The sequence below is a fragment of the Canis lupus genome, chromosome 13 (genome assembly GCF_011100685.1).
Source record: "Canis lupus familiaris isolate Mischka breed German Shepherd chromosome 13, alternate assembly UU_Cfam_GSD_1.0, whole genome shotgun sequence".
Classification (NCBI taxonomy): Eukaryota; Metazoa; Chordata; class Mammalia; order Carnivora; family Canidae; genus Canis; species Canis lupus.
In genome coordinates this window covers 42,991,189-43,279,546 of record NC_049234.1, presented here as the reverse complement: position 1 = coordinate 43,279,546, position 288,358 = coordinate 42,991,189, and the positions used below count along the sequence as shown (strand labels likewise).

The 288,358-nt window shown below is 38.3% G+C and overlaps 1 protein-coding gene and 3 long non-coding RNA genes across 23 annotated transcripts; 1 reads left to right on the top strand and 3 right to left on the bottom strand.

Annotated features, from left to right (window-relative positions):
• Window positions 1-36,964: 36,964 nt before the first annotated feature.
• LOC111098609 lies at window positions 36,965-56,798 on the bottom strand. 2 transcript variants are annotated; one of them, XR_005368991.1, is made up of 4 exons: window positions 56,654-56,798; window positions 42,851-43,181; window positions 42,228-42,344; window positions 36,965-39,020 (listed from the first exon to the last, which is right to left on the bottom strand). It is a non-coding gene; the product is annotated as an uncharacterized LOC111098609 (long non-coding RNA). The 2 variants fall into 2 exon arrangements; XR_005368990.1 differs by lacking the exon at window positions 42,228-42,344.
• Window positions 56,799-84,692: 27,894 nt separating this feature from the next.
• On the bottom strand, window positions 84,693-94,854 carry LOC119864645. Of its 2 annotated transcripts, none has more exons than XR_005368992.1 (3): window positions 94,678-94,854; window positions 92,291-92,385; window positions 84,693-84,948 (listed from the first exon to the last, which is right to left on the bottom strand). It is a non-coding gene; the product is annotated as an uncharacterized LOC119864645 (long non-coding RNA). The 2 variants fall into 2 exon arrangements; XR_005368993.1 differs by lacking the exon at window positions 94,678-94,854 and adding an exon at window positions 92,577-92,649.
• GABRA2 (gamma-aminobutyric acid type A receptor subunit alpha2) lies at window positions 92,687-271,918 on the top strand. Of its 18 annotated transcripts, XR_005368986.1 has the most exons (13): window positions 94,674-94,894; window positions 97,522-97,637; window positions 143,991-144,058; window positions 163,830-164,050; window positions 166,405-166,487; window positions 171,166-171,309; window positions 172,558-172,710; window positions 201,328-201,530; window positions 207,178-207,357; window positions 212,873-213,052; window positions 213,958-214,084; window positions 214,923-215,037; window positions 271,900-271,918. XR_005368986.1 is itself a non-coding variant. In XM_038555991.1 (11 exons), the coding sequence occupies exons 2-11, from the start codon at window positions 94,824-94,826 to the stop codon at window positions 213,167-213,169; spliced, it is 1,536 nt and encodes a 511-aa protein (XP_038411919.1). In that variant the 5' UTR covers window positions 92,687-92,729; window positions 94,817-94,823; the 3' UTR covers window positions 213,170-213,938. The 18 variants fall into 18 exon arrangements, 13 of the variants coding, with proteins under 13 accessions (XP_038411919.1, XP_038411918.1, XP_038411921.1 ...); XR_005368985.1 differs by lacking the exon at window positions 271,900-271,918 and having other exon boundaries at window positions 214,923-217,150; XM_038555991.1 differs by lacking the exons at window positions 213,958-214,084; window positions 214,923-215,037; window positions 271,900-271,918 and adding an exon at window positions 92,687-92,729 and having other exon boundaries at window positions 94,817-94,894; window positions 212,873-213,938.
• Window positions 260,366-264,431, bottom strand: LOC119864646. The gene is made up of 3 exons (XR_005368994.1): window positions 264,285-264,431; window positions 261,409-261,590; window positions 260,366-260,483 (listed from the first exon to the last, which is right to left on the bottom strand). It is a non-coding gene; the product is annotated as an uncharacterized LOC119864646 (long non-coding RNA).
• Window positions 271,919-288,358: the final 16,440 nt, after the last annotated feature.

Here is a 288,358-nt window from a genome sequence, read left to right as displayed (position 1 = left end):
TTGTTACTGGAACCATGCTTTCTCCCCGTATATTTCACTAGTGCAGTATCAATGTAAAGAAACACAGAATCAGCTTGCATGTATTGGTGGCAAGCAAGGAAAAACAGCCTTAGGCAAATTAAATGAAAAGATGACTTATTAGGAGTCTGTGAGATACCAAAAGCTAAAAATCTGGCTTTAGAATTAAAAAAAAAAAAAAAAAAAAAGGACCGACCCCAGTGATCTAAGCAGGCAGTGGAGACAATCACTTCAGAGCACCCCATTTGAACTGAAGGGGCTCCATCCATGTGCTGTCTGTTATGCCATCATAAAACAATTATGCCAATGCTTAGTAGCTTAAAACAACCATTTTATCATGCTTATGGAGTCTGCATGTCAGAAATCCAGACAGGGCCCATCATATTGAGACCTTAGCTAGAAAGACTCAACAATAGGTTAAGGCACTGTATTGCTGGATGCTGAAATTATTTCCAGGCATCTTCTTCTTCTTCTTTTTTTTTTTTTTTTAAGATTTTATTTATTTACTCATGAGAGACACAGAGAGAGCCAGAGACACAGGCAGAGGGAGAAGCAGGCTCCATGCAGGGAGCCTGATGTGGGACTCGATCTCAGGACCCTGGGATCATGACCTGATCCAAAGGCAGATGATCAACCACTGAGCCATCCAGGTGTCTCTCCAGGCATCTTCATTCTCAGTTGACAGTTGATGCTAGCTGTAAGTTAGGGCCCTCAACTGGAGCATTTTCACAAAGTCTCTCCATATACTGTGGACTTCTTCATAACATAGTGGCCTCAGGGTAGTCAGAAATTTTATGTGGTCACTCCAGGTACTATAAAAAAAATGTCCCAAATACAAGGCAAAATTTTCAAGCTTTTGGGGACCTACTTTTAGAAGTCATATACTGTCATTCAGCCATATTCTATTGGTTGAGTTAGTCATAAGCCAATTCAGATTCAAGTGGGAAGGATAGACACTTTGCAAAGGGAGTGTGGTAACTTTCCTGACTAATGTAGAAGACCATGCAGGCGGGGGGACGTTGTGGTCACCTTTGGAAAATATCATGTCATTGCCTCTTTCCTATTTAGACATAAGGACACGTTTGATTTCAGTGAGCATCTGAATGGACAGGTTTATGCCTATATTTCTGTCTAGAATCTCACCTCCTTTACCAGGAAGAACTTTGTGGAGAAGATGATCATCTGATATATTTTTATTTTTATTTTTATTTTTTTTTGCAGGTTATTAATTGTTCTTTTTTAATAATAAATTTATTTTTTATTGGTGTTCAATTTGCCAACATACAGAATAACACCCAGTGCTCATCCCGTCAAGTGCCCCCCTCAGTTCCCATCACCCATTCACCACCACCCTCTGCCCTCCTCCCCTTCTACCACCCCTAGTTCATTTCCCAGAGTTAGGAGTCTTCATGTTCTGTCTCCCTTTCTGATATTTCCTACCCATTTCTTCTCCCTTCCCTTCTATTCCCTTTCACTATTATTTATATTCCCCAAATGAATGAGACCATATAATGTTTGTCCTTCTCTGATTGACTAACTTCACTCAGCCTAATACCTTCCAGTTCCATCCATGTCGAAGCAAATGGTGGGTATTTGTCGTTTCAAATGGGTGAGTAATATTCCATCGTATACATATCTTCTTTATCCATTCATCTTTCGATGGACACCGAGGCTCCTTCCACAGTTTGGCTATTGTGGACATTGCTGATCATCCGATTTAGAGAAAGGGAACTATTGGAGGGAAATGGAGGCTGGAGGAAATATCCAAGAGGAGATTTAGAGTCCAGTGTGCCTTTTGGTATCATAAATGTCACAGCAGCATGCAAAATACACCAAGGGCAATGACTCTATGAACTTCATAAGGTTTCTTAAAACTTTGAATTTCCTTGTGTTTGTCTGTTTCTTCAAAGAGATTTGAAGTGAAAACCTTCATACCAAAAAAAGCATGTATTTGTCTTCGAGCGTACCAATAAAATGTTGAGCTGAAGTAAAGATAAACCTCTACGGGGGCAAATGTGAGCAAGGAAGGAGCCCCAGGAGAAAGAGTGTGTAGCGTTAACAGTTAAAGAGGAAGGAAAAGCAGGCTGGGCCCGTGGGGATTACACAGGAAAAAAGAAAACAACAGGAAACTGGCCTTCACCTTAAACATAACCCTTGGGATTTTGCAATCTGAAATTCCTGGAAAGGTGATACAGTGGCTTACAGCAAGTCTGAAGTTAACTCTGCCGGCTATGTCAAACTAGATCCAAAAAACATAAAACAAACAAACAAACAAAAACTTAAACATGATAAACATCTGGATGTCAGCCAGGAGCTGTGTGCAATGGCTAATGCAGAAGGATGATTCTTTTATCTTAGGCCCTTCCATTGATTCTACCTATTTTCTCCTTTTTTCCTCTCTCTTTTCTGTACTTCCCACTATTTTTTGTTTATCTGTAAGTCATGTTTAGTGTTGGCTCTCCTTTTACAATTAGTGAAGGCAGGAGGAGAAATGAAAGTATTAAAAATCATCTAATTCAACAGTCTCGTTTTAACAAGAAGGCAGCCTCAGAGAAGTAGTGCCGTGCTCAGAGTCAGCGTGGATGCTTGGTACTAGCAGAGTTGCCAATGAATGTTGCTTCCACGTGTTTCCTGGTATATGAACCTGCCTTTCCAGCCTTGCTTGAGGCTGAAGTCCCAGACAAGGAAGATGATAAAACTATCAGAAGGTCCTATGCCAATTTGAGCTCTCTGGGAAGGTGATGGCATGAGTAGGAAAGGCATGAGATTTGGGGGGTAAGGTACCTATGAAGAATAAAGAAGAAAAAAAGAGCTTTCAGATCACAATGCTAGTCTGACACTGTGAAGGAGGAGGGAAAGGAAGGAAGAGACCCTAATTCCTATATTGTTCTGAGACAATGTAAGCAAGGCTGTTGGAATGTCCAGAGTGAAGATTGATCGTCAGAGGATCCCACATTGGGCAGCAATATCTCAGCTCTAAAATCACTTGTCACTGTTCAGCCGTTGGCTGAGAGCAGCCTGGAGGTGATGAGAACACTGCAGTTGATCCCAAGTGTGCAAGCTGCAGACTTCGGTTATGCTCCTTGCAGCAGATTCTCTCTTGAAGCCATTCTGAGTCACAGCTTGCAATGACTGCTCGGTTGGCTCCCGTGTAACCTACGTCACATGGGTCTGTGTATTAAAGTGGGCAAGTGGATCAGTTATCTTCTGCTGTGTAACAAATTACCACAGACATAGTGGCTTGAAACAGCATAGAGGTATTATCTCACAGCTTCTATAGCTTAAGTCTGAGCACAGTTTCTCTGGGTCATCCACGAGGCTACAGTTCAAGTGCCTGCCAGGGCTGGGTTCTCATCTGAGGCTCAACTGGAGAAGGAGATGATTCTCCAAGCTCAGATGGTCATTGGCAGAGTCCAAGTCCTCACAGATTGTCCAATTTCAAGCTTCATTTGCTTTTTGCCTGTTGACCAGAGACCATCCTCGGTTCCTTGCTATGTGGCTTTCTCAGGTAGGCAACTTACCTTTCCAGAGCCAGCAAGGAGGAGATTCTTCCGGTAAGATGGGCTTTATAATCTTAGGTAATGTAATCCTGTACATGTAATCGTGTTTATCCCATCATTTTTGTTGTATTCTGTTGGTCAGAAGCACGTCACAGGTCCCACCCATACTCACTCAAGGGGAGGCGACTACAGAAGGGCATGAGTACCAGGAGGTGTGGACGATTGGGGCCATCTTAGACTTCTGCTTTAGAGAGCCTGTATTTATTGGGCCCACGGGGTGACTGAGCTTTTGTATATGCGAGCATTTGAGTTCTCCCCTTTAAGACTAAACCTTGAGAGATTCAAATATAGGGGTGTTCATTATCTCAAATTATTTTGAATATTCACAAGTAGAACAAGTTTATTCACTTGCTGTAAGTTATATACATCATCAGAATGGGTTTGATAGTGAAAGTTGGGAGACACTAACTATGTAAGTGTCCTAATGACTGAATATATTTCCCCCTGCCCACTCCATTGAATTCCACGCTGCCAAAATACCCTTTCACTTAGATTCATCCAAACTGGATTAAGTCACTTAATATTCTTGAGCATCAGTTTCCATACTCCTTAGTCTCCTGATCCCATCTTAGGAACCTTAAGTGCCTGAAGTTATCCCCTCAAGTATGAATGCTCTCCCCAGACTTTGCAATCACCTCCTATAGGTCTTTGTTGAAAAGCCATTTTCTCAGTGAAATGTATCCCACCACTTTATTTTAAATTGCAACCTACCCCTTGCTTCAGTGCTCTTGATTCTTTTTACCCTCCTTGACTTTTATTCTTTCTCACAGTATTTATGGCTTTCAAGTACACCATATATTATTACTCATTTATGAGATTTCTTTTTTATTGTCTGTCTGTGCCTTTCAGAATATAAGTTTTATGAAAGCAGGGATATTCACCACCTTTGTTCATTCACCTAGCTCAGGTATTTAGAGAAATAATGTAGATAGTAGGAACTCAACAACAAAAAATACTAATAGAATGAATTAATGTCTGAAAACAACTCTCTGGGATACATATTATTATTACCTTCAGGTTACAAATGAGCAAACAGATGCACAAATAGGTAAGCAACTTTCTCTGGTTGTTCAAATGATAATTGACAGAGTCTAGAGTCAAATTCAGGTCGTGTGATGATGGAGACTGAGCTCAAGACACCAGGCAATATTGCTTTGCATGGAAAGAAAGAAAAAAACATGCAGACCTGAAACTTTCATGTTGCCCATAAAAACAGATAACCCTTCTTAACAATTTTGCTTCTCTGTCCTATTACTATGTCTCTAGAAGTTGAAGCACACATTTTCATAATTTTCAGAAAAATACAACAATAAACAAGTCCATCACACAGATGCATATTTTACATTTAAGTATCGTTACATTTTCCCCTCCAATAGTACACACAGTATTCTCTCTCCTAGAATTCTAACATTTTCCTTAGCAAGTAAATCTCAATAGTAGAAAGGAAACAAATACTATTAATAGAGTTCCTTTTTATCTTTCTAGATGAATTCATCTTTCTAGATGAATCCTTAGCAAGGAGAATAGCTGAGTAGATTTAAATTAATGACTGTTTGGAGGTTGTCAAGCACTTTATAGATCTCAGTATTTGGTCTAGTTCATTATTCTTCGTGGATCTCACTCTCACTAAAATACATCTTTACAGTCAAGTTTCACATCAAATCTGGGTCAAAATTATCTAAGCTTGACCTTGAAGGAAACTATGAAAATAAGACGATAATTGCATGATCTAATCAGGGGATTCTTGAGCAAATTCATTGCCATTATGAATGCTTTTAATAAAAATCTTTCACAGATAGTTTTCCTAATTGCCAACTACATTGCAAGGATCGTAACAGAAGAGTGTTGGGTAAGGAGGCAGGAGACCCAAGGTCCTAACCCTAGTGTTATCGTTGTAGTACAGTGTGGCCTCATGTAAATAATTTTTTCTCTTTCAATTTCAAACATTTCATCAATTGGGGAGAGTCACCTTGTGGCTTCTGCTGTGACTTCCTGCCCTAATAAGACCTTTGAATCCATGAGAAGTGAGAAATCCCTCTTTAATAGTAAGGTTACATGAAACAGACTTTCTACTCTGAGACTATGATTTAAAGCCTGCTGAACTAAAATCTAGGATCTGAGTATATATCTAAGGAACTGGTGAACAGATGGCCCCCAGTTGTCTACTGGCTTCATTTATTTTATATTAATGATGGAAGGAACCTCAAGAAGGATGATTGTTGTACACTTTCCTTGGATCCTATATCAGTCAGCTATTATCAATAATAAAACCCATAACAAATCACTGCAAAGTTGCTTGCAACAATAAATATTTATTCATATCCTCACAGGCCAGAAGGTTGAATGGCTTGTTGATCTAAGCTCTATTGGGCAGTCTACACACCTGGGTAGCTGGTTCAGCATCCAACTCTTGGTTTCAGCTCAAGTCATGCTCTCAGGCTTTCTATAAGCTAAGTCTGGCTCTGGGTTATCATTTGGGTTCCGGGCTCATATATACTTGATGTTGTTTGTTCTAGGGACCAAGTTGATGGGACATCAGCTATTACAAAAAAAATGGTCATGGCATATTTCTGAACCACAAGAAATAAGCCAAACCACGCGAGGCTTTTACTTCTGTTACATATGCCAATATCACATTGGCCAAGGCAAGTCATGTGGGCAAGTCTAATATCAAGGAGTAAGAAAGTATCCTTTCTTGAGGTATAGCATGGTTGTAGATTTAGGGTAGTGAAGAGTTACCAATAATACTTCAATCTATCACAAAGGCAAGGTGAAGGGAAACATGTGTTCCTGAAGCTAGCTTCATGGACTGGTTTGAACCCTATCAAAGGAAAAAACAAATTCTCAATTTTGACACATCTTACAGGCTTTATCAGAATTCAGTCCCTAGTAGGGACTGGAGGAACATAGTGCTGTTCTGTTTGTGGGAGATCATGACAGTATTTTATTTAGGGTGAAGATGTCTGAGTTGCATTACTATGGGCTGGGAAGCAGTGCCATGTGGAGCAACAGTAGCATCAGTAAAACTAGTGGTTTGTGACTTCCAAGTGCTTCTTTGAGTGGTAGCCCTCACTGAAGAATATGAGGACTTGAGCAGATTTTTTCATAAATGGTCGTCTCATTTTCCTGGGTCTATCTCAAAATTAAATGGAGAAAAATAACAGGTGTTAGGACTAAAACATGTATCCTGAAAATTCTTATATTGAGTCCTAACCTCCAGTACACCCTAAGATGTGACTTGCTTAGAGATAGAGCCTTTAAAGAAGCAATTAGGTTGAATTAAATCATAAGATGAGGCCTAATCCAATAAGTCTGGTGTCCTTATGAGAAGGAGAAAAGACATCAGGGATGGACATGCACAGAGAAAGACCATGTGAGGACACAGCAAGATGGTGCTGTCTCTAAGCCAAGAAGAGAAGCTTCAAGAGAAACCAAACCTGCTGACACCTTGATCTTGGACTTCCAACCTCCAGAACTCTGACAAAATAAACTTCTATTGTTTAAGCAACCCAGTCTGGTGACTGGTATTTTGTTAACACAGCCCTAGCAAAATAATGCAGATTTTGGTATTAAAAAGAAGGGATCTACTATACCAAATACCTACAAATGTGGAAGTGACTTTGTGGAAGTGGGATGGGGAAAGGCTCGAAGAGCTTTAAGGTGCATGTTAGAAAAGTGCAAATTGCCTTGAAGAGACTTTTGGTAGAAGTATGAATATTAAAGGTAATGAGGCTCATGAGGTCTCAGTTGGAAATGAAGAATGTTATTAGAAACTGGAGGAAAGTGATCCTTGTTATAAAGTGGCAAAGCACTTGGTTGAATTGTGCTTAGTGTTCTTTTGGAAAGTGGAACTTGTTTGTGATGAATATAAATATTTAACTGAGGAGATTTCTAAGAAAAAATGTCAAAGGTGCAATCTGGGTTCTCCTTACTATTTGTAGTACACTGCAGAGCACAGGGACGATTTTAATAAGGAATTGTTAAACAAAAAGGAAACAGACCTTGAATATTCTGAAAATTTTCAGCCTAACCACACTGAAAAAAGCATGTTCTGAAGAGAACACCAAGGATTGTTGGTTGGAAGCATACTTTGGTAAAGACATTATTGGTGTGACTCTTGGCCAGCAAGCTAGGAAAGAGTAATGCTGAGATTTGAGCCAGGGATCCAGTTCTAGAGTTTGAGTTTTTACGTTCAAGTCTCCCAACTATTACATTTTGTTACAGAGCTATCTATCTACCTATCCTGTATACTAGGTGTGTATATATATTATATACATTCATTACATGAGATACACATGTGGTAATTTCTTCATCCCCCTATGGAAAAGATTTTAAAAGACAGGACATGTGAAGCTTAAGAGGAGCGAAAGTACTATAAAAATCATAGTACCATATGATTTTGCTTTTATGTGGAATCTGAAAAACAAATCGAACAAAAGCCAAACAGAGAGACTCTTAAATAGAATAAACTGGTGGTTGCCAAAGGGGAGGTGAGTAGTATGATGGGAAAAATAGATAAAGGAGATTAAGAGGTACAAACTTTCAGTTACAAAATAAATCACAGAAATGAAAAGTACTGCATAGAGGGATCCCTGGGTGGTGCAGCGGTTTGGCGCCTGCCTTTGGCCCGGGGCGTGATCCTGGAGACCCGGGATCGAATCCCACGTCGGGCTCCCTGCATGGGGCCTGCTTCTCCCTCTGCCTGTGTCTCTGCCTCTCTGTCTCTCTCTGTGTGACTATCATGAATAAATAAATAAAATCTTTAAAAAAAAAAGAAAGAAAGAAAAGTACTGCATAGGGAATATAATCAGTAATATTGTAATAATGTGGCATGGCGACAGATGGTGACTATGTTTATCATGGTAAGCATCAAGTAATGTACAGTATTATCAAACACTGTATTGTACACCTGAAACTAATATAACATATATTAACCATACTTCAATGAAAAATTTAAAATTAAAAAAGAAAACTACCAGTGCTGAGGGTGATTGGAAAGTGAAGAGGACATTTTTCAGCATGAGAATTTGTGTCCATCAACATGATGTGGAAATGTTTGGGACAAACCTGTGTTTTCTGGAGTGAGTGGAAAAGTAACTTACATTTACTAGAAAGGGTGTGTGAGGGTCTCCACATCTTATTGTCAATATCTCATGAGGATTTTAATATATGAGGATTAGTTATCATTGAAAAATGCTGCAGGTGTCCGAAATTAATTGAAAACTGGGAAGAAACATTTTGTCTGTAGTAAGCTCATTGACAGCTTCTAAGAAACGCATTTATTTCAGTTGAAGGATAAGAAAGTTCCAGCTTACTGGACTCTTGTCAGATTTTCTTTCTTTCTTTCTTTCTTGCTTTCTTGCTTTCTTGCTTTCTTGCTTTCTTTCTTTTTTTTTTTTTAATGTGTTTTGTGGGACACCTGGGTGGCTGGTTCAGCATCCGACTCTTGGTTTCAGCTCAGGTCATGATCTCAGGGTTGTGAGATCAAGCCTTAGGTGGGGCTCCTCACTCAGCGAGGAGTCTGCTTGGGATTCCATTCCTCTTCCTCTCCCTCCACCTGTGCATGTGCATGCACACACATGGGTGACCCCTCCCTAAAATAAATAAATAAAGCAAAATCTTTGAAAAAATGTGTTTGTTTTTGAGATTATATACATCTGGATTTTTATGTAAAATTGCCATTTTTAAATGTTGGGAAGTAGTTAAAATTAAGTATGGTGAAGGCAATGAAAAGTGTCTATGTGCTGAACAGAGACCCAAGGGCTCATTTGTCATTTCTGGCCTGCCCAGTCAGAGTGATGAAAAAAGAAAAGAATAAGCAAGTCTCATTGCAGACCAGGTAAGTCTGGATAACAAAAACGTATAGTGCAGTCAGTAGGCTTGGCCACAATTACTGGTGTGGGGTTGAGGAAGGGAAATAGGTCTACCTAACATAGAAGTTTTGTTATGTGGGTCTGGCAGGTGATCTACAGACAGAAAGGAATCTATATGTGAAGGGAGGGGCATTCAGGAACCTATGATTGGCAAGCTGAAATAATTTGGAGATGCACTCTTTTCTCTTGCAAGGATAAGTTTATAGAAAGAATAAATAATAGGCAAATTATCAGAGACACCAAAATGAGACAAATGAGGCCCCTAGGGTACTGAATTTAAGAAGGTACTTACTTGCAAGGTCATGAAGATCAGGGCTTGCACAGACCTGGGAGTGAATGCGTCCTGAACATCGTGTGCCCTGGATGTATCAATTGCCTCACTGTAGTGCTGGTTTTGGTGCTTATATTATGTCCAAAACAATGATCTATTCCTTTTTCATCTGATATGGCTATATTTCTGTTTGGGAGTAGCAAATCTCAATGAAAAGTAGTAATGAAAGAGTATTGAAAAGAAAAAAAAAAAGATCTGGACACTAATGGCCTATTTTGTGATGACAAATTTACAACCATTTGCCCAAGCAAATCAATTTTTATTTTATACTTATAGATTTTCAATTATACCTCCAAAGTCTGCTATAATTTCACTTTCCTGGTTTGCATATTTATTCATTTCAAGGTATTTATTGAGTTCTTACCTAATGTGTCATAGTGCTAGGCAATCGATTATACATTGGTGAATAAAACAGAAAAGGGGGCTGCCCTTTGGAGTTGATGACAAATGAGAGAGAAAGAGACATTTAACATGTACATTAACTAAGTTAACAAGGACTTATCGTTGTGCTAAGGACAATAAAAGAAAGAGCTGACCATTATTGGTTCATATCAGATACAACAGTCAAGGATCACCTCCAAGACCTAAAGATCAGCCATCTATAAAAACTTTGGGGATGCAGTGTGATTGAGAAAAATTCCTGCCAGAAGTCCTGAGACATCTGAGAAAGTAAACTATATAACATCTTTTTTTAAATATTAAAGATAAAACTGAAACAATTCATGCATACTTTAAAAAATAGGAAGATATTTTTTTTCAAGTACGTAGAATAAAAGCAAAACACATTTGGTTATACCACGAAGATGCTGCTATTAAAGTTATTTTTTTATTTCTCTTTAGTTTTGTCTCATGCCACACTTTAATAAAATTCGTATTGCTCCTTGAACACTCTTCTGCTCTTCTCTTTCTTCTTTCTTTTCCTTCTCCTACTCTTCCTTTTTTATTCTTAGACATTTAAGATTGATTTAATTTTAATTTTAATTTTAATTCCCATTTAAATTGAGAGCCACAGTGGCTCAGTCCAACTCTTGGTTTTGGTTCAGGTCATGGTCTTTTGGGTCCTGGGATTGAGCCCCATGTTGGGCTCTGTGCTCAACAGGGAGTCTGCTCGAGGATTCTCTACTTCTGCTCACCCCCTCCCTACTCATTCTCTCTCTCTCTCTCTCTAAAATAAATAAATAAATCTTTTAAAAATAAAATTGTTTTGGGGTATTTTAAGTTTTTTGTTGCTGTTGTGAATGAGGTCTGGTGTCTATGTTTTCTTTTCATAATTTTCATAATCTATACAGTCTAAATGTTTCACTGTACAGAAATTTTAAGAATAGAAAAAATTCTAAAGAAGAAAGAAAATCACCCACAAATGTGTTATTTGGTTAATGTTTGCAGCATAATCTTTCAGGTGTATGTTTATACTTATAAAACAGAGCATCTTTGTTAGTCATATGTAATGATTATGTTTTGTAATTATCATTTACTTATATACAAGAGAGTATTGAATTTTTCTATATATAGCATGCATATGCCATTATCCCATTGTACCTAATTACTAAGACTTTTAATCAAATGCTTTATCTTCATCTATTGAAGTAATCGTTATTTTCATATTTCACCAATTGATGAATAACAGACTAGATTTATAGATTTTTTTGGAATAGTAATGACCTTGCGTTCCTGGCATAAAATTTATTCATGGTATGTTATTTCCATTTATTTTGTATGAATTTCCATAAATACTATACGAAATTTACTATAATTACTCATTCCACATATCAAAAGTTTTCTTCTTATGCGAGAATCTTCTGATAGGACTTAATACTTCCTCTATTTTCATCACTTTCCTCCAAACACTGTTATTTCTTTGACCTTGCCATAGCTCACTCTGAAGTCCACTTATATGACATTAAAACATAATCTAATACTTTAGCCATTTTAATAGTGGAATTCTATTACAAAGAGAAGTGTGCTAGAAAATGTTTATCTCTTGACTCTTTAGGAAAAAAAAAGATCATAATTTGTAACATTTGTTTGTTGCCTTGGTGCAGATATTCCCACAAGCTACCAATGTGACATCACTGAACATGGATTTGAGACTTTCAGTAACTTCTAGAATCTGGCTCTAGCACCCTACTGAAACTGATGGTGCAGGAATTAGTCATTAAGATAGCTGAATATAAGAAAAGTCTTAATAGTCCTAATATCTATAAATGGAAATGGCCTTATGCAATAAGATAGGATTGTCCATATTTCATATGAATAATTCAAGAAGCTTTTGAAGGCTTGCCATTCGATATATTGCAGTACAAAAGTACCGGAACTGGAGCAGAGACCTAGACATCAATTTGAGCTTTACCACTGACTGGTAGTTAAATACTTGAGCAAATAACATAAATTTTCTAGTTTCTATATTAGAGGGAACAGGGGAGAGAGAGGGGGACTGTGTGTGTGTGTGTGTGTGTGTAAACATATATAGATATATATTTAACTCCAAGTTAAAGGAAATTTCAGTGAGTGAGACATAAACCAACACATTCCTTCATAAACTGTACAAATTAACCATTTCCCAGCTGCCATAAAGATTATAACTGCCTCTCAAGATCATGCTCAGGTCCCTAAGTCCTTAAGCCTTTTCTGACTATATTAAATTTTCATCCTTATTCATTTTCTTCTTTCAATTCCTATGTTCATTTTCCCTATTTCACAATGTAACATGCATATTTGTATCATTTGTCTTATTCACAGATTCGATACATCCTGATTTTTCCTTTTCAGATAGATTTAAACCCCTGAATGTTTGGAGTCATAAAGCCCCCAAATATTTATCAGATTGCCATGTGTATAGCAGCTGTCCAATTAATGACTGTACACTAAATATGAAAATAGAATCTAACTCTAAACTTGAAAGAACAATAAAATAAAGACAATTCTTGTGCAATGTTAACTTAGACCCATGATGGTATATTTGAACTTGAATTTTTGCCATTTTTATTGTTGATTGCCTAATGTAAGTGTCTGACAAATTATAATGCTTATCATTTGTTAAAGGCTTCCTACATTGCCAAGAACCCTACCAGGAGCTTTTACCATCTTTTTCATTGTTACAATACTTCCAATAAGATAGGTCATTTCATCCCTTAGTTTTGAAACAAGGAAATTGTGCCTTAGAGATATTAACCTGTCCAAGGTTATAAAACTTAAATGATTGATCCAGGAATTAAATTTAGTTGTGCCTGTCTCCAAAGCTCAAGTCTGAAAGTATGGCATCACAAGTGCCAAAAGGATGTTCCAGAAGTTCACATTGAAATTAAGAATATATTCAAATTTATGGAAAGAAGAGACGAAATGCTCTGGGTCTAAATAATACTAATGGTTGGCCATATAGAAAATCGTAAGAGAGCTACTTGAATTTAACCTTACCCTAGAAAGAACTCTAATTCTAGCCAGCAAAACTGAATCAGCCATTAATAATGCAAGGTGACGTGCAGAGAAAGACGCTTAGCCCATAAAAGTGATTCATGCACCCTCTTTCCGGAAACAACATTCCATTGGGGCAAATCAAAGCCACAAGCTGCAACTAAGGACACTATCTACATGAGCCAAAAATCACTGAGGTTCACTTTTATTTTTTGATTGTGATTCTAAAAGGTACTTGGCAAATGTTGCAGGATGTTCTGTACAAGAAGGCAAATGGTAATAATTGGGGAAAATTGGGTATTGTACATGAATGGACTTCTGGAGGATCTCTGGCATTAATTTTCCTTTTATTCCCTTTTATAAGTTTTAATTGAGAGTTAGCAATAAAACAATTTTATGTAAAAAAAAGTCATGTTGCTTTAAATTCTAACCAAAAATACCTGGAAGTAAGATAAATATTGTAATAAGATAGATACGTTAAAAAAAAAAAAGCTTCGACCCCCTAGGATTACATTAATGCTTATTTTTATAAACAAAGGTTTCTGTTACACTTAAAATTAGCATTGAGGTTTAATGGTACCCAGTTTTTGATACCTTGAGCTAACAGAAAAGATGGAACTAGGTTCACATTTTAAATTGCTTAACTTGTCCATACATTGAGTCATTCAAGAAGTATTTATTAAATGAATAAAAACTCTGTGAATACATGCATGTGTGCATATGTACATGTATGTGGGTACATATATACATATTTCTAGGGTTTTTACACAGGAAAAGTTATAAATACATATTTACAGTCAGATACATATGTGTGTGAATTATTGAAACATAGGGCCTGAGTAAGGAATATTCTCAATCCCTGGCCATCCTGTACCTTGTGTTATAGGAGAATAATAGATTTTAGAAGCAAAGCACTTGGCTTTGAACCCTGGTTCTACCAATAACCACTCTCTAACCTGAGCAATCTCTCGGATGTTTCTGAGTCCCAGATGTCATCTGTTAGTTCACAATAATGTTACTTTTTCAGATCTTTCAGATGTGTTGGGATAAGGATTTCAGATATGAAATATAAAAGAATCCAGATGACTCCAACATTTTAGTGTTATGTGGTCTTAAGTTCTGTATTCACTCTGAAATATTTAGTATTTCAACATAGCTATGTGGGACTTCAGTTCCCTTGTAGGCTGCATCTTTTAAGAAGGATGTGATGTTTGTGATTCTTCCTATAATGACATTTTTTATAATGACATTTTTAATGCAATAGGTACATGATTATGAGAAGAAAAAGGCAAATACTGAAACTATGGACTAGTATAGCTGAATTATCTTCACTTCAGAATTTTAACATCAATTATCATCTTAGGGGCTGGATTTATATTGTTTGTCTTAAAATACATAAGCTCACATGCTTGGTTCTTTGGTTAGCATACAACCTAGTAAGTTCAGATGCCATTTCCTTTTTTTTTTTTTTTTAATATTCATGGACTAATTAAGTTGTTTTCCTGATAGAGAGTAGGCTGTTTTTATTTTATTTTATAATAGAGTGTGATTCCAGACATTTTATCAGATTAAGTAGAGTTGGAGAGAAACCAAATATATAATTCAATGAGAAAACAAATCTTTACAAAAATCTAATAAGTTCTTAGAATTTAACAAATAAGTAGCAGAAGTTTGAAACCAATAAGCACATACATGATTCCACATTTATGGAAAATTGGAAATAATATGATTGAAAAAGTGACTCACCATGAGTGGACATGATAATTATAATTTTTAATTAGATAATAATTTGAATCCGGTGATGCTTTCCTTAATTAATCTTTTATTTTGTGTAAAGGTGGCATTGACAAAGCTCTAGTTCTCATATTTAATGAATCACCTCAAGGTGTATGTATAATTTTCTTAATATTTCTAATTCCAAAATAATATACTACATTCATACTTTGTCTCCTCCATATCCATCAAAGTCAGAAACAGTAGAACCATTATTAAAATAAATGAGTATATATCATTCTAGAAAATAAGAAAGGGAACTAACAACAAATAAGAAACCGAAATGAATTCCCCCACTAAAAAAAAAGGAAAGTAGGAGGGAACTAGCACTTGTAGTTCATGTCTACCGTTAGAAATAGAGCTCACACTGGTAGCTGAGGTCACCCAGTGAGGCCCGCGGCTGCTTCAGGAAGCTGCGGTTCAAGAACACTGTAGGCAGTGCTGCAAATATGTGTAAACTTAATCAGCGTATACGTAAGAAAATCCAAGCTCATGAAAGGCTAACAAACTCAACAAATAGAATTTGCACAAAGAAACATAGTAGAGCACTTGGATCCTGTCTGTACAATAAGTATATTTAGTGTGTCAGAGAAATAAACAAAGGACTTAAACCCTTTGAAATAAAAACAGGAGACTGTGAAAGAGAGAAAGGCGATGCTGGAAAAGATGGAAAGGTGATGCCGGGAAAGAAGTCAATTCAATGTGTGTGTAATTGTTGAAATGTACTTTTTGTCATTTTGAAGGTGATGTCAGAGAAAATGGTAGTTACCAGGTTTCGTTCTTCTCTTCCTTCTTCTCCTTCCTCTTCCCTTCTTTTAAATTCCAAGTTCCTTGTTTAATTTTTCTTTTTTCTTTCTTTTTTTTTTGTTGCTTGTTTTTTTAAGTTTTGTGGACACCTGGGTGGCTGGTTCAGCATCCGACTCTTGGTTTCAGCTCAGGTCATGATCTCAGGGTTGTGAGATCAAGCCTTAGGTGGGGCTCTCACTCACGAGGAGTCTGCTTGGGATTCATTCCTCTTCCCTCCCTCCACCTGTGCTTGTGCATGCACACACATGGGTGACCCCTCCCTAAAATATAAATAAGCAAAATCTTTGAAAAAATGTTTTTTTTTGAATAATATACATCTGGATTTTTTATGTAAAATTGCCATTTTTAAATGTTGGAAGTAGTTAAAATTAAGTATGGTGAGGCAATGAAAAGTGTCTATGTGCTGAACAGAGACCCAGGGCTCATTTGTCATTTCTGGCCTGCCCAGTCGAGTGATGAAAAAAGAAAAGAATAAGCAAGTCTCATTGCAGACCAGGTAAGTCTGGATAACAAAACTATAGTGCAGTCAGTAGCTTGGCCACAATTACTGGTGTGGGGTTGAGGAGGGAAATAGGTCTACCTAACATAGATTTTGTTATGTGGGGTCTGGCAGTGATCTACAGACAGAGGAATCTATATGTGAAGGAGGGGGCATTCAGGAACCTATGATTGGCAAGCTGAAATAATTTGAGATGCACTCTTTTCTCTTGCAAGGATAAGTTTATAGAAAGAATAAATAATAGGCAAATTATCAGAGACACCAAAATGAGACAATGGGGCCCCTAGGGTACGAATTTAAGAAGGCATTACTTGCAAGGTCATGAAGATCAGGCTTGCACAGACCTGGGAGTGAATGCGTCCTGACATCGTGTGCCCTGGATGTATCAATTGCCTCACTGTAGTGCTGGTTTTGGTGCTTATATTATGTCCAAACAATGATCTATTCCTTTTCATCTGATATGGCTATATTTCTGTTGGGAGTAGCAAATCTCAATGAAAAGTAGTTGAAAGAGTATTGAAAAGAAAAAAAAAAGATCTGGACACTAATGCCTATTTTGTGATGACAAATTTACAACCATTTGCCCAAGCAAATCAATTTTTATTTTATACTTATATTTTTCAATTATACCTCCAAAGTCTGCTATATTCACTTTCCTGGTTTGCATATTTATTCATTTCAGGTATTTATTGAGTTCTTACCTAATGTGTCAGTGCTAGGCAATCGATTATACATTGGTGAATAAAACAGAAAAGGGGGCTGCCCTTTGGGTTGATGACAATGAGAGAGAAAGAGACTTTAACATGTACTTAATAATTTACAAGGACTTATCGTTGTGCTAAGGACAATAAAAGAAGAGCTGACCATTATGGTTCATATCAGATACAACAGTCAAGGATCACCTCCAAGACCTAAGATCAGCCATCTATAAAACTTTGGGATGCAGTGTGATTGAGAAAATTCCTGCCAGAAGTCCTGAGACATCTGAGAAAGTAAACTATATACATCTTTTTTTAAATATTAAAGATAAAACTGAAACAATTCATGCATACTTTAAAAAATAGGAAGATATTTTTTTTCAAGTACGTAGAATAAAAGCAAAACACATTTGGTTATACCACGAAGATGCTGCTATTAAAGTTATTTTTTATTTCTCTTTAGTTTTGTCTCATGCCACACTTTAATAAATTCGTATTGCTCCTTAACACTCTTCTGCTCTTCTCTTTCTTCTTTCTTTTCCTTCTCCTACTCTTCCTTTTTTATTCTAGACATTTAAGATTGATTTAATTTTAATTTTATTTTAATTCCCATTTAAATTGAGAGCCACAGTGGCTCATTCCAACTCTTGGTTTTGGTTCAGGTCATGTCTTTTGGTCCTGGGATTGGCCCCATGTTGGGCTCTGTGCTCAACAGGGAGTCTGCTCGAGGATTCTCTACTTCTGCTCACCCCCTCCCTACTCATTCTCTCTCTCTCTCTCTCTAAATAAATAAATAATCTTTTAAAAATAAAATTGTTTTGGGGTATTTTAAGTTTTTGTTTGCTGTTGTGAATGAGGTCTGGTGTCTATGTTTTCTTTTCATAATTTTCATAATCTATACAGTCTAAATGTTTCACTGTACAGAAATTTTAAGAATAGAAAAAATTCTAAAGGAAAGAAATCACCCACAAATGTGTTATTTGGTTAATGTTTGCAGCATAATCTTTCAGGTTGTATGTTATACTTATAAAACAGAGCATCTTTGTTAGTCATATTAATGATTATGTTTTGTAATTATCATTTACTTATATACAAGAGTATTGAATTTTTCTATATAGACTTGCATATGCCATTATCCCATTGTACCTAATTACTAAGACTTAATCAAATGCTTTATCTTCATCTATTGAAGTAATCGTTATTTTCATATTTCACCAATTGATGAATACCGACTAGATTTATGATTTTTTGGAATGTAATGACCTTGCGTTCCTGGCATAAATTTATTCATGGTATGTTATTTCCATTTATTTTGTATGAATTTCCATAAATACTATACGAAATTTCTATATTACTCATTCCACATATCAAAAGTTTTCTTCTTATGCGAGAATCTTCTGATAGGACTTAATACTTCCTCTATTTTCATCACTTTCCTCCAACACTGTTATTTCTTTGACTTGCCATAGCTCACTCTGAGTCACTTATATGACATTAAAACATAATCTAATACTTTAGCCATTTTAATGGAATTCTATTACAAGAGAAGTGTGCTAGAAAATGTTTATCTCTTGACTCTTAGGAAAAAAAAAGTCATAATTTGTAACATTTGTTTGTTGCCTTGGTGCAGATATTCCCACAAGCTACCAATGTACATCACTGAACATGGATTTGAGACTTTCAGTAACTTCTAGAATCTGGCTCTAGCACCCTACTGAAACTGATGGTGCAGGAATTAGTCATTAAGATGCTGAATATAAGAAAAGTCTTAATAGTCCTAATATCATAAATGGAAATGGCCTTAGCAATAAGATAGGTTGTCCATATTCATATGAATAATTCAAGAAGCTTTTGAAGGCTTGCCATTCGATATATTGCAGTACAAAAGTACCGGAACTGGAGCAGAGACCTAGACATCAATTTGAGCTTTACCACTGACTGGTGTAAATACTTGAGCAAATAAACTAAATTTTCTAGTTTCTATATTAGAGGGAACAGGGGAGAGAGGGGGGGATGCTGTGTGGGTGTGTGTGTGTGTGTGTAACATATAGATATATATTTAACTCCAATTAAGGAAATTTCAGTGAGTGAGACATAAACCAACACATTCCTTCATAAACTGTACAAATTAACCATTTCCCAGCTGCCATAAAGAATAACTGCCTCTCAAGATCAGCTCAGGTCCCTAAGTCCTTAAGCCTTTTCTGACTATATTAAATTTTCATCCTATCATTTTCTTCTTTCTAATTCCTATGTTCATTTTCCCTATTTCACAATGTAACATGCATATTTGTATCATTTGTCTTATTCACATTCGATACATCCTGATTTTTCCTTTTCAGATAGATTTAAACCCCTGAATGTTGGGAGTCATAAAGCCCCCAAATATTATCAGATTGCCATGTGTATGCAGCTGTCCAATTAATGACTGTACACTAAATATGAAAATAGAATCTAACTCTAAACTTGAAAGAACATAAAATAAAGACAATTCTTGTGCAATGTTAACTTAGACCCATGATGGTATATTTGAACTTGAATTTTTGCCATTTTTATTGTTGATTGCCTAATGTAAGTGTCTGACAAATTATAATGCTTATCATTTGTTAAAGGCTTCCTACATTGCCAAACCCTACCAGGAGCTTTTACCATCTTTTTCATTGTTACAATACTTCCAATAGATAGGTCATTTCATCCCTTAGTTTTGAAACAAGGAAATTGTGGCCTTAGAGATATTAACCTGTCCAAGGTTATAAAACTTAAATGATTGTTCCAGGATTAATTTAGTTGTGCCTGTCTCCAAGCTCAAGTCGGAAAGTATGGCATCACAAGTGCCAAAAGGATGTTCCAGAATTCACATTGAAATTAAGAATATATTCAAATTTATGGAAGAAGAGACGAAATGCTCTGGGTCTAAATAATACTAATGGTTGGCCATATAGAAAATCGTAAGAGAGCTACTTGATTTAACCTTACCCTAGAAAGAACTCTAATTCTAGCCAGCAAAACTGAATCAGCCATTATAATGCAGGTGACGTGCAGAGAAAGACGCTTAGCCCATAAAAGTGATTCATGCACCCTCTTTCCGGAAACAACATTCCATTGGGGCAAATCAAGCCACAAGCTGTTTTTCTTTCTTTCTTTCTTCTTTCTTTCTTTCTTTCTTTCTTTCTTTCTTTCTTTCTTTCTTCTTTCTTTCTTTTCTTTGTTTTCTTTCTTTCTCTCTTTCTTCTTTTTCTGTCTTTTGTCCTGGCTAGGACCACCAATATGATGTTGATTAGGAACAGGGAGAGAAGAACACTTGCTTTGATCCTGACACAAGTAGGGAAGCATTTACTCATTTATCATGAAGCGGGATTTAGCTGTAGTTTTGTTATTGTTTTGTTTTTGCTTTTATAGATGTGCCTCATCAGGTTGAAAATGATTCCTTCTATTCTTAGTTTGTGAAGATATTTTTGTCACAAAGGAATTGTTGAATTATATCATAGGTATTGTTTGTTTCTACTGAGGTGGCTATATGTTTTTCTTATTCGGTTTATTAAATGGCAAATTAAATTGGTTTTCATAGGTGAAAATGCATTCCTGCATTCCCAAGATAATGCCCACTTGTCATGCATTATGTTTTATACATTTCTGAATTTGATTTGCAGTATTTGTTGAGGCTTTTTATGACTATAATCATGAGGGGTGTTGCTGTGGTTTTCTCTTCTTGTAATATTTTTGTCCAGTTTTTGTATTAGTGAATCCTGGACTTGTTAAGTGCACTGGGGAGGGTTTTTACCTTCTACCTTCTGGAGGAGTCTATACTGCTGATGTTATCTTCTTTAAATGTTTGGTAAAATTCATTAATGATGTATCTGGGCCTAAGATTGCTTTCGCTTTTAGTTGTTGGTGGTAGAAAGTTATTAACTTAAAATTCAAAGTCTTTAATAAGTATATAATTATAATAAATGCATTATAAATATAGAATTATATTCTATGTATAGAAATATATGCTTCTAGTAACATATGTCTTCTTGAGGAATCTTTGGTACATTGTGTCCTTTGAGAAATTTGTCCATTTTATCAAAATTATATGGTTTCACTCATACGGGGAATATAAGAAATAGTGAAAGGAATTATAGGGAAAGGAGGAAAATAAGTGGGAAAAATGAGAGAGGGAGACAAACCATGAGAGACTACTAACTCTGGGAAATGAACAAAGGGTAGTGGAAGGGGAGGTGGTGGGGGGATGGGGTAACTGGGTGATGGGCTGAGGGGGGAACGTGAGGGGATGAGCACTGGGTGTTATACTATATGTCGGCAAATCAAACTTCAATAAAAATAATTAAAATTTTAGAATTTATGGATATCAAGTGGTTTATAATATTCCCTCATTAGACTATTAATATTAGGGTGACCTGCTGGTGTGTCCTCTTTTTTCTTGCTAATATTATTTATCTTTACATTCTTTTTTCTTAAGCAATATTGCTAAAGTTTAGTGATTATATTGATGTTTTATAATAGTCAGCATTTGGTTTCATTTATTTTATTGGTTGTTTTCTGTTTACAAGTTCATTTCTACTTTTGTTTTATTATTTCTTCCTTTTGTTTGACTTGAGTTTCATTTGCTCATCTCATTCTAGTTTCTTAAGATGAAAATTAATATAATTGTTCTAAGACATATTTTAATATCATCATTTAACAGTATTTTTTCCTGTTTATTAGCCACATCACAGAAATTTTCTTTTTTAAAGATTTTATTTATTTATTTGAGAGAGAGAGAGAGCATGAGCAGGAGGGAGGGATAGAGGGAGATGGAGAAGCAGACTCTCCCCTGAGCAAGGAGCCAGACATGGAGCTAGATCCCAGGACCCTGGGATCATGACCTGAGCCAAAGGCAGATGCTTAACTGAGTCACGCAGGTACCCTACATTATTTTCATTTTCAATAAAATATTAAAAATATTTTCTGATGCTCCTTGTGACTTCTACTTCAACCCATGGGTTATTTAGAACTGTGCTGTTTAGTTTTAGGTCTACTGATGAGCTGAAGGCATATGCTCTTGTTCTTTATTGCCAAGTTCTTCTATTTCTATCATTTTCATTTAATTCCTTTCTATAGTTTCTAATGCTCTGCAAAAACTCCTCATATATTCATTCTTGATATATATCTTTCTCATTATAACCTCTAACATATAGCTATTTTGAATTTTCTACCTGATAGTTCCAACATCTGGTCATCTCTGAGTCCTTTCCTATTGATTCATTTGCCTCTTGACAATGGATTGTTATTCTTCCCCCCCCACCCCCTTTGGCTTGCATGTCTTGTAATTTTTCTTATACAGTATACAATATCTTTTGTAGAAAACTGGTAAAAACTGTCAGGGTCAACTTTTTTAGATCTCTGCCAGTAGCACCCAGTGAAATGTTTAATCAAAACCCAGCTGAATCCCAGTGAAGAATAGTGAGCTTCAGGGTATTTAAACATACTCTGGTCCCATCTCCTGCTTTCTAACTCATAAGTGTCTTTAAAAAAGAAACCAAACAAGTCTACAGGTACTAGAAGGAGTAAAATGAACCTTATTTGCAAAGAAATGTGGTTGGGTTATTTGTTTGTTTGTTTGTTTGTTTGTTTGTTTGTTTATTTACCTGTCTAGTGGCTTCCTGTAGGACCATTACAAAAGGCTTGCCTTTAACTCACCTACCTCACAATTCCCCTAGTGTTGAGGCAGCCCCTGCAGAGACATTTGTTTAAAATTTCTACAGGCAATTATGTTAGTTGCTGTTGCCTTGGGAAATGGATGACAGTTGGAGCAAACAATAGACTTAACTAAAAGTTTGGAAGGAAAGGCTGGGTATTGAGATGCATAAGGCCTTGGTAAGCTCTGACATATTCCTGGAATTCTAGAAGGCGATGCACATACCCATGGCAATGCTATTTATGATTGGAGTGACAATTGTTCACTGGTGGAGGGTTTCTCTCAGTTTGTGTTCCGCTCTCGGTTTTAGCCATCCTGGATACCCGTGCTACAGTGGTGTTCTATTAAGCCATTCTTGTTTTTCCCCAAGGTTGGCTTGTACTTGGTACTTGTCTCGTGTGGTAGAGTTCTTCAAGGCTTAGGCAAGCTCAGTGTGGCCTGAGATACAGGTTTCTGGCAATGTACCTGCTCCCCCTTCCCATGGTAGGCAGCCAAACTGTGACTTGTGTTTGTGGTGGGCATAGAAGACATCCCTATTGGTATCAGTGTAGAGTGATACGCTCAGAGCTGTTAGCTGCCCCCTTCCCTGGGGGTTGAAGGCTTTTGCTTGTGTCTGGAAGTTGTCTGCTGCTGCTTCAGAGACATAGGATGGATTTTGAGAGGAAAGGATGGAAACCTGTGACTTTCCTAGGAGGGATCCAAGACCTTCCTGCATGCCCACCAATTAAAAAGGAGACCCTCTCTTGTATCTCCATCTGTCCTCAGTCTTTCTTATGAGCACCCGATGGAAGTCTGGATGGATATAAGTCTAACTGTGGATACAAATTTCCTTGTTTTGATGGTTCCAGGGGTTCTATGTAGTCATTTCAATCTATACCCATCCTTCATAAATGTATGAAAAACTTGGCTAATTTCTTCTCACTTGCTTGTGTGGTGGCACTATCTGTTCTCATACTCTGCCCTTCTGTAATAAGCCAGTCCTGTTTTTCTTGGGAGAATCTGTCTCTCCTTAGATTTCAGGTTTTTTGTCTGATTTAGGAATTCAGCTCCATTATGTGCTAAGAAAGAGTTATTTTTGTGGTTTATCCATGTGGCTGTTACTCATTATTATCAGGAGAGTGGCAACACCTTCTCCAGAACTCTACATCCTAGACATACAGGGAACCTCCAGTAAATTTTTGAATCCTAAAAATATATGAAACATTAAAATGAAGGAACGGTAAGCTAAGTCTTCTATGTCATGGTTTCTGTTCCCTGACTGTGGAAATTTATGGAATAAGTTATAATACGTTTTTCTAGAATATTCTTCACGAATAAGACATTTATGACACAGTCATTTCTTTCATGTGACTCAAGTCACTGCTATAAAGTGATTAAAATGTAGTTACCGGACAGCCAGGTGGCTCAGCGGTTTAGCACCACCTTCAGCCCAGGGCATGATCCTGGGGGCCTGGGATCGAGTCCCACATCAGGCTCCCTGCATGGAGCCTGCTTCTTGCTCTGCCTGTGTCTCTCCCTCTCTCTCTCTCTCTCTCTCTCTCTCTCTCTCTCTCTCTCTTTCTCTCTGCGTCTCTCATGAATAAATAAATAAAATCTTTTTAAAAATGTAGTTACCCTTTAGCAAAAGGATATTTTTATTTTTATTATTTTATGAAATTGCAATACTTAAGAGTTTTTCTTAAAATGTTTGTCACATGCTGACAAAAGACATTTGAAGAGTAGAGGGAGGACTTGTGTCACTGTACAGATTTTGTTGTACATGTTTTTAATATAAAACTACTAAAATTTTTAAATAATAGACTTTCACACACTGAATTTATTTGTTTTTTGTTTGTTGCATTCCTCTCACTTGATGGTTTTGTACAATTTCCACCCCCAACCTCCAACCAACTAGAAATATTTTTTTATCATGAAACAGAAAGGCTTTTCAAAATTTATGTCACACTATGTGTGGATACTCATATTATCACCATCAATTACTTTCCTATTATTATGTTATCATTATTAATTATTTCATGATTCATGTCTTTTACTGGCTCCATCTAAGCATTTGTTTGAATATTCACCTTTACAGAAGGGTACCTTCTACCTTATCCAGTCTAAAATAATAACTATCCTCCCCAATATCACCATCTATTTGGCTACATTGTTTTTCAGTTTTCCTCAAAGAAAATTAGAACATGACATTATATATTTTTTCATCAAGGAATATGGAGCCTTTATTTTTAACATAATTACTGTATGTTAGAAATATGAGAGTATTTTTTTTAACAAATGTAAATGATTACTAGAAGAAACAATGACAAAAACAACTGGTATTTTATGTGAACCCATAAGAGCTTAAGTTTCAACATCAGCCAAAAAATTTGCATTTTAGTTTCACATCTGACTGTTTTGAGATCTTTCTTTGATTTTTAATGATGCCCTAACAGGCATTGTGATAGCAGACAACATGAGCTAAGAAAGCATTCTCAAACATTGTTATTTTGCCAGTCTCCAGTTCATCAAGGTACTTGTTTATAACAGCATGGATGATAGCCACTTGTTCATCACCAGCCATGAGAGCACTGTCCTTGTTTCAAGAACTCAGTCAGACACACACTAGGACTCAGGAATTGTCAGTGGCAGCATTGAGGTCAGAACTGAACTGGAAAAAAAAAGTAGTGACCTTAGGATAATGTGGCAATTCATCATAACTGCGACCTTGTTTATAGCCCTGGTTTGGATAATAAACCCAACGTGTAGAATGGACAAACCAACATCAATGAAAGGTAATACCTTTGAAGAATAATTCTACCTTACTCACGGGAATGAACTTGCAAGAGGGCTGGGATTTGTTGTGCACGTTGGCATACCTCAATGCTGCAAGAGTGCCGGGTAGACAGGCAGATTTTGTGAATGAATGCAATGGAAGTATTCATTGGATGAATGAGTGAATGAATGTACAAATTTTTAGCCAAATTCATTCTTTTTTGTGTATCCTGATATGAAAACGCCCGAGAGGCATCACATCATCCCGTATTTCCAACCAAATTTTAAAGTATAAGAAACTGGAGAAGCAAAATCTGGCTACAAAGTGTGTACTAGTAGATGAGAAGAGAAGATATGGGTTGTAGAGGTTGTAGACATAACATAATTAGAACAGATATATATTTCAGAGATACAAAGAAGGTAGATATCAGGCTACCAGATAGCAGCAAGGATAAACTGAGTGAGCAGAGAGCTCTAGAATTAAGAGGAAGTGAGAAATCTGGAACAAACAGTTACTAAAGGATCAGGTAATATTAATAATGTTGGAGGGGGCAGGAATAAGGTTTTAGCCACCCTGTAACTTACATCAGGATGCCTAACTTCCATGTGCATATTACTATTTTAAATGTTAAACATTTGCATTAAAACCTATTTACACTCTTAATTTACCTTGCAGAGTCTCCACCATATGTGTATACAGCGGAAAACTTATTACTCTTACACATTTCAGATGATGATGTCTCAAATGAATGAAGGAAAGGAAATGTTAATTCTTCTAACGAAGCCCTATTCTTTCCATATCAATTCAGGCCTCCTTATCACATCCTGGCCTCCAGTGACACAGAGAAGACGTCTCTGTTTCTTCCAAGGTGATACTAATAAGAGCTAACATTTGTTGAAAGTTGACTCTACATCAGGCACAATTTCTCATCTCTTTGAGATGAGAAGCTAAAGCAAAGAAAAATTAAGTCATTTGCCTAGAATTGTTCAGCCAGGATGCAATCCAAGAAGTTTGGTTTTACAGCCTGTGAGTTGACCACTATGCAAAATGGTTTTCCCAGTGATAACAGTTCTTTTGAAAACAGGAACAGAGCAATGGTTGCAAGCCTGAATATGCTGCTATCATGGTGGGTTGAAGTTCATCACTATCATCTTTATGAAAGTCTTGTTTTCCAAGTCAGACCTGAGTCAATGGCCAGCCTGTTCACAGGGCCTCCAGGATTCTTGGCATACATAACATTCCCCAGAGTCTGTAAGCCAGACTCTCTTCTCTATGTATGACACATTGTGAAATTGAGCCCCAGAGTGGGCTCCACACTGGGCATGGAGCCCGCTTAAGACTTTTTTTTTCTCTCCCTCTTCCTTCGCCCTTTCAACCCCCTCTAAAAAAACCCAAACCCAAACCCAAACCAAACAAAACAAAACCAATTCTTAAAATCTATCTTACAGGATTGTGTGGGGAGGCAGTTTTCTATGTCATTAAATGGCAAGAAGTATCATGGGTGGTATTCTTGAGAAGGTTGTAAATGGCTCATTGTCCAAAATCATCTCTCTCACTAACATGACCAAACATTATTACTTCTACAGTGTTCTCTCTTTTCTAACCTCATATAAGCCCATATAGAGACCAAAGGATTTAAAGGCACATCTGCTTACTTTACAGCTTTATCTAGGCCTGACTTTAATAATCACGATGAAATTTTCTTTACTCAAACAATAAAGGACTCAAAATTGTCAATTATGTCACCTTTGGTAGTCTCACAGCACCTTGGGAATGGTGAAGGGTAGAGTCTAATTTCCCCAGTTTACAAATGGAACCCTGAATAAGGTTATTAGTTTTCAGAGTCCCATTATAGAGTGAAGGCCAGACAGGTACTAGGACAACTATCTGCCAGTGTTTTAGTGACTGTTGTTAGGACTTCCCCATACCACTAACATCTCCATAATAAAAAAAAAAAAAGAAAACCAGGCTTATAAAAAATGCATAAAATCAAGAGAATCGTGGTCACATGGCCATGTCTGTGCTTAAAAAACTGGGTACCAACCTATTACATACACCCTTTGTTACATATATAATTCTTATAAAGTTGTTACTTTGGAAACTCCTTTTGGTGGACTAGCTTTCCTTAGGAAGGGTCAGCAGGCTGGTCATATATTTTTACTGTAATTTTAGTAATTGGTCCTAAGTGCTCTATTACCTGCATAAGAATGCATCAGCAACACTGTGAAGATTCAGACCCACTAAATTAAGGAGTTACAGATTGTTTAGAGAGATGATATTAACATACGTGAAATAAGATCAGAATGTCTAAAATAAACCTACAAAATGTGGTGACTCTTACCACTAGTACTCCAGGAATTCATAAAAGAAGCAAATTAGTGAGCCCTAGAGAAGACAAAGAAGAGTGCACCAAAGAGCTGCTCTGAAGGAGCAGACCCAGGGTCTGATTCAGAACTCACTTTCCATCCAGGGTGGCAGGCCTCATAACTTCCCTTTAGCAATTTTTGAACATTACTGTTGACCCATCACTGCCATATGCTGCCTATTTTTTTTGCCTTATCAAATGTGAATATTGTTTTTATGTCCCTGTATTACCATAGGGTATGTGTTGGGAATATAATTTGTTTTTTTAGTTCATAAATACATAAATCAAGAGGAACCATAGCCTGATCTGATATAGAGAATATCATAAGATTAGAGTGTTGGCCTTACGTGTTGAGTTGTCTTTCTTGAGGAGGGAGTGAGTATATTTTGTGGGCAGGAAAGAAGAGAGTAAATATTTGTGACAAAGAGAGTAAACCATAGTAGACTTTATACGTTTTCAAAATAGTAGCTGCTCCTTTTTATGGAAGTATTATACACCCCAGTTCTATTGACATCGGGTGTGGCCATGGGATTTTCTGTGCCTCCTCATGTGAAAAGATGTCCTTTTCATGTTGTAATGTGCACACATCAATACCCTTCAACTGTACACCGCTTTGCGGACATCAAGCATCTCCAAGTGACTTGCTTTGTCTAGAGAAATGTGAACATATGTGAAATGTTTAATGACCCCTATCATTTGTGTGTGTGTGTCCTCCACAAGAAAAATGTCATTGTCCCAGGTGAGACTGCGCTATCACTTTGAGACTAGCATAGAGATTGTGTAAAGAGAAGCACAGAGCAATTGGGATGATTAGCACAGCATGCGTGAGAATTTCCTTCCGTTGTAAACCACTAAGAACTAGGAATTGTTTATTATCACAGTGTAGCTTCTCCCAGCTGACTGAGACAGAGAGGTAGCGTTCATATTAGCGGTAGGAAAGACATATCCTCGTAGGACAGTAGCAGACATGAGTCAAGAACGTTGCACAGTGTTTTTGAGGAGTGATAGAGAGGTGAACCTGAAGAGAACAGAAGTGCTGCAAAGAAGTGAGGTATGAACATTTGCATGTATGTCTTTTTTTAGGCCTGAAAACCAGGCACCAGAGTTTGGACTTGATATGGTAACACTGCTAAGCATTTAGGTTTTTAGCGAGGGGCTCACACGATGAAAACCCATGTAATGATAACTAATTTGGCTATTAATTATAATCAGAAAAATTGGATGAGAAGGCAACAGAAATTCTGGAAAAGCTAAAGAAAGGGCTGATATTATTACCTGATCATGGTTGAAATGTAGCCCATACCAGAGGAGCTAGGAAGAAAGTGAGGAACAGAACAATTCTTTATGAGTAAAACTATGGAGTTCTCTTTATTTACAGAACATCGAGAATAAAGAAGAGGATGAGTCAAAGGTAAACCTTATAGTTTCAAATCTAAGGAGCTGGGACAATGGAAACATGATGAACAGTGACAGGTAAATTAGTAGAAAGGGCTAATTTTGATTGAACACTTTGGAGTAAATATTTTATTTTTTATTTTTATTTTTTTTGAATTTATTTATTCATGAGAGACAGAGAGAGAGAGAGAGAGGCAGAGACACAGGCAGAGGGAGAAGCAGGCTCCACGCAGGGAGCCCGACGTGGGACTCGATCCCGGGTCTCCAGGATCATGCCCTGGGCCGAAGGCAGACGCCAAACCACTGAGCAACCCAGGGATCCCCAATTTTTTATTTTTTAAGATAAACCATTCAGTGAAAAATTGGAGAGCCTTCTAACCCGGATCAGCTATCAGGTCCCATGATAGAAATTTTTGAATCATCTTTGTAGAGATTATCACTAAAGCTAAGTAAATGAATGAGTCTCCCCAAATAAAACAGCCAAAATACAAGAAAATTTAGGTTGGGGATTGGAAGGAGGCAGAGAAGTTATAGCATCAAGAAGTAGGATATGCATTTCTACTACATAGAAGTATTATCACAGAATTAACTTTTTTCCCCAAAGTTGGCTTATTTTGGCTTCTCTGTAAGGTCACTATTGGCTTTTCTTGTTTCACAAATGACATAAACTAAAGGGGGTGGGTGGGGAGGAGTTAATTTTGTTAGCGCTGCACTGATGGACATTGGCAGAACTGGAGCTCAAGCCAGAACAATCCTTTCATCCCAAACTTGGTGCTCTTTCCACTTTGCTAATGGATTTTTCTACCAAGCACCCATTCTTTTGAAAATAACAACATCTATACACACTTAGCATTTGAGAAGTCCTCTAAGTTTCTCTAATCATTCCTGAAGAAGGCATGACACAAGACTCAGAGCAATCTAACTCTCCAAGAGACGTGCCTCCACTCTGGACTCATGACTTGTTGATTTACCCATTCTCCGCACAGAGTCCACTCACCATATCGAACCCAGAAATGCTGCCAGCTTGTTCACAGGGAATGCTTCAGACTTATTTCTCTATTACTTTTGAGAACCAGTTCCCTGAGGCAGTAACAAAGCTCCTGAGCAGCCCTTTCATCATCCCATCCAAAATATAAAGCATCTTTTAGCTTTGAAATTGAGCATCGCGAGGGCTGGAAGGGCATAATTTATCCCATGTTCCTATGAGTCACATATTTTAACAAAGCCCAACTTGTAATCTTTTGTCACAATGTTGTAAAAGCTTTTCTTCAGTATTATTCCTGTTCTTGCTTAGATTATTAGGAATAATTTAAGCTATAATTAAAAATAACATTTTAGCTCCCATTCTTCTAGTAGGCATTTTACAAATTATTTTTTTGTTTGCTTCAATCCAGCACTGTGAAATTACCAGCAAATGTTTGGATTTTGGTCCAAACATATGCATTATTTATCGAGTACAAAATAAAGAAAAGTGAAATTCATTGCCATTGCTCTTAGTTGTTTTCTTTTCCCTAAGATTACCTAAATAATTTAGCTTCATAAACTACCACACTTCACTTTGGAAAAGCAGGCCTAAAGACTTTGTTGAGTTGGACCTAGATGTTCAGGTTTTCTGATTGAAGATGCATAGAAAGTGAGCAGCCCTAAGCAGATGTTGGGTGGTATCTTGTGCAGAGGTCTCTACGCTGATAGCTCAGTTCTCCGGGCTCCAGCTCGCCTCCTAGGAGATTGCAGACGAGACTCCAGCAGTTTCCTATTGACCCAGTTGATTGGAACTAAAAACTCTCCATACATGCGTAGCATAGCCCCTGGGAGAATAAAATAATCTAAGCAGAGCTGGATTTGAGAAGCGCTCAAAAAGCCTGGAATTTTCTCAGCGTGCCTAGCACCAGCTGTGATCAGAAGATGTGGTGTGTGTGGTTCTTAGGCTTCTGGATCAATAACTTGGCAGTATGCAGGAAGATGAACCATTTCACTTCTGCTGCAAGGTAAGAGATATTTCCATCCCCAAATAGCTCCTTTCACTTAAATAGCAAAGTCATACCAACCGAATCTCCTTTTCCAGCTTCATTTGGATCAGTAGATCATCTTTTAAAATGCAGATATCCTGGACCACTTACGGGGTATTTAATACTAGAGTGGAAAGATCCTTCAGATTCCTTCTTTTCCCTAACATTGAATAAAACCCATTCACTCTGAGGACAGTTAAAGACCAGACTTCTGAGGATCTTGAAAGCCAAGAATCCTCTATATTGGTTGTGTTAGGCAATGCTGAACTTTCTTGCACTTCTGCAAGAATGAAAAAAATATGGTTTAAAAAAAATTAGCCCACAATTTCTTGGGTGTGGATTAGATCATTACAAAATGATAGACAAAAAAAAAAAATGATAGACAAGCGCAACCTCAGACCGATGAGTCAGTGGACATTCCTTATTTCCTGCTCTGTCACAAACCTACTATGTGATCATGGACAGTTCATCTTAGTTTCAGTTTTGTCACTTCTAAAATGAGAATGTTGGAGGAAAAAAGGCAGGAACAGACCCATAGATAAAGAGAACAAATGGATTGATGATTGTCAAAGGGAAGAGAGGTGGAGGGATGGGCAAAATGGGTGAAGGGGAGTGGGAGGTACGGGCCTCTAAGTATAGAATAAATCCCAGGGATGAGAGCTACAGCACAGTCAGTAGTACTGTAATAGTGTGCACAGTGACAGGTAGTGACTACACTTGTGGTGAGCAGAGCACAATGCATAGAGCTGTCAAGTCACTATGTTGTGCACCTGAAATTAATGGAGCATTGTGTGTCACTTCAATGCTCACTTGACACTTCAATAAAACACAACACACTTCCATTAAAAAAATAACAATCCTGTCACTTACCTGAAAATCACTGATTAAATCACATTTCACAAGAAAAATAAATAAATAAAAATTTAAAAAATGAGTGTGATGTTAGTTTTTTGTAAATTTGTATATATGCTTTATTTTTTGTATATATGCTTTAATTAGTTTATTGAGATAGAACTGACATGAAATTTTATTAGGTTCAGATGTACAACATATTATTTGATAATATGTATTAATAACTTATATTACGAAGTGATCATCGCAGTAAGACTAGTTAACATCCATCACCACACAGTTACACATTTTTTTCTTGTGATGAGATCTCTAAAGATTTATTCTCTTAGTAACTTTCAAACATGCAATACATTGTTTGTTTATTTAATGATTTTATTTACTTATTCATGAGAGACAGAGAGAGGCAGAGAGAGAGGCAGAGGGAGAGGCAAGCTCCATGCAGGGAGCCTGATGTGGGACTGGATCCCTGGACTCCAGGATCACACCCTGAGCCAAAGGAAGACACTCAACCACACAGGCGTCCCGACATTATTAACTATAGTTACAATAATTATTAACTGTAGTCACACATTCCAGACAACAAGATATCACCTCCCACTTATTAGAATGGCTATTATAAAAAAGACAATAAATAACAAGTGTTGGCAAGGATGTGGAGAAAAGTTAGATTATTTTGAGATTCCTTCTAGCCCAGATTTAAAATGAAAGCAATCATCACCATAGAATCATAAAACCACGGTGCTTAAAGTTGGAACATACCTCGGCAATCACTCTACCTCCCATCCAATTCAGGAATTCTTCTGTAGCATCATTGATTAAATAATAATCTATAGCTGAAGACTAACTCTGAGATGAAGCTCTTCATCGTATAAAGCAGATTCTTCCAAGAAATAGGTGGAACAGCCAACAGCACGGTTGACTGCTGGAACTCTAGGATTATCCCTTTCTGAGTTTGAAGGGGGTCACTAGCTGAGTGACCTTGGGAAGGTTAACCTCTGTAAGCTTCAATGTCATCATTTGTTTAAAAAGATGATATATTACCATCATTAGTACTACTATTATCAACGAAGACTTTCTTTCTTTTTTAAATTCTTTTTTAATTTTTTTAAAGATTTAATTTTTATTTATTCATGATAGACATAGGGAGAGAGAGAGACAGAGGCACAGGCAGAGGGAGAAGCAGGCTCCATGCCAGGAGCCAGATGTGGGACTCGATCCCGGGACTCCAGGATCAAGTCCTGGGCCAAAGGCAGGTGCCAAACCGCTGAGCCACCCAGGGATCCCCAAGAATCCCCCTTTCTTAATGTCTCCTTTTAGTAATTCCCATCCACTGACCCTGTCATCCTACTTCTTGGCTATAAATCCCCAACCGACTTCGTTGTATTTAAAGTTCAATACACCCTTTTCAATAGTCTTGATGAAAGCCTTCCTTGCCATTTTAACGAGCATCAGGATGATTTCTATTTAACATTAATTATTAGAAAGTTCTCCTTCATGTTGAGCCTGAGAGCATATCTAGTATCACTTCCTCCCCACTCATCCCAGGAAAGTGCTGGATGCATAAATAACATTTCTATTCCTTCTTTCACAGGAAAATCTTTCAAACACACAAAGAAAGAGATCACATATATCAAATCTTCTTTATTTCAGGTTAAACACTCCCATTTTCTTCAGAGTCCCAGATCATTATCATTTGGGGCCCTCTTCTGTGAACATACTTGAATAGGTCATGTGGCAATCATAACACTTCAAAAGTGAGCATACAATCTGAGAACACAATGACAACATTGTCTTTCTTGGTCTAGGCCCTGCAGTTCTATGAAGTTGACCTGAGATAGCGTTCATAGACGCATTAAACATTGGCAGCTGCATCACACCTTGGCACACAAGTACTGATATGATTCTGGGTTTTCCCTAACTTTGAATCTTAGCAGTTGATTTTTTTTCTTTTAAAACTAAGTATAGGATTTAAAAATAGGGTGGAATTATTCAGGACAGACTTCCTCAAAAAAGGCATTTCTAGTCATCTCATGAAACAATGATGGACATGTGTCTTGTGAACTGAGACTTGAAAAAGATGATGGACCCTAATGATGAAGTGTGAATATTTTCTAACGGTAGGATGGAATACAGAAAGGCATGGAGAAGGGAATTAAAGAAAGTAATATCTCAGCTAAAAGCTGATTTATCATTACTCACTGCTTTGCTTCCTCCATTACCCACATGCCATTTGCTAATTCTGATCTCCATGCCTTGCACCCCTTTCTTAACACTGGGGGATTTGTCTCCAAAGCACCTTAGAGCTGGTTATGTCAGTTTTCCAACTGGATTTTTTCAGTATGTATTATTTTTTTTCTTTGTTTTTTTTCCTTTTTTTTTCAGTATGTATTATTATTCTCCTGGAACAAAAAAGCAACTTAGTAGAGAAAGTTTTGAAAGTATAGAAAAACATCTTTGATCTGAATTATATATATAGCTATTGATAGGTGTATGGTATATATACATATTATATATATATTATAAAAAATATATATATATATATACTTATACTTATGCCAGTATATATATAATAAAAATGTCTCTTCTTCCCTACAGATTCCACTTCCCAGAGGTAACCCCTGCAATTTACTTGTCTGGGTCCATCCTCCTTTTAAGCTGCAGATTCTTTGAATATGTAAACTGAATTTATTCAATGGTTTTAAGCCCATGATCAAAGATAAAGTCTTTATAAAGATGAGATCCATAAAGTATTGACTCCTCCCAGACAAAATTTCAATACGTGGCCAGTATTGCATATGACATATTACTTAAAAATAATACATAAGGGTGAAAAGGAGAATTCACTACCCTGTAACACAATTACCCGGTAAGTGAGCAAATGTTTTTGTCTGAAAAAAAACTTGGCACAAACTAAGCATTCTTGATGCCATTTAGACCTTTAGAAATTACTCTGGGAAATAAGCTTAAGTTGCACCCAGATAGAGGAATTTTGCCCAAAGACACAGGGTTGTTAGCCTTTTGTGCATCTCAGCAGCATCCAGCAGCACTAAAAATGAAAATTGGATTTAACTATAGCAACAAACATTGTCACATAGGGTAGACGAAACAAAAGTAACCAGGAGAACAAGCGTTAGAGATGATAAAAGCTCAGTATCTTGGCAACCTTTTGTGTTGCGTTATTTTTAAAAAATGGATAATATTGTGCTCTATTTCTAATTTATTCAGCCACTTGCTGAGTGATAGCAACGTTATAACTACAAAAACTGTATGTCATCTTGACATTATGAGTTTTTCTTAAATACAGTAATACTTGTCTCATTTTTTTCTTGTTTAGTTTTGTTGTGGTGGGAAGAAAACCCGAAAAGAGGTACTTACTGGACTCACCTTGGCTGCCTGGCTGACAAGTCACTGTTTTGTCTATTTTTTTTTTTTTAATTTTGAGAAATATATTTCTTAATGTTTCTTTTAGGGAAAGATTAGAGAAAATATGATTTCAGTCTCCTCTTTTTAGAGTGGAAAGAACGTATTAGTCTGGGCATGTGAAATACATTTCATATGAAACGTGAAATACATTTACAAAGTGTATGGTAAAGGCATAAGTGAACAGGGTCATTGAAAGACAAACAGGTACTTAATAAAGTTCCACAAGTACTAAATGCCATTTCTTTTTTTTCTTATTTTTTTTATTTTTATTTTTATTTATTTTTTCTAAATGTCATTTCTTTTTTCTTTTCTTTTTTCTTTTTATTTTTTTCTTTCTTTATTTTTTTCTAAATGCCATTTCTGCGCAGGACACTGTACTGGGTGCTAGCGACGTGGGTACAGGTTAAATATGAAAAAGCCCGTGCCCTCGTGTCTTTCGTAGACCAGCAGCTAATAATAGTCTCTTATAATTTTCATGATTTATATCTTTCAAAGATCTTTTACAGCTAACATGAGGTAAATAGCTTAAAATTTATTTATGCATCATTCATAACTAGCTGGCCTCTTAGTTATTGTTCAGAAGGAGTGCGAACCATTATTAAATTCAGCATCTCTGCTCCTCCTCTTCCATCAAGGCTATGAAGGGGGGGGTGATGTTCAAAGCAGCTCAAAGGCAAATCAAAAAACCTCTGTGAAGTGCGCCTCCCTCCCTGCTCCCCAAGTGCACTTGCAGGTTGAGTCCGACCAACTGAAACCTCTCAAATTTGTGAAGATCAGACCAGCAATTTTACAAGAGGCTGTGTCACAATATGTCATGCCCTAAGGTGTTTCTCCTCCTCCTTCTCCTCCTCCTCCTCCACTTCCTCCTCCTCCTTCTTCTTCCAAGGCATGAACACCTTCTCTTTTTTCAAAGTAAACTTTATCCCCAGTATTGGACTTAAACTGAAGACCCTGAGATCAAGAGTCACAGGTTCTATCGACGGAACCGGCCAGGAGTCCCCCAAATTTCTGGATATAGATTCGTACCTCCTGTGATCACCATCCGGCATATCGTAATTCAGTTAATGCCAACAAGCGGGTGTGGTGCTCTTAATCTCTTTTTCTATGTAATTTCTCCCCCCCCCCATTAGTTCTTCTGACGGTTTCGCTATGCCCAGCCCAGTCAACACTTGTCAAATCTATGAGTGAATGAATGAATGAACAACACTTGACCCTTTCTGGGATCCCCTGGAGAGCACTGCCCACCTGTGTTTGCTATGGGTGCTGTTCTGCTTGGACAAGGCCCTAACACTACTGTGATTGCAGCTGCGTCACTCCCCCCACCCCCAACCCACCCCCAACCTGTAAAGGAGTGTCTCCAAAAGACATGTCATCTGTGGCTGTGTCTCCTTTCATTTCTCATGCTTGGGACAGGCTTTCTCTGTTTTTGCTTTTGTGTCTTGTGAAACCCTCCACGTCCCAGTGATCTCTAGGAGCTGCCTGGCAATGCGTGTAAAGCTTTCAACTTTAACTTCTTCAGGATGGTTTTATTATTTCAGTGGTGTCTTCCCATCCCCCCCTTCTGAGTCTTTAGATTTTCAAATTCCACTTCCACTAAAATCCACCAGCCCATTTGCATAATGTTACCCCATTTAATTCTCACTGCAACTTCAGGCTGCAAACATAAGAAAACGGAGACTCCCGCGGGGTGAGTCAGTGGCCCAGCCCTGCAGCTGAGATGGTAAAGCCTGATGTCAGAGGGGCTCGGTGCCTGCCAAAGCGGATGCTTCTCGGCCGTGCTCTGCATCATCATCATCTGGCCCAGTTTTTGCCACCTTCTGCCTTCGTGTCTTTGAAAGATAAAAACCCTGACTGCTGATTCTTTGACATGGATCATCCTCTCATGAGAAATCTGAAACCTCCTGTTAAGTTTTCTGGGCCCTGTTGTGCTAGGAGGACCTTGAAAGGACTCCTTCATGAAGGAGCTGCGTGCAGGGGTGGGAGCTGTGATGTGCAAACACGCATTGGCCCTGGCAATGCTTAATTATACAGATCCTGCTTCCAAATCATGTTCAAATCCCCTCTGTTTATTTTCATCTTCTGTTCTCTTATTTCCATTGCACGAATGCCATTTTGCGCCTTCTTCCTCTCCGAAGCAAGTCAGGCATTGCCAGTGGCCTGGCCTGCACGTTGAGATTTTCAATATCACCTCCCTCTGTCTCCTTTGAGAGCACTGTGCCTCTTGCTTCAGCTTTCCTGGAGTGCCCTTTGTAGATCTGAAATATTTTCATCTTTGGTTTGTCCACTATTGTCAAAATGATGCCATCTGCATAAGGCACCTAGGCTTATTAACTAACCTCCGATAGCATCTCTCTTTTTAATCATTTCCATTTGTCTTCTCTCCGATTTGTTATTTATCTCTTCTTGAGAGGGTCTACAGAGCACACATGAAAATAGAGGACTGTGTGGGTAGACCTGCCTCACTCTCCTCGTCACATTAATTTATTTCTCCCCCCACCCATTGAGCATTAGAATGTGGGTCACTTTGATATATAACATCCTAGCCTATTTTAGCAGCTTATCTGGCAAACGCTATTTTGGATCCAGATTTAAAGAAAGAATTATTATAGTTAATCATCAAAGCCATATTTTTGAGTAAGCTAATTAATAATTTTCCCACCTCTCTATTTTGGCCTGTTTCAGATCTCCTCTGAAATTCACAATCAGCTATTTTTGGATCTCTGGCATATCATTTGCCCTGCGTGTCATGCCTTCTGCTAAGCCTGCCAACCTCTGCAGCGACATGTCTACGAAGCCTGGTGATCAGTGCTCAGTTATGTTTCGTGGCACACATCACTTCTGTTTTATGTGACTTATCATTTTCTCTCTGAAAGAACATTTCCTTGATTTCTAATTTCCCTTTCCGTACCGTCTTATTGTCTATTTTTAACATGTCAAAATGAACCCTAATTTCCTCTTCTTTGCATACTCCATATTTTCTGTCTGATATTTTATTCTTGTCTGACATTTTCTTTATACTTTCTACCTCTATGATATACACAGATTCTCTCACCTGTATTTAGAGTTTTGCTATGTTAGCTTTCACTTATTTCCTCTTCTTTGCTGTTCTGTTCTTGCCCTTTCCATCAAATGCTTCCTCAGTCTTATAGAATATTGACTTTCTTCTTGAATGCCTTGTCTTTACTCAGCCTCTTTCAAAAATCATTCTTCATATACTGGCAACTTTTTCACATACTCCCTGACATCTGATAAGGGCCATCTAAGCTGCACTCTCGTAATCAGTCCTCCTAGAAATTCTTCCTACCCTAAGAACTCATCCTCTGTTGACTGAAGGTTAACTCCTTTAGCTCTAAAACTATCCTACAAAAACCTTTGTAGGCTTTTTTCAAGGATGAGGTTGTCTGCTATTGAGCATCAGGAAAGGCAAGGGACTGAGGTAGAGATGCAGGTTTCCCATGAAATCAGCCTGGAGTGGTTCTGCGTGGCAAGGTGGTGGCCCAGTCAGGCACTTTTTGTCAGGCACTAACGAATGGGGCTTTGGAAGGGGAATCAGACTTCACTTCTTTAGACAGACCTGTAAGAGAAGAGCAGGGCCCACAGCTCTAGCATCCTGACTTCATTATCTTAAGTCTTTTTTTTTTTTTTAAAGATTTATTTATTTATTCATGAGAAACACAGAGAGAGAGAAAGAGAGAGGCAGAGACACAGGTAGAGGGAGGAGCAGGCTCCATACAAGGAGCCCGATGTGCGACTCGATCCCAGGTCCCCAGGATCACAGCCTGGGCTGTAGGCAGCACTAAACCGCCGCGCCACCGGGGCTGCCCTCATTATCTTAAGTCTTTGGGCTCATCTTCATCATCCTTCCCTATCAGCTCTAGTGAACTGGACTTCATTTCTCAAATGAACCAGATCTTATTGTCCCTCGCCTTAGGCCCTCATGCTGTTCCCTCTTCCTGGAACAGGTTGGCCTCCCATCCCAACATCCAGTCTTTACCCTTTAGTCTTGGATGGGGTCTTTTCTGTTCTCATTCCTCGGGTTAGATACATCTCATATGTGTTCTCATAACACCTTAAATATACCCCAATGTAGCTTTTGTCATGCTTATAACTATTCGGGCCAGTCTCTAAGTTCTCTGAGAGCAGCACATGCTCCTCTCAAAGGCGTCCTTCAACAATGTGGCTGGAGGGACAGACTGGAGTCATGCTACCTATGACACTTACTGGTTGATGGACTTGAGAGGGTTGCTCTCCTCTCTGTGCCTCATTTCCTTACCTATAAATCAGGGATGTTATACTTGTCACTTTTTGTTTCTGATAATCAAGTGTTTAAAAAAATTCCCAGCCTGACTCCTAGTAAGTGCTCTGTGAAGTGGCTATAAAGTTTATTACAATAATAGTTCTTAGTAATTATTATATATAGTTATATTACATAGTATTGTATATAATATATAATATGTATTGTTATATTATATTATTTTATTTTACTAGTCACAGACACAGTCCCAGGATATCTAGCACACTATTTGCCATAGAAGAGTGCTAAATCAATGCTTGTTGAATAAATGAACAAATGAAAGAATGAACAATATTAAAAATAACGCATTCAGGTAAACAACCGAGGAACACAAGACAATGTATATAACCTAGAACATGTGAGAATGGGAACCTCCCACAGGCTATACTGGGCTCTTTTTCCTTGTGATTGGCAGATAGATCTAGAAAGGAGCAGACCTTCTGGGGGAAACTTCATCTAAAAATAACTGGGCACTGATAATTAGTATGTGCTTTAGCGATATCCTTTGTTATCTCAGGAAACTTCCTTCCTGGCCTCTTTCCAAATTACACTTCTGCCAAATTTCTCAGCTTTATGAGAAATCTCTGCTTTTCCTATGGCATTATAAGAAGAGGGAACCTCTTTCATATGTTACAAGCTACATTCCTTCTTATGCACTAATCCTACCAACTCTTTCACATCCCCCTTTTCACTGACTTTGTTTTCTCTTTGACAGAGAGTTAGCTGGGGCATGCAAATAAACATCCCACAATCCTATGCTCTTCCAAGTTTCTAGCTATTTTTTGTATAGACTATTTGTTGTTGCTGTTACTCCTTCCGTTCTTATCGCCTTTATGGATAAGCAACCAACGTCTTCTCAATTGGTTGTATGCATAAAAAAGCAGGGTGTTTGTACATTCCTCATTCTTCCTTTTTCCTTTTGAGATATATAGACATTCACATGTCTAATCCCATATCAAATTTTCCTTGATATTGCTGCATCCAAATCTTAATTTTCCATAACCCGCTTTAAAAAAAAATTCATTTATTTATTTTAGAGAGAGAGGGAGTGGGTAAGTGCACCTGAGCAGGGGAAGGACAGAGGGAGAGAGAGAGAATCTCAGGTAGACTCCGTGCTGAGTGTGGAGCTGACATGGAACTCCTCTCACCTTCCTGAGATTATGACCTGAGCCGAAATCAAGAGTCAGATGCTTAATCAACTGAGCCACTCAAGTGCCCCTTCCACAATCCACTTTTGCATTTTGCACTCATTGACTTGATAGCTATTGAAAACTTACAGTGTGGTGTAAGGAAGGTAAAAGCCATAGGTCTTTTAAGGAAGTGCATTGTCTTTTATAACATTAATTTTGTGGTGTTTTGCATATAGTAATAGTAAATGATAATAGTAATAAAAATTCTAGTAAAAATATAACATTTATTCAGCCTTTCCTATGTATCAAGCATTGTTCAAAGCAGTTTACATAAAAAACTCACCTAATTTTCACAAAAAGCCTATGAGTACTATTTGTATCCCTACTTTGTAAATGAGGAAACTGAGTAACAGATCCTAACAATTGCTTGTTATTAAACATACGTTGAACAGAAAGATGTAAATTTTTTAAAAAAATTAAACAGCCTATTATTGTTAATCTAATGAGATTAAAAATTGTTAATTTTTGATATGGTAGATTATACAAGCTCCAAGGAGGGAAAATTATGATATGTGATGTCCTGAAGTAAGTTTTGAATTATGGTTAGTTTGGTCATTGGAGGATAGAGAATATGTGGAGCATAAGAAGAGAAAGAATAAAAATGCAAAATCAACTAAGTGTGGACTTTGACATGGTCTAAATATTTTATACTTTTTATCTAATGTAGACCTCAAATTATTCACATGAGATAGTTCCTATTATTACCTCCATTTTATAGAAAAGAAAATCGAGGTTCAGAGAGCGTCAATATGTGGTCAAGGTCACAGACCTACAAACTGAAAAAGGAAATTCAAGAGACCAATAGCAAACATGAAAAAAATTCAAACTTACTAGTTAAGAAATGCAAACTAGTATAAAGAAATACCATTTTCACTATCAAATCAAGCAAGATCTTAAAAACAATATTGAACTAATGATAATAAAATGGTTGTAGAATGTATATAGGCAATGAGAGTTTTAAATGTCACAAACTGCATGATGAATAAATTGGGAATATATACACAGTGGTCCTTAAACTATTCACTACTTGATCTCAATGATTACATTTTTAAAATTCATAAATAAATGAAATTAAAATACAGGTTTCCCCTGCTACCTGAGAGTGGAACATGCCTGTGAAAACTTTTGTAAACCCAAACAGCATAAACTGAAAGAGCAATTACCACTAATTTACATGGAAAAAAATTTGAACATTCTGAGATCCCACAAATAATCTCTCTGAGGCTTTTCTGATACCTTAGGATACCCCTTGCTCACAGATGCACAAAATAAATCGAGATAAAGCACAGATGCTCACAGACAGAGTTCAAAGCTATGGCAGCTTGCTGCTGAGAGGCTGAGCGTAGTGCCCAGGGAAGGAGCTTAGTGGGGCCCCTCTTGCTAGTGGGGTATGCGCTGTCTCCATAACAGCTCCCTACAAAACAAATGGTGAACATTATTTTCACTTTTTGCCTTGCATCCTAAAAGCAAAAATCCTCTCCAGATCTAATTTGGTCAGCAAAAACAGGAAATAATGCAGGTCTTTTGTGAAAGTGAAGTGGTGTGAAACAAACTTTTAAAAAGCGGGAGGTATCAAAGGGTGCCTGGGTGACACAGTCAGTTAAGTGTCCGACTCTTGGTTTCAGCTCAAGTCATGATCTCAGGGTCTTGAGATCAAGCCCTGTGTCTGTGTCAGGCTCCTGGCTCAGCGGAGAGTCTACTTAGGACTCTCTCTCCCTCTTCCTCTGAGCTTCCCCCACCCCCCTGAGTTTTCTCCCCCCCTCAAATAAATAAGTAAATAAATCTTTTAAAAAACGGGGGTCAGTATGAATATTTACTTAAAGTCTTTTCACTGTGGCTGAATTTATGTTGGGAAAAAATTGGAGAATAACTCAAGTCTGAAAACTAATTAGATGGTTGGTTATATGTAATGCAGCGTACCTTTATACAACGAAATGTCGCATTGCTGGTGCTTTCAAAGACGATCTTTCAGAATGTGTTAGTAAAGGCTGAAGTCAAACAGAAACAACCCTGGATTATTCGGATTAAGTTCTGCTAAAGTAACAAATATCAGCAGTGTAGAGGCTTAAAACATAAAGATTCATTCCTCATTGGTGCAGCATCTGCGGTGGGTTCGGCAGTGCCCCGGGGCAAATGGAGATGAGGCCTCAGTTGGCTTCCAAAGGGTAGATCAGCCTGAGATTTTGGGGTTCACTTCTAATCTTCAGCGCCTCAATCCAGTAACCTCAACTAGCCTTGCGGTTCTTGGTACCTGCAAAGAGGTGGGAAACGTATTCCTTTCACCTGCCATAGATTGCAAAAATTAGTGAGATAAAATTTTCTAAAACAGGTGTATATTATTGATCTCAATTTTTTATTGTTTATAACATCATTTAGATACAGATATAGTTATAGATAGAGACAGAGATACATACCTATGCGTCTAAACCAAGGATCAGGGCAAAGGGCCCTTGTCAGATCTGGCTAGCTGCTTGTTTTTATATAACCAACCAGCTAAGAATGGTCTTTAATGTAATGAAAAGGTTGGATAATATTTGGTGACACATGAAAATTATCTGGAATTCAAATTTCAGTGTCTTTAAATAAAATTTTATTGGAAACACAGTCATAAACCTTCATTTGTCTTTGACTGATTTCAGATTCAGCAGAGGAGTTGAGTAGGCACTACAGAGATTCACATGACCCACAAAGCCTAAAATATTTACTATTTAGGCCTTTTCGGAGTTTGCTGATTCACTGCCCTAAATACTTAGGAAAAGTAGGTTTGAAAACAAAATTGTCATAGTACTTACTTGAATGTTCGGGATTTAAGATTTTTTTTAAATTTTTAATATTTCTATTTTCTAAGATTTCTACAATGAATAGATATTATGGCCATGTTTGGGGAAAATTAGAAAATTAATAAAAATAAAAGTAACTCATATGTAGAATCACTACGAATATTCTTTACATGAGTAGTTGCAAATAACTGCCTTCTCTCTAGAGGCCTCCAGCCTACACAGGAGAGGAGGGAATCATTGCTGAAGGGCTGAATTCCTTTCCAGTCTCTTGTCCCAACCCTCTCCCCCTCATTCCAGGCTCCAGCCACACTCCCTTTCTTTCTCTGCAAATAAACTCAACTCATTCTGTCATCGTGGCCTCTACACTTGCGTCTCCCTGGAGAGCCCTTCCTTTAGATTTTCACGGGGCTGACAACTTTGTCATTCAGATCTTAGCACAAATGTCACCTCGTGAGGGATCTCTCCTGACTCCTCTGTGTAATGCTGTACAAAATCTCAGTCAGTCTCTATCACATTTTCCTGTTTTTTTTTTCTCTATGCACATATCACTATCTGCTTTGTTTCGTTCATCTATTTATATTCTTATTGTCTGTGAGAACTAAAACTCCAGGAACACAGACTCCTTATCAGTCATCTGTCACTGCCCTATCCTAGAACATTGGACACTGAATACCAAAGGACTCTATAGAGAAACTGAATGAGTAATAATTGTTTCAATTATAACGCTAAAGGGTAATGTTACACACACATTGACATCCTGAAGAAGCCAGTGGGAAGCCAAATCCCTCCTGGGGAAAGTCTCTGTAGTCAGCAAAATCCCTACCTTGTCTTAGTTACCTACTGACAATTGAATTTTGAATTTAACTGTGCCAGTGGTGAAAAGAGTCAGTGGTTCTTACATCTGACATGATAGTATTGCTGATTGAAGGAAAACATGCAACTGTAAGCAAATTTAGTGACAAATAATTCAGAAGAATGTCTTTGAAAAGTCATGACTTATGGGTCCACTAATAGTGCTTTATTTTTCCACCACATGTGGATGACGGGACAAAATGTATGAATGTGTACCTAACCAACATCAACGTTTATTGGATATCTGGCTTTAAAAAAAGATGAATAAAAGATATTTCTATTTTTAAGAAACAAAGAAAATGAGGGAGAGAGATCTGTGTAATCAGGTTGTAAAGATGAAATATTATAAAGATAAAGTGCATCATCAATATAAATTTAAGATAATATAATAGCCAAGTCTATGTTATGAGCTTCATATCCCAAGTCTTAACTGCTGATGGGAGAAAGTTAGATATTCTTGGAGGTCAAAATGAAACTAAGCTTTGGCATCTTAACCATTTGCCTATGGGATTTCTGAACTTTCTTTACTGTTAGAGGAGGACAGATAAGACTCAGGGCTTAACCAAAAAAGAAGTTTCTTACAGTCCATTATTCTTAAGGGCTAAGACTTGATCCTCTTCTTCATGTTATAGTCTTGGGAATGCTGTCTCTGTTTTGATTTTTTTTCTATAATATGTATTCATATAATATCTTTTAAAATATATAAAACCAGTTATTGTCAAACATGAGTTTACTGGATTTAGGCATTCAGAAAAATAAAAATGTGTGGGAGGAAGCAAACTCCATAGATGTAGGGCAGCTAAAGAATCTTGCCCTTCCTCTGAATGTCTTTATCTGTCACATGCCCTTACATTTCTTTCAACTCGTAATTCTCATCAATTTTGTTTTTGTTTTTGTTTTTGTTTTGCATACATCCACTTGGATTCAACATCAATCTTCTCTTTTAAGGGGTCCATTATTAAGGATAAACATTTAGTATTAGTGTCAATTAAATGACGTTCCTATGAAATGCAACGGGTGAAGGAGCAGAAAATACCTAATGTCCAGAAGCAGAAAATATCTAATCTGGAGACAGGTAGCAACTGTGACCTGCTCTCCTTGGAAAATGTTTGGATGCTTGGTGCAATGCAAACCACCTTGATCTGTTATATGGCAAAAGACAAATCCCACAAGCTGTTATTTATCACCCTAAGATACATTAAAGACCAACATGGTGGTCCCAGAAAGATATTTAAAGTCCCATCACTACTGCTTTGACAGATAAGATGTTTTGTCTATGTTATTTGGAATATCTCTCAAAAACAGCATTTACAGTACAATTTACCGTAATGACTTTTATAAACCAGGTGTTGCAGTTTCTCTTCCAACACTGTCACAAAGTCAGCTATGTCCATTAAAATCTATTTCCTATTCTTCCTGTGGATAAAATGAGCAACTCTACTGTAATGCTCGTCTCCATTGTAGTCAGCTGGAGCTGTAGGACTGTGCCTCTCAATGTGAGGTGAATAAATATTATGGGAACCACTTCTAGGCCTGGACCATACACCTTCATCCCTCTGAATGCCAACAGAATGTCAACCCATGCTGAAGAAGGCTTAGCTCTCTTGGATGCATTGCTCCCAAACTATCCAGTCTGTGAATGAGATGTGCAGCAAGGTGGTCCCCATCACTCCCACTGCCCATAAAGTTCACCTGATGGTAAGAAATGAACTGCTCTTCCCACACAAAAATTTTATGGAGTGTTTTATCTTAGTGACTAATTGCAGTAAAGAATACAGAAGTCCAACAATAGGTCTAATAGCTCTCCTTCATGACCATAGTGAAGTCTCTTAATTCCTTTAGCCATTTGCACAAATGAACTTTGAGCCTATTTAGGGAAGAAAGAATATCTGTTCATCTCTTCTGTAAGTATTCAGTGAGTATGTCCCTCATGCTAACCACGTGTCTACTGGACCCACAAGGGTGAACTGTGTAGTGCTGGTGTGTATTGTAGCTGCGGTTGGGTGGTTCCAGAGCCACTAGTCATAGGATCAGTTTGCTAACTCCACAGGCAGCACATCTATGGTGTTGAAGCAGCTCCTCTGGCTTCTCTTTCTATAGCATCTTTGGGAATTGTTCTGACTGAAACATATTTCTTTTGACCTCCCAGTGAGTCTGCAAACCATTCAATAATTCTCTGCACTGAATGGTTTTCTGCTTCAGCTAGCTTCAGTGGATTCGGCTCTCTGAAACGGAAACCTGGACCCCAAGTATTAAGCATTCCAAGACTATATCTTCAGATGTCTCAGTCTTTGAACTCCAGTTTGAGAAACATTGCAGTTAATGTTAACCGTAATTATTTTAGGGTTTGGGTTGATAAATAACAGGTGACTGCTTATCCAAATTATAAAACAAGAATGGAAATTTATCACTGTCCAATTATAAGAGGGTCACTCAGATAATTTGGAGTAAGTTCATTTTTTTATTAACAGAATGAAATAGTTAATAAAAAAAATCGTTCTGTGTAAATTTGCAGACACCCAGGGAAAAATCCTAGTTTATGGCATATGGTGACACAGTGCTTGGCACAGTCATGAAAAAGCGCTCCATCAATTCTTCACAATTTTTTTTAAAGATTTTATTTATTGATTCATGAGAGACAGAGAGAGAGGCAGAGACACAGGCAGAGGGAGAAGCAGGCTCCATGCAGGGAGCCCGATGTGGGACTCGATCCCGGGACCCCAGGATCACGCCCCGGGCCAAAGCCAGGCGCTAAACCGCTGAGCCACCCAGGGATCCCAATTCTTCAACAATTTTAAACATAATGTTATTGCTAAATGCCAAATGAGATATGATGTGGAAGTGCTCTCTGAAATGGTAAAGTGCTGTACCCATTGTTGAGAGTATCATCTACATAAATGCCTCACATTTCCTTGGTACCATAGGGACAATAGTCCAGTGTCACATTATTGTAACTGAAGGATAATCCTCCGTATATTTTATCTATTGGAGGCATAAATAGAAATTACATAAAGCACCCTTCACTCCACAGACAAGATTCCAGTTAAGTAGCATTAGTATAAACAAGAGGAGTCCAATAATTGAACGCCCGTAGTGATTCTCTAGGTCAAGATAGAAGTCTACGCGTAGAACAGTTTAAATTACTGCTTCTCATGTTCTACTTCACTTTGGGGATCTCCAGCTGCCATTATAACACCTTTCACTAGACTGAACTTGCAATTGAAAATAAATCAATCTTGAGGTGATTGAAATTACTATTGCCTGACTTCTCTTACTTTGTCATTCCACAGGAAACTAGCATCACAAGTGGATAGAGAATGAGCTGACATTTTTTTCTTTCATTTGGTGGCATCACAGGCTTCGAGAAAAGTTAATCATAATGTTATTTTTTTTCTCTGAACACTAACACATGAATTATAAGTTTCAGCATCTGTTTTCCATATTTATTTCAGATATATTATCATCCTCAGTTCATATGTCCTCTGAACTCGATATTAAAATCTCCTCTTAGTTCCAGATCTTACAATTCAAAAATTAAAAAAATCCCTGATATAATATTTCTCTGTATATATCAATATATAATACCCCATGGATGACCTAAATTGTGTAGATCATTTTCTTGATTAATTTCCTAGGTAACAATATTCCATTTTCTTTGAATTCATTAATTCTACTTTTATTGCTCATGACATTTGCATAGTCACTCACAGAACTTCATTTTTGCCCCCACTGACTTCTTCAAGCCCTTTCTGCCTGAAAGACAATAAAGAGAAAAAGCTAGTAGATCACTTCTACTAACTCATAGCTGTTTTGTTCATTCCTTTATAGTCAAGCAACCAATATGTTTTCATTTACCTCATTGTTGTTCAGATTTCACCTCTACTTACTGCCTCTCCACCACGCAGGTCTCATCCTACCTCGCACCTGCAGTCAGGTTTTAGCCACCCTGCCAATTTCCTGATGCGATTCCCCTTTCCCCTCTTCACCTCCACACATTTCTTTGACCTGGTCCCAGCCTCTGAAGGTTATTTATGAGGCTACGAAATTGTTCAAGTATCTATACTCATTCCCCTCTGTCTCTTGCAAATGTTACCAAACCCCAATATTGTAAGACTTATGAAAAAGAGTTCAGGCATGAAAGTGAACAAATGTAAAGATGTTTCTTTGCTACTCAACACCATAGAAACTACAGTATGCTCATCCTCACATTAAATTGCCAGGAGGGCATAGAATAGAGAGGGTATTGAGCAATTCCCATATAGAATGTGTTATGAATTTGGAGGGGAAGGGAGAGAACATTAATATCCAACGGAATGCCAGTGTTTTCCAAAACACCATTAAAGGAAAGCTAATCTGTGAAAATCATTTTGGAAAAGCCTGTTGTTAAAATCTGAACATCAACTCACCCATTTTTAAAATCTCAACAATCGTCATGAGCCATAATCTAGGTGGTCTTGTGACACAGTCTACACAAGGCTTGTTCATTTCTACTTCTGTGGAATCGTTTCCACTTTGTGTGTCAGACGTTCCCAGCTAAGATCATCTTCCTTTTCCTCCTCACTAATGATTGCCAGACTGCTATGATTTAGGTCAAAATCCCCCATCCCCCCCCAAAAGCCTTCCTTAATGATCTCCATTTTAGGCTCTTATGCTTTGTGTTAGAGCCATAGTAGATATGCAGATTTTTACTCTTCCATCTAAGGATTACATCCCCATAGATATCAACCTTGTCTTTCTGATTGCAGTGTAAACTTCTTTTCAAAGTGTGAAATTTTGAATTATTTTCTTAATCCTTACTGTGTATGCCTCTAAAATGAGTCACACATAATTTTTTAATGTGATAACTTCCTCATATAAATTGTTGTTTGTATCTACAAATGTAAAATATCCTCCGGCTGCTATACTGAGGAAGCACCCTGCCAATATCCCTGGATACATTTTAAAAGGAAGGTAGCCTCATGGTGAGTGAACAGCTGACAGTGACAGACATTCAGGACTTTCATGTAAGTGAACACTATCCCTGACAGCTTATGCATGACCCAAGAAAACATCTTGCAATATACTATAAAAGAAGGAACTAAATGGTTTTCAGTAGAGACTTCATCTATAGTGTTTTATAAGAGACAATATATGTATATATCCTACATCTATAATACAAATTATGTAAATGTAAGTATCAAGGGATTAATGCATTTAGGAATGAAATATATTAAAATTTTAGCACTTTTTAATTCTGAGTGATGGATGCGTGAAGGACGATTGTGTTCTTTGTAACTTTCCATGGATTCATATTTCTTCTAAAAATGAAGATAGCAAACCATTCTGCATAATTAACAAGATTTTTTTTTCTGGAGAACGCTTTATACCTTGATGTCACTTGATTTGAATCCTATAGATCATTTTGTATTGAGTCTCTATGTGGCAGACTTTTTGAGTATAATTGCCTCCGTTAGTGACCCAAGTGTACTGCTTTGCATGAGTTAACAGTTTTAATTTTAATTACTACTTTAGAATTTTGTTATATAAATTGCACAACGTGGTGATTAAGAGTGTTGACCCCCCTGATGCAGTCAAAATCTGCATATAACTTTTGACTCCCCCAAACCTTAACTACTAATAGCCTACCGTTGACCAGAAGCCTTACCAATGACACCGCGATTAGTACTTACTTTATATGGTGTATGTATCATATTCTAAATGCTTCCAATAAAATATGGTAGAGAAAGGAAAATGTTAAGAAAATAACAAGGAAAAAGAAAGTACATTTACAGTACTGGACCGTATTGAAAAAAGTCTGCATATGAGTGGATCCAGACAGTTCAAACTGAGATGTTCGAGGGTCTACTGCACCTCATTTTCGGTACACGTGGGTCTGCTCCAGACAGATACATCCACACTTGACTTACTGAAAAACTGTCCAGCTTCCTGAGTCTGTTAGGATGAGAGTCAGACTGTAAAGCAGGGTTTCTCAAAGTGTGGTCAATGGGCCACCTAGAAGAATCATCTGGACAAGGGCTTGGCTTTGAAGTGAATGGGAGCCTTCACGCATGAATCCCAGGCACCTGTGTCTATGTTCTCACGCACACGAGGGAAGAACATTCTTTCTAGACTGTTGAGCATAAGGCTTTTGCTAGTTTTCTTACTACAGGTATCAGGCTTCTCTTGGTAACACTTCAATCTTAGCAAATAATTTTTTATTGCAACTACATTAAAACTTACTATTCCATGGACACACTCATGCAAAATGTCCTGTACAACTTATTATCAAATATTAAAAATAGAAAACTCTTCTGAAGAGTGGAATTCAGTAATTATAAATTTATTTTAAAAATTTTATGGGGGAAAATATGACTCCTTATGATACTTGTAGTCTAATAATTTCTTTATAATTTTTATGCTTAAGCAATACTCTGCTCACTGTATAAAATCTATTCTATGTTAGTGTGTCACCTCATTAAAATTATAGAGACAGAGTTGACTTTTTTTTTTAAAGGAAAGAAGACAATGAGACAATAGCCTAAGGATTAAAACATATATGACTTTGTCTCAATGCCTTGGACTTCACATATTTATCCAGACATTGTTTTAAATTTGGCTCTTCCTTGAAAATATATTGGCACTTCATAAAATTTAAAAAATATTTTAAAGCGATATTATTCAAGGTATGTTCTGTGGAGAGTGAGTGACCTCTGTACACTCTGAAAGAGAATATTTAAGATTTCATTTTGACTAACATGTGAGTACCAATTAGCAGTGCTCCTTGTTCTCAGTGTCTTGTCTCCTGGATGCTCTGTGCCAAAAGGGCAGCAGAGGAAAAAAGCTACGATGGAAACTCTTCTCAGAAATATTCGACTACTGTCCCTGTATATACACTCTTCTCCTGCTGAAAGGTAAACCTTAATTAATTTTAAGTAGAATAGAAATCTAGGAAGTTTATTTTTATAAAGATAATAAATGAGGTAAATTTTACCAAAGCAGAATGTAGATCATGGATGTCTGGCTTTAAAAATCTCCTCATAGGGGGGCACTTGATGGGATGGGCACTGGGTGTTATTCTATATGTTGGCAAATTGAACACCAATAAAAAATAAATTTATATAAAAAAATCTCCTCATAGGGATGCCTGGGGGGACTCAGGGGTTGAGTGTCTGCCTTTGGCTCAGGTCATGATCCTGGGGTCTCGGGATTGAGTCCCACATGGGGCTCCTTGCAGAGAGCCTGCTTCTCCCTCTGGCTGTGTCTCTGCCTCTCTCTCTGTGTCTCATGAATAAATAAAATCTTAAAAAAAATCTCCTCATAAAGATATGAAATAGCATCATTATTATATTTTACGTAAAATGCATTCTCTTTTGGTTCAAAATAGTCTTAACTCAGTGCCCACACTGCTCTGACTGCCATGATATCTTGCTTTCTCCCTTATAAATAATTAAATTCCACTAAAACTGATGACTTAGGTCCTTAAAAGAAAGGACTTCCAGTCTTAAAGTCATGTTAGAATTTTAAAGCATTTTACATAAGCAGAAAATCTATTTTGTGATGAAATCAACACATTTGACTCTGTAGTTTCAAGTCTGTGATTAGGAGACATCATTTTTTTGACTCAGTAAAATTGATGTACACCATTGTCCCGAGGAGGCCGAAATCGAGGGTTGCATGTCTGTCTTCCATGCACGCTGCTTGTGGGAAAGGTGGAAGGCTTCTGTCCAGCCTGAGGAAGTTGCAGAACTGAAAGAGGATCCTGATTTGCATGCCCTGTGTCACTCCCCCACCCCGGGACAACTAGATTGGCAGCTAGCAGTCGCTGGGTAAGGAAAGGGACCATAGAAACTCTATAAACACATGCATTTACTATCTTTACTCACATGTGCTTGTGCAATGCTATGTATTTTCCTTGGTGCCTGTAGACAAGACCAATGCCCTCTTGGCTGTGATTGCTCCCTGCTTCTCCCTCTCCCTCTCCCTCCCCAGTTTCTCAGGAGCAGATGTGTCTTTAATCCCAGGGCCCCTGCACAGCATCCCCTCTGCTCCTACACTCCTCCGTCCCAGATCCCCATCTACTTCCTTCTCTCCCTTTCCAGAAGTACCTGCTACAATGCATTTGGTATATTTTCCCGACTACAGGAGGTGAGCAAGATTTATTTTCATTTTTTTAAACTCTAATCTTATTAAAGAGTTAGACAAATGAATGGCTACGTCAAAACAGATCATTTATTTGACCATTTTGACAGAACTAACCAGTTGTTAACAGGCAGTTCAGCATTTACCAAGGTCTTTCCTTTTTTTTTTTAAAGATTTAATTAATTAATTAATTTTTATTTATTTGAGACACAGAGAGAGGCAGAGACACGGCAGAGGGAGAAGCAGGCTCCCTGCTGGGAGCTCGATGAGGGACTCGATCCCAGGACTCTGGGATCACGATCTGAGCCACCCAGGTGCCCCTACCAAGGTCTTACCCAAGGAAATGCAGGAGCCTTCATGTGCTGAGAACCTTCCAGGCCATGTTTTCTGCTTCTTCCAGAAATTTTCTCGTTTAATTTTCACAATAATTATAATTCACTTTGATAGGCCACATATGAGGCATGAGAAAACTGAAGCCCAGGGTGGCTAAGAGACTTTTTCTGATTTAAAATAGGAAAAAGCTGTGGTAGTGCTGGATAGTCTCATGATAATAAATCATTTCTGAATGAATGAAATAATGCCCGCGTGCATGAGTAAATGAATTAATGTGACACATCCTGCCTCTAATTAGCTTATATATACCATCTGGGGAATATTTACTATCTGAGAAAGGAAGAACAATTGGGATACAGTTGGGAAATTGAAATCTGACTAATGATAAAGACCACATGTACTATTTCGATAAATTGGACTATATGACATCAGAGGAGGTGAGATCAAAGTAAACCATTTGTAGGTCACAAACATACACACAGTTGTGAATTTGTGACTGAAACCTTCAAGGCTGGGTGAGAAGAGCCCAGAAAATATTAGAGAAAAGTAAAATGCCGTTTTCTTGTTTGCTTTTATGCTTTGTTCCATGTGCACAAAGCAAATATCTGCTTATTGAAGCTCACTTATGCTTAAGTCAATAAAAAGGATGGCAGGAGAGCAAGCAAAGCCTTTATGGTTCACGATGCCAATTTCATAATCGATAGCAGTGGCAAAAGCTGCAGTCACTAATATTGACTATTAAGATGCACAGAAATGAAGCATGGAGGTTGTTTTTCTACCCTTTACCTTATTTTTTCTCCCTCACATAGCTGTGTCTTCATGAAGTAGGTTCATTCACTATTGGTCTGATTGGGTTTGACCTTTATTAACCACCCAATTTTCAAAAATTTCTCTGAAGTGATTTACAAAGACAAAAATATGTGCACTCAGCTCTGTTATGGATAAAATTTAATCCATTTATAAACTTTCCAACAACAAGCTTCCTACACAACTTCTGTACATTACTATGTTTGTATGAGCCTTTGTGTAAAAAATAAAATGATAATATTGGTTTTGCTACATTAGAGTTAAGTGAATTACTTGGGCAATTTATATAAAGTGGGAATATCCAGTGATTAAAGTGTGATTCTATAAATCTGTGATTATTTATATATTAACCTTCACATACATGTTTCAGCCCCTGCAGACATGTGTTTGTTCCGTTCCTCTCACCTGTACTTTAATTTTTATTAATGGCCCTGTTGGGATGGGAATTTTTTTCCTCTACCCTTAGAGATTCTTCTGGTTGATCTAAGAATCAAATTGACATGAGACAGATTAACAGAAGAAAATGAGATTTAATTACATTATATATGCACAGGGAATCCATATAAACATGTGAGCTTCCAAAGATAGTCAGAAAAAAATGAGATATATATGTCATCCTGAACCCAGGAGAAGAGATAGAGGCCTGGTACTTCATTGGGAAGGAAAACAATCCATAGGAAGAAGAAAAAGAGTAAATGTTTGGTTACAACTGTTTGCTGAGTCATGAGGAAACACTCAGACACAGAGAGGAATTTTAACAAACTTTGCTGAATCCCTCCCTGTTGATTGTTCCTTGTTCATATTATACTGTGGGTGTCTCTGATGGTAGTTCCCATCCTGGAGCAGGTGCTGTATCTAAATTATCTTACGGAGTTAGGGGGACTTGCACAGATTCTTCCTGAGTCTTTCAGACCTTGCTTGTTTTAAGCTCAAAAAATCTGCATGTCACAATCAGACATTTTGGGGCCACTGATTTTGAACGCCTGACTTTTGTTAAATTGAAATAATTCTTTCTTAGACATGCTGAAGAGTGCACTAGTTTAGAGAAGAAATCTGGCACCAGACAAACCTGGGACTGAATCTTGACTATTCCATTTTTCTAGCTTTGTGTAATATGCTATATTATTTTGTTTTTTTACCTGAGACAAACAAACAAAAAAAGAAGGATAAAAAAAAAGTTCATATGTATTTCTTTTAGGCTTGAAAGAGCTAATGCATGTAAAGTCACTTACCACAGTACCCGGCATAAGGAAACATTCAAAAATGATAGCTTTAAAGTTGTCTGTATTATTTTTCTTCTTCGTCGTCGTCTTTTTTTTTTTTTTTTAACTAGAACCTGCCTCATTCACAACTAATAATCAAATCACAATTTACAAAGAGATGTTTGAATATGAAACAAACTATCTGGACAATTCAGATTTTACAATTTGGATATGAAATACAATGAAATTGAAGTACTGACCAAAAAGTCAATGATCTATTTCAATTTACTGCCTGAGACATGACCTAACTTTGTTAAAAGGTAGTCAGACAGACAGACGAAATATATGCATTTATAGAACAGTTATCACTTTGGTTTTGCATTATTCATTGTCTCTCATTTGTTCTCTAGTACTTGACATGCCTTCAATGCATTTTTAGTTTGGGCATTTTATTAATTGAAATTTCAATTAATCTAAAGTTATCCAGGAAGATTGGAAGCTGCCAAATTTGTTTTTTTTTCTTTGAAAACTTCATTGTGCAGTAATATTCATAGCTACACCCACTCTCCAGCAATTTTGAGTTGTGTGGAATGAGTCATGCAGACATATGCATGTGTATTTTTATCTGGCTAGAAAATGTCATGCCCATCGAATTCTCAGTCTTCCAAATACATGCACTTCTGGGCTTCAAACCTCTTTCTCACTTGCATAGAATGCAAGATAGGGAATGCTGTTCTATAATGTATGTAAGTTGTTTCTTAAATCACCCAGTGGAAACTATTTGGTGCTTTGAAATGTTCTTTTAATGAGAACTACTATTGTGTATATGATTTTTTAATAAACCATTTTTATAAAACCTAAGAGAAAAATAACACAGGTCATTATCTGGAATACAAAATGTGAGGTTGCCTAATAATTAATAGATATATTTTGTTATTTTTGTTTGTTATCACATACTGTATGAAATAACACAAAATGTGCTACGATGGATATCTTATGTTTGAATATTTCTAAGAAAGTTGAACAAACACATGATGAGATTGATCAAAAATATTTTTGAATGATAAGAATTTAAGTTAAATTTCCACATTGATTGATGAAGTATCCGTTATTACTTACTATTATATTAAGTACCCCATAACAATTTGATTTGGCTATCTTACTCCATCAAAACAACTACTTCTACTTATTACTTTCATCTTTCAAAAATAATTTTATGTTATTAGCCTTGTTTAAAGTTCTTTTGACATTTCCCTCACCCTGATACTTCTTACAATCTTGAGAAAATCAAATACTTTGGCTCAAGAATGTCTTACCGTCCACATTAACCATTGAATTATTTGAAGAAACCTAATCTTACTGATCTTGCTATATGTTCTAATTTCCTTCAATGTGATGATGCAAACCAAAAATAAACAAAGATAGCTTTTCTTTAGATACAATACCACCAAAACATTGCAAAAAAGTGACGGTGCCCCTCAACACACGCAGACACCACCTATCCACCCCACCTCCACCAAATGTCAAACTTATTTGAGTCCAGGCCAGAAGTCAGATTTATTTGCAACTCTGCGTTCTGGCCGTAATCACCTTTCCAGCTTAGTCTCTACCATACTGCAGGCATGACTCACCCTTTTGTCAAGTACTCAACACTTCCCAGCTTCTGCACAGGCTTGGTCTTCTAAGGAAGATCGACATTGTGTGCTGGCTGAGGACTGGTCATATGGCTAGAAATGGGGGAAGATAGGGCTGGAGAGGTGAACTGGATCCAAAGTATGAAAGGTTTTGACCCTTTGGATATATATTCTGAGTTGCTTTTATTAGGCAATAGAAATATATTTATGATCTCATAGTAAGAAAGTACTGGAGAAGGATCAACAGTCTGGAAGTTTAAAAGATGTAAAAAAGTGATAAAATAGTGAATGAGGAGAATGCAGCTACATGGGAAGGAGATGGACTTCAGCATACTGGTAAGAGCATAAATTCAAATTCTCGCTGCCCTCCTTACCAGCTGCAGAGATTTGGACACATTACTCAATTGCTCTGATCTCATCAATGAGGACAATATAGCCTCTCCTTATGGATTTGTATGAGGATGAGGATTGAACAGAACAATACAAAGTATTTAGCATAGAGCCTAGCTCAGAGGGAGTCCTCAAGAGATATTGCCTATTTCATTATTAATATTGTTAAGTCAAACGACTTTGGTGGCATATTGGCTCTGAGTGCCAAGATGAAAGAAAGAATAAAAAATCATCCTAAGATTTCTAGCTTGAGTGCCTAGAATGAGAATAACATCAACAGAATTTGAGAAAACAGGAGGCAAAAGAGCTAATGAAGAGAAGCCAATAACTGAATTTTTTGTCTTATCTTTTATTTGAAGGGTTGGCGGGGTGTCCAGGTGGAATTTATTCCGTAGGCAATTAGAACCCGAGGCCCTTGTGGTTACAAATGAGCTGCCAACTCACCATGTGGTAAAAAGTTAGGCTATGACAAGAGCCAAACAGATAACTGTATTTTTCATTGTGCTTTTGATTTTTATCCAGTGAATTAGATTTCATTAAACTGATCATCATGATCATACAGGAATCTAAGTCTGTGTTGAATGAAATCTAATCAAAGACATAAATCATTTCACAATCAAGGCTTATAGTCTAGTCTCATGGATACTGACTCTGAGTCATTTCCTACACTTACATAATTGTATTGTATGTTTTTTTTTTTTCAGAAGAAGAATGCAGGCATAATTTTGTGCATTTTCATCTACAAAAAAAAAAATGTTTCTATTGCCTCACAAACACCAAAGATGACTCAGGGAATCTCCCCATAATCAATTCAGGGAATTTTCTCAATGTTGATGACTCCAAGAATTGAACTGTGCTGTTTGGCCTTAGCTGGGTTCTCAATGAAAATAACATTATTCATATCCTGGTGATTTGCCAACACGTTCACTGGAGCAATTATTCTAAAATGTCCTTGGTTTTCTTCACCTGCCCACTCCATTCCTTTACCTGTCTCTTTCAGATTCTCACATTTCCTCTTTCTTTTGAAAATCAAGTTTGATTTCTCAATCTCATCTATTTTGTATAGAAAAATTGCTATGTTCTCTCTCATTGTTTCCAATCTCTACCTTGCTTCAAGATGCTCACGTTATGGGGCACCTGTGTGGCTCAGTTGGTTAAACATCCAACTCTTGATTTCAGCTCAGGTCATGATCTCGGAGTTGTGAGATTGAGCCTCATGTTGGGCTCCCTGCCAGGCATGGAGCTTGCTTGAGATTCTCTCTCTCTCCTTCTCCCTCTCCCTTTTCCCCCCATACCCACACTCCTGCTCTCACTCTTTCTCTCTCTAAAGAAGAAAAAAAAAGGAGAGAGATACTCACTTTATGATTTTTCTCTACTGCTGATATATAAGGTACATGTTTTGAAAATGTGACCTTCCAGAACAGCTCCAAGATCTGACCCCCTAGTTGTCTTTTCATTTTAGTGTCTTCGACCTCACGGCCTCTGCCCTTAAACATATCTGGTCTATAGTTTCTGAATCATTGCACAGTGAATGTGTATCTCATAATAGAAAATAGTAAAATCATTTCCACCCAAAGATTGAAATGCCCAGAATAACTTCAATAATGAATGCAAATAAGAAGTTATTCACATTATCTTTATTCCCACTCATAGGAAAAAAATGTTTCTTCTCCCTGCTTAGCATCTTTAGTCCCTATTTTCTGCATGCCTCATAAGATGCTGGTCCTGCAATGCCTTATGTTGGACTTAGTTCTACGCTCTCTGTCTTGCTACATAGCAAGCACCTTGTAGCCTAACTTAATTTTTCATATATTTTTATATGAGTATTGATCATAATATAATGATTGAAGAAAATTTATTTGAAGCCAAGTTACATTAAGATCCTTATTTTAAAAGAAAACATAAAGATGAAGGCTATACATAGGGGAAATAGCTGGTATTTTATATGAACAAAGAACACAGTAACTCCCATCATCTTGGTATTTTCAGGCATGCTTGGGGAGGAAAAGGCAAATAACTATATTGCATTCATTATTCTTATTGAGTCCTATCACCTGATTAAACATGCCATCTGATTTATTTATTCCATAAACACATGATGATAGGGCTGAGAACTTGCCCTTCCTTCCTATCTCCTTCATAGACTGAATTTGTATCATTGAAAATACTGTCTTTCTGACGGGAAAGGAAGATGAGGGAATTGCTGTTCAATGGATATAGAGTTTCCCCAGATGGAAAAATTTTAGAGAATGTTGTACAACACTAGGCTTATATTTAGCAATATTGGGCTGTACACTTAAACATTTGTTGAGAGAATAGATCTCATGTTATGTGTTCTTTGCTACAATAAAAAATAATAACGTCTCTGAAATATGTAGTCCTTCCAGTGTTCACCTAAAGTTCAGTCTTCACCAAGTCACCTATAAAATGCAAATGTCCCCAGAAAATCATACGTTACATCTCCAGTGTTCTACAATAGTGCTGTGCGAGGTGTGGTCCAATGACTGGGGCTGGTCTGTGAACTATTGTTACTGATCTGTAATAGGTCTAAAAAATTGAGAGCATGAATACAGAAATTTTTACAGAAATTTAACATTGCTGCATTTTAAATGTTTATTTTTCAACAGTGTGTCTTTATAACAGATTCAAGGGAAATAGAAAGGAAAGAAAGGTTTTTCTTCACAGATAATTTGCTTCTCACTGGGGACCTGTTCCCAAGATCCCGTGATGCTAGATCTTATGGATATAGCTTAATGCTTGAAGGATTTTTAGTGCAGGAAAGTGGAAATAATTACTTTCTATAATGGAGAGTACCCTTGTGGAATTCAGTGTCCCAGAAGATACCACAAGCTGAAAGCCTACATCGATATCTTAGATACATAAATAAATTTAAGGGTGGTAGTAAATTATACTATGTCCACAGTTATGGTAAAGAACAGCCCAGGATTTTCATTAATTTCTGAAGCAAATTTTGAGGGATCATAAACTCCTTTGAGAATCTGATGAAAAACACTGTTCACTGTTCTTGAGAAAGAAAAAGTTTCAAAGGTGCATAGGGACAAATACTTGCATAAAATTTTGGGATATTTGCAGTTTGAGTTGAAGGTAATCTGGTTATAAACATTATACAGTAGAAGAGGAAATCTTAAAAGTTCTCATCACAAGTAAAGAAACCATAACTAGGTAGGATGATGGATGTTAACTGGACTTGTCATGGTGATCATTTCTCAATATATACAAACATCAAACCATTATGTTGTAAACCTGAAACCAATATAATGTCACTTATACCTCAATGAAAAAAAAAAGAGGGGATTCCTGGGTGGCTCAGTGGTTTAGCTCCTGCCTTTGGCCCAGGGCGCGATCCTGGAGTCCCAGGATCGAGTCCTGTGTTGGGCTCCCGGTGTGGAGCCTGCTTCTCCCTCTGCCTGTGTCTCTGCCTCTCTCTCTTTCTCTCTATCTTGAATAAATAAATAAAATATTAAAAAAAGGAAATACACAGGAAGACTATGGGCATTCAGGTGTCTACCCAATGGGAGTTTAGTTTAACTTTGATCCAGAATGCTTTCTCACCACGTAGTCAACATAATGAAACATGCTTTGGTGACCCCCACATGGTAAGACACAGAAGTCGGTGCTTGGGATACAGGAATCACTAAGATAAGGAAGCAACAAGCTTCCAACTGAGAGAAAATGCTGCTGCAACAAAAATTCATTATTAACAGATGTCATAGAGAGAACTAACTGCCTTTATAAGCTCTGCTCTTAATATTCCCCATCCCCACCCTCAGTTAGACCCTCTCTTTTATCTCCCTTCCTTACTGCTTCGTTTCTTGGATGACCCTTACTCATTTTTCATGACTCAGAATACTAATGATGATAATGGTAACACGGTCACAATAATGATAATAATTGTTAACATTCATTGAATTTTTTAGGTAGTAGTCATACACATACACATACGCATACACACACATCACAGGTATATGAAATTTGCTCTTTATAATAGCCCAATAAAGGAGATACCATTTTACAGATAAAGTATTGCACAGACGGATTAATTAATTTGTTCAAGATAACATAGCTATTAAGTGATAGAAGTAGACTAGAGATCTCATTTTTGCGGAGAATATTTCTGGGGTAGGTTTATTTCCCTTCTTGTGTGCTCTCAGGTAGCCTGTGTTGATCACATTATAAACCATATAAGAGTTACAGTTTATCACAGCTCAGAGTTCATGGGATACTTCCCTAACTAGATTGGATTCCAGTCTTGTTCATGTTTTTAAGTATCGTTAGTAATGAGCACAGTATCGCTAGCACAGAACACGCAATCAATAACTTTTTGTTGGATATGAGTATAAGCAGATGAATAAGTGCTTGGACAAATGAATAAATGCTTGGATGAATAAATGAACCTAATAATTAAAGAATGATTAACCCAAGGCTGAATGAATGGATCTCATAATTAAGGACCGTAATTAGTAACAAAAATCCTGTCAGGAAGAAGTGACATCCTTGTTTTCCAACTTGGTTGATGAAGGTTATTTCTGTTGGTTCTGGAACAATGGAGCTGCATTTCCCTTGACTACTCGGGGCCGATCCTACAACCAAAAAATTAACAGCAACAATGGAATGAGGGACCATATGCCATCGATCTGCATTTCTCTCTTTGTATCAGCTGGAGACTCCCACATTGACCATGAAGCGCTACCACAGTAATGATAGTTTCCAAAAGAGAAAAATCAATCAATATCTTGTTTATTAATCTACATGGTATCAAACCCCTGCCACAGGTTTTCTTCTTTTCGTGAATTGTCAATCTCAAGTCAATGTAGTCTATTTAGGGCACCTGGGTGGCTCTGAAGGTTATGCATCTGCCTTTGGCTCAGGTCATGATGCCAGGGTCCTGAGGTCGAGTTCCGCATCAGTCTCTCTGCTCAGCGGGGAGTCTGCTTCTCCCTTTACCCCTCCCCCTCCCTGTTCAGGCTCTCTCTTATACTCTTTCTCTCAAATAAATAAATAAATAAAAATCTTTTTAAAAAATGTAGTTCTACTCAGTGACAACTCGAGTAAATGATATGAATTCTGAGTATAGCCTTTTCTCTAGAGACTTTTGCAATGGCCTGTTCTCTGCATCCTGCTACTATCTCTTTCCTTCCAGTCCTTCGCACAAATACCAGATTTTTCTTTCAGGGAGATTGTTTTCACCATTGTACTTCTCTGCTCAAAATCTTCAATTATTTCTCAGCTACAGTATCAAAATCGGACTTCTTAGCCTGATGTTCAAGGCTTCTAGAGTTTCTCCAAACTTGTATGCAACTCTTATGTTTGGCTCTTTTCTTGCATCATCCTGTTTTACATTCTTCTGAACATACCTTGCTCCAGCAACATGTTCCTGTTGCCAAGTGGACTGGGGAGATCCCGGGCCCTGGGGCCCTGACATGGCCAGAGGGAGTCCCTGCAGGTTGTTGGTCTGATTGTGAGAATTCAAGGACAGACATGCAGCACAGTGGATGAGTAACACAAGTGGGAAAATTTGCTAACGTGGAAAGTGCACTCTGGAGACCTGAGAGCCAGTGAGCTAGAGAGAGAGAAAGAGAGAATGAGAGAGAGAGAGCTACAACCCCTGGGGGTTGGGTTTCTCTGTTTTATTGACACTTGTGAACTAGGAGGTGGACTATTTATTACTTGGGGCAGGGATGCAGGGCTTTGCATTTTTTCTTGCTAATTTGGTCAGGGGGTTTCTTTCTGTCCTGGTGTGTGCCAGCCTGGGCCTTTCTGGTTTAATCCAGCTTCTTGCGGAATGCTGCCCGGACAGGGTCCTGCCCTTCCCGCTAGCTGGCCATGACTTCCTCCAGGCCTGGCCTCCAGGTAGGGTTAGAACCTCACTAACTGCCCACTCTAATGGTCCCACGCAACTGAAAAATCTTTTCCCTTCTTTTCTGAATCTCCCTATTCTGCTTGTCTAATAGGCCTGCTAAAAACTCCATCATTGCTGCTGAGGGCTAAAGACCATACTTATTTTTTTTCTCTTTTAATTCTGTGGGATTTATTTTTGACACCATTTATTGGGCATTTGGTTTTACACTATCTGCGATCTATGTCCATTCATGCTTTCTTCTCCTACCTTGATGGTCAGCATCATAAGGGCAGAGATCATGCCTTAGACTTTGGCCACCTTCTATATGATCTCGAGTTTCAGTAAGGAGTATCTGCTGAATGCATGGACTTAGGCTCCTGGTGTAAATGCGTCATGAGAGGTGTTCAGAGCAGCACAGAATTCCAGACAGGAAACTTGCCAGGCTGAGTCATTCAGTAACTACAACATGTTTGCAATGTATTTCCTTATCTGGGTGTGCGAATTAGGAATAAAGGAATCTCAGTTTCAAGCGTAGTGAATAAACCTGGGTTTGATTGATTGATGATTGATTGACTTTAGAGCTAGAGAGAGAGAATGAGGAGGTGGTGTTAGGAACAGGGGGAGAGGGACAGACTCTGTGCTAAGCAGGGAGCCCCATGTGGGGCTGGATTTCCCAGGACACTGAGATCATGACCTGAGCTTGAAATCAAGAGTCAGAAGCTTAACTGATCCATCCAAGGCACCCTGCCTCCTTATAATTTAATCATTCATCTTAAAAACTATTGCTGCACATGATCCTTCCCTTGGATTTTATACAGATAAAGTGGTTTTGGCTGCAAGTAACAAAAACGGATTCCATAATAAGGAAACAATTATACCAAAATGGAAAAAAAAAAAAAAAGAAAAAGTTCAAGTAGAACAGTTTCAGATTTGGTTGATTTTGCAAGTCAGTGATGTCATGGGGGCAAGGTATTTTTTCATCTTTCTGTGCTCAAGCCTCCTACTAGTGTAATCCCCTCAGGCTGAGCTTCTTTTTAATTGCAAAATGGATGTTATGGATTCATCCCTTTGTTGAAAATGCCACAGCATTCAGTGGGAGAAACAGAAATCATTTCTTCTTTGGTCTTTCTATATAGGGAGGGAGGAGAAGCCTCTTCCTGTAGCCCCTAGCAGATTTCATAGGTCTGATGAGTTGAAACTGGATTAGGTGCTCAATTCTACACCAATAGATGGCAAGAAGAATACTACTACTACGTTTGCCTCAGCTTTGGAAGAATTCTGGTCTCATGAAGGGAGCAGATGGGTATTCGAACAAAAGTGAGGCTGGGCGGTGTGTTGGAAGTGGAAATGTCTGCTAGTAAGACAGCCAACTGTGGGGCTGAAATTCCAAAGTGCTGGTAGCCAAGGATCCCTCTCAAAAAGGTGAATACTGCTCTTCCCCCTCTGGTTTGTTCTCAAAGGACTGATTAGGCCAAAGCGTATCCTGACGCAGGGGGACACCAGCCCACGGATCAGTGGTTGGCATCCTCTGCTGGGACATTTATGACCACACAATACCAAATTTATGACCAAATTTATGACCAAAAATATATTGTTTGCATTAAATATTGGCTATGACTAAGCTTAAGGTTCTTCTAGGCACCTTTTTAAAGAATAAATTTTAGACTAGATGACTTCCTAAGCCAAGGTCTAACTTAGGGAGATCTTAGACTCAGTGATCCCCACCTCTCCTTCCATTTCTTTCTTTCTCTTAACTGGGTATTTTCAAACCTTTCTCCAGAGGCCCAAAGCTATGTCAAAATCTTTTTATTGGACGTTTTCTAGTGCTGGTCAGTTTTGCTGGAGGGTGGATTTGAACATAAGTGCCTACACCTCGATTATGTGAATTAAAAATTAATCTTTCATGGGTTTGGGTTTCACATGCCCAAATTGTAGATATCAGCTAAAAGAGTGTGCACAAGAATTTAAGAGATTTCATGAGTTTTCCAGTACTCCAAGCTACTCAGTAGAAGTCAAAGCTTGTTGAAAATATATTTCAATTAACCAGATAAAATCTATGCGGGTGTGTGCATGTGTGTGTATATGTTGGAAGTGGAACTGAGCAAACAGTTTTGAGATGCATGCTTTATATTGTGATGCTAATTAGGTTCATGTATACTGTCTCCATCAGTTTATAGAAATGCTACTTTAAATGCATAAACAAAGTAATTAAGTTGAGTATATAGGAAAAGAAATATATATATACACACATGTATTATGGTGAAATATATATATATAATATATATGTATATATTATATATATATGTTATGGTGTTTTCAAACCACTTGGAAATAATTTTGTTTTTTCTGACCAACTGCTTCTAAAGAAATACTTTCTCAAAGATTATAAAAAAGGAATATCATCGGGATCTCTGGGTGGCTCAGCAGTTGAGCATCTGCCTTTGGCTCAGGGTGTGATCCTGGAGTCCTGGGATCGAGTCCCACATTGGGCTCCCTGAATGGAGCCTGCTTCTCCCTCTGCCTGTGTCTCTACTTCTCTCTCTCTGTGTCTCTCATGAATAAATAAATAAAATCTTTTAAAAAAGTGATGTCATTAGATATTTTCACTTTTCATTTCTTTCTTTTTAAAGTCTGTTTCTGCTTAATTGAACTGAATGCTATGCATACAACTCCCAAAGTCACCAAAGTGTTCAGAATTGTTTAGTGAATTTTATGTAAACATTTAAAAAAGAACAAAAACTTAAACTCTGATGATGTAAGATTTCTGACCTGTGCTCAGAAATCTTTTATGAGATTCTTCTATAAAAATTTTTCTATATTTTTTCTATATTTTCTATTTTTTCTATATTTCCTGTGGATAGATTGATAAGAAAACTGTCTCTCATTTGTCAAGGAGAAGGAATACTAATTGGAATATAGTTTTCAATAGGATAAATTATAATTTCTAAGAATAAATTATGATTTCTTCATCAAGTCAACTTATAAGAAATTAAAAGACATATATTATATACAGGGTTTTAGCTAAATGATTAATTTGGAACAAGAATCCTTTGTGAAGTCGCAGTTCTATCTAGCACAGTACGAGCCCTTCCCAAATTAGACCCCACAGAGTATTTACAGAGTCCAGACTTCTATTCTACTTACCGAGTGCGCTATATTTATTTCTGTGTTTTTCTCAACCTCAAACCTTTGGAACTCAGGGAAGATTTCTAAATAATCTCTGAGTTCCCAGTACTTAGCCACATATCCAGCTCACCCTGGGTGCTCAATGCCCACTGGAAATGTGTCACTCACATTTGGCTCCTTACTTTGGATCACTCAGGATACACGGTTAGAGTTGGAGTTATGTCGGGCCCTGCATATGAGGGGATCCCAATGAGCAGTCAAGGCCATCTTGCTCATGGTTTTTCCTTTTTGTAATCTGAGGCAATATTACTATACTTTTCTATTTTGCCTTTTCTTATCTATGGATTCATTCACTTATTCAAATTATATTTATTAGTGTCTAGTATATGCAGCTACTACTTCAGGTTCTGGGATCCACCTGCAAATGAGACATACAAAATCCTGCTCTCATGAGGCTTACATTCAACTTGGGAAGAGTGCAGTAAGGAAATCATCAAATGGCCATGTAACATAACGTCAGGTAGTACTGATAAACGTCATGAAGAGAAGTATGGGAGATAAAGGGACAGAAAGTTTCAAGAGATACCATCTTTAGATAGAGTGGTCAGGTCAACTTTCTGAGGTGATAATAGTTGATCAGAGATGGTGAATATCTGAGGGAGAATTTTTTAGGATTTATTTATTTATTTATTTTAGAGAGAGAGAGAGAGAGCATGTGTGTTCTAGTGGTGGAAGGGGAGGAGGGGGTGGAGAGAATCTCAAGCAGACTCCCGACCTGAGCGTGGAGCCCAATGTGGCGGGGGGGGGGGGGGGGAGGGCTTGGTCTCACAAATCTTGATATCACAACCTGAGCCAAAATCAAGAGTTGGATGCTTAATTGACTGAGCCGCCAATGTTTCCCATCTGGAGAAGAATATTCTAAGTAGAGATTAGACAAGCAAGGACCAGAGGCAGAGCCAGTGTGGTATGGCTGACACATAGCAAGAAGAATCTTGTGACTTTAGAATAGTAGGTGGAAAAAGAATGGTAGGAAGTGAGGTCAGAAGTCCTGAACATCTGACATTTTAGGATTGAAGGTAAAGGTAAGGATATTATTTTGGTCTATACACACATATCCTTATATTAATTATTATTAATTATATGTTAATTATTTTAATATAGTATGGGAAACCATTGATGGTTTTAAATAGAAGGTTATGATTCATTTTTGAAAGGGTTATTCTGACTTCTCTGTGAATGATAAACTGGAGGAAGACAAGAGAAAACAGACAGATTAATTAGAAGGCAGATTTGCCATAATCCAGGCATGGCGTGGAATGACCCCAACTGGACTAGGAGAGTAATAGTACAATGAATGAGACATGGTTAGATTCATTTTGAAGGTGAGCCAAGGGGAAATGTGGATGGATTTGATCAAGGCTGAGAAAAAAGAGGAGGCAAAGAGTGGCTAGATGGGTTTTGGCTTGAGTAATTGGGAGAATAACAGTGTTATTTAGTAAGATAGGACAGACACACTGTGAAATAAGCAGGAGGAAGGCAGAGAGGAGCTGGTTTTGAAGCAGAGCAGAAATCATCAATGTACCCTGGGATGCAGAGTCTATGATGATTACTAGACACCCAAATGCACTGTCCTGGATTTCAGAGAAGTGGGCAAAGCTGGAAGTTTAAATTTGGGAGTTATTAGTGCCTTTGATGCATAGATTCAGATGAATTCACCTAGGATTAAGTGTAGAAGAAGAGATGTAGGAGAGCAGAGATGAGAGGTGCTCCAGTGTTTATAGATCATGAAGAAGAATCTAGCAAAGGAGACTGAGGAGAAGCAGCTGTTGAAGGAAACCGGGAGAATGTGGGTCAGAGAACTAGGAAAGAAGGAAAAGAAGACAAAAGGAAAGGGGGAACAAAGAGAAGGGGCAAAAAAGGAAAGGAAAGGAAAGGAAAGGAAAGGAAAGGAACAAAAATAGCAGTTTATAGTGAGTATCTACTTTCCTTTTTGTTTTGAATGTTTCTTCCTATTTTCTATAAACCCCCCAAAAGTGAGATTGATCTTGTGACCTAACCTATGTGTTAGAAATATTCAGTATGGGACTAACACATTCCATCTCCCCAGCTTGTGAAATGATGTCTACATGGTCCATTGTAGGATGTGCTGTTCTTGCGACCATCAAAGAGTCACCTGACTTAGCTTGCACTTAGCTCCTCACTTTGCAACATCGCTCAGGAGCTGTCCAGTAAATGGTCCAGAGGTTGGGACTATGTCTATTAAATTTATTCAGACTCAGGTCTGAAGGATATTTTATCTATTAAGATCAGATTTGCTATAGTTTATAAATACTTTGAAAATAACTATATCAAATGTCTTCTTATCGGGTGTCCCAACAACTGGCCCCAGTGATTCCCATTGTCTACTTATAATGCACTGACTGATAACGTTAGTCACCAGTTGCTCCCAGCCACAGGCTTCTTCTCCTCAATGTCTGTGCCCTTCTACTTCCTCTTGGATTAGGATGTTTCTCCAGATTGCATTTGTTGCCAATTTGTATATGGCAATTGTATTTATCAGGGCAAATCCTAACTTGATGGGATATTTATAAATTGATATCACATGAAAACAAAATTTGCTCCATTGTTAGATATTGATGAACGTGGGTTGCTAAAGCAAGTCTGAGGCTTTGGGTTGGAGAGATAACTAAAAACTAAGATGAAATTATACAGATTAAGGAAGGATTGTAGCTGAGTCCTGGATTGTAATCAAGTTTTGAAAGCAGATTGCTTCACCTGCCTCTTCTAACTCTCATTAAACTGGAGGAGGGGAGGGAGGAGAGCAAAAAGGAGGAATGGAAGGATGTAAAAAGAAATCAATAAAGAAAAACAATAAAGAGAAATAAGCAAAAAAAAAACAAAAACAAATTGGAACTAAAAAGATGTATTTTGGATGTGATTCATGTAAGAGAGGCAATGCAAAACTTTAATTCAATCCAAAGAAAATGCCACATCTCTGCATCGCCATATCAAATATTCACAAATAAATGCACGTGCATGTTTTCAAAGTTAAAACTAAAATGTTTAAGAAATGTCTGTCTCATTTTTACCAGATGCACTGTAAAACTAACTTTTATACCTACCACTGACTTTCTTATTAGATTGGTATTTATGTGTATGTATTTATTTCTGGCTTAGAATAACTGATAAGTTTTTCTAAGTAGGCTCTATGTCCTCCATGGGACTTAAACTCATGACCCTGAGATCGAGAGTTGCACACTCTACTGACTGAGCCAGAAACACTCCCTAATGATTGATTAGTTTCATTTTAAGGGGGCCAATGTGTTGCTGTAAAACAACCCAAGAAAAAATAGCTTATTATGATGAAAGAATTTAAGAATCAATTGAACTGTCTCTTTGAACCTTTCATCCTATTCTTGTCATTATATATGCATTTATTCTTGTCATTACATATTCATTTAAATAAAGCTCAAAATTAAATTTAAAAAACATAAAGTACACTTTGCAAATTTGGCTTGAACAGTATACAGTTACCAAAATTTATCTGTTTCACATTTGTTAATTTTGAAAAATGTAACATAAATAATGTAACTGAATATACTTATTTGGAAAACACAAGATGAAACAGCTGAGTCTTCTAAAAAAAAAAAAAGGAGAGAAAATTGATTCAAAAGAAGAAAGAAATGGCGGAAAGAACTACAAAGGAAAAACGTTTCCTGTGTCAATTTAAAAATTCTCAGAATAGAATGCGTTCGTGTCTAGTTGGGTAGAGAATTGTGCAGACTTTTATGATGTTTTTAAATCTGAAAGTCTGTGTTAACCAACTTTTATGTGATTTAGTAAAGAAAGAATAGCCCAGCTCCAAGCTTAGATTTACTGGGAGTTCCCTGTGCGATAGTTCCCATTTTCGAGTATCTACTCCAAGCCAGGCGCTATGCTATCCCATTTAACCCTTTGAACAATCCTTCCAGATGAGTATTGTCATCCTCATTTTCTATATGAGAATTAGAGGCGTAAAAAGAGGCGAAACACACAGTCAATGGCCAAATAGGGGTGTGAGCTAACCTCTGCCTCGTAACCAAAGCTGCGTGTTTCACTACCCCCCAAACTGTCTCAGTTCATCTGTTCCTGTCCCAGTGTATTCTGCAAATTGTGGGTAAAATCACCTGCCTTCCCTAGGCTAGGTCAGACGAAATGAAAAGTGAAACAGTTCCTGGTGTGTTGCAAATGTCAGGTCGTGTTTCTGATTATGATGATCTCTCAAAGAAAGTTCGAAAACCGTTGGAGAACAACAGAGTAGAGGAGCTTGTCTTAGAGAAATGGTGCTGCCCATCTGTCCCGTCTTGTCACCCCCATGCTCCCAGCAGGGGCTCTGTCAGGCTGGACACCTAGTCCTGCATTTTTCTGAAGCTTATCAGTGGCTCAGGGAATTGTCAGATGAACTTCCCAGAGAACTGCCTTTCATAATAAGGAGGAACCAGAGATTGTGGAAGTCCTGCTTCTCCTTTTAACAGGAGCCAGTGACCAGCTATCAGCAAGGATGGTTGCTCCCGATAAAAGGAAAATGATAAAATGGACACTGCAGAGAATTATTTTCTTGTCTATTATGTAAAAAGTGGGAATATTATTTTGTGAATACATTGGAACACATGCCTGATTTTGTTAAAGTGTGGCCTCAATGATGAGACCTGTGAAATATGCCTAAAAACAAAAACAGGATGACCCACCCCAGATTTATTTAGGAAACAAACAAAAAAATCCCGAGGGAGAGATAACAAAAATGTAGTGTCTTTTTCAATAGAGTTTAATAAGTCAGTTTTTAAATTTGTCACTGAACTAAATGGGTCTTGATTATATCAGAAAAAAAAAAAAAAGCCAAGACTACAGGTTAAAATGGATGGCGGCCACATAGAAGTGGCTTGGGGGTAATTATAATTGACATTTTACTGAACAGGATTGAAGATAATGTACCTCATGAGTGAGTTTTAGGGCAGTCAGTGTGAACAATAATAGTATTTAAGTGATAGTATCGAGTAATAATATTTGTCAGGAGCATGTCCTGCCAGAAACTCACTAATAGAGTGAATCTTTATAATCATTTTTCCTGAACATAATGTGTTAGCTTTGACTTGATACCGCAGGGAGCAGAGGGAGTAGAAGAGGGTGAAGGGAGGGTTAAGATACATATTAATTAAATAATAAGAAACCAAAAAGCAACTGTTCAAATTCCCATCCTGGGGGGCCTGGTTTCCTGGTGTCAGCAGATGGTGCTTCTTCTAGTTTCCCACAGTGTCCTAAATGAGAAAGTTTTCCAAAATACGTAGCTAAAAAAAATCAGAGTTTTCAATCTGAAATTCAAGTTAAATCGCCCAAGAAAACAGAAACAATACCTTACAGGTGAACTTTTCTTATGTGCCTGACTCGTGAGAGGACTGTGATAGGATCTCGAAAGAAAATGCTCTACTCATCAAATTCTCAAATGGCACTGACCTACTGGATTTTAGTGGGAGGGCATGCTGGTGATCACAGAAGTTTGGGAATTTGTATTTTTGTTTTCTTTGGGAAAAAGAAAGGCACAGGAAGGCACAGGGCACAGGAAGTTATGCTGTAAAGAAGTCAGTCTAGCTTTGTGCTGTGCTCCTCTGAACACTCTATGCTACCGCCCAGCCAAACAATCATCGGTATTGTTGAGGCAGAGTTGTTGGTGGAAGAGCGCCTTCTTTCTGAAGGCACAGAAATAAGTATCGTGAAGTTGATAATGGCAATTTTAGTGATGAAAAGAATAATATCATCATCCATTCTTAGTGCTTTATAGTCGATAACGTATTTTCTTATAGGGCTCATTTGATCTTCATAATAACCATACGTGGTATACAATTAAATAAATATTTTTGTCCCAAATCTTCTTATCCCGTTTAGAAGAGGAGAATGAGGACTCGAGCAGGAAGGTCTTCAGGAGGGAAAGAAAGAAGTGAAGAGAGAGAGTCTCAGTAGGATTACTGACATCACGAGTGTTTGAAAAAACATCTGAGGATATAGCCAAGAAAGTGCGAGATAATTAAAACTTAGGGAGAAATAAAATACCGTGAAAGAAAGAAAACAGAATAAGAATTACCCTACTTGGCTCTCTGGGGCAAAATATTTACCTAGCCATAATCATGTATGAACTATTTATTCATTCAACTAGAAATAGTGATAAAACCAAATAGGGCCTATGAGATAGAGAGGTGGGGTTGAGTTGGAAGAGACCTAAATCCTCATAGCAGGAGCTCTGGATAATATCGGAATCAAATAATCAGAAAATATCAGTCTGTGCATGTTGTCTGAACACAGAGCAATAACCACTAGAGAAAACAGTGGGAAGGGGTAAAAGGTTGTTGTCTCTGAGGTGATGCAACTTAGAGGTGGAATTCAGGGTTTAGATTTTCAGTACACATCTCTGTAATATGGGGGGTTTTAATCCCCTGTATATGTCATTTTAATTAGAAGTAGCATTTATTTCAAATAACTTTAAAAAAAAACGAGAAATGCTTAACACTAGTCAGAATGATCTATTTATAGGCTTGGTGTCCTGTCCTTATCAGCTGAGGGCAACCCCTGAGAACAGGTTGTAGGGTTAGCTGGGATCCCATATGGCTGGGGCTGGAAGTGGAAGCACCTCTTACACAGAGATGCGGGTGTGTATGCAACAGGCCATAGAAAGGAGAAAACAGATGCAGGGGGAACATTCGGCAGTCATTTTCATAGTCTAAGTAATAGAGTTTGAGTCTGGACTAAAGAGTAGAGTCAGTGAGTGTGGGAAGGATTCTAGAAGTTTTGAAGGCAGAAACAATGGGTTGGATGTTGACTGTGAGAAAAAGAGGGGAATCAACAGGGCTTGACAGCTTGGATCTGGACAATATAAAGAATGAAATTGCCATTTATGAGAAGACTGTGTGAGGAACATATTTGGGGGATTGAAGCCAGGAGTTTAGTATTGGACTTGATAAACTGGCTGTGCCTATTAAACTCCTGGGTGGAAATGTCAAGTAAGTAGATATACGAGTCTAGAATTCTGGAATAGTTTTAAGAGAGAGATATAGACTTGAGAGTCCGTGGATAGATTGTATTTAAAGCCACGAATGAATGAGGTCACCTAAGGAGTGGAGCATAAAGAGTGAAGAAATACAATCTGAAGGTGGAACCTTAGTCACTCCGAGGTTCGCAGGTAGGGATAAGAAGGATCTGACATAGGAGGGAGACAAAGAGGCAATGGCCAGAAAAGTAGGAGGATAAGTAGGCAGGGTGGTGGCCAAGTAGCCAAGAGAAGAGAGTATTTCAAGGAGATGGGAATAAGCGATTGTTTCACATGCTGTTGAGGAATCAAGTGAATCCTGAGGAGTAAGCGATCCTTGCACATGGCAACACGCAGGCCACTGGAGGCCTCAGCATGAGCTCCCTTGGTAATGTGATTGGGGCCAAAATGAGTCCCAGAAAAAAAATGGGAATACAGATAGTGGGAACTTTGGGTATAGACCTCTTTTCCTGAGTACGGCTGAAAGAGAAGCAAATCTGTTAGGCCGTAGCTATGGGCACATGTAGGGTCAAGAGAAGGTTCTTGGTTCTCGTTTATTTTTTAATGAAGTGTGTTATAGTTTGCCTGCTGATGGGGATGGGACTATAGTCAGGGAAGTGTTCATGCTGTAAAGCAAATGGGGAAAATGAGTGGAGTTAGGCCTTTGAGTAGACAAGAGGGAGCAGGGCCTTGTGCACAGGAAGAAGACATGGGGATGGGTGCAGGATTTCCGGTTTGGTGGCGGGCGTGTGGGGGCAGGTGAAAGCTCCCTCTGACTTGTTTTTGCTTCTATTGTCCCTGGGGAATGAGAAGTAAAATAATCCACAGAGGGTGAGGCAGAGGAATTGTGGAAATTTGAGGACGGGTAAAAAGATAGGAAGTCACCATGTAGCAGATGAGGAGAGAGAAAGCCACCTGAGGAAATGCAGGAGCGTCCTAGAGCACCAGGGGCTGCCTGGGGGATCCTGGTCAGGACGTTGTGTGTGTCTGTCTAGCCACATGCAGCTGCTCAGGGGCCTGAACATGAGACCTAATAGGTCAAGAGTTGGCTTCAACTAACACTGAGTTTTTCCCAAAGTAGTTCAACAACAGAAGAGGGGAGAGAGAAGGGGTCTACACCGGGGAGCGGTTGTGTGGGTGCATCCTGGCCTCAGGTGAGAAAGACCAGAGCACGGTGGATAAGGGGGCTGTGAGCTCAGTGGGTCTCACATACTGGTGGAATTGCAGGAAATGAGGTATGAAAAAAAAGGAGAATGGGAGGTAGGGAGATGGAGGCAGCAAGGAGGGGTAAGAGGCTGGGTATTTTGAAGACATTGGCTTCAAAGGAGCTGAGGTGTTGAGGGAAGATAGGGGTCTGGATGGTGCAATGAACAGCACATGGGAGGCTCATCCACCTCAAGGCTGAGTGCACATGGGACGTAACAGGAAAGAGGGCCCAGTGTACGGGCACTCGGGGCAATTTAGCCTTCCCTGTGGATACAGATTTCAGGCTGCCTGACAGGGAAAGAACGCCAAGGTAGCCTAGTATTTATTTATTTATTTATTTAGAATTTCAATTTTTAATTTTTAATTTTCTTTTTAGTTTTTTTAAAGATTTTATCCATTTATTCATGAGAGGAACACAGAAACAGAGGCAGAGACATAGGCTGAGGGAGAAGCAGGCTCCCTGCAGGGATCCCGATGCGGGACTCGATCTGGAGACTCCAGGATCACGCCCTGGGCCAAAGACAGATGCTCAACCACTGAGCCACCCGGTGCCCCTTATTTTTTAGAATTTTTACAGTGTGCTATACTCTCTCTCTCTTTCTCTTTCTCCCTCTCTCTCTATACACACATAGAGAATATATACATATACATATATATTCTAGAAATAAACATTTTAAATATTTTTCTAATAATATATCGCAAAGCAGAAAAAAGGTGTAGTATCCATACCTATGCATTTATTCTCTTCTATTATTGGATGAGAACGAAAGGAAAACAAAACTTGTTTCAAGAAACAGTAACATAACGCGCTCCAATTACTTGATTGTCAAGCTACTTTCTCTGCATTTTGCTAACTTAAATCTTACACATTAGCACAAGTTTAAAATATTCCTTTTGTGGCTTAAATATTCGCCACTCAGCGTTTTGCAAATGACTTCATAGTATTTTGTTAGCAATAACTTCCTTTGGCTCCTTTGCCAAGTAGTTGATATCCAGATGCTCGTAAGCACAATAATGTGTTGGCATAAACTAATTATCTGCCATGTGCAACTATTTATACATCCTCACTACATTAGTAAGATATGAAAGCGATTTACAATTCCCTTTAAATAGCCACATGCACCTGCAGGCAGTTTTGGTTCAATAACACAGAAATGAGTGATAAAGATAGGTTAGGCATCTTTGTTCTTTCTGGCTTTAAGAGTTCAAATGATGATGAACAAAACAGTTCCTTTCGCTTTGCAGCATTGCAAACACTGTGACAACTTTCTCTGTAAATTCCTGAATTAATTCTGGAGCTTTGTATCTTGGAAGCAAAGAAACCAGAGTTCTATAAACTCATGGAATTCAGGCAGATAAGGCAGTTATGTTATTATTGTTATTATTATTAATTATTTGGGAGAAGTAGATAAAAAATGTGAGATTGGTGATTTGATGTTCAAATGAGAGAAGTGAGCGGAAGAACATAGTTCTGAATTCACTTCATAGGGATTGAGTTTGAATCCTGTGTCTATACCACCAACATAACTCTTAGGCACTGTAAGTGTGGTACTTGGGCCCACAGGTTTTTTTTTTTTTTTTTTTTTAGGAGACTTTTTTTTTTTTTAAGATTTATTTATTAATCTGAGAGAGAGTGAGAGAGAGCGCAGAGGGAGGGGCAGAGGGAGAGGGAGAAGAGTCTTAAGCAAACTCCCCGCTCACGCTGAGCAAGGAGTCCTATGTGGGGCTTGATCTCAGGACCCTGAGATCACGACCTGAGCTAAAGCCCAGTTGGTCACTTAACTGACTGTGCCACCCAGGCGCCCCAAAGACTCAGAAAATATTTTAGTTTTAGTTTCTCTTAAAATCAGAAAGAAACTATTGAATTTAATAATAATGAATATTTAATAGTGAGCCTAGGCTGGATAATAATTGTCTTTATAGTTAGGCAATTAACAAAATACTGCTTTCATTTTATTGTCATCGTTGTTGTTGTTGTTGTTATTATTATTATTAATAGAGGAAGGGTTCCACAAAGGCAAAAAACAGCCTGGGGTTTATGAAGTTATCATACAGGGTGAATGGCTGTGTCATGTTGGATGAATAACTTGGAATAACGTAACCGGGTTGAACTTTATTTATTCTCCTAATCTTTATTTTTTTCTTTTTAAAAAAAATTGTGTTTATTTATTTGAGAGAGTGAGAGCAAGCAGGAGGGAGAGCACGGGGAGGAGGCAACAAAAGGAGAGGGAGAAGCAGGCTCCTCACTGAACAGGGAGCCCAACACAGGGCTCGATCCCAGGACCCCAGGTCACAACCTGAGCCAAAGGTAGATGCTTAACCCTTGAGCCACCCAAGTGCCTCTCTCCTAATTTTTAAAGCAGGGCTAATGGCTGAGAGGGCTGTTATAAGAGCCTGGAGAGATGCTATATATATAAAGTTCTTTGCATAGTGTCACGCACAGTCAATAAATGTGGTTTAGTATTGTTTTACTAAAAATGGAGAATCTTGCTTCCATAGTAAAATGGCTTAGGAGCTCCATCTTTCTGTCTCTGTCTCTCTCCTTTAACACTGCCTGGTATATTGTTACCGGAGGAAGCTGAGAGGTTTGGCAATAGAATTAGAAAAATTCTAATTAAATTCTAATTAAAAAATTATATTGTAATGATAAGGGTGCCTGGGTGGCTCAGTAGGTTAAGCGTCTGCCTTCTGCTCAGGTCATGGTCCCAGGGTCCTGGGATCGAGCCCTGCGTGGGTCTCTCTGCTCAGTGGGGAGTCTGCTTCTCCCTCTCCCTTTATGCTCTCTCTCTCTCTCTCTCTCACAAATAAATAAATAAAACCTTTTAAAAAAAGGCAACTAATGGCTTTATAAGTTAACTGCTGGTTTTTAACTACCCAGTCAACTAGATTCCTTAGTATATGCAGAGCCCGTGTACTATGGGACCATGTGTCCATTTACATTTATTTTTTTATTTTGATGATTTGTAAATGAATGAAAAACTAAGTCTCTGACCAAACTCCTAAAAAATATATGACTATAGACAATCTGTTTCAATTTGATAAAGGGATTGTGCATAAACTCTACTTCTACCAGAGGAAATATGGTAGACTTCTTATGAAAAGTAATTGATGAAAATAAAGTCATAGTATCTTTCCTTCCCTGGCATCCAGGTATGGAAGCCAGAATTCCAGCCAAATAGAAAAAAACAGAAACATTCCTAATTTTATTTGCTGCTTTTTTGATTAAAAAAAAAAAAAAAAAGATGATGGAGAGTGAAGAGAAAGAGGGACCTGAACGTTCATCTTCTCCAAATAGCCTCTGGTGTAAATGTCAATCTGCACATGGGGACAATGAAGACCTTCCCAAGGTCAGATGGTGTAAAACTCTGCTTGGTTCCCTGTTCCTGCCGTGTTCCAACCTTCCCAATCCTGGTTATTAACTCATTAATCATGCCCTCCCCCAGGTAGGGAAGCTAACAGTATCTAATGATTTCTTGGCCAGTAGCTCAGACTCGCTACCTTTTCATTTTTCTTGAACTCCAATCTGTGGCTATAAATCTGTTGTCTTTCAGTTTCAATCCCCCTCATGCTAGCATGCGCCATGGTGAGCCTTCTTTGGGGAAAGATACTAAGACTTAAAATATCTTTGGCTCTGACTTATGTACCAACAACCGTGTTCAAGAGTTGCTTTCCATTTTATCTGCAAGTGTTCTAGAAATAAAACACCTTTTCTGCCCCAAACTCTCTTATCTATGCTGTAAGTGTCTTTTCTCAGGGAGACCCTGTCCAAGTTTAAGAGCCTAGACTCAGACGTGAGTAAGCCTTCCCTTTCTGCACCCACTCCAGCCAACTTGTGTCACTATTGCTACCTTTAGCCCTATGCCAACTAGAAAGCCCTGGCAACATTTTCTTAAACACCAGCTGCTCACTCCTTGTTTTCTCATTTTCAAACTCTACAGTTCCTTTGAACAGTTCCAAATTACTCAAGTGTGCCAAAACCAATTCGGTCCTTTAGTGAATGTCAGGTTTTCTTGGTAAACATCAGTAACCACCTCTGGTTAGAGGCAATCCTCACCCTGCAACCTCTCTAGCAGATGTTAAGTCACAGTGAAAACAAATCTTAAGCCAACATCTGCCACATAGAATACATTTATTAACAGGCAGGCATAATCACTGAACTTCTTAAGCTTAATTAAGAAGGGTTTATTCTTTCAGCCTCAGGGTCACAGATGAGCACCATCCATGAAAAGCACTCACTCTGAGTGAGGCGCAAGAGGTTCTAATGGCAGGATCTGCAGCCTGTGTAACTGGAACCAGTAGCAAAATGTCTCCAGGTAAAAGGTCCTAGGAATGGAGTGTTGCACTCAGGGCATTGGTTGTTGTCAAGTGTGGTCTTCTCATACTTCAATCATGCAAGGGTCTTTCTTAAACTCCCCTTTACTTTTCACATATCCCCAATCCCATTACTATCCCCAACAAAAGGTTATTTCCTATAGGTCTAATGTAAATTAATTAACCCAAAGGGGCTGATTGATCGTGAGACATTTCCTAGGCTAATTAACTTTCTCTAGAGTGTTAGTTAAATTTAATATGTCCATACACATATCTCATACTACTTACACTGAATTGTTTACAGTTAGTTACGCCCAGAAAATATAACAAGCAAACTAGCTGGTGGGATGGTGGTGGTGAAAGGATCCTTCAATAATGTCCTAGATGACTTAATAAAGTCAAGTGAATAAATAAAGTGAAGTTATTCAGGATTATAAATCAGGCACACTCTAGGTAGAAGTGGATGATAGGATAGGTATAGAGGGCACTTAAGGTCTTGTAACACTTGAGTCTATAGTTTCCTTTTTTTTTATAGATTTTTTTTAAATTTTCATTTATTTATGATAGTCACAGAGAGAGAGAGAGAGGCAGAGACACAGGCAGAGGGAGAAGCAGGCTCCATGCACCAGGAGCCTGATGTGGGATTCGATCCCGGGTCTCCAGGATCGCGCCCTGGGCCAAAGGCAGGCGCCAAACCGCTGCGCCACCCAGGGATCCCAAGTCTATAGTTTTCTAAAGTCAGTGTTCTTCTTTATCCATCAGGCTTTGTTAGCCTTTGCTAGGATTGCACTATTTTATAGGCCAGAACCTTTCTCACTGTTAGATAAAATGCTAGGAAAAGGCAAAAGAAGAAAATAAACAACAATAACAACAACAAAAAGACAGAGCCAGGGGGACACAGAGTCAGGGGGCCTCTGTGATTTGAGGCCCCCAGAGGACTAGGAAGACCAAAATAATAATTGATTCTTTAGAGAAGGGATATTAAAGAGGGAGCCAAAGCAGGAATCAGGTGTGAAAGTATAAAGTGGGATCCTACTTCACCAGAACTAAGTATTGGCTGGGAATTAATCTCAACTGAAGAACTCTATTACTTACTACAACTAAGAGGACAGATCAAAATGGAACCCCAAGAAGGTTGACTTGAAGTCTGGTCATCAAATTCTGGTTCTAGGACATTCCACATTATTTAGCTCTACTTATTTTCAGAGTTTAAGGTGGGATCCATACTTGGGAGCAGTTAAATGACCTACAAAAATTTTATAGGAACAAAAAGCATCTCCTTGCTTTTTTTCCCAATGTTTTCCTAGTGTTAAGAATAGTTAGGTAATCTCTCACTCTCTCCATAGCTTATGTAGATATCCATAATTTCTACCAAATAATAGAAAAGTGAAAGCCCAAGAGTCCATGTTATCTGTAGAGAGATCAACATATTAGAATTTGATTTGGAAAAACATCAATTACTTGACAATTGTCAGGCAATGATAACTAAGAATTCAATCTATTCTTCTTTAGTTTTATTTCTGCTTTTAGATACTTTGATAAAACTTCAATTGATGTGAATTGTTGTTGTTTAGTTGGTTGCATTTTGTGAGTTAAATAGTAGAAATATTTTAGGACAATCCTCTGACAAAAGACAACCTGTGCTAAAACACCAGGGAATTCCTGCATTGAGTATATAGGTAACGATGGGTAGGTGACATCGACATGAGTATTTACAGAATTATCAGGTGGGAGGATGTTTATCTGCACAAAACATATTTTTTCACCTGTCATGTCAACTTGTTTCATGATTTTATGACCGATGGCTGGTATAATCATGCAGAATATCAATGTTCATTTGACCGAGTCAAATCCATCCATATATCCATTTATCCATTCTTTCAACAAATTTGTATTGTGAAAGGGACACAGAAATAAATAAATCATTAGCTTCCATCCTCAAAGAGTTCACATCCCACCTGGGGAGACAGGTGAACATATTTTGGCAACCTAGTGTGAGCAGAAGATGATACGTAATGGGGGCCTGAGGGAAGGGCACAGGTGAAGGGCATGCACCAATACAGACGATGCACACTGACCTTTTACTTTAGTTTTTGGTACAAATCACAAATTATTTCATCAAACTGTTTCTTGAAGAGGTGGTGAATCTGTTTGTTTGCTGTGGGAATGCAAACTGGTGCAACCACTCTGGAAAACAGCACAGAGCTTTCTCAGAAAGTTGAAAATAGAGCTACCCTATGACCCAGCAATTGCACTACTAGGGATTTACCCCAAAGATACAAATGTAGTGATTCGAAGGGGCACTTGCACCCCAATGTTTATAGCAGCAATGTCCACAATAGCCAATCTGTGTAAAGAGCCCAGATGTCCATCAACAGATGAATGGATAAAGAAGATGTGTTACACACACACACACACACGCATGCACACACTGGAATACTACTCAGCCATCAAAAAGAATGAAATCTTGCCATCTGCAACAATGTGGATGGAACTAGAGGGTATTATGTTAAGTGAAATAAGTTAATCAGAGAAAGACAATTATCATATGATCTCACTCATAGGTGGAATTTAAGAAACAAAACGGAGGATCACAGGGGGAGACAGGAAAAAATAAAATAAGATGAAATCAGGGAGGGAGACAAACCATAAGAGACCCTTAATCATAGGAAACAAACTGAGGGTTGCTGGAGGGGAAAGGTAAGGGGATGAGGTAACTGGGTGATGGGCATGAGGGAGGCCATGTGATGAGCACTGGGTGTTAAACAAGACTCATGAATCACTGACCTCTACTTCTGGAACCAATAATACATTATATTTTAATAAATTGAATTTAAATAAAAATATGTAAAAAAATAAAAATTAAAAAGAAATAAAATAAGGCCGACCTATAGTTGGCTTTACATTTTATAAATTGAATATATAAATGTTTCTAATTCTTCTCTTGGAGAAACAAAGGTAACTAATTTTCTAAGTCACTTTTTGGGTACCGATCAGACAATATTCCCCCAGGAGCTAGAAAGGAGCCTTCCAAATAGTAATTGTTGAAAGAAGGTATAAAAGAACCACCTTGTTACGGAGCTTAACATGAAACTCTTTTAGTGAGTTCAGAGATTGGCAAACTTTTTGTCTTAAAGGATCAGACAGAAATGTTTCGGGCTTTATGGGCCACATGGACTCTGTCACAAAGACTCAGTCATTGTAGCACAGATGAGCTAAATACATAAATGAATGTGCATGGCTATGACCCAATAAACTTTCATATACAAAAGCAGGTGGTGGAACAGATTTGTGGAACAGCTATTTACTGACTCCTGAGTCTTAATTGACTAGTTCGGATCATGTTATAAATATATGTATATACAAATGTGCAAATATTCATTTAATTATATATTAATGCTAGGTAAAATACATGTCTCTTAACTTACACTTGGATTTATAAGGATATAGAAGAGACGAACAGTTAGGATTTAGTAAAAATTGGTACAAAAAGATAATTATCATTTGTAATAGAATTCCTAGAGAAATTAGATAGGATAATTTTTTTATAAGATAAGAATAGGTAAGTAATAGAAGGTATGGTTTGTCCACTACAACTCCTTCATGACAAAGATCTTACCAAAGACTTGTTGAACTTGCATCCACATGGTTCCTGTGGGGGGCTGCAAATTAGTCCTGCAATCTAGCTAAATAAGGATAGGTCACCCCATCTAAGCAGAAAATACTAAGGCGAGATCTATTGGAATGCTCAATTCTTGAACCCTGGAAAACACATGTACTTGGTTTAACCCTTTGAGGTCAAGAATCTGTTGAGCTCCACCTTTACCATATAACACCGGATGAGCAGAAAACAGTCTTCCTCTTTTTGAACTGTGCAGGGTTATCTTTCTTATTATTTCCTTTTGCTGGTCTACCTTGATTGAGTTACCTTCCACCCACTTGGCATCAACAAGGTGTGCCCTCTTCTCATTTCTCATGACGTGGTCTTCAGCCATGAGTTCTCCATAGACTCTACAAATGTGGCAACAATCCAAGTTTCTGAACTGCAGTATTTATTTTTAGGGATATGAGATGCTAGTTTTGAAAGTGACATTAGACATCTTATCCTGTGTTGGTTATAGGTTCATTTATTCCTTCATTCCCCCCTGCCCTCCACAACAACTGTTTATTGAGTGCTTACTCTGTGTCAGGCAAGCAACTAATTGCTGGGGATACAATGTTATGTAAAAAGAAGCATAGCATCCAAACTCCTGGAACATGTACTATAGTTGAGTAACATGTTAATAAAATAATCACACCCAATAACCAAAAAGAAAAAAACAAAACAAAAAAGTACTGAGACACATTCTCTAGGAGAAAGCACATATAACAGAGGAATCCAATAGAGACTTGTGGGTAGGGGCTAAGTCAGGGTACCTTATGGAGGAAGTGCTTCCTAACTTTTTAATATGAAAGCTGAACAGGTGCGTAATGGGGGCAGGAGCTTTCTGGCAGAGAGCACACGTACTACAACACCTCATGGCAGGAGGAGAAATGGCAGTAGGACACCAGGCACATTCCAGGACCTGAAATGCTGCTGTTTATGGAGTAAGAGAAACAACGGTTCAAGGGCAGGCAGGAGAGAAGGCATCCAGGATGACGGGCATGATGGGGATCTCGATCCTTTACAAGAAATAGGAAATTATCTGAAGGATTTTAAGTTCCACGGTAACATGAACAGATCTGTATTTTGGAAAGAGCACTCAGACCGCTGCACGGAGGCCAGGCTAGAAAGGTCAAGATGGATAAGGCGAGAACAACTTCGATGAGCTCTTTGACACATCTGTGCATTAATTTATTAATTTATTAATTTATTTATTCACTCATTTATTCTTTTTTAAATTTTTTTTATGATAGTCACAGAGAGAGAGAGAGAGCGAGAGAGAGAGGCAGAGACACAGGCAGAGGGAGAAGCAGGCTCCATGCACCGGGAGCCCGACGTGGGATTCGATCCTGGGTCTCCAGGATCGCGCCCTGGGCCAAAGGCAGGCGCCAAACCGCTGCGCCACCCAGGGATCCCTCACTCATTTATTCTTGATGAGCTCTTTGACACATCTGTGCATTAATTTATTAATTTACTCATTTATTTATTGACTCATTTATTCTTCCTCCTGTTAACACTTATTGAGCACCTACAATATGAAAAGCACGATAAAGGATCAAAAGAGAGACAAATCATAGTTTCTGGTCCCTTGAGAGCTTATTAAAAACTTATGTATTTTTCTCCTCACAATTTGAATGTGAAATTGTTGCAATGGTTTGTGTTTGAATGATGTTGATTGACTGGCTAAGAGCAGCTGGAACCTAGAAATTTTTGCTCCAGTGACTTGTGTAATGACAACAACATAATTCGTATTAAAATCCATGACTAACTGGCCTTTTCTACCTTGCTGAAAATCTCTGAAAATGCCTTTAAAATTCGCACACTCTATCTTTAGGTCAGAGACAATTTCTTTTATTTCTCTTTATGTCGTAGACAGAGGGAGATAAATCCCTGACGTGACTTTCTATTCGGAACCTGTCCTTGTAACCATCTCGCTTCCGCTTTCACATCTGGCACATGCTTTCTCAGGTCTCTTTTCTCACCCCTTCTCTTTTTATCATTTTTTTCCATTTTATTTCTGGAATCTACTGGATGTTTCGGCAATGGGAGTTTCTGCTGGAATTCAGTGAATACCATCCTGTCTACACCGCACCCCCTTACTATTACTTTCAGTGTCTGTACTCAATAGAGATTTGGAACTGTTTGTCAGAAACAACCCCAGACAATCCCTCTGGATGCTTAGGTGCAGAAAAAAAACAAAGGACCATTAAGGGATGGAAACAAAGCGCAGATATGACCAAAGACCAATTGGTTCAGACTTAGGCAAGCAATTATTTGTATGTTGTGACTTCACGATCTTTAAGAAAGCCTTCCCTGCAAAAAAAATATTTTCTGTGCCTCTCCATCCCAGAGTTGGTATTAAGAAAGGACACACAACAAAACTTCCTTTTCACCCTTCAGAAGTCAAAATAGACCAAGTTATTTTATGATTAAATACCACCCCGAATTTTAGAGATTTAAAACAAATATTTACTTCTAGTTCATGCCGCATGTCCAGGGCAGGTCAGCTGGGCACTCTGATCTTCGTTGTCCTCACTCAAGGTCCCACTGAGTGATCGCCATGTGGGGCTGTCACTGGCCACAAGCAGACAGCGAGGAAGGAGAAAGCTTGGTGCATCGGACACTTGCTCATTCAGCCTCCATCTCGAAATGGCCCGGGTCTCTTTTGCTCACCTCTCAATGCTCAGAAGTTTCATTGTCACCTGTAATTTCAATGAGAATAAGGAAATTCAATCTGTTCACACATCCAGGCTGGAAACTGGCAATATTTGCTGGATGGATCTCTTGTCTGTCATAAGTCTTTTTGAAAATGTCTCTCTTCAAAAAGAAAAAGAAACAAAGAAATAAAACAAACAAAAAAACCCCAAAACATCCTTGAAGGATAATTTGTTATCTCCTAACTCATAATGGAGAGTCTTGTTATATTTTGTTTCCAAAGCAGTAGCATAAGGATACTGGATACCTGGAAGTCACACACAGAAAAAAAAATAAATAAAGGAAAAGTGACTTATAACCATATTTTAATCTAGGGTATGCCTGGGAAGATAGCTGGAAGCTTCAATGTGGATTACTGACTTTGGCTCTCTGCATATTACAGATGCGGATCTCTTTTAAACAGAAGACTCAACGCACAGCAATTTCTTTGTCGCAGGCAAACCAGTTGCCAATTCAAAAGAGAAAGTCATTTGACTTTTCCATTCAGTTCATGTAATGAATCAATAAAATACACTTGAGTGGATTTGAGAGCACGACTTATAGAGAGACCTAACACAGAAGCACAGGCAGGGATGCCCAGGCCTCTGCAGTGCTGGCACTCACATTTGTCAGAAACAACACGCCTAAGTAGACACTCTCTTACCCATATCTACTCTTCTAACCGATTTTCTTCGTACAACAGAGGACAAGTGCACAGACAGATGCAGACTTACGCTGTATATGAATATTATTGAGAGACAGAGAGGAGAAGGGAACAATAGAAAACTAACAAAAGGTGGAAATGCAGGCCAAGCTGGAATAAAAAGGAAGGGCATGACACACTAAAAAGAGGACATAAAAAAAAAAAAAGGCAGGAAAGAGAGAGAAAGAGAGAGAAGAGAAAGAGCAAGGGAACGAATGAGGGAAGCAATGTATTCATGGGGGGGAAAAAAGACACCGTAAGAGAATGTGGGTTCATGTGGGGGGTTCTGACCAATTGTCCTGCAAAGGTGGGAATGTGAATGCTGATGGGAAAGAGTGGATGGGATGGGGACATGTTGAAAAAGAGGAGTCAAAAGACTCAATAAATGTAATGGCAAGGAGCGTAACTCATGTCATCTACTAAATGTCGAGGCACGTGAACTAACAGCTTTCAGCTACTTCAGTGGTATCAGCAAGCTCCGTGTGGTACTACGATCCAGGTGTCACCTGTACACAAGTTATCAATTCGCAGAATGCTCACGAAGATCACGCGAGGTGGATTCCTAGTTATCCTCACTCTAAACAGGTGAGAACACTAGGGGTAGCAAAGCTAAGGGATTAATCTAGGGTTGCATAGCGAATGAATAGTAGAACTAGGGTTAGGACCTGGGTTTAGCACCAGAGTCTGAGTGCTTATTGCATCTCATTTCCTTGGCAGGAAGAAAGTACTGTGGTCCTCATGGACATACGAAAGTACAGATGCCCAAGTGTTCTCTCATTCATTTATTAAGTTGTTCATCCATTCATCGATTCTTTCTTTCCTTCATTCAATCCTCCAGAATTTCTTGAGGTTATATATGACTGGTTCGGTGCGAGGCATTTGGTAGGTAAAGATGGTTTAGATGAAGCTCATTGCTTTCAAAGGGCTCGCAGGTTATAGGGTAAGATACAAAAGTTAGCACCTAAGTTCAACTGGCGGGTCTTTAGGTTTTGTGTTAAATGCCCGTGCTGTGTTCAGCAGGAGTACAAGGGGTGGTGTGGACAATTTCATCTGGAAAGGTAAGAACTAGTTTATAGGGCTGAGGCTTGACGTGTTACCAGGTAGACGATATGAAAGTGGCATTCTAATTGAAGGGGGCAGTAAAAGCCCAATGCATGGAGGCCAGAAATATTTGGTTGTTGAGAGGAACATAAATATTTTCATTCGTAAAGGCGAGGGGGACAGGATGATGTTGAAAAATTAATGCTGATAATGGAGGATGTATGTGTGCATATGCATGTGCACATGCGTGTGAACAGAGGGGTGGCTCAGTTGGGTAAAAATCTGACTCTTGAAGGGGATCCCTGGGTGGCTCAGTGGTTTAGCACCTGCCTTTGGCCCAGGGTGCGATCCTGGAGTCCCAGGATCGAGTCCCACGTCGGGCTCCCTGCATGGAGCCTGCCTCTCCCTCTGCCTGTGTCTTTGCTTCTCTCTCTCTCTCTCATAAATAAATAAATCTTAAAAAAAAAAAAAAAAGAATCTGACTCTTGATTTTGGCTCAGGCCATGACCTCGGGGTAGTGAGATCAAGCCAAAGTTCAGGTTCCACACAGGGCCTGGAGCCTGCTTACGATCCTCTCCCTCTGCCTCTGCCCCTCCCCATCCTTTCTCTCCCCTTCTCTCTCTCTCTAAGAAAATAAATAAATAAATAATATGTGTGCAGAAAGAGCCCAGTTGAGGCTGGCAATATAATAAACAGTGGTCAACGGTGCTATGCAAAAGAGTGCACACCCTGTATTTTTATCAAGAAAGGATTGGGGATGATTGAATGACGCTATCAAATTGGTCTTGGGGAGACTCATGTTGGCCGTGGAAAACAAACTGCAGAAAGCAGAACTTGGAGGCAGAGCGACTGGTTAGTAGGCTACTGCTTATTGGGAACGCAGAAGTCCCCGTGAGGACAGAGCTGAGGCCGTGGAGTCGGTAATGGAGAGAGTGGAGAGAATGGATCAGAGACAGCGGAGAGCTGTCTTCATCTTCTCAGCAACAGAAATGTGTGGTGGTGGTGGTGGTGGTGTCGAGAAAAAGAGCCTAGAAGGACTCCCAGTTTTCAGGATTTTGGTGGGGGGATGATGGTAAGTTTGAGAACACCAGAGGAGATATTCTTTGAGGAAAAAAAAGTCTACTGGTGAGCGTTTGAGACAGAGAGCTTTGAGGCTTTCCAGTGGATATGAAAGCTGAGACTGCCCAAGGTCATGCCATTTTTAACTCTGGTACCAAGGCTCCCAATTTGTATTCCAAAGTGCTTAACTCTACAAAGAAATCAGCAATTATTTATTGTGCAACTATGAGCAAGTTCCTTTGGCAAATACAAAGAGGTCTCTAGTAAGGAGAAATGATCTACCTATTATTATTTAAAATCATTTGATATCCATAATTAATTTGCCATGGCATTATTCGCTTTTTCTTAGAAATAATTGGTTTCTATTTTCTCTTTCATGTCTCTTTGACCACGAAACACTCATAGCCTGGTTATATTTTTCATTTATTTCTTCACAATATGTATACTCTCTCTTCCTCTCAAGATGGAACAGTTTTGATGCCAAAAATAATGGTATTGAAATAATTCTTCACTTGGGACTAATCTTAGCCCAATTGAAATGTATGTAAATGGACCTAAATTAGGTCCTGGATTTCCTCTATTTTCTGATGTTGTCGCTCTTTATTGTTATTGGCTTCTCCTGCATAATTTTACCTAATAAGGTGTTGTTAGTCAGAAAGTACCCATAGAAACTAGAAATATCGTTTATTCTGGACATAAACTTTTCCTGGTCCTGGGAGTTCTTAAGTGGCTTTTTGTGTCATAGAAAGTGCTTAATTACGTGCTTACTAATAATCCATTTACTAATTGGCATATGGAAACAGCTAGATCTGTGAACTCTTAATTAAATGTAAAGCTCCCCATGTCGCCTTCTTTTTCTTTAAGCTGCATGTTACTCCTTAGTAAAGCTGGTATTGTCTTGGAAACATTGAAAAGTTTTTAGAGTATACACATACGTCTAAGCCTTGGCTATTAATTTATTTGCAGTGAACAAAGTATGTTACTTCATGCTTTCCAATTTTCTCATAGTCTCTCTGAAGGCCATGACCATACCGTCATCATCCTTCCATCCAGAGGGGTCTTGTAAATTGGAGACACTTAGTAGGACTTGTTGAATGAATATATGGCTGTTATTTACACTACCCATTAATAGTTAAGTATCTCATCCAAAGCCCCAATGGGTAGACTGCACCCAAGAAGTCAGAATTTTGGCTCATGGAGTAACGCAGAGGCAATATGGCATAGTAGTTCAGCCCGGAGGCCATGGGGCCATACTGCTGGGCTCTATCCTGGCTCTACAGGTAGGAGACTAGACTGAGCTGTCTGTGCCTCAAATTTCTCACCAGTGAAAACAGGAATAATAAAAGCCTAATCCTTACCTGTTTAAATTAATCCATGCAAAATATCTGGAATGGGATCTATTGTGTTGTACAAGTGAAGACACTGCACGGTGATTTTTATTATTTGCATTACTATGATTATTATTTGCAAAATATGCCTCAGAGGCAAAAGCTGCCAATCAGGTAGCCTCACGAAATGCACAGCATACTTCTGTTTTGCGTTACCGGAATGTTTTCTTTGCTTTGGGACGTAGTTCAATAACTGGAAAATGCATTTAATCTATAATTTCATGAAAAGAAGGCAAAAGGATTTCCTTTCAAATTACTCTTTGTGACTGTTTGATGTGAGTCGCTTTTAAAATCTCAGAAACCACCAGGATATCCTGAATGCATGATATATTTGATTTGCAAGTTAGATAAGGATTTGCAAAATTACTTTATAAACAGAGTTACTCTGTTTGAGGAAGGTAATATGCAGAGTTCATCCAATCTGGTATACGTGATACTTAGTCATTAGAAAATGAAATGTGACCTAAATACATTAATGTAACAGAGTAGTTTTGGAATTGTTTATAAGGCCAGTTACTCCCACTTTCCAGCTGTTTCTTCTTTCAGAAGCTTGGAGCCTAGTGGACATATTAGAACCATCCATCTCAATTAAACTTCCAGGGAAAAATGGAGCTTGGCCAGGCCACGGTTTTGACCTAAGAATTACCAGATGGGTACTTGCTCTAGTTTTTGTTTGTTTGTTTGTTTGTTTTGTTTTTAATGATAATTTGGTGAATATAGAACAGACTTGCCATCCAAGTAAACATTGAAATTAGTGAAGCATTCTGGGGAAAAGTACAGGATAGCACTTAGTTCTGTGAAAACAAGAAAATTTATGCTTTAGTTCTTAATTTTTCACAGATTTATATACTCATTCGAGCGGATGACTCAGATGGGAAGGTGTAGTTAAAGTGTATATATGTTTATTATATAGAATACATGGCAATATTTTAACATTTGTAAATACAGTGAGAGGCTATTGTTGAATTCTGGTACTTCTCTTCAAAGTAGGTAAAAATCGGCATGATTAAATTATGTTGTGAGACCAAATGCATCTTGTAGAAACGTATTATCCATATGCTATTCTCATTAACATCCTTATGCCTCTTTTTATTAGTTCAGATTCTCTTTCTATCAATAAGTATCTGTATATTTGTATGAGTTAGTGTATATAATACAGAAAAATGCACATATTACCATATAGAACTTTAAGATTTATGAGTTCCCCAGGGCATACAGAAAAGTAGTTCCCCACAACAGTAATGCCAAGTCTATATGGCTGGGCCCTAAAAAGGAAGCTCTCCAAAATATCTGTTCAAAAAACACAAACAGTCTTATAATAAATTTTTTAAATGTGCAATATTGTAAGATATGGGGAAAGAAAAATCAGACAAAACCAATTTTGTCCCCCCCCCGCCCCCGCCAATTCCTTGTCTTTCATTCTTGTTCCTCATGTGGAAATCTTAGAGACTAGAGTATGAAGGATAAGGAATCTCTAAGGAGTGACCCCCCAATCCCATTTGTGGGAGAGTAATTCAAACAGAAGGTTCTGCGTTGCCCTAGCCTGGGCAGAAACAAATTTAGATTTACTGGCAACCAATTAGTTGTCAATTCTTCTGCAGGATTGGCTGCCTTAGGACATGCTCCAAAAGGAGTGGGTAGGAAGAGCTTAGTCACGACCTCCCCAGGCTGGCTCTCAAATCACAGGCAGTGCACTGAGCTCCATCACAGAGAGAAGAAAGAAATCAGACTGGATCTGTCAGGTACCTGCGGAAGCTGGACGATCCCTGAAGATCCCCGGCAGTGAAATACCAGCATAGATGCAGCGAGACAAGGAGAGGTCCACTGCCTGCAATCAGCTTTTCTGATTTCCAGTTCCCTTCATGTGCTTGGAAATCAAATCACAGCTACCCACTTCAGCAACGTTGCAAAACATTTTGTGGGGAATAAGTAAAAATTGTGGTTTATAATGAATTTTCGGAATCTGGTTTTTATTGAAGTCTGCCTCAAGTAAGTGCACACCCAAATCTATAGGCTGTTCTAACATAGAGTTTTTTAAAAAATGGTGAAAATCATCCCAAAGAGCTTTCAGCTTTGTGAAGTTCCATATAAATGGGTCATATGGCAATGGGATTGCAAACCTATTAAGGGTGCCAATGGGAAAGCCTAATTATTTTTTAGAAATCATTCAAAATAGATGCAAATTTTAAAGCAAAACAAACCGAAGCATCTATAATGCAGCATTAGAATCCAGAAGTTAAAAAAAAAAAAACTACACTGGCAAATATGAAAATAATCTATGAAGATATTTACAAAAACTGTGACATTCCGAAAAGAGACATTTTGTTGGAGCATAGCAGTTACCGTGGGGACGCAACCACGAGGTGTTCAACTTCCATCATCAAAACGTAAACAGTTTAGCAGTCGTCTAAGTGGAAAAGTGATAGAGATCTTAATGAAGATGGACCGCCAGAAAAGGAAGACAGGAAAATACAGTAGGGAGTGAAGGGTTCACACCAAGGAGAAGAGGGTTAGATCCCCTCCTTGCAAGGTCTTGAACGGCAGCTTTTTATCTTTGGGAATTTCAATTAGCCTCTGCCATGGGCCAGTCGGGAAGGGAATATTCATGAGGCTGGAGGCTGGGTGGTGAGGAGGCTGGATGGTTGGTGGGGAGGCTGGATGGTTAGTGGGGAGCTGGGTGGTTGGTGGGGAGCTGGGTGGTTGGTGGGGAGGCTGGGTGGTGGGGAGCTGGGTGGTTGGTGGGGAGCTGGGTGGTTGGTGGGGAGCTGGGTGGTTGTTGGGGAGGCTGGGTGGTGGGGAGCTGGCTGGTTGGTGGGGAGGCTGGGTGGTTGGTGGGGAGGCTGGGTGGTGGGGAGCAGGGTGGTTGGTGGGGAGGCTGGATGGTTAGTGGGGAGCTGGGTGGTTGTTGGGGAGGCTGGGTGGTGGGGAGCTAGGTGGTTGGTGGGGAGGCTGGATGGGTGGTGGGGAGGCTGGGTGGGTGGTGGGCGGGCTGGGTGGGTGGTGGGGAGGCCGGGTGGGTGGTGGGGAGGCTGGGTGGTGGGCCCTCCTCCGGGAGCCAGCATAGGAGGGGAGCAAATGTCGGCTTGGGCTGGAGCCCACGCAGTGCTTGTTCAGAAAGTGGTGATTAACAGGTTAAAAAGAACAGCTTGAAATATTTACCATGTAAAGGTCTTACTCTCCTCCCGTCATCTTGGAAGCAAAGCTGAAATTTACTGTTAGGTTAGCGGTGTCTGTGGCCAGGAAAACTGCACCATCTAGGGAAAAAAAAAGTCTGGATTTTTGGTTCGTAACTAACGAAATTGAAGGGTTTGGCACATATGGACTCCACATGTAATAAGAGAAAAGCAAATCGGCATATTCCCCCCCCCCCTTAAAAGTGTCTGACGTGTGTAACAACTTCTCCAAGAGCTAACCCCTCGGTGGGCTGCCTAACATTCGGCCTTACGTGCAGCACAACAGGGAGAACGTCTCTCGCTCTTTTTTTTTTTTCTGTTCAAGTTGCACGTTTTGGATTTTAATGCCTGCGATAAAACGGGAGAGCAGGGAGACGGATCACACACGGCGCTGAAGGCGCGCTCCGGGGATGGCATCCCAACAGGTGCCCCTCCCGGCGGGGAGCCCCGCGCCCAGAATTGAGCCGGGTCCGCGCGGCCGGTGCCTCTGCGCGGGGTGCGGGGTGCAGGGGCGGGGTGCGTGGGGCGGGGTGTGGGTGCAGGGGTGCAGGGGCGGGGTGCGGGGTGCGGGTGCAGGGGTGCAGGGGGCGGGGTGCGGGTGCAGGGGCGGGGTGCAGGGGCGGGGTGCAGGTGCACCCGGCGGGTGCAGGGGTGCAGGGGGTGGGGCGCAGGGGGCGGGTGCAGGGGTGCAGGGGGCGGCAGGTAAACTTTTGTAGATCTTTGTTGGCCAGTCCGACCATCACGCGAGGAAGACGCCGCAGGGGAAGCGCGGCTGAGGGCGCCCCAGGGCGGGGGGGGGGCGGTGGCACGCGGTCTGCGAACCGGCTCGCGGGGCCGCCAGGGGGGCGTCGGCAGCCCTGGGGCTCGGCGGGGCCCCGGTCCCGGTGGCGGCAGGAGTGTGGAGGACCGAGCGGCGCACCCAACGGGGCTCGGGAAACCCAAGAAACTTCCCGCTGCTTCCACGCAGCGCGCGGGGGACTCGGTCCCGCGTGGACGCGCCCGGTGACCCGGGGCGGGGGAGGGGGCTGCCCGGGTCCCGCCCTCCTGCCCTCCCTCCAGCGGGGGTGGCCCCTCCCTTGGAGCCAGGGCAGGTGCAGCGCGGGGGAGCGAGGCCGTACGGGTGTCCGCGTTCCCGACTGCGCAGCGGCCCCCACCCGGGCCCCCGCACCCTGGAGGCCTCGGGGCGCCCCGCGGGGGTTGGGGGGCGGGCAGCAGCGCTCGGGGCGCCCCGGGGAGCCGCCGCAGGTGCAGGTGCGGGGAGCAGCGGGCGGTTCCCCGCGGCGGGGGGGGCGGGGGGGGTCCCTGCGCCGCGGGGGAGCTCGGCGGCCCTGCCCGCGGCCTGGCTCCGCCCCTCCAGGCGTGGGGCTCGTGCCCGCTCGGCCCGCGCGCCCCGCCCCCCCCCGCCCGCCACTACGGCCGCCCCCGCCTCCCTCCGCCGCCGCCTCCCTCCGCCCGCCGCCCGCCGCCCGCCGCTCCCGCTCCGGCTCCCGCTCCCGCTCGCTCGGCTGCTGCAGTCGCCGGCTCGCTCCCCGCTCCCGCTCCCGCTCCGGCTCCCGCTCCCGCTCGCGCTCAAGTTTCCCTTCCGCTCGGACCGGGGCCGGGCAGCAGAGCGCCGAGCCCGCCTGCCGCCGCAGGTAAGGTCGCCGCGCCGGTCCCCGCAGGGACCCCACCCCCACCCCCCACCCCGGCGGGGTCCGGTCCCCGCCGCGTCCCCAGCTCATTGCAAAAAAAAAAAAAAAGCCCCAGAACCCAAGCCCACTCGGGTAGTCCTGGCCCGGAGCGGATCTGCAAGTACGGGCAGGCTCTTGTGCAGTGCTCAACTTTGCACCCCGGGCTGGCGCTCCCCGCGGCTCGCGCTCCGCGGCTCGGGGGCGGCTGTCACGCGCGTGGATCCGGAGCCGGGGCCTCGGGCAGGGGGGGCGCTGCTGGAGGCGGGGGAGCGGGCAGGCGGGCCGCGGGGCCCCAGGGACAGCGCAGCCCGACCAGGGGGCTGGTTGCGGGGGGCGCCCGGGGACCCCCCTGCGCGCGCCTCCCCCCTGCGCTCCCGCCGGGTCCCCTCTGCGGCCCCCACGTCCGCTCGCGGTCCCGCGTGTCGCCCTCGCGCGTGTGCCAGCTCGACAGTCCGCCCACCACGGACCGGGCTGGGGCCAGTGCGAAGTCGGAGCATTTGGTCATCCTGCCGTCAGGACAGAAAAAAAAAAAAAAGACAAAAAAAAAGGGAAAAAAGAAAAAAGAACAAAAAGGAACAAAAAAGAAAAAAGAAGAAGAAAAAGAAAGGAAGAGAAGGGCAGACCAGACCCCCTCCCCCGCCCCGCACCTGCTCCTCCCTCCCTCCCTCCCTCCTCCATCCCCCCCCCCCCCCCATCCTCACACCTTACGCTGTTCCGAGGGAATAATTCTGCAGCTTTCACTCCGATTCTCAATTGAACCGACATCCTCTGGGGGCTCCCCGGCTGCGGGAACGGGATGTAATCTTAAGTGTATTTTTCCCCCCTTGCATGGCTTTGCGAAGAGCGGCAATGAAGGCGAAATCCGACACCTACAACATGCGGCTGCTGCTGCTGGTTGTCCTGCTGTGGGACCCGGCCAGGTGAGACGTCTGTTCCTTGGGTTGGACTTTTTAAATTCAGGGTAAAGGGTGTGTATTTTTTTTTTCTTTTTGTTTTGTTTTGTTTTTCTTTTTTTTTTTTCTTTCTTTCTTTTTTTTTTTTTTTTTTTTTTTGGAATGCGGTTCCAGGCTGGGGCGGCCTTTGAGAAGCTGAAGTATTTTGTAGAGTCCGTTCTAGGTGAAGAAAGGTTGTATCAGAAAATTGAACTGTGAAGTCGCAGAGGCTATAAAAAAGTTCACCGCTTCGTGTCTTTTTGGTGATAAAATGCCAAAGCGATCGGAAACGTTTTCTTGGAAAGAAAGGAAAATCACCTAAGAAAAGAATATCCTTTGAATGGCATTTTTTTTTTTTTTACAATGGATTGAAGTGGTTAAGTTATATGCGTTTATAATAACACCAAAATTCAGTAAAATAGCCAGCAGGTTTTTTTTTTTTAAAGCCAAACATATAAGCACAAGCTAAAAGGATTTGATTAACTTATTTTTTTTTTCTTCCTTCCTCCTTTCTTTCTTTCTTTTTCTTTATTTTAGTGGTTTTGGCTCTTTGAGTCCACATAGAGAACCCAAAGGATGTGTGAGTCTTTAACCTCTAGGTGGAGGTAGTATACAACTTCATAATCACAAACAATAAAACAAAAGCCTGATTTATTAATCAACTTTTCGTATTATTGAGTTAGAGCTCTTTTATTCCTAAAATGGTGACTGTCATGAATAGTGCTTATTTTAAAGTGTAACTACTTTTGTTTTGCCTGTGTTCTACAAACATGCAATTAATTTTTATTGCTTTCAATAACACCATCTTATTTGTAGTCTTTTCTGATTTGTAGCATCAGTGGGCATTTTTATTATCTAAATTTTGATACGATTTTCAAAATATCAGAGGACTTCAAATACAAGAGATACAAGGATGTTCATGTAACCATTCATTATAAAATTATGTCTTTACTATTTTCATTTCCCTTTTCATTTTTCATTTTCCTGTCCGAGGAATTGTCAGACTATGAAGATACTTTCTAGAATTCAGAATGAATCTCTTCGTTAGGGCTTGTTTTTAATTGAAAATTGGCTCCTCATTTAACATCTTAATATTGGATTTAGAAAAATAGAGTATGACACGTGACTAAAGAACACTTTTCAGTGAAAACCTCTATGTGGAACTTTATGATTATCATAGTGATTGGTTTTAAGATTAGCCGAAGGTAATATAGAAACTTTTGGTGCTGGGGTTTTGATGAACTGATTTGCTTACATAATTTTTAAATGTTTACCTTTATATCAGTGGTTTAATATTTTCTCTGCCCTGAAGACAACATTCCTTTGAAGTTGGTTACCCATTTTTTAAATGTATCATGACTATTTTTAGTTACTGTGTAGTCATTTAAATGCAAATGGACTCTATCAATGATATTGTATCCAATACACCTTGATCAGAATGCAGTTATGCATGATCTTTGATTTTAAGGGACTGAACACCCCATGGTCAATTAATAACCATGGAGGATCCTCAGTGCTAAACCCTATTTTGCTCTACTAGTTTTCTGTTCTATATTTGACCAGTAATGCTCATGCCAGTATTTTATTCTATTATATAAATGATTCTTTTTTTGGGCCAGTAATTTAAATCTCTGAATCATTCTAGGGGAAAAAAAAATGGCAGTGAAAAGGGACATTCTGTTTTATGCATCCAGTTGCTTCTGCACCAAATTGCTGGATGTCACAAAATCAGGTCTCTGGCTTTCTGATGGAGAAATAATGGAGAAAATCACTGTTTCTAACCCTCTTCTGGCGATATTTTAAGACCAGTTGTTCTTTTTGCAAATTTATCACGTACACACCAAAGTAGTTAGGCATTTTAATCTTTAGGCAACCCCCGTGGCTCTCCTCAGAGGCCGGTCAGGAGGGGGACTCCTCCCAGGCTCCCTGCAGCTGTGTGTGCGCCACTGCTCCTTCCAGAGCCCACCTCCACTGCCTGGCTTCAGTGGAGCCTGGAAGACAGCCAGTGGAGTTTCCCCGATGTCTATATTGCACTTGGCCATTGGGTGGAGGTATACCCTAAGTAAGGAAATAATCGTGCTTTAAAAAGAGAAAAATGACATAAAGAAAAAAAGAAAGGCACTTAAAAGGAAGATAGGGAAATCTTCTGCCTCCAAGGAGCCAGTTTATTTTCCAGTTAATATTCAGGCTGCCCAGGTGTTACTCCAGGAGTCGTTTGGGTTATTGTACCTTTCTTGATGCAGAACAACATTACTAGTAGTGTCTGTGTCTGATCATCTACAATCATAGTATATAGTCGAGGGGATGGCTTTTCGAAAAAATGAATACTCCACACTGAATGCTAAATGGTAGAAAACCTGACATTTTAACATCAGACTTTCTGATAATCTGGTATTTAGTGTCCATTTTCAACGGCTTGTTTATCTCCTCCCTAGACATGCTGGCATTTGTAGAAGTGATAAAAAAAGAAAAATGGGTGGCCCCTAATAGTTTAGAGAGACTTTAAATTCAAACCAAGGAAGAAGAGTATGTTGGCACTTGTGCAACACACAGATGTATGTGTATACGTATGTGAATATATATAAATATATCAGCTTGTAAAATTATCTGTTTAGGTTGGTGCTGGCTAACATCCAAGAAGATGAGGCTAAAAATAACATTACCATCTTTACAAGGATTCTAGACAGACTTCTGGATGGTTACGATAATCGGCTTAGACCAGGACTGGGAGGTAAAAGTAGTTTTACTTTTTTTAAGCTCTGATGAAATATAATGCTTTTAAAAGTTAAGAGTAATATTCATATGTTCATACATTTTATAGTTGGATGCATGTATTAAAAAAAACGTAGATAATAGAGAGTGAGGTATAATCCCAAATAATGAAATAAACATTATTTGGGATTCCGTTTACGCACACACAATGTATTTAACATGTTTTTTTAAGAATGCCTGAAGTCACACAGAGCCCAGACTTTCTGCATGAAGAGTTCTTAATTTATTTATGATGGCTAAGTTTTTCAAACTTAAATGATATTAAAATGAAACATTGCTGGGCAGCTATGCTTGTGTAGTAGCTTCACATTTATAGGTGCCTATTTCACCGCAGTACAGATATGAAGAATTGAGACACGTTAAAAAAAAAGTATCTGGGTTGTATTTCAACAAATACAAAGTCTAGGCTTCTATGATGATATTTCTTTTCACATGCACATGATATTTCTAAAATGTAGCCCAGGTTCGGCATTCTTGAAACTTTCAAAACGTCTTAGCTATGCATTAGCTGTAGGCCTAAATGTATTGGACTGTGGCACAGTTTGATTTCAAATTTAAATGTTAATTTTCAACTCAGAAAAACAAAACTATCTTTATCCACAAAGATAAAGGAAATTAGGCTTGGCTAAAAAGTTAATTTTTTTACTATGTTAAATTTTAACTATCCTCTAATTATCCTTAGGTAGGTGATACTAAGGAGTTTAGGTGAAGGTAAAGTAGGTGTATAATTCCTAAAGGATTCTGAATCAGCATAGTTACTCATGATACTACGATGATCTACTACATGATACTAATCAAAGATTTATGTAGTTAGCCAGGTTGTTACTAGGCTGGCAACTTTGTAATGTGAAATTTCTTGTAAAGATGTGTATGCAAATACTAGATATTTATGCAAATACTTTCTTTGAAAAATATAGGTGGTGGTTAATTCTATGTATATTTTCCAGTGTGTGGTTTGGATTGTCCAGGAGTCAGAAAAAGTAAGAAAAGACCCAACTTGTTGTTAAATAATCTGCCGTTTAATGCTGTTAGTTTTTACTGGAATCCCTGAGACGTATCTCTCATTTTAAGAGAAGTCCGGGGTGGGATGGTGGAGGGGGGGTGGATAATATTCAGAAATATGTCTCCTTGTATCATTCAGAGCAGATTCAATTGCTTAATATACACTTAGTTTTCTAAAAGGAAAAACTAAATGGAATATAATATTTCTTTAGTAATGAATATGTCTAATGAGCATGAATATGAGGAATCACTCTCCACGTTAGCATATGACAATGAACTATTGCCAAGCTTCTACTGTAGAAGCAAGAGTCTGTCATAATTCATGATGGTGGTTTAAGAGGTAGATTGCACTGAGGCAGATATTTTTCCTAAGTCATAGATTCTATTTTTTAATAAAATAAGGTCTTTATATCTGAGCTAGGCCTTGGGTTTTGTGTCTGAGTTTTTAGGGGAAATATCTGTACCTGAGGGTATGTGGCAGGAGAGTAGAAACTACCTATTTCAAGACGTGGGTCTTGCCATTTAGCTCTTCATATTTATTTTGTAATATCTCTTACATTCTTTTTTACTTCCATTGTCACTACTCAAATATGGGTCCTCGTCACTATGTTATTTGGGTTAATGCAGTAAACTAAGTGGCTTTTCTTGTCTAGTGTCTTCCTTCCCCAGTCCTTCTCTGATATTGGACATATGCTAATATTTCCCAATCAGATCAGTTTTCTTTTATTCTTACGATGCTTTCCATATGCTTGTCTCTCTCTCTCTCTCTCTCTCTTTTTTTTTTTTTTGATCATATATCTTCATTGGCTCCCCAGGAATAGGGGATAGATATACCCAGGAATAGGGGATATCTTCATTGGCTCCCAGGGGGCAGGAATAGAAAAAGGTAGTAGAAGGGATATAGATCCAGGTGAGCTTCTGTTCCATCCACTCACAAAGCTGTGTCTTGGCCAGATAATTTCTGTTTCCTTTCATTTAAAATGGTCATTGGGATCCCTGGGTGGCTCAGTGGTTGAGCGTCTGCCTTTGGCTCAGGGCGTGATCCTGGAGTCCCGGGATCGAGTCCCACGTCGGGCTCCCTGCATGGAGTCTACTTCTCCCTCTGCCTGTGTCTCTGCATCTCTCTCTCTCTGTGTGTGTGTGTGTCTCATGATTAAATAAAATAAAACAAAATTCACAAAAAACATAAAACGGTCATGATATACCTACCTTTCTGCCTTATAGGATTGTTGAGAGAATTATATAAACAAAAAGTGTATACAAAGCTGGTGCTACGTAGTAGCAATTCAACAAATATCTAGTTCTTTCCTCCTCCCTTAGATTCCTCATTTGCCAGTTAAGGTTTTCTATTTTATACTTCTCAGGCTTCATTTTGATTTTTCCTCCCGTTCATTTTGTATTGCAAACACGTTTGTTTGTTTTCTCTTGATAATCCATCATATCTGCTTCCTTGGCCTTTGATTGTATTATTTCCTCTCCCTGGAAGTACTATTCTCATCCTCTCTGATGACTGAAACCCTTCCTTTTCTATAAAGACCACCTCAACCCTGGTCCTCTAGTAAAGATCTTTCTTGATTGTGTTGAAACACGTAGATTCAGTCTTCTCTCTGTTGGATTTCTTCAGTGGTTGTGGGCTCTGTCTCTCATTCAGAACCTAGTATGTGCTATCTTGGATTATTTATCACCTTTTTGCGTGTGTCTCTTGTTCGCTTAACAAGATTGTAAGCTCGTGGAGGCAAGATATTGTATCATAAATTCTCTGTGCTCTCAGGGACTCAATATTGATTTGCATATTGTAGCCACCAAATAAGTGTTGCTTGCTTGATTAACTTTTAACCAGTTGATCATCCATAAAATGGGGCTCCTCATATTTAGCTGACATTTTAATTGGAAATGTTGATGTTAGGCATCATGCTGCAGGAAGTGAGCGGCGTAGTGAAGACCTACCGAACTTCAGGTTGTGGGGATTTTGGTAAAATCCCAGCTCTGGTACTGAGCAGTCCTGTGACCTTTAAAGACTCAGCCTGTCTAGGTCCACATCTGTCATCCTAAAGTATGATTACTCATACTATTCTTGAAGTGTTCCTTGAATATTAAAGACAGTGATATATGCAAAGAATTGAGCACAGTGACTGGCATATGGTAGAGAATAAGGAACAATACCTAAAAGACTTTCAAAAACTTTCTAAATGTACTCTTGTAAGTTAAATGATTATTACTTCTGCATCCAATATTCTTAGCCTACATGTTCATACGTCATTTCAAATAGAAAGTCCAAGGAGATTACTTGCAGCGGTATGTCCCAGAAATTAATAAGGACAAAATGGGTTTGATTCAAATGTAATATATCAAACTGAGTATGTCTGTTGATGACAAACCTGGATAATAATCTTAATTATTATTTTCTTTTCTTTATAACCTTTATGTAAATGAGTCTATAGGAAAGCGCAATCAGGCTTGAACTACAAGTCAGAAAAATGGTTCTTTTCACCCGGCTCTACCCCTTACTAGATTTTACCCTAGCCAGATTACATAGGCACTCTGACTCTTGGTGTTTTCTTGGGGAAAATGGCAATAATAGTATTTTATCCTGAAAGGAGGAGGGTAAATAATAGTATTTTATCCTGAAAAAAGGAGGGTAAGTTCACATATATGATAAAGATGGTACAATACATTGAGTGATAGAATTTCAAGATATTTTATGATTAATAATAAAGTCTCTTTAAAATTTGAGTTACATCATGCCACTGAACTGCTCAAAATTCTGCAATTATTTCTACTTGGTTCAGAATAAAAATCAGATTCCTTATGGTGGTCTCCAAGGCCCTGCATGATCTGTCCCCTTATTCTTTCTCTGACCTCACCTCACACAGCCCACCTTCTTACTAACACAGCTGCGGTCACATTGGCTTCCTTTCTGTTCTTTGAACACACCAGGATACTCCTTAGAGCTTTTTCCCTGGCTCTTCCCTCTTCCCTGGATATCCTTTGATCTCATCTCAATGAGGCCTACCCTTCCCAACCAAATAAATACTATAACCTAATCCACCTTCTTAATAATTCTGATCCCACTTGCTCAGCTTCATTTTTTTCTTTTTTTTCCTTAGTACTTGTTACCTTTTCGTATTTAAGATAATTTACGTCTCTATCACTATTTTGTCAAATGCTTATTTTTGTCCCTTCTGCTAGAATTGTAGGCTCATTGAAGTCAGGGATTTGTGTCTGTTTTGTGGCTCGATTCATTGATGCATCATCTGTCTTAAGCCTCTAGGACAGTACCTGGCGTATAGTAAGCCCTCAAATATTTCTTGAATGAATCTGAATTTTATTCCATTATTTTATTTTATTTTTACTTTATTTTATTTTTACTGTGCTATCATGAAAGGAATTGACGATAGAACTTACCTTATCCTTGAATCAGAGGAGCCGTTGTCGTTTAATTAACACGCTGGCCTTCCACTATTAGCATCAGCATATTTTAGGCTGACATCTTGGTGAATTAGAGCTGTCATTATACCGGTTCCTCAGATCCTGACAATGTTAGTCGTGATTCTGTCTTGAACTGTGTGATTTGGGGTGATTCATTTATCCCATCTGTGACTTAATTTACTCATCTGTGAAATGGCGGGAGAGGATCTACTTATTCTATTTATATCTCCCAAGGATATGATGCGGTTCAAGTAAATTAAAATTCTTGAGCAAGCATAATGTGACACACAGTTGATGAGTGTTATGATTGTCAGGAACATGAAGAGAATTCTTCCAGAAGAACATCTCAGGAGGTAGTGTCTTTGAGAACACGCCGAGAAAATACGGGTAGGTCTTGTGCACTTGGTAGGCTTTACTTCTTTGTGAGCCTGGAGACCTGCGATGGGCTTGCCTTGATATCTTATCAACCAAGACCATATGTTTAGATTAGCTAGAACTAATCACTGAATTCATGTTTCTTCTTCATTTTAGCCATCAGAGCTAACAACTAGGAGTATCACACGTGGATTTTTACATTCCATAAGAGGCTTTCAAATTGTTAACTGAATAAAAAGAGCAGCTTTTGTTTTTGGGACCAATTTTATGGGGTCATTGGAAAAATGAATGTGTAGACAGGCCTCGTACACTTGTGACAGCTAACATCCACAATGCTCAACAGTGACAACTATTAGAAATGACAAGGCTTGGTATCTAAATTATAGATTCAGTCTGGAAAATCTAGATTGAGAACCATGCTTAACTGCATTTTGAAAAGCTGTTTTGAGGAGGTCATCCAGATACATTTTTTTTTCCTTCCATGCTCTAGTTTTATACTCTGAAACCTTGAAGAAACTTTATGCTTAAAGCCATTAAAAAAATCCGATGTCAGATCATAGGCTTAGGGTCTGAGGGTCAGTTTCCAACTTCACTCTTGGATATTTGCCTTCTGGCTGTAAAGAGATGGATGACGACACGTTTCTATGAATTTTAACTACTCTCAAATTTATAAAAATAAAATATAGGCTGTTTAGTGGGAAAAACTAACAGGGAGAAATCTGAGCTCCTCCAGAACCTACGAGGGATTCTGACCTCAAAATAGCATCCTATTGCTTTATAAATTAATGCTTGAGATCGGTGCCTCTGGATACCAGCACCTTCGGGTTTGAATTCTGTTGCTGCTGTATGATAACCGCCGTACTTTCAGCATCTACTCAATCTCTCCTTGCTTTGGTTTCTTTATTTGTAATATGGGAGTAAAAATGTGTGACTTCCTGGTTTGTTGGGGATTCAATTTTTTGTTTTCTTGACATCCAAAAGTCGGTGTATGGCAAGCAGAGTAGGAACTCAATCCATATAAGTGTTATTGCTGCTGCTGTTGCAACAGAATGCAATAGCGCGTGTCACCTGGTGTTCCACTTAACGTATAAAAGCTCTGACTTCTTTAAAAATGATGACTTTGTAGTAGGCCTAACCCAGTTTTATTTTATCTTTTTAAAAGATTTATGTATTTATTTTAGAGAGAGCGAGAGAGTGAGTGGGAGCATAGGGGGAGGAGGAAAGGGAGAGGGAGAGAGAAACTGAAGCAGACTCCGTGTTGAGCGGGAAACCGATCTCATGGCCCTGAGATGACGACCCGAGCTGAAACCAAGAGTCGGACGCATAACCAATGCTTTACCCGGGGGCCCCCCGTAACCCAGTTCTAAAGAAGGGGGAGGTTGTGCATTTCTTATGCAATCAGTTTCCTTTTTGCAGACACGTGTTCAGATATGTACAGGATCCCTGGAACCAAAGCTGGTCACAAAAGAAGTACGACCTATGTCTTGCTCTTTATGATCCGTGACACGTAATGAGTCAGCGTCATCAGTTCACGGTAATAAGTTCGCCTGTGGGAGAAAAGATGTATTCACGGCCTGACACCTTACTATAGGACGTTGGTGATGATGTTAGGGACGCAAAACCGAAAGCGCGTCCATCAGTCTGAAACCTGGGGTCGCACTCGGCCCTTGAATGGTGACAGCTCTGGGCTTTGCAGCCACCGGGCCCGTGCCTGATGCTTGACGGCACCTGGGAAGGGGACACGCGGTGGAGGCCTCGGGCCTCAACGAACCCACGAGGAACAGTGGGAAGCCTCCACGTGGACCTCGAAGTGGGGAGGAGAGAAGTGGGGTGCAAGGGCATCAGAAAAAGGGAGATGGGGTTGACGAGGTGTGGTGTCCGAGGAAGCGGGGTGGACTCGGGGCCGGGGCCTGGCCTCCAGCTCCTTCCCCGCCAGGGGTGGGGGTAAGGGGTGGGGGGCTGTGTTTCCAGGGAGGCCCGGGGCCCCTGAGAACGTCGTGTCCCCCCTCTGTGCCTCGGCCATCTGGGGTCCCTGCGTGTCGGAGCCGAAGGGGCTCTCAGGGCCTGTGGGGCCTGGGCCGCCACCCTCCCCCCCCCCCCGCCCCGGGCTCCCCCAAGGGCACCGGGAGCAGCGCGTTCCATGGGCTCGCGAGGGAGAGGCTGGGAGTGAGTCGGGGAGATGCCACGCGAGCGTGCGAAGGGCTCGGGTGAGGGCACAAGTGACGTCGCGGCCTGGGGTTCCTGTGTGCCTGGGACCATGTTGCGGGAGGCCGCGGCCTGGAGCCTGGACGTCCCGAGCCCACTGGGACGTCGGCGGGTCTCTGGGTCCCTTGCCGTATCTGGAGGTGACGCCCGGGGATCTTGGCCGGGTCGCCTGTGCCCCCGGCGGCCGAGAAGGGAGCCAAGACAGGCTCCCTGAGGAGGGGCAGCCTGACGTGGCTCCGCAGAGTGTTTGCTCCGCGTGGGGTTTGAACAGCGCAGCTCGGGATGTGTTCTCCGGGGAAGACGGGCTGACACAGGGCAGCGAGCGCCGCCTCCCCCGGGGCCGCCCTCCAGCAGCATCGGGGGACGCAGAGAAACGCGCGGCCCAGGGGATGCCACTCGCGGTCCATAAACCCCTGCTGAGGCTCTCTTTTCACCTTAAACCATGCTCGCGTAGCAGGCTTTTCTCTCAACCATCGGTGCTAGAAGAGCATCGTCATCAGTCATAATCTTGAGGCGTTATTGCTCTTGCTGTTGGAGGCACACGCAGGTCTTTTTGGGTCTTGCTGGTCTTTATGGTCTTGCCGTTGGAGACACCGGCAGGTCTTTACGGTCTTGCCGTTGAAGGCGCAGGCAGGTCTTTATGGGTCTTGATGGTGTTTATGGTCTTGCTGTTGGAGACACAGGCAGGTCTTTATGGTCTTGCCGTTGGAGGCGCAGGCAGGTCTTTTTGGGTCTTGCTGGTCTTTGTGGGTTTTGCCATTGGAGACACAAGCGGGTCTTTATGGTCTCGCCGTTGGAGACACAGGCAGGTCTTTATGGGTCTTACCGTTGGAGATGCAGGCAGGTCTTTATGGTCTTGCTGTTGGAGAACAGGCAGGTCTTTTTGGGTCTTGCTGTTGGAGGCGCACGCAGGTCTTTATGGGTCTTGATGGTCTTTATGGTCTTGCCGTTGGAGACACAGGTTTTTATGGTCTTGCCGTTGGAGGCGCAGGCAGGTCTTTATGGGTCTTGCCGTTGGAGGCGCACACAGGCCTCGCTGCCTGTGTCTTCTTGCTAGCGTCCAAGCTCAGGTGCCACCAGCATTTCTCTTTTCACCATTTTTAACACCCTGGATAGATTGGACCATACGCATGACCGATGCATGTGTTTCAGGGTTATTTTTTGATTGCTGCAGCTCAATCATATTGTAGGAATCTCTATCGGTAGTGGAGGTGGCCAAGTGAACAGCTTGGCCAGTCCGCAATTCATTACGTTTCAGTGTGTTAACATGGGAAGAGTCAAATTAAATTATTCTAGTATTCTGTTTCTCGACACATGTCTACTGAAGGCTTAGGATGTGCCAGACATTCCTCAGAGGCTAAAGATGTCCAGGCAGTGGGATTGGCCCCTGGTGGTTGACGTCCCTCGGAGGATAGATAAGAAGGTACAGTACGATGCTCAAAATGACTTGAAATATTACAACGTATGTTCCATTATAAGAACATGCTAATGAGGTTTAGAGGAGAATTCATTTCTCCTGTACCCTATAACTGGAGTTGGCCAAGTTCTGTGTCTCTAATCATTGTTCATGCTTTCAACTGTTTCTTACTAAGGGCTGAGTATTGGCTGGGTCTTACTTTAAATGCTGGAGATATTTTGATGAATAAGACCCAGACTTTGCAGAAATTCATATCACACCATTATTTTGGTTCCTTCTGCCTTTGGAGTATCCTGGGCGTTGGTTTCTTCTTTCCCTCCTTAATTAAAAATACCATATGACCACCCTATTTACTTTATTGAACATTATTGCTTGTCTTCTCTCATCATGGGAAGAGTGATTTTTGGTATATTTACTGCCAGGCTGAGAATTTTATCTGTAGAGGACTATGACATCTAGAGAGCATGTCTTTTTGGGTCTGTGGCAGAGGTGTTGAGGGTATTTATGTTAAGAGTAGCATTCTCAGAGGTAGTAAGGTAAGTGGTAATTCCAGTTGAAACTTCTGGGCGCTTCTCAGTTCTCTCTTTTTTTTTTAAATGTTTATTTATTTATTTATGATAGTCACAGAGAGAGAGAGAGAGAGAGAGAGAGGCAGAGACACAGGCAGAGGGAGAAGCAGGCTCCGTGCACCAGGAGCCCGACGTGGGATTCGATCCCGGGTCTCCAGGATCGCACCCTGGGCCAAAGGCAGGCGCTAAACTGCTGCGCCACCCAGGGATCCCTTCTCAGTTCTCTTTTTAAAGAAAACTCTAGGGATCCCTGGGTAGCACAGCGGTTTGGCGTCTGCCTTTGGCCCAGGGTGCGATCCTGGAGACCCGGGATTGAATCCCACATCGGGCTCCCTGCATGGAGCCTGCTTCTCCCTCTGCCTATGTCTCTGCCTCTCTCTCTCTGTGTGACTATCATGAATAAATAAATAAAATCTTTAAAAAAAAAACTCTAAAATTCTTTGTGTGTGTGCCTTATTTTAACTTCTTTTGAGCTAGAGAGGAGTTAGATAATAACGAGACATCCTTTTGAAATAAAATAAATAAATTACATGATATGTCATGTAAGGAGTATTAAGTTTATTTCTTTTACATTTTTAATGATCCTGACACCACACAGAGTTCTGGAAACTTGTTTTTGACTTGAAATACCCTCGTCCCTTGAGGTACAGATCTTGTCATTTAAAAGTAATGTATAAGAATAAAATTAATGACTAAATCTAAAAATATTTCATGTGGAGGTTCATCATACTAGGGATATTAGGATGAGATGTAGATCTCTCAAATTCTCCGTTGTTTTTCTTTCTTTCCTTTTTTTTGCATTTTAAGTAACTTTGACGAAGTAGTAGTTTTGATATCTTTGTCTGTTTTTTTATACCTTTTCAAAAAATGCAAAAACTAATACATAGAAAACATGAGCCCATCTCCATCTTCGTTTGATGTAAATTGTGATGTCGATTTTTGTCATCTTGAAGTAAGGTCCTTCTTATTTCAATATTTAAAACATGGAAAAACAAAAGTTTTCACATTATTAAAAAGTACAGTAGTATGAGCCCCATTTAAAAAATATCTTTATCAGCATTTGGGATGTTGGTTTTCTTTTAGGGGAAGGAATGCAAATTGTAGCACGAGGATTGTTCCAGGAACATGTGTGGTGACATTCCTTCTGCATAAAAGTATTTCACTATTCTCAGAGGATATGTTCAGTTAAGGCATCGTGTTAATTTGACTTAAAATACAATAAAAGAGAAGGTGTGACTCTTTCCTGATGTAGTACCCACAGGAAAAATCCACGTCAAAACAAAGGTAATGCCATTGCAACTATTTTGAGGAGATGGTTAGTAAATTGTAACAGCTTTGGGGGGATATTTCAGGAATAGGATATAATGAGTAAGTAGCACAGTTGGATTTTGTGTCCGAATAGAAGAGCAATGTCACAGGATTAAAGAAGATTGAAGAGAGGATAAAACTTGTGTCTTTTCATAGCATTCCCAGACCTGTATTTAGACTGTGTTTTGTGGGGATGCCGATGGTATTTTAGCAAGAATTATTAGAGAGACATTTGACTTGTATTAAGAAGGGAGAAGGTTCGGGTGCTTTTAGAATGGCATGTCTTAAAAGCTTTCCAAGGACAGAGAAGATCCCCAGACTTGAGACGGAGGAGTGGTTTGGGGAGGACGAGGAATGTTATGGGGGATTCTTAGAAAAGGATGAAAAAAATAAATAAATAAAAAAGAGAGAGAGGTCCACTTTACCTCTACTTCCTCAGAAGATTTTAGCTTTTGAGGCAGAGGATGCTGAGCTCTCCTCCTCAGTTACTTGAGTCGGAGAGTCCAAATATATTCAATTATATGACTTCTTTAGAAGTCTTTGCAGTAGAAGTTAAGCAAATCAGCCATCGTCAGAAAATTAGGGTAGATGGAACAAATTCGTTTCTGTTCCCACGATTACATAAACTCTCCAGTTTCTCAAGAGAGGAAACAGTGGGCTAAAATGCCAGCCAGGTTTACATGGAAGATTAAAGTTTGCATACCGAGAGAGAGGAAGGCTTAATTAAGAGAAAATGGGATCGCAAGCCTGGTGTTCAGGTCGGCTAGAGGGAACTATGGGAGGGCAGATTTAATTAGTTATCTAGGGCATGTGAGAGGATGATCATTGAAGCAAAAACTGTTAGGCTGATGATCGTGCTTTGTAGAGCAGCATAGAGTCACCCAACAGGTAGCAGAGGAAGGGAGCTTCCGACTCTCAGGATGGTGAGTGGGGTGGCTGCAGGGATCGGGGATGTAGGACGGAATAGGGCTGAGTGTGGGGCCGTGTGAAGGTCATCACTGGAGCATTCCTGGGAGGACGGTAAGTCCCTTGAAAACTAAAAATGAAAACTAAGTGTCCTTTCTACTGGTCTTGAGAAGCTTCTGTCTTAATGTTGATACCAGAATTGCAGGGTTGGAGATAACTCACAGGACATCCCTGGACAGAAGCGTGGGATCCGAAGTGCTCAGAGGGCAGCACGCCAGCATGTAAGAGGGGTGAGGTCTTTTCAAAACTGCCTCATTATTCGTAAAACACACAGCATCCAGTAATAGTGCCTGGATTCTTAGAGAAGGGAGATAAAGTTAGGGAGGAGAGTATTTCTGGAATTCTTTTTCGACTCCTGCTTCTTTCAAGGTTCCCAGATTATCCGAGGGGCTCTTGGAGGTGATTCTGGTTGTGCCACCAAGCTGATGGTATGACCCCTGACTTCAGGAGGCAGGAGGGGCCATTTGGGATTGACGTTGTCATCTGTGAAATAGGGGGCTGATGAAAAGTCCCGGGGGACCCGGCTGCTGACCCCGGGGTACAGACATCTAGGTGCAGGGCTGTGGGTCACACTGGGGGTTGCGTGCGTCTGTCGCTCCCCTTTGACCACAGCCACTCCTGGTCTAGACTTTGTCATTTCTGGTGGCGGCTTCCAATGCAGGCATCTTACTCTCAGACCTCCGACGGCCACCAGGTGCAGGGAGCAGCTGCCCTTCCTGCCGCTGTTGCTGCCGCCTTGGAACACTGGGAGGTCAAGCAGAACCTCGCCTCGGATGAAGTCAGCAGGTGCATGTGTGTGTGAGTGGATAGGAAAGTGGGTGGGAGTGAGAAGCACACGTGTCTTCAAACCCTTTTCCTTTTAGGGACCTGTCTTGTCACCTGTCATTTCTATAATTTTGCCCACCTGGTTGGAGAGGGTGGTGTGACCCTTTACCCACTTGTGTTGAAAGATGTTAGGAGAGGATGTGGTCATCAGTCCCAAGTGCCTTCTTCTAGTGCAGCTTTAACTAACGCCAGTGAGAAATAAAGGAGGGAGCAAGCATCGGAACAAAACAAGAAAATGTAGGTGAAAGGATATTATCATAGGCTTTATCAGTTAGGGACGTGTTTGTCGGAGACTAACAGAACGATCTGCCTGCAGTGACCTCAGTCGGGGTCCTTTTTTTCTGGCAAAGAAAAGGTCTGTAGGTGGGTGGTTTCAAGTGCAGACTGAGCCCGAAGTGATGGCATCAAAAGCTTGAGGAACCCAGACTGTTTTTATTTTTCCACTTCCTCTTCCTTGGTGTTGGTCTCTGTCCTAATGCCGTGTCACCTCATGATCCCAAGACGGCTGCTGCAGCTCCAGCTCTTGTGTCCACGGCAAAGGCTGGCGTAAAAGGAAGGGATGGCACTAGTAGCTCTGTTAGTTCCTTTCATTAGAAAAATAGACCTTCCCAGCTCTTGCAGCTGATTTCCACATTTATCTCCTGGCTATTTCAAGCCATGAGAGCATCTGGGAAAATTGGAGATCTATTAGAAAGAAGGAAGATGCGTTTGATATTCAGTCGGCTTCTAGCAATGCCTGTCACATCTACTGATGCTTAATAGAAAAATTACTTGATGTCTTTGTGCCTCAATTTCCTGCTCTGTAAAAATGGAAAATAGGTATTAGTTCCAGTGGTTAGTTGATTTATCTGAAGGGCTTAAAACTTTAATCTGCAGATGAATAACCTGGATAGTGATTGTCAAAAGGCAGATTTCGATTCTGACGGTGACTGTGGAGCTCAAGATGCTGCCTTTGTAACAAGCCCCCGGGTGATGCCGTGCAGCTGGTCCTGGGCCGAAGTGTGCTTCGAGTGGCCAGGAAGTACTCAGCTGAGGCCCCACGTGGTATGACCTTCGGGGGCATCCATACAGCGTAAAATGCAATGCGGAGGTTTCTTGAGGCCTCACTAAACACCGTTGTTGGGGCGGTGATTATTATCATTACTACTGCTGTCGGTTTAGGGTTTACTCTGACAATTGGGAATCCCTGATTTCTATTTCTAAAGGTTCTGGTGATAAACCTTATTTTTATCAGAATATGATCATAGACAAATTCATTGCTTATGATCTGCCTTTGCAACATCGCTGGTAAATAGATTGATCATTAATTCCTGTGGATATGGTGCATAATATTAAATACACTTTCTTTATTTAGTTGTCAGCACACTTTAAATTCTGCTCTGTAAATAAGAACATATCCCTATAACATCGAAAAATCAGCACTAGTCTCCGACAATGCCATGGTGGCCTTTGAACTATGCTTCATTAAAATGTGTTGGATTTTGCAGCTCTTACTAGTTACTATATATAAAACTATATATATAGTTAAAGATTTTTATTTTTATTTATTCATGAGAGACAGAGAGAGAGAGAGAGGTGGAGACCCAGGCAGAGGGAGAAGCAGGCTCCATGCAGGGAGCCCGACGCGGGACTCAATCCCAGGACCCCGGGGTCACGCCCTGAAGGTAGACGCTCAACCGCTGAGCCCCGCAGGCGTCCCTATAATTCTATATATTGACATGAAGGACGTCAACTAAACTAGTATAAATAATTGATCATAAGAAACTAGTTCAATCCGTAATATAGTATCGTGGCGAATAAACTTTCGCCACGTGTGTAATCCCCAGGGTAGAGAAATGATAGCGCTCTCTCTTTGTGTGTTCTATTTAAGATGCTTCAAAATTTTCTTTTTTGGACAGATGAAAAAAAAAAAGTGATCTCCTTTAAAACATATTATACATACTGTGTATTCAAGAGGCTGCCAGAGACCAGATTATAAACCTGGAGGATCCTAAATTCCTAAGAAACCGATTCTATTTTAAATGTAAAGACTCAGAGGGAAAGTGCCTTCTCTGCGATCAGAAGAGGCTGTGACGCTAAAAAAAAAAAAAAAAAAAAAAAAAAAAAAAAAGGCTGTGACGGCCACAGAGTGTATAAAAGCCTAAAACCCCCTGTCCATATGCGGGGAACCCCTCGTCCCTCTACGAGCCCCGTGACCTGAGCAGGCCAGGGAGCAGCCGGCGCCTCAGTTTCTACACCACGAAGAGCAGGGGACCGTCGCTAAGACCTGCGGTGTCCCTGCCATCTAAAATGTGTCTCCTCTTGCGTGGCTTGTTTCAAGGCAAATAGAGTAGAAAATAAGGTTCTTGGAACGGGGACCCAAGGCCAGTTTTTCCTTCCCCGCGGTGGGAGGGAGCACGGCATGGGTGTGCAGAGCACGGGGCCGGGAGCACCTGGGCCGCGTCCACGCGGGGCTCCGCATCCTGCGGTGTGACACGGAGGGGCGACATCCCGCGGGGCTTGCCCGTGACCCCTGGGCTCTGGCTGCGGCTGCAGGCCCGCCCCCTCCTGGACCTTGCTGTCCTTCCCCCTTCTCCCCAGTCTCCCCCTTTGGCTTCCCTTGATCTTCGTGCTCCCCAAGGGGCTGGGGAACCTTCAGCGGTTACTGCTCATCTCTTTAATGGTTTTCTCAGAATAATCTCCTTTGATTGCATATCCCCAGGTATTGAGCCATCGGGAGGCCATCTGTGGCCCAGAAGCTGCTCTCTGATGTGGACTTGCGGGTCCTTGTCCCCATGAGGTCCCTTCTATGACCACCTGCCACTCTCAGGAGCAGGTCCAGAGCCCTTAGGTCCTCTCTCCAGACTCTGGCCTCTGATCCCTCCTTTTCTGTCCTCACTTTTCACCTACTGTCACTACCTACCTCTGCTTTAGGGTGACTGCCCTTGTTTCAGTGTTTACAATATATTTGACTTTGTCTAGCCTTTACACAGGCTCTTGCATCTGTTGGGGACATCCATGTTTCTTTCTCCGAGTTCTAGCTTAGATGTCACTACTTTCTAGCTGTGTTACGTGACTGTCACCCCCCCATACACACACACACACACACACACACACACACACAATCACCCACTACTATATTTGGCCTAGCTTAATGGAGCGTTGTGTAACTCTGCGTCCCATCTACTGCAATCCGAGATCTCTACAGGTAGAGACTTGGACCTCCTCCTCTCTTGTCCTAGCCCCAGTACCACGTGTAGGAGGTGGGTGATGGCCATACTGCTTGTTGGATAGACGACAGACTAATGATGCACTGTATACTTCCATACATGAGTTCTGTAAGATTCTTCAAACTCATCATTTTGTCACCGAGGATTGCTTTTCGTCTTGTGGTTCTGAGTAGAGTCCGTATTTGTCCACCTACAAGTGCTAAAGATCTTTCGAGAGCCATTTTTCAAATTCTCTTTACTCCTTTGCAGTCCTCCTGACTCCAATTCTGCTGTCCTCTAATGCACAGATAACAACCAACTGATTGGCTTTTTTTTTTAATTTAATTAGCTTAAAGCATTTAGAAATCAGGACATTTCCAATCAAAATGTGGATTTCGGGATTCCTGGGTGGTGCAGCGGTTTGGCGCCTGCCTTTGGCCCAGGGCGCGATCCTGGAGATCTGGGATCGAATCCCATGTCAGGCTCCCAGTGCATGGAGCCTGCTTGTGTCTCTGCCTCTCTCTCTCTCTCATTGTGTGCCTATCATAAATAAATAAAAAAATTAAAAAAAAAAAAAGAAAAAACAAAATGTGGGTTTCTATTTTTTTTTGTTTTTGTTTTTTTTTTAAACCACAGATCTGGTGAACCCAGGCTGAAATTCCTGATGACAGAAACTGAAGTAGAAAGTGAATTGATGATAGCGATTGAAACTTAAGTAACAGTTTGCTAAATGGAGGAGGTATGTCCTTCCCATTTAGCCAGAGATCTCATTTAGTTCTTGTCACTCAGCCAGGTTGCCTGCTTGGCCAGTAAATGATGTGCTGTCCCCCCACCCCCCAAACACTTGAGTATGTAGACCCCTATCCTATTTTCTGTATGGCCAGATTTTAATTTTTTACTTAAATTTGATTATGTAATTCTTTTGCTCAACATTCTTCAGTGGTTTTCCTTCTTCTCGCTTTCCAGAGCACCATCTCCAATCTGTATAACAGAAATCAGAGTAAGGGGACCCAAACTCTATTTCTCCCTTGGGCAGGTCGATAAAAGAGTGAGTTGACATGGAGACAAGACCTGAGCACATGCCTGCCTTGTAGAAGGTGGCTGAGGTTTAGCTGATTATGGCCATAAGTGCTTGAGATAAGAGTTGCCAAATATTCCAGTTATTTTTCACAAGTAGAAACACCCATTTTTACGGGAAGTTTCTTAATTTTTAAGGGCCAGCCGATTCTAATTCAAATCAAAACAAACGTCCCGAACAAAACACACCTGAGTATTACTAGTTTGCAGCCTCGGGCCCCAAACCAGGATTTTTTTAAAAATTTTATTTTTATAAGGGTTATGAAGGAATCATTTGGGGAATTTGCTAAACACAAATTTAACCAAGCCTTGGAAATTTGGTCCGTTTTGGTTTGGGCCCAGGACTCTGCATTTCATCAAATGTTCTTGATTCCGATGCCAGTTTGGATTCACTGGATGGAATCCTGTGTCTTCAAGTTTCTGTTTGAAAATGATGATATCTTCTTCCGTCCTCCTATAGTACTTCATTTGTATGCTTTCAGTTAAAAGTGAGAAGTCAATGCATGTGTAGTAAGGTCAGCCTGTTACCAGATGGGCCCCATAGCGTTTTCCTCAATAACTTTCAAGAGGGGCTTCTGTGCACTACTCTTCTGACCCAGCTCTGCTTTATAGGGTCAGAGACCTAGTTTTTGTTTATGAAGCTCATTAGTCTGAATTGACTGGCTTATGCGGCAGGGACGACTCTTAGCTTGAAGCATCAAGTTTTATTTCTCTCTCGTTTATTTGGCTCACAACCTGACACTGTCCATGGCGGGTGGATGGATCTGTAGGGGTTGGGCTCCTCTATACATCACCCTTACTCAGGGTCTCAGGCTGATGGACTTCTGCTGTTTGAAATATTGCTGGTCACTGGGTCAGGGAAAGGCCACGTGGCTAGAAGAATATTGTTACTTAAGGTTTCTGCCCAGATGGCCCAGATGTGACACAGTGTCACTTCTGCTCAGATTCTTTGCTCAGAGGAAGGTCTATAGATACGTTTCACTTCAAGGGTGAGGAGAAGTAGACTTGGACATACTCGGCCGCTTAATGACTACCATAATTAGCAAGAAGTACCCCTTTCTCGGGGTGCAGCTCGTCTTCAGTGCTGACCGATAATGCATCGTTTGGTGGCACAGGTCATGTCTTGTTTCAAGATATATAATTTATGAACTATGTTTTGTGTATAACATAATAGCATGTTTATTAGTTAATTGTCATGCTTTCTTTTCTTTTTTTTTTTTTTTTTTTTTGACAAATTGGCTTTGTCATCTTTAGAGCCTTTCCCAGCTCCCAGGAATAAAGAGCCTTTGCCACTTGGGCTGTAAAATGCTAGCCTGAATTGCAGGTATTTAAGAGGAGATGGTCTTTGAAGTGTTAGCCTGAGATCTCAAACCTCCGTGACAGTAATTGCCAGGGAGAGTGGAATTAAATGGACGAGGAGCAGAGGCCACATCGTTCTAGTTCACTACTGTGTCCGCAGTGGCTGGCATGGTACCTAGAAGTCATTATTTGTCAATGATTATTTACGTGACTCCAACACTCATATACATAAAAATACATAGACAGGGCCTTACTTAGGGCAGCTACTGATTTGGGGTCCTCACGTGCATTTTCGGCCTTTAACAATCCGTTTTATCTTTAAATTTTAGCGATTTGGACTTCTGACATCTATTACAATGAGTCATCCTTCTCAGAAGCGATGTTGATTGACACATGAGTTCGGTGGCAGTGCTGAACGTTGACTTCAGTCGCACATAAAATTAGAGCCATTAGGATGGGCTTTGTACTTAATACAGTAAAATAGACGAATTCACTGGCCCTTGCTGTTACTGAGTTGGGGGCCATGTGAGCAATGAGCGTGAACAAAAGGCTGCACGGGTTCTGTGGTCTGTAGCGCATGGGGCATGGCCCCACATTCTAGCACTGAGACAGAGGTGCCCAGGGGGCCGCTGTTATATGATAGAAAATATAATAGTGGCTTATGATAGAAAAACAAAACTGCAGAAATGTATTTCGAAAGCCTGAGTAGCACTTCGAGAATTTTTTTTTTTTTTATGTTGAGATTATGCAAAACTATTCTTAGCTTCATGCAGTCCATTTAAATTTCTCAATTGTCCTGTGGCGGCTATCTGATTAAATATCATAAAATATTGCTAATTGTAATGAATGAATAATAATAACTAACATGTTTCGAGTACCAGGTAATATCCTAAGCATTTTACCTATGATTTAATACTCATTATTAGTCCCATGAGGTAGATACTTTGATGATCCTCACTTTCCTAGTAAGACAAAGAGAGCCAGAGACCAATTATTTGTCCTTCATCACACAATTATTTTGTGATAGAGGGGGCATTCCACAGGATGCATCTTTCTCCAGAGCCTTTGTCCGATCAGACGTTAAGAACCCCCAAATCCAACCAAGGTGCTGAATAGCAATGAGAATATCTCTTCTTTGGATGTCAAGAGGTCATTGTTTATTGCAACTGTATGACCATTAGCCCCTGGATGAGTGCTTCTGGAAAGAGAAGGATGGTTTGCAACACTACTCATTTATTTGCTGGGGGGGGGGGGTGGTTCTTATTACCACATTTCTTGGTTAGCCTTGACTTCGACTTGTATCTGGGCCTTGGATCTGAGTTTAGATATGAGGAGACAGAAAGAACATTTATTAGTAGAAAATCTCTTAGGGCCGCGGTGAATTAAAGCCAGAATCTTTGATTTTCACTTTGCTGGTTTTACCCCTTACTTGGCGTGAGTCAGAATTTTTCCCGTTATTATGCGCAAGAATAGCTAATGAGGACACAAGATGACCATGTGGTTCAGGTAGATAAACATTTTTTGATACATAACATATTGGTACTTAGATTATTTAAGCAATTAATAATACACTGATGCAGTCATTCATACAAGCTTCAGCTTTGATTGGCTTATTGTAAGTCAAAAAAAAATTTTTTTTAACAATAACTTTGTAAAGTCTCCTTTGCTCTAAGGAAATAAATCCAAGTTGGGAACCAAGTTTTGGGTAAATGCTAAGAAACGGAGGAACACAATAAAATAATGCCCAGCCATTTAAATGTTATTGTAAGTTAAATTTAAAGAATAGGACATCTGAAAAGGTATCTATGAGAGCCAAAGAAATTAAAGATTATTAAATATAAGAAATCCTTCGAAATCTTTTTTTTAGATGCATTTTCTTTTGCCCCCATTTGACTCCTGTTAATTTTACGAGGCAGTAGAGTGTACTTTGGAAAGAGGTCAGGCTTTGGGGTCTGATAAACCTGGGTTTGTATTTTTTGGCTTTAGAAGGTTCTATTTACGTGGTTTTTGTACACATTAGCTACATTCTCTGACCCTCAGCTTCTTCAGAGGTAAAATAGGTATAACATAACTACCATTCACAGAAATGGTAAAAAAAATCAAATGACAATATGTGTGTAATGTTCCCATAAGAGTATCTGGCATGTGTGGCAGGTCTAGTTCAGTAGTGGCCAACTTCCCAGTTGCCCTGTGATTTTCCCTAGCATGTCGTAACATGGGGGATTTGTTCACAATTTAGGAAATAATAAATTTAAATGAGAGATCCTTTAAAAATAGGACATTCTCTTTAAGAGAATTCATGAAATTGGATTATTTTTAACTACTTACCCTGGGGTTAGCTGTGATGAAGCTTTTCCTTTATGGGATGCCTTTCCAGTAGAAGTTTGTTAGAGAATCAAACTTCAGAAGTTTGTTAGAATCTATGAATCGCACAGTATTTCTTTTCACACATGGGAGCTAAATGAAAGAGAATTTCCAGCTTTCAAGATTATGTCTATGGAAGTACAGAACCAACCAGGAAAGCCAGGTGTTCTGGGAAAGCACGAGGAGGCAGGTAAAAGTCTGTTTTTTTTTCTTTTTTTCCTGGCTCTTCTTTAGAAATTAAAACTCCCATAAGGATGTTGTATCTCCTGTATACATGTAATTAAATCCTAATGTCATGACAATATAAGGGGTTTATTAAGCTTCTAGTCATCATCACCTATTTCTTTACATCTTAGAAATGATAGCTTTTTAAAATGATTTGAAAGTGTTAGACAATAGACAGTTGTTAAGGCTGATTCCACAACTGCTGTGGTAGATAGAGTTCGAAGATGGCCCCATGGCTCCTGCAGCAAGTTTTGTAAGTCCTTTAAAATCCCCAGCACTGTGAATACATCAGGTCTCAGGAGTAGGCTTGGTTATATGGCACTTTGCCTTAACGAAAGAAAGATTATTCTAGTAGGCTTGACCTAATCTTCTAAACTCTTTAAATCTGGTGCTGGGAGTGAGAGGTGGAGAAGTCAGGAAGAGTTGATAGGGAGTTAAGGTGAAGGAGATGCTCCACTCCTGGAGGGAGCACGTAGCAAGGCACGTGAACACCCACTAGGCCATGAGACATCACCGCCAGCAAGGACGTGGAGGACCTTAGGTTTACGACTGCAAGGAACTGAATTTAGTCAACGGTTTGAATGAGCATGAAGCTCCTCAGTCCCCAGTCTCCAGAAAGGAACACAGCCCAACGGACACCTTCACTTCAGCCTCAGGCCCTGGACAGAGAACGTACTTCCACCAGGCTGGACCTCTGGCCTACAGAACTAAGGAATATGTGTTGTTTCAAGCTGGAATAATTTGCGATGCAATACAAAAGTAAGACAATTGTGATTATTGATTAAAATAGACCATTTAAAAAATGGTTTAACCTGTGCTAGACACAGTATACTTTACATTGTTTTATTCAATTCTTATAAAAACACTATGAGATTAGCATTCTGAACCCCATCTGTGAGAAAAATCACAATGCACCCAGTTTAAGTAATTTGTGCGATCCACAAAATTCTTAGTGTGTGACTCTTGAGTTGATTTCTCGGATTTCAAGTTTTGGGGTCTTATATGCCCTGTGATTGTGTAGGGATAGAATTTCATGGAGATTTCTCGGATTTCAAGTTTTGGGGTCTTATATGCCCCGTGATTGTGTAGGGATGGAATTTCATGGAGATGATAACGTGCCATCTATAGGACAAGATATGACATTGATGTGATTACTTGATCTACAAAATTTCTTATTAATGAAACCCAAGCAAGAGATAAAGGAATTTCATTTTCGTTTTTATGTGATGACATTACCAGCTGTAGGCGTTGTAGTTTTAAGCCATTGCACGTGAACACATGATTTTCCTTTAAAATTATTATGGATAAGTTGAATTAGGTTCAACAATGTTTTTTCGATGTCAGTTTTTGCTCAAAATTGACGTTAATTCAAATAAAATCACCTATTCTGAAATAACAGACTTTTAAAGCACATTATTAATAATTCATAACAATTATTTTTATTTTTATTACCCCTGCCTGTATTAAATAAATGCCTTTGAAAAGCATTTTAAGATTGTTAATGCTTTTGCATCTTCATTAAATATTTTACGAAATATTCTCAGAATATTAACTTTGTAGCTGAAAGGCTAAACTGTTACACATTAGAAATTCTATATAATGAAGTATAGTTTTTTCTTTAAGAGTTCCACTGCTAAATTGATCTTTGAATTAGTTAAAAAAGTCATTATCTGTTCTCAAATAGGCCATTATATTGTGTTAGTGCATTTCTCCTTCTTTTCTCTTTGATGACCTCTTCTCTTTCCTTTTCAGTACATGTAGATATTTCTTGCTCCCATTTTCATTCTTGATCGTGGTCTCATCTGTTCCCAGGGATTTAGCTGCCGCTGTGTGTTCACATTTCTAAAGTCTTTTCTTAGCTTGGAGACCTCACGCCTGCTGTACCTCTGCAGGTACAAATGTCTGCTAGCTCTTCCCATTAATGTTCACCTATTAGCTCCACACATTTTTAACACTCCCCCTGCCACCTGTCTCCTTTCTGGCCTGTTGAAATCCTTTATTCTTTCATTCCCTACATTCATTATCCATCCTTCAGCATCTATCTTACTCCTGCTGCTTGATTCATTTTCAAAAGCCCCTGGTTTTGAGTATGTCTTATATGGTTAGGGCATATCTATCTTCTTAGACCAAGGATGGCCCAAAGGTTTTTGGCTTGGGCAAATTTGGAGGAAAAAACTGCTGACTTTTACTTAAATGGGAATGATATGAATCCTTGTTATTTTTGTCCATGCCTTAGCTTCCTGAGAAGATTATGAATTTCTTGAGTATAGGATCTAAGTCTTCTTGATTGTCTTATCCCCACAGCACTGAGCACAACACCCAGTGCAGAGTGTCACTCAGTAAATGTTTAATAACTGAATAAGTTGGTTTAACTTCGTCATCTTTGTCCTTCGGCAAACTGTGGCTTTGCTGCATGTAGGTCTGCTTAGACTTGAATTTTTCTCTTCTTAATAATGACCAGCAGCCATATGGCAGATGCTTATAACCAGTCATTAAAACTTCAGAACAGGGGATCCCTGGGTGGCACAGCGGTTTGGCGCCTGCCTTTGGCCCAGGGCGCGATCCTGGAGACCCGGGATCGAATCCCAAGTCAGGCTCCCGGTGCATGGAGCCTGCTTCTCCCTCTGTCTATGTCTCTGCCTCTCTCTCTCTCTCTGTGTGACTATCATAAATAAATAAAAATTAAAAAAAAAAAAAAAAAAACTTCAGAACAATTCCAAATCATTTGCTTAGTAGCTTTTTATGGATTTGTTGTGATGATATCATCCAAAGATGTTTGAATCTAGCTCCATTTCCAAACTGCTTTTCCTGTTGGATAGAATATAAGTTAACCTCTACCATAAGAATTTTTTTTTTTTTAAATGAAGTTTCTTTTTCCAAGCTTTAAGGAATGCCGTCTTTATTACTTTGGATTTCCCGAATGTATCACATTCCTAAAGAGCTATAAGGCATTGTCTCTAGTTTCATTGCTCCCAGAAGTAGGAGGACAGGAGAGGGGACTCTTCTTTTCACCAGTTGCTTTTCTTCTTCCCACCATGCTCTTTTCAGGGATGTGAGTAGAGATCCCACTGCTCTTGCTGTCATTTAGCATTGCCCTGTAGTGTAAAAATACATGAAGAGTCTTTTTATGCCAAAAGTCATTACTTAAAAAAAAAAAGAAGAAGAATTTTGAAGGGTAGAAAGATCACCAGATGTTTTCCAAATATTACGTGGTTTATAAAAAATATATTTGAACCAGGCAGTTGTAAATATGTTGTTTAACGTATACAATACATAACCGAGTAGAGAAATATAGGACATTTATCAAATATTTGACAGGGTTGCCAGTGCCTTTGTTTTGCGTCCTACAGACTGAAGTATAATGAATATCAGGAACGACCACAATAAAAAGTGGGTACTAACGTATCAGAAATGTGAAGTCCCATTAAGGTTTAGCTTCAGAATATCTTTAAATTTGGAATGAGTGATTTGCATTAGACTTAGCAACACAAGGGGAAAGAATGCGTCAGAGAACATTAGGTCTCATAAGGAATGTATTTCAGACTATCTCCTTAAATTTGCAGTGATTTTCATTAGACTTTAAAACACGAATGGCCAGTGTTTGATAACATTCCGCAGTTCAGTGTCTATCGTTTGGTAGACTCTGGGTTGGAGGAACATATTTTGGTTAATGCTTCTGCTACTTATTGTCTTTATGACCCTGTGTATACCGTAATATGGAAGTTCTCCAAGTTTCGATTTCCTGTTCCAAAATGAAGGCAAAATTGCAGATCCCCACATTTGTAAATGACCACCTGTATCTTGATGGTTGAATGAATGGATGAAGAAATGGGCTGTGCTGATAGTTAATCCATTACCTGTGAAAACAATTCATCAATCCTTCTGTACAGAACATTAGTGTGGCTGAGACAAATAGATCTGTCACAGATGGTTAAACAGGAATTCAAATGGACGAGATCCTACCCAGTAGCCAAGCTAGTACATAGGATCCTCATGACTGGCGTGGCGTGTAGATGAAAGGACTCTGATGGAAGAGTATGCAGGGAGTTTCATATGAGACAAATCTAGATCTGTTCCACGGGAGATGGTGGCTATACGTGGACCTAAGGTCAGGAGCGTGCTTATCTAGCCATTTCTACACTAGAACCAACCCAGCAAATACGTAAGCCTAGAATCCCTAACTAGCAAATGTGTGTCACTGGGATGATAATTAGAATACTCTTAAACAAATGCCAATTCTGTATGCAGAAGCGCTGGGTGGGGTGGCAGGAGGCCCAGGGGGCGTGCTGAGTTCTGTGGTTGGGATGAAGCTTGTGAGGAGGAGGAGGAGAAAATCCAGAGAAGCCTGATGGCCTGTCTCTGCAATGGCAAAAACAACTTGAATGAGCCAGAAATTGTGCAAAGAAAGGCCTCACTGAGATCTTCATCGTCCCCCACCTGCCAAACATCTTCCTTAGTTCCTTATCTCCCTTTCCCTTCCCATCCTCCCCCTTCCCTCTTTCTCTACATGTCTGCCTGGTTCCTTCAACAGGTAAAATCCTAAATTGTGAGCTAAAAAAAAAAAAAGGAAATGCCATCTTTGTTTGTCAACATCTTTGTTGACTTCATAACTGTATTTATTTAGCAATGCCCTACTGTCATAGAGAAAACTATGAGAAAATAATTTTTTTAACGTTGCCTACCACAATCCAATTGAAAGTATGATATGCAGAGCATGTTTTACTTGAATATTGCAAAACAAAACACACATGCCCCATGAAAGCCCTTTACGTTCAAAGTGAAAAAAATTCCTCCTGACCCAGCATGGCATATTAACCAACAGTATCCTCTGAGGAGCTGAGTGTGGGGTGTGCAAGTGGAGTTGAGAATCAGAAGTTATGAAAGATTTTCACCTGAGAAGCATCATTACCTCCCGGGGTTTCTGAAGCTCAGAGATAATCACAGAGAAAGAAGAATGCATTCGTGGCAAGAATTGTTCAGGTAGGGTTGGCACTGCTTCCCTAACTGAAGCAAAGAGTGTCGTTGTCGTCGTCATCATCATCATCATCATCATCTTCACCATCATCCTCACTTACTGAGTGCTGACTATGACCCAGGCACCACTGTAAGTGCGTCTGATATACTAACCCACGTAATCCTCGTACTGACCTTAAGTCGTATAACCATTCCGGCTGGACAGAATGAAAGCTCTGTGAATGCAGACATTTTAGACATTGTGTGTCCTCGCCCGAGGACAGTGCCTAGCGCTTAGTATCATCAAATATTAGTTGAGTGCGCAGTTGAGGAAACCGAGGCCCTAGTCAAGTGAAATTCAACATTTTGGGTGAGAAGCTTGTAGAATTGCTCTTCTCCAGCTGCTGAGGGTCTATGAGGCCAGTATGAAGGCTCTTTTATTTGCCTCCTAATCCCAACTCAGATAGAACCTAGACATAAAAAAGCCGAGGCATAGAGATCAGGGTGTCCGTTTTGTTACTGACGGGCCTAGATTGGAGATTGTGGCTTAGATGTTGGTTATCCTCAAGCTCCCTAATACTTCCCCTGCCGGGGAGGATTTGGGCCTGAGGATGCATACACCTACTTCTGGTCCCTGTTCCATGTGTGTAGAACCCCAAAAGGACATTCCCAGCTCTGTCTCTAGATGACAGGCTCATGCCTGATGTATGTTTTTCATGGAAGAAAAAGAACACAAGGTACAGGTCTCCGGGGGAGGGAGATGGGAAACCAGAGAAGGTGGCAGAGCTGACACGTTCAATTCCTTCTCCCAACCTCACTTGTCATGGAAGTTACTTCTCTCTCAGGGGAGACATGAACAGGCAGTGAATGGGATTGGAAGTGTTATTTCTTTTTTCCTTTTTTTTTTTTTTTTCTCAGTGGGCTTCTTTGGATGTTATTATTATTATTATTACTACTATTATTTTTGAGTATAGATGACATACAATTGTCATATTAGTTTAAGGTATAGAACATAGTGATTCAGCATTTCTCTCCATTATGCTGTGCTCACCCCAAGTGGGGCTGAAAAGTGTTATTTCAGTATTGTTCCCTCTGGGGAGGAGAAGGTCTGTGAAAATGTGAGGAATGAGACATAAGGGTTTTCCCTACCAGTAGGTCGAGCCCCCGCAGGGCAGCAGTGTTGTCTTAGTCCTTCCACCTCCCTGGGAAAATGGAATATGCTGCTAATTCTGAAACCATCAGTTTTGTCCCTGATTGTCCTGTGACAATCTCTGCAGACCCAGTGTTCCTGTAAATCTCGGTGATTTAGATATGCAGATTCTGGATCCCTCAAAGGCATACTTATTCCCATACAGCTGCCACCAAGCCCTGTAATTGCCTGATAAACATCAAGGAGAGGAGCTGTTCACTGCCACCAATCTGGGAAGCTGGAAAGCAGTGGCCGCTTCCGCTGAGGGTTTGCTGAACCCCCCAGATAATTGCAAGGACGCGCTGTGCCTGGGCAGGAGTGTGAAGCAGCAGCAGCAGCAGCAGCTGTGGCAAACGGGTTCTTGAATGGGAGATTTGCAGCAAGTCGGAAAATCGACTGGCAGACCGGCTTGGGCAGATTGGTAGGGAAGGACTGGACAGGGTAAAATCAGAGGTCTTGGGAGAGGAGCTCAGGAGCTGAGCCAAGGAAAGGGGATTTTGAGTTTTGGAGGAAGGATGATTCAGGTTCTATGAGGAGCCTAGGAGGACAGGGGTGGAAGACATTGATTTCAGGAGCTCAGAGGGTGAATTTGGAAGGAAGGGGGAGGTACGCTTCCCTGAGGATGGAGGTGGGCTGGGCACTGTGGGCTACAATCCAGCTAGGGGTTAGCAGGGTCAGCAGGTGGGAGCCCTAGGTCAAGCAAGAGATGCCACACTGCAGCAGGCTCAGTGAAGCTGGAGATGAGGACCCGGGACTCTTGGAAGAGGTAAATCCATCAGTGCCATTATGACAATAATGGAAGCGAGATGTGAGCAGAGCTCCTGGAACCACATTTAGTTCCAAGCGGTGTGATGAGCTGATGGAGCATATATTTAGAAAGAACCTTTGAGAGTCTTACTGTTGAACTGCCATCCTAATGGACCTAGTTCTATTTTAAAGTAATGCATAAAATTATAAATAAATGAAAACAAGGCAGGAAACTCGTAGCATATCCGACTGTGATGGAGTTTCTTTCAATAGTGCTCTGGTGGTGCTGTGCCCAGCAAAGTCCTGATTATTTGCGGGTTCTTGTGCTCCGGGGGCATATTTGGCAGCGGGAAAGTCAGGAATCCTTCGTGTTTAAATGAGCTACCCTGCAGGAAGTGCTAAAGCAAATGCTTTGTACACGTAACAATTCTTCTCTTATTTTCTTTAATTTAATAATAACTTTGACTTTAAAAAGAAATTTTGAGAATCCATTTAAGAAAAGTTATTTGCAGTTAGAGGGTCTACTGGGGAGAAAATAGAGCAGAGCCTGACCCCAAAGGATATATTATCTCTTCACTGAGCTTGTGAAGGAAGGGACAACTGCTGTTTAAGGCACCATTTAGAAAGACAATCTGTTGCAGTATTTTTAAAGCATGATGGATGTTTAATCCTCAAAAATAGTGTTTAGCGCCTTGAAATGCTAGGAGTCTATTGACTGCTGTACGTTGGTCCGTATTTATACTCTTAAGAAGTGAACAGTTGCAGTTATAAGGACTATTCAGGTTAAGAAAATATGGACAAAAAAAAAAGGAAGCAAGAAATGGGGATTGAAGCCTTTAATATAAATTGCCAGCACTGATATGAGTCACCAGGCAAATGAGAAAGAAAGTGAAGTGTTGGCGTGGGTGGAGGGTGCCTCCGAAGGGAGTAGACCAGGATATTTTTATCAGAATGCACATATTAAGAGTCTACTCAGTTGATGGCTGCCTGTAAGGTATGTATAAAGTGAGTTAGCGTGTGTAATTATATCCAGGCTTCTCCTCCTCCAAGGAATTTTGGAGTCTAAGACTCGAGTGGTGCCGGGTCTGACATAGATAGGGCAAAAGTGGATAATAGCAACTTCAGATGTGAAATGAGCTAATGTGCTCGAGAGGGACAAGTCCAGGTACTGTGTTGGTCAGAGATCAAGAACAGAGGTCAAGCATTTGGGGAATTTAGGGGCAATTCCCAGGAGAAAATGGAGAATCAACACACGATGAAATGAATTAAAAGGATAACCAATTAAAATTCGCACATGTTCCTTGTGTTTTTCTTGCCTTTTTCTATAAAATTCCCATAAAACAACAACAACAACAACAACACTCGTCTCTTCTTTTGAAAATTTTTGTAAATTAGGATTAGACTCTGGGAATATCCTGAGGCTTGATAATTACTTTCTGCTTCCCCGTCTCCCAAGCTTAAATCCTTTCCTACACCTAACAGAACTCATGATTATGCAGAACTGTGTAGTGAATCAAGTTGCTATTTTCAGCAAGTCACGGTGCTAACGTCCAAAGTCTTAGAGTTGGACATGAGTTTCGATCCTGGCTGTGCCACGTACCTGCTGTGTAACCTTGGGCAAGTAACAGACTTTTCTAAATGTCAGTTTCTGCATTTGCCAGAGGAGGAATAGTACCTACCCCACAGGGTTTTGTGAGAGGAGGCAAGGTAATGAGTGCAAAATACTTAGCACAGCATTCGCATACAGTAGGCATTCAGTAAAAGATGGCTTATCTTTAATATGTTCTTTCTTAGATTTATTCATTTATTTAATTAGTCTTCCCTGGGCAGCATGTATTGCCAGCAGCTGCTTTAATCCATTGGAACACATCAGTGAACAGAACAGGCTCCTGCTCCTAAGTCTACATCTTTGCAAGTGGAGCAGAAATAAATAAGCATAGTAAATAAGCATAATATATAGTCTGGCTGTAAGTGATGAATACTAGGGTGAAAATAAAAATTAATAAAAGAGCAGGGGCATGAATAGTGGGGAAACTGAGAGTCAGAGAGCGTGCTCCAGTTTATACAGGATTGTCCGTACTGGCCACATTGAGATGTTGACATTTCCAGGAGGATTTAAAGAAGGTTGAAGGAGTCCCTTCACGTGGACAGCTGGGAAGGAGCATTTTAGGATGGGGAAGGATGAAAGCGCGCCTAGAGCAAGGAGGCCAAGTTGATGGAAGAGGAAATTAGTAGGAGATGAAGTTAGCTATGGGATGGAGGTGATGGGCGCATTACGTAGGGCTTTGTTGCCATTGCATAAGCCTTGGCTTTTACTTTGTGTGGAATGGGTAATTATTTCAGCATTCCAAGCAGAAGCGTGACAAGATTCCATCTTCTTACGTTTCATAAGATCCACTCTGCATGATGTGATGAAAGTAGATTGTTCAAGGGCAAGGATGGAAGCTGGGAGGCCAGTTAAGAGGGCAATGTTATCCAGGTGAGAGACAGAGATGGCTTGGCCCACCGTGGTAGCAGTAGAGATCGTGACAGGTGGTAGGATGTGGGGTATGTTTTGATGAGAGGGCCAACAGATTTCCTCACGGATGGATGTGGGTATGGAAAATGGAAGCCAAGGAGAATTACAAGGTCTTGTCCTTAGCATCAAGAACGGTTGTAGTCAGTATAATAGTTATGATCTTACAGTCTGTGGCTTCTTGTTTTATAGACTTGAAAAGGAACAGTGAACTCGCTCGTGCTTTTTGCATCCTCCACAGCCCTGTGCAAATGATATGCACAAAGTTGGTGCTGAGTAAATAATTAGTGAACCTTTGAGGGGTATGGGGACAACTTGTGCACAGAGAAAACAACAGGCAGGAAAAAATAGTAAGGCCCCTCAGAGAAAACTTCTCTCCTTTACAGCTTGATCTAGGTCCAGCCCTGACTATTCACGCCCCCCCAACGCCCCCCATCAAATTGTCTGATCCAGGCACTTTGCTCCAGACATTCTCTGGAATCAGTACAGATGCCTGCTGCCTTCTTGATCACAGAAAATAGTCTCCCTTGTTAAGAGCCTGAGTAGTGATCTGGCCTCATAGTTTTCTGGCCACAAAGAGACAAGTACTAAGCCTGGAAATGGACACTGGATGAAATTACCTGACTGGATAAGCCCCCAAAAAAGTCTGAATTTCCTCTTACATGGGCAAAAAGGGGAATTCAGTTCTTCTCTTTATGTGGTGATATATTCTTAGGAACTAAAGAGAACTGCCCAGTATTTTCTGGAAATGATGTATTTCATTCCTGCTTTGGATTTATATTCTCGTGAACATTTACAGATGGGACACATAAAAACTTTCACACTGAGAGGAGAAGCAAACATTATTTCTGGGAGGACCAGAGGAAAAATAAATTATGTAGCTCACTTACTATTTCTGTTTTGTCATCGTAATCAGTGAGTCACAAATATAAGCAGAATGTTGAAGCTCAACAGTTGTAAATAGAGTTCAGAAATGTAGTGTCAGTTCCAAACAGGAGAGCCAGTGGGGGGGGGGGGGGGGGGGGGGAGGAGGTATCAAGGCACAAATGAGATACCTTGACTTAGCTCTAACTGTCCCTGTCCCTGTAAACGGGAGGGGTTTTATCGCAGGAGGTGCGAAGGCTCATTGGTCAGTGATTCTCTGCCCTTCCAGCCAAGGGCTGACGACCCACTTCTGAGCTCAGTGAAGGCCAACCTGGGGTGAATCTCTCTGATCTGTTAGTTGGGGTTGTACCGTAGCTGCCTTTACCATCTGGGGAGTGTAAACGGCAGTTTAAAGGACGGCCAGGAATGACCAAGATAAGTAGGGTCAACGGTGGGAATCGCCTTCTGGTAAAATCCCAAACGTGTTGACTCACAAATGTGTATAGCAGATACTTTCATAGGAGGTGGTGCTGGAATCTGAACTTAGGATGGGGGGAAAATGAACTGTTTGTAACACGGTATCGGGGCAGCGAAGGAAGAAGGATTACACTTAAGTGCAAATGAAAGAGGGATAAAGCTACTCGAATATTTACACTGAAATATCTCATGTGAGAGATGTGATCAGAGCTGGGAAATTAGGTGCTTTACACTGATAAATAGTAAATCCAGTCGTGATTTCAAGAGTGGTCTGTAGTTTGCTGCTTTTGAAAAGTCAGTTTTTCATGCCTAAGTCTTGAATGTTCTTACAGATTTATCTCTTCAAATATTCTGACTTTGAAATTTCTGATTGCAAAAAAAAAAAAAATGGTATGTCTACATTTTCTTTTAGTAGCAGTTGTCTAAAATAAAAAAAATATTTTTTCGTTCTGAAAAAAATGTGTAGACATAACTGGGATTCAGGGACAGGTCTAGAACAGATCAAAGAGGAGACGATGTTGCGAATCGCAAAGAATGATAGATTTTTGGAACTTGAATTAAATTAAAATGAGCATTTCCTGACCACACCTATGTGTAATATCCAAAGCGATTTTACAAGACCCCCCAGAAAATTCTGTCATTTTAATTTCACAGGTAACTTTTTAAAATCCTTTCACTTCTCTCTTGTATCTAGTGAATCTTTTCTGTTCCGTTCCTTCTGTCCCAGATTTGAGATTCAAATCTCATTTTGAGGTTCGACTCCTATGCTGTAGTCTACTTTCTTAGGTTTGTCTCCCCAGGTAAAAATCAAGGTTTCCTAAAATTCCACCAAAGGCACCTATTTATTACAAGTATAAGTTATTTAGTAAAGGGAATAGCTACGCCCCCTTGTTTCTTCTTAGCTTGCAACTGTGAGTCTCTGGAATAAAATAAGTTGAAGTGATGACAGAGAAAGATTCTGAGGCCAAAAGATAGATAAATAAATAAATGAATGAATGAATGAATGAATGAATAGAAGCATGCTTTGTGGATAAAAGGATGGCATACAAAGCCTTCGTGAATCCCCAACTCTGAGTTCGGTGCCACTTCTCTCTCCCTACCATCACCCACTTCCAACCTTCTCACACCACAACGGTACGGTTGGTGATTTTTGCCATTTATGCACACTTCTATTTGTTTCTTTTCCTTCCAAGACCACAATGGTTGCATACCATGTTCCTTGTCTTTTACCTAAGTGAATTACCTAGCGTAACAGGCACTTGAATATGTTTTACTTTGAAGGAAGAAAAACAGGACAAAAGAGAGAAGAAAGAAAATTCATTTCTCCATTTCTCCATGTCCTTCTGCATGTAGCTGTTGTTAGAAGCTCCAGATTTAAGCTAGAGTGATGTGTCTTTCGATTTAAGTAAGGGGAAGTTCAACACCAAAATTTGTACATAGATATATGTCCACACACACGCATACATATAGCACATGTTAAAATATATTTCCTTATTATTTCTTTATTTTTATTATTTATATATTATATATTACAGATGTGTAATAAATGTATAATGGTATGATTATACTGGCACTACTGAAGATACCGAACAGTCTTAAACTAAAGGAGAAATCCTTGTATTTTTGAATAACGTTTTATTATAGTAGTTATAAGAATGAGATGTAAGCTAGAGAAAAATGTTTCAGTGCAGCTCTGTGCCATATTAGCTACTGAATTTAGATGAGTGATAAATTGAATATGATTATTATATGCTTCATAGGATGATCATAAAAATAATTTTAAATTTATATATAAATATATATAAATATATATAAATAAATGTAAATAGTAAATATATATAAATAAATATAAATATAAATAGTAAATATATATAAATAAATATAAATTTATATATATAAATATAAATTTACATATATATAAATTTAACCTAGTCCAGGCTACAGTATATACAATAAATGCTTAATAGGCAGCAAGTTTCTTTTATTATTACACAATGGGAATTCAACAGATAGGACAAGTCTTAAAGGTTGCTCCATAAGTTTTTAAAAGCTCCTAATTACAGGTTAAGTGTAATCATAACATTTTCTAGTGCTTATGCCTTCAGGAAATAGCATCCAGTGATAGGTGGTAAAGTTAATTACTTTAGGAGATTTCTCTTTTCCTTCTCTACTACTTTAAGTCAAATTTATTTTTAAAAAGAAAAATGATACTATCATCAAATTAGAATATCAAAAAGCTCTGTTACAAGTACAGTTTCTTTTAAGGCTGATCCAGGAGATTTAGGGAAAGATAGCAGTGGTTTTTTTTTTTTTTTTAAAGATTTTATTTATTTATTCATGATAGTCACAGAGAGAGAGAGAGAGGCAGAGACACAGGCAGAGGGAGAAGCAGGCTCCATGCACCGGAGCCCAATGTGGGATTCGATCCCGGGTCTCCAGGATCGCGCCCTGGGCCAAAGGCAGGCGCCAAACCGCTGCGCCACCCAGGGATCCCTGATAGCAGTGGTTAGTAATATCGCCAACAAGGCTCCCCGTGCGTTTATCTCTGGAATGTTGTAGATGAGAAATGTTGTAATTTTAAGTGTGAGAACTGCATCCTACTTGAAAAAAAAGCAATTCTAATTAATACTTTTAGCATCTAAATCTAAAACTTTGCCTTAAGATTTTTCCATGTATGATTAATATAATTCAGGAATTTTACCACCATCATAATACTACTACATGTAATTTATTTCAGATTATCTAACATATAAAGATAATACTTGATTAATTTCAAGTATTGAAATTAAATTAAATTAAATTTCAAGTATTATCTTGATGATTTCATATTTAAGTGTGTCAGGATTCGTACGGCTGTATGCTTGATCATAATCTGCTATCCGCTAGAGTTGAACAAGAAGATCAAAATGAATCTCCTACTTAAGCCATATTTCTAAAGAAAACATAAACTACATGATAGCAAACAGCGAATGATAAATGATTGTTCTTAGGATGTTGCTTTATATCATTTTGTGATTATCTGTGATGCTTCATGTTACTCATATAAAGCAAAGTGCTGGGAGCTTTTGAGTGGAGGGACACAGGACCGTCTGATACCTTCTCATGCATTAAAAGTTACAAGGTGATTTGATTATTTCATTTCAGGCAGTAGTAACATCTGGAACCAACAGAAAGAGTAGTTAAATTCTTGAGGGATGGCAAGGACAGCTTCACAGGGGATTTGTGGTCTGAGCTTTTTTTTTTAAGAACAGGGATTAATTGAGAGGACACTCGATATAGAGGAAAGAACAAGTGTAAAAAAGACAAAAGAAATGAAGGAGAGTGACATGGAGTGTTGTATGGCTGAGGCGTGCTTTATGGAACAGCGTTGGACCAGGATGGAAATACGGACAAAGATCACGAAGAGTCTTATGTGTCCTGCTGTAATCTTCAAACTTGATCTGTAGGCAAAGGAGAGTCGTGGAGAAAAAGTTTGACCAGATGATCAAGAAGAAATATCACATGATTTCCACTTAGAATGAGACTCCAGCAGTATCATGGAAGGTAGATGGGAATTGGCAAGATGGGAGACAGGAAGACTGAAAGAGGCCATTCCAAAGGTCGTTGCCAGTGAGAATGGAGGGGAAAGGAGAATTCGAGAAACTTGTAGTAGGCAATGCAATTGAAAGAGCCTGGTGAGCGACTAAAATGTAAAATATGAGTAAGAAGGTCAGAGTGAGTCTAAGAGTTCGACAGCTGACATAGTGCCTTTTAGCAAGACTAGAAATAGGCATAATTTTGAATATTTGAGAGTCATGTTCAATATGAGCTTTTGAAATCGTTTGGATTGTATTTTCCAAGCGTTATACTAGAATTACATTAAAATGCTTCCCTTCTGTGAAATAGTAAAGAAAGAACAGAAAAGTCCTTTTGCAAGGTGAACGTTATTTTGCTGTTGACAGCAGTATTCTGCGGGGATGGTGAAAAGGTCGTAAAAGAGAGTCAATTAGCACGCTTTAACTTACGTACCTTTTTATAATAAAGACATGAATATGGTAAGTTTTTTTGATCCCTTGCTATTAGCAATATAAATGGGTCATATTTCTTAGTGCATTAAGAATTCTCAATTCATGTTGACATAAAGTAGTTCATGGTCTTAAAAAGATAAAAGTGTATCCTTATTATGTATTAGATATGAGAATCCTTTCTTATTAATATGCATTTGGGGAGCAAAATGTGAATTTATACGGGCATTGTTTCTATTTTTAAATTCCCCCGAGTTAGTTGTTCATCTGGTTTCTATGAGTACTTAGAGAACAACTAATAAACTCCAAGTTCCTAACTCAGGAATGCTAGATTTGGAATAGCCTGTGCCCAGACTGATATATGGACTCTGAGGGTTCTAGCGTTTCCCATGTGCTCTAGAGGTCATCTTTTACAGTTTGAAGGGGGATGGGGTCACTAGGATCTCCTCACTAGAATCTAGCCTGAAGTAATAGAAGGGTGATATCTTTGAGTACATCTTCAGTCTTTTGCTTGTCAGAGGCCCAGGTTGAGCATGTAGCAATTGCCTGATGAAACATCACCTTGAGGAACATAAATTGCTGCTGGTACCCCATACAACTTCCCTTTGGAAACATTCTCTCCCTAGTCTGTCGGGCTGTGGATGTCTCTGGACTGCACTTAGTAAACCCTTAGGAGCTATTTGTTAATGAGGCCAAATGGCCCCACCAACCTGATGGGAATCAGTTTCCCCTTCCCTTTCCTATTTGATTTCTTTCCGTAGGGCTTTGGGGAGAGAATTATGTCTTCAGTTCCCTCACCAGAGTAAGCTGAATCATGAGATAGTGAAGAAAGGCATTTCAAAGAGAGAGGGGCACTACGGATATATTACCTGGTGACAGTTCTAGGGGCCAGAATAGCCCCAAACCCTAAGAGGGATAGATAAAACCTGCAGTAATTTGAACTCAAATTCATTTGTAACCCATAATCAATGACTGTCATGAGAAGATGTACTTAGTCCATTCTTTAAGGACTTTTTGTATCCCCTTCATAAGCATTTAGTCATCTTGATTCTTGTTCAGGATTCTTTTTTTTTTTTTTCCCTCATTCAGGATTCTTAAATGAGCTATACTTTTAAAATTAATCTATTTACAGGAACAGGGAAAAAAAATCAAAGTAAACAAAACTACAAGAACAAACAACATACAAAGAAGCAACAACTAAAAAGCACCAGAAATCTTACTCTGAGAGGAAATTCCATATATTTTAATATATGGCGATATTTCACATTTCCAGATCATCACAAAAAGTCGACGACCACGATGTAGAACTATAGTGAAAGAATGATTGTACGGAAACACAGTACATACTGATTTTATTATTGTTCTTATTCCTTCCTACTTTTATAGGCACTTTGCTGACCATTCAAATGCAGCCTTGTACATGTTCTCCATTCCTTTTTATCAGACTTGTATTGGGTGCCTGCTGGGAGGATGGCATTGGGCAAGGTGCAACAATTCCTTTGTGGTACAATGCCAACAAATTGCATTAGCAGATTCAAAGTTTTCGGCTTTTGGTAGGGAACACTAAGTGCCGCGTACACAAAAGTCACTTAATAAGTATTTGTTGACTTTAGCAAAACTAGATGATGACAAATGGCACATGTAGGTGTTATGGGAATCATCCCAGGAAGCAGAATGTTCTTTGTTGTTGGTGAGAGAGCTAAAGCAAAACACAGCAATGACTAACCCATTTTAAAAGATATGCGTGACATGCTATTTATGATACTCGATAAGCAAAGATTAGGATCCTGATCCTCTCGAAGGGATGTCATCCACAGCTTGATTTTGCTCTCAGTATTGCAAGTTCATGTCCTTCTTAATATCACTGTTAATATCCGAATTACAGGGGTAAAAAGACAGTACCGCTTATTGCTTGGGTAGTTCGCTCCAGTGAATACAATTAGTATCTTTCCTGTGCTTTTAATTATTATCATTTTTTTCTTCTTAGGGTAACTGAATAACGTCTGCATTCAGCTTTGGTTTCTCTCAGACGCACCTTTGAGATACGCATTAGCTTCAGAAGTGGTACCGGGAGGCCCTGGAAGAGGCGATGGCTAGGTGGCACAGGGCAGGGAGGGGAGCCCGAGCAGGCTGCAGGGTACTGCTGGGGAGGCTGGGTTTGGTCTCCCCTCCCTCTGAGGTCCTCTAGGAAGTGGTGTGGGACATGCCTTCGAGTGGTGCTCCCTGAGGAGGAGAGAAGGCCGAGTTGTATCTCCTCCCCACTCCCATGGGTCATTGATGGATGGTTGTTCCCGGAGACAGAAGCTTCTCTGCACGTCTGGTCTGCACGTCCTGCTGCCCTGCGCGGCTGGGGAAGGCCCCAGGCGGAGGATCCAGGGGATTCCAGCAGAACCCTGGGGCACGGAGGGCGGTGGTGCTTGTCAAGGCTGGGGGGACAAAGACTTGGCAGCAGCTGGGCTGTTGGTCTTCGTGGACGTAGGCGGTGTTAGGTGTTGTCCATATAATCGTTTCAATATCAGACGTGTTACCTGAAATCATTGTCTGTTACATTAAGGAGTGATGGACGGGTATTTTGCACGGCACTTGAAATTCCTCTCCTCTCCAGGATCTTCCCTAACTTTCCAGGCACCAGACCTAAAAAGCTCCTTCCGTTTCTTCCCCACTCTCCCTTGTCACTCAATACAGCGCAGGGCACGCCGTCCCTTGCCGCCCCACAGGTGCCGGTGGCTTCCTCGCTGCGAGCCCCGTCTGCTTACCCAGGGCTGGGCCTCCACCCGGATCTTTCCTGTCCACCCCGGCGCTCCATCCGCATTGCCCATGTGCTCAAACGTCTTCCACCTTAAACAAGCAAACACAGAACCTCACCTCCTTCTGTTGCTAGAGCTCTCTTCACCCTCACGGTTAAACTTCTCCAGTTGTTTCAAATCACTCTAAGCCCTTTCCTCTTGTCCCCCTTCTCTCGCACCCCCCTGGCCTCTGCGCATCTTCTTTCTTGCACCAATGGCTCGCAGGTCTCCAAGCACAGTGGGGATTGCAGACCTCACATTGCTTGATCCCTCAGCAGAAGCGACTGCCCATCACTCTCTTCTTCATAAGGCCTTAAATTGCCTTTGTAACACTCTTAAAAAAAAAAAAAAGATGTATTTATTTATTTGAGAGAGAGCATGAGCAGGAGAGGCAGAGGGACAGGGAGAGGGAGATTTCAGTCTGAGCACTGAACACAGGGCCCCACATGGGTCTTGATGTCACCACCTTGAGTTCACGACCCTGCGATCATGACCTGAGTTGAAATCAAGAGTTGAATGCTTAACCAAATGAGCCAGCCAGGCTCCCCACCTTTATAACGTTCTTATCGTTAGCCTTTGGGACACCATATTCTCCTCTACTTTTGATTCCACTACTCTGCTGGACTCTCCTTCCTGGCTAATTTCCTGGCTCATGTTCTTTTATGAGGGTTTTTTTTTTTTTTTTTTTTTTAAAGTTTGTGCCTCTTAATCCCCTTTTTCTATTTTGCTCATCCCTCCACCCACCTTCCCTCTGGCAACCACCAGTTTTTCCTCTGTATTTGAAAGTCTGTTAGGATTTGTTTGTTCATTTTGTTTTTTAGATTCCATGTATAAATGAAATCGTACAGTATTTGTCTTTTTGTGTCTGACCTATTTCACTTAGCATAATACCTTCTAGGTCCATCCATGTGATTGCAAATGGCAAGATCTTTCATTTTTATATATGAATAATATTCTATCATATGTGTGTGAGTATATGTATATATATACATACATATATATAGAAAGTTGAATGGATAAAGACGATACACACCACAACTACACAACTACTTTATCCGTTCATCTATCTATTGATGGGCACTTGGGTTGCTTCCCTATCTTGGCTGTTGTAAATAATGCTGCTATGATCCTACAGAAATCCTGAGGGGGAATATATTTGTTTTGCATTTGTCTGACATCAAGTTAAATAACCTAGATGAAATGGACAGCTTCATAGAAAGATTCAAACCACCAAAACTAACTCAAAACGAAATAGAAAATCTAAATAAACTTATATGAGAAAAGAGAGATAATTAATAATGATATTAAACATTTGTCAAAGCAAATCATAGGTTTATATGGATTCACTGATGAATCTTACTAAATATTTATAAGAGTTAACACCAATACTTCATAAATTCTCCTTAAATAAAGAAGAGAATGCTTCTCAGCACGTTCTATTAGTCTAGTATTACTCTGATACTAAAGTGAGACAAAGACATTGTAAGAAAGGAAAACCGCAGACTAATATCCCTTGTGAACATAGTTTTGCATACAAACGCTCAAGAAAATACTAAGAAATTAAATCCAGCAACATAGAAAAAGCTATTCACCCAAACCAAGTGAGTCTTATTCCAGGGATGCAAATTGTTTTAATGCATGAAAATAAATTGGTGTAACATAATCATATTTATAGAAAAAAGGGCAAATGATTTGTGAGCATATGCGTATTTCATAAAAAGTATATGGCAAAATCCAACTTATTCATCAGTTAAAAAAAAAACCACACCTCCCTATAGACTAGGAATAGAAGGGATTCCATTTATATGAAACGTCCAGATTACGCCAATCCGTAGACTCAGAAGCTGAAATATTTGTTCTCAGAGCCTGGAAGGAGGGAGGTTAGGGAATCTGTGCAGGGTTTCTCTCTGATGATAAAAATGTTCTAACGCTAGATAGTAGTGATGTACAACTCTATCCTAAAAACCACTGAATTGTACACTTTAAAAAGAGTATGTTTTATATGATGTGAATTATATCTCAGGGAAGGTATTATTAAAAAAAATAAACTATTTGGGTGGATGAGCGGAAGCACTGTTACTATAGAGATGATGGTAGCTTTCACAGTAGTAACGTAGAAGAGGTGAGAAGTTGTTGGATTATAGATATCTGGTTGGAGAGCCAGCCAGACTTCCTGTTGCAGACAGAGAATTTGTGAATGAAACCAAGATCTGTGGCCCAGAGCATTGGAACAACAGTCAGATACCACAGGGAATGTCATTAGTGTGATGGGTTTTGGAGAGAAAAAAAATCATTTTTGTTTGGCATATGATAAGTTTGAGAAACTTGTCAGGTAGCCATGTGGAAATGTCAGCTGGACGGTTACATCTAGGAGTCTAGACTTTAGAAGACAGCTCTGACTTAAAATAGAATTTCAGAAGTCCTTGACTACATGGAATAAATCATCAAGAAGTATAAATAAAGAAGACCAAGAACTGAACGTTGGGACGATCCAATATTAACAAGATGTTGGCACAGGAGTAAGGCAACCAGTAAGGCTGGAATAAAATCAAGAGATTGGGTTGCTGCAGAAATCAAGTGAAGAAAGTGTTTCCAGGAGAGGGAGTCTTTTCTTACACGTTCTCAGAGCATATTATCCTGTCAGTAAGTGGGTATTTATTTGATTTTGCGTAGTATCTCTCTTCACCAGGCTACAGCATTATGAGAGCAGAGGCTATGTCTATCGAAACTGACTCTGAACTAAGAGTGATCATTCATTCGTTGACTTGACAAAAAATTATCAATGTTGTCAGAGATTTTTCTGTGCGGGGTTTTTACTTTTCTGAGCAAAAGTCCCTGTCTTCATGGAGCTTAACTTCTAGAGGGTGAATGTAGACCAGAACTCTCTGTGATGATGGGAATGTTCATCTTGGCTATCCATTGCGGTAGCAATAGTGACAGGTGGATAAAATATGGCTGGTATATAGGAGGAACCAGGTATTTTATTTTAACTAATTGAAATTAAATTCAAATAGCCACATGTGGCTCGTGTCTACCCTATTAGTAGATATTAAGCAGCAAACAGTAAACATGGCAAGTCAATGAACATACAAAGCCAGGGAGAAATGTGAAACAGTTGCACTTCAAAATAGGATTTGATAAAAATTTAGGGAGCACCTGGGTGGCTCAGTTGGTTAAATGTTCAAGTCTTGGTTTTGGCTCAGGTTGTGATCTCAGGATGGTGAGGTCGGGCTCTGCTCTCAGCACAGAGTCGGCTTGAGATGCTCTCCCTCCCTCTCTGTCCCTCTCCCATTTTCCTCCTTGCACAGGCACTCTTTTGCTCTAAAAATAAATAAAATCTTTAAAAAAAATAGAATGGTTGATGTACCCCGTTGAGGTATAATGATTTCTAAGGTTGGTCCTCTTGCATGTTTTACGTTTTTTGTTGTTTTATGCGCTTGTTCTACTGCAACTGTTCATTTCCAGGCTCTACAGATAGTTTATACCAGTCAAATAAAAGGGCCTATTTCAGCATCTTCTAATAATACTACTTTAAAAAAAAAACTCGAACTTTATTCCCTTGATTTCTACACTTTCCTTTCCTCAATATCATGTTTTCCCTTTTGCTTTGATGATTGTAACATCTTCCAAATTGGATAGATTGTCTTCAGTCTCCTCTGATTCAGTCTGCTCACTGTTATGAATATAACAACATTTCTAGTACAGTAGCCTTGCAGGTAAGATTCTCCCAGAGTCCTTCAGTCAGTGCCCTGCTGCCATGGAGAGAGAGGTCATATTCTCAACGTTGTGGCACATCAGGTCTCTTTTGATGCAAGAGATACCCTTGATACCTTTGATGCAAGGAACCTGATACCCCAGTCTTCCTACTTATCTTCCTACTGAACTATTTGCAAAGGATTTTTGGAAGTAAGTTTGGTATATATATATATATATATATATATATACACACACACACACACACATATATATAATATATCAAATATATCATATATATGATATATGTATATATATAATGAATATTAGTCATCACAGAGAATGAAATCTTGGTATTTGCAGTGACACGGATGGCACTAGAATGTATTATGCTAAAAGAAGTCAATCAGAGAAAGATGGATAACGTATGATTTCCCTCATATGTGGAATTGAAGAAGCAAAACAGAAGGACACATGGAAAAAGGGGGGGGAAGGAGAGAGGGAAACAAATCACAAGAGACTTTTAATGATAGAGAACAAATTGAGGGTGGATGGGGGATGTGGGTGGAGGGGGTGGGTTAGCTGGGTACCAGTTTATTTATACAGGAGAGCACTTGTGATGATGAGCACCGGGTGTTGTATGTAAGCGATGAACCGCTGAATTCTACTCCAGAAACTGGTACTGCGCTGTATGTTGACTAAAATTTACATGACAATTTAATTTTGTTAAATACTGACTGATTATCCAATGAAGAAACATTTTTTATCAGTTAATGTGAGCCCTTCTTGAAGTTATTTTTTCATTCATTTTGGAGATCTTTCAGGGCCATTTATTATTTTTCTTTCTATCAAGTACAACTATTCAGAAGAGTACAGAGAATAGTAGGATTTATTTCATGGCCGGCTTCATCAAATCTTCATGTTTGCCAAAATTAAGGTCAGTTTTAAAAGAAGGAAAATAATAGGATACATTAGAAACCATTAGAAACCCCCTCTGTAACTGTGAAAAGGTTAGTCCCCTTTCTCTCTCTTCTATGATAGCTGCCTTTCAAATCTGGAATTGGATGATTGCTCCTAAGGATCACACCTTTTATGTTTACCACATGCAGTCCTTATTTCTCCTCAAGTACTTCTTATTAACCTCGGGGTATTTTGCCTTTGGAAAATCTGTATGGAAGATCCTCTTTTGCATATTATGCTGTTGGCATTTCTAAAACTAAGAATTTAGCTTATGAACAATTATTTTGAGGTAACTCATGGTATACATTTCTGTTAAAAGCCACTTACTGTTTGCTCAAAAGTTAAATTTTGGTTTCCACTGAAATAGGGCTTTCTCTAAATACATTCTTTCCATTTGCTTGGTTTAAGTTTCTTCACTAGTATCCTGTTCCATAGGCTTTCAGCCTCCTTCTGTCAATGGACAGTTTGGGCTCTAACTTCACCAGTGATGGTCCCCATTCAGCCATTCATGGCCATTTGTAATGTTGGTGAAATATTTGGGGGAAAAGGTAATATATTCGACATGAACTGTAATTAGAAATTATTTGTCAATCCAAACACAAAACATGTAATATGTGGCAGTCATTGTGCTGAGGACTAGCGATAGGACAGTGGACAGAGGTGACATAGTCGTCGTCTTTTCATGCATCTGAATCCTGGTTGGGGAGATGCACCAAACAAAACCCCCAAATGAGTGAAAACACATTAAGGCATGAAAATAATGGCAAATTTTAAAGAGTTTATGCAAAAATGAAGTGTCGGGGAGGAAATGAAGGAAGCCAACTTCATTATACAAGGGGTGTAGTGAACCTCTGACCTGGAGAGAGGACATTTAAATAGAGACTTAAAGGCAGGTAAGCGATCACCTCAAGGGAAGGGAGAGAAACAGTAGCCAAGGTGAAGGCTCTGAGTCCGGGCCGTGCAAGGTGGGTCCACTCAATGTGATCGGAACTCGAGAAGGTAACTCGTGGTACTTAAAGCGAAGAAGAGACTGAAGGGCCACCAGAATGTGGTCAGTCCATTTATTTACTCTGTGATGGACATCTGTCCATCAGAATATTATAACAGGCATTAGTTAGCAACACAATTCGGCCTTGCGCTAAACGCATACTGGAAAATAAAAGTTGACCAGAAGCTATTATGGATTTTTGACAAATTAGTGTCGCAAGATCCCCAAATAACCGATATTCATAAAATCTTACTTCTTCTGCTTCCTTTCCTTTCCCTTCTCTTCTCTTATGGAAAGCCAAATCATAATAAAAGATAATGTTTTGAATAGATGTGTCAAATATTTGCAGTCATCACACAAAACTATTTTACCAATTCATGTTGATTGTTGGCAACTCTATTGCAACAACCAGGAGTCCCTTTCTCAGTCTTACAGCTATTGGGTATTCATGGTCAGTGTTTGCCTTGCTGACCTTCCTTTTATTGAACTTGCTTAGCTGGAGAATATTCCTTGCAGTGCATACAGCTCTCTCACTGTGCTTATGAAGTCGATAAACCATGAAATCATTTACTTAAGGTAATTTTGCATATCTGTGTTCTGTGTCTTTAGGTGTTGCTCTTGCTGCCTAGAGCTTTGAGGGTAATCTTACATTTCTCTTTGGATTCTTAGCTGCCACTTCCCTGTAGCCACGAGGTACTGGGAACACTCTCCCTTACCCTTTACTTGCCATTCGTCATAAAGTGGATATTCTTCATGTCCTTAGCATGAATATATTCACACATTTTGTCATCTTTCTTCTCTAGTTTTGCTACTCCAGACTACAGAGAATAATTTTATCTGCCTCTCTTTGGCTGAAGACTCCCTCCCTCAATGTTTACATTTTCCTTTCCTGGAACATTTAAAATCAATATCTGTAGTGACTTAAAGTTTTATTGGATTGTTTATGGAATAGGTGTGACAATATTGATTTGGAATGAGTAAGAGGAAAAAGCAAACCAACTCGAGTCCCATTTTCATAATTCCTTTCTAATAGCACATATCATTCACGTCCAGGACCAGCTGCATGATGTGTGAGGCCTAGTCCAAGATGAAAATGCAGGGCCCTTTATTCAAAAGATAATTAAGAATTTCAAGAGAGCAAAAGCAGAACACCAAACCACGCACGGGGCTCGTCTGAGCACAGGGCTGTGTGACACCACACAAGCTGCATGCCCACGAAGCTGACCCTGTGCAGGTCTTCAGGGCAGCTGGCAGCTGAGAATTAGCTTTATGAATATATTTATTGTCCCAAATGAATGTTATGGTAAAATTTAATGAAAAAAGATTTTTGAAAGAAAATAGAATATAAAATAATAAAGTTGAATAAATACATTTATTTGGAACACTATGTTTTTGGTGCAGAGGATTATGGTGAATAGAAATATGTGGCTAATGAGAAAACACTTTTAGGTTCAAGTGTAGTATTATTGACTGTGGTTTACCCTGAGAGCTTAGGAGCCACATTGCCTGGGTTCTGAAGCCTGGCTCTATTTGCTCTACCAAGTGAGGGTCGTTGGGCGCTTTTCCTTACGTGTCTCTGTGTGCATCTGTGTGCATATGAATTGGGATGGTAACAGAATCTACCTCTAGGTCTATCATGCAGATTGTTATATTTCAAGTCATGTGAAGCATCAGCCTTCAAAGTCTGCTGTGATGTTTCAAAATCCTTGTTGCTTTTTATTTTGGCCTTAGTGGATACAATATTCCAGAATTAGTTTAATTACTCTCTCCTTCATGATTGTGAATCAGTGTCCAGTATAATATTAAAAATATTTTGTGATACTGTTTCTGTGGGATTACAAATTGGACAGAGGATGAGACATTCAGTTTGTGATGATAGAAATTAAGGATGTATTATTCACTGAGGGGGGCACTTGACAGGATGAGCACTGGGGGTGATATGCTACATGTTGGCAAATTGAACTCCAATATAAATAAATAAATAAATAAATAAATAAATAAATAAATAAATAAATAAATAAACAAACCAATCAATCAGTCAATCAATAAGGCAGCACTCAACCAGAGGGGGAAAAAAAAAGGATGTATTATTGTTTTTTCCTATAAGTACATTGGAAGAATTTTTCTTTTTTAGTCTTTTCTTTGAGCCTTTCCACTGTCACCATTTGGCTTTTTTAAAAATCAAAGATCCAAATCACCTGGTTAAAAGAGCCATCTAGTTAATTGTGTTACAGTTAGTAAGTTATATAACTTTGAACCTAATTCAAGTCGAGCTTAATGTTTCATACATTCGTAAATACCTTTAAAGGCAAGTTTGGAAGTAATCCATTGTGATTGATGTCAGTTAACTGCTTTTATTTTTTTGTCACTGAGTGATCGTATTTATAGTAATTAACAATTCATTTCTATGCTCTATTGAGAAGATGTACTTATTGACAATCTACAAACAAAACCTCTACCGTCATGAAATACCATCTGAAATATTTAGTTAAAAATCAAATTTAGGACTATATCAAATAGTAACCCTACTAACCACACTTTATTTTTAGTACTGGTAGTAAATTTTTTATAAACTGGTTCAGTTAAGACAGATTTTGAGAAACTATTAATTCTCAGAAATATGTTTAAAACAGAATATGTCTAAATCAAGTGTAGTTTCCAAGTAAGAATGTCATAATACTTCTAGGCATTTAGCATTTAGGATTGTGAGAACCTATGAAATAATTGAGTAATACAGAAATTTTTGTTTGTAAAGGTTGAAAAGAAAGTAAAAAGCAATATTCCTAAATAACGCACAGCTTTCTAGTCATTCCATGTACTTGATACCGTCTCTTTCAGTGGCTCTCGTTATATATTATCTATATTTAATCTCTTTTTCTCATATCAGACAGTATTACTGAAGTCTTCACTAACATCTACGTGACCAGTTTTGGCCCTGTCTCAGACACAGATATGGTGAGTTTTTCATTAAACAGTATTTTTTCTTCACATTGTGTTCCCATTATATGGGGGGAGGTTAGAATAAACCAGTATTTTTAGTATTACAGAATTATGCGTCTGTCTCATGTCGAGTCCATCCAAATATTTGGAAAGTTAAGGATATTTGTTTGTTTCAGTGGAATGCTATTCCTGCTTGAGTGTTTATATTAACCCTTTACATTTTACATTCCTTACAGAGTTTGTCTACCTAGCTACAGTGTGGTAAAAAATTAGTTAAATACAAATAGTTATTTTACTGAGAATCATTTTCTAGGATTCAAGGACCTGCTTGGACTTTGATAAGTAAAATCTGTAAAGTTTATCAGACGGTCGCTTCTTAACAGAATATACTTAAGATCAGGGCTAGAAATGCAGATCTTCCATTGGCATTAAGTGAGGTGGGTCCATCTCACATTTTCTAAACACACACTGTACCTACAAGCTACATACTTAGTAGGCATATGTAAATCGATCTAAAGAAAATGAGAACTTGACATTCTCAGGTTCAATGAAATTGGTATTTATTTTTCTTTAAAATGAGATAGGTAAGAGGGAAATTGGTCTGCTGGGTTAGAAAGTTAGCAGGCTAGCAACATCATAGATAATTATTGATTAAGCATCAAAATTTTAGTAGTCCGTCTTCCATCTCTACTGCTTACTGTAGTGCTCAGTTATAGACATTTTTGTTGAAATACTTTACATTCACCTTCCTTATGACCCAGGAAATGAGAATTAGAGGAAATGCCTTTATCCTTCCTTTGCCTGGTCATCCTCCATCATGTCACCTTTCCCTCACTTCTTGCCTCTCTCCGACAACCCAAGGGTCAGGACACCAAGTTTGGCAGTTTTTCACCAGGATAAACACACAAAAACGAAGTTTTCCTTTAATGCAGACATCAGTAAACATTAGCCAATTTATTGGGACCTCTCTGCCTTTTCTTTAGGAAACAGATACGCCACGTCTATTATTTAAAAATTTTGCTTTGTCTTCCATCGCAGTCACTTCTCTGAATTCATAGTCCTTTTCTTAAATTGATTTGGATGGCTGAGAATATAAAGTGGCACAGGGGTAATGACCTCTCATTTTGGGGACATGGTTGATACCCAAACACTGGCAGGTCTTTGAAGTTCTTTCAAATTCTAATGTGAAGATTTAAGTGCTTTTTTTCCCCTCTTAACTCCAGGCCTTAACCACAATTCCACAGCAACAGAAAAAAAAGTCCTACTTTCAACATAATCCCTCCCCCTCCCTTGTAGTATCTTCTACTGTGATGGAAGAGATTAATCTGCCTCTTTCCATAGGTCAATTTTAAGTGTATGGAAACTTTAAGACATGAAAGACATATTTAGCAAGAATATGTATTCCAAACATTATTGGTTGTCTGTAAAGACAATGTATCTGTGCACTTTGTCTCAGTAGATGCTTCCAAATACTAGAAAGTCACAGTGAGAATGAGCACCTAACCTCTACGTAGAGGTGGAATTCCTCTACGTAGAGGTGGAATTCCTCTACGTGGAATCAAGGAGAGTCAGAACTTCATCTGACACTGAAAAACCAGCAAGATGTAATAAAAGATGCTCTTTTATGGTTACCGTTGGTGTCTTACTACCAGCCAAAACAGAAAGGCAAATAATATAGAACTCCAGATATCAAAGTTTTCAGTGTTGTGTATTTTGTGCTGTGTATATTAATGCTCCAGTTACTTTTAATGGTTTTTGTTTTTTATTGTTTTTGCCAAGGGAATTATCCTACCTAAAAATCAAAAATAGAAAAACATATACTTCTTTTAGACACACGAAATGATTATTTTCTGGAGGTTTTGGATAAACTCATTCATATAATTTAGGCAAAATGTATAAGGTGACTTTTTTCCAGTGGTGGCAATGGATTAGACTAATCCTCCTCCTCTTTGTTCTGACCATACGGTCAGATTACTAGCACACACTTAGAAAGCAGATAGCTTCAACTCAAAATGGATAAAAGACTTGAACAGAACAATTGAAACCATAAAACCACTAGAAGAAAATATTCCATGGAAGAGAAGACATTTGACATCAGTCTTTAGTAAGGGGTTTTTGGATCTGACATCAAAAGTAAAATTGGGGATCCCTGGGTGGCGCAGCGATTTAGCACCTGCCTTTGGCCCAGGGCGTGATCCTGGAGACCCGGGATCAAATCCCACGTCAGGTTCCCGGTGCATGGAGCCTGCTTCTCCCTCTGCCTATGTCTCTGCCTCTCTCTCTCTGTGTGACTATCATAAATAAATGAAAAAAAAAAAAAAAGTAAAATTGAAGAAATGGGACCACATCAAACTGGAAAGCTTTTTCACAGCAAAAGAAACCATCAGCAAAATGGAAAGGCAACCTACACAATGGGAGAAAATATTTGCAAATCATATATCTGATAAGAGGTTAATAGCCAAAGTAAATAAAGAACTGACACAACTCAATAGTAAAAACAAACAATCCAATTTAGAAAAGGAAGACAAACTGAACAGAAGTTTTTACAAAGAGGTACAAATGGCCAACAGATACATGACAAGTACTCAACATTACTAATCATCAGGAAAATTCAAATCAGTGTTACCATGAGATATGACCTTACACCTGTTAGTATGGCTGTCATTATAAAGATAGGAGATAAGTATTTATGATGTGGAGGAAAGGAATCCTTATACACTGTTGGTGAAAATGTAATTGGTGTAGCCACTATGGAAAACTGCAAGGAGGTTTCTCAAAAGTTAAAAAGGGAACTATTCTATGATACATTAATTCCATTTCTGAGTATATATTACAAGGAAATGAAAGCAGGATTTCAGAGAGATTTCTGCACTCCCATGTTCGTTGCAGCATTATTCACAGGAGCCAAGATATAGAAACATTTTATATATATATAAATATATATATGTGTGTGTGTATATATATATATACACACACACACACACACATATTTAAGTCATATATGATTCATATATCATATATGTGAGTACTTTTGGCCATGGAAAAAAAACAAAAACCTGAATTTGCAGCAATATGGATGGACCTTGAAGGTATTATGCTAAGTGAAATAAGCCAAGCAGAGGAAGACAAATACTGCATGATCTCACTTACATGCAGAATAAATTTTTTTAAAGTCAAACTCAGAAACCGAGAGGAGATAAGTAGTTGGCAGGGGTTAGGGGTGGGGAAATAGGGAGAGATTGGTAAAAGAGTACAGATTTTCAGCTACAAGATGATGAAAAAGGTCTGAGGCTCTAATGTAAAACATGGCGACTGTATTTAATAACACTATTGTATAGTTGAAATTTGCTAAGAGAGCAGAGCTTAAATGTTTTCACACACACACAGAAAGATAAATATAAATTGATTGATGTGTTAATTAACTAGATGGGGGAACGCTTTCACAATGTATATAAACCAGTCACTACTGTGTACACTTGAGAGAGCTTATAATTTTATTTGTCAATTATACCTTAGTAAAGCTGAAGTTTAGAGTAAAAAGAAAAAAAAGAAAAGAAACTGATCGTACATTTAGTGTTTCCCATCTAGAAATTCCTTGCAGGTGTTTGTTGGGAAATGTACATGCTTTTACAAATCCTAAATTCTGGGAAAAATCAAGTAAGAAAAAAATAGGAAAAGCACTATAATTCTAATGCAAGAATTAAAGCTTAGCAGTCAGCATAAGGAATTCACTGATGTCAAGTTGAAAGCCACACAGGGAATGCTGACATGTGATGTTGAAGACTCGAAGGTTAAGGACAACATGCCCCGGAACTGGGACAGGACCATGTGTGAGTGAAGCGGTCATTATCAGGCAATCATGCTTCTAGTGGTTATGGGTCTGTGGTTCTGTTCACTGCTGTCATTCTTAAAAGTAGAGTACATTTTAACAAGCAGATGCACAAAAAATGAAAGTAAAAAGCTGGTAGCTGTTGATAGGTATGTGGTCATTAGCAACAGAACAAATTAAAAATCCTTCATCTAAATTGAATTTAAAAATTTTGCTCTCTTCTGTGAGTCTGGCTCAAGAAATAAAAAAAAAAAAATTAACAGGCTTCCAGATATGCTTCAGATCTGGAGGGACACTACCACACATTATATTCAACATTAAAATGCACTCACAATCCAAATCACAGGTTAAATTCGGTTGAGTGGAATTATGTAGTTGGAAACATTTAAACAAAAAAATCACTTACTTTCATTTGTTAGTTTTCCTTTTCTGTTTTGGAGTGTGTGTGTGTGAATGTGCATGTGCGCTCGTATACAGAGACATTCCCTAAAATGGAATACATATTTAACATCTTGTAGGCTCTTGAGACCCTTGAAGGCCCTAGGCCTTTTTCCTAATGATACATTCTCCTTGAATTACCCAGCCTTACGTGGTCCTATAGAACTCTTGGTCGTGGCAGATTTTCTACATTATTTCCATCTTTATTCACCTTGTTTACTCAGTCTTACCAGTGGTTGGCTTCGAGGAAGTCTGATGAATTGCAAGACCACCAAAGAGTCACATACTGTGTCATCAGAGTCCCATCAGAGGAAAGGATCTATAACAGTAGTTCAAACAGGAAAACTGTGATGAAATGAATGATTAACTAGAACAAGGTGCTTTAATAATAAAACAGGGTAAAAGAAGACTCTAAGTAATACAAAACTAGCAAATGTAGAAGGCAGCATCTACTTCTGGGGTGAAGCGTCATGAACAGGCAAGGAACACACACACACACACCCTGCTATCTCACAAAGAAAGGGGAAAGGAGCCGGCATTTGGAGCGGAGAGGCAATATACTAATGATTGGTATAGTTTATAATGTGTGATATGGGAAAGATTTTGAGTGAGAAACAAAAGATAGTTTCATCATTTGTTGGGTATTGTTTGGTATTTGTCCAAATCTAAAGAAGAAAGATGAAGCTGGAGAATATTAAAGTTGAGTAACCTCTAATCACATGTAACACACACACTTACTCATATTGTAAACTATTAGGAAAGTTGGAACTCAAACACATATATACATTTTACAAAAAGAGATTATTTGGTCTTCATGATGACCAAATGGAATAATTTGCAATATTAATATTACTTTTGCTGGAAAGCAAGGTAAATAATAAGGAGACATTTAAATTTATGTCAGCATAGATGGCCAAGAAATGAAACTTCTATGTGACACTCTAAAGAAGAAGAAATTTATTATATATAGAAGGAAGACACATTATTATTACTCACATGTACAAGTGGTCATGAAGATACATAACTCATGTCTTATAGAAGCAGCTTGGTAATGAGAAAAAAGTGAAGAATAAATTTAATTTCACTTTTAATAGCTTAGCTGACACGCTTATTTCTATGCAGTGTGCAGAGATCCAAACCTCTACGTTTTGTTCAGGTCAGTGATGTAGATTTGTTGTGACATTAGCCTGAGAGGAAAAAGCAGCATAGCAAAAAGAATTAAGAACCAAAAGAACACACGCGTGCGCACACACACACACACACACACACACATTGCTATTTCAGAATCATTAACTAGTGTAATTGTCCAAAGAAAGTTGCAGATCTAAATTATAATTAAAGATTCTAATTACAGTGTCTGCAATTAAGTTTAAAAATCTTTTATTTCACCATTTAAAAAATTCATGAGTAAGAAGGTAATTAAAGTTGGGAATGTACTGGTAGCTGACAGTTGACAAAGTTTGTGGTAGGCATGTGCATTTTAGCAAATTATAACTCACTCCTCTGTTGTTTTGTTTTTTCTTTTCTCCTTAGTTTCTATATAGGTCTTTTCCCATATTAGTAAACATTTTCACTGTGTGTGCATATTCCTCAGGCATAAGTGGTGTAGCTACCAATTACTGCACTAAAACCTAAACTAAGAACCTCAGTCCAAATGGTAATTTCTTGCAGTGCTAAGTGTTAGTGTTGGAAATTGAGCGGTGCAAACTCTGAAGTCACCTCAAGATTTCTGAGGCTGAGTTTCCCCCGTAGGCTATTTATTAGGAAGCAGGCAGTCGGGTAAGTTGTAACCTTGGTTTATTGATCATTTAAATCCCTTTAGTTAAAATAAATAAATAAATAAATAAATAAATAAATAAATAAATAAATAAATCCCTTTAGTTAATACTTTTCTGTCCCTTTGAAAACAGAGTGCATTGTCTCTTACACTCACCAGACGCTGTTGAAATAAATATTACGTATTTTGGTGGTTAACACCATAGGGAGGTTTAGAGAGTCACTAGATCTCGACATTTGGTCAAAAATTGGCCCTGGACTTCGGCGTTCACCCTTCTCAGAAGTTGTCGTTTGTAAATGTAGCTACGTAAGGAAACCTGTTATAAACATGGCAAATACTGTGTATGCCACTGGGAGACTAGTCACATTTACTCACCTCGAGGTTGGCACGAAGAGGCTGATTACTGGAAGGTTATTGATATTTTGGAAGGGTAGAAATTAGACGTTGAGGGCATTCAGCTAGTCAGTTGATATTTTTCAGTACCCTCTTAGGGTCTTTAATAATGTTTCTTAAAATGTGATTCGTAGACACTTGATTGGATTGTCTCCTGGGTTTCTGTACAATCTGTGGGATCATAATTGCTAGTTGTAGGGTATGCCAGTCTGGGTTTTAACAGACTTTTTAAGGTTTCAAGGTGTTTGACTTTATACTGGAGGCAGCAAAAAAAGCCATTTTAGGGTAGGTGGGGTTGGGTACATATAGAAAGCATGTGATGGAGTCAGATTTTCTGCAGCCAATAATTTGTATTAGAGGATGGGGAAAGGAAAAAAAAATATTTTGAAAGCTGTTTTATTCCACACAAGAATGACTGTGGGTTGGGCCAAGGTAGTGGTACGAAAGATGGAAAACTGGAAAAGTTTTGAAAGATCACCACATGATAGAAGTAGTCCGACTCGGTGATCTGTTGGATGGAGGGGTTGAAGGAAGCGCAGGATGAAAGCTTCAGAGATTGGGGGGATGGCACCGTTCCCTGGGATATGATGCGCAGGAGGAAAAGATCACTTTGCTATTGTTCTGGTGTTCGGGGGGTGAGTACTTCTGTTTCGGATACACTGAGTTGGGGTCTCTGGAGAGATTTAATTGGAGATGTCAAGGTGTGGGCATCCGTCCAGAGCTTGGGAGAAAGGCTAGGGTGCAGACGGTTTGGGGAGCCATCTGACGGTAGTGGAAGCCGTGAGCAAGCATAACATTGTGCAGGAAAGGGATTTCCAGGGAAAAGGTCATTGTACTTTCACAGAAACTTGAGAATATAAGAGAATAAAACAGATTTTAGGGGAAGAGGCCGTGGAGGTCTTTCAACATGAAGGGGGGCATCCCCTTCCCTGAAACAGGCTGTGTTTTGGTCCTTAGCAACAGAAGTTAGAAACCGCTGCCTTTTATTCCTTGTCAGAGGCAGGGATGTGCAGTAGTCAGATATTGGGGTGACTTATGGCGGTCAAGGTAGGGTCCTGTATACTGAAGGTGATAGTGTTCATCTAGTAATGGGAAGAGTCCCTGGGTTTTGCCCAGGGTAAAACCTAACCTAGGGAGCGGGGGATGGGGGAGGGATCAGTTTTGGGAAAGAGGGCAAATAAAGGCAGTGGGGACTAGTTTGACTCCATCCTACCTTCCTGCAAGAGGGAGGGTTGCAGGAACCACATACATCAGGGGACAGCTCCCTTGACTTCCTAGGGAGAGGGGCATTCCTCCACCCTCCCCCATTCCTTTTTATAAACTAAATAATAGGGCAGCCCGGTTGGCTCAGTGGTTTAGTGCCTGGTTTAGTGCCTCCTTCGGCCCGGGTCCTGATCCTGGAGACCCAGGATCGAGTCCCATGTCGGGCTCCCTGCATGGAGCCTGCTTCTCCCTCTGCCTGTGTCTCTGCCTCTCTCTCTCTCTCTCTGTCTCATGAATGGATAAATAAAATCTTAAAAAAAAATAAAAAAATAAACTAAATAATAAACAGCTATGATTTCTGAACATGAAGTTATTTTTTTTTTTTAATTGCAGGACACCTGAGTGGCTCAGTCCTTGAGTATCTGCCTTCAGCTCAGGGGTCCTGGGATCGAGTCCCACGTCAGGCTCCCTGCATGGAGCCTGCTTCTCCCTCTGCCTTTGTCTCTGCCCCTCTCTCTCTCTTGCTCTCTCTCTGTGTGACTATCATAAATAAATAAAAATTTAAAAAAAATAAAAAATAAAATTGCAGGACACCTGAGTGGCTCAGTCCTTGAGTATCTGCCTTCAGCTCAGGGGTCCTGGGATCGAGTCCCACGTCAGGCTCCCTGCATGGAGCCTGCTTCTCCCTCTGCCTGTGTCTCTGCCTCTCTCTGTGTGTCTCTCATGAATAAATAAATAAAATCTTAAACATTCAATTAAATTAAAATTGCAGAGGTTGCAGAGGTTTCCAGGGTGGAATCTGTCTACTGGGGAGTCACACAGAATTTGTTTGCCTTAGACCAGAATAATGGCTGTCATCTCCTGGTGCTACTCCCGTGCATTTTCCAGGGGTTACCATTACATGTAGATTGCTGGCAGACACAGAAGGTCTCAGATCCCACGGTGAGGATTTTCCCAGCGGTTTCCTACAACACCGAGAGAGTAAAGTTGAAATCCAATGCAAGAGAGCACTGCAAGGGTAGGGAGAGAACAGGGGTGTCATATGTTATGGAAGAGCCGAGAAGAGGATGCAAATGTGTCATTAGATTAAGAACACGGAGGTATTTGCTGATCGTGGTGAAAGCAACCAGATTGCAGTGGGTTGAGCATGTGGGAGGTGAGGAAATGGAGAAATCGCGGAGGCAACATTTTTTAAGCAGCATGGTTGAGGAGAGGGGGCGAGACAGAGGGCAGTAGCTGTAAGGCATTGAAACTATCAGCGAGGCTTTTATTTTTTAAAGATTGCATTGAAAAAAAAAGATTGCATTGAACATCTCACTGTTTCTCGAACATGCCATTATCTTCAACAACTCTGCGGAGATGTCTCTCCCTTTCCTCGTTCTGTTCCGCTCCTCCTCTGCCAACTGGAGATCTTTCATTTATGCGAGGCCAGGCTCGGATTTCATCTTGTCTGGAGTCTTTGTAGGCCGCTCCAAGTAGGGTCAGTCCTTCTTGTCCCTGTGCTCTTCCACGTGGCGTCCTCACGCTCTGAGGCCTTTACCTAGTGGCTGATGGACACCTTTCCATGTCCGTGGTCTTCACTGCCGTCTGAGCTACTACAAGGCGTGAGTTGTGTTTGTTCATTTCAGCAAGATTTACTAAGAACGTGCTCTGTGTCTGTCACAGTGTGGGAGCCGAAATCCCTAAGTATAACCAGCGCTTGTCCTCAAGTTGTTCACAGTGATGTGGGGAAACAGCGGAGAAGAGTTATCAACTTTGGAACAGTGGGATCATGCTGTTATTGAGGTATTTCTGGGCGACTGTGTAGCAGAGGGTATGTGGGTATAGGATATCTATATCTGACAGGGTTTCTAGGAAAAGAAGATAAACTGGAGAGGACAGACGAGGGGAGTGCTTTAGCACAAATTGGAAGGCCTAGTTGAATTTAGTAAAATGCAAAAATATAGTGTGACTCGAGCCTAGAAGGCTTTCTGGGATCTGGGGGCGAGGGGGAAGATGAGGCTAGAGGAGAACTCACAGCCAGATCACGAAGACATGATAGCCCATTGCCCAAAAAGGAAAGCCCCCAAACCACCCCCAAGTGACACTTTAAAACACAGCGGATCTCTTTTCCCGGAGGATTGGTGCTGGCATGCATGGTTTTTTTGATCTGTGTCAACAGTCTTTTGAACGTAACTACTGTACAAAATAAAAGACTACCGGGGGGTTCGCTTAATACAGTTACAGGGACACACACATGCAAACATACACACTTGACAAACCTGTTAGATCTAAGGGTTAGGGCATTGCATGCAGGTGACTTTTCGCTGTATAAGACACCTGAGGACTTTTCTAGCATCTGCCTCTGCTGATGCCTTTCTCCTTATGGAATTAGAGCTGTTGCCCAGAATCCTTGTTACGTGTTCCCCACGTCATGACAAGCATCCTGAGTAGATCCTGTCGCTTTCTGTTCACTTCCAAATATCAAGGAGTCTGGTGCAGGCCAACTTCAACATCAGTCTTCTAGGCTGGTTAGAAATTCTCTCCTTTTCTCACCCGTGTTCACAGGTACATTTCATTTCTGATGATGCCTCTCGTTCATTCGTTCCTGGGCTAATTATTGTTTGTTTCCTATGTTCCGGCCATAGTTTGTTAGATGCTGGTGTTTTACAGCATCGAAGAAGGTGATCGTAGTCCTTGTTAGCGTGGAGTAAAGGTTGGCCAACATAGGGACTGGTAGGGAAGAGCCACTGTAGCAGAGAGCAGGGAGTTTGGGTAGTTAGTTGGGACACGACAGGTCAGAGGCCCTGCAGTGTCAGTATTGCTCCAGGCAGAGTGGAGGGCAAGGCTGGGGACTGCCAGACACCAGGCTGGAGGAGGAAGGGGACGGAGAGCTCATGCTGGCGCTTGGACTCTAAGAAAGCGTCTGGACTCCAACCCAGTGGCTTCAGAAGTTCAACCGACCCAATTCATCGACACTTCATTTTTGGAGCTCCTTTCCCCACGTTGTGACAAGCATCCTGAGGGGATCCTGTCGCTTTCTGTTCACTTCCAAATATCAAGGAGTCTGGTGGTGGCCAATTTCAACATCAGCCTTCTAGGCTGGTTAGGAATTCTCTCCTCTTCTCACTGATGTTCACAGCTATGGGATGTGCAGTGGGCACAAGGCTATGGTCCACTCTTCCTCTCCCCTTTCTGGGTCTGCTGGAGTGGAGGCAAGGGGAAGGAGATGACAAAAATGGAGGAACATCTCTTTTTACTTAGCTTATTCTGTTGGTTCTCTCTTGGCAATTAATGCCATTTGTAGAGCTGGCAAATTCAGGCTGTCTCATGGAGTGGGTTGGTGCCTTCTTCTCAGTGACCTCTTTGTTGCCCCAAACACCAGCAACCCAAGTGGCTTCCTCTTTAATGGACGTTCTGTGGCTCAGCCCATGCCCCTGGCACTTTATTTGGTTCCCTCTTGCTGCTGGGTGTCCCTCACTTGTCAGGCTGCCCTTTTGTTGAGTATGGGGGATGGGGGGAGAAATATATTTTGAAGGCGATTTGTATCGGGATACCTTCCTTGACATCCGAACTGTTTCTAAGAACTTTACACATATCACCTCACTTCATCCTTATAAGAAAAAGTAGGTTTTATTACTATCACCATTTTTCTAGATCGGTCAACTGAAGTAGTGAGATTAAATAACCTGCTCAAGATCAAGCACCCTAATCAACCTGACCTCAGAGCCCAATTTTATATTGCTTATTATTTTTGTTCTCTTTTGATCTTACATTTAAGTCAGTTTTCAATGTGGAAAGTAGGCTTTGACAGAGATTCTAAAACTCCATTCTCAGCTCTGCAACTAAAGTCTTTTCTGTAACCTTCCATAATCCATGACTAATATCTATTTATTGGTCCATAAAAGATGGAGATTTCACTCTGACATCCTGCCTCCAAAGATTATTTTTAATGTGTTTAAGCATAATGTAACAAAAAGGGCACTGTGTTAGGAAGCACAATTGAATTCTCTCTCTCTTTTTAAATGGGTGTGGTTTCTGAAGTATCTTCCACCTGTGAAATGAGGATATTTTGCATATTTAATAAGGTTATTACGGAGTTGAAATAAAATTTTTATTAAAGTGAATTGCAATGAGCTGGTGTGACTATTCATCATTTTGGATATTTTGGTTAGATATATTTTAATAATCTACCATCAGGTTCTGAATCTGTAGTATCAGTATCTAATTTGTTCCTGGAACTTGCCCGGCCCCTAGTTGCAAAGAGGAAGCCCAGACATCTTCCCACGCAATGGTCAGAGCAGAGCGTGCAGTAGCTGTGGTATCCTGAGACTCTATGTGAGCTTCTTGACATAATAGGGTTTTATGATCTTGTATTAACTGGGTTGATTGTCACTGGGCTGCTCTGTTCTTAAGCTTCTCCAGTCTTTCTGGAGTTTTGCAATGCTAATATTGGGCTACGTGTTGTTCACACCCCTTTGAGTACCAGCTGGAAGTGTGTGAGCTTAACCATTCTTGCATATTCCAAGGGTGGTGTTTCCTTAATAGCTACATACCTGCTTCATAAATCACATTTTTCTTTGTTAAAGAAGAAATACACTCCTTGAAATGTACTCAGAGGACGCTAGCCTTGATGAACAAAAAAGGGTGAAGGGAAACACATTTTGGTACTTTAAAATATGCTCAGTAAATCAGAGTGAATGAGAAATCACCCCAAGCGCAGTCCTGCCATTTGGTAGTGTTTCAGTGAGTACATAGAATATTTCCGAAATTGGCTACATGCATTGACTTATAATTAATGTAGTCAGGCCCCCCAAAATACTTTGCCTTCACTAAGTTCACATGTTCCTGAAGTCCTCTTTACACAATGAACTGTGCGATAAAGAGTGATTTCCTTGTTTGCATTACAAATCCTGGGAAGACTATTTATTGGCATTTAAAACACTGGCCTGGAAATTCTATCCTTGCCTTGGGTTCTGCCCCCAAAAGCTTGGAAACAGGAAACTGACTCCATTTATCTATAACTCCATCTATAAAAAAGAGAACTTGGATGAAATTTCCTGTAAAGAATTTTTCAGATCTTGAAGTGTGTGGATTCTTCAACTTTTCAGTCTCACCCGGCAGTCAGATTCACGGCTCTTGAGCATAGACCATGGGATAGCTGCATGCGGATCCAGCTTCGTGAATTTCTTGGTTTCTTTCTAAATTGGCTTCTTTGTTGTTTGTATATTTCCCGAGGGATTTTTGTAGCTGATCTTCTTGTTATTTATTTCTTTTAGAATCTCAATTCATGGGTCAAACCAATATAAGTTTGTATAAAGCAGTTGCACTGTTTTGTTATTTCTGGAAATTTCTTGGAATGCACACATCAGGCACTTACTCTGTTAGTACACACTCATGGCAAGCCTGAGGCTTATTTCAAGAAATCTTTCAAGAAAATTCTTTTCAAATACTGAGAATGCGCATTGTATATACATTTAAGGAGATCAAATGCAAATAATTTGGAAATCCTGTTATTCTTAGTGGGTATGCAACAAATATTATTTGATTGAAAAGTCTCCTTACCCTAACATTTTAATCTAGAAAACAAAATCACAAAAACTAGTGAATCAACTGTATTTACTTACGTATTTGTATATCTGTATACTTTTTATTAATATGTTTACATATAAGATAAGCACTAATGCTGAAATTGGAATGATATAGTGTTAAAATGCATATTATTTCAGAAATAATTATTAATTAAATAGATATTTTTGCTCTCACTTAAGATTGCTGCTATTCATAATAATTTTTAGCAGTTAATCTGTTTAAAATGTACTTTATTCTTTTTCAATATTTTTCTTAAGTACTTTAATAGCAATAAAAGATCTGATTCTAAATTTATAGTTTAATACTTCTTTTGATAAGTTATAAATGAAAAAGATATATAAATTCAAATTTAAGAACTGAATCATTGGCCATTTGTTACTGAACCATCGTACTAATTTTTAAAAATGCATCCACCAATTCTAGATGCTTCTCCTCCTAAATGTTTAGTTTTTAAAACAACTTGCTCTTTGCAATGGCTTTATGCCACAGTAACCAGTATTTCAAGGTACAATATGTGCTGAGGATGAATGTCATCCTTAAGAAACAGTGGTTGGAAACCCGTATTTTAAATAGCTTCATTGATAATTATAAATTTGCTTTCAGATTTCTTTTTAGAATTGATTAGTTCATCATTCTTCATGTGGCTAATGGAGAGCTCCTGTTAGGCATAGAACTGATATTCTCTGTTGTTCTTGTTCACTTGTGCGTGTGTAATTATTAGTGTTTTCTTCAACCTGTGATGATCTATTGAAACTGTCTATTTTTATTAGAGTTAGTTTAATCAAAACTGGATACTATAACTTGTACATTCACCTGATCCAAATCACAATACCTGAAAGCAAATGAATGAGACATCACTTGACCATTCCTGTTCTGCCTTCTCTTCCCATAGAATGGGTTCCATGTATGGCCAGCATCAACTTATGGGCACAGTGAGAGTGCCAATATCATTATTTATATTAGCAAAGCTTCACTTACTTCTTATATTTAGATAAGAATTTTACTTAAAGATTCTATATTTTCTTCTTACATCTAAAAGGATGTACATACCCCATTTTGTGAACCACTGCTCTAAGTGGAATATCCTGTTAGTGCTCAGTCTGTCTCTTCATTAAGGTACAATGCAGTTGATTACAGTTACAATTACTGACTTAAAGCCAACCTGCCTCCCTGATACTAGACTCATGTAACTTTCATTAGAATCACATGATGAAGTTTCAGATGTTCTCAAACTATTCATTCACAAAAATCTTTAATTTTCTCTCACAAGGGACGGGCTAGTATGATAGGTTACAGTCATGGCCCCCATTCATTACCCCTTTTTATATCCACATCTTTTTCCACTTGACTTTATAATGCCCTTCCACTGAGAGTTGGATGACTGGCTGTAACACTTATCGCTAAATTCAACCGCGTGACTTGCTTTGGCCAATGGGACGTTAACAGACATCACACAAGTGATGACTTGAAATGATATTAGGGTTTGTTCTTTTGTACTTCTACCATTGTCATGGGAAAGATAAGCCCAAGATAGCCTTGTGGTTCCTGGAGGAAAATAAGAGGCACATGGAGCAGAGCTGAGTCGTCCAGGTGGTCCTAGATAATGGCAGCCTCGATCAGCCCATGGCCAGCTAACCCACAGGTGCACAAGCAAGAACAGTTGAGGTCAACAGAGCCCCTATGTGATCAGCTGACCCCCAGTCTCGGGTCTTCTAAGGGAATAATAAATTGTTGCTATTAGAAGCTACTTCATTTTAGGTGTTTTTTTTACATGGCATTTGCTAAATGATATTAGTTAGTCTCCAGGTTTTACTGGTTAAACTCTGATGTCCCCTAATGGCATTTACAAACTCTGGAGAGAGAGTACTTTAACTTCCTCCATTTGTATCCTCCGTTCATTTCTCTGCTCATTGCACTCTGCCTTCTGAACTCTTTTCTAAACTATGCTCAAGATCTTTCAGCACTATTTGACACTGTTTATCTATAAATGCTTCTTAAATTTTCTTTTTTCTTAGTTTGGCATTTTTCTTTCCTGCTACTGTGTGTGTGTGTGTGTGTGTGTGTGTGTGTGTGTTTGTGGTTCATACGCTGTAATTTTGTAGAGTTTTTTCTTTATTTTTATCAGTCATGAAATACGTATGTAAGTGATCCCTCCTATCCTCGCAATTTTAACTGTCATTGATAAAAATAATATAGCCTGGGGACATGTCCGATATATTAACAATCACATTAAATGTAAATGGACCAAGTTACCATTATCTCCTAGGATGTTTTTAATAAATTGGAAATTGTATCCTCAGAACATAGTCTCTTATTTTTTTAAAGACTTTATTTATTCATGAGAGATACAGAGAGAGAGATAGACAGACAGACAGAGGGAGAAGCAGGCTCCATGCAGGGAGCCTGATGTGGGACTTGATCCTGGGTCTCCAGGATCACATCCTGAGCTGAAGGCAGATGCTCAACCGCTGAGTCACCCAAACATCCCGGAACATAGTCTCTTATTAAAATGCAGCAAAATTAGGGCAGCCCCGGTGGCGCAGCGGTTTAGTGCCGCCTGCAGCCCAGGGCATGATCCTGGAGACCCTGGATCGAGTCCCACGTCGGGCTCTCTGCATGGAGCCTGCTTCTACCTCTGCCTGTGTCTCTGCCTCTCATTCTCTCTGTGTCTCTATGAATAAATAAATAAATCTTTAAAAAATGCAGCAAAATTAAACATCAGTGACAAAAATAAAGCAACACATCTGGAAATACAAAAACACTTCACAGTGTCTCTCATTGTCTCACTTCACATGTATCTCCTACATAAAGAAAAAGAAAAGTCATAATGGGAATTAAAAATTGTCTTTGAATGAATAATAATGAAAATACTATTAATTATACTTATTATATAGGTGGTGTAATCAAGACTTTGGAATTAATGCAGGGATAGATAAACAATAGAAAAGAAGAGCAATCTCATAAACCTGTCCGTACCTATGTGGACACTATATACATAAGAAAAATAATGCCATTATAGATCTGTGGGGGAAAGATGGACCAGTTGATAAAATGGTTGGGATCCCTGGGTGGTGCAGCGGTTTGGCGCCTGCCTTTGGCCCAGGGCGCGATCCTGGAGACCCGGGATCGAATCCCACGTCGGGCTCCCGGTGCATGGAGCCTGCTTCTCCCTCTGCCTGTGTCTCTGCCTCTCTCTCTCTATCTGTGTGTGACTATCATAAATAAATAAAAATTTATAAAAAAAAAATGGTACTAGAAAGTTGTGTTTCCATTTAGAAACAAACAAACAAAAAAACAACGTTGAATCTTTATCTCATGTGATAAATAATAATTCCAGGACCTAAATGTCAAAGACAGAACTTTTACATCTTAGATGAAATGTACAGGGATATGTTTATGATATTCGCATAGCTTTATAATCTTTATTATAATTTTTACTGGGTAACATATTTAATAAAATATTTATATGTAGAAAATGTGAGTAGTTTCTATGACTCAATAAGAAAATACAACCTAAAAGGAAACTGAGTACATGAAATGAATAGATGCTTCATGAAAGAGAAAACTAAAGGTCTTAATAAATACATGAAACTGTTAAATTTCACTACTCTATAGGAGATTCAGATGGTAGCAGTATCAGTAATCATTGATCATAATGGCTAAAATGAAATATTGTATTTATATCGAGTTGTAGAGAAACAAGAGACTTTATGTGTACAGAACTCTAGGATTTCAATTTGAAAATATGTTGAGCATGCATATACAGTATGTTCTGGTAATACCACTTGTAGATTTACTCTGGAGAAGTGGTGGGCCTACCGTGGTCCACGGGCCAAATCCTGTCAGTTATCTATTTTTATAAATAAAGACTTAATGGAATATAGCCACAGTGACTCATTTATGTATTGTTGATATTTGACAAATAATAATAATAATAATAACAACAACAAAGTTATAACATCAAAGTTGGGTGGTTGTGATATCATTTGCATGTAAAGCCTACAGTGTTTACTGATTGGCCCTTTATGAAGAAAGTTTACCGACTTCTGGTTTAGAGTAATTCTTGGGCCTTTGTCCTAAAAGCATAATATAATAATGTTCTCAGCAGTATTTCTTGCAATAGTGACAGATTGGAAATAGGAAAAAAAATTAAGAACATAGAAAAAGGAGGAATATTATGAAATACTCTTAAATGATACTGCTATGTAGCAATGAAAATGAATCAAAGTACTAGATATATTGCCATTAATGAATTTCAATCATGTAACTTAAAGAATCAATGTCAGGAAAGTATACATGCTCTCTGATGCCATTTACATGAATGTTGAAAATGTGATATAGAAACACACATATTTATGAAGTGAATATTTAAGCACATGTTTGGGAATGATAAACACCAAATCCGAGATAAATATTTTCTCAGAGAGTAGGGGAATATGATTGAGGAGGAATCAGTGTGAGAGAAGACTTCAGTGATATTTGTGTTGGCATTTCTGCTGGTAATGGCTTCGAGATGTAATGATATTCTTTATACTCTTGTATACATCTGAAGACAAACTAAGGTAATACACAAATGAAAGCTATGGTGCCTTTTGTGAAGATTTACAAGCTTGTCAGGAGAGAGAGGAACGACCATCAATTGCAGCATGGGATCTTGTAGGAATAGGAAGCTCTGTGAGTAATAAAGATACATAAACAGCTGACTGTTTTTTCTGGGTGTTCCAGGGACTGGGAGCATGATTGTGAGCAATTTCTGATTCAGGCAGGTAGGAAACTTGCTTTCGGTGAGAAATGGAAAGAAGCGGGGATTGTTAAAATTGCCTACAACATAACATGAGTGCCTGATTGGAGTGGGATGGGGGAGAAAAAGGGACAGATCACTCTGGATAGGTTGACACTTGGGACACCGTGAAGGCTCAGAAACACACAGTGTTGCTGAAACCACTTCTTAAAGAAGAATTCATCTGAAACCTGCTGTTTATAAACCTTGCATATCTCCTATGTAATCTGCAGGAAATGATTGCCCTAGTGACAGCTTCTGAAACAGATAAAACCTATCATAATTTTACAGAAATGGAAAATTTGAATTTAGGTTTTATAAGAAGTTGTAAAATGCATTCAATTTTCCTGGACAAATAAATGTCCTATGTATTCACATTAGGCTTAGATTTGAGGAAGCCATAGCTGAAAAGAAACACTTGAATAAAAACTTAGTGAAGACTCATCTCTTAATCTAGATGTTTAAAAAAAACTATATCTATATGGAATTAAACATTTTTAAAAAGGACTAAACCACTGAGAGTGGGTTTCAATTCAATCATGAAATTTTCTTCTAAAGATCAGGGAGACGCAGCCCAAAGCCATTGCTCATTTCCGGTTGATATGTCATGACCTATTGCTGGTACTTATTCTTTTCATCCATTCAGTTTTCGAGAAATCACTGGGAATCATTTTCTTGATTGAAATGTGTACAAATAATTTTATATTTTCATAAGTATATGGCCTTTTTAATGTGTCCTTTTTTATATGCATAATTTTAGTTAAATGAAATTCCCAGTTGCTAAGGTGCTTATTTCAAATGTGAGGACTGTGGCTTTAGGCTCAAAGGACAGTTGCTGAATTACCATTCTCAGGTGTGTAATTGAATATTTTGGTTATCTATTGTGTGTTTGCACAAACACACATTGACAAAAATGTTAATATCTAATATGTTGTCAGTATTAATCACAATTGTGAATTGTTCCTGTAGTCTGAATTCTATACATTCTCTTCTAAGGAAGACAGAGCGAGAGGAGGAAGGCAGGGAGCAGGGAAATGAGAAAGAGAGGGTGAGAAAGTGAAGCTACCTTAAAGTGTTGGACAGTAATAAAATAGGAATCGATTGCTAGCTCATCTGTACGAATATTCAAGAGTACATTTTAACCTGTGTTTATTTGCAAAATATTTGTATTTTAAGTATTACAATAACTTGTCAAAGTATTTTTATTACAACTAATTTTATAAAATAAGCTTTATTGAAATTGTCATCGCCTGTTCTTGCTAGCAACATAGTATCTCACCATTTTTTTAGAAAAAAGAAATATGATATTTTATAGTTCCTTTGGCATCAGCAGATGATGACTCATACAGATTTGACAGTTGTTTCTTTTTTTCCTTCTTTTTTATTGCTGGGGGGTGGGGGAATGGGTTACTGAGAAGGCTGCCTGCTTACGCTTTTTTGAGATAAACTACTTAGAACACCATCTGAAACCCTGCTCCAAGCATGCTCCTCTCCCACACTTGTAAGTCATAGGATGCAGTAAAGCAGCTTAAGACCTTGTTTAATTAAAAGAGGCCAGAATAAAATATATTTATTTTTTCTTTTCTGAATATGTAGCCAGTTGTGTAAACACACGTGGTTATCTCATTGTAAGTGGCAACGTTTATTGGTAAAGAAATCATCTTTCAGAATCTGCTTCTCTCAGCATAGTAGTCTCTTTTTGTTAAACTATATTATTATTTTAGTTGGAATTTTATAGTGACCTTGTATCTGAAAACATTTATTATTTTCCAAAGAATTCTATTTTATATTTCAGGAATATACAATTGATGTTTTTTTTCGGCAAAAATGGAAAGATGAACGGTTAAAATTTAAAGGTCCTATGAACATTCTTCGACTTAACAATTTAATGGCTAGCAAAATCTGGACCCCTGATACCTTCTTTCACAATGGGAAAAAATCAGTGGCTCATAATATGACAATGCCAAACAAGCTTCTTCGAATCCAGGATGATGGGACTCTGCTGTACACAATGAGGTATGTTTTTAGGCTTGAGATGTTGCATTTAAATATTGAGAAACCCATGTATTAAACAACCAGCCAACCTAGTTGTCAAGTAGTAGAACAATAAACATTTTTATAGCAGATTATTGAGGTAACCACAGTGTGCTTTGTAAATCCCTGGATATTAAAATAAGATAAAATAGGAGTGTGAGAGTGACTCAGTCGGTCAGGCATCTGACTCTTGATTTCTGCTCAGGTCATGATCTTAGGGCTGTGAGTGAGATCCAGCCCCATGTTGGGCTTTGTGCTGGGCATGGAGCCTGCCTAAGATTCTCTCTCTAGCCGCCTCCACCCTCCCCACCTCGCACACATTCACATGCGTTTTCTCTCTAAAAAAACTAAGTAAGTTAGTGTTTATGAGATTGATTCTCATCTTAAGTGTTAAAAACTAAGCATTGCCTTAACTATTAAGAACTGATGATTATTGCCTATTTTCTTTTTTTACATTACATTTTAATTAAGTACAGCTTGAACATCATGATTTAAAATGTCCTTTATACCATCACATACTTTTATTTTTAATATTTAATCAGATATGCCATCAAAATTCCAAGTGATTTTTAAGCAAGCTATTACTTAATATTTGATCCTTCTAATAAAGTCAATCTAAAGGAAAAAAAACTCACTTTATTTTAAAAGGTAGTTTTTATTTAATAAGGCTTATGTACTATAAGCATATATATTAGATTGAACAATACAAATTGCCATTTTGTAAGTGAAATAGTATCATGTAGCATAAATTTCATTTGATTCAACCATTAAAAATTTATCTAAATAGGGGTAACTAGGTAGTTCAGTTGGTTATGGGTCTGACTTTGGCCCAGGTCAAGATCGCAGGGTCCTGGGATCGAGCCCCACATCAGGCTCCCAGCTCAGCAGTGAGTCTGCTTGTCTCCCTCTCCATCTGTCCCTCCCCCTGCTCATGCTCTGTCTCTCTCTCAAATAAATAAATAAACAGAATCTTAAAAAAATTAAAGAAATATACAATCGGTGACTGTATGTTTATATATATATTTATGTAGTATAGCAACTATTCCATTTTAACTCTTCTCATGAATTAATCTTTTAAAATAAGTTACTTATATAAGAAAGAAAACAATCACAAATCTAATAGAGTGATTAAATCTAAAATTTAAATGTTCAATAAAGGCTTTAAAGCATGAGTAACTTTATCAACATTAAATATAGATTAGACATGTATTCTGGACATGTGGCGTGTTATTATTTCATATGAAATGTTAGGTAGTGGGTTTCAGTTGTGTAAATTATTTAACAAGGGGCAAAAATACAATCCTGATCTTTAAAGAAAAAACTCTTAAGGACTCATTACTAAATGACCATTGCCTAAAATGGAAGTGCTAGCTCTCTCTGAATCTTAAAATACAGATGCAGTGTCTCTGTTGGTTTTACACTCTGAACATTCCTGTGGATTATGACAATGATTGGAAATTTTGGCTTTAAACAAAATGTTGGCAGAGAACACACAGAGTTTTGGAAAATATTTCATGGAGTTCTACTTAAATACTCTCTTAGAAGTACATAAGTTATAATTAAATTGTTGGCCACATTTGTTTTGTTCATCATAAGAGTCTTCTAGAAGTTCAGTTTAATACCTTTTCTATCCATTTTACTTGTGTATGAAATGGAGTAATTGATGACTGTCTTTATAACAAGTTTGCTGTGATTACTCTTTAATGTGATCATGTAGATACAGAAAAAAAATTATTGGACAATACATAACTCGTGCCCATATTTTAGGCAATAGTCTAGTTTGAACAAGATATCTCTAAGAGCCACATCTATATATTATCTATATCTACTTGTATATTTAAATCCATGTACCTGTATATAGCATGTGATACTCCTTCATAGTTTACATATTTTTGGAGGGAGTCCTGTGAGCTAGTATTGAATTCTTATATCAGTTTTGCTGTATGATTGCTGATGACGTGAGGGAGGAAAATAACATTCTTTTCGTAATAGAGATTTTTTCTTTTCTTTCTCTAGGATTTCAAATGTTAATAGTGAATGTTAATGTGAAAATAGCCCTTCAAAAATGCGTATATAACTTCTTTACTACTTAACAAACCACAGAGTTCCAAATGGTTAAGTATATGTGTAAATAAATATTGCTACTTGAGTTCATATTTTGCATATGCTAATGTCTTCCGAAGGATCACCTAAACCTGAAAGAGAACATTTAAATGTGCATTAGCCTAATACAATGCTATAATGAAGATCGTACCTCATCCTGGATGCTGTTGAGAACAGCAAGGAGTCTTGACTTGTCAATTTACTTAAACAAAGAGTGAAATTTTTGCTTTTAGGCTTACGGTTCAAGCTGAATGTCCAATGCATTTGGAGGATTTTCCTATGGATGCTCATTCATGTCCTCTGAAATTTGGCAGCTGTAAGTATGGGGATGAAGATACGTATTCTGGGTCTGTCAAATCAAGGGTAGGCAGCAGCATTGCTTCCCTGTACAGTTGCTTCTCATACTGTGGAATGCTTAATATTTGCCCAAAAAGACATAGAAGTAAAAGACTTGCTGGTTTTACTCAAGGAACTAATTGGCTAGCCCAGTTGTACTCTCAAATATCATTGTATTTTAATCACAGTGTTTAAAATCTCACTTGCTTTACTGCTAGTAAAGAACATCGTGTGTTTCTATACATGGATAAAGGTAGTCCAAGAGCTCCTAATGAAGGTCAAGACCGTGTCATTTACCTTCTTTTCCAAGCACTAGCTCCTTAAAAATGCAAAATACATTTTTTTTTTTGTAACTAAGAATGAACTGTAAAGGATAGATTCTATTGTTTATTAAGGTAGTAATCAGCCTGTTGCAAGTGGCAGGCACAGAAGCCAGATCTGTGCTATTATTATCTTCCTATTTTCCAACTAATGGAAAGGATTTTTAAAAATTTCCTAAAATAAACTTGAAGGAGATGATGTAACGGGATTGCTATGTTTAGGCACCTTGTGCTTACATAAAATATTTTAGAAAAGGCTCTGTGCATTTGGCCATTCTCTAGGTCACTGAGGTTATATCTTGTATGTCAAGCAGAAACATTCATTCTCCTGGAATAATTGAAAAGAGGGAAGGTCAAATCATCTCCCTAGGCCCACATTTAGGGCAAGTTCACGATAAATCCACAGACACAGTTCTAAAGCAGCTTCTCTCTTGTGTTAGCATGTCCCATCACCTGACCTTTTCAGAAACCTTGCTCTTTCTGGTATCCCCATCTTTATCCATGCAGGGCACCTTTTGACTTTTCATTCACTTGAACAAAAATGCAGTTCCCTTACCTGGTTAAAAATATGTATGATTGAATAGATGTCTTCACCCCACAGACTATCAAGTGAAAGAAAAGAGAAGAGAATGATGGCTAAGATGAATGCAAACTCCTCTAATTATTTTGATGACCATAGTTTCATGGAATGAGAAGTTCAATCTTGTTTGTTCTGTTCATTCTTACAAAAGGTGTCAGCTCTCAATTTTCTTTGCGAATCTCTTCTTTGTTTAACTACAAAGCCTTCTTTTATTGTCATGGAAACCATCACTTCAATACTGGCATTTTTTCCAAAATTATTTAAGATAGTCAATCATGTTATACAACGTAAACATGATGCGGAAAAAAACTACAGCAGATGCAGCAGAGAAAAACTCATTTGCATTACATAAATGGCATTAAAGAGAAAATTGAAAAGCCTTGCTAACCAAAGGAAAGGATTTATTCGAAATGCGGTATTGGTATAAGAAGGAAAGGAATTTTTCAGTGGACAAGTTATTGCCATTAAGGCACCAAATATAAATGATGTGATGTCTCAATTCTGAATATTAAATAAATATGCCTGAAAATAGTTTAAATAAAATTTTAAAATCCCTTGTCGTGTAGCCACAAAGTAGTGAAATACATGCATGACTTTCTGTATCTAGAAGCAATATAGACAACACACAGAGTTTATTGTTAGGAATTCTTTTAGTAATTGCTTTTTGTTTCATTTTCTTCATGTTTATTTTCTGACACATTGACTAAACAATTTGTTTTGTATATTCTTTTACTTATCCTTGCCAAGAGTAGGTGGTTGATAACTAAGTGTTAAAAAAAATGGACTTTAGGGGGCACCTGAGTGGCACAGAAGGTTAAACATCTGATTCTTGATTTGGCTCAGGTCATGTTCTCAGGGTTTTGAGATTGAGCCCTGCCTCAGGTTCTGCGCTCAGAGCTTGGAGCCTGCCTGAGAATCCCTCTCTCCCCCTCTGCCCCACCTCCCCGTTCACACCCATTCTCTCTCTCTCTCTTTCTCTCTGTCTCTCAAAAAAAAAAAAAAAAAAAAAAAAAAAGGAGAGGTGTGCATTAAGCATGGTGTAATAGATTAATTAACAAGCTAATCCAAACTTTATAATGTTAGCACAACAGATTTTGACAGAAGCAACCATGGCTTTTTCTTCTAGTCATTTATTTCTCTCTTGCTTAAACGCTCCCTATAATGATAGAATTTCTGGAAATTTATCTTTGTTCTTAAAGGAGCATCTTTTTGTATGTTTATAATTTTGAATTCATGTTTATTTTGCTTTATTTCTGTTGCCTCACATCTTTATATAGCCTCTTGCTGTTTAACATGACTTAAAAGTTCCTAAATGGGAGTCTGGCTGTATTCTGTGCATTAGTCAAAAAAAATTATAAATCATCTTCGGGGATAAAATTAATAATTAGAAATGATTTGGGGATTTTTTTTTCTGGTTGGCAAATATTAAGAATCAGTCAGTATGCATTTGATGTTCAATGCAGATTAGGACTTGAAAATGGATTATGTAACAGAATTAAGTGGAATTATTTAATGAAAATCTAACTTAGGGATGGAATTTATAGTGAGATTTGTACAACATACTATCTTTCTCTGCTTTTATACTTTACTGAAAAACACTGCAGTGGTCTCCTGGCTTATATGTGTGTTGGTGGACTGGGAGTGCCTCTAAGCTGCATTATACGACTTTCTGCTCTATCTTCTCTCACCAGACTCAAAATCTAAAAAACATATTCCTGTCTAACTAATGAAATGCTATAATTGCTTTTTCATAGGAGACACTGGGAGTATCAGTCATCTTCTTTAACATATTCTTGGGCTATTATGCAGATTTCCATGAAAGTAAATAACAAAAGTAAATAACATAATTAAAATAGTATGGGTTTATTGATTAATCTAGCAGGAATGAACCGAGAACTTTTTCTGGGTGACAGGCTCTGTACTAGGTGCAAGGAGTGTAGACATGAACAAATCCCTACTCCTCAGTATCTCACTAGTTTCTTGGAAATGTCACTGCATTTGTGGGATTCCATTTTCTCTTATTTATGTTTAAAAGTAAACATCAAAATTCAGAAGTGGAATCATTATACTTAAAAGGTTCATAATTTATTAATATTCACAACTACTGATGTGCATTTATAGGGAGAAAAAAACAAGCCACTTAATGATCTGCAAATGGATTGCTAGTTATCCACATTACTAATGTTGCTTATTTAATCCTAGCAGCAGAATCATCAATGATCAACTAATTGGAATTAATACAAATTTAGACTTTGGAGTAACTAGAATTCATCCATATGCAAATATAGGAATATATCTGCTATTAAAAAATATATGTACACACATATAAGGATACGCACATACACATAATTTTGTTTTTAGAGTCCTATTTCAAAAATTGTTCTACAGAATATAATTTAATTATGGATATAGGTGAATATGTGTACGATGAAACAGTATTTCACTGATACAACATTGAGTAGCAACATGCAGAACCCTGACAACATTGTAGTATGTCATTAAAAGACCACACAACAAGTAAGACACAAACTCATAAACATTCACTTTATTGTGACTGATGCTTAAATGTGAATTGGTCTGTGATCGTAGACCTTGGCTCAAGGTATGGAGCAGGGCCATCCCAGAACAATGTTATCAACCTGGAAAACTTGTAGATGGCAGGTAAATGAACTTTTCCAGAGTCCCAGAGATCTAAGGGCAGAGATCTTGCTGGAAACAGCTAGTCCTTTCTCTCTTTCAATTGAGAATGTAGCTGTGATGCTGAATTTGCTCAAGAACCAAGAGTACCTAGTACTTACAAACATTCCCATGAGCAAAAGTACATAGAAGTTCTTCAAAAAGTCAGTAGTATAGCGAGAATTGACTGTTAATTCAACTGTGGAGAGACTTCTGCATGGAGAGGTCAGCTGTCTCCCACTGGGACACACGGGCATGAAGGAGGTGCCAGGGCCAGAGAATGGCTAAGACAAGATATGCTTCCTGCCCTCCAGTGCTAGAATCATCTAAATTCTGCTAAGTTGTTCATCTTTGACCAAACAAATCAGAAGGTTATATCTGTTTGAGTGTTGTCTCCTGACAATCCATAGCTGGGGTGCTGTGAAAGTATAGTCCAGCGAGGCCTGTGTGCATTAATTTCAAAATGAACATGTTTTAAGGACTATTTATATCTTGATGAAACTATAGCACTATTTTTACATGTTACTCGGTGAAGGCTTTGAAGAAAAACCTACAGAACTAAATACAAAGATGGTACTTAAAATAAATACAATGCATTTTGTCAGTATTCTCATATGATAATGTAACTTTTATGTCCAGAGAGTGGTATCATTTTGAATTATAAATACTTCATGAGTGATTGCTATTCCCAAGTAAACCATTTAAATGGGCTTTAGCCATTTATAACCTGGATCAAGGTAAGGTTATTCCAGTGTCTTCATCTATGACTTTGGGACTATGGAGGATATTTTAACCATCACAGGGTGCAGTGGTTTTTGCAGGCTCTGAGGAGGAATTTGTTGTTCATTTCTCAAAGTGGTTACAATGAAAATACTCTATGATCATGATTTTTCTCTCTTGGTCTGCTTCACACTGTAAATATTGAAAATTGTAAATTTCAAAGATTTTTTTTTACTTTACAAAATATGATCTGTATATATCAATTTTTATAATAGTGATTCTATGTAATATATAACCTTTGATGTTGTACTTTATTGGTAGTTCTTACTAAGTGCTTAATTTTTTTTTCTAATTTCCTACAGATGCATATACAACCTCAGAGGTCACTTATATTTGGACTTACAATGCATCTGATTCAGTACAAGTTGCTCCTGATGGCTCTAGGTTAAATCAGTATGATCTGCTGGGCCAATCAATTGGGAAGGAAACAATTAAATCCAGTACAGGTTAGTAAAATGACTCTAAAAAAAATAGTTTCTAAGAAAATTGATGGGTCAGAGTCACTGAAATATATTAGTTTACTTAAAAAGTTTTGGTCTTGGAGCCCAAGAACTAGTAGCATAGATTGTAGGAGCTTTTTAGATATTTACAGTCTCAGACCTGACCCTTCATGAAATCCAGATCTGCATTTTAACAAGATTCCAAGGAGATGTGCATAAAGTTTGAGAAATGCTGGTCTAAAATAAAAATTCAAAAAGTGCATGTCTTTTTAGACAAGCCAATTTTACCTTCAACCAATATCACAATTTTCCTAGTTTTTGAAATCTTTTCCTTCTATTCTGGATAACTTGTGACTATTCAACTCTTGATTTATGGATCATTACTACTGGCCTGTGTGGGAAAGCTGATGCCCTTTCTAAGGGCCACACTCATCTAAGAAAAAGCAGCCGTGTTGAACTGATGACTTTACCTCCGGCAGATATAACCCCAGAGAGCAGAAAGGAGGGTAGTTCTCAGGATTAGATGGAAATGACAGCAGCAGATGAGAGTAGACATACAACACTGAGAGATTCAGAATTGGTGACCGGGTCAACAGTGGAAAATTTGGGCCCAAAGACTGGATCCGTCTTAGAGATGCAGCCAGACATGGACGCTTTAAAAAGCCAGAGAGGGGATCCCTGGGTGGCGCAGCGGTTGGGCGCCTGCCTTTGGCCCAGGGCGCGATCCTGGAGACCCGGGATCGAATCCCACGTCGGGCTCCCGGTGCATGGAGCCTGCTTCTCCCTCTGCCTGTGTCTCTGCCTCTCTCTCTTTCTCTCTCTGTGACTATCATAAATAAATAAAAATTAAAAAAAAAATAAATAAAAAGCCAGAGAGTTAGAACAATCAAAGCAGAGGCTTAAAGTTGGTTCCAGTGGGGATGTAAGACCTGAGCAAGTAAGATAATTTATGGCCAGAGAGCCTTTGTGAATCCTGTATCTCCTCGGTCAGGGAGCATGACCTGGAGAGAAAAACAGATGTCGTACCTTGGACATGTAGTGCAAGTTTCTCGGTAATATTAAAAGTCTCTTTTAAATATTCTTGCTATGTTAAAGAGGCATTTAAAGGTTTATATTTTTCATGTTGTATATGAGATAAATTCTTTTTTTTTTTTTTAAATCAGGGACTGTTCTTTCTCAACTCTGTTCTATTTCCAAAATGTTCAAACTATTGAGTATTACAGTTCCTTAAGCTTCTTAAATTTTTTCTTCTAGGTGAATATACCGTAATGACAGCTCATTTCCACTTGAAAAGAAAAATTGGGTATTTTGTGATTCAGACATATCTGCCTTGCATCATGACTGTCATTCTCTCCCAAGTGTCATTCTGGCTTAACAGAGAATCTGTGCCTGCAAGAACTGTGTTCGGTGAGTGAATAGCTACACACGTCCTTGTGCAGCGCATTATGTTTTGTAGCATACTTTCAAAAGCATTCTCTCTCTTGATAACTCACACCAATGATGTGTGGTGTGTGGGGCAGGGCAGACTGTCTCCACCTTGTAGATGAGGAAGCTGAGCCTCAGGGAGACAAAATATGGAGTCAGGGTCACACTGTTAATAAGACATGTAGACACCACTCAGATCTTCTCAAAATGCATTTGGTCTTCTTTGTGTTTCACTCTTCTTTTCATTTTGCTTTTCGTTACTTGCCTTCATGTCAGGATAAGGAGAATATTCTTAGAGGCTTTGATTTGGAGCCTAACAGTGCTATATTTCTAGGCCTTCTATGTTTATTTTTGCTTTGTTTTGCTTTTAGAGGGACAAAGATGATCTTTGTATTTCCGGTTAGAGAGAGAACGGGAAGAGGGGGAAAAGATCCCTCACTGACCACCACTAGTGTGTTTGATAAAAAAGCTAATTCTCTTGATTTAAACCATGCAAGGGGCAGGGGTCTGCTTCTCCCTCTGTACCTTCCCTCATTCATGCTCTCTCTCACTCACTCTCTCAGTTTCTCTCTCTCTCTCTCGAATAGATAAATAAAATATTCAAAAAAAAAATAAAACAAACCAGGCAGGAGAATGACTGCTTTTTGGATGAATGAACTAGGCTGAAACATTTTGTGCAAAGTAGACTGTCTTTTTGTGTGTGGCCACCTCATTCATTTAGGAAAGTTTTATTGAGAATCCACTCAGTTGGATATTGCACCAGGCTCTAGGGCTCAGATACATATAAAATACAGTCCTTACTTTCAAGCGATTCAGTATAGTGGAGGGCAACAGAAAAGGCAGAAAGATAATAGCAACACCGATTAGTGCATTGTAAAAGAGGTACATACAAGCTGTTACAAGGTAACGAGAACTTTTTAAGTAGCTTAAATCTTTAACGTTTGAGCTAAATCTCTTTTTATTTTTTTATTTTTTTAAAGATTTTATTTATTTATTCGTCAGAGACACACAGAGAGGCCAGGGACACAGGCAGAGGGAGAAGCAGGGTCCATGCAGGGAGCCTGATGCAGGACTCAATCCCAGGACCCCAGGGTCACACCCTGAGCCAAAGGCAGATGCTCAACCACTGAGCCCCCCAGGTGCCCAGTCTCTTTCTTTTAAGTTAAGTTTTTTACCTTAATTCCAGTATGATTAACATAACAGCATTATATTAATTTCAGGTGTATAATATAATATAGTGATTTAACAATTCTGTATACATCATTACTCAGTGCTCATCATGGTCATGATAAGTGTACTCTTAATTCCCTTCACCTATTTCACCCAACCCCCTATCTAACTCCCCCCGATATGCTTTATTTTAAATGAGTGCCCTCAGTTCTAGTTATTGGGCTGAGGCTTGAAGGATGAGTGGGAGTTTCTCAGACAGATGAGATGAAGCAAAAATCCTAGCTTAAAAGGTTCCGATTGTGCAGTAACATCAAGGGATGAAAGCACATAGTGTGCTCAGTGACAGTGAGCTGTTTCACTGTCATTGCAGATACATTAGACAGAATTATAGTTTGAAGCCTAGATGAGAAGAGCCTTGTAAGCCATGCTAATGCAGTGTACCTTTATCTTATAGGCTATAGCAACCCATTTTGGTATTCTGAAGGTATAAATATGTAAAACTTTTAGAACAGTGCCTGACATTTAATATGTACTACATAACATTAGCTACTCTTTTTATCATTGCACAAAGATCAGTTTGATTCTCAACACTAGCAATGAATAATTCAAAAGGAAATTAAGAAAATAATTCTATTTGCAGTGGCTTCAAAAGAATAAAGTGCCTAGGAATAAATCTAACCAAGTAGGTAAAAGACTTGTCCATCCATGGAAAACTGTCAAACTTTGCTGAGAGAAATTAAAGAATACCTGATTAAATACCTAATTAAAAAACAAATTAAATGGGAAAGATATCCCATGTTCATGGATTAGAAAACAATACTATTAAAATGGGAATAATCTCTGAAGTGATCTGTAGATTCAGTTCAATACCTATCGAAAGTCCAGTGGCCTTTTTTTGCAGAAATAGAAAAATCCAGTCCTCAGATTCATTGGGAATTGCAAGAGGCTTCAAATAGCCAAAAGAATATTGATAAAGAAAAACAAAGTTGGTGACTTCAGACTTCCCAATTTCAAAACTCAGTACAAAGCTGCATGAATCAAAACAGTGTGGTAGTGTCATAAGGGTAGATGTATAGGTCAGTAGGAATAAAAGCAAGGTAGAAACAAACTCAGATGTTCATGTGAATTGATTTTCAACAATGGTGATTGTTAAGACCATTCTATGGGATTTTCAGCCCTTACCAGCAGCTAGATAGATGACCACCATATGCAAAGGAATGAAGTTGGACTTCTACCTCACTCCAGATACAGCAGTGAAAGCAAATGGATACAAAACTTTAATAATATAAAATCTGAAACCGTAAAGCTATTAGAAGAAAACATGGCAAATCTTTACTATCTTAGATCTAGCAATAGAGTCTTAGATTTGACACCAAAAGCATGAGTAACAAAGAAAAAAATAAATAAATTGGATTTCATTAAAATTGAAAACTTTTATGCCTCAAGGAACATTATCAAAACCGTGAAAAGACAACTTACATATGGGAGAAAATATTTGCAAATCGTATCTCTGATAAGGATTTAATATCCTGACTGAATAAAGAATTCTTAAACTTCAAAGATAAAAAAACCAAAAGCTAGATTTAAAAAATGGGCAAAGAACTTTAATAGACATTTTTTTCCTCCAAAGATAGTATACAGCTGGCAAACAAGCATGTAATGTGATATGAAACATTATTGGACATTAAATAACTATAAATAAAAACAACAATAAAATACATTCCACATACACCGGGATGGCCACTGTAATAGTAAAACAAAACAAAAGACAAGAAATAAGCGTTGGTGAGGATGTGAAGAAATAGAAATGCTTTTATATTGCTGGCAGGGAATGTAAAATGATGCAGCCTCTGTGGACAACTCTTTGGCACTTCCTTGAAAAGTTAAACATAGAATTCCCATATGACCCACCAATTCCACCTTGAGGTATATACGCAAGATTAGTGAAAACATATGTTCACATGGAAACTTGCATACATATGTTTATATCAGCATTATTTCTAATAGCAAAAAGTAGAAACAACCCAGGTTTCCTCTCGTGGATGAATGGATAATCAAAATAATCAAAATGTGCTTTATACTCACAATAGGATATTATTCACCCATAAAAGTGATTAAGTACTATTAGGATGCTACAATGTGGGTGAACTTCAAAAACATGATATTGAGTGAAAAGAAGTGGACACAAAAGGTCACAGTGTATGATTCCTTTCATAAGAATTATCCAGTACAGGCAAATCCATAGAGATGGACAACAGTGCCATGATTGCCAGTAGATGGAGGCAGGGAAAATGGGGAGTTACTACTTAATAACAGGATATTCTTCTAGGGTGATGAAACTTTGAAACTAGAGAGAGGTGGCGTTGGCAGAGCCTTGTGGATGCATGAATGCCACTGAATTGTGCACTTTAAAATGGTTAATTGTGTACTTATGGATTTCAACTCAGTAAAATAATTTCAAAAACTCATGAGTTGAAAAATAAGGCAAGGAATGAGCATTTGGACTTCCCAAGATTATTAGACTCATAGGTATCTTTTCAGGTACCTATTTCCAAAATTGCAAATTTTTGAACCAAAAACAACAACAGCAGCAAAAAAAAGATGAGGCCAAAAATAAGAGAAAATTTCCATTCAGATGGTTTAAACGAGAAGTTTGCATGATTTTCAGAGCACAAATAATACAGAAAGAAATTTTAGGAAAAAATTACGTATTTGATGTTGAATGGATCTTCCAGAAAGATCTAAATTTTTATTTAAATATGTAACAAGTCAGATAGAATAAAATAATGAAGTATTTGTTTAATAAAGGTTGTGAAGAAAATACTGAGGCAAATAAAGACTGAGATTTCATAGCATAAATCACATAGATGCATATGTTTAAAGAGGCCAATAGTAGTCCACTTAAACAGAGATGAAGAGGTGAATCAGTATTTGACTTTGAATGAATAGAATGTGTTAGTGTCAGGGCTGCTATGTTGGACTATAACAAATGTACACGAGTTTTTAAAGATTGGTTATAAAAGTAACGTGTAAAGTTAAAATTCCAGGCTCTATTTGAAGGCATAAATTTTATATGAATTTACAGGGGTGAGGACCCAAAAGTCAGATTTTGAAACTGATTTTTGGGTAGTTGAAACTTGAAACTGGTAGGTGATAAGAGCATTTTGAGTATTATCTCCACAAGTTATTCTCTGTAAAGTTTGTAATAAATGCAATTCCATGTGAATGTAAAAAATAAAAGATAAATGAAAATCTTACGTCTTGCCTGGAATGGGGCTTGAAAGCTGCCCAGCCATCCTACTCCAGAGGATCTCCCCATCTTTGAACGGCCATCATCTGATTGATACATAACAGTTACCGAGGCCAGGTCTCTACTGTCTTTAAATTTCTCTCTCTGAATTTGTGGTTTACAAGCTAGGGAGAGATTGTTCAATCATCTGCCCTCCTCAGGCCTGTACTGCTTTCTTTGACGGATAACCCACCCACGTGAAAAACTACTACAGTTAAGAGAAAGATGTCAAATTGTTCAACCTTTGAGATCTGGCTTCATGCTGTGAACAGAATAAGAAAGCAGAGACAACAAGACAGTAGGCAGAGGAGATGAAATCACAATGCACATCCCTTGGTATTAGAGACTTGGTTCCATTATATTGGGTTTTATCTATTCAGTTTCTGTGGCTGTAGAAGCCAGCTTGATTTTTTTTCAAAGGGACTGCCTGTGTATCTCACAATGATAAAAGCCTCCTTCGACTTCCTCTGAGTGTTCATGCCCAGTGCATTCATTGCACATCAATAAAATACTTGTCGAGCATCCATTTATGTGCACTGTTCTAGATGTTTGGGGTAAGTCCCTGAATGAAAACAGAACAAAACCCCCTTCGTGATGAGGTAAACTGAACCTCTGTTGTCGATAGTGTAAGGAAGCACCTGGGAGACTTTTACCCTTACACCTGGGTTTTGTGCTGTCCAGGCCCCTGCATTTCCAGTATCCCAGCCTCGCTTTGTCTTTCTATAAACAGATACATTCCCCTATTTTGTGAAATTGCGGTCCTGGTCCTTTCAGTTGATTAATGTCCATTGGCACTTTATATAAATGAGAAATAATCATAACGAATTTGCCAATTATTATGTCCACATTTGAATCCAGATCATTTTTCGAATTTACGGAGAAGTTATGAATATAGGACTATGTTTATGAATATATGAATAAGCTTTCCTATAAGAAAAGTGTACTAGTATATTTGTGTTATTTTGTATTTTGGCTACCTTCTCATGTCCTCCCTTGGACTTCTCTGGTGTGTGTACATGGGGTTGAGGGAAGGGAGAGAAAGGGAGGGAGAGAGCTCTCTGGTGTGTCTTATTATAAGGACACTGACCCTATTCGGCCCTATTAAATCAGGACCCCATCCTTACAACCTCAATTAATTTTAATTACTTCCCTTAGAGACTCCATCTCCAAATACAGCCACACTAAGCATTAAGGCTTCAACATGAATTTGGGAGTGTTGTAAACATTCAGTCTGTAACACTGCAGTAAGCTTTTTACTGTTTCTTGCTTCCACCCTTGTGGGACTTGGTTCCCAACATCTTGGCCAGAGGGATACTTTTCAAAATGTAAGTCAGATCATATCAACCCTGTTCTCTGAACCCACTGGCTCCCAGTGTACTCAGAGTGAAAATGAAAGGCCCTTCAGAGGTCAGGAAGTCCTAATGCAGCATGAACTCCCTCCACCTCCAAGCTCTACTTCTGCTACCTTCCCGTCTCTTCCCCTTCCCCTGATATGCACACTGGCCTCTCCCTTATGAGCATGACAATCATTCACTTAGGGGTTTTGTCTCTTCTGTCTGCTTGGACCTCTTCCCCCCTCATCCCCCTACCCCCACCCCCCTAACCCCCACCCCAGATACCTGTGTGGCTCATTCCTTCCATTTCCTTAGGGCTTTTCTAAACTCTCATTTTCTCAGAGACGACAACCTAACGGTCTAACTTAAAATTGCCAACTGCTTCCCAATGCTGTTTCTGTTGCCCCAGCCTACTCTAATTTTTTTCTCCATCACACGTATCATCTTTTAATATGTTACAGAAAAAAATATATATATATATTTTTACAGAATTTGTCTCCCCCTCCAGAATTTAAATTTCAGGAGTGCTGTTATTTTTGCCCTTTCTAAAGCTATAGAGAATAAGTTGAAACAAAAAGCAAGTGCAGAATGATTTTAGGAAGATGATCGATAAATAGGTGGGCAGATGAGCACATACATTTCTGAGTTCGACAGAGGTAGATTGGCAAAAGCACAACCAAATGAACTAAAAGATAGTTCCCCGATTCTTTAAATTTGGAAGTCAGAGGAGGATTTCCCAAAGAAGTCTGAGTGACCCGTGGAAAGAAAAAGTAAGTGGAAATTACCCATTGCAGTTGGCTAGCCAACTGTGTTTAGAAGGAGCTCAGTGCAGGGGGCTGCAGCCATCCTGATACTAATTGCAAGATGATGGGGTTCCCCAAACTACCCTTGGTTTTGAGAATTCACTAGAATGTACAGAACGTACTGAAAGCTGTTACTCTCACAGTTGTGGCTTATTACATGGAAAAGGTCCAGACTCAAGTCAGCCAGGGGAAGAAGCATGGGGCCTGGGTGGTGTCCAGATGCAGCTCTCCCGTCATCCTTTTCACACAGAGCCCTGGACAGCGTCGCTTTCCTTGGCATTGATGTGGGACAGTGGGTACAGAGCGTGTTTCACCAGGAAGGCTCACTCGCACCATGGTGTCCGGAGTCCTTGCTGGGGCTTTGTCACATGGGCATGATTGACTAGTCCTGTGGCTGAAGTCCGATTCCAGCTGCCTAGGAGGATAAGCTTGTGCGGCCTGGTGAAAACAAACACACAGAAGCACCTAGAGCCAGTTGTTACTGGTTGGCTGGCCCAAAGCCCCAGGCCCACTAAGCACCCCCTCTCAGGTCTATCAAAGCCTAGAAATTCCTTCCCAGAAGCTGGGGGCCAAGTCCAGACCTCTCTCAGGGGCAAGGTTAAAATTCTTTATTAAACATACAGTACACATTATGAAACCAGATGTTAAATATCTAATTATTAAGATTGTCATTTTGAGTCATCACTATATCTGCTTACGTCACGCCCTTATCAATACGCTCTCTCATTTTCTTCCTCCCTTCTTGCATTCTGACCTTCCCTTTTATCCTGTGTCCTCCATCATTGTCCAATTCTCTCAACATTCAGCATTCCTTTCCTTCACCAGCATGTCCAGCAAGTCCTTTAGTATCAGAAACATCTTGTTGGCAGTGAAATTGGTGAGTGGAAGACATGCTTCTTTTTGTGATTCCAGAAAGCCCTGCCCAGAATGGGCTCTGTGCACCTGGCATGTGACGCACAGACGCATACTGAAGGTGGTCGTAAAATTGGTACATAAGAAGGACATTCCACTGAAATGTTGAGGGAACAGTCCTCCGTCAGGCAGAAAATTCCCTGATAATGAGATGGTTGTCATTTAATAAGGAGAATCGTGACCTGAAGTAGATTAGATCTGAACACAGACTCTTTTTCTTTAGTAATAAAGCAGCTAACACTATTGAGTGCTTACTGCATGTTTGAAAAAAAATAAATATATATATATGGCACCAGGAACAAAGAGAGTATCTCTCAGGCCTTGTCTGCACTTCTAGACTGAGCGAGTGTGTAGCCTTTCTGAACATGTGCTGGCTACCTCATCAAGGGGCGCAGAGGATCCGTGAAACAGCACGTGCCCAGGGGTTCTCAAGTCTTAAATAAAACATAGAAACAAAGAAAACATAGAAAACATACCTTTCCTGTATACTTCATATACTCAACAAACAGCAAGTCTGAGTATTTCCTGAGAACCTGGGATATTGTAGGTTGTTCTCTGAATCCAAGGGGCATGTGTGTGTGTGTGTGTGTGTGTGTGCGCGTGCGCGCGCGTGCAGCACCTGCTGACCCGGGGGCCACCCTCCGTCGGCCACTGCTGATTAGGCCAGTGATGAGTCAAAATACACTAATAGACCATGGCCAGAAAAATTAGAGAGCCTTGCTAGTTCTGCTCTAGAGGCAGATTTAGAAGTTGTTTTTGGAATAGAGGTGGCCCGGTTAAGCTTGATTGATGAGGATTGAGGAGAATGAGCTATGAGCAAGGGCACCGGGAAAGAACTGAAAGTGTGTGCTAGTGTTTTGTCTCTTTTTGTTTTTGTTTTTTTTTAATTTTTAGACTTGGTCCAGGATGTGCAGATATCACTTCAATGCAGTTATAACTCTTCAAGTCACTAGAGCAGCCTATCCAATCCTATTTTCTACCCTGAAATCTCATAATAATGAGGAAAAAAAAGTTCTATATAATCACATTATCGAGCCCCGTCTGTTGGTCGTATACTCTCGTAGACACTTCACATTGACTCATTATTTAATTTTGAAAACAAAACGCAACAAAACTCCAGTTAAGAAAATTAATTGTCCCCCTTTTCCAGACAAGAACAGTGAAGGTATGAACCTGGAGGTATATAAGCAACCCTTTCGTTATCAGACAGCAGGTCAGAAACAAAGAAAGAGTTTGACCTTCCAGCTCTCTGATTCCAATACTTTCCTATTTTCTACGGCCTCGTTAGGTTGTCAAACTACTTTATCCTTCTTTTCCCTTTTTCTTTTAGAGCCTGAAATCAGAAATAATGCTGGGCGATTGCTTCTTACATGGGTAATTTCTGTTTGAGAGTCAGGCTTACTAAAAACATAGGTCAGAATTTGAGGTGAGTCTTCACATGTGAATTTGCTACTTAACTATTAGGATCAGCAGCTGCTTATTGAGGTGTTCTGGGTCCCTGGCCCTATTCCTTGCCCTGAAGTTGATCCCATCCGATTATGGTACAGCAGTTAATACTGAATGACTTTCCAAGTTCTTTTCTTCCAGGTGACATATTCTGTATTTTTTTAAAGATTTTATTTATTTATTCATGAGAGACACACACAGAGAGAGAGAGAGAGAGAGAGGCACAGGCACAGGCAGAGGGAGAAGCAGGCTCCATGCAGGGAGCCCGACGTGGGACTTGATCCCAGGTCTCCAGGATCACGCCCTGGGCTGAAGGTGGCGCTAAAACGCTGAGCCACCCGGGCTGCCCCATATTCTGCATTTTTAAGCAAAATTAACCTGTGAATCCAGGTCTTTAAAAGTATAGCTTCTCAAAATAGCATCACCTTAGTCATTAGAAACTCCTGTTTAATCTTTGGTGAAGAAATTTGATTATTGCTTTCGACTGAGGTATTTAAAAAAGCATTTCTCTATAATTTACATTGTCTTGGAACTCATCTGTGAGAGTTTGATAACCTTAGAGTGTATATGAGGGAGAATCCAGGTGTTTCAAAAGTGGGTTTTGTTTTTTTGTTGTTGTTTTAATTTTTTATGAGTATATATTTTTCTTTCCTTAAGCTTTGAAATAACAGAATGGAAAAACAATGGCTTTTCTACTCTGATCACTTTATTGTTCATACAGGTTGAGGTCATTAAATATTTAGTTTCACTATAGCAAAATTTTGAGTGCATATTTATCCTCCGTTTTTAAATTCTCAAGAAAATTCAAGTTATTATCTATTTTCATGTATCCTAGGCTTTGAAGGAAATGATTTCCATTTGGATGACTTTTTTGTGATAAAAAAATTTTTAATACTGCATTATTCATCAAAAGTAATGTAATATCTCCCCAGTTAAATCACCTCAGTAGGCTATAAGAAATCACCAAAACTATTAACATTTGAACAGTCACCCTGCATTTTTATGGCAATGCAATTACAAGACTGAAATAGTAAAAGGACTTGATAACAATAGAGGGTTTACACAGGCTAGTGTTTTATGTAGTCTCCTGTTCTTTTATTGTCTTATTGTCATCCTACTGAATATATTATTTTCTTTTAAATTCATAAAATTGGAATATTACTGTCTTAGTTCAAGCTGCTTCGACGAAGTACATAGACCGGGTGGCCTGTAGACAATAGGAATTTATTTCACACAGTTTTGGAGGCTGGAAGTCTGAGACCAGGATGCCAACACGGTGGGGTTCTCACGTCTGATGTCAGCCTCATGATGTCCTACCATGGCTGAAAGAGAACTAGGTCTCTGGCCTCTTCTTAAAAGGGCACTAATCCCATTCATGAGGGCTCCACCTTTATGACCAAATCACCTCCTAAAGGCTCTACATCTGTCACACTGGAGATCAGATTTCAACATAGAATTTGAGGAGAATACAGACACACGGTCCATAATCCTTACTATGGTATGTAGCAGTGACACCAGACTGGAGTTTCATGGGTAATGGAGTAGAGTTACGGGGATCCCAGAATGATATTCCTGGCAGGCTGCATTTAACAATTTTTAGATCCAGCCTTACTTTAATCCAGAACTTCCATCTCATTCCTGACACTATTTGAGCTTAGATGTGAACCATACTAGGCTTCTTAGAAATCACCTCTCAAATGTAATAGATGATGACTGATGGGTAGTTCTTGTAAGAGATTGGTCTTAAGCCATAATGACGCCCCTGAATCCATTTGATAGCAAAAGGCAATCAAATTGTGCCTAATCAAGAAGATCAGTCCTGTCCTTTTAGAAATCTAGGAACTGGGTAGTTCAGTCATGAAGATGATGGGTTTAACAAGACCAGAAATAGATGTGAACCCACCCAGAAAACACTTAGGGCTTTCTTGGAACAATAGAAGGATGGAGGGGAATCCAGTTCAAAGCTTTCCTTTCTCTTCTTTTGTAAACCATGTCAAGCTATTTCTCAAGGTAGGAAATGAATGAGCTGAAGTAAAATAGCCCAAGGCTTTCTAGGCATCCCTTTAAGTAGCATAATCCCAGTGTCTTTTGATTTTACGTAAACCACCACTAGATGGGACTCTTGCATCCTTGGTTTGGATCTTAGCCTCTTGCTCCATACTCTGGGGCCTACTGAACTCAGCAGTAACAGGGAAGCTGTAGCGCTCTTTGTTTGACAGGTTCTAAATGGGACATTTGTTTATATCATTTAATGTTCCAGCATATAAAATTTATATTATAATTCCCATTTTAGAGATAAAGTCACTGAGGCTGAGAGATAGAGAGGGGAAAGGAAGAATTTAATATTTGTTGAGCAGTTCTGTGTGCTGGGCATATATGTTTGGACCATCCACCAAACATCTGTAAAAAAAATATATCATTTCCATTTTGCAGATGGGGGGGTTGCTGAAGCTGAGCAGAGTTACCTAGCTGCTGTGGCAGGAGTGGAATCCAAACCCTTGCCTGATTTCAGTGCACATTTGTCTGGGTAGAGCCTCATCTCAAGTAACCTAAATACTTTAACGGATGATATAAACTTAAAATTTATTAAGATCTTGGAATGCCTAGGTGGCTCAGTGGTTGAGCGTCTGCCTTTGGCTCAGGTCGTGACCCCAGGGTCCTGGGATCAAGTCCCACATCGGGCCTGCTTCTCCCTCTGCCTGTGTCTCTGTGTCTCTCTGTGTGTCTCATGAGTAGGTAGGTGAATTCTAATAAATAAATAAATAAATAAATAAATAAATAAATAAATAAATAAAGCAATTATTAAGAGCTTAAGGGCTTCAGGGATGGAAGGATTAGATTCATGATATTGAAAAATACACGCTATGGACATACAACTGACTATTTATAGATTAGGCGTGTGACTTAGTAGTGTGGACTTTTGAGACAGACTGCTGGGTTGGCATCCCACGTCCTACTTGATAGCAGCATGATCTTCAGCAAGGTGCTCAACTCACGTGGCCTGTCTCCTCAACTGCAGATGAGGATGACAGTAATACGTCTTGTAGGCGCTTCCCAGTGGCACTTTTTATTACCCAATCTGGAGTAATAGAAGAATATAAGGCTTAGGTGCCAAAGACTTGCACTGTCTTTACATCACATTTATATCACAATGTTCTGATTAAAACTCTGTTTTATTTTAAAGCTGACTAGACTCTTAACTTGTATATTCCTTCCTGTAGAACTATATATAAGGTCCACCGCTGTTACTGTTCAGTCTTTAAAATTAGTTTTTTCAATCAGCGAACCCACAGATAATGAGAATTCACTGTTGCCAGAGTCTTGAGTTCGGCGGCAGCAGTTTTAAAAAGACACAATGAGCCACATGCCCACAAGCCACTCAGAGTGTGGAGGAGTGAGACAGACGTGTAAATAAGTAAGCGAAGTGAAGGATTATGGGTGCCAAGAGAGAAATCTATTAAAATAAGGTAAGAGCAAAAAGAAGAAACAACTATATTTGAGGAGGAACCCTTCAGAGAAGCCCAAAGGGAAGGAGAATCAAGGGACATAATTATCAAAAGCAACATGAAGCATATGGAGAACAACCAATTATTGACCAGTATATCGTAAGCATGGGATTCATTTCTTTGTAAGGATGATTAGATAGACAGAGAGGCCAGTTCATGTACAGCCCTACCTCTCCTGCTAAAGCCATGGAAACTGCTTGAAAGGTGTTTGAGCAAGGGGTTGAAGTTGACATACGTGGGCTTGGGGTAGAAGACTATGGGGACTATTGGATAAATGCATTGAAATGGTCTAAGGGATACAGAGCGATTGTTAAGAGGTGATTGGCCTTGTCTGGGTGAGAAATAACAAAAGCATAAAATAGGACAAGAGTATTGGTGGAGAGGGAGTTACAGATTTGAGCGATCCGAGGGAGGGCGAGCATGCAGGACACAGTGCATCTGAAGGGGTGAGAAATCTAGTCATTGCAGAACACGCCTAGATTCCTAACTGAGTGACTAGATAAATGTCATGTTGTTCCCTGCAGTAGAGAGTTATGGAAGACATAATAGGTTTTGGTTCAGTTGTGAATGTTTAAAAATTTGAGGCGTCTGTGGGACTATCTCTGTCAGATTAGTGTAGTAGTTTTCGCTGGTGCCCGTTTCCCTAGTCTTACCTTCCTCCATTCCATTCTACACAGTGCAGCAAAAGTGACCTTCCTAAAACTCGATTTCCTTACGTAACCCTCTCCTGCATGAAACCTTCCTGTGGCTCTACTTTGCAGCCACGGTCTGAACTTTTTACCATGATTACAAGGTCTTCATGAGGCCTCCCCAGCCACCGTGAACCCACCTCTTCCTATGTTGACCTACATCAGACCTAGGAGCATGTTTTTTCCGTCATTAAATATATCTTCCCATCTCCTTTTATGTATCACTTCTTCCAGGAAGCCCTCTCTTACTCCAATATCTCGATAAGTATCCTTAGTTTGTCTTAGAGCACCCCCATACCTTCTCCATCACTTGTTATACTGTCTGTATAACATGCCTACCAATCATCGGCATCGTCTAGTAGGTTATATTCTCCTTGAGAATTTAATCTATGTTTTTTTAATATACTCATGTCTAACAAAGTGACAAGCCTAACATGTTTTTATTTATTTATTTTATTTTTATTTTTATTTTTATTTTTTTATGTAACATGCCTAACCAAGTAGACTGGTTCTACATTTTTAATGAAACAAATGTTGTATGGAAGGTTCAATAAATTTTTACTGACTCCACGTGGAGATATTCAGGAGATGGTCAGATATTTGGGCCTAGAGCTCATGAGTTGGGAGAGGATTAGGAAATGAGAATAAATGATGCTGTCAAGAGAGAGCAGTAACATAAGAAGAGTAGAAGAGCAGTATATTGCTTTGTGGAATATCAACAATTCAGTGACCAGTGCTAAGGGACAGCCTACAAAAAGAATGCAGGAAGAGTAGTTAAAAGATGCCGTGTGCGTGGGATACTTGCAGCTGTGGAATCTCTATGTAGATGGGACCAGGCTGTCTGCAAGTGGGGCTTGGGACCCCCTGGAAGCTGCACTAGCACAGCAAGCATGCTGACCTGGCTAGCAGGAGGCCAACGTCGGCGTGTTTGGGTTAGTTTTATTATGGAGTTTGGCATGTTAGAGGGTCCATACAAAACAACCCTTTCTTAAAATTTTCATAGGAAAATTTCTGAAGACCCACAAGCCTACGTCTATCAGAGATGATCGTCTTTTAATTAGCTACAGCATACTAGAAATTTGTATTCTAGTGGTGTACACCAAATCAAGACTACCGTTCTCTGCCTCTCTTACTGCTCCGTGGAAGTCGTATGACTCATCCTCAAAGACATAGGAGTAAAAGTCAGATGTCTAATTTTCCGTTTGTGGCCTTCAGCTCAGTGAAAAGGGTATGGCTCTCCTCCTTTCCCCTTCTGCTTGCTGGACTGCGGGTCGAGTGTTGGCAAGCTCTCCCGAACCTCCAGAATATGAGCAGCACCTTAAAAACGGCAGAGATGTAAGAAAGAGGAAACCTAGACCTTTGGTGCCAAGGCCATCGATACCCTTGGATGTCTTATATGAAAATTGTTAAATGAAAGTTGGAAGGTGAGGGCTTTCGTTGCATTTTGTCTGCTTTCCTGCTTGCTCACTCTAGAGAGTAGTCTTTAGCTGGTGTTTAGCTTAATACCTTTTCCCAGACTTAACTGTAATGTTACATATATATTGATATACATATTACATATATATGTCATGTGATGCATATATATATATTTATGTAGCCACCCTAAATATATTCTACATACTGTATGCACACTATTATATATATATATATATATAGTATTTTGAACAGAGTTATTGAGCACATAAATGTCTACATACAAACTGTGTTGCAATGATCATACATTGCTCCAATATTATTATTATTTTTCAAAGATTTATTTATTTATTTATGATAGACATAGAGAGAGAGAGAGAGGCCGAGACACAGGCAGAGGGAGAAGCAGGCTCCATGCAGGGAGCCCAACGTGGGACTCGACCCTGGGACTCCAGGATCATGCCCTGGGCCAAAGGCAGATGCCAAACCACTGAGCCACCCAGGGAGCTCCCCATTGCTCCAATATTAAATAGTGCAAGGCATCCATCTCCCTAGTTACTGAATTCTGGAAAAAATCGCTGGTATCTGACTATTACTATGTATTTGTGTATTTAGCTCCAAACACACACAAATATACACATTCATTTCTGTGTCTATATCCACACAACTAGGTATATTCGCTTCATAAGCTGTATTCATTCATTCATTTCAAGATTATGTGCCAGACGCTGTGCTAGACCTTTCAGATACAAAGTGAGTAAGAAGGATACGATCCCTACTCTCACAGAGGCTACAGTCTGTTGGAGGAGATGGGAAAGCGGACAAGTGAAGATACTATAACTTCAACTGTTATATTGAATATAACAATATCTGTTATATTCTGTGATATTCAGGGTGCTCTCTGATAACATGGAAAGGGTCCTCAACTTAGATTTGGAATCTTAACTGATCCTTATAGCTTGAGGCTTCAGTACTGATTCTCCAGAGTCCCTAATACTCATATACATTTTCTTACATATGTACTTCATGTTCATAATGATAGTAAATAAACGTTAGTCTATATTCATGAAGATCTTTAACCTATTACTAATTTAACAGTGTATATACATGTTACAGTATGGTCAGTACTATTACTGTATGACCTTTCTTCTTCCTTTCAATCTTAAAATATAATTTTGAGTATGCTTATGGTGAAAGTACTAACTAATTTGGCCAAACTTTGTTAAGTAGTAGTTTTGCCAAAGATACTGTCAAGCCAATTGGTGTGTGTGGGATGAGGGTGAAGAATACTAGGTAACTTGATTAAATAAATCAGGTATGTGGGATTAAAAACTTTGGGTTGATTTCTTGAATTTTTCTATTTTTCATGAGTTATTTTAAAATGATGCAGATACCACCGCAGTATTATAGCGATATGCTCAAATTATAATTCATTTTGGTTTGTTTGTATATGCTTCCTAAGTTCCTCTTCTAAAATTCAGCTAGCAGGAACGTGATGGACTATCAGAGCACCTATGTTTCAAATTTAATTATGCTGGCCAAATTCAGAGATTTGTGAATTTGCCTTGTAGACCGTCAGTCATCTGTTGACATCAGCCCCAGGAGGTTGCCTATATTATATTGATTTCGAAATATTCCCCAGTTTTTCTGATTGTCTGTCAAGCTCAACCACCCAGAACACAACCAGAAATTCAGAAGTAGAAAAAAATAGACATTTGACTAATAAAAAATCTTGTTATAAAAAAATCTTGTATTAAAATCAGGGACTGGGCTTCAGGTTTCAGCACTGACACGTGAAGAGCTTGTAAGTTGTCACTCTCATCCTTGCAACAAGAAAAAGCTGAACAAACTGAAAATTAAAGACTTTCATTGCATTTGTAAGAGAATCAAGGTGACAGGCAAACTGCCATCCCAAATTGTGAAGAGGCAGACAGACACATTCAGAGAGATGCAACTAAGATTTTTTTTTCTTTTTTTTTTCTTTTTTTTTTACCTGCAAGAGATGCTGCTTAAAGCATCCTGCACTGGTAGAGCCCCTTAAATGCTCATTCTGATGAATGTCTGGAGACAGTGTCTGGACGAGTGTGACAATGAGAAGTTCCTAAGGCCAGAATCTTATGATGAAGCCTTGCATGTTCATGGGCATTGCCTTCAGGAATCCCACCAGGCTCTAAAGGTAAAGAGCTGAGCAATATGCGTTCCTGTCTACTACAGTGGGAGAAGAAGCAGCAAGCAAAAAAATCATTTTGAAGTACACTCAGTCCTTATCCACAGCAAAGCCATGCCCAGAGGAAGGGACTGGTGAGAGCCTCATCCCCAATGCTTAGAGGCCATTCCTCCCACTCCAGTGCCTCTGGCCTTACTGCCTCACCTGAGGAGCATGAACTAATAAAACATTGTCAACAGAGATCAGAGCTTCAAGGAAATTGATTGGGCGTGCCACAGCCAGCAAGGGAATGAGAAGAGTGGGGAACAGAACTGTGTCGGAGGAGAGACACTTGCGAGGATTACAGCCTGAGGCACAGGCCCACTGGAAGCCTGAGATTTAATCGGGAGATTATAGAACCTTCCCACCACACCAGCGAAGCTCCAGGAGTAAGACAGCAATAGCTTTCAGCAGAAATTGCTGAAGACACAGACTCTCTGGGAGGAAGAGTACTTTGGAAAGTCCAAAGTCAAGAGGGGCAACCACAGCAAAAACACGAAAGCAACCTGGATCCCGTGGCACCTATGATGAGAGAAGCATGAAACATAGCACCCCAGCAGCCACATTAACAGAAATCCTTCACCAGGGTCTGTTTATCTCAGTTCCTGTGACCCGACTCAACATGGTCAACTTTCAACAAGGAATTACCAGTGATGCGGGTCAATTGTATCTCAATAAAACTGATGGGGGAGTTGAAAAGAATTAGAAGACATGCCAGAAGGAGAAATGAAAAACAAGACACGGTTGAGAGGAAAAGCAGACAACAGAATCAGACTTCGATACGACATAGGTGTTAGGATTATGAGACAAACAGTTAAAAATAACTATGGTTAATCTGTTACTATCCCTAATGGAAAAAGTAAACAACATGCAAGACAAAATCAGTAATGTAAGTAAAGAACTGGAAACTCTAAGAATCAAAAAGAGTGATAGAAAACACAGGAACCCTCTGGGTGGCTCAGCAGTTGAGCGTCTGCCTTTGGATCAGGGCGTGACCCCAGGGTCCCAGAATCGAGTCCTGCATCAGGCTCCCCGCAGGGAGCCTGCTTCTCCCTCTGCCTGTGTTTCTGCCTCTCTCTGTGTTTCTCATGAATAAATAAATAGAATCTTAACAAAAGAAAGAACTAGAAAACACAGTAACAGAAATGAAGAATGCCTTTCATCAGTAAACTCAGTATGGTTGAAGAATGGATCAGTGGTCTCATATACAGAGCAGTAGAAACTTCCCAAACTGAAACTCAAGCAGTAAGAATAAAATAGTTGAATGCACAACAGCAAAAGAGAAGAGAACATCCAGGAACGATGACAACTGGAATATGAGAAGGTGAAGAACGGGAGAAGAGAGCAGAAGACATTTTGAAGGCGATAATGACCAAGAACTTTCCAAATATTAATGAGCAAACTATAGATCCAGAAAGCTCAGAGAACATCAAGAAGGATAAATACAGAAGCAAAACAAAACAACTGAACAGAACACCTCATTATACCACATGCAAGCCGCAGCAAAACAAAGGTAAAGAGAAATGTGGAAAACCTAAAGTTAAAAAAAAAAAAAAAAAAAAAAAAAACACCTGTAGAGGAGCCACAGCCAAAGTAATATCGTTACGCAGGGAGTGATTGTGTCACCACCCTGCTTAACGTGAGCTCTATCGTGGTTTCCTATTGCTCATGAAGCCCTGTTACCTGAGCTGATTCAGCAGGTTCTGGATTATCTGGCTCCTGCCTCTCCCTCGGCCTCATCTTCTCCTGAAACTCCAATCTGCTCTCTTCCCACCTTCCAGGCTTCTTTCCTTTCCCTCTCAAATGCCATGTTTCCTCATGTCCCCGCTTTCCTGGGCCTGTTCTTTCCCCAGTCTACCATGGTCTTCCCCAGCCTTGGGAGAAGGTTCAACTCTAACTTTTCCACTTATTTCCTTAGAGAAGTCTAACTCAAATTCCCAGTCTGGGTAGATCCCCCCAGTCAACAGTTCATCAGAGACCTTATCCAGTTGTGATGGCAGGTTACTTTGTGCTCTTTCAAAAAATGCATATTTTTATCTTTTATCTTTTATGGTTTTGCTCACATGCCATTCACAGCTCTACCATGTGCAGCGCAAAAGGAGGATGAAAAGCATACTTGGAGTTAGAAAAGAGGGAATACGTTTCTTACGGATTTCCTAACAAATTAATGCTTATTGATTGCCGATCATTCAAGTAGTTTGGTAGATATTTATTAATTCATTTAAAAACGAATTAATGACCACCTACTCTCTGCTGAGCATCCTTTTACCTGTAGGAGAGAAGACCAACAAGGCTCTCCTCCATAGATTTACAGGGTTGGGGGGAGGATACCTTCATGTAAACCAACAGAAAATTCAAGAAAGACGCAATCTGCTGGGGGTGTGTGTAAAATGAGGTCACTGGTGCCTGTCAAGGTGAAATCCTGCAGAATGAGCAAACTGCCTGTGTACTGAGGCATTAGCAGGATGTGAGCTCCCACGTGCAGGGATCTTTGCCACTTTGTTCATTAGTGTCTTCCCAGGGGCCGTGAAAATACTTGACATTTAGTAGGCACTCAATAATTTATTTAGGGGAAGAAATAGGAATTAGCTGAGTTAAAAAAGAGGGATGAGTAAGAAGGAAAAGATCCTAAGTAAACAGTATGTATATTTCCTAGACTAGCAAATTACCCAAACAGAGAAAATACTCATGACCCTGCAACTTCAACCTCTAATATGAAAATGGCTTCCTTTAGATCATCCAGGCCTTTCGCTGAGAATAGGCATCAGGAAGAAAGGGATTGAGTGGAGGGATATGAGTTGTAAAGTTATAAATCCAGGATGCATTCAGGTAAGTAAAAAAACATCATAATCCTTCACACTGTTGTGCACACTAAAAGTACCTTTTCAGACACTTTCTTCCAGATTATAATTGATAGTTTCTAAATTCTCACAAATTTTAAATTAGTGGAGTTTGAATTAATTAGGTTTTATGACAAGATACATCATCCTGAGTTCTCATTTCTGTCTATAACATGAAGCTTCAACATCCTTAGTATTTAGTTGCAGTGCAGTTATGAGTTAAAATTGCAGCCTTAAAATTGTAACCTTTCATAGTGCATTCATACTCTATTTGTAAGTGTCAAAAGAAAAAAATCTAGCACTTGTATTATCAGAATGTGTTTTGTTTTGTTTTGTTTTGTTTTCTGCCATTTCTAGCAGTAACCAGCAGGTGGTATCAAACAATTTTATACTTGTTTTCTGTTGCAGGTTTTTGTGCCTGTTTGGTTTTTGAGCCTACTTCCTAACTTCCATCCCACACCCAACCACAAACACCTACACACTAGCATTTGATGGGAGTAAAGGTCTAAAGGAGGATTTTATTTTATTTTATTTTATTTATTTTATTTATTTATTTTATTTTATTTTATATTTTATTATTTTATTTTTATTTATTTATTTTATTTTATTTTATTTTATTTTATTTTATTTTATTTTATTATTTCATTTCATTTCATTTCATTTCTCTGATTTAAATCTGTCTTGACTTTGCTTTCAGGGTAATGTATCTTTTAGCTCGTGCCCTGAGCTGTCTTTTTATAATGAAGACACTGCTTGACATGAAGTAACGCATTTGATCACTACATTATAGGAAAACATTCTTCTTTTTCTTTTTTAAGATTTTATTCGTTTATTTGAGAGAGAGGGCTTGCACACGTGGGACAGGGGGAGAGGGGCAAAGGGAAGGGAGAGAGCATCTCAAGCCCGACGCCGAGCTCCAACCTCACCACCCTGAGATCAAGACCTGAGCCGAAATCATGAGTGGAATGCTTAAACACTGACCTACCCAGGCACCCCAGGAAACTCTATTCTTAATCCTCACTTCACAGATGAGCATACTGTGGAACGAAGGGGCTAGGGAATTTCCCCAAGATCACGAGATTCAGATTTAGGCATCAGGCCATGGTGCTCCCAGTCTCTGTGCCGAAATCTCTCCCCCTGCTTTGATTTTATTCTCTTAGGGCATATTTGCATCTAACACTTAGCATTCCTTTACACGATCTGCTCAGCTACTATGAGTGGAGGTTTTGGCACCTATACCTTGAAAAAAGAAATACTAACGTAGAATAAAACTAGAATTTCAAAGAGCTGCATGTTAGATATGGTCTGAATATGGAGAATGGTCACATATTTCACACATACGCACAGAATTTTAGTGCTAAAAGCACTTTAAGATACTTGCCTTTTATTTTACTGAAAAAGAAACGTAAGCTTCCCAGGGAAGCATTGAGGTAGGGCAGTCACACAGAGGAGTTAAGGACAGAGATAGTCTGTTAAAGAAATGTGGGAATATTTATTTTTGGAGGCCCTAGGAAGTAGAGAAAAATGCCCATTGTTTGAGGGGCGGGCACGTAGAAGGTCTGTGAACTTTCCAGGTACGTGCACCTCTTTATTTAATGCCCAACTCTTCTATTTGTAACGTGATGGGAACAAGCGTAGCTCCCAGACAGAAAGCTGGCATATGAGAATCATATCCTTCTAGTGGAAAGAAAAAAGGGAAGGAGAAAAAAACTTAGTGTTAACAATTTTATTATAGAGTTTACAAAATCAGACGAAAGAAAATAAAATTTAGATATGGGGAAGATATGAATATGGGGAAAAATAGCCTCATAGTAGATTCATATTGAAATTGCTACAATGCTTTATTGGTTTGAATGCCTAGGCCCAGATCTAATTTTAAACTAGCGGTGTAGAATTAGAATCGTAATTAAATTTATGGTGTGCCATAATTTGAACTTGCATTTTTTGATAGATTTTCTTTAAATTAACATTAACATAGCCATCAGTCATTCCCAGAAATTCACAGTAGAATTGCAAATGATAAATGTCATCAACTATCTCTTGTTTGAATTAAAATTTTTGTATTTTTTTTCTTATCGCAAAAGCAAAGCAAGTTCACTGCAGGAGAAAAGGAAAAATGTATTCCCTTCAATGTTAATTCCCCAAAGTAACTAATACAATCTTAGATTATATCCTTACAGATTTTATCTTTTCACATTTTTCTGGCAAAATACCAAAGAAATAAAACTAAAAATCAGTCATAAGCCCATTTTCTATTTCATCCATCCAAACTCCCAAAATTCCTTCTTCCCCAAGGTGGTAACCTTTTTAATTTTATTTTTGAACCTTTTGAATTTTATTTTTCATTTATTTTTTGAAGTGTCCTTTTTAATTTTATTTTTTGTTTACTAAGCTCATGCAGGTATACCTACATTGAGACACAAATCCAAGTACATATATTTTCATGAAAATTGAATCATGAAGTATTTTTAAGCAAAATGTGTTGTGGATATATCTGCAGTCAATAAATAACCCTACCTTACTCTTTGTAATATTGTAGTATTACTAATGTAGGTAATCAACAATTTAAAAAACTTTTGCCCAGTCAATGAATATGCTAGTGTTTGCCACTTTTTTTTACTTTTATAAGACATGTTCATGTAAAGAACATTGTGTATCACTATCACTATGTATTTTCCTGCTGTCATTTCAGGAAGAAAGATTTTTTTTTTGAAAGATTTTTAATAATAGAAGTAGTGATAACAAAAACAAGAATCAAAATAGCTAACATTTACTGAATACTTGCAACGTGCCAAGCTTTGTGCCAAATGCATACTTAACCTAAACAACATAGTCTTTTTTTTAATTTTATTTTTATTGGAGTTCATTCAATTTGCCAACATATAGCATAACACCCAGTGCTCATCCAGCCACGTGCCCCCCCAGTGCCTGTCATCCAGTCACCCCAACCCCCCGCCCACTTCCCTTTCCACCACCCCTTGTTCGTTTCCCAGAGTTAGGTGTCTCTCATGTTCTGTCTTCCTCACTGATATTTTCACTCATTTTCTCTCCTTTCCCCTTTATTCCCTTTCACTAATTTTTATATTCCCTGTATCAGTGAAACCATATAATGTTTGTCCTTCTCTGATTGACTTACTTCACTCAGCATAATACCCTCCAGTTCCATCCCCGTCGAAGCAAATGGTGGGTATTTGTCGTTTCTAATGGCTGAGGAATATTCCATTGTATACATAGACCACATCTTCTTTATCCATCCATCTTTTGATGGACACCGAGGCTCCTTGAGAGGGTATAGTTTATAATTCAATTTTATAGTTGGGGAAAGTAATGAGAATAGTTGAGGAACTCGCTCTAAGTCACATTAACAGTTGGGGAGCAGGATTCAAACCCAAGCCGTCTGACCGTGAGGCCATCTGAGGACATAGCAATGCTCACTCTTTTATACTACCCTGCCCCATCTAGAAGAATTGCTGGGGCTTAGGGTAGATACCAGCAAAAATGGTGGAGCAAGAAATTCCAAATAAAGGCCTCCTGGTACTGGGGAGAGGAAAGTGGAGCTCCTTCAGAAAGTACTGTCATCACTTTATGGTGTCTTCTTGGGAGACATTTGCAAAAGGCTTCCCTTTGTAAATTGCCAGACTCAGAATTCCCTGGTGCAAAAGTTGTAACTCGGAAGATGTCACTGAGAGCATTTATAGGCAGATGTTTTAGTTGTTGTTTTTGCCTTTGTTTCCGTAAAAGCAAACACAACCCAAAGCAAGAAGAAGAAAATTAATACAAATTTGAACAGAGATTAGTGGAATAGAGAATAGAAATATCAATGTAGAAAATCAACACACAGCTATTAAGATCAACTAAATTGACAAGACTTTAGCGAGACTGACCAAGAAAAAAAGAGAGAAGACTCAAATTAATAAATTTAGGAAGTAAGAGGGGACATTACTACTGATCTTATGAAAATAAAAAAAGATTTAAGGGACTCTGTTAACAATTGTAGCCCTCCAAATTAGATAACCTAGAATAAATGGACCAATGACTGGAAACAACAAATTACAAAAAAATGACGGAAGAGTCTGTACAAGTCTATAACAAGTAAAGCTATGAAGTAAGTAATAACAAAAAAAATCAATAAAAATCCAAGGCCAGATAACCTTGCTGGTGAATTTTACCAAACATTGAGAAAAGAATTAACACTATTCTTTCTCAAACTCTGAGAAAATAAATGAGAGATCTTCTTGACTCATACCCAATGACTTGGGCCATTTTTACCAAGAAAACCAAAAACAAAGAAATAACAAGTAAAAAAAAAAAAAAAAAGCCTCTGCAGATCAATATCCCTTAGAAATATAGATGTCTTCAACCAAATATTAGCGAGCTGAAGTCAGCCACATATAAAGAGGATTAGATGTGATGACCCAATGACATTTATCCCAGGAATGAAACTTTGGTTCAACGTACAAAAAATCAATATAAACAACATTTTTATGGAGTGTAGGAAAAACATGAAATCATCTCAAAACATTAAAAACAAAACACAACATCCTTTCGTAATAAAAACACTCAACAAACTGGCAGGAGAAAAGGACTTTCTCAACCTGACATCGTACTTAGAGGTGAAGATTAAAAGCTTCTGTGCTAATATCAGGAGCAAGATAGGGATGTCTGCCTTCATCAGTGCTGCTCAACATTATACTGCAGGTTCTAGCCAGTGCAGTCAGGTGGGAACGAAAAATAAAAGGCATCCAATTTGGATAGGAAGAATTAAAACTCTATTTACAGATGACATGATTTTATGTATAGAAAAACCCTTAGTAAACCACATAAAAACTATTAGAGCTAATTACATTCAGCAAAGTTACAGGGTACAGCGTCAACACAAAAAATCAGTTGTGCGTTTCTCTACACTAGCAATGAACAATCTGAAGAGGAAATTAAGAATATATTTCCAAAAAAAAGAGAATATATTTCCACTTACATTAGCATCCAAATACATAAAATACCTGTAAATAGAATTAAACTTAAAGGCGAAAGACTTGTACACCGAAAACTACAAAACATTACTAAAGGAAATTTAAGAAGCTCTAAATAAACAGATTACATATATATATATGATATATATATGATATATATTACATATGTCTATGAAAAATTATAAAGGCTAACTAGGTATCCTGCGTTCAGGGATTGAGATGACAATACTGCCCCAAACAGTAGCTTAGATGCAACACCTATCAAAATTCCAACAATCTTTTTTGCAGCAATGAGCCAATTTATCATAAAACCACATGGAAATGCAAGGGGAACCTGAATAGCCAAAACAATCTTGGAAAAGAGTAAGAAAGTTGGAGGCCTCAAGCTTCCCAATGTCAACACTAACTCTAAAGCTACAGTCATCAGACCAGTTTGAAATTTGCTTAAGGGTCAATGTGCAGATTAGTGGAATCAAAAGTGCAGAAACAAACCCATATATCTGTGGTCAGTTGATTTCTTCTTCTTTTTTTTTTCAAATGTTTAAATTCTAGTTAACATGCAGTGTGATGTTAGTTTCGGGTGTACATACAGCAGTTCCACACAACACCCAGTGCTCATCACAAGTGTGCCCCTTAATCCCCATCACCTATTTGCCCCATCCCCCTACCCACCTCCCCTCGGTTTGTTCTCTAGAGTTAAGAGTCTGTTTCTTGGTTTCTCTCTCTCTCTCTCTTTTCCCTAAGCTCATTTATTTTGTTTCTTACAGTCCAGACTTGAGTGAAATGAAAATTCTCTTTCCCCCACTGACTTATTTTGTTTAACATAATGCTCTATAGCTCCATCCACTTTGTTGCAAGTGGCAAGATTTCATTCTTTTTTTGTGACTGAATAATATTCCATCACACACACACACACACACACACACACACACACATACAGACATACAGACACCACATCTTCTCTATCCATTCATTACCGATGGATACTTGGGCTGTTTCCATAATTTGGCTATTATAGATAATGCTGCTATAAACGTTGGTGTGCATATATCCCTTTGAATTACTCTTTTCATATTATTTGGGTCAATGCCTAGTGGTTCAATTGCTGGATCATATGGTAATTCTATTTTTAACTTTTTGAGGAACCTCCCTACTGTTTTCCACAGTGGCTGCACCAGTTTGCAACAGTGCAAGAGGGTTGCTCTTTGTCCACATCCTCGTCAACACTTGTTGTTTCCTGTGTTGTTGATTTTAGCCATTCTCACCGGTGTGAGGTGGCATCTCATTGTAGTTTCGATTTGTATTTCCTTGATGATCAGTGATGTTGAGCATTTTCTCATGTGTGTGTTGACCATCTGTATGTCTTCTTTGGAAAAATGTCTGTGTCTTCTACCCATTTTTTAATTGGATTATTCATTTTTGGGGCTCATTTTTTGAGCTGATAAGTTCTTTATATGTTTTGGATACTGACCCTTTATCAGATACTCATTTGCAAATATCTCCCACATCATAGGTTGTCTTTAGTTTTGTTGATTGCTTCCTTTGCTGTGCAGACGTTTTCTATTTTGATGAAATCCCAGTAGTTTATTTTTTGGTTTTATTTCCCTTGCCTCAAGAGACACATATAATATGAAGTTGCTGTCGTATGGTCAGTTAATTTCAACAACAATCCTAAGACCATTCAAAATAGGGAAAGAAAAGTCTTTCAGCAAATGGTACTGATACAACTGGCTATCCACATGCCAAAAAAGTGATTTTGGACATGTACCTCACAACATACATAAAAATTACTCCCGGGATCCCTGGGTGGCGCAGCGGTTTGGCACCTGCCTTTGGCCCAGGGTGCGATCCTGGAGACCCAGGATCGAATCCCACGTCGGGCTCCCGGTGCATGGAGCCTGCTTCTCCCTCTGCCTGTGTCTCTGCCTCTCTCTCTCTCTCTCTCTCTCTCTGTGACTATCATAAATAAATAAAAAAAAATTTAAAAAAAATTACTCCCAAATGGAGCAAGACCTACATGTCAGAACTAAAAGTATAAAACTTTTAGGGAGTACCCAGGGTGGCTCAGTGGGTACATGTCTGCCTTCGGTTCAGGTCATGATCTCAGGGTCCTGGGATCAACCCCAGCATCAGTCTTCCTTCTCAGCAGGGAGTCTGCTTCTCTTTCTTTCTCTCCTTCTCCCCCTCCCACCTCTTGTTCTCTCTCTCTCTCTCTCTCTCAAATAAATAAATAAAATATTTTAAAAATAATGGAAGTCTAGAACTCATAGAAGAGAACATAGGTCTAAATATTTATAACTTTAGGGATCCCTGGGTGGCGCAGCGGTTTGGCGCCTGCCTTTGGCCCAGGGTGCGATCCTGGAGACCCAGGATCGAATCCCACGTCGGGCTCCCGGTGCATGGAGCCTGCTTCTCCCTCTGCCTGTGTCTCTGCCTCTCTCTCTCTCTCTATCATGAATAAATAAATAAAATTTTAAAAAAATAAAACATAAATAAATATTTATAACTTTGGATTAGGTAACGTTTCTTGGATATGACGCCAATTTGTAATTCCTATTGAGAGAGGTTGTCCATTGCCCCACATTCTCCTCAACGCTACCATAGTGTAAACCTTTTAATATTTGCTAACATTTTGATGACTATATGGTTTTAAAAAGGTATCATTATCACTTTGTGTTTCCTTATCTGCTAGGAAGTTAAGTATATTTTCATGTATTGATTTGTCATTTGCATTGCTGTATCGTGGGTGTGTGTGTGTGTGCGCGTGCGTGCACGTGGACATGCATTTAGGGGTTGGGGGGAGGATATGGTTTTGGTCAGGGATATGTGTGGTTGTACCTGTCATGTCTTCCATTTAATTACTCCCCCGGACCAAAAGAAAACATCCTCGCCATCTCAAACCTCTCAGTTTGGTGCATGAAAGGACAATGTATTTCTGTAAATGTGCTTTTTTTGACTTAGCAGCAGGTGAACTAAATTTATTTTTCTGCTTTTTATTCCTACTACTACCATCATATTCTTAGATGTACTCACTCATGATTAAATAGAATTATTTTGCTGTTTTGAATTACTGACTCTATTGTAGATGAGAAGAGAAAGCTGCTTTATGTATCCTAAGGGAAAGCAAATACTACAATACAATAAAACTGTAATATATGGATGAACGTTTCTTTAACATTTTAACTCTCTTTTAATTTAATGTATCTCGTATGTATATAATTAAACTTCCATTGGATCGCTGATAAAACAGGTAATTGCAGACATTTTGACAGTTGATATTGCAACTTACCTCCTGAGTTATTGCTTCCTTTTCACTTAATTATTGTGACTTCCCTGACTACTGGCAGAAAAGCCTTACAGTGAAAGGGACTAAATTACTTTTTAAACCAACAGAGGCATAAAATATTCCTTAAAAGTAGTGATTTGCATTTTTATAAAGTTTGAGGTTTAGTTGCTTGTTTTATTTTCTATAGATTCTAGGCTTCATTGTGAAAGAAATTACGTTCTCACAATGCTAAGTGATCCAGAATTAATTTCACATTTAAGTAGCTATCCTAAGAATAAAGAACTTTAATCATAGTTCCATTGTGATCGCTGGTGTGGATGATTGGTCCATTGCTGAGCATGATTTAAATAAATGATGAACAAATTCATGTGAGGCTTTGTGTAGGATTTTTAAAAAATGAATGTTAAGGCGCAATGGATCAATTTAAAGTAACTGCTTTCTTCATAGGAAATTCTACTTTCAGTATCACCAGTCTTTTTAACCTTAAGAATACTAAAAAGAGAAGAGGAGATTTGTACAAACAAAATGAAACAAAATGAAAACTGAAAGCACTTCAGTTATTACTTTAAGAATTATAATAGCCGTTTGTGATTATCAGCTTTGCCCTGTTCTTCCAGTTATTATTTTTTTTTTGAAGTGGATAGAAATGGCAATGAAAGTAGCCTTGAACAAAGGAATATTTCCAGTTCCGTTTTGCTAATATCGGTTGATGTTTTGGTACCTGTCTTCCTGCAGGAGTAACAACTGTTCTAACAATGACAACTCTAAGCATCAGTGCTCGGAATTCCCTCCCCAAAGTGGCATATGCAACTGCCATGGACTGGTTTATTGCTGTTTGTTATGCATTTGTGTTCTCTGCCCTAATTGAATTTGCAACTGTTAACTACTTCACCAAAAGAGGATGGGCTTGGGATGGGAAGAGTGTAGTAAATGACAAGGTAAGTGAGAATTTCCTTCTTACAATGATTAAGAGAATCCCCCTAACAGATTTAGCTTATAACAGATCTGTTCCTAAAAATTGACATTAAGAACATTCAAATGCAAATTATATATATATATATATATGGCACAGATTTAGATATATATGAATCATTCAGATTTCTTTTAAAGTATGCTCTTGCCTGAAATCCTTTACGAGTACTTATTACAGTATGACTCCTGTTAAAACCACTCCCTAGCATCTGTTGAGCTCTGACTGTGTGTCAGGCATTGTGCTGAGTTTTTTACATATGTCCTATCACGTAATCTTTAGACTTTACAAGTAGGGTCTCTTTTTAATTTTCATTTTTCTGATGAAGAAGCTAAGACTTAGTGAAGTGGTTTACTACCCAAGCTCACACAAATAGTTAATTAAGTATACTTGAAGGCACACCTGACCATTAAACTCATGCTCTTCAATACCACACTGCTTTATAGTGGAGAGATTTGGAAAAGAAAGTGGGCATTAACTTTTACCTTTGTGGGATTTCAGGCCCTCTCAATGGGTTGAAATACGCTTCACCTACTCCCATCTCCGTTGTTTGGATATAAAAGTTCAGGCAATATTGTTTGCTCTCCCATGGTGTATGAAATAAATAAGTAAGTAGGTACTAGAATGTCTAGAAATTTTAAGTTGCTCATGTAGGCTATAGGAGTTATTGTTTTTAAGAGTAATTTCTTTGGGAATTATTGGTGTCTGTTTTTAGGTTGCAAGTACTGAAGCTAGTGAGAGTTTTGATCATTAATATAACAGCTGTTCCATTTCTTCTTTATAGATTATTATTCATCTGCATTAAAAGGAGGCTTTGGATATATTACAATGAGATATAACGTTTTTTTAATTGTTCAGTTCCACTTGGAGGGCTTCTTTTAACAACATATTTATTAAAGCACTTCTTCCATTAAATTTGGAATAACATACTTGATTTTGCTCCTTTATCAATTATTTAAATATAATTTTTTTCTCATTTCTAAGACCATCTTGCCACTTAAGTATATAAATGGTTGAATGTTATAGTTTAAAAGTCTTGCTCTTTTTTGCTAAATTTTGTAAACTGTGTAAGTTTTAATAAGTGCTGGTTTATTTCATTTTATAAGCAATGTTTTGCATACTAACAGCCACTGAGTAAATATTAAAGGGAATCTGATTAATTTCCTATGCTTAACTTCTAGATTATTTCAGCATTTCCATTACATTTTGTTGTTGATTTATGTTTTCATTTTCCATATAATGTACTGCTTTTTCATTGCTATCTATGCAGTTACTTCTTTTTAGTTATATTAATTACACATGCGCTTTCATACTTTTTTTGGAGATGAAATGCTAGTTATATTTATAAATGCCAGACATATTTATAAATATGTCGCAAAAGATAGTGGTTTGTGGTATAAATGCTCTGTATAGATATTTAACATATCACTCGTTAATGCTGTGAGGGTGCCAATCAAATGGACGTTGTGATTTGGCATATCAAATAAAATACCTTCTCCCTGAGCTTGGAAAATACAGGTACCTTTCAATGCAAAACCCACATTCTCAATGCATTCTAAAAGCAATGACCTAGTACTAATGAATATTGGATTTGAGTCAAACCACATATCAAATCACACAAAGACAAATCTAGGGTAAAATCATTGATATTCCAACCTAATCTGCAGAAAAACAACAAACTCTACAATAGTTCTGAGTGGCTCAAGTTCATGGTTAAGTTAAACGGAACATTACATCCGGCATGTTGCTTGTTCTTACTCACTTTTCCAGAGCTAGAGGTGCCAGGCACAGTGGCAGACGCTTACTAGGCACTTCAGGATTATTTATGGAATAAAAGAATAAATGAGTTTCTCTTGTTAAGTCCGGTAGTGCAACACCAATGACAAGACTTCTTTGCCTTCATGGAAGGGATTTTGGGACTTGACAGTGGTGAATTTATCAGTGGGTACTCAACCCAATTTCTTGATTCAAATGAATTCTGGGAAGTGCTTCCTAAACCTAGCTAGGAAATAATCAGGTTCTTAGAAGTGAAAGGAAATCAAGTCAAGTGCCCCTAACTAGCATATCTGCCTAAAATAATATTTCAGTACAGTCTACTTTCATCTACCTCTGCTTTAGTTTTCCTTAGATTTAATTTTTAAGTGGAAAAGATGATGATTTTCTTGAATCACAGAGTTTTTAATCCACTGTCCATATTGGCGTATTTCCAAGTTTATCAGACTGGCAGAAATCTGCTTTTAAGTTGATATCACCGGTAAACACAGTTAAATGATCTGTCGATCCAAAGAGCGTGTGATAAGTTCTTAAACACTTGTAAACTGGCCAAGTATTACGTTGCCTCATGAGAAGAATGACTCAAAGATAGGTTTCAGCGGTATATGTTTGAAAACAAAGATAAGAATTTAACAGACAATTTTTATGTAGACTGTGCTCTGATAATCCTTAAAGTTAGTTTTTGCCAATACATAAACCCAGGAATCACGATTCGTATTCAAGCTGCATTGAGCCCTGTGTTCGAAGACACAGCCTGTCCTGCTCTGTGATCTTGGACAAGATGTTACACCACTGTCTGCCTCATGTGTGAAACGAGAGAACAAAACCATATCATCCTTAAAATGTAGTGCTGAATCAGACGATCCAGTTTGATCCAGTTTTTATGTCCTTCCATATACAAAAGTATCCCATCTTGCAAAATGCCCCAAGTTCTGGACCTTCCCTGATACCCAACACCCTTCCACCTGCCCAGGACTAATTCATTCTTCCAACTCAGCTCTTGTTCTTCCTTGTTCTTTACTCAACCTTGAACCATCAGTTAGTATTTTCTTCTTTCTTCGAAGCCATCTTCTTCTTTTTGATTGCCTTCTTCCTTTCAGTTAAGGAGTATGTTTAATATGCTTACTTTACCGTGGAAGCCAAAACCAAAACTGTCTCCAGATCCTATGTCACCCATTCCCCCATCGACAGATTTTATCCTCCTTTTCTCCATTCAAGCTTCTTGAGAGCGTTGCTTACAAAGTCTGTGTTCTCACTTTCAATTTAGCTCTCAGCTCACTGTAATCTGATTTCTTTTCCATTTATTTTTCTGTTAACTGAAGAACACCGGTAACCTCCACATATTCAGATCAGATAATAATCTTTCATTTTTCTCAAGGGATCTCCATTGAGCCCCGTGAATACTGCTGTGTTTCAGAGCTCCACTTCAGGCCCAAGTCAGCAATGTTTTCTCTTCGTTCCCTCTTAACAACAGGCCTTAGGATATCAACCTCTTGCCCTCAGATCCTGGCAGCTGCCTCTATTCCTTCTATCCTAAGAGTCTGCCCGAGTTCAGAGTAGATCCAATCTCCCTAGCAACTGCTCTTGTTTATACCCAAAGACAGTCCTTTGGCTTTATTTTATGGTTGTTTTTATCTTTGCTAGTCACGATATGTGATTCGTTTTTAAGGGTTTTACTATGATATTTGTGGGAACTTCTGCAACACTAAGCATACTGTCCACCCATTATTGTCCCCTAATAGATAATCTCTACCCATCGGCAGCACAAATGTCAAGCTTCCGGAAGCCTCTGAGCCCTGCATCCCCCTAATGATTTGATCCCATTGTAAGTGTATGTAACTGCCTGCCCTTTTGCATTGAATCCTTTATCACAGTTTCTAATTGCATTTTTATGTCTCCTCTCCACTGATCTTTATAATAATTATCATGTTTATTGCAATAAATCATTTACCCTTGGCCCTTTCACAGGGTCTTGTATATATTAGTTGCTCAGTAAATGTGGGATGAATGAATGAGATAGAACCAGATCACATCTACAGCTCAGGCCTTTGTCTTAACTTCCACAAGTTATTATCCACCACTGTACCCTGTACCTTCCCTTTAAGTTCTAGAATCATATATCCAACCTGTTCCCTAGGCGTTTCTACATGAATATAACATCTCAATCATTACATGCGTTTTTTTCTTAAAAGAAAGAACAAACCAAAAATAAAACCTTCTAAATTGGTTTTCTATCTTTTCCATTCATTCATTCATTCATTCATTCATATCTACAGCAAAACCTAATCTCCCATACCAACAACTTGGGAGTTGTTGACATCTAACCTGTCAACAGATGGAGCCTATTTTCCCCTCTCTCTGTCATGGACTATGCCCTTCCTATATTTCTCACTGTCTCTTACCATGTTTCCCTCCAATCCATCCTCTACATTAGTTCTAGGGTCATCTTTCTAAAATTGGAATCTAATCATTTCATTTTTCAGCTCTTTAAGGAATTGTTGAATTCTTAATGTTAGCTGTTGAACTTTTCAATGAATCATTCAAGCTGCTCAGCTAACGTAGTCCAAGTATATAGCTTTCTCGTAAGTTCGTTTATATGTTGAATAATAAGAAAAACCTTATTGCTATTTACTGTGCACTTACTACTCTATGCCTGGGAATATCTCTGTGTTAGAAATGAGAAACTATGGGATTGGTCATATAAAGTTACTTGCTCAGGATCACATCTAATAGGTGGTGCATCCAAGATTGAATACTGATCTAAAGTCCGTGTTCATATTCCTCCTATAGCCATTACAAACGTCCCCAGATATCCATGCTGCTACACATCTCTGTGACATTAGTTGTGCTGGTCCCTCTTGCTAAAATGCTCCTTCTTTCCTTCCCTAACTGATGAACTCCTACTAATTTCTTAATATCCATCTGATTCTACTTAATATTGAGACTTTCTAAATGAATGTAACTGCCACCCCTATATCATGTTTCTAGAGTACTTGGCACAAATTCCTTTTGTGTAACCTTAGTAAATTATACTTTAACTATAAATATTTCTAACAGTAGGCTACATGATCTAGGAGGATAATAGTTTTGTCCTACTCATCATGTTCTCTGCTATTACCTGGCATAACAGTTAGCACATAGTTTCTTTGAATTAAATTAAAAATAAAGGGCTTCAGTGACTCGAGGTTGTTTCTGTTTCTAAATCTTGTCGGTGGTTCTACACTAGCCCAAAAAAGCATATCCTCTGGAAACACACTAGGTATTAAATTATTTAAAACACAGACTTAGCAACATGATATCTAGACTAACATGAAATGTGCCATTGTTTTGTGATTCACGCCATGCAATCCATAGAAAACATCACATTTCAAGTGTTTTTTTTTTTTCATTTATTTGCATTTTTTTTTAACATTTTGCCTTGTCCCAAAAGCATTTCAGGCAGTTTACCAAAAGACTGTATATACTTAAAGTATTATAAAATAAAACATAAGTAGAAGTAGGATATCAGGATGAAGGAAAATAGAATGCAGATATGTCCACCATTTGGGCCAGAACATTAACTATAGTCCAGGGCTAGAGGAGTTGAGCTTTAAATCCTGAGCTTCTTGGCTATCACAGTAAACCATTGGAGGGTGGGTGGCGGGGAGTTAATACTTTGTTTTTTTTTTTTTAATCAAAGAATGGAAGCATAAATTTTCTTAGGGAAAATATCTTCCTACACTGAATTATATAAAACAATATCATATGGGTTTTATACTAGAGAAAGCTGGGTACTGTTGAAAGTAATGTCAACATTTTCCCAATAAATGCAGTAATGAATTTCATATTGATGTCTCTTGTAGTCCCCTTCAATAAAAGCTGAAGGCATTACATTAACATACAACTCCGTGAAGGCAATTCTTCAAGGAGCTAAGCTAATATGGTCCAAGTATATAGCTTTCTCATGGCCCAATTTAATCCAAGGAAAGACTTTAGAGTACTTAGAGAAGTGGATGGACTGTATAACCTTCAAACAATCTTCTGTAAGTATCACTTTTCTCAGTCAGGACGGTTAGCAGACAGTTAACAATAGCGTTTTCTGACCAAGGAGCATGTTGTTGCTTTACAAGTAATGGGCTTGCTAGTGGCCACAATAGATTAAAAAAGCAACATGGTATATATATAGCAAGAGCAGAAATTTGACACTTTGGCTACCTTGGATTTTTTCCAAAGTCTGTCTTATTAGTGTTACATTTATGAGAGCTCCATTTCCTTATTTGAAGGACAATCTCTGTGATTCTTTCAACTCTGAAACCATGTGATTATTATTTTTATTCATATCCCAGATCACTTTGCTAATAGATGGCTATATTTTAGAGCGTTTGCTCAAGTTATTAACATAATTTTATCTAATACTCTAAGGAAGCTGAGAGTGTTTTGCCCCATGTTTTAAGACATTTTGATTTCTATAATCAGGAGTTTTCCAATCTTAGGTTTTTCCGATTTTAAGTTTTGAATCTTAAATATATATTCAGACATTCTAATGAAGTAATAAACTCAGAATATTCTGACTTTTAAAAAACATTGTTTAAAAAATAGAAAATTTGATTAGCATGGACTAGATTTCCTTTTCATTCCACTTCAGTAACAGCACCAACAAATTCTATAGCAGCATATTTTACTCTTTTTCCCAAATAATGTGTAAAAAAACCAATTTACTGATTTTGCGGTTAGTCATATTTTTCCCCTTCCCACCTGTATCAGTCTCAATTACAAGCAAAACAAGTTCCAAAAACATGTAGAATGGCAAAATTGAGGACTTTCAAGATATTTACATACCAGAATTATAGGACACAGTATGGGAATCTAGTTTTTATCAATCTAATAAAGACCTACTCTATAGAATGCTTTATGCTCATATATATATTATATATTATCTAAATACATTTTTTGTCACAGGAATCATTCTTGTACATGTCATTCATTCTAAAACAAAGATTTTTTTGAGCCTTTTCTGTGCCAGAAACTATGCTAGGAGCTCTGCATTGCACAGTCTATACTTTCAAGGAGCTTACCATTGAGTGGAAGAAAAAAAAGTAAGTGAAAAAAGTATATGTGGCATTATTGAGACAAACACTAGGGTGCTATGGCAGCACCTGGAAGGACTAGTTATTGCAGTTAGAAGTGATTTTAAGTGGAGTTGATGCAAAATGGATCTGACTAGGGGGTCAGTGTAGATTGGTGATCAGTTCCTGGCTCCATTGTGGTATCATTCACATTCATTGTGGTATTATATTCACAGGTCAGGGAATATAAGAGGGTGTGCAGAATTAGGTTGGAAGTACAAGTAACTGGAATTCATTTCTGGATATTTTCTGTTTTAATTACCTATGGAATATGTAGGTAGAGAAGCCTAGTGAAACATAAGTGGGTAAGAATTCTGGTGAGAGATATTATGTCAGTCATCTTTGTATTGGTGACAAAAGCCTAAGAGTCACTTAAAATTAGTAGAAAATAGCAGTAGCCATGTGCCTTCTTTTCCCCCATTCTCCTCCTGTTTGGTTTCATTCTTCATATTTAACATTGTTTTCTTTACTTATATTTTCAGCTATACCTGGCCTTATTCTTATATGAAGAGGCCTACCTAAGACACTCACTGCAGAAATGCAGAATGATAAAATTAGACTATGAGAAATTAGGTAGTGTGAACCGTCAGAGCTTGCCTAATACTCAAAATAAATAAAAATTTTATATAGGGACGTGAGCATTAAAAAAAATTATCTTCTGGCAAGTACTACTGGTTTGAACAGTTAATGCAACAGTAGACTTTATTGGATGATTTGTCTTCAAGGCTCCAAGGGCCTGAGTGTAAGCTAAGGGTTGCACTGAATAAAGTAGAATTAGGCAAAAATCATTGGCCCAACTACTAGCCTGCTGATGGTCTGCCTTGATCAGAGGTTTGCATGATATTCGAAGAAGATTTATAATATAATATATCAATTTGGTTCTTTTTAATAGAAGTTAGTAATGGATAGGGCAAGGTAATATCTCTAGTGATGGCCTAGAGTCGGAATATTTTTTAGTGCTATCACTAGCAGATCTGTTTCTTACAAAGAACAGTAGTAGGATATATTATGTGGACTTAATCTATGTGCTCTGCTTTAGCAGATCTGAGAACTGTAAATCAGCTATGAATTCAATAGTAATTTTTCCTCCATATGCATGTTATTAATAATTTTAAATAGGAACAATTTGCTTTACTGTAGATTTGTGACAATTACTTTTAAATGGACTGAGGAGAGTTATTTTATTCTTTAAAACAAGACTTGTAAGAGCTGAGCCAGAAAGGCTTTCCTGGACTGTGGCTGGGAATTGAGAAGGTTGAGCACCCTGAGGGTGCCCTGTGCTTCATTTAATGAATTGGTAGGAAATTACAGGTGCCAACCACTGGGTTTGACTAAAGATAGTGCTCGTGACTGTTGCACTATTGATTCTGAAAATAACCAAGTTTCCAAGTTCCAAGAGAGAGCATTGTGAAACCAAGCCATCATCTTGGCAGGTACTTGAACCTGCCTCTGAAGTTTATAGTTACATTCAGAAATTGAAGCCATCCTTTGAACAATGAAGAAAAATATGAAATTTTGTTCTGCTAAGTCAATAAAAGTTACAAACATATATTAAAATTATTTTTAATACTGCTTTTTATAGTATCCAGAGTGTTGGGATGAAAAAACAAGCCAACCAACCAACATACAAACATGCAGGGGTGATATTTGGCTGGTTTTATACCGGTACAGCCCTCTGGGTGTTTACAGCTGATATTCATTCAGATTGGTCAGAGTATCAGTTCTGATTTGTTAATGTCTCTGTTTCAGAATTTGTTAAATAATTTTAGCATCATCTGTGGGTTTCTATACAACTGAAGGATACTCAAGTCGGGCAGGAAGGGTGTAGGTAAGAGTCAGTCAGAGTTCTATTCATCTGTATATCCCTCTTGTAAGAAAGGACATTCACATTTGTGTTTCTTTGTCAAGATATCTAAACCATGCACCATAAATCCTGACCTAACTAAAATATCCCTCTTCCAAGATACCTTTTTTGAGCTCCTCTATGCAATGTTTATGTCTTCTTCCAAATATATAAAATATATTGTCTATATATCTGATAAGCCAGTAATCATTGTTTAGCTTGTGATAGACTTATAGCCATTAATACTCTCCACTAAGAGACTGTTTTTCATTGTGGTTTGAATACTCATTTGTTCATTTAATTCTTACAACAGTTCATTATGGCTTTGGTCTAATTACCTCCTTTTTTTTTTGTTTTGTTTTGTTTTGTTTTGTTTTTAACTAGAAGCTGAAGCAGGGAGAGGTTCAGGAACATTTCCAAGGTCCAAATTCTAAATGCAATTTGATAATGTTTTCAATGATGTTTAGGTAGAATTGATATAATGATAATCTAAACACTGTATGTTACATACTTACTTAATGGTTTATAGAGTCTTTTTAGAAGATTGGCCTAGCGATACAGACTTCAACTGGAAAAATTTAAGACGAAGTGTATTCCCAGGTTTCAGATACCTTCCTCAAAGAGAAAGTCATGTAGTATGGTGTTTGGAGCAGAGGTTTAGATGGTCACACACATCTGAGTTTGCGTGCTTTTTCAGGCACTTCATAGGCAAGTGACTGGGTTATGTCAAGAAACTTCTTTAGCCTCCATTTTGGGATTTGTAACATGGGGTTAATAGTCGAATTTACCTCCTCTCCCATAGTGAAGTTTTTACAAATGACACTCTCAGGCCAAACACTCAGCCTGACACATCTAGTGCTCAAATGTGTTAGCTGTCATCTGGCTATCGGTCATGCACTTGGGGATTAACGTGGGAACTACACGTGTCTTTACAGAAGAAAAGCTGTTGCATGGTGTTCATGATGGTAGATCCTCAACCCCTCTCCTTCTGTACTCCAGCTGGGTGAGGAAGAAGGCCTCATCTGCAAGGGAAGGAGGAGGAGGAGGAGAAACCCGATGACAGTGAAGGACAGGAAAACCAGGCTTGTGTTCAGGTCCTCTTGGGACTTTCAGAGCTCCTTTTATCGTCTCATTTTACCTGAACATTTTGAGAATTCTTAATTGAAAATAACTGGTATTCAAAATTGTGTTCTAGGGCAATTGGTCCTCTAAATCCGTTGACTTACACTCTTCACTATTTTGAATGATTCATAGCTGGCTCGATTTTGTTTGCATTTAGATAACTAAAAAGACATTTTATAATAGTATAGACATTGCAGGTAAATGCTATTTATATTTTCAGGTTCATTAATTCAGCTGCAGATTATGTGCCTACCTGGTGGAAGGCATCATGCTAAGTGGAAGTTTATAATGGTATACAAGTAGCACCAGCCTTTATTGACTTTAGATTCTAAGGAGAAAGGAAGATGTCAATCAGATAATCCCACAACTAAAGAAAGGATTTACACAGTTTGAAAAATGCCACGATGGAAGTAAACTGAGTACTGTGAAGAGTGCAGATGGCCAAAAAAACTGTACTAGATAGAGTGGTTAGGGAGGCCTTTTTGAGGACCAAGACTAAGCCAAGACCGAAGGATGAAGGTGGATTGATGACATGAAAAGAGGATGGAGGGAGAGCACTCCAGGCTAGGAAGTAGCATGACCAAAGGCATAAAAAAAAAAAAGAAAAAAAAAAGAAATTATTTCATGGGACTGGTATATAATTCACAAAGAAAAGAAGCCATGATAAGAACTATTGATTTTATTCTCAGTTCTATGAGATAGTATTTAAGAGATTTAAGCTGAGGGATGACATGATCCCATTTCTGTCTTTAAAAAAAAAAAAAAAAAAATCCCTGTGGCTGGAGCGTGTCTAATGATTGGATGAGGTCAAATGAAGCTGGGATAGCACAATACATGTTATTTGGTCCAGGCAGGAGATAATTGTGAGTTAGATAGACTGGGTGGGGATTATGAGGAGAAACAGGTTACGGATGAGCTAGGCTAAAAAGCGAAGTTTGTATTTTATCTTTCTCCCGTATTTTTAATACTTATTTCATCGCCAACTGTTCATTGTCATTGTCCCACCATATGAGTAAAGCATTCGACATGAAAGAGAGAAATCCTATTACCTAGTTAAAGAAGTTAAATTTCTTTATTTGCAAATTGAGGTCATGCATTGTAGATGGTCATTCCTCTTGTTAAAATATGTCTACATTTCTTTTATTCATTCCCTCATCCATTCAACCAATATTTGAATAACTTGTAAGAGTCCAAATGTTGCGTCCTTTATTAAATGCGTGGCTTTGATTGTTTGTTTTTCATGTAAATGACAACAAAAAATGGTTCTCCAGGACAATGATAATCATTGATTTTACTCTGGGACTTTTCCTTACGGTTTTAGGACTCCTTTATTTTCCTAGATTTCGTCTTTCTAGTGGATAATGATGTTTAATCAAGATACTTTTCTTCAGAATTTGAACTGGAGTTTGGAAAACGTTAAGTAGCAGGCTCAACCCACATTCTGTTAATTCTTCTATTTTCCAATAGAAAAAAGAAAAAGCCTCTGTCATGATACAGAACAATGCTTACGCGGTGGCTGTTGCCAATTATGCCCCGAATCTTTCAAAAGACCCAGTTCTGTCCACCATCTCCAAGAGCGCAACCACGCCAGAACCCAATAAGAAGCCGGAAAACAAGCCAGCGGAAGCCAAGAAAACCTTCAACAGTGTTAGCAAAATCGATAGAATGTCTAGGATAGTTTTCCCAGTTTTGTTTGGTACCTTTAATCTAGTTTACTGGGCTACGTATTTAAACAGAGAACCTGTATTAGGGGTCAGCCCTTGAATCTAGACGCAGGTTATCTTTGGGATGTATAGCGACATAAAACCTTGTTTGTTTTGCTATGTACAGTCTGACTAATAACTGCTAATTTGTGAGCCAACATGTACAGTGTGTATATAGCCACCGAGCTCACCAGTAGACCTCTAACGGAGACACGCACCTGCTACCTTGTGGCACCGCAGGCAGAGAGCACCCCATACCCAAAGAGCCATTGCCTTTTTGAAAGATTGATCCCGGGAACTCGTTTAAAGTGGATTTCACATGACCTGACTTGTTTCCTACTGTTCCAACAGTGATGAAGATGGGATCCTATACCACACTTTGTGAACTCTTTTGAGTTAGGTCTTAAATAGGACTATTTTCCACTGTTGCCCTTTACGTGACTTAACACTGTCCTTCTGAGGCGAGTCCTCCCAAGTCCCAGAACCTCGTATCTGCGACATCAATTCCCTTCATTAAGTGCTCAGAATCCCTGCTAGTGTAATTGGAAGCTTAGCACACATCAGAAGAAAAACTAGAGACCTGAAATCAGCTTTTAATTACTCCGCGTAGCATCTATAGCACATGTTACCGCATGACAAGCTCAAATAATTACGAGTCACTCCTGACAGGATGTTAATTATGCCTAGAATTTAGTAACCATCAGAATGTCATGGTCATTACATTTTAGCATCAGAGTTTATTTGAGAGTGATAATTAAAATCCTACAGGTTATTTTAATCATTGGAAACTACCTTAAATTAAAAAAATAATAAAAAAACAAAAAGACAAACGTGTCTTACCCTTTCCAGGTATGTGTTGTATCGAAATTGATCAGCTAAATTTTCTTGGTGCTGGAGACTGGACAAAGCATCCAGCTTGGCTGCTGTGGAGCAACGTTCATACTGGATTAGAAAAGTGTGCCAAAAACTCCCACCGGTGAGAATTCCTAGGTGTCCCAGCGTATCAATGAGCACTTACACGATTCTCCTCTTTCCTGTTTACTGCAAATTTTGCCTTAAGGCTTCTCGTCATCAGGACTCAGAAGCCACTAATTACAAAGGAAAGGGCAGTTAGTTGGCACATTTTTCTGTCTTGAAGCAGTGCTTTCAGATAAGAATTAATGTAAATCTGCTTTTGTAAATTGCAACTTTAAATTAAACTGACTCAAATTTACAACAGCTTTGTATACCAGAAGAGGTTTTGGTAAGAGTTGAACATTTTTAAACAGAAACTTTAAAGCCTCACCAACAGATTGTGGATTAATTCACACGCACACACATAAACGAGTGTGCGCACACGCACACACTAATTAACTAAATTAGAACACACACACACAAATAGCTAAATCGGAAACCAGTTTGCAATTTTATATAACTACTAATTATTAATGAGCAAAATTCATTTTTCTTTTAATATTTAAAATATACTCTCTATACCCCTGAAATGCATTAATAGAGGTTAACAATTGTGTCTCATGCCTAGATTTAACATTTTTGGCAAATCCAAAATCCTTTTAACTCACATCTACATTAGCAGTTATTAGTTGACTTTTACTAATAGATACACCTTTATGATGGTGTTTTTGTAGAAACATAAGTAGTCCAATAGTGGCATTTCTTGCAGTTTTGTACAGTATTTCAGTATAGTGCATAAATAAGTATGTTCATAAAATCAAATAAAAGGAGTATCTTATGGAAATAAGAAAAATCACAACAAAAATTGCTATTCATTTGCCTCGTTTAAATTTCATTTTTTTTCATTTTCTTTGTTTTAGTGTGATTCTATTATGTGCTTTGCATGACTGTATTAATACCAAGGTCACAAAATGCATCTTATTAACAGAATTTGCCGTGAAGACAGCCTCGACATTAAAAATTCCCTCACCAAAGGTAATCCATAATCCTTAATAAAATTGTTACATGAGCTAATAAATGTATTTCTTTAATTCCCTTCCAGTTAGAGCTTCTTTCTCATCTAAATAGTTTTAACATGTGCACTTTATTTATACATTGAAATGGAACATATCCTATTTTCCTACACATTTAAGTATAGCCTAGACCCTCTGTAGAGTTTAGGAAAGTGTGCAAGAGTCTAAGAAAGTGCACCATGCTTTTGAGGGCAAGCAATAAAAATGCTCTGTATGGTATGCATTATTAGACACTTTAAAAATATTGTTCTTATAAGTTATGCATTTCCCCCTTTTTTATTTTTTATTTTTTTATACATTTCCCCCTTAATGTCGGACTATAAATTACAAATTTATAAGTGTGTACATATGTAAAAAATAGTTGTAAATAGCAGTTTCTGTGTGACAACAGAAAAGACTCATCTTTACCTTTGACAAAGGGCTGCACCTACATTGATGGCACCAGTTTTATTAACATTTATGGTAGATTGGCCAGAAAAGTTATCGTCATTCTTATTTTTAGTTTCAATAGCCAAAATCCCATTCGAGCTTAAAAATATCCTTAAAGTTCAGATCTTCAGGTAATGTAGATCAGAATTTTCTCTTATTTTGCCACTTTGCTGTGTTTTTTAATGCACTTCTTAATCTTTTAAAGTTTAGATAAATCAAAGGGAGCTTTTGGTCTTACTGGAGAGAGGGAGGCTGCTCCATGGAAAATGATTTTAAATTATAGAAAGAACCATCGTGTTTACAATTATTCTCCCTTCCATAAACTGGTCTGAAGATGCAAAATAAAAGTGACATGAATTTATTAAAATAAGACCAACTTTTCAGGAAATACATTTTTAATAAACCAACAGAGGTCTCCTTGGCCCATAATATGATGCCTATTTTATGCAGTTGTATCTTGACATAAAGAGTTATGGTATGTACAAAATGTAGATAAATACATGTGCATATACAGAGATAAAGTCTCCTTATTGTATAGCTGCTGCTCTGATTCAGCTAATATTTATTCAACAAATATTTTTTTACCTCCTACTATGTCCATGCCATGGGGGATGATGTTACTAACATTCATATCACACCCACAGAATTTAGTTGAAAATTAAAGTCCATCTTTTTCTAAAGACCTAAGATCAAAGGCTAAATGGAACACATGAATTAATTTAGCACTGAGAGTTGTTCAAATAAGTTATAAGATCATGAGTGTGTTACGATAGTGGCTGCTTTGTTTTTTCCTCCTATTTGTGTTCCTATTTTTTAAAACAAAAATGGAACAAATATAACCATTTAGTAGTGATTTTAAACGTCAGTGATTTTTAAAATGCCAGTGTTACTATTTAGCTATCTTCAGGGATCTCTCTCGAATTTATCTCAGGTGTGGATAAGTGATCCCTTCAGTGATATTTCCTTTTTTTTTTTTTTTCCTAAATGTTTCACGGTTTATTTAAAAAGAACACAGACGCTATTATCTCACTCATATTTTTGTTATATCTCCCTTGTGTGTTTATGATGCGATTCTTTTTATATTCCTGGCTAGGGAACTGAACTCTGTCTGCTATGGTATCATAGATTCTAGAGGGGCGCCAACGCTCTGTGAATACTGTACTTTGGCGTGGCCTGGTATCATTTCAATGGGAGGACAAGGGAAGTAAGTCAAGTCACCTTTTGCAAAGTCATGGTTCTTCAGCATCTATTAAGACTTTTCAAATGCTCCATTCCTGATGTCTCAGACAATGCCAATGAAACACTGAAATGTTTATTATTCAACTTGAAATCCGAGACCATGTCAATAGGTTTATTAATATGAATAGGTTTACCAAACACCAAACTGTATAGGTTGTCCCTGTTGTTAGTCTTCTGGCATTCCTACATGCATTTGTGTATTTTTGAAGCAATTTGAAGATTTTTTTTTTCATATAAAAGATTCAGAATTTCAAGGGAATCAAGCTGATCCATTGCTACCCTGTAGTACATTTATTTTCATTTTTTTAAAATTTAAATTCAATTAATTAACATATAGTGTATGATTAGTTTCAGAGGTAGAGGTCAGTGACTCATCAATTGCGTAGAACACCCAGGGCTCATTACATCACATGGCCTCCTTCATCCCCACCACGCAGTTGCCCCATCCCCCCACTCCCCTCCCCTACAGCAACCCTCAGTTTGTTTCCTATGATTAAGAGTCTCTAATGGTTTGTCTCCCTCTCTGCTTTCATCTTTAGTTTTCCCTCCCTTCCCCTATGCTCCTCTGTTTTGTTTCTTAAATCCCACATATGAATGAAATCATATGATAATTGTCTTTCTCTGATTGAGTTAATTTTCTTATTAGCATAATACCTTCCAGTTCCATCCAGTTGTTGCAAATGGCAAGATTTATATAAAAAGGTACAGAATTTCCAGGGAATCAAGCTGACCCATTGCTATTCTGTAGTGCATTTATATTCCTTTTAATTGAGGTCTCATAGGCACCATGGGTTTTCCTCTTACTAATCCAGAGTATATCGAAATGTACCATTTAAACTGGGGAGGGCTGTGGTTATTTTTAATATCCATGCTTGGAAACCAGAGACACTGTATCAGAATCACTCATAACAGTGTGCACAAGTATGATCTTTTTTCTTTTTTGAAATCATACTTTAAAAGATGAAATCCAGTACAAAATGAAATTTTTAATATCTATAATCTTTTATAACCAACATTTGTATAAAAGATACTACTGTTTTCCGTTAGTGTAATCACTCCTGTTTTCATCATTCAACAACTAATTCAAGACCTCAAAAACAGGGAAAGAAATATCAAAGAGAAAAGCCCACTAGAAAAAAATGAGGCTGTTGCTAATTAAACTTAGTGAAGCATTTTCCCTTTTTAACTCCCAAGAAAAGGGAGAAATTAAACATGCAGAAGTGTACGCAGAAATGTTTAACAGTTACGATTCCATCATGGTAAGCATCATGATTAAAATAACTAAGAGAAATGAAGTTCATGTGAAGGCATACAAGGAAAGGTAATCAAAATATTACTCAAAATCTATTTCTTCTAACAATTTTGTATCATGTTTTTCTTAAAAATTCTTAATCATCCAACATATTTATACCACTGTTTTCAACTTTATTTAGTTGAAATATTCTATATTTGTCTGTATATATATAAAGAACATTTTCTCATATACATAATTATATACCACACGTTAAATCATTTTATGTTGTTGCTGATACATACCATCAGTTAATATTATTGCCAGTAGGGAAGGATAACCCATAGATGTTTCAGTTTATAGTAATGTCCCAAAGAACACTCAGTAAGTTCTTAGATTTGATTAGAAGTGTGTGTGTGTATGTGAGTGTGTGTGTGTGTGTGTGTGTGTGTGTATTTTCAGGTGTGAAAGAACATTTTGAGAAATTCGGATAATTTTATGAAATCTAAACAATTTATTTTATTAATTGGATCCAATCTCAAGTGTAGCTCTTATTAACTACCAATTAACGTACTCCATAGTTTTTTTTTTTTCAATAGATCCATAACAAACTTACTGGAATTTAGTCTTGAGCCACACGTATGGTTAGAAATAGTGTTCCTATAAAGTTGTGAACATCTTTCTGATGTATTTCTGGTTGGCTCAAATGATTTCACAATTCTGTTTGTAAGGCAGGATAGGAAAATCTTTGAATTCCAAGTTTGTAAATGGAGGTTTGTGAAAGGTTTCATTAAGTTAAATATCTGGTTAATCATATGCAAATACCTAGTCATCTGTGTTCATTACTGGTTAGTCTCATACCTTTTTGAATTGAAATGGTTCTGAGTTTCTTCTTACAAGAGCTCATCACATGCTAGTCAAAATTCCAAGCCCTTCACATAGAGTACCTCGTTCAGTCCTCACAACAACCGGAAATCACTGTGTGATTCTTAAAATTCTGGAAGTTTAGAATTTCTATATAGCACACCAACATGCTAGTCTAACACATATTTTAGACAAAATTTTTTTAAAGCTGTATTTTTCTTTGCTTTAATTCAAATTTATATTCATGCCATTTGGGGATCATCGATCCATTGAAAAGTCCACTATCTGCTTTTCTATATGCCAAACCAAGCAAACACTGAACCATACAGCAACCAAGAAACCATTTTTGTGAAACTAGTTATTCACAAACATTGGTTACAACTTAGTTTCTAGGAGTATGTTACATTTTTATTTTTTGGACCATGGGCAATGATAGTGTATAAAAATGCTTAAAATTGATTAAACACATTCTTTATTTTGTGTTTTTCTTCCCCCCCCCCCCCATTTTTTTTCCAGTCTTGTTAGGGGGTCAGAGAGGTTTTGTTTTATTTGCTAGATGGTTGGTTGGTTTCATGACATTTAAACTCATTGGACTTAAAGGATTATGTATTGATTTCATCCATTTATTGCAAGCTACTATTAATGGAAAAAAATCTAAACTGACCCTAAATTCATGTCAGAGTTGGGACTGTTAGTGTTGAAATAGCTCAGTTGATGTGAAAATTTCAGTTTGTCATGCTTCGTTTTAAAAGACTTACTTTACCATCACATTGCTAATTCCAGCCTTAATATTAGTGTATAAATATGAGTCTTTCCAACAAAGTTTATTTGTGAGAACAAATGATTTAGGAAAGCAAAGGATTTAGATACAGAATTACTTTAGAAATAATGGCTGGTAGATTCGTTCTCATTTATTTATTTTAAAAATACTAACATAGTAGTTGAAGCACTTGGTTGTGTTCTAGACTCTGCATAATATGTGAAGAAGTCTAATGTATGATTAGAATGGCCTAAATGAAACTGAACCTCGAGCCACAATTTTTATGAATTAAACTTTACCATCCAGGATAAGTCCTTGATTACTTATTAATCTTAGGTGCCTGCTCCATAATTGATTTCAAGTTTGTTGGTATCCTGTTTTTCTCCATCTTCTTCTGAGCAGATACAAATTCAGGTTTTGATGTGCTGTAAAATGAGAAATGTGACCTTTCATGAAATATTCCCTTTAGAGTTGACATGCGTGAAAACTTACAAAAGCTTCTTATCTGTTGCTAAATTTGGAGAAGAAAAAAAAAACTCAGAAAGGAAGTGTTTTCCCCCTGCTACACATAAATAAAAAAATTACATGCATAGAGAATGCATGATACAGCTCCAACCCTAAACTTTAAATATTCACATTAGGTGAAATTTGAAATTTTCTGGGTGACAGTATACTTGTATGGTAGGTTTTCTTGTTTGAGAAAATCATTCGAGAGCTAATAATATTTGTAATTTGTGACCTTGTTGTAATTGGGAAAAGTCACTATTTTTCACATATGTAAGATAATTTGACCGTTATTGAATGTGCCATTATGCTTGCTGTCTAAAAAAACAAAACAAAACAAAAAAACAAAAAACAAAAACCTAAGCAATCACATGCAAATTAATGCTAAACATTATCTTTTTGTATTTATTAAAATTAATTTAAATATATTTGATCTGAAAATTGTGTTCTTTGTACTCTGGTCATTCATACATGTTTGCTTACAAGAATTAAATTTATTGTAAATGTGATTTTTTTATATTGGGATATAACAGTGGTATTTTGTAATAGCAATTTTAAATGTTGTTAATTTCCATATTTCTTTTTAAAATAAAAAGCTATAAGGTGACAAGGAAAGTATAAACCTACCCTGAAATTTTAGGGCGGGGGGGTTCATGAATTGCTAATGTGGATTCCTTTAACACGTCAAGAAAGTGGTGCTGTGGAAAATATAAGTTCACCCAGAAAATTGACTACCTTCTATCATAAAAGTTCACATTTACATGACAGCATTCAATAAAATAAATAACTTTTTTTGTTAGATAGACTCAAGTTCATCATTCTGTTTGTAAAATGGGGAATCTTGCAGCTTTCTTATTCTCTTAATTTAATGCAATATTATTTAAATGACCTATTCAATTATTATTGCAAGTATCACTGAAATGCAATACTTTTAAAAGTAAAAAGGATATGATAGCAAAGCAATTTTTATCAACATGGTAAGTTCTCATGTAATATTTCTCAAGTCTACCCACATTTTAAAATCACCTGAGGACTTGTTTTTGTTTTTTGCTTTCCTTTTAGAATGGGGAGGTGGAAGGGCAAAGGGAGAGGGAGGGAGGGAGGGAGAGAGAGAGAGAGAGAGAATCTGAAGCAGGTTCCCCACCCAGCATGGAGCCAGACCCAGGGTTAGATCTTACAACCCTCACCCCATAACCTGAGCTGAAATCAAGAGTCAGTAGCTTAACCAACCAAGCCACCCAAGCACCTCTCACCTGAGTTTTCAAAAAACAAATAAACAAAAACATTGGTCCTACACAGCTTGTCCAAAAGCTTTTAATTTATCTATATTAGTAAAGAAAAAAGAAACGACCATAAAGTGAAATGAATGTTACAGGTTAATTTTTCATATAATCTAGTGAATTTAAGTGACAATATCAAACTTTACATAACAGTATTCATTCTTGAAATATAATAAGCAATTGATTAGAATTATTCTTACTCTTAATTTAACACCCTATAATTTGTACCCTGTGGTTAATTATGAACAATATGAATGTGTGTACATGACAAATGTCATTTTCAGCCTATGGTTTTGAATTAAGTCTTTAAAAAATTATTTAGATGAACATGTTTTTGCTGCTATTTAATTTACTTAAATTGAGGGAAAGTGCACTCAATTTAAATATCGAGGGTATTTACCCTGAGATGCCCCACGATCACATCTCAGTAAAATTATAGCCAGCAAAATGCTACGTTCTTCAACAGTATTCAGCCAGTTTCCCCAGCACCAATTTAGAGTCCAGGCTCCGTCAAATTCATGTAGATGAAAGCATGCCATCAATGGAAGCATTTATGTCACCTTTGCTCTCAAGAATTCAGGAAAGAAGCAAGTGAGGTTTCAAAGGGCTTTCTCTGGAGTTAGGAGTTTTGTCCCATCTTTAAAATGTAAAACCCAGAAAACTGCTGAGAAAGCAATAAGACTCAAATAATAGTAGTCCCTGAAGATTGTTACACTGCCACATGGAAAAAGGCTTATATTCTCAGGTCTGGGGTCAATACTAACTCTTGAAGGTTTTCTGATATAGACAGAAAACTAGAAAAGTGGAACCACTAGAAGCAAGTGGTAAAAATAGCATTACATCCCTTGATTGCCCCTTGAGAAAATGTTGATTTTATCCCAGGTTCTTGGTTTAAGAAATGAAAAAAATGAATATTTTTTAAAATGTTAACCTTTCTCTAATGCACATTTGGAAGCTTTGATTAATTGGTGTCCATTTACCTGGAAAATTCACTCCTGTGGAACAGTTTATTCCATTTTAATGGTTTAAAATCTTATACATTTCCTCCATGAATCAATAAAAATAGTCTTTCAAAGAATTTCTAAATTCTGCCTTCACCTCTGGAAACGTAAAAACATCTAAACTAATAACTGAAAAATATCCGTTTTGAATTGCTTGTACACTTAACTGTTTAAAAGCTAGCTCTCCTTCCAAACTAAAATGCTCATGAAATCTCAGATAAATGTAAAAATGAAAGAACTGCTCAGTCTTTGAAAGTCATCACGCCTGCCCCCTGGGCTTTACAGGAAGACTTCACGATGGGCGTGTGTAGGGGTCACCCCAAGGCTTATGTCAAACTCCACTTCGTGCCAGACAACAGGGTCTGTACCTGGGGAGGAAGTGTTCATCATTCTCTTATTCTTTCTCTTGTTTTAAACTTTACCTACTATTGATCATTACATTCCTCTTTTGGATGTTCCAGTATCCTAGCCGGGAATGATAATGAACATTTTAGCTCCTCCAGGTAGCTCTAGGTTGTGTTGAAGTTCCAGTACTTTACGGAAAGTTAGGGCTGCTTCTTGAGTCAGCATCTTTGCCATGACTCCTTTGCCCAAGAGCAAGAGCAGCCTCCAGCTACCCTGAACACAGAAGGAACACAGCAGAAGGATAGATGGTGGCTCAGAGTGACCATTGAAGCCTCCGAAGTCAGGGAAGGTAGGACTGGGTTACGGGCTTTACAGATGTGTTAGAGTAACTACTCAGTGCCTGTGGAGCTCCATTCAAATTTCTTAGTACAATAACTAGTCTGATCAGAGCATTTTGGTTCAATCAGCTCTATCATCTAAAGTAAAAAAGAGGGGCACGTGGGTGGCTCAGTGGGTTGAGCGTCTATCTTTGGCTCAGGTCATGATCCCAGAGTCCTTGCTCAGCAAGGGGTCTGTTTCTCCCTCTCCCTCTGCAGCTTCCCCTGCTTGTGCACTTGCTCTCTCTTTCTCTTTTTCTGCCAAATAAATAAGATCTTTAAAAAAATAAAGTAAAAAAGATAAACACAGCTGCTGAGCCCAACCCTCTCTGCGGGGAGAAGGCAGTGTTGAAGAGGGGCAAAGGTTCAGCATACACCTCAAATACTGGCTATTACACTCAAATAATATACTTTTTTATACTTTGGAAGACTTTTATACTTTCATTAATGGAAGACTCCATTAATGAAAACATTTAAAAATACATTAAAAAAAGGACAATTAAAAGACTAGTGTTCCCAGTGCTTATATATCCCATTATATTTTCCATTCGATACAAATCAACTACTTACGGATGCTAAAATTTGTAACTGAGATGTTAAGGTGCATATGTCTGCATCATCTATGTAACCTAAAAATATAATGAGCATGGAGGAGAGCAGAGAACACAGGACTTTCATCGATTTTGCCGTAGACATCTCCACTGTCAAAGTTAACGTGTGCTTAGTTTACACTGGGGTGAGAAGTCATCTTCTTTATGACCACTGCCCTTATCAGCATTGCCCCTCAAGACGAATGGAGGTGACTGGTGACTCAGGTAAGTGGGTCCTGATGTAGAAGTGGGGTCCTCCTAGAAGACAAATGTTTTTCATCACCAAAGAAATTTATTAGGAAATACAGTCTGATAGAAAAAAATTCTTCTTGTTGGAAAAAAAAGTGAAAAAGAATGATGTTTTCATCACACGATGTAGAAGAGGTTCCATAGGTGTTTTTTTTTCCAATTTTTTTTGTGGTAAATATATATAACATATGTACTACCTTAACCATCTTAAGTGTACAGTTTAGTGGTATTAAGTATATTCATACTGTTGTGCAAACATCGCCACCATCATCTCCAGAACTCCTTTCATCTTGCAGAATTGAAACTCCATACCCATTAAACCATTATTCCCCACAAGCCCCCTTCCTGTTAGCCCCTGGCAACCACTGCTCTATATTTTAATCCCCGTTTTTCCACCACATCCCAGGCTCTAATTAACCCCCATTCTACTCTGCTACTATGAATTCAGTTTTTTAATGAAATTATTTTTTATTCCATATATAAGAAGACAAAACTTTTTTTTCTGTTTGTTTAATTTATTTAATTTATTTATTTGTGATAGTCATACAGAGAGAGAGAGAGAGACAGAGACATAGGCAGAGGGAGAGGCAGGCTTCATGCACTGGGAGCCCGACTTGGGATTCGATCCGGGGTCTCCAGGATCACGCCCTGGGCCAAAGGCAGGCTCCAAACCGCTGTGCCACCCAGGGATCCCAAGAAGACAAAACTTTTATGTCATCTTTGCTTTAGAGGATTCAGAAAGAAAGAGACTGAGATATCAAAGCGCTCTCCATGGAATTAGGATTTTTGCCTTCCCTGTTTCCAGGACTAGATAGAGACTAGAGCTTAATATCAAACAAATTATTCAGGCAAGGAATAGTATAGAGCAACCACAAACAACATGTCCCAGCTGCATGAACAGAGCCCAAACGAGGGGACGAGATGAGCGGAGTGGAATTGGAACACCTGTTGTAAGTGAAGGAAATACAGTCCCTATTGATGAACCAGAAGGAACTAGAAAACTTTCATTGTCTTCATTACCCCTCATAATGCAAGCTGGAGAACACTAACATTACATAAAATAGGTAAGATGAAATCAGATTTTGAGAATACAATTTTATTTTAGTAGCAGAAGACAGCGACAAAATAATTACTCTTGGAATTTGGGAAGTGGCAATCAGGAATTGAAGACCTGGTCTTCCCTTTATTCAAACACTAGAATTGGCCATTTTTCTGATATTGAATGCTATGGTTAATTGTGCATGTGGTGTTTTGCTGCTGCTTTATTCAAACATCATTAGTTGGGGTGCTTTTCTATCATTTGGGAAATTTTGATGCAGGACTAGTGGCCACATCTCACATTTAATATATATGTGAGTTATTTGGTTAGCAAGTTTCACAGCAGTACAGTGCTAATTTCTGAAGGAATGATTTTATCATTTCACTTTCCGCTCAGAAGAATGGAGCTTGGTTTCTCCAGGGTATCACTATTAATGACTTGGTAAGCATACGTCATTAGTAAGCGCACGTAATTACGGTTTCTATGATACTGAGCTGAGCCCCAGTCAGTATTTTAAATACTGGGCTGAAATACTAGATCATAATTTATAATTTATTATTTTATTTGAGCAAGGCAGAGACACACTTCTATAACATTTCTTAAACTTAACACTTCTTAAACTTATATTGGGCAAAGAGGCTTTGAGTCATTTAGTGTTTGCATTTCTCAGCTATTTCACAAATAGAAGCTGCATTGGAGGGGAGGGGTCCCGTTTTTGCATGAAGCTCTTGCTGTTTCCATGGCCCTCCACTGACCTGGACTGTGCATGAAACACAGTCACCTTTGTGGAAAACCTGTGCTTGTTTGCACGGCCCCATTCGTATCAGTGGCCTGCTGTGTTGCCCACACTTAATATTTGTTTTCCGCATTAATCTGTAGTAACCTTAATGGCAAGGATCATGGCCATCTTCTGCCAAAAGTGATTGAAATTCAGTGAAATTCTTTGAATCTGTGGGTTGTTTCTTTGATCAGGGCTGGAAAATTTTCAGTCACTGTATCTTTCAAAACCCTTCTTTCTCTTCTGTTCTCTCCCCCAACCCTTTCTGGAATGTTCCTTAGATATATGTTAAGTCTTGTCATTGTATGTTTCATGTTCCTTAGCCTCTCTTTTTGGTTTTCCGCATCTTTAACTCCCTGTGCTACATTCTGGATAGTTTCTTTTGAGCTAAGGCTTCATGACTTGCATTAAAAAACAAACAAACAAAAAACACATTTTTAATATTTTGAATTTAAAATTCCCTGGTCTTTGCATTAACTTACAGTCATTATAAAATTTTCAAGAGGAGTTAATGTAAATATAGATAATTTACATATTCAATAATATTTCACAAAAATCGTGTTAGCCCATGGGGAACCTCCAGGCTGAAACTCTGATCTGTGGCAGAGGACTAGAAGGTTCTCAAGGAAGCTAGCTCAATGGGTTGCCCTCAGGTCCTTGCCCTTAAGAGTGTCGTTTGCTTCATTTTCTGCATGTGGTCGCAGTCCTATGAAACAGCATGGGTAAGTGAATGTCACCATTTTAAGATGACCTTCTGCTTACATTGTTTTTCCAATGCTCTATTGCAGACTTCAGTTCTTTGTAGATATTAAATGATCAATAAATGTGAACAGATTTCTGGACCAAATAAGTCCCTAAAAAGAAACTCTGACAATTGACTTCAGCCAGGTTTTACTTGAAAACTCAAAGGGGAACACCTGGGTGGCTCAGCAGTTAAGGCACCCGCCTTCGGCTCAGGTCATGACCCCCAGGGTCCTGGGATCGAGTCCCGCACTGGGCTCCCAGCATGGCGCCTGCTCCTCCCTCTGCCTGTGTCTCTGCCTCTCTCTGTGTCTTTCATGAATAAATAAATAAAATCTTTAAAAAAAAAAAAAGAAAGGCTCAAAGGGAAGTGACTTCATCTTGATGATGCCGAAACATTCAATCTTGAATCATTCATTGTGAGAGTTGTGCCTTCTATTATTCAATTGAATAACAAAGCAGACTCATCTTATTAAAGAGATAAGCGCCTAGAAGACATCTTCAGATTACATACGTCAGGATGCAGCTGGGGCCATCGTGTTAGTATTTGCTATTAAAAAAAAACACACACTTCATTTGTAATTAGCTGCTCATGGAAAAACTGCAAGTATCACCATAAACACTGAAATATGAAACTAAAAATTCAGTGCCGAGAGGAGACAAGTACTCAAAGACATAAAGTCTAAAGGAACTGATTTTGATTTTAGGTTTGAAGAAATCAGAACTATTGAATATAATTTTAGGAAAAAAAAACTCTAAGAACATGAGTATGCTCATGTGAGCTCTGGTCACAATTTATAGGGCAGTAAAGGTGCATACTTCATAAATAAAAATATAAAGAAGTATTTCTCAAAGTAAACCTGTGGCACTATATTAATCCTACCTCAGTTGCAGAAAACAGTCTACCTAGGTATTTTAAGCAGGAACTGACTTACTACAAAGTTTTCAAATTGCCTATGGAATTGTTAGGAAGGCTAATAAAATAGGGGATGAATTTTCAGAAAAAAAAAAAAAAAGTCAATATCTACACTGGAGGACCAGGGCAACAAGGCTGTTATCTCTTCTATGAGTAAGAAATTATTCAAGATCCAAACCACCACTGCCACAATCAAGAAGATTGCTAATCAGGAAGCTAGGATGATATTGTTTGGTCCAGGACCACCTTGCACTACATACAAGTTTTACCAGCTAAATTCTTATTCTGTGTCCTCTTAACATCTATCAGGTTAGTCACTGGGATGTGTGATATTGCTGCCACCATAATAAAATCAACCACCATGATTGATTCTGCTTGCCCACAGAAACAGCTGAGAGAGAAGCACAGTCTTCATCTTGCATCAATTGGCCAAATCTCACAGAATTGCATCTGATTGGTCATATATAAATCATCCAGGACTTGTGTTATGTAATATTTAGCTTTCAAACTTCCAAAATAGGGATCCCTGGGTGGCTCAGTGGTTTAGCACCTGCCTTTGGTCCAGGGTGTGATCCTAGAGACCCGGGATCGAGTCCCACATCGGGCTCCCTGCATGGAGCCTGCATCTCCTTCTGCCTGTGTCTCTGTCTCTGTCTCTCTCTCTCGTCTCTCATGAATAAATAAATAAAATCTTAAAAAAAAGAAAACAAAACTTCCAAAATATAGGAAATCACTCTACTACTAGCTTGCTTTGGCTATTCTATTTCTACAAGCACCCTTCTCATATTTAAATTTACAGAATTTTTTAAAAACCTACAAATAACAATAAACTCATACAAAGCACAATGAAGCCAATACTGAACAGCAAAAAGTGCCTTCAAGAACTCTCCAAAAGGAAAAAAAAAATAGTAGACTTTGAATTTTTTCTTTGGGAGGTGCTCAGTCTCAGTCTTTCATTAGTACAGTCATAATTCTATGTTGACATTCATAACTGTATAAAGCCTATCTCCACAACTATAGGCCATGTGAAATATGGACAAAAGGAGGAGAGAAACAGAAAGTAGGAAAGAAAAAATATATATAATAAGGCAAGAGAAATTATGAATAAATACTTCTGTTCATTGTTTTCCAAATGACGATGAAGCTATGCTTCATAATTATAACTTTTCTCCTAGTCATTTCATGTTTACTTTGTTCTCAACCACATTAGAGGCACTGGCATCTTGTGCCCCTCTCGAATAATATAGGTCCCAGCTGGAGATATCTGACAATTGCAGATAATACTTTTCCCCCAGGGAATCCTGTGTGCTCCACGACTACAATTCTTGCATGGAAACTAGGCATGAACCTGCTTTCTCTTTAAAACATAGCAAATTGCACTTTAGAGACCTTCAGGTGTTTAAGGAAACGTTGCCAGTAGATCATTTAGCCTTCAGACTACAGAACTCTTTCCAAAATGAGGTTATCCTTCATTATTCAAGGGGGTTTCCTGGAGAGATAACCGACTCATTATTTATATGCATCCTGAGGGCAGTTTATCCCTATAATGAAAGTCACTCAACTAGAAAAGGTAGTAGGACATTTGTTTCCTCACTTTATCTGAAGTGATCAATGACACCACCTTGACCCATAAAAACATTCAGGTCACCCTCAACTCACTGGCTGGGGTAGGTAGGGATATGAGACTAGTCCTCAGACTTCCTCCTTGAGGGTCAGGGCAGAGTAGGCAATTGTTAATACAGCCTGTTCTACACGGATTAATACCAAAGGACAAGAGTAAAGGTTAATACAAAAACTTAGGAAATTTCCTGTCTTCCTAAGATGGGCCCTGATAATTTTATAAGATTTACTCAACTGGTTGGGTTTGAGAACCTGGAAGACTACAGGTCAATACTACACGTGTGCTTCATCCTGTTTCTCAAAGTAGCATTGCTAATAGGCTTAGTGAAATGCTATATGAGATAAAGTGAACAGATATAATCTAAGCTTCTATCAGATTTATCAGAGGACTCAATGAAGGGGTACAGACTAGTGGAAAAATTCACCAGAAGCCAAGACCGTATTAGAAGCAAGGGGAAGATCATTTTGAACCAATTCTCCACAGGCCTTTCACATTTCTGCACATCTGCAAGGGCACTGGCTGCCTTTGTTTCAAATTATCTTTTCAGACATGTTTGTATAGTAAACAGCCTTGGAAGATAGAGACAGTCACAGTCAAGTTGTTTACAGCAAGTATGATAAAGGTAATGTCTCTCTCTAGGGCGAAAGTCAAGCTTATTCCTCATCCTCCCCCCCCAAATTAGATTCCCTGAACTGGAAATTCCTCTCTTGTGGTAAAACCCATTGTGTGTACACGTGTCTCCTGAATCTCTTTTTATTGCTCTGTAGGAAATGGACTCAGGAAATGGATGCTTACATGATGATATACTGGCTATTGTTACCGCTTTGAGTAAAAAACTGCCTTCTGCCTCTGAGCCAGGAGTCTCATGTCTTCCACCAGAAAATTCAGAAATCATGGCTAGTTAACTTGTGAACAAGACTTCACGGTTCTTGACAAAATACAACCACCACGACAGTAATAGTAACAATAGCAATGATGATACTTGAAGCAACAATAAGAAAAACCCTCCTGCCGGGCATCTTTCCGTGTACTTTAATAATATTATTTTATTTAGTTTGATAACAGGGCCACAAGTTAGTACTATTATACAGAAGAGGAAATCGAAGCAGATAAATAACTGGGCAAATATTGCACTGTTAGTATATTAATATATTGTAGCATCTGATTTCAAACATAGGTCATAATTCTCCGAAGTCTATGACTTCAACCAATGCAGAAAAACTACTACCACTCAGAATTCAAGTAGCCCCTTTACCACTGCACGTCATAGACTACTCATGGCCCAACTCACATTAGTAAGAACACTGTTTTGTTTTTCTTTTTTAAGTTTATATTTATTTATTTGACAGAGAGAGAGAGAGACCATGCATGTATCAAGCAAGGGGAGCAGCAGAGGGAGAGGGAGAAGCAGACAGCAGACTCCTTGCTGAGCAGAGAGCCCCCGTGGGGCTCAATCCCAGGGTCCTGGGATCATGACCTGAGCAGAAGGACAGATGCTTAGCCATCTGAGCCGCCCAGGTGCCCAGAACACTGCCTTCTTAAAAGTGAACCAGGTCACTCAACCAACTCCAAATTCTCATTTCCTTAAGAGTCTATTTTTTCAAAGTCCTCTCGCCACCAGTTATCTTATCATTGTAAAGATGCAGAGCCCAAAAAATAAAAACGGATTTCCTATAGGATAGGAACTGCAGAAAGGTCTAGGTTAGGCAAGTTTCCCAAAGATGTGCTGTAGATCAGCTACCAAGAAAACTAGTATTTCTTCTATAATCAAGAAGCCACGGGGGCCAGAACCAACACTGCTGCCACAATTAAACATCATAACCAAGCAACTGCTATTAGGCCCAGATGCAGAAGAATGCTGTTATCCACAATCCAAATTGGGAAAAAGCCTGTGCCCTGCATCCAACTCCTATGGCGTTAGAAGAGCTGTGAGCTATGGCTAATGTTGATGGAGAAACTTCCAAGTCCTCCAGACTGTGCTTCCCAAGAACAAACAAAACAGGAGATGCCCTTCATTCTTCTGACTTTCACTTTTCAAATCTTGTGTGAGTTTATCTGTTCAGCTGAATCTAGATCAAATCTAGATCTCTAGCAGTACAAGAGTCTGAAAAATGAAGATGCTAGCTAGCCTGGCTCCTTAGAGGCTGATGTATGGGATGTTAGGAACTACTGCACCAAATTATTCATAAGACATTGATTTCAAACGTGGTATAAGTTAGCTCTGCTCCAAATCAACCACAACATTCCAAAAATCACAATTATATGCAGACAGATCTTTTTTGGTTTTTGTTTGTTTGTTGTTGTTGTTTTTTAATTGAAAGCTAGTCAACAGCAGAAAAAGGACTTCACATAGATCTCATTTTCTGATGCCTTCCTGCTAATTCTAATGTAGGTAGAGATGGGTTGGGAACTACCTTTTGAGCTCATGACTACAAACCAGTATGAAAAAGAAAATGATTTGAGATGATGGGGGCCAATTCTTTAAGGAAGGTAGAACTTATATCTGCTATATTGCAGGAAGACTAGGAAAAGGATGCTTGTGGGAAGTAGAATCTATTTGGTAAGAAAAAAATTATGTATCAGACATTAAAATATGATAATGTCAGAAATCAACAGTATTTCAAATTGGCTTGTTCACTAGCAGTTATTTTTTTAAAATTTTATTTATTTATTCATGAGAGACACAGAGGGAGAGGCAGAGACACAGGCGGAGAGAGAAGCAGGAAGCCCGATGTGGGACTCAATCCTGAGACCCCAGGATTACACCCTGGGCCAAAGGCAGCGCTAAACCGCTGAGCCACCCCGGCTGCCCCAGCAGTTATTTTTTTATTTTTAAAGATTTTATGTATTTGAGAGAGAGAGAGAGAAAGAAAGAGAGCATAAGCAGGGGCAAGGAGCACAGGGAGGGGAGGAGAAGCAGATTCCCCACTGAGCAGGGAGCTGGACCCAGGGCTCAATTTGGGACCCTGAGGTCATGACCTGAGCCAAAGACAGATGCCTAACCATCGGAGCCACCCAGGCACCCCTGTTCATTAGCAGTTAGTTATATAGATCTAGAATAAAGGGATTGAGGGGTCTAAGTCAGAATATTTTTTAAATGTTATTGTCTATGTACAGAGCATAATTGAATCTCTCTCTATAAGGCTCTTGAAATTGTAGAAACGTTTAGAGAACTAAATGATGAAATGCTTTAGAAATGTACACTAGGCAAATGTGGCGGAAAAATACCCTAAAATTATAGCATTCCTCAAGCTAAAATGACATCAGCAATGAAGTGCTGCACTGGATAAATTTCCGGGGCTGTTATGTGATAATTTTGTGGGTAGTGAAGGGAGAAATTAAGAGCATGGTACAATCTGTCCTTCGGAAGATGCGCTGTGAAGCGCTCTCATGGGAATGAAAAGTGAATGATTGAATGCATGAAAAGAGAGCAGTTTGTGAACCAAAATACCGATGAATAACGACGGGGCAACTCTTGGGAAAGATACAAAGCCATGGAAGACAGGTGGATTTTAGACTTCAAGTTCAGTTGCCTACTGAATTATAGGAGAGAATGAATGTGAGGCAACTCTGAAATTGTGATTAGAGGCAAATCTATAACAATCACTTTTGCAAACACTTCTGAAAGAGGCAGTGGGAAAGATTTTTAAACAAATAATTTTCAGGCCAATTGAAAAGATAATGAAGTGTGTAGTTCTCTCTTGGCACACACAACAGCTCACTCTGTCCAGAAAATTATAGGGCAAGCAACAGAGAACACTTGGGCTTCATTAAGAAGCGCAGGGCGCTCTGGCCCCTGGGAAACAAGTAGCTCGTAGAGCAAAACGCCAGGAAAGGCATCCACATCCTGCCTATTTGCCTCCTCGTGGTTGTAAACGTTTTAAATTATTCCCTCATCTCCTTCTCTGTAGAAGAAAGAGGAAGTTCTGTTTCTGTAATGAATCCAGCTGTTCACGCAGGTTACGAATAATGGGATGAGTGGGTATGCATATTTAAAGCTAATGTACGAAGGAAGAGAAGTTATTTATGGGATAACAATTGCAGACTGAAAGTCAAGAAAAATGGGATTTGTCTTGCTGAGCTTCTGAGCAAGCAGATCACGGCTGCGTGCGTCCTCACTTCTGAGGTGGTTCCAATGATTATTCTTGGGCTATTCTAGGGGTTGCATAGCGAACTCGCATATGGCACCCTGAACATTTCCATGGGAAGACCTTTTGCTCATCAGAAAATTGACTTAATGGCATATTTTAGAATCAGAATCTTGTCCACAACTCAAGAATTTAGGGACTCGATTAGGAAGGCTCCCTAACATCTCAAAGTACAGAAAATCAAAGGATTAAATCAGCCCTTGGAGGGGTGAACACAAAAGTCAAAAAAAGAAGTTTCACATTCACGTGTAGGTGACAAACTATCTTCCAGGTCTTATGGGCCAGGCTCTAACCTCATTACCAGTTTCAACATTTCAAAACAGAAAATCTGAAATGTAAGCGTTCTGAGCAGCCACAGAAGCCCGGTGGACAAAGACCCTCAGAAGCAAACGTCTGCAGTGCCCAGCTGAGCTCTACCAGAGGACAAGGAGACTTGGCGAACACATCAGAATATCCTGGTCCTTGAAAAATCATCCCTATTGCCAGATGGTTGCATCAGGCACCGTAAGCTTAATTTAAACTAATATTCAATCTTTCACATTCCTTCGTTCTGCTTACTTATGCACCGAGCTCATTTTTCGTCGGCATCTGGCTTCTCGTTTAGGTCGGTCTGTAGTGTGATGATGTGTTGAGACACATGGAGGAGGAACGTTCTTGCTTGCATAATAGCTTTTCTTGTTCTTGTTACAGATGAGCATCGCGATGATTCGGATTCTATACATCCCCTCCACATTTTTATTGCTTGTGAGTCTGTCACCAAGAGAAGAGTTGCCAGCGATCTGTTGACAATGTCTTATTTCTGAATCAGATATTAGGTAGAGGTAAAATCACTCAGGTCACAGGTGGACTCCTGAGAGTCTTTTTTGGAGGAAAGCCTGTATCCCGCACCTCTCTATCACACTATTAGGAAGAACAAAGTCACACATTTATTTTTCTTCAGGTCATAACTTGCTGCTCTAGTTCAACCATAACACTGTTACTTCCTTGTTATATTTCCTCCATACAGTTAATGCTGTTTGTATTTATTATCATAGAGTCTCTGAATGAGATAATATACAGTGCCCAGTATATAAAGATTGTACTGTTCCATCAATGTTAGAAATCATCGACATTCTTGTGCTTATTACTATTATTCTAAATCCAGTCACCCAAAGGTACTGTCACCACAGATCTTCCTCTCTTCATCCAAACACTAAGTTTTGGGAATTAAGTTTTCCATGGTGCAGTGTACAAGTGCCATTTCTGTTGCCTAATTCCCAATTAACTATAGGAAAATTTGTTATAAAGAACAAATAGGGGCACCTGGGTGGATCAGTGGTTGTGTATCTGCTTTTGGCTCAGGTTGTGATCCCAGGGTCCTGGGATTGAATCCCTCTGCCTCTCTGTGTCTCTCATGAATAAAATAAATAAAACATCTAAAAAAAAAAAGAACAAATAGTGTTAATATTAATATATAGCATTAGTATTAATTAGTGTGTATGGTAGTGGACTTTCTATTTTAGGGGATCTACCAATGGTAGAAGACAGAATCATTGTGTGTCTACTTTTAGGGGACAGACTTGCATAAATGATCCATGTTTTGTTGTTAAATAAAGTTTCCATTATCTTTGTAGTTAGCAAAAATGCCCTAATGGAGCGTCACAACAGGTTACTGTTAGACCTTCTCATTGTGATAGTTTGAATTTTTAAATTTTAACTGTGTATCAATGTGTTAATCTTTAATTTAAAAAAAAGTAGAGAAGTGTGTTGGATTCCACAAATCAGAACCATGTGGAACAGAGGTAATGCGACCTATACTGACCTTACTCACAGGAAAATCTCCATCTGTTCATCTCCAGTGCTCCTTGATCATGGGCTAAAGTTGGCCCAGTGTGCCATGACCCTGGTCGAAATGACCATATCTACACATTCAGAGGTTTTCGGAATTATCTTCCATCATCAGGTGGGTGGCTGTCAACAGATTCTGATTTCCAGGCTCCAGCTTGGGAATGAATTCCTTAGGCAACTTGGCCTTGGGTCAGCTTCTGATTCTGCTCTCAGGACCCCTTGGTGGAGAGAGATGGAGAGGTCTTCATTCATAATTTTTTTTTTTTAACTTTATATATAGAGAGAGCACGAGCAGGGATAGGAGCACGCAGAGGAAGAGGCACAAGCAGACTCTGTGCTGAGAGTGGAGCCCAACGTGGAGCTCGATTCCACGACCCTGAGATCATGACCTGAGTCAAATGCTTGGGGCATTGGTTAAGCATCTGCCTTTGTCTCAGGTCATGATCTCAGAGTCCTGGGATCCGGCCTTGTGTCAGGCTCTCTGCCCAGCAGGGAGTTGGCTCCTCCCTCTCTCTGCTCCTGCTCTCTCTCTCTGTCTCTCATAAATAAATAAATAAATAAATAAATAAATAAATAAATAAATAAATAAAATCTTTTCTTTAAAAAAAAGAGTCAGATGCTTAACTGATTGAGCCACCCAGACACCTCAAGAGGGCTTCATTCTTATCAGCCTCCCCTTACAGCCTACCAGAATCCAGATTTAACCATTTCTTTATTTCCTTTTCAAATTCTCTTATTTTCTCTTCCTTTCTGCAAAGTTCAGTTCCTATCAATAGTAACTAATGTTATTGAGCTAGGTTTCCTTTGGTAGGTGCTGCACAAATCATTTTTCACAAATATATAGCTATATATTTATAGTAAGCATCTCAACTGACCAAAATAGATTTGCCTGAGCAACATACAATCGACTGCCAGGGTTTTCTCACAAACACGAAGTGATTTTTGTATTCACCTTATTTGCCCAATGAGTTTTATTGGTTTTTATTTGTTTGCTTTTCATTTTGTTTTCTCTGAGGAAGGAATTTTAAAGAGAGCAGTATCTGAAAACTTCTGTAGAAATGTATTAACACTTTCATGTGTGAATTCTCACAACTATCACCATGTGAGTGTCAGGTAGAACCAACCATCCACTCAGAAAGGGATCTTAGGTATTGACCATCTCAGTGACCATCGGGGCCAAAAGAGAACCCTTATAGTCACTGTGGGCTCTGTTTTTGTGTTTGTTTCTACTTTCATCCTCGGTTCCTCAACAGTTGTTGTGTCCAGTTGAAAAAAAATACATTGTTGCTTCTTCTCTGAAGTGTCCCTTGGATCTTTCCTCTTTATCTCAATGCTACTGTCTTCCCTTAGCCTCCATCTCCTTCCCTTGTCCTCTTGAATGACTTCCTTACCTTGCCTCTCTCCATTCTTGTTCATCTTCCATCTCCCCAGTAGAGTTGCTTCCAAAATCCAGATCTGGTCATGGCGGGATACCATTTCATAGCTAACCAATACACAAGGATAAAATTCAAACTAAACAGAGTCCTTCTTGATAGGACCGTCTCCTAAATTACAGACCATATTTTTCTTTGTCCTTTCCTTCAAGCACTTTATCTCCTACCTGCAGTGGGGAATTTCCTGACCTCCCAGTGGGTTGTATGTATTCCTTTGTTGTGATTTTGTATGTATTTCCATTTTCCCTGGCATGCACTTCATCTTCCTTTTCATCCCTGCCTGTTGAAAACCCTCCGAGACACCATTTTACCTGTGAATTATTCTTATTCTTCTCATCCCATGAATCATTTTTATATTTCCCAGCGTTAGTTTTTGTATTTAAGCTTCATTAGAACTTTAAATGGAAGAAATTATTACATTTAAAGAGTAGAGAATGATGTGTATTGAATAAAGTATATTCATTTTGGGTCTGACAGTCTATCTCTTAGGCTCTGTTCAATGTGTCTGAGATTAATAGCCTATGGATGCCTGTGAGTTCCGCAGCTTATTTTAAATCGTGCCTTTAATAAATTCTCTAAGTCGGTAATTCTTCATGATCTATATATTATACTAATACGTTTTTTTTTCGATTTCTCTCTGATGAAAATAACAAGGAGGTTAAAGCTTACATCTGTTTCAAAAATCCTAATTCTACTCAGAATGAAATTAAACTCCCACAATCATATATTACAATTTATGATCTTTCTTTGCACACTTTCAAGGGTCTGAAATTATGCTCATAGCCTATCCAATTTAAATCACTTGGCGATGCTAATGAACTATGCTATTATGCTATTTCTCCCACCTGGGAAACACAAAAGAGATGCAGATGCCCATTAACAGCAGCAATCTCGGCCAAGCCTGACCACCTCTGCACATTGAACACAGCTCTTTGAAAATAACTTCTGACATACATGGCTGTTTGAAATTTTATAAGCCATTTAGCATGAAAAAATTTCAGAAACATAGATTTTTTTAATGTATTTTTAATGTTTTTGTTAAGATTGTCTTTTAAAACATAGCCAAATGAAAAATCAAAGAAAAATGGTTTAAAAACGTTTGAGGAAGCAGAAAACTTTCAAGACTGAAGCCAGCAGGATATCACTGCATAAGTCAGATATATTAAATGGAGATGTGAAGAATAAATGTGAAGAGCAATGTTAAAATATTTTACTAAGATTGATTAATAATATAGTACAAAATTTGAAATAAAAATCCACTTAGTTTGAAGATATGAATCAAATTGTTAACATATATGCCTAAATATATTCTCTTACTACAAAAAATATATTTGATTCCCTATGTCAAATATCAAGGAGAGTTTAGGTAGTAAGGATTTCAATCGGAAAGGATACAGTTTCCTCTCCAAGAATCTACAAAAAATATATAACTCCATTAGGTTTGTCATTTCACACGAGTTGATGATGAGGGTTGCCTATATGTTTATTAGCATCATATGTTTATGCTAATTTCTAAAATAATTCTTTGTGCAATAGCGGTTCTATTCTTCCAGAAGACCTTCTGTATAGCCATTGAGAACATGTCTCTCCAAAGATCATTTTGTTGTCCCCAAGATTACGTATTCGAGAAACCACCGAGGATCCGACACCCATGCAAGTACATGAAGGTTTATTAACAAGCTCAAGCTGGGGTCCAAGTATACCCCACACAGTGGAGCAGGGACGTGGACCCCGAGGGGGGTTCCAGCTGGGTTTTATGGGCTGGTCTAGGGGACCTCCAGGAGGGGGGGAGGAGTTTCTCAAGTTCTGTTTACATTCTGATATGGGGCTTTCAAGGGCATTGAGCCCTGTTCTCATTCTGATATGGGACTTTCTGCCAGGGCTTGAGCTCTGTTCTCATTCTAATATGGGGCTTAACTGCAGTAAGGTAAAGTTCAGCTCTTATTCCCAGGAGCCTGGGATGGCTGTACTTGTGCTAACGCTGAACTTAAAGTGGAATGGCCTTAATTTTCTCAGCCTCCACATCTCCCCCTCTCAGAGGAACCTAAGGAAGGACCCAATCATGGGTCCAGGTCGCTCTTAGAGTGAGCCAGGGGGAATGATTAAACCAGGATTCGAACCAACCTTGTTGCTGTTCTTGCTCCTGTTTACGTCCCAGGGAAGAAGCAACATCCCATGTTTAAGGCAGCACATAACCACCACCCCCCCTTGTTGTAAGAAGACTAAGTCTAATCCCCTTCTATTTTGAAGGACAACCTCAGACTAGGGAGTCTTGGAGGTGAGAAATAAGTGAGAATGGCACAGTCTTAGCTTTAGGGGATTGTCCTTGTCCAGTTGGCCTTTCCATTCTGGAACAAAGTCCTTGAGAATGGCGTGTGGGTCAGCTGGCTGGACATGGGTATAGTGGACCCAGGGAGCAATCCCATCGACCTTGAGAGCAGTGGGAGTGGTCAGGATCATGATATAGGGTCCCTTCCAGCGAGGTCAAAGTGTCTGGTGTTGGTATCTCCACACGTACACCCAGTCACCTGGCCAGTATCGATGGGGGCCCAGGGGTGGCCCAGTGTTGTAGAGGGCCTGCAGCTTAGGCCACAACTGCTCATGGGTTTGTTGTAACATTTGGAGGGAGAAAAGGAGTTGGTGATCATCAAACTCAGCAAGCACCTCAGGTTTTAAATTGGGGATAATAGGTGGAGGAAGACCGAACATGATCTCACAGGGGGTCAGTCCCATCTTACATGGGGAGTTCCTCACCCTATATAGGGTGGAAGGGAGGAGAGTCACCCCAGTCCCCGCCAGTCTTCAGGGCTAATTTAATTAAGGTCTCCTTTAATGTTCTATTCCTCCTCTCTACCTGTCCTGAGCTCTGGGGCCTATATGCACAATGTCATTTTCAGTCTCACCCACGGACTAGGGCCACTCCCCATGTTACCTTAGAGACGAATCCTGGGCTGTTGTCTGATCCAATCTTAACAGGAAAACCATACCTCAGTAAGATGTCTTCCAGCAGTTTCTTGGTCACGGTCTGTGCTGTTGGCAGTCATCCCAAGTAGGCTGGTGGGTAAAGAGAACAGGATCTAAAAGCCCGATTAGATCTCTCGGGTTATCAGAGAACTTTGCATTTTGGGTTCTCCAATTATATAAATCACTGGTGGAGAAGGGCCAGTATAACATTAGCTGTCTAACAGTTTCATTGGGGGCCCCATGGTGGGAGGGGAAGGGTGGGGGAGTCGGCGGCCCCGCATTAGAAGGTGGGGTGCCCTGGTAGGGCGGCAGGAGGATCAGGTTCCCCGAGGAGGAATCCTGCAAGACCGGATAAAGGGGCGCTTGGGGCATAAAGTTGGTCTCCTTCTGGGCTTTCCGCAGGGCTAGAATCTTGAAAGGTCCTGCTTTGGGGGGTAAAAATGGTTTTAGCCAAGGAGGGGGATTCTCAATCATGTCCTGCCAGGCCAGATGTAGGGCACCTGGTCAGGGTGGCCATCAGGTTTGTCCCTGAAGATCATGGCCTTAACCTGTAAGATGGTAGGTAGGTGGAAAGTTCCTTCTCGGGGCCATCCCACATCAGAGGTTGGACATTCTGACATGCAGTGAATTTGAAATCTCTCTCTGTATGTCTGTGCTCAGGTTATGAGTCTTTCCCTAACGTCCGAGAAATGGGAGAGCATAAGAGAATGGGGGGGGGGTTGTGTCCCCCCATTATGTCCCCGTCCACACCCAGGCACAGGCAGTTGTGATGATTATCAAGGACCCAACAACACAGACAAACATTCTAGTGTGGCTGCAGAGACAAAACAGAGAGTAACCCAAAAGGGCTGCCAGTCGGCTATCCTTATAGACGAGGACCCCATCTTCCTTACAGATGGGGACCCCGTCCTCCAGGTGGGGGCAAGGGACATCTCCCAAGATCCCCCAGATGAGGACCCCATCCTCCTTACAGATGAGGACTTCTGTCCTCCTTACACATGAGGACCCCATCCTCCTTATAGATGAGGACCCCGTCCTCCAGGCAGGGGCAAGGGACATCTCCCAAGACCTCCCAGATGAGGACCCCGTCCTCCTTACAGATGAGGACCCCATCTTCCTTACACCTGAGGACCCAGTCCTCCTTACAGATGAGGACCCCTATCCTCCTTACACATGAGGACCCCATCCTCCTTACAGATGAGGACCCCGTCCTCCTTACAGATAAGGACCTCCATCCTCCTTACTGATAAGGACCTCCATCCTCCCTACAGATAAGGACCTCCATCCTCCTTACAGATGAGGACCCTGTCCTCCAGGCGGGGGCAAGGGACATCTCCTCAAGACCCCCAGTAGAGGCCCGCCAGTGCATCTGTCTAAGCCAATGCTGACCCCATACAGATTGGAATTCCTACAGGTAAAAGTACAGTTTCGAGCTCTCAGAGAATATGCGTGCAAAAGGTGGAAAAAGTTGAGTGCACTCACCACGCGTGAAACCCTCTGGATGGGGTCCTGGAGGTCTCTCGGATCCCGGATGAGTCCCCAAATGTTGTGCCCAAGATTGCAAATCTGAGAACCCACCACGGAGCTGACACCCATGCAAACCCACAAGGGTTTATTAGCAAGCTTGAGCTGGGGTCCAAGTGTGCCCGACACAGCCAGGGACTTGGACCCTGAGGTGGGTTCCAGCTGAGTTTTATGGGTTGGTCTAGGGGACCTCCAGGAGGGGGGGGAGGAATTTCTCAAGTTCTGTTCTCATTCTGATATGGGGCTTTCAAAGGTGTTAAGCTGTTTTTTTTTTTGTTTTTTGTTTTTTGTTTTTTGTTTTTCCTGTAACTGAAGTAAGGTAGAGTTCAGCTCTTATTCCCAGGGGCCTGGGATGGCTGTACTTGTGCTAACGCTGAACTTAAGGTGGAATGGCCTTAATTTTCTCAGCCTCCACAATTTTATTGCTTTGTTTTTGTTTTTGTTTTTTTTGAAACCCATTAAACAATTTTTATTTTATTTGCAACTACAGAAGACAATTTGTCCCAACTTTTTGTCCAGTCCTGTTTCTACCAGGATAGGGGGAAACAGTATTAGAAAGGAAAGTTAGAAAATCTTGAGTTCAATTTCGATCATTTTACTCTCAGACAACAACCTTCAAGTTCTCCACATCTCTTTGCAAGTGTCTACAAAGTTCTTGAACTTCATTAGGACTTACAGCCCACCGACCTCCTCCATTTCTTCACTTCTTAAGTTTTCTTTGGACTCATCTGGGTCCTGTGCTCCACTTATGATAATAGTACTAGGCAAACACCCCAACTTTGCACCGTAATTTCCATCCTTAATACTTCCCTCGTAAAACCTGGATGAGATTGTTTCCAACTACCTGCCTTCTCTCTACTTCATCAAGCATCCAAACCACCCTGGAGAAAAGGGTAAATTGGTACAACGTTAAATCACTGTCACCATCCCTGGAGGCCACTGAGAACCCTCTGTCCATACTAGCTTCTTCCCTACTGTGCTGACTTTCTGAAATGATAATTATTTTACTTCTCCTCTCTGCTCAAAGCTTCATCTCTTCCTCACCAATTAATTCTTAATTTATGAGTCACTTTTTTTTTTTTTAATTGAAAAAAGTAGAAGGTATCTCTTGTGACGGGTTTTCCTCCTACATTTGATCTCTGTCAATTAGAAGTAGGTTTGGATGCAAGTTAATAGTGACTACGAATAACAGTGGCTATCATAAGATAGAAACACATTGCTTTTGTTTAGTCTGAAGGCAGGTGGGCTGGGGCTGACACAGGGCTTTATTTTACGCATTCATAGAGCTTCATCTCCTTCTACCCATTCATTCTTTCTCAGCCTCTACTCCCCAAATCACTTCCTGACTGAGCAAGGCTCCTTCATGCCCACCCTTCATATTTGCATCTAGCCAGAAGGAAGGCGAAAAGGACTAAGCAGAAGGGATATGTGACCCGTGCCAGATTATAAGAAAGATTCTTCTTTGGTCTCACTGTTCAGAACTTAATCACATGAGCAAACCTGCAGCTCAAGAGGCTGAAAAATGTAGCAGTTATTCCAGGCAACCAAGTGCTTAGCCAATAATAGGGATTCTATTACTATCAAAATCTATCTGGAGGTTTGCTAATTTTAATATCTTTTTTTTAAATTTTTATTTATTTATGATAGTTACAGAGAGAGAGAGAGGGAGGCAGAGACACAGGCAGAGGGAGAAGCAGGCTCCATGTACCGGGAGCCCGATGTGGGATTCGATCCCGGGTCTCCAGGATCGCGCCCTGGGCCAAAGGCAGGCACCAAACCGCTGCGCCACCCAGGGATCCCTTAATATCTTTTTTTAAAAGATAGATAGATAGATAGATATAGATAGATAGATAGATTCATGATAGACAGAGAGAGAGAGAGAGAGAGAGGCAGAGACACAGGCAGAGGGAGAAGCAGGCTCCATGCGGGAGCCCGATGTGGGACTCGATCCCGGGACTCCAGGATCAGGCCCTGGGCCTAAGGCAGGCGCTAAACTGCTGGGCCACCTAGGGATTAGGGGTAATAATAAAATTAGGGGTAATTTTATTAATATCTTACAAGAATACATGACTTTTGGCTTTGGTGATGATCTCTCTCTTGTAAGTACATATTTCTTTTTTTGTTAATTTCTGTTTTCTTCATGATTTTTTTCCACAGATTGTCAGGTTTTATTCTTTCGTGCTTTGGCTACTTTTTCCATTTAAACATTGGAATCTTCAATTGTCAGGTTTCCTACTCTTCTGGTATAAACATTGTCAGCTACATAGTACCTTCAAAATATTGTGTTGACTGCATTTCACAAATTTCCCACGAAATAATTTTTATTATTTAATTATATTTAAATTTAAATTTCCTTTAAAATGCCTTTCTTTAGTCATAGTTACTAAGAAATACACTTTTTAAACATTTCCAAAGTAATGAGGAATTTTTATTTATTTTCTGTTGTTGATTTCAAACTTGAGGAAAGATGTTCTCTTTGATGAAGATTTTTATTTCTAATTTCTTGACACTAGCTTCATAGCTTAGTATATGAGAACAATGTTTATTCTTTAAATGCTGGGTAGAGAGTTCTCCATATAATAACTTTTGAAATAAAATTGTTACTTGTATTACTTAAAATTTTTTTCCATGTCTTCTTTCTTATTTTATCTTATTTTACATTTCTTTCTTTACTTATTTACTTTTTATAAAAATATATTTTATTTATTTATTCATGATAGACAGAGAGGCAGAGATACAGGCAGAGGGAGAAACAGGCTCCATGCCTGGAGCCTGACATGGGACTCCATCCCGGGACTCCAGGATCGTGCCCTGGGCCAAAGGCAGGTGCCAAACCACTGAGCCACTCAGGGATCCCTACTATTTTACTTTTTATTGAAATATAATTAACATGCAGTGTCATATTAGTTTCGAGTGTATAACATAATGATTCAACAACTCTATACATTCTCAGTAATAAGTGTAATGGTCTTCTGCCACCAAACAATGTTATTACAATCTTATTGACTATATAATCTCCATAGGTGCACTTTTCAATCTCTGTGACTTCTTTATTTCGTCACTGGAAGTTTGTACCTCCTAATCACCTTTATTTATTTCACCCACCCCCCCACCCACCTCCTCTCTGGCAACCACCAGTTTGCTCTCTGTTTTTTTTTTTTTGTCTGTTGGTTTGTCTTTTCTTTTTTCTTTGCTTGTTGGTTTTCTTTTTTAAATTCCATACATGAGTGAAACCATAGGTATTTGTCGTTCTTGGACTTATTTCACTTAGTGTTATATCCTTGAGGTGCATCCGTGATGTCACAAATGGCAGATTGCAATTTTATGGCTGATATTTCATTGTGTATATACATAAAACATTAAAACATCTTCTTTATCCACTCACCTAGTGATGAACACTTGAATTGTTTCCATATCTTGGCTTATAAATAATGCTACAATAAACATAGGGGTGCATATATCTTTTTAAAAGAGTGTTTTCATTTTCTTTGGTTAAATACCCAGTCATGGAACTATACCGGACTATATGGCATTTCTATTTTTAATTTTTGGGGCAATCTCCATATTGTTTTCCACCCTGGTTGCACCAATTTACATTCCTACCAATGATGCAGGAGGGTTCTCTTTTCCCCATAGCCTCACACTATTCGTTATTTATTATCTTTTTGATTCGAGCCAGTTTGACAGATGTGAGGTGATATCTCATTGTGTTTTTGATCTGCATTCCTCTGATGATTAGTGATGTTGAACATCTTTTCATGTGTCTGTTTGCCATCTGTATATTTTCTTTGGAAAAATGTCTCTTCAGATCCTCTGTCTTTGTAAATCAGATTATTATTTATTATTATTATTAGTCTTTAGTTGTGTAACTTCTTTATACATTCTGGATTTTTTTGAAAGATTTTATTTATTTATTCATGAGAGAAACAGAGAGGAGAGAGAGAGGCAGAGACACAGGCAGAGGGAGAAGCAGGCTCCATGCAGGAAGCCCCATGTGGGACTCAATCCCAGGTCTCCAGGATCACACCCTGGGCTGAAGGTGGTGCAAACCACTGAGCCACCCGGGTTGCCCTACACTCTGGATATTAACTGATTATTCGATATATCACTTTCAAATATCTTCTCCCATTCAGTAGGTTGCCTTTTCATTTTCTTGATAGTTTCCTTCACTTTGCATAAGCTTTTTTATTATTTTATTTATTGTTCAAAATTTAGAAATATTTATAAAATTTTCCTTTGCTTCATCTATCAATACCTGAGAAAATTATGAGTGTGCACTTATCATTTTTCCCTGTAGGTTTTATCAGTTTTCACTTTCTGTAGCTGAGACAATTTTAAGGGCAAATGGATTTAGAATTATTGTATCTCCTTGGTGAAATGAATATCTTATAATAATTTTGTGGTGATCTTATTTATCCTTAATAAGGCTTTTTATCTTAAAATATGTTATCTGGATTTAATTTTCATTTGTTGAATATTTTTCCTGATTTAACATTTTCTTATCTTTTGGCTTTATACCTTTAACTATCCTTATGCTTTAAATGAGTTGCTTTTAGGGCAGCCTGGGTGGCTCAGTGGTTTAGCATCCTGCTTAGAATATCTTATCATTTCTTTGCTTGTGGATTCATGTATTTCACCATTTTAGTAGAGTTTACTCATTTTTTTTTGAGTATCAGATTTCTCCCATTTTCTGTAATCTCCTTTTAATAGTCTGATTAAATGTTAGAAGAGATCACGCTCTATCCTTTATATTGATTCTTTTTTTTTTTTCCCTTCGTAATTTTCTCTCTTCCCCTCTCTGCATTGCATTCTAGGTAATTTCCTGATCTTTCAGTTCACTACAACTTTCATCGACTAATCTGTTGTTTATCTAATCTGTTGTCTAACTCATCTATTGATGTTTTATATCAATATTATATATTATGCTTCTAAAATTCTTTTGCATCATTTTTATATCTCTAGGAATTTTTGATATTCACTGATTTCTTACTCATTTTTTGGTGATTTTATCTTTCATTTCAAAAATGTTTTCTAATAAGATAATCACTGTTATTTTCTATTTTGTTTTCTATTATCTAAAGTGTCGTGGGGGATTTAACTTCATTAGGAATGTTTTGTCAATATGTTTGTTTCTCTGACTCTAGTAATTCCATGTTCTCTTATACATTTGATCTTTGCTTAAGGGTTCAACATTTTTCATTTTACTATGTGAGAATCTAGAGGATGCAGTTGGGTGTCTTTTATTTGAGAGAAAATTTGCATTTGTTCTCACAGGGCTCCAAGGCTTCTACTTTTCTGAGCTGACCTTGTCTCTTGTAAAAACAAGATACACAGGTTTTGTGTTATCACTTTGAGTCTCTGAGCTAGCATTGATATTTCCTTCAGGCTTCCACACCTTTTAACTTACTGGTATTTGTTTGTTTGTGTTTGGTTTTTGGGTGAAGGAAATATTCCTGTAGAGATATTTCTTCCTTCTTGAATTCCCAGACATTTGTAAAAATGTTTTATGTAAGATCTAGTTACATTAAGATTCTCTTAAAAAAAAAAAAAAAGATTCTCTTCAGAATAGCTAGAAGTATTAACTTTGTCCCACAGTTTTTGGGTTTTTTTTTTTAAGATTTTATTTATTTATTCATGAGAGATACACAGAGAAAGGCAGAGACATAGGTGAAGGGAGAACATAGGTGAAGGGAGAACCAGACTCCCTGTGGTGAGCTTGATGCAGGATTCGATCCCAGGACCCCAGGGATATGACCTGAGCCAGAGGCAGACACTCAACAGCTGAGCCACCCAGGCATCCCTGTCCTATAGTTTTGTAGTTGTCTTTTGTTTGTGAATGATTTCTTTTTTTCAAGTTCCTTGTTTCTACTTGAACGAAGTTTATTCAACTTAAATAACCTAAAATATATTATAGTTTTTAGCATAGTCTGCAGTATATGTAGTATATATAATATAAAGAACCTCCATTGTGCAGAATACTGACGACTGGCTGCTTATTTATTAAATTGTGAATGGTAGTTTCAAACTAAAACAAGTGTTCTTAAGTGTTCATTGACAGGGAGAATGACATTTGAATTTTCATATCAGAAAGAATTTCTTTCATAATTGAGGAAATTAAATTTAAAACTTTCATTTGGGGCACTTAGGTGGTTCAGTTGCTTAAGTGTGTGATTCTTGGTTTTAGCTCAGGTCATGATTTCAGGGTCATGAGATCAAACCCTACATTAGGTTCTATACTTAGTGCAGAATCTGTTGGAGATTCTCTCTTCCTCTCCCTCCCTGTCTCTTCTTCCCCTTACTCATGCACACACTCTCTATATATTAACAAACAAATAAATAATAAAATCTTTAAAAAATAAGTCTTAAAAATAAATAAATAAAAAATAAGTGTTTAATTGAGATACACTGTCAGGTTGTTGCAATTCATCGTAAGTTTCAGTTAATCTTATATATTACCAATTTAAGTATTGAAATACTTAATAATGCAGAATGATTATATCATAAGTGTGCATGAATAAATCTCTGCATTGGTTTTCAGGATACACCATGTTCTTGTTTCTTCTACTGCCCCCCAATGTTATTTCTTTTAATTCATTTTTTGTTGTATATTCTCCTTCTCATCAGTCATTTAAAGGGTGAATGCCCCAGGGTTCGGTTTGGAACTTTTATCTATTCTATCTAGATTCTGTCCTTGGAGGTCCACTCAGTCTCATCATCTATATGCTGAAAATACTCAACTTAATTTCTGTTCTAGACCGCTGCCTTGGACATTAGATCATATATAACTTCATAACTTCATGCTTGATATCTCTACCTAGGTATCTGATGTGTTTTCAAACTCAGTATCTACAACACACACACACACACACATACAGGCACACACACACAACCACCTATCCTATCCTTAATTCTTATATCAAATGAGAGGAAGTCCAACTTTCATTTGCTCAGATAAAAAAATCATACTTAAATCATTCTTTTTAAATTTTTTTATTTTATTTGTTTTATCATAGTAAGAACACTTATGATGAGATCTAATTTCAAGTTTTTTCAGTGTATATATTATTGTTGACTATAGGTACAATGTTGTGCAGCAGATGTATAAGGTATATTCATCAACTTTATACCTATTTTTAAAAAGATTTTATTGATTTATTCATGAAAGACACAAAGAGAGAGGCAGAGACATAGGCAGAGGGAGAAGCAGGCTCCCTACAAAGAGCCTGATGCGGAACTTGATCCCAGGACCCTGGGATCACCACCTGAGCTGAACGCAGATGCTCAGCCACTCAGCCACCCACGCATCCCAACTTTACACCAATTGATTAGTAATTCCCCATTTCCTTCTCTCAGCCCCTGGAAACCATCATTCCACTCTTTGATTCTGTGAATTTAACTATTCTTGATACCTCAGCTAACTGGATCATGCTGTACTTAGCTTTCTCTGACTAGCTTATTTCATTTAGCATAATATCCTCAAGGTTCACTCCTGTTGTCAGATATTGCAGAATTTCCTTCCTTTTAAAGACCAGATATGTATTTATCTACCACTTTTTTTTCCATTCATTTGTCAATGAATATTTAGGTTGTTTCCACATCTTGGCTATTATGAATAGTGCTGCAGTGACCATGGGGATGTTCATGTCCCCTCAAGATCTTGATTTCAATTCCTTTGGGTAAATATACAGAATTTAGCTTAACTCTATTAACTCAATTTCTCTCGAACTCCACATCCAGCTTATCAGGACATCCACTTGGCTGCACCTTTGAAATATATCCTGAAATTTCAGACCTGTGAATTTACAATTTTCATCAAACTTGGAAAGTTTTTAGCCATTCTGTCTTCAAAATTTTATTTGACCATGTTATTAGTCCCATCTAGTGTATTTTTCATCTCAGCCATTGTAGTTTTTATTGCTAGAAGTTTGATTTGTGTCTTATTTGTATTCTCTGTGTCTCTGCTTGACTGTTTGACCAAAGGTAGTACAGTTATGATGTCTCTTTCCGCTGATTTTAAAATGCAGATCAATTTTCATTGATTGATTATTCTCTCTGTTGTGAGCTGTGTTTTACTGCCTTGAGTAATATTTGATTGAATGCCAGACATTATGAGTTTTGCCTTGTTGAGTATTGAATATTTTTGCATTTTTATACGTCTTCTTAAACTTCATTCTGGGATGTAGTGAGTTTACTTGGAAATGGTTTGATCTGTTAAGGTATTGCTTCTATGATTTGCTGGGTAGGTCCTGAGCAGAGCTGTCTATGACTTATTATCTCCTAGTAGTGAGGCAAGATCTCTGTAAGTTCTCTATTCAATGCCTTATGAATTGTGAGCTTCTCTAATCCAGCTCATGAAACTAGACATTGAAATCAGCTTGTGTGAAGGAACTTGTTGATGTTCCCTCTGTCTCTTTGGATGGTTGGTTCTTCCCTAAAATCTGATTCCTTATGCATTTGCTCTAATGGGTAATTTTTCAAAATACTCAGGGTACCCTCTGCAGATCTCCAGAGTTCTCTCCTTCTGTGTAGCTCTCTTATTTCTGGTAGTATGTCATATGAACTAGCTGGGTTGGTTTCTCTATATTCATCTCCTTAACTTATGAAATCCTCCAGGCTCTGCTTTAGTTATTACACCCATGCTATGGCTTCAAACTCTCTCAAAGCTATACGCCTCAGCTCATTTGTTTTCTATCTTTCAGGTATCCCTGTCCTCCATTGCCTGATATCTAATGTTTTAAAAATATTGCTTTATCTATTTTGTCTGATTTTTTGGAGCCCCTCAGATGTGAGAAAAAAAATCACTTCTCTGTTACTCCAATTGAAACAGCTGCAAAAGTTGTCCTGTGGATTTTTTTAAAGAGGAAAAGAAAAAAAGAGATATATTTTCAAACATAGCTACACATGTAGCTACACATAGCTACACATAAACACAAATTTATTAATACAATTAACTACTTGTGCATATTTTCTTCTTTAAATTATTCCATATAACTTCATTTTCCTAGTTACTCTTACAATGTTTATATTCATTTGAATAAGTTATAATAAATGGGAAATAAAAACCCTTACATTTTCGTAACTTTAATAGATAGATCAATTAGAATTACTCTTTAGAGATAGAGAGAAAATATATTGTCACCCACAATCTAACATATGGAAATAGTTTTCGAGATAATTAAAATTAACTTTCATCAAGAAATGATTCTTGTCACCTAATCTTGATATCTAATATTGAATGCACTTGGGGAATTTATCAAAATCATGCTCAATTTAAATTATTTCATAAAATCCCAGTTGACAAAGATATGGACAAATATGATAAAGGATGATTAATTTTCAATCAGCAGCAGTACTCCCAAGTCTTACTTCATTTGACAGATTACTGGCTCAGAAAAAATTTAAAGTGACTTCATACAATTCTTTTTATGTAAGCCTGTCTGCAAAATCAGAAAAGAACCAAACAATATAGGCAACAGAGATAATACAGGAAAATGAGGGTTAGTGTTCTACTTTGATTGGTGTTGAGACAAGTTAATGTTTTAGGAACAAAAAAAAATAGTGTTTTCTGAGGATTCAGTAAGTAATACATTCAACTTGGAACAAAAAAATAAGTCAGTTTGGACTCAGCATGTGTTTGAGCTTGGTAAGTTAATTAACTTTTCTGACCAGAAGTATCCTCATCTATAAAATCACAATATTAATTCTATCGACAAATTTGCTATGAAAATTAAAGGACATAATACGTTTTGCAGAGATTTATTCAGGCATGCTTATGATATAATCATTCTGAATTATTAAATATTTCATACTTAAATTGGTAATATATAAGATTAGCTGAAACATACTATGAGTTGTAGCAACCTGACAGTGTATTTCAATGAAAGATTTATTTTTTAAAGATTTTACTTTTTATTTATTTATTTATTTATTTATTTATTTATTTATTTATTTAATATATAGAGAGTGTGTGCATGAGCAATGGGAAGGGCAGAGGGAGAGGGAGAGGAAAAGAGAATCTCCAACAGACTCTGTGCTAAGCATAGAGCCTAATGTAGAGTTTGACCCTGAAATCATGACCTGCGCTAAAACCAAGAATCAGACACTCAACCAACTGAACTACCTAAGTGCCCCCAAATGAAATTTTGTGGTGATAAGAACACTGCTCATAGAATTGTTGCCAGATGCAAAGTAAAGGAGGGGTTGAGGTTATTCAGGGAAAGGAAAGAAGACACAGTGGTTAGAACAAAGTAGGATGGGAGAAGAAGTCATATTCAAGGAGTCAGATCCTTTCACAGCGTGGTAAGAAATGGTCATAAATATAACTCATAATAAATACTAAACAGACGGACAGTTAGAATGTAGAATTAAGCTCTTGGGATTTGTATCTCATACTGAATAGGTTTTATGAATTGTTATTGAAGCTGTAGCTGGCCTGTTGAAAATCTTTTATTAAGTATTAATGGCCTTTTGATTTTATAACCATTCCACTTGAAGCTAATGTTTCTCTGATGTATTGCTATTATGGTTATGATGAAAGTGTATCTCAAATTTAATACCTTAGCTTTGTACCATAGTTTTATACAATGAAAAAAAGATTTTGGAGACAGAATCATCCTAATCAAAATATAAATTTGATGAAATTTTCAAATACTTTTCTGTAGCAGCAGACTATTTCTAGAAATAAAAACTACTTAACAATGAGAGTTAGCCTCATTTGTAATATTGAAGGCCTCTTGGGAAAGGGATCACTTATATAACCATTCATTTGCAGCTCAAGAAAAAATTTGTCCAGAGATCACAAATTTTCTTCATTTATAGAAGATATTGAATGTTCTAATTGCTCTTATTTACAAGAATTTACTCACCTTAAAAGTACTACCAATACTGCTGCTACTACTGACATTTATTGGATGATTACTATATACCAGACACTGGTATATAGGAATTTTTTGCATATATTAATTTATTTAAATTAATTATCATAACAACTCTGTGAGATACTATTTTTATCATTTTTTTTTCAAGCAAGGACACTAAAATTCAAACAAATTAAGCTGCTTTCCATATTCATAGAGTCAGTATGTACTGAAGTTGGAAACCTAAGCTATTTGGCAATAATAACTACCCAAATGAGTGGGTAGATATAGGTTTTATTTTATTTTTTATTTTTTTTATTTTTTTATTTTTTTGTTTTGTTTTGTTGATTTTTTTTATTGTTTCTGATAGTCACAGAGAGAGAGAGAGAGAGTCAGAGACACAGGCAGAGGGAGAAGCAGGCTCCAAGCACCGGGAGCCCGACATGGGATTCGATCCCGGGTCTCCAGGATCACGCCCTGGGCCAAAGGCAGGCGCCAAACCACTGCGCCACTCAGGGATCCCAGATATAGGTTTTAAAGGGAGAAAAATATCTAAGATTAATTCCCTGATTCTGACTTTCAAAATTGGATGAATAATAAAAAGGGCACCACTAACTATAAAGGGAGAAGCATGGGTGGACACAAATGTAGTAAGAGTAGGGAGTTAAGTTGAAGGGAAAGATAATGAGTTTAGTTTTACGAGTTTGAAGTCCTTGAGGACTTGAAGGAACTTGCTGTAATCTGAGCCAGAGCTAGAGATTTAGGAACATTCAGAATATTAGTATTCCCTGAAGCAACGGATGTGGATGACATCAGGAGAAAATGTGTCTGAGACACAGAATTGAATTATTAAGCACTAGCATGGAGGTACATTGTCATTTGCAAAAGAAATATACGTATGAATGCCTCCAAATAATATTTAAAAAAAGACTGAGAGGATTACTATGTATTTTACAAATGTACTTTCAATAGGAAAATCTTAACATCTTAAAATTATTGCACTTCATTAACATTCTTGAATTGACCTTTTCTCCTAGCTAGATGAACTAGCTCTAGAGTTATACTGTACAAGCATGCTAATTTGGTAATCTCAAAAAGACATGGAAATGGAATTTACATGTTGGGTTCAACCCTAAAGAACTCAGATCTAGAACAATTTTAGGAACAAGGGCAGCCTGGGTGGCGCAGCGGTTTAGTGCCACCTTCAGCCCAAGGCCTGATCCTGGAGACCCGGGATCGAGTCCCACGTCAGGCTCCCTGCATGGAGCCTGCTTCTCCTTCTGCCTATCTCTCTCTGTCTCTCTGTCTCTCTCTCATGAATAAATAAATGAAATCTTAAAAAAAAAAAAAAACAATTTTAGGAACAAGGGTCCCATTAGTCTGAAATCACAGATTGGCTTGGATCCCTCTTTTACATTAGACACCCACATTCCTGTATTTTGGTATCAGCTGTGTTTCAATCTCAAGATATCTAAACAATTATATTTGGTATTAAATACATCAAGGAAATGATATATTGTATAGACGTAAAGATTCCTCATTAGTCAAAAACTTTAGAAACCTGACACCCTCAAAACCTATTCCTGCTTTATTTTTGTCTTTGGGAAATGACACTAGTTATAGTTTTAGAAAATAAAAAGAAAATAAAAGAAAAATAGTGTTCTAGGTCTGGCTGAAAAAAGTGAATACTTAGAAGAGGCTTTTAGATACAATTTAATATCATTAGCTTTCTTTTCCCTTAGCATTAAGTAATCAACAAGATTATATATATATATATATATATATATATATATATATATATGTGAAATTTCATGAAATTTCTAGCAATGTTTTTTTAAAAGTCAATATAGCCTTATTGTAGAACAAATAAATACGCTTCTTGGAATTTTGATCATTTCACTGATCAAAAATGATCAAATTTCATTTGATCATTCATTTGTCCAAATCATATATTTTATAATGATTGCAACCATCATCAAAGAAAATAATTGGAAGGTTAAATGACATTTTAAATTGCATTTTTCTGAAATGAAAGAGGTTTAATCCTTGAGATTACAAGTGTTTGTTTGAATTTCATTTTAATCCAACCTCATAATGTTTATAAATCTTACCCACCTGAGTTATATACATCTTTTTTGGTTGAGTGTAAAGATAATTCTTGCTGTGGTAGGAAAACTGTCAGGAACAAAATGTGTCATGTTTTATTTGTGCAGTAGATTTCATTCTTCTTAAGATCCCAGACTGTCTGCTTTTCTGTTGTTTTTTGGGTGAGAGTATAGAATAATAGAATGTGACATGTTTAGGTGTGATGATTCATTTTGTCTCTCTACTTCTAATCTACTAACACCTTGAACACCGGTTATTTTACCCTTGTCAAGTGCCTGTAGGTTATTAAAAAAAAAAAAAAAAGTTCCATTCACTCAGGCATCAAACAAACTGAATAAGTAAAGGAAATTCATATTTATTGGAGGTTTTGTATATACTTTCTGGAACATGCCACTAATTGTATCACTGAATCCCTGGGACAATACTTCAAGGTATGAATAACTGTGCCCATTTTACAGATTAGGAAATTGAAGCCCAGAAGGCTTATTTAATAGCTTGAAGTTTCATAGCTGTTGAAGAATGGAGGTAAAAGTCAAAAACCTTTCTGGTTCCTGGACCGCATCACTCTGATTTTCTTTTAGTTTGGAATTTCACAGATAATAATTACATATTGCATTTTAGAAGCATTTGGTAATAATTGTAATATTAATAACAAGTGCATACACAGTTATTATGTACCAGACACTATCTTACATAAATTATCTCACAACAACTCTGTGATCCCATTATTTTCTTTTCATTTCAGAGATAAGGAAGATAGTTTAATCACCAAACATCATCCAGCTAATAGATAATAAATAATAAAAATTATGATGCCATCCCAGTAGGTTATTTCGGGATCATAGGTCTCTTTAGTAATACATTTACTATAATATTTTGAAAACCATCCCAGATGTTTCTGGATGTTTGGAGTCTACCAAGAATTAAACACCCACAGGACTCTATCCATCCTGATATTAGCAGTTGGTCTTAAATTAACTTTAAAGAAAGCCATACATATATTTATGGCAGAATTAACATATGCTATGGATTTTCTTTTTTTTTTTTTTTACTTAAAGGATTGTAAAGGAGCCATGCAAGAGAGAAAGGAAGCAAAAAAAGAAAAAAGGCAATTTAAAGCTACCACTGATGTACTCAACCTGTGGCACTAATGGACTGTGTTATTTCCTTTTAAATTAAATGTACTTTTGTTTAAGCAAAATACTCTGATGGGCCCGATTTGACCTAAAAGAAGAGACAAGTGGGGCCAGAGGTGATGAGAAGAAAGATAGTTTCTCTAACTCAGCCTGCACCAGGCACCCAGGCTTCTGAAGATAAAAGAAGGGTCTTAAGTGTCCCAGTGAGTAGATGAAGAGATACTAATTTTATTTGAATTATAAAGGAAAAGGAATCTCAGCAGGCCTGCACTCTTGGGCCATCTCAGCTGACATTTGTGTTTTTATTGAGAACGATAATATGGACCTTCTGATTCAGAGGCAGCGCATCTTGTCGGAAGTCCCCGTCTGATTGAATATCATTGGCAGCTGGCCAAAGAATAGCCTGGATAACAGAGGGGTTGCCTTATTCCTTGTCACATGTACTTAAGGATTTAACTATTCAATTTCTCTTTAATCATGATGCATGATCTTGGATCCTTTACAATCCCTCAGGGCAAAGGAAACTAATTCTACACATATCATGAATAATATGGCATCTCTGAATAAGATGTCAGAATGAACCCTTTAACAGTCAAGCGATTTCTAAGTTGAATATCCTGAAGTCTGACAATTATTTGTTGAAAGTTTGAAATGGAGACTGTACAATAAAACTGTTGATTTCCACCTATCAAAATATTAATATGCCAAGATTCATTCCACTATTCGCAAAAGATTTGTTTGTCCTGTATATATTTTAAACTGTACATGAGGTTTTTCATAGGTTTTTTTTTTTTTAATTTTTATTTATTTATGATAGTCACAGAGAGAGAGAGAGAGAGGCAGAGACACAGGCAGAGGGAGAAGCAGGCTCCATGCACCGGGAGCCCGATGTGGGATTCGATCCCGGGTCTCCAGGATCACGCCCTGGGCCAAAGGCAGGCGCCAAACCACTGCGCCACCCAGGGATCCCTTCATAGTTTTTTATTTTTATTTTTTTTTATTTTTTTTTTTTTAATATTTTTTTTCAATTTTTATTTATTTATGATAGTCACAGAGAGAAAGAGAGGCAGAGACACAGGCTGAGGGAGAAGCAGGCTCCATGCACCGGGAGCCCAACGTGGGATTCGATCCCGGGTCTCCAGGATCGCGCCCTGGGCCAAAGGCAGGCGCCAAACCGCTGCGCCACCCAGGGATCCCCCTTCATAGTTTTTTAAAGTACTCAAAAATGTGTTTTGGATTTTTAAAAAATGTTTTAAAAGTCAGAGCTACCATGGAATAATTAGCTAGTGGCCTAACATCTAACATATTTAATACTCAAATATGTATCAAGAATAGGTTGGATATATAATTTTATAGTATTAAAACATATTTTTGTATATATAGAACATATATAGACATACACATTTAGCCAGGTACAGATTGGGAATAATGTATAGTAGTGGATGGACTGCAAACTTTAAAAATCACATCCAATATCATGGCTGAATGTGTGTGATTTCGTTAGTTAAAAAGATCGATTAAACTAATCCATTATGTTAAAACTATTTATACTTGTGAGGTTATAAATTGAAAGTGGGTGTAAGGGAGTCTTCTTGGATTCTGATAACGTTCTGGTTGAGGTGGCTACTGGTTATACGTATGTTTAATTTGTGACAATTCATTGATTTGCACACTTGTGATTTGTGCTTTTCCATATGTGTATTCCATGGAAAGTTTACATTAAAGAAATATATATACATGTGTATTCATGATATATTCAACATCCTCAATGTATTGATCTTATTTGAAAAATGGGTAAAAGTGATTACTATGATGTGTCTTGAGAAACATGCTTGCCAATAAGTCATTAATGGCTGCTCATCAAAGCTAAAATCACCATTAGGCCATTTTATTTTTATAAATATTCTAACCCTAAGCACTAGGTCATTTTATAAACATGATCATTTCCAGGTATTTTCCTTGTTCTCGAAATGAAAAATCGTGCCTGGCTATACTTTTAGTTGAAGAAACATTTAGAATTTGTAACAATAGGTATTTCTGTTTCATAGGTGACTATTAATGATATTTTAAGATGTAGTCAAAGTCTATCACTTTAGATTATTTTTCCAAAGACTATGTTTTTAAATGTCATTACAAATCAGGTATGGAATAAATAAGTTATAGGAATAAAAGGCAGAGCATAAGGAATACCGTCGATAATACCGTAACAGCAACATAATGGGATAGATGGCAACTACCCTTGTGGCGAATACAGCACAATGTATAAAACTTGCCAAATCACTAAGGTGTACACCTGAAACTAATGCAACATTGTGTGTCAACTATACTCAAATAAAAAAATGCAATGTTATTACACAATCTGTATTTTAAGGGTTACATAAATTAATTTTGGCATAAAATGGGGTAAATTATTTTTGGTAAAAATAAATTAATATAGAGTTCTAAAATTACAAAGTTACAGGTCTGAAATTTTCATCAATTTGTTTCCAAGGTCCTTAAGGTTTGGAAAGTTTCTTCATTTTGGAATCCTCTCCGTGTATCATATTTGTCTTGATAAGTTTCAATAAATAATTGACAGTGAGTGAACACCCTTGATCCTTCAATTTGTCTGTAGATGTGAATCCGGATATGAACCCAGGTTGTGTACTTACTGTGATAGTCCTGGTGTACAGAGCTTGGGTAGAAGGAACTGAGAGAAGATACAAAGGAAATACAGAGCGGAAAGTGTCTGATCGGGAGAGGCTGACTTGCTCTTTGGTGCTGAACGAACGCACTATTACCTGGATGTGTATTTCTCCTACTTCTGCAGATACAAAAAGACTTTCAAGTTATTTTCACTTTTCTCAACATCCTCGAGTTGAACTGAAGAAAGGTGTCAAGGATTTTTATTTCTAATCTGACTGATATCCAATTTTACATCATCCATGATAGAAATGAGCTCAATTTTGGTTTTGTTTCTAGTCAATTCTATCATCCAAAGTCTGTAGACTGGAGAATCTGGGGCAGGGAAAAAAACTATATATCCAGATATTCCAGGAAAATATGAAATAAACACATCCATACATGAATACAGTTTATGGCTATCCAGTATATTTTTAGCCTAAAAAAAAAAATCACAGAAGCATTACAATCCTTGCATTCACTATCCTAAATAGGTACTGGTTTTAAGGAACTTTAAAATATGTAAATTGAGAAAGTAATGTACTCGTATATTATTATAAGAGTGATAAGAGTTGAATTGTGTCTCTCAAAATGAAATGCCGAAGTCCTGATCCTTGATCCCTCAGCAAGTGACCTTATTTGGAAAAAGAGTCCTTGCAGATGTAGCTTGTTAAGATAAGGTTATACTGGACCAGGATGGGCCTTCAGTCCAAAGGCCTATTGTCTTTATAAGAAAAGGTGAAATGGCCCAAGGAGGAAACCACTTGAAGAAGCAGGCCCAGAGGGAAGTTATTTTAACTCTGGTCATGTGATCTCGGTCAATTCACTTCACCTTTTTTTTGAGCCTCGGTTTTCTCATTGATAAAAAACCTGGATTGCTATTAAAAATTAAATGAGTTGAACGTGGAAAATTCCTTAAAAGGAGTCTGAAACTGCTCAACGGGATTCCTTACTATCATTTCACTGTGTCTCTATGTATTCCTTATATTGTATGAAGTTTTGTGTATTGCTTTGTAACTGAGGAGGAAAAGAATAATAAAGATTATTCAGAAAAGACACTTAACGTTTATTGGGAGCTGGCCATGTGCCAGCTCCCAGTTAAATATCATGAACACATGAACACATTATATCATTTATATCTCACATGTATAGGGTGAGTTGTTTTTTAGTCACTTATTACGTACGAGGCTTGCGAAGCTCAAAGATGTGAAATAAAATGTCCAAGGACGCACAACTGGCAAAGGACAGAATAAATCTAGACCATTCAAACTTCAAAACTTGGTTAGCTACTATGCTTTATTACTTTTCTGGGGCCCCCGACAATCTCTCCCCACCACCAAATGTGTGAACTGATTATGCTCCGTGGGTCGTTAATAATGTTGATGCAGTGAAGTTACTTTTTGATTTACTTCTTTGTTCTTTTACATCGTGACATGCAAGTTTGAGGAGAATAATCATATCACTTCTATGTATCACCAGAAAGCCCAATTGTTGAATTACAACCTCAGGGGTTTTCTGGGTGAAATCTGAAACTGGCCCCTGTACACGTAGGGCAAGGAGAGACCACAGGAGGCCAGACGTTGCAGGTTGATATTGGCAGATTTAGTTAAAACACGAGAACTTACCTGGGAGGCTTGCTTGCGCAGCCACAGGTGCAGCAGATCTCTGCCCCTACCCTCTGCTAGAGTCCTGGAAGTTTGTGCAGAGGTCTCACCTGGCTTCAGTCACATATTCAGTCCAGATGGTCTCCGCAGCACCTTACTTTTCCAAACTACATCTTTATAACAGCTGCGAGGGTGTGACTAGTAGGTGGGGGGTATAGTCCAAGGACAGGGGAGGGGTTAAGGAGCCTCTCATGCCCTAGGTCCAGCTCACTGGTCAGCCAGTAGTCTCATCCCCTCAATGACCAATCCCAACACCTATTTAGAGCCTATGGTTTTGCCCACCCTGAAACTCTCGTTCTTTTTATTGACTTCTTGTACCATGTTCACTGCCTTTTTGCAAGATACCACTTTTTAGACAGGACTGTGTATGGGCTATAAATTGGGACTAAGTTTCAATTTAAAGACCAAGAAGAGTATATAATGCCCCCAACCAAAAATCATAAATACCCCTGGCAAAGCCTAACTGTGATATCGTATGTGGTACTTTTCTTGAATGTTGTCAGAGATGCATATGACAATCGCCTCTTATTATCCCAATATGTAAAATTAGGATCTCCAGAGTTTAGAAGTCAGTTTAAAGTAAAATAATGTTTTAGTTTATGTGAACATGTTTCTCATTTAATCAAACATTTAATAGTTTGTTCTACTTTTTCTTTTCTGAAAATCTGATTTTACCTATTCTTGTTACATCTCCCTGAAAATCAATGGTCTGGTAATTATAAGAGGGCTTTATAGCTAGTGGGAAAGATTGATTTTTTTCCTAAAGGAAGACTTTCATTGAATCAGGGTTACATGTCTGAACACTTAGATGTTTCAGATTCTCTTACAACTACTTTCTGATTTTGTTTACATCACTTTACTTCATATTACAGGAAAGAACCAACTTTTCCAAATCTTTTCCTGAATTAAAATGCAATACTTGTTGTCTCCTTAAGACAACAACTCCCAAAATAAATGTATCAAAAATGGTTTTGAAACAGGAAAAATGTATTTCTTGATCACATAAAGTTCCAGTACAGGTATTATGGCTCTCCACAAGATAATCTGGGATCCAGGCTTCTTCATCTGTGGCTCCACTGTCTTTAATACATGGCATTTAGATGTGCAGTGCTTGTCTTCATCAATCTGACAGTTGAGGCAACAGTGTGGTCATTGACACTTAGGAATACTTGTAGTTCAGAAAATGGAAAGATACTTCTTTTGCTTACATTTTGGTTACATTGACTAGCGGTAGACAGGTCCCCAAACCTGTCTACAATATTAGGTAGGACAGGTAGCCTCGTGGTATGTATGGGAAGAGGAGTAAAAGTTTGCTTAATGGATTTGCCAGTCACTTTCACACTCTTGAACCCAGATCATAGTGTAAATGATCAAGGGCAAAGAATTAGAAGAGGACTCACTCGTGCTCTCCTACTATAACCAGAGAAAGAAAACTTATCCATGTGTGGCAAGCCAATGAAATGGGAGATGAGCAGCCAACAAAACATGGCCCAGATGAGTCACAGCCAGGGCATCTATTGCCAATAAAAGCCATTATGGGGGAAAATGCTCTTTTCTTGAGAGGCTCTTGCCTTGGGAGATTGGGAAAATTGTAGGGAGGAAAAAGTCAGTCTGCTATTTCCTTCGGTTTCATCAGCATTTCAGTGAAGAGTCCCTTACCTTAGTGCTGTGATACTGAGGGCTATTCTGAAACACACGTGAGTGAATCAGAAAAGAGAATGAAGGAATGCCATCCTGTCTCTGTCTTCATCTAGTTATTCCTAGGGCATTCCGGATAAATCAGCGTTTCTCATAGAGTTAAATTTAAGATTCAGAACTCATTAACGAGATATGTTTAGTCCCGAATATGGGAGACAACAATATCATACCTTATATTTAATGTCATAGTTATCGTAGAATCATGGGATACTTAAAGGGAACAAAATAAACTTTCTTTTATCCTCTTAAACTATTCACCCACAATGTTAGTTTAAGATTATTACCTTACTTAGTTACTGGGTTTTCAAATAATGTACTTTGCTCGGAACAAAGTATAAGCAAAGCGAAATACCTGGCATCTTTAAACCAGTTGTAGTAGCAGTAAAGAAACCAAGTCTGAGATCCAAGTGAATGCATTGGTTGCACTTGATTTGAGGGGGTCCCATCCCTGCAGCTCTGCTGGATCACAGCCTCGCGGGAGGTCCCCCGACGGTAGTTACCCCCATTAACAGGCAAACTGTTCACATAGCTGCTCTGAAATTTAAGGAGAGTTAAAATTCAGGTTTGACCCATCACACTAGGCCATCAGATCCTGGACGTTGTTGACAGCTTCAGTGTCCTCTTACACCATTCTCAAGGTCATTTACTACACTGCTCCCCATCCCTCTCTGCTTGCAGTATTCGTCCCCCTGGTCTTTTCTAGAATCTTTCCTTTTTGTCACACAGATTTCCTCTCCCACGTGATCACATTCGAGAGGTCTTCCTTGACTACCGGCTGTCATGGGTTGCCTTTCATCCCTACCCCTGACTCACTCTCTCAAATCACTGTTTTGTTTTCTTCGTGGTACTTATTTGTTTTTTGTTTTTGTTTTTGTTTTTTTTTATTTTTGTGGTACTTAAAACTACCCCCAAATGACCTTATTTGTATATTTAATTTTTCTCCTTGTATCCCAAACTTGACAAGAAAAGTACATTCGTCTGTCTTCTTCATTACTGATGTGTTTCCAGACCCAAGAACAATGACTGGCCTAGGTAAGGATACAGTCGATATATGTTGAATGAAAAAAACAGTGGGTGTTGATAAGTGAGCTAACGCAGCTGACATCTGTTATTTTTAGTATATAGGGGGTTCTGAGTTTGACCAATGAATCGCACATTTCCCCCCGAAATATCATTTGGTCAAACGATTGTGGAGCTTTTCATCAAAGCTGAGTGAATAGGTGAGGCATTTGCCATATTTTTGTGGTTCCTTCACAAGAAAACTGCCCTCTTCCTAATATTGATCTTGGCAGAATTATGTTTATCTCTCAGACATCTGAATTATTTTGTTCATGCTGGGTCAGAGAATTACTGAGTCAGGGTAAGGTACAAAATAATTCTTTAGGAGCATCATTATGTCACAAAGGATAATAAGGCTTTGTAATTATCAAAGATAGCAGTAATAATAATTCATAGTTATCAATAATCTAATTAATAATAAATAGCAATCATTATTAGTTTGACAGACTTTGCAAACAAAGTGCTATATTTCTTTTACACACGAAACCCTGGAGTTAGGTTCAGTTGTCTGTAGACCGTCACTGCTGCAATAATAATGAGGCCAGTTTTCCAACTCAACTTGTGTGGACCCTAGAGTTTGTGCATCTTAACCACTTTCTTAATTGTCATCAGCAGAAAACGTTTCCTGAGTCTCGTTGTGTCACACAGAGCTTGGCTATGAACCCAAATCGTTTGATTTCAGAACCTATGTTTGTAATCAGGAGGCTAAGCTATTCCTATCTTGTTTTAAATATTTACTCTGGACTTCTGCAGAGACATATTGTTCTTTTAAAACATTATTTCGTGGTACATGGCATATTTTTTTAAGGGTCCTCTTGTCAGGAAGTCTCTTAATATGTGCTAAAATATTTTTTTTGAAAATTTGTAACAATTATAGATTGGAGACGATAAATCTCATGCATGCTTATTTTAGAAAAATGAAAAGAGAAAAGGGGAAAAGGCAAAATCATCCACGATCCCCTCCTTACAGAAATAACCACTGTCAAGAAATTTTTGGATTGGAACACAAAATTGCACTTGGTAGTAAGAGAGATGAAATTTTAGAGAATATCAAAACCTTCAAACTCTCAAAACAATCAGAAAGCATTCTGATCATCAGAAAAACCATTTAAAACTCTCAGTTTTCACATGGTGTCATAGAAAGAAGCCACCAAAATGTGCACACAAATTGTCATATACCACGGCCACTCATCCTTTTGGCCCTCAGGTACGCCTTTGAAATACAAAAATAGTAAGCCCTGGCTTATCTGTCTTGTGGATGTTTTAAGGATAAAATTAGATTATAAATGTGGCAGCTCTTTGAAATACCTTCCCTTGCTGAGCACTTGCCCACAACTTCATTCTCTCACTCTGCCCTCTGACCTTTATCCTCACTTGAGAATCACTGTGTCTATGTTGGGGCTCTCTTTGCCTCCTTCAACCCAGCATGGAAAGTCGTTGGACTACATACTCTCTAGGCTAATTTCTCGTTCAGTGCTATGGTTTCTGGGAAGACATAAGTGACAAAACTGCTAAGGAAAAAGAAGGCATGTAAGAAATGTTGGAAAATAGTTTTAAGATGTGCCATAGGGCCAATCTTTGCAGCTCTGAGAATCTCCCCCGAATGAGAAGGCTGGCTGCCAAATGAGGAAGCACTGAATTATTTTCGTATCCTCAGCTTGCTTTCTTCATCCTTGAGGCTCTCATTCTATCATTTCCCATTTCGTTTTATTTTCAAACTCTTTTTTTATGCCTGTCTCTTCTCTACCAATCTTTAACTATCTCCTCTCTACCTCATTATTGTCTTCTCTAATATCTTGCTTTTAGAATAGTCCCGTCACACTGTTGTCCATATGCACTGATTCTACTTCTTTCCTTCCTCAGGTTTATTTTCTTAAAAGCAGTCATGAAGGTAATAGACGCAGTAATAGACATTTCCAGTTAAAAGAATTTTAATTCAGAACTATAATACAGAATCTCAGTCTCACTTCCCAAAGTATTATTTTCAAAATCAGTCTTGGGTCCTGAAGTCCACCCATTGTCTCTTGTCACGTGGCCCTCTTTCAGACCCTCTTATACCCAAGAGCTGAATTCTTCTAGGTGGGGGAGAGAAGCTCTGGTGCTTCATGTCTCTTCTTACAGAGAATATCTGTATTTTTTTTTTTGTATTTTTTTTTTTTAATGGCTCACCTTTTAGACCAGGATGGACTCCTCCCCCTATTGGTTAATTCAAAGTCGACCATCTGGACTCTAATTAAATTTGTAAAATCCATTCACCTTAGCCATATTCTATTAGCTCTACATACATTTAAAGAGAAAGGAATTGTACAATACTGTGGTTTTCAGAAGCTAGGAATCTTGGGAGCCATATTAGAATTCTAGAATCTACTCGTAGATTCCTCAGGGTAATGTTTGCATTTGAAACTGTTTATGATGGTTTTACTATAAATACATCAAAATTTTATGTAGACTCAATTTTATCAGTCTCTTCTTTCTAATTTTTGGGTTTATGCCTTGTTGATTAATCTTTTCCCATTCTAATATATGAGAGTACATATATGGTGTTTTTTTTCAAGTGTTTTTACAGCTTTATTTCCTTCTTTATTTTTTCTTATTACACTTTTTGTATTAATTCTTTGATGCATCTAGATTATTCTTTTTCTCCCTCTTTCCCTTTCTTTAATTCTTTCCTCTGCTTTAAAAAAAATACTGTTACTTAAAGGCCTTCCCAGTTGCCCCAGTGCTATTTATGGATTAATGCATTTTTTACCTGCTGGGTTTAAATGTCACCTTTATCAGAAAAAATATTGTGAGGAGTTCATTCTCTTGCTAAAATCTCAATTCTATTTCATAAATCTATTTTTTTCTGCATCAAAACAAAATGATTTTTTTTTTTTTAATTTCTGTGGCCTTATACGAGTATCTACTCTCTTGGAGGAATATTAGCCACTATTTTCTTTTCTTGTACTCAGAATTTCCTTGCATATTTCCAAATGTTTATCTTTCCAAGTATATTTCAGAACCAGTCTCCCTAAGTAAAAATAATATTGGGTATTTTAATAGGGTTATAATATGCCATATTAATTTAGGAATAATTTACACTATAACAATATTGCATGGTATATTGATGAATAATGGATTTGGTTTAGTTAATTCTTTTGTCCTTTAATAGTTTTACTTTCAGAGATCTTGATGCATTTGATTCAGCACATGTCCTGGACTTTACTTTCTTGTTTGATTGTATAAATGGAATATTTTTTTCTTATACTTTTTAAAAAGTTGTTTTTTTCCACAGATTTTTGTAAAATCACATTGTGTTAAGAATCACTTTTTAAATATCTTATTTTATTTTTAATATTTTTATTGAATATCTTGAATTCTCCAATCATATAATCAAATAAACTAGAAGTGTTGATATTTTGTCTCTTTCAATCATATTCCTCCCCTTTTCCCCCTCTTGACAAAAGACATCAGATCCCAAAATATTAAATAAGGATAATTATAGTGAGTTTTCTTGGCTTTTTTTTTTTTACCATGAGTGTTCTTTGTCAGAAATTAATCATTATGCTAGAATGTGACCAAAATATATATATTATGAAACCAAATAAATAACCATCTGACTTTTTAAATAAGCATTTTTAAATTTTTTTAACTTTTTAAATCATTATTTGATTTTATTTTTAAATGTTTATTATTGAAGCATAGTTCTATAGATTATACAATGCTCACCAGATAAATGTAGTTAATATCTGAAATGATACAATGTCATTACAGTATTATTGAGTATGTTCCCTATGCAGTACTTTTCATCTTCATGACTTATCTATTTTATTTATTTATTTTTTATTTATTTTTTGACTTATCTATTTTATAACGGGAAGTTTATACCTCTTAATCCCTTTCACCTATTTCACCCACTTCTCCACTACCCTCCCCTCTGGCAACCACCAGCTTGTTCTCTGTATTTATGAATTGATTTTTATTTTGTTTTGTTTTGTTTTTAACATTCCACATATATGTAGAATCATATGGTATCTTTCCTTCTCTGTTTGGCTAATACCACTTAGCATAGTATCCTCTAGGTCTATCCATGTTGTCACAAATGGCATGATTATATGCCTTTGTTTTTATAGATGAGTAACCTTGATTTTATATAAAATGGGTTCTTTTGCTGCACAAAATCTTTTTACTTTGGTGTAGTCCCAATAGTTTATTTTTGCTTTGGTTTCCCTTTCTTGAAGAACCACATTCTTATATAAACCTGTTGCTAAGGCTGATTAGCACCAAGAGATTAGTACCCAGGTCTTCTTCTAGGAGTTTGATGGCTTCAGGACTCACATTTAGGTCTTTAATGCATTTTGAAGTTATTTTTGTGTAAAGTGTAAGAAAGTGGCCCAGTTTTATTCTTTTGCATGCAGCTGCCCAGTTTTCCAATACCATTCACTGATACTACCTTTTTCCCTATATATATATTCTTGCCTTCTTTGTCATAGATCAACTGACCGTATAAGTATGGGCTTATTTCAACTTTCTATCCTATTCCATTGTCCTATGTGTCTATTTCTGTGCCAGTACAATACATTTTTTTATTACTATAGCTTTGTAGTATATCTTGAAATCTAGGATGTTGATATCTCCAGTTTTGTTCTTCTTTCTCAAGTTTGCTTTGCCTATTTGAGGTATCTTGTAGCCTCAAACAAATTTTAGGACTCTTTGTTGTAGTTCTGTAAAAAATTCTATTGAATCTGTAGGTAGCTTGAGTAGAATGGATATTTTAATAATATCATTTCATCATGGTATATCTTTCTATTTGTTTGTATTGTCTTCAATGTAAAATTTATATTTTATGTATAAAATTCAAGTGTAAAAATTTCAACAGTTAGTGATTCTACTACACTGGGCATCCATTACCATAGATCAGCTTTAGAATATTTCACAATCCCAATTTAAGACTACTTTTTGATTTAAAAAATAGGAGTATTTGACTACCAATTTTCCACTGTGTTCTTTTGCCTTATCACATAATTTTTTCTTAAGGTTTTGTTAGTATTTTCTAGCTATTTCATAATTTTAATATTTACTTTTACTAACTAATTTTTTATTAAGATGATATATTTAACACCTTCATAATACTTGGGGTATTATTTGTATTTATTAAATGAACTTGGGACACCTGGGTGGCTCAGTGGTTGAGTGTCTGCCTTTAGCTCAGGACGTGATCCTGCAGTCCCGGAATTGAGTCCCACATCAGGCTCCCTGCATGGAGCCTGCTTCTCCCTCTGCCCATGTCTCTGCCTTTCTGTGTCTCTCATGAATAAATAAATAAAATCTTTTAAAAATTATTAAATTTACTCATTTTCTTTGTACTGTCTTATATTTCCTAGAAAATCTAGAATCTAGAACATCACAATCTTCTAGTATCATCTATTTCTCTTTGTGCTATTTCTGGACTCCTCTAGTATTCTCCTTCCTCTACTCTTTTATGTAATTTGTTTCTTGAGGAATTTATTATTTTCATTATTCTATTTCTTTCTTCTAAAACATATCTTGTCTGGGTATCACTCATCTACATGGCTTAATTACTATTCCTTTGCTGATAATCTCATGTCAACATAGTCACCTTACACCTTTTGCCAAGCCTTGCACACTTGTGCAGCTATGTAGGAACCTCTCCATTGGACTAATGCATAGACACCTACACTTACAATGTTTAGAATAAAGTTCATTGAGTTCTTCTGCATCTTATTTCCTAACACCCCTTTGCCCTTTTTTGCCTATTTGATGCCAAATAAATCACAAGATACTAACTCTGTTACCCGCTTTATAAGGCTTTTTTTTTTTTCTGTACTATGGAAATACCGCTTTAGAATGTGCTCTGCCCTGCTTCCCTCTCCATTCATTTCCTTTTTTGGCTACCCTATTGTCAACTCCCTTTGTTTACAAGACCTACAGAAAGACATTTCAGGGACACCTGGATGGCTCAGGGTGTGATCCCAGGGTTCCAGGATGAGTCCCTGATCAGACTCCCTTTGCCTATGTCTCTGCCTCTTGATATGTGTCTCTCAAATAAATAAATAAAAATCTTTTTTTAAAAAAAAAGACTTTTCAGTGTGGTTAAAGGCATGGCCTCCGGCACACAACTGCCTTCTTTCAAATCTGATCTAGTCACTCAGCTGTGTGATTTTGAGTCTCTCTGTGAACTTAATCTCTCTCTGTCTCATGAAATAGTACATCCATTACAGGGTTGTAATAATGATTAATCATAAACATAAATAACAGTGCCTGACAAAAAAATAAGAACCCAGTAAGTATTTGCTTTTATGTTAGGTCCAAAGTAATCTATTTCTTGTAAATTTTTTTTTTATTATTATTTATTTATGATAGGCACACAGTGAGAGAGAGAGGCAGAGACACAGGCAGAGGGAGAAGCAGGCTCCATGCACCGGGAGCCCGACGTGGGATTTGATCCTGGGTCTCCAGGATCGCGCCCTGGGCCAAAGGCAGGCGCCAAACCGCTGCGCCACCCAGGGATCCCCAAAGTAATCTATTTCTTATTACAAAATCCAAAACGCTCTGGAAACAAAAAATTTTGGAATTTATTTGGCAAGGAAATCGGACCCAATCTGATCTATGCATATTTGGAAGCAAGAGGTGTCTTGAAATAACATGATACTATTATTTACTAATTAAAGTGAACATTAACATTTCTCTGCTGAAATAGAGATATTTTTAAATACTGGAGTGCTATCCAAATCCCATTAGGGATGTTACATAATATACTATATAATCACCATATTACCTTTCTAAAATGTGAGAAATTCTGAAGTCGGAAACACATCTGGTTCCAGGATTTCAGAAAAGGGATTATGAACTATATTACATTTTGGACCTTAGATTCAGTATCACCTTCTTGTCAAAGCCTTCCCTGAATTCCAGAACTGATTTAGGAATATCTCTCATATGCTGGTAATTGTGACTTAAGTTAGCCCCAACATAGCACTTTTGGACTATTTTATTTGCTTGTACAGTGTGTGGTCCTTTATCCAACATATTACCTGGCAACTGGTAGGTATTAAGTAATTATTTATTGCAGACTGTCTGAATAAATGTATTGGATAGGACATCCCTACACCAAAACACTCATGTTAACATTTATTTAGTGCCTGTTGGGGATTAAATTGATACTAGGATTGTAACAGCAAATGAGACACAGAACCAGCCTTTGAGTCAGTTGTAATACAGTGGTTGAAACAAGAACATTGGCATGTGAATCACTCTAAAGACATTTATGCTTTGATAATAAATTCTACAGGTGCTTTGGGAGCTTTGAGAAAGCATCTTTGGGATCAAGGCAATATTTCCTAGGAAAAAGCACATTTGAGCTGAGGGTAAAGGAGAAAAAGTTGTGAGCTCTACAAAGGAAAAACACTCTGAGCAGTTAGAGCTAATGTGAAAAATTCAAAAGCATGCTACTGCTAAGTGAGTTTGAGGAATTCGAAGCAAGATTATTTCCTGGAGACAGGAAGGGTAGGAGAGGAGATTGAGAAGAGTCAAAGTCAATTGATATATCTCCCAGAGACTAATTATTAATAATTGTTTTGTATTTGTCAATGGGAGAGTCAAAGAGCAAGTGAAACTGTGCTTGAGAATAATAAACTGTAAATCTATACTAATCGACTAACTTTTCTAGGGAGGGTCCCATAACCTGAGATTCTCTTCAAATTTAACTTTTAACTAACCATGGTTATTTGATAATAAGGTTCTATAAACTTTGGTTTCTTTATCTGAAAATTTTACTGTTGAATTTCTGCCTCTGATGAGGATGACAAAACAGGAAGTACAAAATGATTTTTGTCTAAAGAGGTGACTATAAAAAATCCAGGGTATGATAAATTCCAAGTCATTATCAATACTACTGAAGATTAGAGCATCATCCATTGCAATAATTTTGTTAGCAATATTCTGAGATAATATTTTAAAAGTTCAAATTACTGTTCTGAGGAAGATGAAGATTAGGACTTACTAGACAAACTTTAATAGGAATGGCTGAACTAGTAAATTTTAGAAAGAAAAATATGATCAGATTTAGATCTCTGGAGATATCCTCTATGTGGTTGGCTTTTATAACTCCTGTATATAGTGTTCAAACTTAACCCACCCAAAATACAGTTATTTTAACAATATTAGCAACATGAGGTGTCTGAGTTAAAGTAGAAAAAAAGGGACGACAAAAACAAGGGCTGGACATTAGACCCCTTTGTAACCTCTGGCCTCAGACTTCTGTTCTAGAATTGTAGGCTTCTGGTTCATTCATTCAAAATTGGGTATTGAAAAATGGATTTTTTTTCTAGAATATTTGGAAACTTAATTTCTTTTTTTTTTTTGTAAAGACAACATTGAATTGTGTTAAAAAAAAAAAAAAGAATTTTGTTTTACTATTTGGTTCCTAGGCATAATGTTAGATTTTAGGATTTAAAAAGAACCACAGTAAATCAGAGGCTATGTCCAGGTGGTACCAATCATAACCAATGGAAGACTGGTTGTACTGAGCAATAAGAGAACAAATTTGTGGATAAGTATAGAAACTTCCCTTTTCTATATTTTTTTACAGTATTTTTATTGAATGCTTTGGCAGTACTCAATATTAAAATGAGGTTGTATCTATAGAATTATGAAAGGCAGAAGGCAAATAGGGTACCTATTATTTCACTGAAACAACAGAGGAAGGGTAATTTATTTGGAGATTACCTTCAAAGAATTAATTACCAAAAGTGTAGGGTAGAAATCATGAAATCCAAAGTTTCACAAATGATCTTTTTTTCTTTTTAGGTGTAGAGAGTCAATAACACATAAGTTCCACAAGGGAGATTACTTTGCATGCGTTTCACTACACAAGGAATCCCCAGTGCCTGCATGCTACTTGGAAACTGACATGTCATAAATAAAAATAAATAAATAAATAAATAAATAAATAAATAAATAAATAAAATGTTGAGTGAATGAATAAAGAGTGATGACCATAAAATGGGACGTTTATTAGAAGCAGGAGGAGACTACTTGCATGTTTTTGATTAATCACCTTAATCCTCACAGTAAGTCAGCGAGGTAGATGTTAGGATACTCATTTTATAAATGAGGAAATTAAAGCAGAGACAGAAACTACATCACCCAAGTTTGTAGATATGTATCTCTGTACATATAATATTTATGTACATATTATATGTTGTATTATGTGTATTACATACATGTGCTTGTACATAGGCATGTACATCTTACCTCTTACCTACCTGTCCACGCGCCTCCCATCATGTCTACAGGATAGCAGGTGCTCAACAGATGTAACTCTACTTCTCTATTCCTCTTATTAAAGGTCCTATATTTAACATGCAGATTAAATAAAATCTCACAATGAATTAATAGTTAGCCTAGTATAATACTCGAAGTTCATCAGGTGATTTGAACAGCGAGATTTTCTTTCTCTCTCTCCTTCTCCTCCTCTCACGTATATAATAATAATTGGTCTGTCTAGCTTTCTTTCTCAACGACTTAGGAAAAGATTTTTGTGTCTCAAAAATTATAGCCACCTTACTTATTCAGAAATTTTATTCATTTCCATGAAAAACTGACGTTTCTCTATATTTCACACAAATTACAATGTAATATACTTTATATATTATTTGAATTTGTGTCTAGGGATGTTGAAAGGCCAAGAGCTTAAAAGGTAGATACAGTGAATCAGAGAGCTAAGGAGACATAAAATTTAAAGTAATATATTCGTTTTGATTGTGCTAACCTTTCCCCACAGACTTTGAATAAAATTACTTCTGGAAAAGAACGAGTGCTCGGAGGCTTTAGGTTGTTGAGAAAATGAGGTCAGTACATAAAGAGTGGTTAAATGCATCCATAAAAATGATGACTTAAAATTCTGGTATCCTTGAAGGAAGTATTTATCAAGTCATATAGAAGATTTTCTTACAAAATTTCAGTATCTGAACATTGTCCATTTAGGGATTATTTAGCAAGGCATATTTAAATATCTCAATATATCATTTTCAGAATTTATTCTTTATAAATAATTCAACTACTTCACTGTGATTTGTGGTCATTTGAAGAGAATTTTAGGTCTTTCTGCCAAATAGTGGGCCAAAGGTACTAATTCATCTTTATTTTTCCAATAGTAAAAATATTACAGATTTTTAAGAAGAGAAACAAATCCATTAGGTAAAGTGTGTGCTCAGACTTATCATACACTGTTTACTATTGCATCCCTAGCCAGAAAATATAGAAATTTTAGCTTTTTTATGTAATATAATGCTTTGAAATATTTTGATAGTATTCATTTAAACCATAGTGAATTATTTTGAGCCACTCCCATCCACAAACATTTTTAGATCAAGTTGAGAAATTATCTCACATATCCTTGTGGTATATATTTAGTTTTCCTTCCAAGTTTCATGTGGCTACGTGACTTGCTTTGGCTAAAATAATATGTGTTTTTTTCCTAAATGAAAGCCTTAAAATCCAGTGCATGGTTAATTGCATTTTATGCCTTCTGCTACCATAAACTTGAGAACATGTCAAGGTGGAGTTCTTGCCAGCCCAGGTCTTTGAGTGGCTCCTTTGCTGACCTGTGTTGTATATGGAACCTGCATAAGAAATGTACTTATTGCCCAATTCTGTTCTTCTTTGTTTCTGCATTATAATTTAGCATCTTACGACTGATACACTATTTGGTAAAAAAAGTATCGATTATATTACATGTATTTAAAAGCATAGAGAAAGTCATACATGAAAATTATTGTCAGTAGCTTTATCTAAAAAAAACCCAACTGGACACATATGGTGCACTGTGCTGTAGTACCTAGGAATATGTAATTAATCATTGTGAATTATGACTATGTTAATTAAAATCTAGTCTTCAAGGTTGTTGAGAGAATTAAACCTGACAATAATTGTATGGCTAGTACAGCATAGGGCACAGTGGGCACTCTTACAGGAGGCACCCGTCTTTCTTTAGCTTTTAACTGGGAAAGCTCTAACCAGTTTATTTTTTATTTATTTTTAAAGATTTTATTTATTTATCTGATAGGGAGAGAGAGAGAGAGAGAGAGGGCACATGCTAGCACAAGTAGGTAGAGCACCAGGCAGAGGGAGAGGGAGAAGCAGACTCCTTGCTGAGCAAGGAGCCAGATGTGAGGCTCGATCCTAAAACCCTGAGGTCATGCCCTCAGCTGAAGGCAGATGCCCAACCATCTGAGCCACCCAGGCACCCTAACCAGTTCATTTTAAGCAATAATTTAGAATGTGACTAAAATCAGTATTAACCGTAAAAAGCTCGATTATTGAATTCTCAGATAACTGCATTAATAAAATGCCTTCGCTCACAAAAGGATTATAGTCTAACTTGTTTTCTCTTTGTTTTTTTATTTTATTTTAATTTAATTTCCATATAGTTAGCATACAGTGTTATAGTATTTTCAGGTGTATGGTATAGTGATTCAACAATTCCAAATATCAAAGGGTTACAGTTTTTAATTAATGCATAAAGTCCTAAGTTATCAGTGATCTCTAGGATAAAATAGTCACACTAGGTGGGTTTGTGTGTATTGGTCACTCACAAATTAATATAAATACTAAATTATATGTGTATGTGTGCCATAAAATAGTTGGTATGCCAGTGCTGATACATGATATACACCATGTTTCCTCATTGCTATATGCTTACACATATGATGTTTAATGCATATTCACCAAGTGCCCAATAAAGTGCCACATAGTACGATCAGATATAGTTGTTGCTCTTCCAGAAGTATCCATTTTTTCCACAATATTCTGATTTTTTTGATTTATAAAAGAGGTATCATTAATGATTTTATACATCTTATTTTATTATTTTTTTAAAGATTTTATTTATTTATTCATGAGAGACAGAGAGAGAGAGCATGAGAGAGAGAGAGGCAGAGACACAGGCAGAGGGAGAAGCAGGCTCCATGCAGGGAGCCCGACGTGGGACTCGATCCTGGGTCTCCAGGATCACGCCCTGGGCTGAAGGCAGACGCCAAACCGCTGAGCCACCTGGGCTGCCCATATTTTACACATTTTAATATTAGAAATAGTGTCTGATACATAGAAATGACAGAAAGAAGCACCTAAACCTGATTGGGATTTAAGTTATTTCTGTATTTTAATTTTCCTGTGATGAAAGTGGCCATTTATATCCACAAAATACCCAAAGTCTGACAAATTTCTCCCACATTTCCTCCTGCCACCACTTTAACTTTGTCCTCCATCAATTCACAGAAATTACTGCAATAACTTTCAACTGGTTTATTGAAGTCTGTCCCCCTCTTCTTATTAATTCTGCATCAAATCACCAGAGTAAGTCTCCTATCTGTACTCTGTACAAATAAAACAAGTACAGCAACACCAGGAGGCAGCACTCCTAGGTCTACCTTCAAATCTGTCCCATATTTCTATATCCAAGTGGTACAAACCGGATGTAAGAATATGGGACACCGGAGTGGTCAGTTGCTGACCCTGTATCCTGGCAAGGGTTTGTCTTTCCATATGCAGGTTAAGTTCCACATTAAGCAATTTCTTCCCTCACTAAACCCTTAAATAACTGTATCCCATAAACGTCACTTGGCATTTATTATTTATGGCATGGTATTATGAATTCCTTTGTGTTGTATCCACACGTTATTTCTGTAACTAAATTTTAAACTCCTAGAGAGAATGTTTTGTATCCCCTCAAAATAACTCTGACACTTCATGGATATTTTATCAATTTAATTCTAAAAATGGATATTCTTTAATTTTTGAAAAAAGAACATTGAAAATTGTCACATAAGCAAGAGTTTACACGAGCATTATTCTCAAAAATGATAAACATAAATAAATACATTCTGAGACTTCAAAAAACAATGATTTTTATATTCCCTAATACTCAGAAAATGTTAGTAGTTTCAAGATCTCTTTTTGGGAAAATCCATTGAATAAAATAATTGATTTCCCCTCTCCAATGGCCTCCTCTTCAATACCCAGCCTTCCCCTTTTGGTATCTATAAATAACTATCCAAGCAAGATGACTTCCATTTTAGTGATACTATCTCAAGATGGAGAAGAATAAAAAAGATCCCCAAAATATCTTTTAGAAGAGAAATATGATTAAGTTTTTTAAAAAGGAGAAAGAATGAAGGAATGAAAGGAAAAAAGGATGGGACACCTGGTTGGCTCAGTGGTTGAGCATCTACCTTCTGCTCAATTGGTGACCCCAGGGTCCTAGGATTGAGTCCCATATCAGGCTCCCTGCAGGGAGCCTGCTTCTCCCTCTGCCTGGGTCTCTGCCTCTCTCTGTCTCTGTCTCTCATGAATAAATAAAATCTTTTAAAAAAAGGAAAAAGGAAAAGAATGAGAGAAAGAAATGAAGGAAGGAAAAGAGGGAGAGAGAGAGAGAGAGAAAGAATGTTTGCTTTTTGTCAGAGTAAACAACAAAGATAAAGTGGTAAGAGTGCATTTGTTAGTGAGCAAATGGAGCCTCTGTGTTAACGAAACAATGGGTGATGTGGTTGTAACCTTAGGTACAAAAATAAAGATTGAAAAACATGAGGAGAATTCATAAAATGTAAGAAACGTAAACAGAATTTCAAGTCAAATTTTTGCCAGTGCGTGGGGAGCCAAAATTCACATTGGGGAGGACGATGCCTTTCCCACTCTCTTGCACAAAGCTGGAGGCGGGGAACAGCAGGGTTAACTATTACAAAGTCCCAGATATCTTAGGAGCAGAAAGACAGTCTATTCTCTTCTCTGGGAATCTGGGAGGTCAGTAGAAAGAAGAGAGAAAATTCTCAGTTTACAAAGACTAACTACCCATTGCTTAACTTCTAGAGGTTAAAAAATAAGTCCTATAAATGATTACATACCTCCTTTCTGTTTCCAGATCACCTTAAGAAATAATACTTTCAGGGCAATTTCTTATAAAATATTTGGTAGCAGAAAGGTAGAGCTAGTTTTGAGGCTTTTAGAGAGATGACTAAAAAAAATAATTTAAAAAAAAGGCTAACTAAATGTAACCAAACAGTAAATGCTTCCAGAAAGGAATTATAAAAGAATTCTATCATTTTCCTTCTCCTGGCATTAACCAAGGACAAGGACAGGATTCGACTCTGGTGAATCTTTGGGTTTGTCAGCTAAAGATCCAGATTCAGGGAAAACAAATGTGCTCCATGTTAGAGATGGTGCTTGGTCATGAAGGTGGAAGACTTGGAGTTCTGAGCCTTGAGGTTCTTGAGATCTGGCCCTTCTGAGCATGTGGAAGTCTAACTTTTGCCTCTGTGTCACCTCATCATGCCTGATTACATTTCTGTACCAAGCAGCAGTGCCCCCCTGTCCCCTGTCCTCCAATCCACCCAGTCCACAGGGCTCCTAGATTTTGGATTGCTAGTCTCATCGTTCAACCACAAAGACTCTTTCATGCCTGCACCCAATCTAGAGATGACGGCTTTGTGTCAAGCAACAGAGGTCTCTACTCAAGTGCCAAGTCTTGGAATGGAGGATTGATGGTGATCACTCAAATAACACTGCTCGCTGAGCTTCAGAACAACACGATTTTTTTGCTTTCTTTTAGATGGAAAGAAGGGTGTGCTACTCTGAAGGATCCCCACCTTTCCTATCATCATGGCTCATCTTCAATAAAATATATTAAAACCTAATAATAGTGTCAGCTGTGGGATTCATGTTTATGCCAATAATGTGTTAAAATTCCAAAGTAAATGGAGCTTTAAATAGTTACACTTGCCCTAAAAACATGGAGATAATCCAAGCCATCAAGAATACTGATCATCATAGCTGTATGAATAGTAGCTGGGAGGGGTTTGTTGAGGTTTCCATTCTTGCAAATGGTAGGTCAGCACTTAATAGAGTCTATGAAACACCGTATGGTGTGGAGAACACGGTCAGTGCCCCGATCCACCACGTTATTATTGCTATTGGGACACAAATACTTGTATTTGGATCTTATTCTCTCAAATTCTCATTCTCTGTCTTCTCTCTTCCTCTCTCCCTCTCTCATTTTTATAAACAGATCCTTGATGGAAAAACATTTTTTTTTAAATGCGGAGTATGTTTTTCAGTTGTGTGTGTATATATTTACATATGTATGGTATATGTTATAATTTTGTTTCATTTAATATACTATATTTGTGTCTATTTTTTATAATGTAAACACATTAGCATTTTTACATGTTTTCAGAATTTTTGTTATTTCTCAGCCTAAGCATCCATAATTTCTGTGATCTTTCATGGGTCAATCCCAGGCACTGGTCTCACGTGAGGGGGGCGGGCGGATGGAGGGCGGGAGGAGGGAGGGAGGGAGGGAGGGAGGGGGAGGGGAGGGAGGGAGGGAGGGAGGGAGGGGAGGAGGAGGAGGAGGGAGGAGGAGGAGGAGGCGGAAGGAGAGGAGGAGGCGGAGGAGGAGGGGAGGAGGAGGAAGGAAGGAGGAAGGAAGGAGGAGGAAGAAGAGGAAGTAAGAAAGAAAATGAAGAAGACGAGAACTCAATAAGACTCACTCGATCCTAGACCTCCTCATCCGCTTCGTCTTCTTCTTTCTTCGTCTTATTTTACTTCTTCTTTTTTCTTCTTTCTTTCTTTCTTTCTTTCTTTCTTTCTTTCTTTCTTTTCTTTCTTTTTTTCTTCATTTAAATTCAATTAGCCAACATAGCGTACACGCTTAGTTTCAGATGTAGTGAGCAATATATCCACAAGAGCCAAACTGTGGAAAGAGCAGAGATGTCCATTGACGGATGAATGGATGAAAAAGATGTGATTTATATATTCAGTGGAGTATTTCTCAGCCATCAGAAAGCAGGTTAGTGGTTCTTAACCTCTAGATTGTCATTATCATGTTATCACTCTTTGTGCTTGTACTTGCTCATCCTTAACATCGGATCCTTGCCTTTGGTTTTAGGTCAATTTTTACTTCTGTTACACTAACGGGTCTGACATATTGACAAGATCTGTAAAAGGATGGCCATTTTCCCCTGTGTTCCATATAACCACTATTTATTTCAACTATATTAATTATACATAATACTTCCCTGGAACATGCAAGTGATTTTCTACTTAGTAAAAAAAGTGAATTTTGTTCACTCTATCATTTTTCTCTCTTTTTTTTCCTTTTATGCTCAGCTTTAAGTTTGGCCTGATTTATTGTTCTGGGCATATTTAGCCCTTCCTCCACCCCACTGCCACTTCCGCCCGACTATCTCTCTGGTCCACACAGGTTGTCTGCCATTGCTTCTCTGTTTCTTAAAAATTTTTCTAAAAAAATTTGCCCCTTACCCTTGATGCATGACATCTTGAAATAATTACCTGTAGCTTCCATGCTGGAACTATCTTACTATAATTTCACCTGCAAAGAGTATTAACAAAGTTTCAAAAATTGTTGCCCATCTAAATTGTAAAACAGGATGTCTGCTATTGTTTTTATTTTTATTTTATTTTTTTTAAAGATTTATTTATTTATTCAGTCAGAGAGAGCGAGAGAGAGGCAGAGACGCAGGCAGAGGGAGAAGCAGGCTCCATGCAGGAAGCCCGATGTGGGACTAGATCCCGGGTCTCCAGGATCACAATCCGGGCTGCAGGCGGCGCTAAACCGCTGAGCCACCAGGGCTGCCCTATTGTTTTTATTTACATTGCCTACTTTTATCATTACCTTTCAATTTGAGAGTATTTCTATATATTTATAAACTAATTTTAGTAGCATTCACATTTTTATATTATAAAGACTTCCTATTCCGGAGTATAAAATATTCAAATTTATTCCAGTTGTCTTATATGTCCTTAAAGTGTCAGCAATGTCTTTATATGGACCCTACACATTTATAAATTTTATTCCTAGGTTTATTGTAAGTCCGTTGCTTTTTTTTTTTTTCATTTAATTTCCTCTATGTTGCATAGAAAAGCTATCAATGTTTATGCATCATTATTTTGTCTGGTCACTTTAATACTTATGTATAATGTACTGATATATGCAATGAAATTTCTAGTTTATGAAGACAAAAGAGTGCTTGTTCTGATAGATTTTACACATCAGGTTATAAGATGATTTAATGAGAGTTACAAATCTTCCTTTTCAATAGATATAATGTGTGTATGTCTTATCAAAATACCTCCAAGTTCCCTCAATTTTTCCATGAATCTTACAGTTCTCTAAAAAACCAGAAAATCAATTTAAAAAATACTTCTAGAATAGGACTGAGTAATCATATCATTCTGATCTAGTCCTTGACCACAATTGAAAATGTAACTAATTTTACACCATTAAGTTTAGGTTTTTGATAGATTTCTGATAAATATTTTTTATTAACTAAACAATTTACTTTTAAATCTAAAACTGTCACTATTTCTTTGTAATCACAAATGCATATTAGATTTTCTTGAGTACTTTTTCAATATCAGATTAAATGGGATTTCTCAACTCTATTCAGGAAGGATAATTAGATTAACCCTCTTTTCATTCCTGCAATTAACCATATTGTCATAATATATGATTACTTTAATCATTTTGAGATTTTATGTCATCAACCATTTTAAAACGTGGACTGTGATTGATAGCTTAATGTCTTTCATTATGCTTAAGAAGTAATTTAGATTTAAACACTGGTTTAACATTTTACATTGTAGCTAATGTTTATTGTATTCTATATCTATCTCTTTATTTAAATTGCTTTGTAAAAAAATCTGCCTTACATTTTCATGGAATTCTTTCAAAACTCTTTAAATGACAAACTGATGAACTAACAATTAATATTTGAAGAGTGCTTTTTGACTGAAAATATGCTTCATCTTCCGAATTAAATTATTACTGGGAATATGGCTTTGAATTGAAGATAAATTTCGTTCAGAAATTTAGACATTATTCTATTTCTAGTATGTAGTGTTGAATAAGAGAAATTTAATGCAAATTTTATTCTTATTCCTTTACAGCTAATATTTTCTTTCTCTCTTAAATCTTTTAAAAATCTTTCATTTTAAGATTTCCATAATTTTACAAGTTTGTTAATAGGTCAGATTTAAAGGAAATAATGAAATAATGTTTCTCAGCATTTGATACATTCTTTGAATCTAAGGACTAGTTCTAAGGAAATTAGCCCCTTAAAAATAAAAGAAGGGCAACAACAAACAAAATCAACAACAAAAGCAACATACATTTCTCCTCTTCCATTTTCTTTATTCTCTTTTAAGGAAAACACATTAGATAGGCCTCTAACTATCACCTTCGGAGTAATGCTCTAGGTTCTGAAAGATTTCTTTGCTTTTTTCTTTCAGGTAATTCATTTTATTTTTAATCAAACCCATCCTTAACTATATCTTTAAATTACAAATGTATTTAATTGTTTAATATTTTAATTAATATTTTCTTCTGTTTAATATTTTCTTCTTTAGCCCAGCTGCCTTTTTTTCCCCTGGATTTTTTTCCCCCAAAACTGCTTTGAGGGGCACCTGGGTAGCTTACTCCGTTAAGCTTCCAACTCTTGATTTTGGCTCAGGTTGTGACCGCAGGGTGGTGAGATGAGGCCCTGCATCAGGCCCTTCACTCAGTGAGTCTGCTTGAGATTCTCTCTCTACCTCTCTCTCCACCTGCCCACCCACCCCTGGCTCATGAGCACATGTGGATTCTCTTTCTCTCTCTAAATAACTAACTAAATAAAAATCTTTTTTAAGGGGCAGCCCGGGTGGCTCAGCGGTTCAGCACTGCCTTCAGCCCAGGGCCTGATCCTGGAGACCCGGGATCGAGTCCCACGTCGGGCTCCCTGCATTGGGCCTGCTTCTCCCTCTGCCTGTGTCTCGGCCTCTCTCTCTCTCTCTCTGTGTCTCTCATGAATAAATAAATAAAATATTAAAAAAAATTGCTCTGAAAATTTCTAGTATTCAGGATTTTCTTTGACTCATTTTGTTTCTTCTGGGTTCAGTTATTTTGGTCACTCACTTTTGTCCTTTACTTTGGGTCTATTAATTATTCTCAAAATTCTAGAAAATGTATTATGTTAAGGAAGGAAAATGTAGACTTATTTATATAGGTACTTAATGTAGGTTTCCATTCAGTTGGTATAGGTTGATTTCCCAAACAAGTCCCATCCCAGAATTGAGGCAGGGAGAAGGAGGTTGTCTTCATATTTTGTATGAAGAGGTAAAGTGTTACCTGGCAGGTTTCACTTAAGACTATATGGGTGAAGCATAGAAAGTTTGGCTATGTGCCATTCTAATTGCCAAAATAAAGAGAATTTTATTCTTGGGATGTTGACTTTTTGAAGAGTCTCAAATTTCTAGGCTCTCATACTTTTCTCTTTTAGTTGCTTTCCCTCATCTCTGTCAACACATACACTATTAACACTTGTTAGACAACTCTGATTTTGTAACAAATATAACTTCGCGTGAAGGTATATTATTCAATAAAGAGTAACTCTGAGAATTGACTAAAGAGTCCCTCTGGATCACTTCATTTCTTTCTTGATGCTAATTTTGGAATATCATGGAATTACAACCTTTGCAGTGGCTTTGTATTTTACGCTGTGATGGATTTGCTTCAATCTTGTCTCTTCACCATTATGATACTGAAGATATTGGTCTCCTAAATTTTTTTAAATGCATGGCCTCTTTATGGTGGACATTTGTTTTCCAGGGCTATTAGGCGTTTTCAACAAAAATAGACTTATGCCAATTCATGATATATAGACTTGGGGAAGACATACACTTTCTTGATCCTTTGCTTTGATCCAATTTTTGAACCAAGTAATCTTGATTTATAAAATAATGCATAGTTTTAGCACTCAAAACTAGAATCTGGGGTAGATTGGCCTACTCAAAACACTATCTCACCTTCTTCAAATGTGCTGAAACTATCTTTCCCAGTTTTCTAGGAGTTAGGACCTTGGATTTGATTCCAATTTTGCCAACCAGGTGAATTAGTGTGAGATTTGAATTTGCAAATGTGCTAAGTGGGGTAAGAGGTGTCCAGAAGATTTCTTCTATCTATCATCTATCTATCTATCTATCTATCTATCTATCTATCTATCTATCTATCTATGTAATTTTTGCTGGAGATTAGTGAAATGGCTCTGAATCCAACATTCTAGAGGGCAGTTCCTAATTGCTTGTTATAACTGCAAGCCAGTTGCTCTTGGAGCTTATAATTGCAGTGGTGGCTTTCTGATCTTACAATTTCCTGGTCATGTCAGAGGTTTAGGGAATTATTCCCAAGAGGCTTAGCCTGCGTCTGCTACCAAATTTCTTTCTGTTTAAGAACTTTATGAGTATTAAACAGTGTCAGACACAAGTTAAGCCATTAAAAACGCTTAGGTGCTAATTGAATTTTTGCTTTCTGCTTACTATATAGCTTCCATAAAAGCAAGGGCTGTGTTTCACTGAATCTTTTACTCTAACGTTCTCTTGCTGAATGTACAAGTTTAAAAAGATTGTATGAAACTTATTCAAAATAGTTAGGTTTAAGTTCTGCATCTGAAACATACAACAGAGATTTTATTCTATTTCCTTAGCAGTGAATAACTTCAGAAGAATGTTTACTTCCCATTTTCATAAAACTCAAATAGTACTTTTAAGTGTATTCATCAAGACATACTATTACTATAAAGAATAATAATAGAGAGGGACTACATATGTGTGATCACATTCAAGCCAAGATTACAAAGTAATTGTCAAGTAAAACACAACCTACACCATTTTTAAATAATGAGAAACCTGTAGTAGCAATTTAAAAATCATTTTTCATTAATACGTTAAAGATATTTTTAGAGAAAATATTTACTATATAACTGTACACTCATTAAATTCATGAGTATGGCAATAAATTAATGAGATTAAGAAAATTGTCCTATAAAGTAGTTGAAGAGTAAGTAAACTGTGGAATTCAGAATGAACCACACTTGAGAAAGGATCTTTAATATTGAATTAACGTTCTTGTTTTGTATACTTTTTTAGTAGCTACAAATCGGTTAGACATTTAAAAAGAAAGTATATTACAAGGAGTCACAAATTAGTTTAAAAGTAAGTGAAGAAATATTTCATTTCTAACACCTTACTGATCATTTTGATGGTTTACGTAGGAAAGCCTGACTCTCATCACAGAAAGACAGACATGCCAAGGACAGGGTATGGTGATGGTATGTATGTTAATTATAAAACTATTTTATTATGTTTTATATTAGTTTATTGAGGTTTTGTATTTATATTTTATTTACATTTAACATATGTTATACAATTTATTTTTATACTATATATTTATATTTTTTATTATTCACACGTTTTATAAACACAATATTTTTTACCTACTCATTGCTTAACAATCATGTAGTAGAATGATGGTTTTCAACTTTACTCTTTGCAATTCTCATTTAAGCGATTGATTAAGGACTGTTGTTGTTGAATGGTACATGATAGGAACAAACAGTGATGGAAGAACTGGGCAGGGCTCCATTACCTACACCCCTGCCAGTCCAATTCTACCTTTTTTGTGTATTGGGGTTTGTGGTAACTTCCTCTGAGAACAAGACTCTATAACTAAAAAACAAAACCAAAATAAAATAAAAAGTAAACCAAATGTTTAAAAACAACTAATCTAGTTCAAGCTCTACAATGTCAGATAAAGGAACTTAAGCCTTAAAACATACTTAGATTAATGCCAAAATCACCCTCTAAGACCAATTCCTAATCCATGCTCCAATCCTCTTAATGCAATGACATATTTCTTCTCTTTTAGTCTTTTTTCTATTCTACTTAATTGCTTATTTCAATGAACCTATTATGCTCTTCCTGTAGTCCATACATATATTAAGCTCTAGAGACATGAAGATGGACAATACATGTTTGCCCCCCCCTCCAAAATCTCAGTTTATTTAGAGGACAAGCAGTGAATATAGATTTTTCAGAATGCACAAGCAAATGCTACTATGAGGGGCATCATACTCACATAAAATTAAAGCTTGTTATGGCAGAAATATTTGTGAAAGGATCTTCCTGATTTGGTTTGTTCTGGGAACCAAAATTTTAATTCTAACATTCAGAAAATATCCACGCAGTTCATATATTTATATGAAACAGTATTGAGGTGTTTTCATCTTTGTTTTAGCTCAGAAATTTTTGAAGTTGACAAAAGGATCTATTAGGCATAACTGAGTCTACCTTCATTTATGAAAACCATATGGGATTTACTATAGTGTTATTATGCACTATAGAGTATAATATTCCGAGTGAACTCGGAAGGAGAATGGTTTTTAAAATTGATTTCTAGTTTCTCTGCAATAAGTAAACAGTAAATAACACTTACCCTTTTTTTATAAAAAGAAAAAAAAAAGAAGCTGTCATCCAGTCTGCTGTTTTGTTTTTGTTTTTGTTTTCTGGCATTCCCCATGTTCTTCTCCACACCTTCCAGTCAATCCTGAAATCTTTATACTTCACTTCAAGACTGGTTACTAAAGTCTTTCCTCCCTGTCACTATAATGACAGATCTCTATCTCTGATCTGAATAATTGTGTCTCTTGAGTCTCCATTGAATCTTTGAGTTCCCAAAGGTATCAATGTTCTTCTATCTTCTAGCTAGAGATGGGCTGTGCTTTAAATCCCTTTGGCTGCAAGAGTTCCTATGTTCAACATAAAACAAAGCTCCCATTTACACAGATGACATTCCCAGTGAATCACCATCAACAATGGCTTAGGACCTGACTTTTTAATCGTGTGCTAGTCAATGTCACATGTAATATATGAGGTGAAGCTCGGTGTGAGCTTAATTTATCAGAATTTGCTGCAGACTTCACTGGAAACTGTCCTACAAGGAAATATCATAACCATTACGGAACTCTTCTCTGCTTTGAGTTATATATAATACTAGCTTCAAATAGCTTTGAGATATTACCAAGCATATATTTTATTACCAGGCAGTGACTTAGAAATTCAGAGACCATGGCTCATGTTGCTTATATGAATGATTTTTATTTTCTAGTATTTCTCTGTAGTCACCTTTACTGCTTGTACTTCTACACCTGATAAATTATGCTCACCTCTGTAACATTGTGATTATTTAATCTTATCTTTGAGTAAGTCTATGATCTCTTTAACGAGATGCTATAATAAAGACACTTGAGCTGATGTGGTGAGACTGATTTCTTCATTAGCAGATTCTGACGTCTTGAATTTAATTTGCAATCATAAAGTACTGTCAAGGAACCCATGCATCTAATAAATTAGAGCAAACAAAGAAAACATTGAGAAGATTTTTTTTTTTGAGAAAATATCTTTAAATTTAAGTAAGAAATATAGTTTTAGTTATTTGGGGTATTCAAGTCCCAAGTTTCTCTTATGATTAAAGAAACCAATGCTTTTTTTACCGTTGGTATCTAATTTACAATTTCCTTCTTTGATGTTTTGCTGGCATCAAGTTACTTAAATGAAGCAAATATGCTCTTAGCTTTAAGCAGCTACTTAAAACCTTTTGAAGTATAGTAGAAAAACAACAGGGTTCTGGAGTTAGGAAGATCTGAGATTTAAATACCAGCTCTGCCATTAAATAGCTGTGTAACCCTGGGCAAGTTATTTAGCTTCTCTGAGTTTCCTTTACTTTGTCTGCAAAATAAATATAATAATAATAAAGTGGAAGGTGTCTTCTGGAGATTAAATGAGATGAAAAATCTAGGTAAAGAGATTTAACACACATCCTAGTAAAAAGTAATTGTTTCTTTAATAGCACCTGTGATTAATTTTATATATTGAGATTGTTTTTTAATTTTGAAAGATTATTTTGAGTATATGAATATTTTGGAATAATATCTAATTTCAACTAATTTTTATTTAAAATATTCTGGAAGCTTTCAATTAGTTTTTCTGATACAGTTTTGTTTTATGTCTCAATCTTCTTTCTCAGTCGTGGTATCTACTTCTTATCTCCAGATGAAAGACATTTGACTAGGAAGTCAAATCACTGAATGCTAAACCAGTATCCCAAAGTCCTGAGAACAGGACTTTATAACTAAAAACAAAAGAAACATACTGAGAAGACACGATAAAACGATGCCATTTTTTATTACAATAAAGTGTTTTGTAAAACATTGTATGGAATCTTTAAGCTGTGAGCTAATCTAAGAAAACAAACAAAATAAAACAACAAAACGAAGATGGAGATCTTATAGTTAATACTAAATATTAATGACCCTACTAGGAAATTCAGAGAACACACGAGCCTTTGAGAATCCCTCCAAGATAGGAACTTCAAGTCTCTGGAGTCAGTATTTTCATTTTCATTATTTTGAATCAAATGAAGTTGACTCTTGAACAGCATGGATTTGAATTGCATGGGTCCACTTATATGTGGATTTTTTCAATAAATACAGTACAATATCATAAAGTATTTTCTCTTCTTTATGATTCTCTTAACATTTTCTTAAGTTTATTTTGTTGCAAGAATACAGTATATAATGTATATAACATGCAAAATACATGTTAATTAACTACTTATGTTGTCAGTAACAGCTTCTGGTCAATAGTTGATTATTGGTATTTCATTTTTTGTGGAGTCAAAAGATCTACATGGATTTTTGACTTCACAAGGATTGGTGGCCCTACCTCCCACATTTTCAAGAGTCAAGTACAACTATTTTTTGGAATAAATTTTTGGAAACAGAATCTAATGGAATTTGTGTCTGTGTGTAAAACACATTGGTAAATCCTGCCACAAAGAAAACAAAGAGAAATAAAGAAAAATTAATGCAAATTGAATCATAAAATTAATCTCAAAACCCACAGCTATAAAACTTCTCAAGTAGTAATATAAGAAAACCTTTTTGACTTTTGATTAGGCAAAATGCTTTTAGACAGGACACACACAGCAGAAACCATAAAAGAAAACCAAACTGACAACTCTACTTCATCAAACTTAAACATTTTGGGTCTTCAAAGAACTAAAAAAAAAAAAAAAAAAAGGAATAAGTAAAAAGACAAAGAACATGCTTGGAGAAAATATTCACAAATCGTATATAGCCACACCTCAGAGATATTGCAAGTTGGGTTCCAGACCACCACAATAAAGCAACTATCACAATAAAGTGAGTCGAATGAGTTTTTTGGTTTCCAGGTATATGTTTATACTATAGGGTAGTCTATTAAGTGTGCAATATCATCGTGTTTAAAAACACAATGTATATACCTTGATTTTAAAATGCTATCTTGCCAAAATACACTAATCATCATCTGAGCTTTCAGTGAGTTGTAACTTTTTTGCTGCTGCAGGGTCATGCCCCAGTGTTGATGGCTGCAGACATCACAGTGGTGATTGCTGATGCTTAGGTGGCTGTGGCAATTTCTTAAAATAAGATAGAAATGGGGGGAAAAATAGGACATCAAGGAAGGCTGCTATATCCAGTGGTTCTTTTGTGAATAATTTCTCTGTAGCAGGAAATGCTGTTTGATAACACTTTACCTACAGTAGAACTTCTTTCAAAATTGGAATCCTCTCAAATCTTGTCACTTTTATCAACTAGTTTTATGTGATATTCTAATTGCTTCACTGTCCTTTTAACAGTCTTCACAGCATTTTCACCAGGAAAGAGAGAAACTGAAGCAGATGCTATGCTGAGCACAGACCCCGATGCTGGCTCCATCTCAGGACCCTTGAGATCATGATCTGAGCCGAAATCAAGAGTTGAGTGCTTCATTGACTGAGCCACTCAGGCGCCACAGGAGTAGATTCCATCTTAAAAAAAAATCACTTTCTTTGCTCATCCCTAAGAAGGAACTCCTCATCCATTAAAGTTTATCCACAGCAGCTATAGCCTTAGAAAATATTTATTTCTTAAATGATAAGACTTTAAAGTTGAAATTACACTTTGAGCCATGGGATGCAGATGGCTGTTGTGTTAGCAGGCACGAAAACAACATGCACCTTGTTGTACGTGTCCATCAGAGCTCCGGGGTGACTAGGTTCACTGTCAACAAGCAGGAATATATATATTTTTAAGATATCATTTTTAAGTAATCTCCACACCCAACTTGGGGCTTGACCTCACAACCCCCTGAGTCACATGCTCTATCAACTGAGCCATCCAGGCAAACTTGAGCAGTAATATTTGGAAAGAAATCTTTTTTTTTTTTTTTTCCTGAGCCGTAGATCTCAACAGTGAGCTTAAAATATTCAGTAGACCATGTTGTAAACAGATGTGCTATCATCCAGGCTTTGTTGTTCCATTTACAGAGCACAAGAA

Excerpts from the sequence above, each read along its gene's own strand:
- GABRA2 (XM_038555989.1), top strand. The coding sequence starts at position 94,803 with ATGGCTTTGCGAAGAGCGGCAATGAAGGCGAAATCCGACACCTACAAC. Across the intron at positions 201,531-207,177 it reads AGAGTGTAGTAAATGACAAG|TCCCCTTCAATAAAAGCTGA; the intron begins GTAAGTGAGAAT and ends TGTCTCTTGTAG. Across the intron at positions 207,358-212,872 it reads TAACCTTCAAACAATCTTCT|AAAAAAGAAAAAGCCTCTGT; the intron begins GTAAGTATCACT and ends ATTTTCCAATAG.